This window comes from Chlorocebus sabaeus, chromosome 7 (assembly GCF_047675955.1).
Source record: "Chlorocebus sabaeus isolate Y175 chromosome 7, mChlSab1.0.hap1, whole genome shotgun sequence".
In the NCBI taxonomy this organism is placed as follows: domain Eukaryota; kingdom Metazoa; phylum Chordata; class Mammalia; order Primates; family Cercopithecidae; genus Chlorocebus; species Chlorocebus sabaeus.
In genome coordinates, this window is record NC_132910.1 from 21,813,929 (window position 1) to 22,100,930 (window position 287,002).

At 40.7% G+C, this 287,002-nt stretch overlaps 5 protein-coding genes and 5 non-coding genes across 37 annotated transcripts; 6 read left to right on the forward strand and 4 right to left on the reverse strand.

The window, feature by feature from the left end:
* Nucleotides 1–11,780: 11,780 nt before the first annotated feature.
* ENAM (enamelin) lies at nucleotides 11,781–29,435 on the forward strand. Its single transcript, XM_007998798.3, has 8 exons — nucleotides 11,781–11,834; nucleotides 13,948–14,016; nucleotides 14,139–14,183; nucleotides 14,946–14,987; nucleotides 16,582–16,836; nucleotides 18,084–18,146; nucleotides 20,382–20,435; nucleotides 24,596–29,435. Exons 1-8 carry the CDS (start codon nucleotides 11,781–11,783, stop codon nucleotides 27,431–27,433), a joined length of 3,420 nt encoding a protein of 1,139 aa, XP_007996989.3. The 3' UTR covers nucleotides 27,434–29,435.
* Nucleotides 29,436–35,006: 5,571 nt separating this feature from the next.
* On the reverse strand, nucleotides 35,007–66,952 carry JCHAIN (joining chain of multimeric IgA and IgM). 2 transcript variants are annotated; one of them, XM_037994713.2, is made up of 6 exons: nucleotides 66,466–66,952; nucleotides 66,242–66,383; nucleotides 46,308–46,395; nucleotides 41,950–42,073; nucleotides 36,700–36,780; nucleotides 35,007–36,014 (listed from the first exon to the last, which is right to left on the reverse strand). In XM_037994713.2, the coding sequence occupies exons 3-6, from the start codon at nucleotides 46,369–46,371 to the stop codon at nucleotides 35,804–35,806; spliced, it is 480 nt and encodes a 159-aa protein (XP_037850641.2). In that variant the 5' UTR covers nucleotides 46,372–46,395; nucleotides 66,242–66,383; nucleotides 66,466–66,952; the 3' UTR covers nucleotides 35,007–35,803. The 2 variants fall into 2 exon arrangements, with proteins under 2 accessions (XP_037850641.2, XP_007997013.3); XM_007998822.3 differs by lacking the exons at nucleotides 66,242–66,383; nucleotides 66,466–66,952 and adding an exon at nucleotides 46,735–46,829.
* A 1,193-nt stretch (nucleotides 66,953–68,145) lies between these two features.
* Nucleotides 68,146–69,796, forward strand: UTP3 (UTP3 small subunit processome component). Its single transcript, XM_007998818.3, has one exon. The coding sequence runs from the start codon at nucleotides 68,291–68,293 to the stop codon at nucleotides 69,731–69,733; it is 1,443 nt and encodes a 480-aa protein (XP_007997009.3). The 5' UTR covers nucleotides 68,146–68,290; the 3' UTR covers nucleotides 69,734–69,796.
* A 12,914-nt stretch (nucleotides 69,797–82,710) lies between these two features.
* LOC119622518 (U6 spliceosomal RNA) lies at nucleotides 82,711–82,814 on the forward strand. Its single transcript, XR_005239134.1, has one exon. It is a non-coding gene; the product is annotated as a U6 spliceosomal RNA (small nuclear RNA).
* Nucleotides 82,815–83,970: 1,156 nt separating this feature from the next.
* LOC119622517 (U6 spliceosomal RNA) lies at nucleotides 83,971–84,072 on the reverse strand. Its single transcript, XR_005239133.1, has one exon. It is a non-coding gene; the product is annotated as a U6 spliceosomal RNA (small nuclear RNA).
* Nucleotides 84,073–84,964: 892 nt separating this feature from the next.
* Nucleotides 84,965–190,774, forward strand: RUFY3 (RUN and FYVE domain containing 3). Of its 26 annotated transcripts, none has more exons than XM_073017396.1 (19): nucleotides 102,846–103,941; nucleotides 124,557–124,610; nucleotides 143,313–143,486; nucleotides 144,366–144,483; nucleotides 145,290–145,391; nucleotides 149,949–150,072; nucleotides 154,477–154,538; nucleotides 156,177–156,242; nucleotides 159,304–159,373; nucleotides 164,313–164,405; nucleotides 166,064–166,147; nucleotides 170,425–170,592; nucleotides 171,113–171,210; nucleotides 175,407–175,526; nucleotides 176,415–176,514; nucleotides 181,992–182,056; nucleotides 185,150–185,177; nucleotides 186,550–186,618; nucleotides 188,703–190,774. In XM_073017396.1, exons 1-19 carry the CDS (start codon nucleotides 103,764–103,766, stop codon nucleotides 188,844–188,846), a joined length of 1,917 nt encoding a protein of 638 aa, XP_072873497.1. In that variant the 5' UTR covers nucleotides 102,846–103,763; the 3' UTR covers nucleotides 188,847–190,774. The 26 variants fall into 26 exon arrangements, 18 of the variants coding, with proteins under 18 accessions (XP_037850633.1, XP_037850635.1, XP_072873498.1 ...); XM_073017399.1 differs by lacking the exon at nucleotides 102,846–103,941 and adding an exon at nucleotides 116,521–116,704; XR_005239124.2 differs by lacking the exons at nucleotides 102,846–103,941; nucleotides 124,557–124,610 and adding an exon at nucleotides 84,965–86,229 and having other exon boundaries at nucleotides 175,387–175,526.
* A 3,611-nt stretch (nucleotides 190,775–194,385) lies between these two features.
* Nucleotides 194,386–194,486, forward strand: LOC119622515 (small nucleolar RNA U13). The gene has a single exon (XR_005239131.2). It is a non-coding gene; the product is annotated as a small nucleolar RNA U13 (small nucleolar RNA).
* An 8,241-nt stretch (nucleotides 194,487–202,727) lies between these two features.
* Nucleotides 202,728–221,543, reverse strand: GRSF1 (G-rich RNA sequence binding factor 1). Of its 2 annotated transcripts, none has more exons than XM_007998823.3 (10): nucleotides 221,097–221,543; nucleotides 218,160–218,316; nucleotides 214,996–215,151; nucleotides 214,166–214,309; nucleotides 213,406–213,541; nucleotides 210,334–210,518; nucleotides 208,252–208,373; nucleotides 207,373–207,508; nucleotides 206,377–206,451; nucleotides 202,728–202,941 (listed from the first exon to the last, which is right to left on the reverse strand). In XM_007998823.3, exons 1-9 carry the CDS (start codon nucleotides 221,448–221,450, stop codon nucleotides 206,402–206,404), a joined length of 1,440 nt encoding a protein of 479 aa, XP_007997014.2. In that variant the 5' UTR covers nucleotides 221,451–221,543; the 3' UTR covers nucleotides 202,728–202,941; nucleotides 206,377–206,401. The 2 variants fall into 2 exon arrangements, with proteins under 2 accessions (XP_007997014.2, XP_007997016.1); XM_007998825.3 differs by lacking the exon at nucleotides 221,097–221,543 and adding an exon at nucleotides 220,811–221,045.
* Nucleotides 221,544–229,785: 8,242 nt separating this feature from the next.
* Nucleotides 229,786–229,890, reverse strand: LOC119622519 (U6 spliceosomal RNA). Its single transcript, XR_005239135.1, has one exon. It is a non-coding gene; the product is annotated as a U6 spliceosomal RNA (small nuclear RNA).
* Nucleotides 229,891–233,753: 3,863 nt separating this feature from the next.
* LOC119622516 (U6 spliceosomal RNA) lies at nucleotides 233,754–233,864 on the forward strand. Its single transcript, XR_005239132.1, has one exon. It is a non-coding gene; the product is annotated as a U6 spliceosomal RNA (small nuclear RNA).
* Nucleotides 233,865–287,002: the final 53,138 nt, after the last annotated feature.

The window sequence follows — 287,002 nt, forward strand, 5'->3', positions numbered from 1 at the left end:
ACCACGCACTGTTCCAGGCATTAGGAAAACAGTAAAAAAAATCAGATCTAGTGTTCCATGTCAGGTCATAATAAGCCCTATAAAGAAACTAAAGTGAATGAAGTAAGAGAGGGAGAAGGGATGTTGCGAGGGTCAAGGAAAGCACTCTGGGGAAGCGCCATTTGAATGCAAAGATTTTGAAACTGAGAAGTTGAGAACTGCCAAACACACACATTAGTAAAAAAAAAAAAACTGCGTGCTGAATAAGCTAAATAACTTACTCGTTTGCTCAGAGGTGAATATGCAACCCACAATTAGAAGAGAACCTGATGCCGCCCTGACTGAAGCATTTCCAGTCCAGTATTCCGTACTGCTTTCTGCCACATTCTGAAGCACCTTCCCAGTCATGCTGTTAAACAGGTGGGGGTGTTGGTTCAGAGCCAGTGTCAACGAAATAAAAATAAACCAAGATTAATTAATTAATTAAACAGGTGGGTGGGGAAAACATGTAAATTAATGTAAATTAACCTGCACACCATGCCTGGTTTCATTAGAACTTGAAAACATTTCTTCTTATACAAGTGCCAAATAGCAATATAGCATGGCAGTTTAAATCCCAATTCTGCCCTTTCTTGCTTGTGACCCTGTTACTTAATCTCTCTGTGCCACAGCTTCTTTATCTGAAAACAACAAGACAAAAAAAATAATAACCCCAGCACTCGGGGTTAAGAGAAGTAATAAAATTCAACATGTAAAACTTACAACAGTGACTCACACATTTTAAGAGCTCAGTAAATACTAGGCATTGTTGTGCTTTTTAGGCTACTGAGGTATATAACATCAGCTGTCATTATAATTATTAAAAAATTAATTATTTGTGTAATATTTGTTTAAAATCTGCCTCCCTGCTAGCCTATAAGCTCTGTGATGGCAGGGATGGCATTTGTCTTACTTCAGTATCTCTAGACCCCAGAACAGTGCCTAACACAGAATATGAGCTAATAAATGTTTACTAAATGAGTTAATGAACTAAAAATAGTTAATTTCCATAGTCATGGAAAAGAAAGCAAAGATGAAAATTTTGCCTATAAAAACCTCCAACACGTACTGACTTAATGAGGCTTTAATCTAGAATTTAGTGCTTGTTGTCATAAGAGAGGGCTTTACGTAAGCAGTAGCCTAACTACTTTGTATAACCAGCTGTGTGTACATGCTCTTCTACTACTGATTGTCCATAATCACTTATCACAAGAACCAAAGTTAGTTAAGTTGTTGTGATTGATCTTCATTCATTCAGCTAATACATTTTGGGTACCCACTAGGCCTTGGCACTGTATGGCATTCCACTAGCCACTAGAGACAAAGTGATACCATGATGATGAGGAAACCTAGACACTGTGGTAAATGTTACCACCAGAAAAAGGACATGCAGAGGACAGAAAAGCTGACTCTGCTGGGAAAGAAGGGGGAAGTTTCACAAGAGGAACGGATTTTTGAGCTGGCTCATAAAAAATATAGGGGAATATTCCAAGTGGAAGAAGTAAAGAGGGAATTCTAGGCTCAATAAACCACAAATGCCGAAGGACAAATATGTGGAAAGATTCAGAGAATTTGAAGAGGGAAAACAGAACACTATGACAAGAGTATCAGCATATCAGGGAAAAATATGTGGTGTTATTTTGAGGAAAATAGGAGGAAGCTAATGGTGACTTGCATGTCAAGCTAAGAAGGTTGCATTTTGTTCTATAGCTCCCAGGGAACCATCAAGGGTGTTACAGGATTACTACTGGTTTGGGGAAAATTAATCCTGATGGTACATGGAGGCCTGGAGGGTGTACTTGGATGAGCCACAGCTAGAGCTATGAATCCAGTTAGGGCTGTCTCTATCCTCTGTGTCTTTGTTCTTGTCTCTGTCTTCTCTATCTCCCTGACTCTGTGTGTGTGTGTGTGTGTGTGTGTGTGTGTCACACTTTTATTCTCACTCTCTATCTCACTGTCCTTCTCTCTCTCTCTCTCTCTCTCTCTCTCTGTCTCTCTCTCTCTGCTTCTCCCTCTATTATCACCTGGTGTACTGAGTCTCAAACATAGAATGTGATATGTCTTAGGAATTTCTCAAAACAAGATATCATGTGGTGAAATGAACAATAAATTGAATGTCGACATCCCCACTAACTCTAATCATTGGTGCATACCCTAGAGAAATTAATCTCTCTAGGCCTTCACTTCCTTATCTACACAATAAAAGGGCTGAGTTACCATGTTTTATTTAATTCCACAAATATTTACTGAGCACCTACTGTGCTCTAGGTGCTAGGGATACTGTAGTGAACAAAATAGATAAAACTCGCTGCCTTTATGGAGCTTATGTTGCAGTGGAAAAAGACAGACAACAAAATTTAAGCTAGGAAAATATGCGTTAATTGATGGTGAGTGCAATGGAGAAAAATAAAGTAGGAAAAGAGATTTAAAAAGACGATGAAGCTATAATTTTCATGAGGTAAGCCCTCGCTGAAAAGGTAAATTTGAGTGAAGACATGGAGGAGGCAAGGTAATGAGCCATACAGATTTTGAGAAAAAGTGTTCCAGACAAAGGGCACAGCCAGTGCAAGCGTCTTGAAGCAGTTGCATGCCTGGTATGATCCAAAGTACCAAGGCCCATGTGGCTGTAGCAGAGGAGGGATGGAGAGTAGTAGGAGCTGGACATCAGAGAGGTGAGATCAGATTCCACAGGGTCTTGTGGATACTGTAAGGACTGGCTCTAACACAGGCTGAGACAAGGAGCCACCAGAGAACAGTCATGATCTGACTTACGTTTTTAGAATATCACTGGCTGGGGATTTGAGAATAAACTGAAGAGAGGCAAGAAGCAGAGGAACCAGGAAGGTGGTAAGATTGAACTACAATGCATGGAGATGCGCAAAGCAAGCTGATCTTGAAGGCTGAGCTAACAGGATTGCCCAGGAATGACAGAAGAAAGAAGTCAAGGATGGCCTCGAGGTTTGAAGTCTGTGGAACTGAAAGGACAGACACGGCTCTTTAGATGACGTTTACATTTTCTTCTGACTCTGAGATTCTACAATTTGGAGAAGCTTTTTCTCTTTCTTTTTGGTGAAATCTTCCACTCATTTAGATACTAGTTCTTAAAAAACGAAATGTAGCTGGGCTCAGTGGCTCACACCTGTAATCCCAGTACTTTGGGAGGCTGAGACAGGTGGATCACTTGAGGTCAAGAGTTCAAGACCAGTCTGCGTGACATGGTGAAACCCTGTCTCTACTAAAAATACAAAGATTCGCCAGGCTTGGTGGTGTGTGCCTGTAATCCCAGCTACTTAGTAGACTGAGGTGGGAGAATTGCTTGAACCTGGGAGGCAGAGATTGCAGGGAATCGAGATAAAAGAAAAAAAAAATAAAAGTATATGTTACCTCTTTTAAATATTTTTCCCTCCTCAGATAGCTTTACAATAAGGGAAAAATCTATGACAAAAATCTAAAGAAAAACCACTGAAAAAATGTGCATTTGTTTAAAAACCTAACCTTTTCCAGTTACTTATCTTTTGAATACTAAATTGTGTTCCATTCCCACATTTCTGTGGATAAGGAAGTTATCGAATTTTTGGTGAGCTCAGAATGGTCCCATCACCAGAGAAGGCAGATGAACCGAGAGGGGCCCGAGCCCAGAAACAGGGAAACTGTCAGCCGGCTGCAGCACTCTATGGTCAAGCAATGATCCTTGTGCTGGTGCTTGCCTAGCCCGGTGCTAAAGGTATTGTATAACAAGTGGAAAGCAGAGATAGACAGATTTTGGTACAAACCCATGCTCCATGGATCCTAAGCCCACGTTTGTTACGTCATCACCCTGAGCCTCAGTTTCCATATGTGTTAAATATCTATTATGAGGAAAAAGACAACATATCTGAAGTACGAAACCTTGGAGTCTAAGGATACATTCGTCTAACATCCTGAGAGGGACCTTATGAGGTCCACTCCCTGTGAATGGATTAACTGAGGTGATTACTAGTGGCTCGTATAGTTTGGCTCTGTGTCCCCACCCAATTCTCATCTTGAATTGTACTCCCACAATTCCCATGTATTGTGGAAGGGACCTGGTGGGAGATAATTGAATCATGGGGGCAGTTTCCCCCATACTGTTCTCGTGGTAGTGAATAAGTCTCACCAGATGTAATGATTTTGACTTATCAGGGGTTTCCGCTTTTGCGTCTTCCTCGTTCTCTTTTGGCCTGTGGCCATCCATAAAAGATGAGACTTGCTCCTCCTTGCTTTCCACCAAGATTGTGAGGCTTCCCCAGCCTCATGGAACTCTAAGTCCAATTAAACCTCTTTCTTTTGTAAATTGCCCAGTCTCGGGTATGTCTTTATCAGCAGTGTGAGAATGGAATAATACAGTAAATTAATACCAGTAGACTGGGACATTGCTGAAAAGATACCCAAAAATGTGGTAGCGAGTTTGGAACTGGGTAACAGGCAGAGGTTGGAACTGTTTGAAGGGCTCAGAAGAAGACAGGAAAATGTGGGAAAGTTTGGAACTTCCTAAAGACTTGTTAAATGGCTTTGTGCAAAATGCTGATAGTAATATTGACAATAAGGTCCGGGCTGAGATGGTCTCAGATGAGACTTTGAACTCTGGATTTTTTAGTTAATGATGAAATTAGTTAAGACTTTGGGGGATTGTTGGGAAGGCATAATTGGTTTTGAAACGTGAGGACACGAGATTTGGCAGGGGCCAGGGGCGGAGTAATATGGTTTGGCTGTGTCCCCACCCAAATCTCATCTTAAATTGTACTCCCATAATTCCCAGGTGTTGTGAGAGGGACCTGGTGGGAGATAACTGAATCATGGGGGCAATTTCCCCCATACTTTTCTGGTGGTAGTGAATAAGTCTCACCACGTCTGATGGTTTTACCAGAGGTTTTTGCTTTTGCATCTTCTTTATTCTCTATTTGCCTCTTGCCATCCATGAAAGACTAGACTTGCTCCTCCTTGCCTTCTGCCATGATTGTGAGGCTTCCCCAGCCTCATGGAACTGTAAGTCCAATTAAACCTTTTTCTTTTGTAAATTGCCCAGTCTTAGGTATGTCTTTATCAGCAGCGTGAAAATGGAATAATAAAGTGGCAAAAGGACCCACACGATGTGAAAGCCATAAACTGAGGGCTGCCCCCACTATAAATGGGCCTGTTTAAGAAGAGGGGCTTGAAATGTATGCATTGTTTGAATGTAGATGTGTCAGTATAGGTGCTAACAGTTCTGGAAAAAATGATTAGATGATGTCTGGTAAGAGATGATGCAATTAACTCAACAAGCTTCAACTTACTCAATTATCTAGTCTGCTGTAACTATTTATTTAAAAGTTGATTCATCTGGCCCAGCATGCACTTCATTACCAATACCAAGAGAGTACTTTCTTGACTTCAAGACAAGCAAGGCTTTTTTTTTCTACTTTCCATGCAACTGGACTTTCAAAAAAATCATAATTTATGTCAGTCTTCAGAACTGAAATTTCTCAAACCCATTTCATTTAAGTTCATACCACACTTGATTTTTACAAAAAAGAGCTTTACAGAATATTGGTCCTGGTGTCCTGACACCTGGAAAAACATAGGTATTGTATATGTCTACACTATTGATAGTGAAGAATGCGCATGCGGATCTGAGTTCAAATTCCCATTCTACCTCTTAGCCTTGAACAAGTTATTTAACTTCATTAAGATTCTATTTTTTCAATGGCAAAATGTCGGTGGGGGATCACAGTAACTATCCCACGGGGTTTCTGTGAATTTTAAATGAGTCTTCTAGGCACTTAGCACAGTGCCTACCACATAGTGAATGAAGTTATTCTTGTTGTGCGTTCCAAGGTGCTTTTCTATAGGACAATAGTAATTAGGAAGGGTTTATTGTCAGTGTTTTATTTTATTAATTAAATTATATTATACATGTATATACATATATGCATGTACATAATGTAAGTTATATTATTAATAACATAACTTAATAATAATAGGAAGTTGAGATGGGGAGACATTTAGTTTGGGTTTAGTGGGATATATTTATGCGATTCACAGTCAACTTCTGTATATAGTTAAAATATTGCTGGACTTCCTCATCTAGGAACGGCTTCCAGAAATATTTCTACCTCCCATGCCTAACTTTCAATGCCTACTCATTCAACATGCATCCCGAAGGTGCAGGATCAGGGTTCATATTTCCCTATGAATGTGTCCGTTGTAGCTGCCACTAGAAACATGTGAGGTAGAGGGAAAATAAGACTTGAAATGTATAGAATCAGATGTTATTACAGAGGTGCATCAGACAGAAAAAATATTAAGCTGCTTTTCTCGATTTTGTGATATTTGTACTATTTGTCACCTTTTTAAAATATGAAATGTGTTACAATTTATTGTCGTATGAAAACAAATATTAAGACTGTACTTTCGGGGATCATTTCTATAGTTCATCAAAACAAATATTTACACTTGTACCTAATTTTGTGTTCATTTTCTTAAAGAGATCCCTTAAAATCTAATTAGCTTTGGTTCATATAACCTGGATCCACTGTTAATTAGGCATCAAATTTAGCTCTGAGTTTCCTAGTAACCAGAGTGACAGGAAAACACAGAATGTCACATACTTCTTTTTATGGCAAAGGAAGAAATAAACCATAAAATTGTTGTAAGAAATGTAATGAGATATAATGTATTATTTCCATGATGAGATGACACCTAACCCATCTGAAATACTTACTGGGTCAGGCACTATTGTAAGCACAGTGTATACATTATTGAGTATTTCCAACCCCAACGCCTGTTTTCTTAACCATAGGGTTTTATTTTCTCCTCAAGGTGAAGAGTGAAAGAAGCTGATCTTGAGTACATATAAGAGAGTTCTTATTGCTAGAAGCCCAGGAAATAAACACTACCTCTGAGGGTGATCCAAATATTAATAATCACCACCCAACAATAGTTACTCACTGACTTCACTGAGCAACTTTCTTATTAGTAGCCAAAAGTAGAATTTAAATTAAATAAAATCTGATAAACACTGTGATCTAGTTTCCTTTTTTCTTTTTCTTTTTGTTTGAGACAGAGTTTTGCTCTTGATGCCCAGTCAACTTCAGCTCACCGCAACCTCCACCTCCCAGGTTCAAGTGATTCTCCTGCCTCAGCCTCCAGAGTAGCTGGGATTACAGGCGCCTGCCACCACACCTGACTAATTTGTTTTTAGTAGAGATGGGGTTTCACCATGTTGGCCAGGCTGGTCTCGAACTGCTGACTTCAGGTAATCCACCCACCTCGGCCTCCCAAAGTGCTGGGATTACAGGTGTGAGCCACCATGCCCAACCTAGTTTCCTTTTTTCTCTACTCTATGGAGATGCTCAGTTTTTCTTTGGAAGGCTTTTTGTTTGCTCTCTTTTTTTAATGAATAAGTAAGCACAATGATGAGAAATATTCTTCAGAAATCTTTAGGAAATGTGACAGTGGGCAGTAATAAAACAACTATTGAGAAAGCTCTAATGATAATAATAACGAACATTTATCAATTTATTTATAATATTTAGTTGAAGTATATATTAAGAACTTTAAATAAGTTATCCCACTAAATTCCTTTTCTTTTCTTTTTTTTTTTTTTTTTTTTTTTTTGAGACAGAGTCTTGCTCTGTTGCCCAGGCTGGAGTGCAATGGCACCATCTTGGCTCACTGCAACCTCTGACTCCCTGGTTCAAGCAATTCTGCCTCAGCTTCCCAAGTAGCTGGGATTACAGGCACCCACCACCACGCCCAGCTGATTTTGATATTTTTAGTAGAGACAGTGTTTCACCATGTGGGCCAGGATGGTCTCGATATCCTGACCTCATGATCTGCCTAACAAACCCATGAAGAGAATGTTATCTCCCATTTACAAATGAGGAACTGAGGTTTAAAGAGATTAAGTCGTTTGACCAAGATTCTAAAACAAGTAAGTTGTAGGAGCCAGAATTTGAACCCACCACTGAGTTCTGACTCAGAAAATTTGCTATCCTAATATTCTATGCAGGCTGGGTGGGCACCCAAGTCAGGGCTTTGCATGAAGAGAAAGCTCAGGAAATGTTTGTGGAATAAAGCATTATTAACCCTTTAATTTGTGAGGGATTAAACTGCACCTCCTCTTCTCTTCTGATAGAAGGATCTCTCACATTTACAGCCTGAGAACAGGCTATAGGAATGAATGGTTTCAGAAAGAATTCAAGGTTGTGGATGCTTAGACAGTATTTGGCACCAGTAATGTATCCCTAAGACACTACTTTATCTCAGGTGCTTCATTCAGTGATCCTGGGGTTGGAGTGCTCTGCTAATAATAATCCACAGAACTTTACCTTCATAGTTGTTCTTAGAAGAGGATCTCTTTGCTCTGAGAGCTATGAGAACTATGGCTGCATTTATTGTTCTTAAATCCTTAGTAAATAATTATAAGGTGTAATGTGGAACAATAAAGTACCTTTGTGTATTGATCAGTCACTGATAGTCAGCTATTAGGAGCCAGGCATTTCACTTTTTTTTTTTTTTTTTTTTTTTTTTGAGACAAGGTGTCTCTCTGTCTCACCCAGGCTGGAGGGCAGCGGTGTGATCATGGCTCACTGCAACCTTGACCTCCTGGGCTCCTTGAGGAGCCCTCTCAGCCTCCCGAGTAGCTGGGACTATAGGCACACACCACTGTGCCTGGTTAATATCTTTTTTTGTAGAGATGGAGTCCCACTTTGTTGCCCAAGCTATATGTATTACTTCATTCATTTCTTAGAGGAAACTTACGAGGAAGGTAATATTACCCTCATTTTACTGAACAGGAAATTGAACAGCTGGATAATTTATGGAAGGTTTAAACTTAGATCTGGCAATTCCAAAACCCAGCCTCTTTCCCTCACATCTAGAGTATGAAATTAAAAGACTTTTCTGCTCCTGCTGGCTTAAAATCTAGAGCAATGAGAGGATCTTAAAAAGTGGAGGCAAAGAGAAGTAAGAAGTTCACAGGCCCCCTGGAGAATACGGGTTCTTTTTCAGGGGGAGGAAAAAAGGAACATTTACGCACAAATGCACAAATTCTTATATGCAGTTTCTTAAGTTTCAGCTCCCAGGTTAACACGTCTTGTTTTAAGACTGAGAAGGGTAATGTAGAGAAAAAATCAAAGAGATACATTTTTTAAAAATTTAAGCCAAATCATAAACATGTTTCACAAACAGTTATAATTGTCTGAAGGGAAAAATAATTTACAGAGTAAATAGAGATAAAGTAAAGGGGAAAAAAGTCATAAAGGACTGATTTCAAAACATTTTTTATGTCGGTCATGGTGGCTCATGTCTGTAATCTCAGTTACATGAGAGGCTGTTGGAGAATCGCTTGAATCCAGGAGGCAGAGGTTGCAGTGACCCAAGATCGCACCACTGCACTCCAGCCTGGGTGACAGAGCCAGACTCTGTCTCAAAAAAAAAAAAAAAAAAAAAATGTGTAAAGTTTGAGCACTTCTTTTTTTTTTTTTAATGAAAGAAAATTTCATAATTCTCCCAATCCAATCCAACACTACTAAGAATTCACTCATTGAATAGCTTGGCTGGATTTTAGAAACATGAATTATTTCATGACAACTAATCACTCTTGTGGCCAAGAGAACAAGGGTAAATAGAGGAAAGTTATCAAAAGTGAGGTTTAGTGGCAACTCCCAATAACCTATATGGGTAAGGCCAAAATCAAAATTACCCTCTACATGAATGGGCACAGGATAGGCCAGGTCATCCAGCATCAGAACTCCCATTTCACTTCCAAGAACACACTGTAGGCCACTGTCCCATAAGTGTCCTACCATTTGCAAATTCATCTCAATGTGCACACAGCGTGATAAATACTACTCAGTTTCTACAAAATCAGACAAAGGCAAGCAGGTACTTGAAGCACATTTAACTTTGCACGTCTTGGATACACGTAGAGTTAAAAGATAGTCCTAGCTTCATTTAAAGTCAAATATTCTAGTACATTTTTATTATTTGTGGCACTAAATACGTGGAGCAGGGAGGCACTAAGAAATACAATGTTATTTGGCCCAAAACGAATGACACAGCACTTCTCTGTCCTTGGAAGAACAGCACCATGGGCAACCACTGGATTAACATACATACACAATCATACCAGGTAGGAACCAGGTTTCGCCATCAAATTCAATCATGCTTGGTTTTTAAATCCCAACTTTAAAATAAGCAAACATCACCACAAGAAACGTTTTCTCTTGTAAAGCCATAACAGAAAAGGAGAATCCAAGTTAAGCAAAGATAGCAAAGCTTGCTCTTGTCAATTAAAAGTGTAATTGGCATATTTATTTGAAAGTGAAATCTTTATTATGGAAAGTCAGATTTCAGGAAAAAAATCCATAACATAACCACTTCAGCGAATTTCTCAAGTCCTGTTTTCATTAGGTTGTATTATCATGATAGCCGAGAGTTCATTTGCCATTGTACCCAACTCATCTAAAATTCTGAATCCCCAGTGACTGGATTATATTTGACTTCAAAAAGAACACTATGTCCTGCTAGCTTTATGTAATACAAATTAAATCAAGTCGCTGAGTTGCCATCCATAGTTATAACATTCCAGTTCATTTTAATTACATAAAAAATGTATATTAAGTAAATATATATATTAGTCTGCCTTTTGATGAAGGCAACTGACTTATGTAAATAGCATACAGATAATATTCGCCTTTGTTCCCAAAATATCTTTGTTATAAACAAAGTTTCTATACCTCAAAGCCCAAATTCACCAAGGGAAGCATCTTCTAAATCTCACTGCTGTAAGCTCATTTTCCTGGACTGTTATTATACATAATAAGAGACTTGACTTGACAGCTTGTATAATAACACATTCTAAATTTTAAATTTGATGTGTGTTTTTTACTTTAAACTCTTGTGATGGCAAAACCATTTTCCTCAAAGCTGATTGGTTATGCAGGTCTACAACAGTGCTTAAATGGAACCTTGCTGTGCCAAGCTTTCTGACAAGGAGGAATCTTTTTATTTTGAACCTTTTTGATGCTGCACATGATATCTGACTGAAGAATTTTTGTTTTATCATTAAGAAATAAATGTGCCTTGCTTCTTGAGATCTCCCTGGCTTCAGCAATTTGTAGTCATTTCCACTATAGACCATTAAGAATATATTTCAAAGGCAAGCTAACAAAGTTCAAGTAAAAATTATTTTTTATATATTACAGCTTCTAATTGGCATTGGGTAAGTATTAGAGATTATCAACATAAATTACATATAGTATCAAATAATGAATTTAATTCATAGATGTTGGTTAATTCCCCTTATTTCATTCATTGTTGTTGGTTGTGTAGTCATTGTATGCAGACTAATCTTCTGATAAAACTTTAAACTCCTCAGTTTATTTGGTGCATTTATTTTTCTTATAAGTTTTTTCCAGCCTTCTTAGACCTCCTTTAATACTGTGACTTTGTACATTTCCCCATAGTGAAGTCTAGTTTTGTCACCATTGCCCTAGAAGTATCTCAAAATACGGTGCCTATGTCATTTCCTCTCTGATTTAGCTTTCATCCTACTTTTAAAGCAACGGAAGATTAAACTTGATTTTGTGGCCCCCTAATACAGGTATGACTGGATAAAATAATTAACATGACATGTGCTGCCTTAGAACTGAAGCTTTGCTATTCATTTCATTTATTTGTTCCATTTCTATAATTTAGTTTCTTCTCATGCTAAAGCTGTATTTTTCTTAAAGGCTTATAAAAATTTTGCTGAAAAAAAAATGTTGGTGCTTCGGTGCAAGCATGGAACCTCTTTTCCTAAACTAGACAACTTGGTGAGTACTTTCATTTATTTTTGCCAATACATACAGGTTCTCAAACTAGATACTGTCAGAAATACACTTGAGAGGGCCAAACACTACTGAAATATATCAGAAGAATTAAGGAACGTCTGCTTTCACAGATGGAATGGAAGAACTTACAAAGTCATTGTACTTTGTGGCAATCATTATGAGTGTTACTTTCAACTCAAAAAATAACTGATTATAGATTTTAATCATGAACTTTTAGAGATGGAAGGGATCTCAGTCATCCAACATAATACGTTAATTTTACAGAAGAGAAAATGAGTTTTCTATTTGCAAATATAAAGGCCATATATATTATCAAGAATCACTGTGACAGCTACTAGAGAGATGAGATGAATGATTAAGCAAGGCAGAAATTAACCATCCAAAAGCACCCTTAAATCTTGGGCCATAATCTTAGAAACATTTAGCAAAGAAAACTTTCACCAGTATTCTCTTTATTAGTTTCCACATATTGTTGTATCCTATACTAAACACACTAGTTTCAGCTGTTGTTTTTCATTCTCTATGATATTCTAACTCTGAAAATCTTTAAACAATAGGAAAGATATTTACATACCACTGCTTCCTTTGTTTAATTACATTCTACCGTTTTTTTCTAATATATGAAAGAAAACTCATTACACCCACAATTTAGGAAAATGTCCATTATAAAAATGCTAAAGCATCATTTAAGTTGTTCCTATAGGAAGTAAACAGAAGGGTAAGCATTGGCTCCAATTATGCTAGATGCATTTTATGTCCAGAAAAGGAAGAAAGAACGAAAGGAATGAATAACAACTGGGTGTCTACATGTTGGTTACTATGCTAGGAAATGGGCTATATCTGATATATAATGAAAATGAATCATTCTGATTAAAATCTTTTATTTTCCTCTATTGTATATGCAAATAGAAAGTTTTCTTAAGAAATTACTCAAGTAAGTGTTTCGGAATAAACCTTGTTCAAAGATGTAAATACAAGACTTAATTTTACAAGTCTTTCATAATTAACTAGAGTGGGATAAATGAATGAACCCCGTTAAAAACAATCTCCAAACTTCATACATAAGTCTATATGTTTAATCAAGGTATCTAATAAAGAGATAAATTTACTATTCTGCCTATTTCCTATTTCTTCCTATTTTCCTAACCACCTTAGAACATAAGTGATTTTTTTTTTTTTTTTTTTTTTTTTGAGACAGAGTCTCACTCTGTTGCTCAGGCTAGAGTGCAATGACATGATCTCGGCTCACTGCAACCTCCGCCTCCTGGGTTCAAGTGATTCTCCTGCCTCAGCCTCCTGTGTGGCTGGTATTGCAGGTGTGAGACACCATGCCTGGCTAATTTTTGTATTTTTTGTAGAGACAAGGTTTCACCATGATGGCTGGGTTTGTCTCGGGCTCCTGACCTCAGGTGATCCGCCCCCCTCAGTCTCCCAAAGTACTGGGATTAAGGTGTGAGCCACCGTACCTGGTCACATGAGTGATTTTTAAAGGAAGTGATGATGATGATAATACTAATAACAATAGGAACAATAGAGCAAACCAGGAAAAAAAATAATTCTGAATATTCCAGTTTACTTAGTCTCTATGTAACACAATATTATCTACAACATCTTAGAAAGTAGCACAAAGTTTTGATTTTGTAGTGCACCCTCCTTGAAACTAAGATTATTCGGTACAATGAATGTAGCTGGACATCACTATTCCTTTACAAATCAACTAGTAACTAGAAACTCAACCCCATCAATATTCCTATTTGGGGGATAACCTCCTAATTTCTAATTTTCACATTCTGGTGCTATGAAATCTCTCTCTTTCTCTCTCTCTCTCTCTCTCTGTTTCCCTGTCTCTCTGTCTCTCTCTCTCTCACACACACACTTTTATATTTCCTTTTAATCTGACTCTTTTGGCAGCTTGAAAAGTACCAGGTGATAACTATCTAATAGTTTCTTGACATAAAATAAAAATGGCAGCAGGGACCTTATCTATTTCCATACTCTCCTTGACAGACAAGTAGGCTAGTAGCTAGGTAAGTGCAGAGTGCCCTAAGCATACTTATTTCACAGACCAAAAATAAAAATCAGTTTTTTATTCTAGGTACCAAAAGGAAAAATGAAGATTCTCCTGGTCTTTCTAGGACTTCTTGGTAATTCTGTTGCTATGCCAGTGAGTATTTTTTAAATGTTAGCTCTTCTCTTTGTGTTCTATCATTGTATAACTTAGGAACAATTGTTGAACTTATTTCAGCTGATGTTCTGCATTTGTCACTGGCATTCTCTTACTTCCAGATGCACATGCCCCGAATGCCTGGATTTAGCAGTAAAAGTGAGGAGGTATGTATGTTCAGTCTCAGGGGAGAAGTTATCCAGAGTCCTATCTCACAAGTTTATTAAAAAGGAGAATATTGGAAAATTGTCTGATATATAATATTTCTTATGAAAGAGGTAAAAAGAGGGAGAGTTGAAAGTCTTAAACTCTCAAATCGAGACAAAGTAGTAATTTCCCCAGCCATCAGCCTACCTATGTACTTCAATGTTCCTTTTCAAAGTAAATGTGGATTTGTGTTAAAATCTAGTTGATGTTACCTTATTTGCTAAGTTTTTTAGCTAGCAAAAGTGACCAATAATATCAAGGGTTATTAGAAGGTAGATGCTTAAAAATATAAATATCTTTTACATGACTCATAGCCCAGATCATTAATCAAATTCAATACATATCAGAAAGATGAATCATCTTGTCACATAATTCTCATGTTCTCAAATCCTGAACTCTCAAAGGATAGAACAGAACATTCAAAAACTTTAGAGTAGACCAGATTTTTATTTTCTGTGATTCTTTATTGATTCTTCTCAAAATAAAATTCTGACTTAAAAGTTAAAGTGCCTGAGAAGCTTCTTAAAATTTAATTGTACACTTACTTAAAATTCAAGCATAAGTAGTAAAAGATAATATGACTGTTGTATGTTAAAATCGGAAATTTTTACACTGGGAAGTTCTCAGGTTGAAAAAGAAATTTTACTTTTTTTTTATGATTTGTGCATTGATTTAATAAAAGTTTCACTTTGTATCATATTAATGGATTCCTTTGGTTGCAGATGATGCGGTATAATCAATTCAACTTTATGACCCTCCCACATGTAAGTTTTTCTTTATGTTATTTCTGATAATTTCTTGTTTATCTAGATAACTCCATTATAAAGTTTGCCTTAGCCAATAGAGACACCAATCCATATGTTTTAAGTATAATGTAATCATTACAAAAGTTTCAAGATGGAAAAAGTATTGCCCCATCCTCTCACACCAAATTTTCTTCTTATTCATTACTATTGTTCTTTCATGTAAATCCAAATAATTATTAATTAGAAATGTTATTTATTTGAGACTGAGTCTCAAATGTATAGTCAAGAAAAAATGGTTCTGTGAAAATATCACATAAGATGTCACAAATAATGACAATAAAAATAACAGAGTAAGTACTGGTGGGGGGTAAATTTTCCTTGGATTATCTTGAAAGATAACACTACAGTTACAAAGCAAGTTTTATGTTCTTTAAATAAATATAGGTTATTCTTGTCACTGTATGCTAATTAGCAGAACAAACTAATAAATCAAGTATCAGGTGGTTCTTTGGCACAATTTTTCTGATAAAATTCTATGTTAGCACAATAACACTTCGCATCACTTTTGATTTCCGTGAAATGATCATGAGGGCCATTTTGAGGGGAAAATCAAGGACTACATCCATTTTTTTGTAATCCTTTTTATTCAAGTCATTCTCTTTTAAAGTTCTTTGATTAAAATAATCATTGTAAATTTCCTCTTCCTCAGCTTTTGATTGGCTCAACTTTTTCATACCCTTGTTTTTAGTTTTAGTGACTTTGCCTGTAATTTGAAATTTTTACCAACTTAGTTGTTTGCAATTTTGAATTTCATCAATCCACAAAGCATGGGTACATCATCCAAGAGATAGCAAGAAACTAATTAATGAAGACTGGGGATAGAGACAGGTGTTAAACCAGGGAGGAAATATTTGGATGAGAACTGATGTTGCAAGACTGACCATTCATAAATTATCATAAATTTAGAAATTAGCATTTTTATAAATTATCATACATTTATAAATTAGCATGTTTAGATTATAACTACGTTTGCTTCCCTGCCCAACCTTGTAATTGTGGTGATTTTGATAACAAAAATGGATTTAATGAGGATCCACCTGTAACCAAGAAACGCAGACACCATATAAATGTGTTTACACAGACTGAATTTTTATCCTCTCTTTTCCTATTTTTCTTGTTTTTTATTTTTTGCTTTACAATCTCACTTACTTTATCTTATTTTTGTTTTTTCTCTTTTTCATCCAGCCTTATAACAAATCACATGGGTTCTGAATACAACATTACATTTTCTGTAACCTGACTTGTCTACTTCTGACCTGAGTTAGTGTTTCAGAGTTAGAAAATCATCAGTCAAATTCTTAAGCTGAGATTTCTCACCTAGTTCTGCCTTTTAGTTTGTTTTGGTTGTTTGGCTTTCTAGAAGACTGAAGCTAATTCTGTAAGACTGTGTGTAAGGAAAATCTAACTAAAGATCTTGAAGCTTCCATAGTTAAGTCAAGTTCCATAGGACTTTTAAGCTCTTTGACTGAGTTTTGGACAATGACATTAGAGGATGGAGAGAGCCTGAACCTCAACTCTATTACGATTTCACTATTATTTGCTACCCTTTCAGTTGGCACACCTGGGTCCCTTCTTTGGAAACGGTCTCCCTCAGCAATTTCCACAGTACCAGATGCCCATGTGGCCTCAGCCACCACCATGGCACCCACAGAAACCCTCAGCACAAAAACGTCATAACAAGACTGATCAGACCCAAGAAACCCAGAAACCCAACCAGACTCAGTCAAAAAAGCCACCACAAAAGCGGCCTTTGAAGCAGCCATCACATACTCCAGCCCAGCCCGAAGAGGAAGCTCAGCCACCTCAGGTGAGACTTGCACAGAAAAATTCCATATTTGTAAATGGCCTCGGAGAGATTTGGAGGGCTATGCCACCCCCATATACACACTTCAATACAGGTGCTATGTTGCAGTACCATCTTTTGTTTTGACATGCATCCAAAACTGCACGGCAAGTCAACTCCAATCTTGTTTACTTCAAATTACCCAAATACTGTTGCCTTTTAAAAGCTCCTTTTATATTACAGAGACAACATGGTGTAATAACATGAGCACTAATCTAACAGTCGAGAATCAAAGATTCAAGTCCTATACCTGGTCCTTATTAGTCGTATGATATTGAACAAGTTACTTCACCTTTCTAGGTTTCAGTTTCCCCATGAGTAAACTAAATGGTTTCCAAGTTTCATCCAGATCTATGCTTTGATGCTCTAAAATATTGCTCTTAAATTAACATTGCTTCCAGTACTAGTATGACATAAGGTGGTTTCTCAAGATCTCATCCAGTGTAGGGGGAGCTTCAAAAATACTGGCTTTTAGGCCAGGCACGGTGGCTCACACCTGTAATCCCAACACTTTGGGAGGCCAAGGTAGATGGATCACCTGAGGTCAGGAGTTCGAGACCAGCCTGGCCAACATGGTGAAACCCTGTCTCTACTAAAAATACAAAAAGTAGCTGGGCTTGGTGGCACACGCCTGTAATCCCAGCTATCCAGGAGGCTAAGGTAGGGGAATCGCTTGAACCCAGGAGGTGGAGGTTACAGTGAGGCAAGATCATGCCACTGCACTCCAGCCTGGGCAGCAGAGAAAGACTCTGTCTCAAAAACTAAAAGAAAACACTGGCTTTTGGTCAGTTAACACTTATTATCAGACACTATTACAGATGTAGGGAATACAAAATTGAATGAAAAGACACTCCTGGATTGGAATCCTGGCTTCAATCATTTACGAGCTATGAGATTTTCAGCAAGTGACCAAACTTCTCTGAACTTCATGTTCTTAAGTCAAATGGGAATAGTAATAGTTTATATCTTCTATGGTTATATGAGAATGAAATGAGTTTAACAATATAAAATGCTCAGCACAGAGCCTGGAACGTGTGTCTAATAATACTAATTGTTATTATCATTATCATCTTTGCCCTATAAAAAACGCACAGTTTAATGCAAAGTGAAATGTAGACTCCCAAGTTTCAAGTGTATTTAGTTGGTTTCCTTCATTTTTTTAATGTATTCTTCTCAATACCACATCACTCTGATTCTTTCTTTCTCTCTAGGCATTCCCACCATTTGGAAATGGGCTATTCTTCTATCAACCACCACCATGGCAAATTCCACAGGTGAGAAATTGTTTTTTTCTTTACACTATAAGTGAAAAATAACATTAGTATGTTATAGTTTAAATTAATATAAATTCATACACTCTAATGGAATACCATATACCAATCAGTAGATGGTACGAAACAAAACCAGCGCATCAGTAATCATGCAGAAAAAGAACAGAGAATTTTTTGAATTTCATACTCAGACAAATTGGTGACATAAATACAACCTAAATCACCAAACGGATACAAATAACTTAGCTAATAAATTAATATTAAAAGGTTGTGCTATTTCATTACTATTTCCCTACATCCTTAAGAAATTTTTTTAAAAAAATTATCTTCATTTAATGTAATGGGGAAATTGGGACACAGGACAAAATGGAGTTTGAAAACCATAGGGTGAGCTATAATTAGACTAAGACATTTTCATCCTATCTTACTGTTTCTAGCCACAGATATATCATTATAAAGAATCTCGGGGCTGGTCACGGTAGCTCACACCTGTAATCCCAGCACTCTGGGAGGCCAAGGTGGGTGATCACTTGAGGTCGGGAGTTCAAAACCAGCCTGGCCAATATGGTGAAACCCCATCTCTACTAAAAATACAAAAATTTGCCAGGCATGGTGGTGCATGCTTGTAATCCCAGAACTTTGGGAAGCCCAGGCAGGTGGATCACCTGAGGTCAGGAGTTCAAGACCAGCCTGACCAACAAGGTGAAACCCCATCTCTACTAAAAATACAAAAATTAACTGGGTGTGATGGCAGGTACCTGTAATCCCAGATATTTGGAGGCTGAGGGAGGAGGCTCACTTGAACCCAGGAAGCAGAGGTTTCAGTGAGCTGAGATCATGCCATTGCACTCCAGCCTAGGTGACAGAGCGAGACTCCATCTCAAAAAAAAAAAAAAAACCTGCAAATATTATTTACAAGAAGCCTCAAAGAATCTTAAACGTTTAAAATCATTAAAATAAAAGATAATACTGAAATTGTATCATAGGCATTAAAAATATGAATGGCAAAATAAACTTTTTGAACTAAAGAAATATTAATGACCAGTTGCTGCTAAACAAACAAAACAACAGGAAATATTTGTTTTGTTTTGTTTTGTTTTTGTTTTTTGTTTTTTGGTTTTTTTTGGTGAGACGGAGTCTCGCTGTGTCCCCCAGGCTGGAGTACAGTGTCGCGATCTCGGCTCACTGCGAGCTTCGCCTCCCGGGTTCACGCCATTATCCTGCCTCAGCCTCCTGAGTAGCTGGGACTACAGGCGCCCACTACCGCGACTGGCTAATTTTTTTTTTTTTTTTTTTGTATTTTTAGTAGAGACGGGGTTTCACCGTGGTCTCGATCTCCTGACCTTGTGATCCGCCCGCCTCGGCCTCCCAAAGTGCTGGGATTACAGGCGTGAGCCACCGCGCCCAGCCAGGAAATATTTGTTGACTGTTCATTCAGCTATGACACAGGTTTTCCTTGTCTACAACTCTATAACCAGGAAGGCTTTTTATCAATGAGGAACAGTTCATTTTAAAGAGTAAGAGTTCCTTACATTTTTTCCTCCTTGAAAGAGTGACTTTCTTTTACTACCTATGCTGAACTAAGGAAATTAAGGCAGTATAAGGTAAAGATTTTTAAAACAGATAAACATGATTCTAATGCTGAAGTAACTATTAATCTCATCTACATAAAACTTGAGAGGCAGAAACTCGGCCTCCAAGTTTGATTAGGAGAATTAACTTTAGTCAAATAAAAATATCATAGTAATAATCCAAGGATTGTCAGTTTGCAGTTTGTCTCCCTAAACATGAAGCCACATTCTAAAAATAACATTGTCACTTAATCTCTATTATTAAATGTTCTAATACGGATGCTTGGATTCTAACAGCACTCAAATTTCTCTCTCTCACCCTCTCTCTCTGTATGTGTGTGCATGGTGTGTGTTTGTTGGGGGTTGTGGAGGGTATGTTTTGAGTGTTAGAAGTGGTAAGGAGGATTGCCAGGAGATGCAGCCATACAGAGTATTTTAAGTAGGATAATCTGGGATCCAGCTGAAGCCTTTGTATTTACCAGTGTTCACTGTTAGATCATAATTCTTAGCAGCTGGACTGTGAGAGCTAATAATTCAAAAGCTAAAAGCTCAGAGTACTAACTGAGCTCGATCACTGACTTGAGCTATTTTTAGACACCCTGAGTCTTACAAATGGTAGCATCGAAAGTGGTTTTCTCCTGTGTTCACTGTGTTTTTCACTTCTCAGAGGTTACCGCCACCAGGTTATGGACGCCCACCAGCCAGCAATGAAGAAGGCGGGGTAAGTACAAGCAAAACTATATTCTCCACTAGAAATTACAATCTATTCACCCCTGCTTTTTTATCCACATCTAATAAAAAAGTTAAAATCCAACACATGAACCTGTAGCTCAAGCTTCCATGATTTTTAGAAAATAAAAAAGTGAAATAAATCAAGCTAGTGGTCCAAAGATTGATGCTGGACTCCAGACAGTGATAAAAAGAGAAAAAAAGTAAGAGTTTCTTAGAATGTTATCCTCAAGAGGAAATTAAGTGATATCTAACTTCCTGATTATATTAATACAAATAAATTGAAGCCAAGAAAAATCAGTTACTACTCAATTTCACTTTTAAGTTATGGATAAACTGAACCCAGCACCCAAGTCTTCTGTTACTCTGTTCAATGGCCTTTTTACTATACCACACTAGGAGAAGAACCAAATGTCTATCACAGAGTGATATACTCTTAATATTCCAGCACTGTCATCTAAAAAGTCATTTTAGTGATTGTGACATAGCACCCCACCCCCCTGGAACTTACTGTTTTTTCCCTGAATATGTGACATGTCCTCAGTGAACTGTGGTAACTTAATAGCTTTACTGGGGGGTGGGGGACAGATTGTTCTTTTCTTCTTTTTTTTTTTTTTTTTTTTTTTTGAGACAGGTGGGACACCACTTGAGCCTGGGGGGTGGAGGTTGCAGTGAGCCACTGCACCACTGCACTCCAGCCTGGGTGACAGAGCGAGACTGTCTCAAACAAAAGAGAGGCTGGCATTACTTGCTCTAAGAGGTCCCTTTCAGTTTTAAGATTATGTATATATACATTTTGTAAGTATTTTCATCTCTCACAATCTATTGTTAGCGTAGCAGCCAGAGTGACCCTGTGAAAACAATAGTCTAATCTTGTCGCTCCTCTGCTCAGTCCCTGCAATGACTGCCACTTTCTTTTCTTTCTTTCTTTTCTTTTTTTTGGTAAGACAGAGTCTCGCTCTGTCACCCAGGCTGGAGTGCAGTAGCACAATCTCGGTTCACTGCAACCTCCACCTTCTGGATTCAAGCAATTCAATTCTCATACCTCAGCCTCCGGAGTAGCTGAGATTACAGGTGTGTGCCATCACACCTGGCTAATTTTTGTATTTTTGTAAAGATGGGATTTCACCATGTTGACCAGACTGGTATCGAACTCCTGGCCTCAAGTGATCCAGCCACCTCAGCCTCCCAAAGTGCTGGGATTACAGGCATGAGCCACCGCACCTGGCAGAGATTGTTCTTAAAATAACATTGAAGATGACTGTGTCAGTAATGGTATAAGGTGCTTGTTCATAAAATAACATTGAAGATGACTGTGTCAGTAATGGTATAAGGCGCTCTCAAATGTATCATGAAATAACCCCAAATAAAAATGATTCAGATAATTGTATGCAACCTAGAAACTGGCACTTCAAATTTTCATATGCGTAAGATAAGAAAGGAAGCAGAAAGGTCCAGGCAGTTATCATAGGCTTTAAGAAGCCTGTATTCAGGCCAGGCACAGGTGGCTCACACCTATAATCCCAGCTTTGGGAGGCTGAGGCGGGTGGATCACTTGAGGTAAGGAGTTTGAGACCAGCCTGGCCAACATGGTGAAATCCCATCTGTACTAAGAATACAAAAATTAGCCAGGTGTGGTGGTACTGGCCTGTAATCCCAGCTACTGTGGAGCCTGAGGCAGAAGAATCACTTGAACCCAGGAGGGGGAGGTTGCAGTGAGCTAAGATCTCAGCGTTGCACTCTAGCCTGGGCGACAGAGCGAGACTCAGTCTCAAAAAACAAAAAGGAAAGAAATCTGAATTTAGACAGGCACAATGGTTCACACCTGTAATCCCAACACTTTGGGAGGTTGAGACAGGAGGATCGCCTAAGCCCAGAATTTCAAGACCAGCCTGGGCAACATAGGGAGACTAAAATAAATGTTAGGTGAATGTGGTGGCATGCAACTGTGGTCCCAGCTACTCAGGAGGCTGAAGTGGGAGGATCACTTTAGCCTGGGAAGTCAAGGCTGCAGTGAACCCTGATCTTGCCACTGCACTCCAGCCTGGGTGACAAAGAGAAACCCTGTCTCAAAACCTAAGATGTCTGTAGTCTACCTCTTGAGGGCACTACCTGATTTCCTGCATGATCTTGTTACTTCCTCACCTGTCTGTCTCATCTCCATCAACAAATGGGGATTAAAATACTTTTTCTTTATATTTCATTTGTTTTCAAAGAAAAATCAAACTATCTAAATGCCACACAAATGTCTAACAAACATACTGACTGACAGAATTCGTGATGATTAAATCATTCATTAAATGAAAATTTATTAAGAACATTCCCCACTCCTCGGTACTGGAAAACAAGGATGAGAAACATAATGTTTTCATTCCAAATCTTCACATGAGAGAATTAAATGGAAGAATCCCAGGAAAACAGGCAACTGAAATTCAGTGGGATGATTGTGATGACAGAAACCTGTACTGCTGTGGACTCCTAGGAATAGGACCTAATTCTGCCCATGGAAGTCAAGACACAGAAGGTAGAAGTCAAACTGAGCTCTGAAGGACGAGTCAACTTTGCCAGGGGAATAAATGTGTCGGGGGAAGAAGTTTCAATATGAATGAGCTGTGTGCAAAGGCACTGAAACATAAAAAGAATAGAGAACCCAGAGAATTCAGAGTAGTTGTGATTTGCAACTGCATAAAGTGCAAGGGGGAGGAAATGAGGCTGAAAGTAATAGTTATAGCCCAGATTATTATTAAAAAATTATATTATTATACAATATATAACACTTATTAGGCACTAAGTACCCGGCACTGATCTGTACTCATTTTGTCCCATTTGATCCTCATGACAACCTATGAGGTAGACGTTATTTTATTATCATCCCCATATTACAAATGAATAAACCAAGGTTAACCCACAATCATACTACTAATACTGGTGGAATGGGGATTTTAATGCACATCTGCCTAGAGCCCCACTCTTTAGCAGCATGTTGTACTGCTTTGTATGTTATGCTAAGGGATTTAGAATTTATTTTGTAAAAGAGAACTTTAAATACAAATTTAAAGAGGAAAGGGGCCAAATTTCCATATACCCACTCTCAGCCTCTACTACTATGATGACAATGCAGAAGCAAGATTAAAGGAAAGTAAGACTGCATCCAGAGTAGCCAGTAAGAAAACTATTCTAACAGTTCAGGGGTACTGTGGATTAAGGAAGTGGGAACAAGGATGAAAGCTTAGATTTGTATAGGACCTGGTTATTAATAGTCTGGAGTACTAAGAGAGAGCAGAAACTTGAGAAACTGTACAGATAGTGGTGAATGTTGCTCAAATATAGAACATTGGAGGAGGAGATTTGGCAGGAGATGAGCCCAGTTCTGGGTGCATTCAGTTGGAGGTACTCATGAAATCTTTAGTGGAGATGTTTTGCTGCCTCAACCTTGGGTGGGAGTGTTGTGGGTTAGAATTATGCCTTTGGGAGTTGTTAGCATGTATGCCTATTGAAAGCATGGGCTGATGCAATAGAATTCTTCTTCTTTTATTTATTTTGTTTGTTTGTTTTTGAGACAGAGTCTTGCTCTGTCACCAGGCTGGAATGCAGTGGCACTATCTGGGCTCATTGCAACCTCCACCTCCTGGGTTCAGGCGATTATCCTGCCTCACCCACCTGAGTAACTGGGACCTCAGGCATGCGCACCACCACACCCAGCTAATTTTTGTACTTTTAGTAGAGATGGGGTTTCACCATGTTGGCCAGGGTGGTCTCAATCTCTTGACCTCGTGATCCGCCTGCCTCGGCCTTCCAAAGTGCTGGCATTACAGAAGCAATAGAAATCTTAAAAGAGATATGTAAAAAGAAAACAGAAAAATTAGGAAGATGGAAAATGAAATCATTAAAAACAAAACAAAAAACCCTCAGATGTATAAGACCTAAAAAGAGAAAGCTGAGCAGTGGTCAGAAAAAAATACCAGAAGAGAGAACCAGAAAAAGTATGGTCATGGAAACCAAGGAGGAATCAAATTTTGAGAAAGAAAGTAAAGCTAATGATGTTAAAAGAAACATGTGACTGATAAGATTTCCCTGTTATACTAAAAAGTTCCAAGCAACACCATGGTGGGAAACAAAGGGTAATACTGATTTCCATTTTCTTTCCTACAGAATCCTTACTTTGGATATTTTGGATATCATGGCTTTGGAGGTCGCCCTCCTTATTATTCAGAAGAAATGTTTGAACAAGATTTTGAAAAACCCAAAGAAGAAGATCCTCCTAAAGCAGAAAGTCCAGGCACAGAACCCACAGCTAATTCAACAGTTACTGAGACGAATTCTACCCAATCAAATCCTAAAGGGAGTCAGGGCGGAAATGACACCAGCCCCACAGGAAACAGTGTCCCAGGACCGAACACTGGGAACAACCCGCCAGCTCAAAATGGGATTGTCCCGCTCCCTGCAGTCAACACTTCAGGCCAGGGAGGGCCAGGAAGTCAAATCCCATGGAGACCAAGTCAGCCAAATATTCGTGAAAATCATCCAAATCCTAATATAAGATATTTTCCTTCAGGAAGACGGTGGTATCCCACTGGTACTGCCATGGGGCACAGACAGAATGGGCCTTTTTACAGAAATCGACAAGTTCAAAGGGGTCCTCAGTGGAACTCCTTCGCTTGGGAAGGTAAACAAGTAGTTCGTCCAGGAAATCCAGTTTATCACAAAGTTTACCCTTCTACTTCAAGAGGCAATTATCCCAATTATGCAGGAAATCCAGCAAATCTCAGAAGAAAGCCTCAGGGGCCAAATAAACACCCTATGGGAACTAATGTTGCCCCAGTTGGTCCCAAACATGGCCCTGTTGTTCACAATGAAAAAATCCAAAATCCAAGGGAGAAGCACCTGGGTCCAAAAGAACAAATAATAGTTCCTACAAAGAATCCAACCAGCCCCGGGAGAAACTCTCAACAGTATGAAGTTAATAAATCAAATTATAAACTACCTCACTCCGAGGGTTATACGCCAGTCCCAAATTTTAATTCTGTTGATCAACATGAAAACTCCTATTACCCAAGAGAAGATTCCAGAAAAGTACCAAATTCTGATGGACAAACCCAAAGCCAGATTTTGCCCAAAGGGATGGTTTTAGCGCCAAGAAGGATCCCATATGAAGCAGAAACTAATCAGCCAGAATTAAAGCACAGCGCATATCAGCCTGCTGCACACCCTGAGGAAATCCCTTCTGCAAAAGAATATTTTCCTGCTGGAAGAAATACTTGGGACCACCAAGAAATCTCTCCACCTTTTAAGGAACATCCTGGGAGGCAAGAAGAACATTTACCCCATCCTTCCCATGGTTCTAGAGGAAGGGTTTTCTACCCTGAATATAACCCCTATGATCCCAGGGAAAACTCACCATACCTTAGAAGCAATACATGGGATGAGAGAGATGATTCTCCCAATACTATGGGGCAAAAAGAAAGTTCACTCTACCCCATAAATACTCCAGACCACAAGGAGACAGTCCCTTATAATGAAGAAGACCCAATTGATCCAACTGGAGATGAAGTCTTTCCTGGACAAAATAGATGGGGTGAAGAGTTGAGCTTTAAAGGGGGCCCAACAGTTAGGCACTATGAAGGTGAACAATATACCTCAAATCAGCCAAAGGAATATCCTCCCTATTCTTTAGACAATCCATCAAAACCAAGGGAGGATTTTTATTATAGTGAATTCTACCCATGGAACCCGGATGAGAATTTTCCATCATATAATACAGCTCCTACTATGTCACCACCTACAGAGAGCAGGGGTTACTATGTTAATAATGCTGTTAGACCAGAAGAAAGCAATCTATTTCCTTCATGGAATTCCTGGGACCACAGGATACAAGCCCAAGGTCAGAAAGAAAGAAGGCCATATTTTAACAGAAATATCTGGGATCAGGCAACACATTTACAAAAAGCCCCAGCTAGGCCACCAGACCAGAAAGGTAACCAGCCCTATTCCAGTAACACCCCAGTTGGGCTTCAGAAAAATCCAATGTGGCATGAAGGTGAGAATTTGAACTATGGCATGCAAATGACTAGGATGAATTCTCCAGAGAGAGAACATTCATCTTTCCCTCACTTCATCCCACAAAGTTACCCATCAGGTCAAAAAGAGGCACATTTATTTCACCTAAGCCAGAGAGGCTCTTGCTGTACTGGTAGCTCCATGGGGCCCAAGGACAATCCACTAGCTCTACAAGACTACACTCCATCCTATGGTCTTGCCCCTGGGGAGAACCAAGACACCAGTCCTCTGTATACAGAAGGTAGTCATAGCAAGCACACAAGACATATCATCTCCCCAACAAGCACCCTACCAGGCCAAAGAAACAGCTCAGAGAAGATGGAAAATGAAAACCCTTTTAGAGATGATGTGTCCACTCTGAGGAGGAACACACCATGTTCTATAAATAATCAACTGGGCCAAAAGGGAATTATGCCATTTCCTGAAGTCGGTTCCCTTCAAGCAAAGAATACACCTTGTCTCAAAAATGATCTTGGAGGAGATGGGAACAACATTCTTGAACAAATTTTTGAAGACAACCAGCTCAATGAAAGAACAGTTGACCTTACTCCTGAGCAGCTTGTTATTGGTACACCTGATGAAGGCTCCAATCCAGAAGGCATCCAAAGTCAAGTCCAAGAAAATGAGAGTGAGAGACAGCAACAAAGACCATCTAACATCCTGCATTTGCCATGCTTTGGCTCCAAATTAGCAAAGCATCACTCTTCCAGCACTGGAACTCCATCTAGCAATGGAAGGCAAAGCCCATTTGATGGGGATTCAATTATGCCTACTGAAAATCCTAACACATTGGTTGAGTTAGCTACTGGGGAACAATTTAAGAGTACAAATGCAGACCCACTTGATGCAAGTGAACACAGTCCATTTGAATTATTTCAAAGAGGGACCAATGCAGAGGACCAGGTACAAGACTGCTTACTACTTCAGGCCTAGGGGTTATCTCAACCAAGCATTCTTGGGGGGAAGAGAAATCACTGACATTCTATATCAATGGTTCCCAAAATTTTTTCCCCAAGACTTAATTAAGTATCTGACTGTCTTGGTGATCCTTGAGTTTTCTCCCCTCTCAGCAATAGGAGTAGCAACCCAGGTGGAGCTAGGAGTAGCAACCCAGATGGAGCTGAGATTGGGCCTCTGGGGATCACCAGATCTAGCACTTTCACAAATTAGTGCAGACCTTAAAAAAGCAAGAAGATCATGACCATCCCTGCCTCGAAACTTGGAAGTCACTTGTCTGAGTTAGTTTCCTTTTGCCTGATGACTTCTCCTTTTGCTCTCAAAGTTCCATTCTTGCAAAATTGGTTTTTCAAGACTGAAACGCAGATTAACTTTCCATTCTACACATGGAGATCCACAAATCAGTATAGTCCTAATGCACTGTACATTTTTTTCTTGTGTTGATCTTGTCAGGTTTTTTCCTACTCAATATTCTCTTCAAGCATTTTTTTCTTCCACTGCCACTCTCTTTACCTTTATCATTTCCTTTTCTTAGCTTTCTTCCTTCTTTTCTCTCTCCCTCAAACTTTCTGTATTTAGCTTTCTATTCCTCATCTTTTTCTCTCTATGTATCACTTCTTACATATTAAGCTCGCTATTTTAACCATTACTAGTGTTTTCTTTATGTCTACCTCCTCCATTATGTCTTCCTCTCTTCCCACCTATCTGTTTTGTCTCCCAATGTACCATTTGTCAACTAATCCCTCTCCTCTCTGACTCCTTTCTTCCCTTCAGTTTATCTTTTTCCCTGCTACACCATTTTCATCTTAAGACTGCATGTCACTCTCTTCCTTTTTGTATCCACTCTCTAAATCGTACCCTAATTTTTTATTGACCCAGCTTAACCATCATTATAGATCTTATTTTGGAAATGGTAGACACTGATAGCTACTTTGTTTTTAGTTATCTTAGGGTCTCTACCAAGTAGACACAGTTCAGTTAGAGAGACGTATTTAAGGAGAAGGGAAGATAGGATACCCAGGACTAGCAGCCTAGGGAAAAGGCTTAGGAAGGTGGAGAATGAGGAACTGAAGAAACTGCCGCTCTGAGACTGCACATCCAGGAAAAAGGACTAGGACTTGCCATACACCGCCAAGTTATAATCCGCAGGATCTGTAGAAGACATTTTGGGAAACACTCTCTTAAATAAAAACTCAATGTTTAGTTGTGTTTTGTTTTGTTTTGTTTTACTAGTTCAACATAAGCGATTCTACTAGTATGTGCTACTATTAAACATTCTTCAAGTCCATGCAGAATTATTTACAGACACTCTTTCTTGGTATCTTGAATAAATTGTGTAAATTATTTTGAAAACTGGATATTTCTATATACCTTGCTTATAATACATCAGTGATTATTATTCTTATTAATAACATGTTGGCCTATTATCTGGATATCCCTTGCCTAGAGCAGGAAACATTCTCAGAATTGCCTAAAAGCATACTTTATAACTTTAAGAGATTTCTTGGGATAAATGCTCAGGGGCAGACTTCATAAGAAGATCTCAAACATTTGGGGAAATACAATGTTGAAAACTTCCTGAGAAAAGGAATCTTGCCCTTGAAGCTTCTAAAGCACCTAGCACAGTGTCTTGAACATAGAAGGTACCCAATAAATATATATCAATTGATTTTTTAATGACTTTCAACACTCCCATGAAAACATCATAGTCTGCTTTTCCTGAAAGGCGACCATCTGGGATACTGAATGAGCCACCACTCTGTAGCTTTATATATTCAGCAACATTTCCATCATAGAATTTCAGTGTAAGAAGGGACCTTAGAGGTAGATTATCCAGGCCATCCCCTAGTGCTTACATTCCCCTCCCCCTGGCCAGTTTTATATTTTAACCACACATTGAAAAATTCATTAACTTATTCTGTATAAAACTGTCTTTTAAGAATTATCCTTTCAAAATAAAAATGTTATTGTTTCACTAGTTTATTTTTCCAAATGATTTTTTTGAAATCTCAATATGAGTACTTTCATTACAAGATACTCACTTCATATTTCACCAAAATGTATGGGTTCACATAATTGTTTTGGCAAATATGTTGACATATCTGAATTTATGAGACGCTGCTGCTTAAACTGCCATCTGAGATTGCTGCAATGTAAAATGTAAAAAGTATAGTATGACCCTTCCAAGCTGTCTTGAGCATAGGTAAATCTTTTTTCTAAAAAAGTATAGTGTGACCAAAAGAAAACATATTTTGAATTTGAAAACACACCGTAAAAAGAAGGTAAAATGTCTCTCCAGAAAATAACTGTTTTCTTTTTTTTTCTTTTTCTTTTTTTTTTTCTTTTTCTTTTTCTTTTTTTTTTTGTGTGTGTGAGATGGAGTCTTGCTCTGTTGCCCAGGCTGGAGTGCAGTGGCATGATCTCGGCTCACTGCAAACTCTGCCTCCCGAGTTGAAACAATTCTCATGCCTCAGCCTCCTGAGTAGCTGAGATTACAAATGTGTGCCACCAGGCGTGGCTAAGTTTTGTATTTTTAATAGAGACAGGGTTTCACCATGTTGGTCAGGCTGGTCTCAAACCCGTGACCTCAAGTGATCCGTCCACCTTGGCCTCCCAAAGTTCTGGGATTATAGGCATGAGCCACTGTGCCCGGCCCAGAAAACTCTTGATGTCATCAGCACAGGTATGCATTTGCAAGCCTGGATGCCAGATATGAGTTCCTTACAACCCAGCTTCCCTGAAAGCTCACAGTACATGATCTTTAATATTTATTTATTTATTTATTTATTTATTTATTTGAGACAGTTGTGCTCTGTTGCCCAGGCTGGAGTGCAGTGATGCGATCTTAGCTCACTGCAACTTTCACCTCCCGGGTTCAAGTGATTCTCATGCCTCAACCTCCTGAGTAGCTGGGATTACAGACAAGGGACACTACACCCAGCTAATTTTTGTATTTTTAGTAGAGCAGGGGTTTTGTCATGTGGGCCAGGTTGTTCTCGAATTCCTGGCCTCAAGCGATCCACACACCTCAGCCTCCGCGTGTGCTGAGATTACAGGTGTAAGCCACCACACCCAGCCGATCTTTAATATTTAATAACAAATGTGTCTTTTACTGTGTGCTAATTTTTTCCTGTGTTAGTTTTGCCTATAGAAGAAAATTGAAAAAGTGAGACCCAGTTCTTCTTATTCTTACGTGGCCCTCATAGCACTGTGCTGAGTACAGAGTAGATTCTAAGTAAATACCACTCTCTTTATCTTATGCAAATGAATAAAAATATAGAATTTCACCAAAATTAGTATTAATGTATTCATTAATATTAAAAGTTTAATAATGATTAACACTTTTCTAATTATAAAATATACAATCTTTGTAGAATATTTGGAACATTCTATACTAAAATGTAAAAGGAAACAAAAAAATAACATTTTGGCCTATTTCCCTCAAGTCTTTTCCCATGTATGTGTAGGGAATTTTCTTTTTTTTTTTTTCTTTTTTGAGAGGGAGTCTCGCTCTGTCACCCAGGCTGGAGTGCAATGGCAAGATCTTGGCTCACTGCAAGCTCCGCCTCCCAGGTTCTGGCCATTCTTCTGCCTCAGCCTCCAAAGTAGCTGGGACTACAAGCACCCGCCACCACACCTGGCTAATTTTTTGTATTTTTAGTAGAGATGGGGTTTCACTGTGTTAGCCAGGATGGTCTCGATCTCCTGACCTTGTGATCCGCCCGCCTCGGCCTCCCAGAGTGCTGAGATTACAGGCATGAACCACTGCGCCCGGCTGGGAATTTTCTTAAAGTCACTCCTTTATGCAAAATCCTACATTTTCCTCTTCCCATTGTATATCAATTTCCATAAATTTTAAAAAACATGATATTTCACTTCAGTTGTCTGCAAAATATTTTGAAGTATCCCTATATTACCAATCCCTTGATGATGGACTTAAAGTTTCCTATGAATTTTCACTATTATAAATCATATTGTAATAGATATCTCGATCTCTCTTTGTCTGTATTTCTGGTTATTTCCTCAGAAGTGGAATTACCGAGGAAAGACGGTTCGAAGGATGTTTAGACAGGATAACATACTGACTGAGAGCTTTGGCTTTGGAGTCTGACAGCCTTGAAGCTAATCATCAGTTCTCCAGATACCTGAAAAACATTAGGCAGGTTACTTCATCACCCTCACAGCTCAGTTTTACCATTTGTAAAGTGAAGATAGTACTTACTTCATGGAGTGTTAGGAGAATTCAACGAAACAATGCGTGTTAAAACTGTATATTCATTGTATTTTGTAACTCAACCACTAGATGGAAGTGGAGCTTTATGATTATAAAGTAGTGGCTGTCCTGCAATTCCCAGCCTCAGTAGCACCTGGGGAATTTGTGCGCCCTGCAATGTCTCCAGCTGCATCTCTGAGCTACTTAATCAGTATTTCTGAGGTGGGGCTCAGCAATCTACTTTCATGAGTCCTCCAGGTAATTCTCATATACACGAAAGTTTGAAAATCACTGATCCTGCCGGGCACAGTGGCTCACACCTGTAATCCCAGCACTTTGGGAGGCCGAGGTGGGGGCAGATCACTTGAGGTCGGGAGTTTGAGACCAGCCTGACCAACATGGAGAAACCCCGTCTTCTACTAAAAATACAAAAAATTAGCCAGGCGTTGTGGCGCATGCCTGTAATCCCAGCTACTTGGGAGGCTGAGGCAGGAGAATCGCTTGAACCCAGGAGGTAGAGGTTGCGGCAAGCCAAGATCGTGCCATTGCACTTCAGCCTGGGCAACAAGAGCAAAACTCCATCTGAAAAAAAAAAAAAAACAGAAAATCACTGATCCAATATATATTCACATATATTTACATTCTTTTCTTATTTGTTGCTTAGGCAGGGAGCAGAGTCAAAGAAAACTAACACATAATAACTGTAATTTACGGATTGTTGCTAATTGGTACCACAGTGGTAATAAGTGATATACACAGCATGCATCCTTATTTTTACAAAAATCTATGTAGTTATTTTTGCTCCCATTTTTCAAATGAGGAAGCAATCTTTGAATTAACTTGCCCAATGTTACTTAGAGTATGTATTTCAATATAGACCATGGATTTATTCACTAGATTATACTGCTACCCCAAAGCCAAGACCTGGAAATCCCATTAAAGGACTTTACTCTTATTGCTAATTAATATAATTTTAATCTGGCTGGTGCTGAGTGTGCTTACCTGAGCAAATGGCTAACTTGTCAAGAACTATGCAGAAGAAAAACATTTCTTACCAATTGTACCTACTTATGCCTGTCTTTTTTAAATGTCATCCATTTAATTCAAATTAAAAAGTGGGGGCAAAAAGTACAAAAATTATAATAGACTTATGGCAGGTCAATGAATTGGTCACATTAACCTCAAAATATCTCATGAGGTTTAAGAAAATGTTACAGTGAACATGATTCTCTAAGAACCTCAACTGATATTTGTTAAGACTATCGGGAAGAGTGATTCAGACTTTTCATTGCCATTTACTAGATAAATGAACCACTCAAATGACTAATTATCCACTTAGTTGGTTTTCTCATTTATAATATGAAATACCCAAAAAGTTATTGTAAGGATAAAATGAGATGACATAGATAAATCATTTGGTACTTGAAGAATGCTATCATTATTATCATCACTAAATCAGATAGGTCATAATTAGTATTGTGTTAATTTGGACCCTGCGGAATTGCAAAATGAGATTAGTGGGTGCAAGAGATTTATTAGGAAAACATCTGTGAGGGAAAATGGGAAGGGAGCTGAAGAAGGCTGAGTCATCGGATCCTGATGCAGGTCTTACCCATGTGGAGCAAAGAGGATAGGAAGGATGACTGGACAGATAATGTCTGGAGGTGCAGTGCTAAGAAATTTTCAGCTAAGATAATGAGCCCCCAAGTCAATGCCCCATCAGAAGAGTCCTGTGTCTCCCAGGAACTGACCTGTCTTAGTGTCCCTTGCACAAACACAGTGGATCTCAGAACTATAAGTCAATTACATTCCTTGCAGAGAACTGAGAGGCTCCTTTCATGGCCACCACATCTTACATTGATTCCTTAGTGTGTCCCTCTAAATGTTCCACTAATACCAGCAAATGTTTGAATACAACTTAAAAAAAAGGCTTTAATGTATCCTCAATAACTCTCATTTAAGAGTCATCAGCTACTCTGGATTTATATTGAATCAGTTAATATTTATAAAGCACTTACATTGGTACCTAGCACATAGTAAGTACTAAATTGTTACTAATATGCTAGTATCAGAGTTTAACTGAACTTCTGAAAGAAGGAAGACTTGTGGGACTACAAATTGCAGTCTTCTTCCAGCTAGCATTTAATGAGGTAATAATGCTGGAATAGGGGTCTCTCCTATAAGGATCTGCAATGTGGATCTACAATACTTTTTCTACTGGGTACACCGAGAAACTAAGGCAAAGATGAGGAGAAAGTAAGGGGTCTCTTCAGAAGCAATCTCCCACGAATTATCATAGCTCTTTGGAAGCTATTTCTTTGCCTTCAGCAGGCTCTGCCAAATAATAATTCTTTATGTGTATGTCTTATCTCTTCACCTAAGCTATACTCATGTTCACTCATTCAACAAATATCTATTGAGTACCTCCATGTGCCAGACACTGTTCCAGATGATGAGGACACATCAATGGGCAAAAGTGCATGCCTTTGTGGAGATTACACTCTAGTGAGGGGAGACAGACCATAAACATGACACATAACTAAATTACATAGTCTGCTAGAGGGAGATAAGTACACGGGGGGAAGTAGACTAAGATAAAGAAATCGGGTTTGAAATATTTAAAAAGTAGTCAGGGTGGGTGTCACAGAGAAGATGACACCTAAGCGCGGTTCTGGGGAGTGAGCAGTGATAGTGACTTTCTCGAGGGCGCTTACCATAACTTCAACACCACAGACCAATTCTGTGCATTTGGTTAATATTTAATTAATGTTTACTGACTAAATGAAATTCAAAGACTTGGCTAAAACCACACTCTAGATTAAAGATCAGTCAAGAATGGATGTATCTTTAATACACCAAAACTGGGGTTTCTACCAAAACTGGGGTTTCACCAGAGTGTCCTATGCATATCCCTAAAGAAACACTGAATAATCGGTAGAAGTCACTAAAAATGACTATTACCATTTTTTTAAAAGAAGGAAACAACAATTCCTTTTCAAGAAACCAACACTTACTAATCATTCTCCCACTGTTTTAAATTCCGAGTTAGCATTTACTTTCCATAGTACCCTTAAATATATATGTCAATTGGCCTTGGCTTTCTGTCATAAAGAAGTTTTATGTACCATGATAAACATGGTATTTATCAGGAGGGATTTTTGCTCTTTTATTTAATTATGGTTATAAAATGGCAAAGCCACCTCAAATATGTACATGTATGAGTTCTGTAATTAATGCATCGTTACATCATACTTACAAACCGTTCATCAATAGCAAGTTAACTTACATAAAGTTAACATAAGCAAAATTTGTCCAATAAATTATTTCACACAGGTATATGCTTATGAATCTATTTAATTGCTCAGACTGTGCTAGAGAATACGTACCAAGAAATACATATATTTCATAAGGTTCAGTTACAAAATGGATGGTTTCAAATGGGAATTGCTTACACTAACCTGATTATGAAAAAAAGAAGTCTGTATCATCTGCTTCCAAGTCTATTATGTCCAAATATATTTTTAATTATGCATTTATTTAGCTAGTTTTATAAATATTAGAGATTTCACCTTAAATTATTTCTGTAAATAGTTCTAGAACATGTTTTCCGATTATTTTCCTAATGAAGACATATATTTGACCTATGTTTATACATATATATTCTCTACACAGTGAAATATTTATTAAAGAGAATAGTAAAGAAAATGCGAAGCTCTGACTCTCCAAGGCAAAGGCAAAAAAAAAAAAAAAAAGAAGGGGGGGAAATGTGAGGAACATTTTATTACACCTCCTGATTTTTACTCCTTGAGTTTTATTTTCTCCCCTTGTTTATTTGTTCAATGCTAGAAACTGTATTCCTAAGGAAGCATACCTCTTTCAGGTGAGCATGATAATTGGCAGATTTTGATACTTAGAGTGTGAACATATAATTAAGAAGTGATTACCTAATAAAGATAACAATGTGACTATTTTAATTATTTTGGTGGCAGGGAGTTGGTTTTTACATCATCCAAAAAAAACAAAAAACAAAAAAACCCTGGTTCCAAATTCGTTGGTAATCAATATGCTAACTTTGTGAATCAAAATGGAGAGCCTCTCAAAAAAAAGAGCTATGCAGTCAGCAATGACTTAAATTAGTCAGGATAGCAGGAATCTGGGGTTAAGGCTGTTTGCACCATTTTGGTCTCACCACCATATGTGAGTGGGACCACAGCTGTGTAGCACTTGTTTCTGTCATAAGTGTAGCAGGTCTCTGTAGCACTGTCTTCATCACAGATATTGCTCTGGGTAGCAGTAACTATCTGATTATCCAGCTCCACTTCTGTAGGATCACATTTTTTACAGCTGAAAAGCAAACATATGCATTAGACAATCCCCTCAAATGCTGTCTCAAAATGCGACTACACATTTCAATCCAAAATCAATTAGTTCTTGCAGCTCTGACGGACAGCAAAGGACGACTCCTTTCAGACATAAGAAGCTCTACAATACAGAAGAGCTTATGGGATTTTCCAATCTTTAATATATATTAGTTGAAAATAAACAATATAATTAATAATGTGATAATACGATTATTTATCTATACCATACATATGGCTGTATGGTATAGATAATTTCTACTGTGTTAGGCTTATTCCCAACTGTATACCTGTTTAAACAAGTTATTTATAGTGACAAGAAAGGGAGAGTTTTTTTTAAAAAATTGATGTTGGAGTCTGTCATTTCCAAAGAAACACCTGCCTGTTCATAAGATCAAATCCACTTATCGAACTATTAAGAGAAATTGGCCTTTCTATGAATGCCAATAATTTTTTCTTTAGAAAAAATGTATAGCCAAATTTTATCTGTGACAAAGTTTTATGAATTTATGATACCTAATAATTAACATAGGAATTAATGTATTCAAAAGTTCAGATTATGTTTGTAAATGTTTATACTCCAACATATTTTGAAAAACATTCTTACAAGGAAAAAATTAAAAGCTATTAACTTCCATATCTATCTTACTATGGAAAAAAATATATCTTACAGGTCAGACAAATGGTACACAAATTTGGTTCTCAATGGTGAAGTGGGATCAGAGATATTCTCCCTGTTGTTCAGAGGAACACTAAAAGAAAATAAAGAAAACAAAGTTAAAACAATGAAATACAGATATTGTTGTTTTTGGTAATAGGTATGCTGCCACTATTTCATCAGAACAGTACTTATCATTGTATTTAGTACTCAATAAGCACTCTAGAGTAATACCATTACTCAGATTTTTATAGTAACTTGCTATGTTTTAAACATGTCTCATTCAAAATAAACCTCACAGCAACTCTGCTGTCAACTATCTTTGCTGACTTGGCAAATTTTTGCTTTTCCTTTAAAACTCAATTCAGGTTTTACCTCTGTAATAATTATATTGATGTTATCCTCATCCTTCAACAAACTTCTTCCTCTGCAGTCTCATTAATGCTCATATATATTTATTACATTGAATACCATATCATAGTTGCTTGTCTACAGAGTGGTTGCTTCCCTGGGCTATGTAAGTTCCTTGAAGTAAAAACATTTATGTATTCCCAGTGCCTAGCTAGGTATGTGGCATATGGAATATGTTCAATATTTGTGAAATGGACAGAGAGATATTATTATCCAGATTTTAGAGGAGAGGAAGTCATAAATAGGAGAAGTTAGTGGTCCACCCAAGTTCACACAAAAATTAAGTAGCAAAGCTGGAACTTTTTCATTGTGATGTCCTATGAAAAATTAGATAATGATTGTCAACGAGTTCAGGTGATTTCATTAACTTTAAAATTTTTTTCATCTAAGTCATCATTCCTTCTCATATGCACCCCTCCCTACCAAAAGGAACAACAAAAAACTTGTGTTTCCTAACTCAGTATTTAGCGATACCATCCAAGCCAGAAACCTGGTTATCATACCTGAATCCTCCCCCGTCACATATCTACTCAATCTCACAGTCCAGTTGATTCTAATTATTTTCATGTGTGAAATCCATCCACTTGCCTCTCTTCTCATTATTACTGTCTTAATTCAGGACACCACTATCCTCTCCTAGATTATAACAATGTCTTCCTTTTGTCTTGACCCCTTCAAAGCACTGGTCACATTATGGCCAAATGTCCTTTCTAAAATGCAAGTTTAATTTCCTTCTTTGCTGAAAACCTCTAGCGTCTCTCCACAGATAACAGGGTATCCTCAAAATAGCATAGAAGGCACATCCTAATTTGCCCCTAACTCTCCAACTTCATCTCTCACAATGTCACGCTCCACAATGCATGCCAGCTGTAAACAATCACTTGCAATTCCACAAACGTACCATGCTTTTCTCATCTCCCATCTTAACAATAACAGTTCTAACATATAATACTGGTTACAGTGTGCCTGGTACTATGCTAAGCATATTACGTGATGATCTCATATAATCCTCACAGCAATCCTGTTTCCTTTTCCTGGAATGACCTGCCCCACCTATTAATTCTCACTCCCCACACACATTTAGTCAGCAAACTCCTATTGAGCTGACAGCCATCATCCATCCCACCACTTATTCCAAACACCCTTTCCTGCCTCACACTGCCACCCTTCTCCTCTCCCTGAGGATTGGACTAGGTACCCCTCTTCAGTGCTCCTATAACAACCCATGCCCATTCCTATCATAGCACTTACAATACAGAATTGTAATTGCCTTTTTAATTGTTTAAGGTTTCCTGTTAGACTATAAATTCTCTTAAGAAATGGACTGTATTTTAAATAAACTGTTTTATCCCCACTGCCAACCCTTAATATTTGGCAGTTACTAAATAAACATTCATTGAATGAATGAATGAATCTATTCTCAATAAGACTGTAAAGATTCTAGTAATATCAGAAAAAGCTTTAAATAATGAGAAAGACAAGGTAATAAACATTTTTGAGAGGCTACTATAAGCCAAATGCTGTTCTTTTATTAATTATTGTATTTAATCCTCACAATCCTATAAAGTATATGTGTATATATTCACACATACATACATAATTATCCCTTTTTTTAAAGTTTAAGAAAAAGACTTAGTTAAGTAACTTGCCCAAAGTCACATCATTTTAGTAAGTAATGGAGTTGGGAATAATACCATAATGGCAGGCTCGGCATGATGGCTCATGCCTGTAATCCCAGCACTTCGGGAGGCTGAGGCGGGTAGATTGCTTGAAGTCAGGAGTTCAAGCCTAGCCTGGCCAACATGGTGAAATCCCGTCTCTACTAAAAATACAAAAATTAGCCGGGAGATGTGGCACGCACATGTAGTCCCAGCTACTCGGGAGGTTGAGGCAGGAGAATTGTTTGAACCCGGGAGGCAGATGTTGCAGTGAGCCAAGATCATGCTACTACACTTCAGCCTGGGCAACACAGTGAGACTCTGTCTCAAAAAAAAAAAATAGCCAGGCATGGTGGCTCATGTCTGTGCTTTGGGAGGCCAAGGTGGGCAGATCACCTGAGGTCAAGAGTTTGAGACTAGCCTGGCCAATATGGTGAAACTTTGTCTCTACTAAAAGTACAAAAAAAAATTAGCTGGGCATGGTGGCACGTGCCTTTAGTCCCAGCTACTCAGGGAGGCTGAGGCAGGCGAATGGCTTGAACCCAGGAGGCAGAGGTTGCAGTGAGTCAAGATCGCAGCACTGCATTCCAGCCTGGGTGACAGAGGGAGACTCCATCTCAAAATAATAATAATAATAATAATAATACCATAATGGCACAGCAATGGTAATATACTTTCAGAAATCAGAACACGGAAGATCAACACATCAGGCAAAGTGTCATGAAGTATCTAAATTATCTGATTTCAGTAAACAATATAATATAAAAAGAGTCATTTCATAAAATAAAAAGATGAATCAGAAGATCATGGAGAACCATTTAAAAAATCTCCTGGAGGTTTAAACATAAGATAGACACTCTTCAACATGGCTTAAGTGCCAATGTCATGTATGCCATTTTTTCCAACTACCCACTACTCCAGCTGTTCTATCCCTAACACGAAGCTATGTGGGCAGGATCTCAGTGGTCAAAGAAAACCTGCTAGAGGAAGTGATGGCTGAACTAAGACATGCACATTGAGAAGGAGTTAACTGGGCTAAGAGGGGTGGGACAGAGTTCTTCAAACAGAGGAACTAACAAGTATAAAAGCACTGTGAATGTGGGGAAATAGAGACATTACAGCGGTCCTGAATTTATTTATTTATTTTTATTTTTTATTTTTTGAGGAAGTCTTGCTCTTGTCCCCCAGGCTGGAGTGCAGAAATGATGCGATCTCGGCTCACCGCAAACTCCGCCTCCCGGGTTCAAGCAATTCTCCTGCCTCAGCCTTCCGAGTAGCTGGGATTACAGGCACCTGCCACTACGTCCGGCTAATTTTTGTATTTTCAGTAGAGACGGGGTTTCACCATGTTGGCCAGACTGGTCTCAAACTCCTGACCTCAGGTGATCTGCCTGCCTTGGCCTCCCAAAGTGCTGCGATTACAGGCGTGAGCCATCACGCCCAGCCCCAGTAGTGCTGAATTTTTTTTTTTTTTTTTTTTTTTTTTTTTTTTTTTTTTTTTTTTTTTTTGAGATGGAGTCTCGCTGTGTCGCCCGGGCGGGAGTGCAGTGGCCGGATCTCGGCTCACTGCAAGCTCCGCCTCCCGGGTTCACGCCATTCTCCTGCCTCAGCCTCCCGTGTAGCTGGGACTATAGGCGCCCGCCACTTCGCCCGGCTATTTTTTTTGTATTTTTTAGTAGAGACGGGGTTTCACCGTGTTAGCCAGGATGGTCTCGATCTCCTGACCTCGTGATCCGCCCGTCTCGGCCTCCCAAAGTGCTGGGATTACAGGCTTGAGCCACCGCGCCCGGCCAGTGCTGAATTTTTAAACATAAAGTAAAAGAAAAGTGGCAATGGATGATCTTGAGAGTTATGCTAAGCTTTGTAGGTCAGGCTGAGGCATTTGTAATATATCCTAAGATCAATGTTGGGGAAACCATCACAAGGCTTTTAAGCAGGATAGTGACAATAATTGGCACATAGATTAGGTGAATAAATAATAGTAAATATTTTTTAATGTGTCCCAGAAATACATAAGCTCTAAAAGGAATATTCTCTATTTATTTTTACAATAATCCTATGAGTTAAGTATGATTTTTTTCCTCATTTAAAGATGAAAAAGTTAAAGTTCAAAGTAGATAAGTAACTTGCATACAAGAACACAGAGCTATTAAGTGTCCCAGACAGAACTTAAAACAAAATTCTTAAACACATTATACTTTTCCCATTGATTGAAAGGAATGGAATGCCTTGTTCTCTTTCTATAGATTTGATTGGGGAAAAACTATCAAGGTAGGAGTGGTTTACAAGGAAAACTTATAACTGATTGGATCCAATAGAAATCTAATTTCTCAAATAGTATCAGCATTCTTGCTATTGAAAAAGAGCTATATAGCATATAACTCTGGACTGTGTGTGAAATGAAATGAATATCTGAAATCCAATCTAAAAGTGAGATCGAATCAAATTAGTTAATGTGATCAGTCTGCCTTATCTCGATGCAGACATCTGATTACAGTGTAAAAGACTCAGTTATCTATATATGGTACAAAATAAGACTTCAGTGTTATCTGCAGTTTCAGTTTGAACTGATCAAGGGCAACTGAAAGTTCTGATTCAAATTGAAATAACTTGGCCAGCCGTGGTGGCTCAGGCCTGTAATCCTAGCACTCTGGGAGGCCAAGGCAGGCGGATCGCTTGAGCTCAGAAGTTCGAGAACAGCGTGGGCAACATAGTGAGACCCTGTCTCTAGAGAAAAATAAAAAATTATCCAGGTGTGGTGGTGCATGCCTGTAGTTCCATCTACTGAGGAGGATCACTTAAGCCTGGGAGTTTAAGGCTGCAGTAAGCAGTGATCTTGCCACTGCACTCTAGCCTGGGTGACAGAGTGAGACCGTGTCTCAAAAACAAGCAAACAAAAATAAATAAATAGAAATAACTTCATATAAACAGTGCATGCTGATGACTAGATAACAGCCTTTGTTTATAATTTGATGTAGCCCACTGATTTTAGATTGCCTGTAATCTTTCATTCTTACCTCTAATTTCAATAAAATTGCCTCAAGCTCATTCACAAGATTCAATTCTTTACTGATGTAAAGTGCTACACAGTAAAAAGAGGAGTAAAGATGTAGGTATTACATTCAAACAATGCTTAGTGTCAGAAAGCATCTCTGCTTAGAACAGGAAAAAAAGGAATATGGAATGCCACATACATAATTCGGATGTTTCTCTCCACAATGTCCTCATTAGGATCTTCGGAAGAACGGATGATCCTGGAAGTAATCCGGGCACACTTACATTTGTTGTCAACAAGAACAATCCTTTCACCTTCTTGAGCTTGAAAGGTAAACGTATTACAAAGAAAGGAAAACAAATGTCAATTTATATATTTTGTATTGAGTTATTTTATCTTTCTTGCCTGCAGAAAAATAGTTTTATGGTTGGTTTGTCTCAGCTTTATCCATTTGTTCTCTAAGCAGAATCTTACATCACAGTGAAGAAAATCCAAAAGTACTCTAAAAGGAATTTTCACTTTTTTCTTGAACCAGGGTATGGGAACCTGGGATGAAATAATTCTGATTTTCACATCCTTCCTGAACTCTCATTTGTACTTAAAATTTTTTTTGTATAAATTGTATTATAGTTAAGAACAGGCATGTTTTCCTCCAAGATAACCTTATTTTGTATGACTTTTAAATACTCTCTACCACAATTATCTGCCTTTTCATAACAGATTATAACAGATTATCATAGTACATAATTCAATAAAAAATAATAAAGACTAAATTTCTTATAAGAATTATTTTAAGCAGGGTGCAGTGGCTCATGCCTGCAATCCCAGGACTTTGGGAGGCCGAGGCGGGCAGATCACAAGGTCAGGAGTTCAAGACTAGCCTGGCCAACATAGTGAAACCCCATCTCTATTAAAAATACAAAAATTAGCCGGGCATAGTGGTGAATGCCTGTAGTCCCAGCTACTCGAGAGGCTGAGGCAGGAGAATCACTTGAACCCGGGAGGTGGAGGTGGTGGTGGAGGTGGCGGTGGAGTTGGCAGTGAGCCAAGATCGTGCCACTGCACTCTAGCTTGGGCAACAGAGTGACACTTCATCTCAAAAAAAAGGAAAAAAAAAGAATTATTTTAAAAGATAGAGTATGTATGACATAAAGTGCTATAAATTTGCAAAAGCAATTTATAAATATTATGAGGTATAATCTCAATTGAATATGCCTGTATACAGAAAAAAATGAATAAATGAATAAATACACATATGACCATTAAAGCCTTAACTTTGAATGTCAAAATTTATTGTCTAATCTGAATATTAGACAGAAAGTTCTGATAAGTTGTTTGTTTGTTTGCGATAGTGTCTCACTCTGTCACCCAGGCTGGAGTGCAGTGGCACAATCTCAGCTCACTGCAACCTCTGCCTCCCGGGTTCAAGCGATTTTCCTGCCTCGGCCTCCCAAGTAATTGGGACTACAGGTGTGCACCATCATGCCTGGTTAGATCGTTGTGGGTTTTGTTTAGCACAGATGGAGTTTCACCATGTTGCCCAGGCTGGTCGTAAACTCCTGACCTCAAGTGATCCACCTGCCTCGAGCCTCCCAAAGTGCTGGGATTACAGAGCCACTGCACCCAACCTTGATAAGTATTGCAAGGAATAAACAAAGGAAATTTTGTATCATCTGGATTTGGACTAACAGATTTTATTTTAATTTTCTATTTTTGAGACAGAGTTTCACTCTTGTTGCCCAGGCTGCAGTGCAATGACGCAATCTCAGCTCACTGCAACCTCCGCCTCCTGGGTTCAAGCGATTCTCCTGCCTCAACCTCCCAAGTAGCTGGGATTACAGGCATGTGCCACCATGCCCATCTAATTTTTGTATTTTTAGTAGAGACCGAGTTTCACCATGTTGGTCAGGCTGGTCTCGAACTCCTGACCTCAGGTGATCCACCCGCCTTGGCCTCCCAAAGTGCTAGGATTATGGGCATGAGCCAGCGTGCCCAGCAAATTACCAGATTCTAAAAATTCAATAATAGCTTTACATAAGTAATGCTATTAAATAAGAGTGCTAATTAATAATAACGATGATGCTGGCCAGGTGCAGTGGCTCACGCCTGTAATCCCAGCACTTTGGGAGGCCAAGGTGGGTGGATAATGAGTTCAGGAGTTCCAGACCAGCCTGTCAATATGGCGAAACTCTGTCTCTACTGATAACACAAAAATTAGCCAGGCGTGGTGGTGCACACCTGTAGTCCCAGCTACCAGGGAGGCTGAGGCAGAAGAATCGCTTGAACCTCAGAGGTGGAGGTTGCAGTGAGCTGAGATTGTACCACTGCACTCCAGCCTGGGCGACGGAACGAGACTCCATCTCAAAAAATAATAATAATAATAATAACGATGATGTTAAACATGCTTTATTCATATAATTTTAGCTAAGTGACCTAACAATTCCTCTCATTAAGCCTCAACTAAAAAAAAACACAGATTTAGCACACGAATTCAAGTTATAAAGTTTAAATGATCAGAATAGTTATAATTTTAACTGGAAGTCTGTTCCTGAGACAATTCCCAGAGCAGAGAGGACCTAGTGCAGTATTTCAGTCTTAATGATAAGAGCCACTACAAAAACATTTTAAGACCATTGTTATTGTACTTGTAATTGTTTGAAGCACTTTATAATGCATTATTATACCATTATTCATAAGTTCCTAATGAATCTTCTGACACAGTCTGTGTAATATTGGAAAGAAACATTATGGAGTCAATTCAAGGTAATGAAATAACTCATTATCATCTGAAAAAGGTAAAATGACCTAAATGATATCCTCTTTTCTACTTGTGTATCCATGACTCTTAAATGTTTTTTCTCAGTGAAACATAAATAAGCACATAATGCCTGACCAAAAATACAGATTGTTGAGGAGTGACTTAACTATTAAGTCTTAAATAGAAAATGTCTATATTCTATTATGGCATATAATTATTTCCTTACCAGAAACCTGGGAAGTTAATATATAAAAATATTAGGCAACCTAATATCTATCAGAAATACATAGCTGTCAGAAAATTTACAAATACTTTCAATTCACCAAGACTTAGAGTCTAACATTTGATCTCACCAATAGGCAGTATTTTTCCTAACAAACCTGATATTAGGGACTGTGCTTTACTTTATTCCAAGAGCATCTGACACATAGTAGCTGTTCAATGAATATTTGTTAAATGTAATTCAGTTCAAACAAATAAGAAAATAGATTTAACAACATATGCTAGAGATGACCATAATGAGTTTACTAAAAAGTGATTGCCTTACACAAGGCAGAATAGGATAGTAGGAGTGTGGGCTATAGGGTCAGATTGCCTGGGTTCTACTTACTCTCTTGCTTGCTGTATGACTTTGGTAAGTTATTTCACCTCTGTAAGACTCAACTGGCTCAACTGTATGTCAGAAGTAATAATAGTATTTATCTTCACATGGTTACTGAGAGAATTAAATGGAATATTATATGTAAAGGAATTAGCATGACACCTAGAATATCATATTCAGTAAGTGATAGCTATTTTATATACAGATGGTCTCCAGCTTACCATGGTTCTACTTACAATTTTCCTAGTTTATGATGCTGTGAAAGTGATATGCATTCAGTATGCTCCTCAGCCACAATGGGGCTACCTCCCTATAAAGTCATTATAAGTTGAATATCATACTTTTGATATTTTCAACTTTCAACTTTGTAGGGTTTATAGGGAAATAGCCCCATTATATATATCATATATTTTTAGATATGTACATATACTTATGTTGTATATCCTTTAGTAATATTTTATATTTTAAATCATTAGAAAGTTATTCTTGATGCTAAATTAGTATAATATATATATATAAAATGCCTATTCCTAATTACATTTCTGTCATTATTTGTCTTGAAATAAGAACCACAGACTCAGTGACAGGAACAATCCAGATAAATTTTAATGTGCCCTTCTAAATGAAAATTATTTAATACTGTACCTCTAAATTCAGAATGTATTCCATTTTCTGAAGTTGTTTGAAAGATCAATAAACAAAATGACAAAAGTTCAGTCATCAATTTATAGGCAACCTGTATAACATTAAACATTGCTAAAGGGTCATAATAAATCTGTGGGCTCAGATCCAGGAAAGCTGTTAAAACCAATACCAGCCTCTTTGGGGAAATAAAATCCCAATGCATTCCATGTTGTACTTACAGTGATTATTATTTCACTTCTCCAGAATATTAATTTAAGAGACTCAAGGGAAAGATTACAGATTTTTAAGATTCAATGTGGACATTCATATAAGTAGGACTATCTGTAGTTAGCTAATTTCTTATTCTCTAGTTTGTAGTAGGCAAATAACTAATAGAAGAGAAAAAATAATTAAAAGATTCTTATCTGTGTAAAGACAACTGTCATAGAAAGATGAAAGCATGTTAGGAAAAAGTAGCTGGCCTGCTGGCCAACCAAAGCATAGGCATAAATGTTTAAAACTGAAAAAAAGATCTGTCCTATATTTTTCCTTTGATTTTCTAAATATCACATACCTTTTACATGAACAGCCTTAACAAAAATGGCCAGGACTCCCCAGAAAAGCAAATGGTTCTTCATCTTGACTTCACTTCTTCTGAAAAACTGGAGCAAAAAAAGTCAGGGTTAAGGTGTGTGATCTATAAGGAGTGTGCAAATGATGGTGCTTCTGCTTTCTTAAAATAACACTCCAGGCAGCTAACAAACTAAAAACAATCACAACTGTGGTTGAAGTCTGAAGTTTAAATGCCGAACTGGAAAAACGTATGACTCACATTTAAGTATTTTCTTGCAAAGCATCCCAAAAAAAAAAACCCCATAATTTGATGCAATCATTTTTATTTTGCATTTACACTATATAAATGTTTAAACCAGAAGACTAATAATAATTTCAAAGAAGGATTCCATTAAGAATGTTGAAATAGGGACTTTCCATTTTATTACCTAGATATATTCATATTAGTCTTCAAATCAGATATCTGACATTTGCCATGCCTAGAATAATAAATGAAGTGAAGTGAAGGAGGAGAGATGAAGGGAGAGAAATGAAAGTCCTTCAAGGTCCCAAGTGTACCTTATGCTAATTTTTTATACTAGTCCTTAATTAACCAAGCTATCAGATTTAAATATATATTTTGTATATACCTTACAAATATATATTTTGTATATACCTTACAAAATATATAGATTGTATATACCTTACAAAATATATGCATTGTATATTCCTTACAAAATATATGCATTGTATATTCCTTACAAAATATGTATGTTGTATATACCTTACAAAATATATATTTTGATTACTTTCAGTTATTTTATAAGCTGAAACATGGAACTGGAATTAGAAACTGGTAGATACTCAGCTGGGCACAGTGCCTCACACCTGTAATCCCTGCACTCTGGGAGGCCCAGGCAGGTGGATCACTTGAGGTCAGGAATTGGAGACCAGCCTGGCCAACATGGTGAAACCCTGTCTCTACTAAAAATACAAAAATGAGCTGCACATGGTGGCGAGCGCCTGTAATCCCAGCTATGCAGGAGGCTGGGGCAGGAGAATCGCTTGAATCTGGGAGGCAGAGGCTGCAGTAAGCCAAGATGGCATCACTGCACTCTAGCCTGGGTGACAGAGGGAGACTCTATCTCAAAAAACAAGCTGGTAGATACTAGATAAATAAGTTGCCATATTTTAATTTGATAACATTAAGACAGACCTTGTGTCTAGTTACACCTTTCAGAATTGTAAACCCATAAGATGATTTGTATTTGAGATGCCTCAACAGAAAACTGAATCACTGCAGTATTTTGTGTAAAAATTTTTTCACTTAATTAGTGTCATTTTTTTCTAACTGAGCTTTTGGGGAGCACCCCCTGCACTCCCACTCCAATATGCTAGAATTTCCTCTCTCTTAGGCAAGGTTGGTTCCAAGAATATGCTGGTTATGCAACAGCATCAAATCTGTGTTACTTTTGGTTCTCAGCTCCAATTTTTGAAGTGACTCCTAGAATTTTAAGAGGTAATTAGGAGTACTTCAGAATCATAAGTAAGCCAGGCTGACTTCAAAGCTAGAAGTACGAAATGACAGGATGAAAGAGACATTAAAGGCTAGCACATGATTGCACTTCTTCAAATAGTATGTATTGAAAGTCTGTAAGAACAAAGTGCCAGGCACTATCACATGCAATATTACTATACTGTCAAAGTTTATCCTTATGTTAATTTCTACTATCAGTAGGACTTAGGAACTACTTGAGTTTAGGGAAAATATACTGGCATCACACGAAGAGTTTATTAAAAAAAGAAACAGACCTGAAAGCACTTTATTTTAGTTTGTGGTCAGGATGTCAAAACAACTATCAACCACCCTAAAAGATCCTCACCCCCAACTGAAGTTTCTAAATAAATGACTTATTCAATTACTCAAAAAAAAAAAAAAAGGGTAATTAATAGTGAGCTAGATACCTTTTTAATTCTTGAAAAATAAACTCAAGGCTAGACTGCCTTCCCAAAGCAAGTTGGACAAATCCTTGGGAACAAATTAAAGCTTCTCCAAAAGTTTCTTTTTTTTATAACAGCAAAGATTGTTTAACTCATAATTACTAACCTAAGAAAAGCTCTGTATTTGATATTTTCATTCTTCCATTCTTGCTTTTTTTTTTTTTTTTTTTTTTTTGAGACAGAGTTTCGCTCTTGTTGCCTAGGCTGGAGTGCAATGGTGCGATCTCAGCTCACTGCAACCTCTGCCTCCTGGGTTCAAGCGATTCTCCTGTCTCAGCCTCCCGAGTAGCTGGGATTATAGGCATGTACCACCATGTCCGACTAATTTTGTATCTTTAGTAGAGACGGGGTTTCTCCATGTTGTTCACGCTGGTTTCGGACTCCCAACCTCAGGTAATTTGCCTGCCTCGGCCTCCCAGAGTATTGGGATTACAGGCATGAGCCACTGCACCCAGCCAATCTTGCATTTTTATATTTTGATTACGTAAACTATAAATCTAAAATAAATTGTGTTAATAAAAATAAGGTGTGACACATTTGTTATTAGAAGAGAATTACCTATGCTGGCAACACAGGATCTGGACTAGTGTTTTGCCTTGTGTGCTCTAGGGATCATCTGACTAGAACCACTTGTAGTACTGGTTAAAATATGGATTTCCTGGCAACACTCAGAATTTCTGGAGATGTGGCCTTGGAATATATATTTTCAAAAAGCATCCCAGTTGATTCTGATGTGCATTGAAGTTTGCAAACTAATGGAAAAAAAAAGGCTGGCCTGGAGCAGGAGGTAAGGGGGTGCAGAATAACTAGCAGCATTAACTATTTATGGAAGAACAAAAGGTTAATAAAGGTAATTTTTAAATAAATAGTCATACTGAAAAGTTAGCTGAAGTTTGTATTTGCTGTAGGTAAGCTGTTGCATATTCTTTTTATAATTAACCTACTATATACAAATGCAAGTTCCAGTTTAATTTTTAAACCATTTCTTTACCAGTTTTAGTTATGTTTTTGCCACTAAAAAAAATGTAAAATGTGAATAGTAGAACTCTTTACATGTGTGTTAAGTGATTGAGAACTTAGCCATGTGTTCTAAATTCTTATCAAAAAAAAAAAAATGGCTTATTTTTCTACACTTACATTTAAGATTTGTGTAGTAAGAGATTCAGAGATAGACTTAGCCGGATGAAAGAGATCTTAAAGGTAATTTAGTCTCACCTTCATGACTCTCAAATTTTTTTTCAATGTTCTATACAGCTAAATTCAGCATTTATTTGAAAATCATCCAAAATAGTTGGATGCTTCACTCCCTCTGGACACAGCTCATTGTATTTTGGGATATTCAAACTGTGACAAGACTTTATTCTCATGGGACACAGAGAATATTACTCCCTGTTTTCCTCCTGTCTCACTGGTGACTCCTTCTGGGTCTCTTGCTAAATTTTCCTCTGAATATTGAGGGCATCAAGGCTTAATTCTCATCTTTTCTATTCTCTTAGCCTCTCCCTAATTAATTTTACCTTATTTCATGCCTTTAACATAGGGCACATTGAGGACTCTTAAATGTATTACTTTAACTTTGACCTTGCCCATTGAGTTCTAAATGCCTATGTCCAACTTTGTATTTTATATCTCTATGTAGCTATCTAAATGGGTATCTAAAACTTAACCATGTAAAATGGTACTCTTGATGACCAATCCACCCTCACACTCACATACCAATCTCTTTCTGTCTCAAGTTTTCCCCCATCTCAGTAAATGGCACCTCCATCAGTTATTCAAGCCAAAATCCTCTTCTTCGGTTCCTTTCTTCTCCTCTCCCCTACATCCAATTTAGCAGCATGACCTGTCGGGTTTCTCTCCAAAACATGTCCCAAATTCATCTGATTCTCTCCATTTTCACTACCAACCTAGTCCAAGCCTCCATCCTCTTTCCTAGACTACCATAATAATTTCTATAATTAAAAAGTAACTTTTCCTTTCCCTCAGCATTGGTGACTAAGGCACACAGATCATAAACAAAAATGACTAAGTACCACAAATCTAAAGCAAGCCAAATACTTCCTCCAAGGTTTGTTAAGAGGCAACAAAGCCAAACACAGTGGTGCATGCCTGTAGTTGCAGCTACTCAGGAGGCTGAGGCAGGAGGATCACTTGAGACCAGGAATTGAAGGCCAGGCTAAGGAAGGTAACAGTAGTTTTCAATGTGTAACTATTATGTGCCCATAAAAATTTTTTCTAAAAAGAGGCAACAAAACTCAATCTACTTCCATCAACCACCACTCCACCACTCCCATACACTCCCATCTTGTCTTTAGAAGACCAGGGAGGGAAGAGGGGGAATAACAGCAGCTGTTACCTTGTTGAAATCATAGTGTTTGTAATAAGAGACTCCCACACACATATCCCACCTCACTTCACCCTTAGGAGAGTAGAGACTAACGGTGGGGCACTTTCCTCTCCCCAGATTCAAGTGAGGGAGAGTTTCAAGAAAATCCCTCAAGAGATCAGGGACCTTAAAAGAAGGGGAGGTTGAGAAGCAACATAGCATAATAGTTAAGAGAAAGGGCTCTGAGCCTGACTGATTGGGTTTATCCCCCAATTCCACCACTCTCTAGCTAGGTAACACTGGACAAACCTTGAACACATCACTTAATCTCTCTTAATTTCCTCTATCTGTAAAAGGGGGAAAATAACAACATATGCTTCATAGGATTGTTGTCAGGGTTAATATTTATTACATCTATTACATCATGTGAAGAAGTTAGATCTTGGCACACAGTAAGCGTTATATAAGTACTAGTTACTTATTATTATCATCATTGTCATCATTATGTCTTAACTCCTTGTGGAGTTGCAGAAAATGCAGCTACCAACTGCAATGAAGTTTGGGGAAAGCATTCCTGGGAGAACTTGACATGGTCCCTTGGGTTGTGGATGTGTAGGAACATCAAAAATGATACATGATCATGCTGTATAAACGAAAATATGCAGTTTCCAACTTAGGATGGGTGAGGAGGAAGTACACTTGGAAGATATGTTAGCTTTATTTGTAATAGCCTTAAGCTGGAAGCAGTCTAAATGTCCAACAACAAATTGGATAAACAAATTGTGGCATATCCATTACCCAGTAACAAAAATGAATAAGCTACTAATAGACACAATATGGATGAATCTCAGAATAATTATTCTCAGGGAAAGAAGCCAGATAAAAATTTTTTTAAGAAAGTACAGGCTGGGAGCAGTGGCTCACACCTGTAATCCCAGCACTTTGGGAGGCCGAATTCGGTAGACAATGTCAGGAGTTTGAGACCAGCTTGACCAACATGGTGAAACCCCGTCTCTACTAAAAATACAAAAATTAGCCGGGTGTGGTGGTGGGTGCCTGTAATTCCAGCTACTCAGGAGGCTGAGGCAGGAGAATCGCTTGAACCCGGGAGGCAGAGTTTGCAGTGAGCCAAGGTCATGCCACTGCACTCCAGCCTGGGTGACAGAGCAAGACTCTGTCTCAAAAAAAAAAAAAGTACATAGTGTATGATTCCATATTTGGATATATTTATAATTTTTTCTAGAAAATTCAAGCAAATGCATAGTGACAGCACATTAGTGATTATCTGGGAAGGTAGGGACAGAGAGAAGGGGAAGGTGAGACTATAAGACTATAAAAGGACATAAGGAACGTTTGGGAGATGATGAATATGTTCTTTATCTTAGTGGTGATAATGAATTCACAGGTGTACACATATGTCAAAATTGATCAAATTGTATAGTTCAAATGTGTGCAGTCCACTGTATGTCAATTACATCTCAGTAAAGCTATTAAAAAGTTCCCATCTTCAGAATTCAGTTTTTTAAGTATGATGTTAGGTTTTTCTTGGATACCCTTTATCAAGTTGAGGAAGTTCCCTTCTATTCCTGGTTTGCTGTGAGTTTTTATCAGAAATGAACATTGAATATTTGTCAAATATTTTTCTCTGTCTATTGAGATAACTATATGGTTTTCCTTTTTTTGTTTAATATGGTGAATTACATTTATTTTTAAATGTTAAACTAACCTTACATTCCCAGAATAAACCCCACTTAGTTATGATATAACATCCTTTTTATAAATTGTTGAATTTTATTTACCAAAATTTTGCTTAGAATTCTGCTTTTACATTCATGAGAGATAACTGGTTTAAAATGTTCTTTTCTTGTAATGTCTTTGCATGGTTTTGTTACTACAATAACGCTGTCCTGAAAAGACGAGTTTAGAAGTATTTCCTTCTCTCCAATTTTCTGGAGGAGTTTGTGTAGAATTAGTATTATTTTTCCTTAAATGTTTGGCAGAATTCCTCCAGTGAAGCCATGGCCTGGGAACTCTCTCCAAGGCAACGTGGGACAATGGTAACAGTGTCCTTATTTGTTTCCAGTCTCTCCGAAATCACTGTCCTGCATTGCCTAATGTCTTGAAAACCAGTGTTTCTTCCGCATGTTCTCACTCATAGGTGGGAATTGAACAACGAGAACACTTGGACACAGGTTGGGGAACATCACACACCGGGGCCTGTCATGGGGTAGGGGGAAGGGGGAGGGATAGCATTAGGAAATATACCTAATGTAAATGAGGAGTTAACGGGTGCAGCACACCAACAAGGCACATGTATACATATGTAACAAACCTGCACGTTGTGCACATGTACCCTAGAACTTAAAGTATAATAATAATAATAAGAAGAAAACCAGTGTTTCTTAAATTTTGTCATTTTTTTCTAGTTGGTTCAAATGGCAGGGAAAATCTGCACTGTTATTCCATCTTGTTTAGCATTGGACACTTGAAATTAAGAGTGAGTTTGAGATACAAGCTTTTAGACTGAACTAGACTTTTAAAAAATGAGCGTTACTATTTATAGCAGTTTTACAATCACAGCAAATAAACTAGATTTTTTAATAATGAAAAATATTTTTAAATTATGGAATCTTCTTAAAACATTGTCAAAAAGGCAAAGAAAAACTCAATTACAGTAACTGAGAGGCAATAATTGGACAAAAATATGGTTTCATGTCATAACTCATTAAATTGTTCACTGTTCCAAACTCTTCTCTAGTCTTACCTGCCACAATTCATTGTCCACTTACCATGAAAAATAATCTTTTCAAAAGGTAAATCAGATCATATCTGATTTAAAACCCTCCAGTGGCTTCTCATTACACTTAGAATAAATTCAGAGTCATTAGCCTTCCTGATTTTCTGCAACTCCCCCTTCCACTCAACACTCTCCAGCTACTCTGCTCAAGCCCTTCGTATTGTCTTAGTCTCTCTGCCTGCAACAGTTTCCATAGCCTTGCATGGTTGGCCCCTTACCACCAAGTCTCAACTCCAATGTCATTGCCTCAGAGAGAACTTTTATGGCTGATAATCATCCTGGCCAATCACCAATCACTATCATATTGTCCTGTTTTACTTTCTTCATAGTTTTTATTAGTTTGAAATTCTTTAGTTTACCTAGTTGTAACTGTCTCCTCCTCGTTAGAATAAAAGCTCCTTAAGAGCGGCACTGTCTTGTTGCTTACTTCTGTTTCCAAGAACAAGCGCAGGATTGCCTCAAGTATATTGATTGAATGAAGGATGAATGGAGAACGTTTTTACAAGGAGTTGAAAACTGCTTCTGAGTTTCTGTCTTCTAACAATATTAGTTTCTCTTGTGGATAGGCTCCATATTGTCGATGTCCTATTTAAAGAGTAGTATCTAGATACATATTCAATAGTCAAGTGTTATCTGGCCAGTACAAACAACAGCCGAACTTAACATTTTTCAATAAATGCCACTTAAGATGATAATATCTCTTTTTTGGCAGCTATGTTACACTATTGGCTTCAATTAAAGTATACAATCTCATTTTAAAAAAATAAGTGTTTCTATAAAGTAATGACTTTCCCATATTTGATATTTAAACAAGTTAGGATTTGGGCATGAGATTTAGCATTGGTCCCTAAGTTTTATCTTGCTAAACTCAGACCAACATTACAATGTCTTAGATTCTTTTTTAATCCAGATTCAGAAACCTAGCACATTAGTTATTTCTCTCGGCTTTACAGTATCTGCAAACTTGACACATGCCATCAGATCCTTATTGAAGTCATTAAGAAAAATGTTTAATGGGATAGTGCTTAAGATAGACTTTTGCAGCATACATCTAAAGTCCTATCTCTATCAGTACCAGTCCATTAATAAGCACATTTTGGGTACAGCAGTTCATCTCAAGTTAACTCATACATCTGTACTATCACACAGACTCAAAGTCTGGGTTTCATCCATAAGGTAACATGAATACTTATCATAAAAGGCCAATCTCTCCTTTGTTCTCTATTTTAATATCATCTCATTTCTCCCCTTGAAAGCCTTCCCTAATATAAAGGGAGTCTTGATAGTAGCCTGGCATTTTGCCACTTAAACTCTTAAAAGAGACGATGATATTTTTTAATAGCCTTCTTGGCCTTAAATCTGAGATGCAGCTGAAATCTCTTGATTTTCCTTTTAATGGATTAATTTCTACATTTAGTGTAATAATTCCCATTTCCCATTTGTCCTTGAACTTTATCTGAAAAACAAATTTTACTAATAAACAATATTGCTTAATCAGCTCTAAAAATTAGGAGGGAAAATATGAAGTCTACACGAAACCTGGAATTAAATGTTAATCTGTAAATTCCAAGTAACCCCAAAATCTTTTAGATTTAGAAATAACTTATCAGTGTTCCCAAATGTGCTAGAAAAAAGAAATCTTTTGTGTGTGTGTGATACCCTAAATATATCTGACAGAATCTTTAGTGTTATTATAAGTGTTAAGTGAATTGAAAGAGCATCAGCAGTCCTGGATTTCCCTAAAAAGTATCATCTTTCATTTCCTTAGCACTCTCATGGATATATTCCAGAATCTATTTATTTCAGAGGACATAAAAAGAAATAATTTTAAAAGAATACTGTAAAATGTATACTTGAGATAAGCATTTTATATCTGACAAATTTACAAAGTCTATTACAGAAGAACTCCATGACTACTTTTACAACCAGGTATATATAACAATCCCAGAAACCCAGAATTAAATGACACATTCGCAAGGAATACAGGGAGGAAATGGAGATATTTATTTCCCTAAAACATAGCTTCTAAAATATGTTAAAGGGCCATCAAAAGCACAGCCTTTAAATCTTCTCCGTATATACCATCTCTCTAACTTCTATACGTTTGAGACACTGAACAATACAAAAGTAACTTTTGAATCAACCCAGAGAAATAAACTGAGGGAAGATTCTATTAGCATTGGAGGAAAGATCTGCTGCCAAGAGAAGCTAACAGCAAAAACCATGTCCAAGAGAAGTGAAGCAAGACAAAGCATTCAGAGTGGAAAATTCATCTCATGTGTGTGTATATATACTTATCATGAATATAAAACTGCTATTAATTTAATACCACAAAACTAAAAGTCCCCAAATATCCCAGAATTTCACAAGTCATGCATAAAGTTACTAACGAAAGACAACGAGAAAGAGGGTTTTTTTTGTTTGTTTGTTTGTTTTTTTATGAGATGGAGTCTCTTTCTGTCCCCAAGGCTGGAGTGCAGTGGCACAACCTCGGCTCACTGCGATCTCAGCCCCCAGGTTCAGGCAATTCTTGTGCCTCAGTCCCGCAAGTAGCTGGGACTACAGACATGTGCCAACACGCCTGGCTAATTTTTGTATTTTCAGTAGAGACGGGGCTTTACCATGTTGGCCAGACTGATCTTGAACTCCTGACCTCAAGTGATCCGCCGGTCTCAGCCTCCCAAAGTGCTGGGATTACAGGTGAGAGCCACTGCGCCCAGCCTGGTTGTTTTACTATGACAAAACTGAGGTATAGCCCTTGATCTGACAATCGGTCCTCCTACCAAGATCCTTGCCGGGTTGCTCTGAACTTCCTAAAACTCCTGTAGGGCACTCTCTGTCCAAATTCACAAGAGCAGACATGACTTATCCAGAATCATTATCAATAAAAGTTTTAAAATATATTGAATAGTATTAAGGAGTACAGAAGCAATTGCAACTATATTTGCAGTTTGGAAGGGACATTCTGCCTGACCTAGAGTCAGGCAAACACTACTTCAAGAAAGGAAACAGCAAGTAAAAAGCGCAAAATAAGAAAGAGTTTGGCCCACACAGGATGAGGAGCAGGAAGGAAGGCCCTTGTAGCTGCAGCAGAGTGAGGGGAAGAATCGTAGTAGATAAACAACACCATGCACTTTATAGGATTAACTTTTTTCCCCCATTTCTTTTTTCCTTTTGAGATAGAGTCTCGCTCTGTCACCCAAGATGGAGTGCAGTGACACGATCTCCGCTCACCGCAACCTCCGCCTCCTGGGTTCAAGCGACTCTCCTGCCTCAGCCTCCTCAGTAGCTGGAACTACACGCGTAAACCACTACGCCTGGCTAATTTTCGTTTTTTTCAGTAGAGATGGGGTATCGCCATGTTGGTCAGGCTCATCTCAAACTCCTGACCTTAAGTGATCCACCCGCCTTGGCCTCCCAAAGTGCTGGGATTACGGGCGTGAGCCACCATTCCCAGCCTTTCCCCCCATTTCAATTGTATAAGCTTAGAATCTATTTTGAACTTCAGAATCAATCTTAGTCATTCTAAAGCTAAAGGTAGAGAGCCTAAGCCTCTTAACTTCCAGTCCATTTTACCTCTCACAATACCAAGAGCCATTAATACTATTTTTTCACATCTATATGGAGAAATTTCTTCTAATTGGCATTTTTTGGGGGTGGGGGAATTGAAACATTAGACTTAATCATTTCACAAGGTATGCATACATCAAAACATCACATTGTAACCCGTAAATATATACAATAAAAAACTTAGAAATCCATAACTTAAATAAGTAAATCCATAACTTAAGTTAAATAATAAAAAATGATTTTGTCTAACAAAAATGCTTTAGCTGGCTGAACAAGGCAGCTCATGCCTGTAATTCCAGAACCTCGGGAGGCTGAGGCTGATGGATCACCTGAGGTCAGAAGTTTGAGACCAGCCTGACCAACGTAGTAAAACCCCAGCTCTACTAAAAATACAAAAATTAGCCAGATGTGGTGAAGTACATCTGTACTCCCAGCTACTTGGGAAGCTGAGGCAGGAGAATCGCTTGAACCCAGAAGGAGGAGGCTACAGTGACCCAGGATTACACCGCTGCACTCCAGTCTGGGCAACAAAGCAAGACTCTGTCTCAAAAAAAAATAAAATCTTTAGCTTATTTTTGCAGAGGTATACACTGAATGATTTTTTTCTGATATTGTATAAGCATTAAATGATTAAAAGTCAAACGGAGCATTTTTACTCAACTTTGATACCCTTTGATACCCTCCTTCCTAATCTTTGTGACTTCCTACCTCATTAAATGTCTGATAATACTAACTGGCATTTTTTAACCCTAAACATTTTTGTTCTTATATGCAGAGTTTCTTCAAATATTGATCTCTATCCAAGCACAGTATATGTAAAATTTATATTTAGGTATCATGAGGCAAAAGCTGGTCAGCTGGGTGCAGTGGCTCACACCTGTAATTCCAACACTTTGGGAGGCCAAGGCAAGCGGATCATTTGGGGTCAGGAGTTCAAAACCAGCCTGGCCAACATGGTGAAACCCCATCTCTACTAAAAATACAAAAAGTAGTTGGGAATGATGGCGCATGCCTGTAATCCCAGATACTCAGGAGCTGAGGCAGGAGAATTGCTTGAACCTGGGACACAGAGGTTGCAGTGAGCCAAGATCATGCCACTGCACTCCAGCCTGGGCGACAGAGTGAGATTCCATCTCAAAAAAAGAAAAAAAAAAAAGGCAAAAGCTGAATTTTTAAAAAATCTCAAAATATGAGAAAGAAACTTCATTCCAAAATCTTACTAAAAATTAAAAAATACAAACAAAAAAATTGACTTCTTTTTTTCAAACAGCTTTCCATATAGACTTTTAGGGTAGTCCCCTGTGGTTAAATGTTTATGAGGAGAATTGCACCTGTGTTGTGGTCGGCTTTTAAATAAACTTGCACCTGCAGTGGCTTTTCATAGAATTGCTGTTTGAGATATTACATGTCAGTGGTTTGACCATCACACAGAGCTATTTCCCTTCACCATATCACCTACAGGGCAGGTCCTAATTTAAAAAGGGCCTACTTCCAAAAATTCATTTGAAAAAAGTCTGGTTAGATTTCATGGTAATCTGTGTAGGGACACAATAATAAGTAAGGTTTCCAGGATACCCCTCAAACAAAAAGAATATGCTCCCTTCGATTCATCCATTCCAGTGGTCTAGTCCTTCTCTGCTTTAAGAAAACTTCTAACTGCTCTAGTCAAATATGTCTGCTTTCCTTCTCCTGTATATGATCTGCTAATTCCTGTTTCAGAATCTTTTTTATTATATCATTTTCCTTCCCATAAATTTATTTCTCTTTCCTTCCTGCTCATCCTCATCAAAAATCCTAAAATCTTTCAAACGAATTCAAGTAGGTCTAAATGTCATTCCATTCTGTTCACTCCTTTACTTTGTTTCTTCTTTGCTAATAAATTCATCTTGTATCTTGTATACCATTTTACTCGGTTGGCATATTACTTTATGGCACTTTTCTTATGTGTATAATTTTGTATATTAATGTTTTCCAGATGCAGAGAGGTGTTCATAAAGAGCAATATCAGATGGCACCCAAAAAAAGGATATGAAAGAACACCAAAAGGGAACTCTAAAGATTTAGTTGGGAAAGTAGGTAAGAAAATACAATTTTCTTGTTCTAACTCTTCTATTCAGAGTGTTCACATCATACGTAAGTGCCATACTAAGTTCATTTTCCCTAATAAGGAGAAAGCATAAATTTGTGGTGAGGAATATCCAGTCAGTTATTTTTAAAATATCAGATGCAACTGTAAAGATGTGTCTTAAGAAACAGTTCTACTCAGTCTTCCTACTGAACAAAAGAGCAAGGCCTCTGGAGTCAGTTATAGCCTGGGTGCAAATGGGACTCTGACAAGTTATCAAATCTTGTTTTCTCTGTTTCATCTATAAAATGGGCATTACTGTAGTACGTACTTCACAAGATTGATGAGAATTAAATTGATAAGTGTAAAGCATGGAACATGCTAGAACATAGCTACAACACATAAACAATTACTTTAGCATAATGCTTAGCTCTTAATCTGCCTACTTTTCATATCCATATTACCAGGACCCTGATTTAGACACAAAAACTCATCACTTTGATGACTATCACTATCTTGCGTTAACTTCCTTCTGTCAATTTTCCAATCCTTCCCTGTTTAAAACCTCTAATGATTCCCTTTTGCTCATAGCATAAATAATATATCTCTACCCAAAATAGATACAGATCAAGATCACATATGCAAATAGCTTATTAAATTCTTAGGTCATTTTTAATAATTTCTAATACCTTATTGAAATTTAACAGAGCTCACTTCTTTTGGTTGTTGTTTTTTTTTGTTTGTTTGTTTGAGATGGAGTCTCACTCTGCTGCCCAGGCTAGAGTGCAGTGGTGCAGTCTTGGCTCACTGCAACCTTCAAGACCTCCTGGGTTCAAATGATTCTCCTGCCTCAGCCTCCCAAGTAGGTGAGAGTATAGGTGTGGGCCACCACACCCAGCTAATTTTTATATTTTTAGTAGAGATGGGGTTTCACCATGTGGGCCAGGCTGGTCTCGAATTCTTGATCTCAAACAATGCGCCTCCCTCGGCCTCCCAAAGTGCTGGGATTACAGGCATGAGTCACTGTGCCCAGTCAATCCAAGCCTTTTTAATTTGACACCTGGAGATAGGTTGTCCTGTTACTCTAGTAGCAGGTAGATAGTATAACACTTTTGGTCTACTAGTTCACGTGTGCTAGTTACTTAAGTCAGAACAATCCAAAATTGTATTTTATTTGCTTTTAGTTAAATATCAAATATGGTCCCATGTTTCAACTGAATTTGAAAGACATCAAAATTTCTTTCTCTAAAGAGATCCATATATCAAACCGTCTAGAAGACATCTAGGCACTTAAATGGCTTCAGAGACATCTCAAATCAAATACATACAAAACCTAACTTCCCATTTCTTGGCCCCTGCTAAAATCTTTTTTTTTTTTTTTTTTTTTTTGAGATAGAGTCTCGCTCTATTGCCCAGGCTGGAGAGTAATGGCACGATCTCAGCTCACTGCAACCTCTGCCTCTTGGGTTCAAGCAATTCTCCTGTTTCAGCCTCCCAAGTAGCTGGGACACAGGCATGCATCACCACACCAGGCTAATTTTTGTAACTCCTGTCCTCCAACAATCCACCCGCCTTGGCCTCCAAAGTGCTGGGATTACAGGCATGAGCCACCACGCCCGGCCAAGACAAGTACATAACTAGTCTTAACACAATGGAGAAAATATTTAGAAATCCCTAAGAAAGGAAGAGTTAGGGACTATTAGATGTTAATAGAAGGAAGTATATCAGAGAAGACAGCCTAGAGAAGACACAATCTTAGCTGGGCCTTGAAGGCCATATAAGTATTGAAATATGAGACAACCCAAAGAGAGGCCAAGAGAATAAAAATCTTGAAAAGAGAGAAAAAAAATGAGTATCTAGTTTGGCTAGAACATATAATTCATGAAAGTAGGAAAGCAGCTGGAAAAATAAGTTGGGGCCAGATAAAGGCAGGCCCTGAATATTGGCTTAGAGATAAGAACTTGATTCTATAGAGAATGAGGGGTGACTAAGGAAAAAATTTTAACATGGGCTGTGTTTCAAAAGACCTTCACCACCAAAGCTATAATTATCACTGGGTCAATATTTAATATCAAAATAATTATATCAAAAAAATAATAATTGTATCCTCAAGTTTTCTCATGCAAAGAAAAAATGTAAAGTGATTAAATAATCTTTAGAAAGTAATTGCCAAGTTTTTAGTTGAATTAGAGTTTGGAAAGGAAAGCAGTATCATAATTTCACTAAATTCTTCATTTTGTAATGAAGGCTACCAAACCAAGTCCTTTTAAATTAAGGCTTAAAAGCTAAAATATGTACCACATATTTCAGTAGAAGCTCTGTATTTTACTTCCAAGTCACTTTTAGGACTTTTGTGACTTAAAATAGATACAGACCTTATTTGCAAAAAGAATCTATGACATACTTGTTTCAGAGTAAGTGGTTTCTGACCGATGAAACTAGATGAAATGAAAGCAGATGGCAACTGAACTTCATCCATTTTCTTTCTTATAACTAAATATAATCTTTCTTTCACTTTTGAGTCCAAAAATAGTTCAGCATGTTTCTGAGGTTATATTAAATTATCTAAATATATTGATAGGTATTAACACCAAGAATACATTTTCCCACTGTAAGTCTTATATCAAATTATTATTTTTACTATTACTACCTTTATGCACATTTTTAAGAAAAGCTACTTCTTTTGACAACTTCAGTCATCCCAGCCTAGTCGGTGATGCTGGGAAAAAACATAATACGCTGCTTATTGCAGCACTATTCACAATAGCAAAGACTTGGTACCAACCCAAATGTCCATCAATGACAGACTGGATTAAGAAAATGTGGCACATATACACCATGGAATACTATGCAGCCATAAAAAAGGATGAGTTCATGTCCTTTGCAGGGACATGAATAATCATTCTCAGCACACTATCACAAGGACAGAAAACCAAACACTGGATGTTCTCACTCATAGGTGGGAACTGAACAATGAGAACACTTGGTCACAGGATGGGGAACATCACACACTGGGGCCTGTTGTGCAGTGGAGGGTGGGGGGAAGAATAACATTGGGAGAGATACCTAATGTAAATGATGGGTTGATGGGTGCAACAGGCCAGCACGGCACATGTAATGAGCCTGCACGTTGTGCACATGTACCCTAGAACTTGAAGTATAATAATAAAAATTTTTTAAAAAAGTAATATGTATTCAACTATTGTCTTTTTTTTTTTTTCTTTTTTCTTTTTTTTTTGGTGATGGAGTCTTGCTCTGTCACCCAGGCTGGAGTGCAGTGGCACGATCTCAGCTCACTGCAACCTCCGCCTCCCAGGTTCAAGCAATTTTCCTGCCTCAGCCTCCCAGGTAGCTGGGACTACAGGCATGCGCCACCACACCCAACTAATTTTTGCATTTTTAGTAAAGACAGGGTTTCACCATGTTAGCCAAGCTGGTCTCAAACTCCTGACCTCAGACAATCCGCCCACCTTGGCCTCCCAAAGTGCTGGGATTACAGGTGTGAGCCACCATGCCAAGCCTCAACTATTAAGTTCATGAAAGCTGTATATTAAATATTTCACCTTGTTAATTACTTTTAAATGTGAAGACCTGTGCTGGTGACTATGGAAGCTCAAAAGACACGATGCTATTAAAGGTTACTGCTTTGAAGTGCTGACAGAATATAGAAACATACATACCTGGACTGACTGACTGCATTTCCACTGCCTTCTCACACCCTACTCTTGCCAAGAAAAGATTACTATATAATCTAGTATCTATCTAGGAAACCATAACCTTCGGAGGCTGAGTCTGAACTTGGCTATGGACGCTAAAGGAAAAAGTCACTGTCCACCTAACAACACAAATCAGGCACAATTACACATAACTGATAGAGAGGAAGTTTGAGATCTATGCAGGACTGTGGCGATGAAGCATATGAATTTGATCCTGTAGACCAAGCTTGTCCAACCCACAGCCTGCAAGCCATATGAAGCCCAGGGCAACTTTGAACGCACCCCAACACAAATTTGTAAACTTTCTTAAAAGATTGTAAGTTCTTTTGCAATTTTTTTTTTTTTTTTTTGAGATGGAGTCTAGCTCTGTAACCGAGGCTGGGGTGCAGTGCCGCAATCTTGGCTCACTGCAACCTCTGTGTCCCAGATTCAAGCGATTCTTCTGCCTCAGCCCCCTGAGTAGTTGAGATTACAGGCGTTCACCACCACGCTTGGCTAATTTTTGTATTTTTAGTAGAGACAGGGTTTCGCCATGTTGGCCAGGCTGCTCTCGAACTCCTGACCTGGGGCGATCTGCCCACCTCAGCCTCCCAAGGTGCTGGGATTATAGGTGTGAGCTTCCGTGCCTGGCGACCTATTGTTAGTGTTACTATATTTTATGTGTGGCCCAAGACAATTATTCTTCCAGTGTGGCCCAGGGAAGCCAAAGATTAGACACCCCTGCTATAGACATTGGGAAGCTAAAAGATTAGACACCCCTGCTATAGACATTGGGAAGCTAAAAGATGAGACACCCCTGCTATAGACATTGAGAAGCTAAAATATGGGACGCCCCTGCTACAGACAGTGGGAAGCTAAAAGATTGGATACCCCTGCTATAGACATTAGGAAGCTTCTGCAGGATTTTAAGTTATGAATTGATATAGTCCTTTTTTGTTTGCTCATTTGTTTTTTAATGAAATCTCAGGTGCAGTTAATTATTCTCCTCAGTTCCTGGCACATTATTATTGGTCTGTGGAAATGTCCTCTTCTATTCCTTTTAATATCCAACCCTTATCCCATTCTTCATCTTCCATAAGCAGCTATTCTTTTGTGTTTAATGTATATTATTTTGTTTGATTATATTCCTACAAAATGTGTATTGTTATATTATTGTGCCTGCATTTTTAATTTTTGTGAATGGTATATTATTTATTACGTTCTATTTTTTACTTTTTTCCCTTAGCACATTGTTTTAAAGTTCCATTCATGTTGCCACATGGATATATAATCTACTGCTTCCAATTACTATATAGTTAAAATGTCTATAAAATGTATCATCTTGGCCAAGCATGATGGCTCAAGTCTGTAATCCCAGCACTTTGGGAGGATGAGGGGTGGATCACCTGAGGTCAGGAGTGCGAGACCAGCCTGGCCAACATAGTGAAACCCCATCTCTACTAAAAATACCAAAATTAGCTAGGCTTGGTGGCAGGCGCCTGTAACCCCAGCTACTCGGGAGGCTGAGGTAGGAGAATTGCTTGAATCTGGGAGGCGGAGGTTGCAGTGAGCTGAGATTGTGCCATTGCACTCCAGCCTGGGTGACAAAAGTGAAACTCTGTCTCAAAAAAAAAAAAAAAATTATCATCTTAATCATGAGAGTGAAAGGAGGTGCTATGAATAATTACACTGGGATAACAGGTTAAACAAGGTCATCCTAGGGCAAGCCAGAATGTATGATCACTCTATGCTCCTAAATTCCATGCTATTCTTCCACAACATTTTATTGATCCGCTGTTCCAATGATGGATATCCAGGTTGTCTCTAACTCGCTGCTACCAAAAATAACTTTTCAAATAGCCTCGTACAGGTCCTCTTATTAAGATGGGCTTACGTGAGAATTTCTTAAACAAAAAGATATCTGCAGTGATTTGTAAATTTCTGATACAGGTAATTCTGAGCACCCAGAAGATTAGTAAAGTTACAAATGAGAATAAAGCATAGTAGAGTACTTAGGTTAGCATTGAAGGTTTTTGTAGTAATGAAAGGTATGGCTGGAAAGGTTGTTTTGGGGTAAAACTTCAGGATAGCCATGTATGCTGCTAATAAATGAGTTTTTACTATCTTGATAGGAAATGAAAGTTTCTGAACCAGGATATGGGGTGACAGAAATGATATTCTAGGAAGATATATCTGAGGTACCAGATCAAATGTACCAGAGACTAAAAGGAGACCTATTAAAGGAAAAGTTGAAAGCCAGTATAGTATAGTACTTAGTTATAGCACAGCATGGATTCTGAAGCCGGACTGTTGTGGTTTAAATCTCGTTCTAACACTTATCAGCTTTATGACTTCACTTAAGCTATATGTGCCTAATTTTCTCATCTCCAATTACAGATTATTATAGTAACTTTTCACAGGGTTATAATAGTTTCAAGAGCTTACAATGGTATCTAGCACATAATAACCACTCTCAGTGTTAGCTATTATTAATTATAATTGCTTCAACAGTCCAGGAAGAAATAAAGATTAGTTTAAGCTAATGTGATCATACAATACCTCCAACACCCAGAACAAATGCCCTGAAAGAAGTATCCTAATGTGTCATCACCTAATGTGTCATTCACAAACTCCCTAATTTCCATAGTAAGAAAATCCCATAAAGGACTTAGAGTAAGGCAAAAAGAATATATATTTTTTTAAAAAAAACCTGCTGGCTCTCATTAGTGTAGCTTGCTAACTCCTGAGTCAGATATTGCAATAACATAATAAAGATTCAAATTGGCTGGCCGTGATGGCCCACACCTGTAATCCCAGCACTTTAGTAGGCTGAGATGGGCAGATCACCTGAAGTCAGGAGTTTGAGACCAGCCTGGCTAACATGGTGAAACTCCATCTCTACTAAAAACAGATAAATTACCCAGGTGTGGTGGCAGGTGCTTGTAATCCCAGCTACGTGGGAGGCTGAGGCAGGAGAATCAATTGTTCTTCATCAAAAGGATCTGAAAAACTGGGTGAAGCGGCTTGCACCTTTAGTCTCAGCTACTCAGGGGACTGAGGCAGGAGATCACTTAAGCCCAGGAGTTCTATCCAGCCTGGGGAACATAGCAAGCACCTGTCTCTAAAAACAAAGGATCTGAGAATGTTAGAATACAATACTCTCTGAATATGCATTGAATACTGCAACTCTGTTCTGATAGGAAATTTAATATTTAGTATAAACTAAATAATATTAATATGATCATTCCCATTTACAATATCCAAAATATTTTTCTAACTTATCTATAATAAAATACGCATTTTAGTTGAAGCCTGACTAAATTCTCAAATAATTTGCAATTAAAATGAACAATTAGTATTTGTTTTATGTGTCTAAATAAAACTTAATGTTTAAATAATGAAAATTTAACATTTAAAGCAAGGGAATAACTACAGTCCTAGCACAGATGTCATATTCTTTAAGCAATATTCCCAAAACAGCAATCTAAAGGTTATCTCTTACCCCTCCGTTCTCTTACAGCACTGGGTTTACATCATACACTGCCTTGTATTTCGGTAATCTGTATGAGCGTCTTATTTTCTACCTGATTATAAAGTCCTTAACTAGCTGATTCATCTCTGGATCCACTACTGTCTGTGGCATTCTGCAACAAAGAGTAAGCAGTTAATATCTGCTAAATGACAAAATGTACTAAAATTTACATTAAGAAATAAATTCATGCTTACCGTCAGAACATAACTTTTGCCCACATCTTTCTAAATTTTATTTTCTAAAATCTTGTAAAAATTTCAAAATGTTTCAGACACCTTTAGGCACTTGGAAAATGTTTAAAGTATCACTTTTCTAAAATTTTGCATTATTTCTGTTAACCTAATGACACTATACTTTCTGCAAAGAAATTGTCACCTTTGGCCGGATGCGGTGGCTCACGCCTGTAATCCCGGCACTTTGGGAGGCCGAGGCAGGCGGATCACGAGGTCAGGAGATCGAGACCATCCTGGCCAACATGGTGAAACCCCCGTCTCTACTGAAAATACAAAAATTAGCTGGGGGTGATGGCGTGTGCCTGTAATCCCAGTTACACGGGAGGCTGAGGGAGGAGAATCACTTGAACCAGGGGGTCGGAGATGGCAGTGAGCCAAGATCGCCACTGCACTCCAGCCTGGCGACAGAGCGAGCCTCTGTCTCAAAAAAAATAAAGAAAAGAAAAGAAAACAGAAATTGTCACCATTAATTTTATTTGATTTATTTTGTTGAGACAGAGTCTCCGTCTGTCGCCCAGGGTAGACTGCAGTGGTGCGATATCGCCTCACTGCCACCTCCGCCTCCCGGGTTCAAGTGATTCTCCTGCCTCAGCCTCCCAAGTAGCTGGGATTGATTACAGGTACCCGCCCCCAAGCCCCGCTAATTTTTTTGTATTTTTAGTATAGACTGGGTTGCACCATGTTGGCTAGGCTGGTTTTGCACTCCTGACCTCAAGTGATCCACCCACCTCGGCCTCCCAAAGTGCTTAGGATTACGGGCAACCGCGCCCAGCCATGTCACCATTAATTTTAGCAACATATCAAAAGTTCAGCTTCCAACCACCTACATTAAAAGGTATCATAATACTAACCCCGAACCTTGCACATGTAATGCCTAAAAACTTACACCATGAATTACTCTAACATTCAGGGCAGACCTCCTTAAGAAGAGTCAGACCCTGCAGTGGGGCTCTGCCTTCCCACCGTCAGCCTCAGGGTCATCTAGGTTTATCGATCCCCAAGGACCGGGTCCCCGAGCTCTGTAAGCAGGGAGAGGGCGATGGGGATGAGTAAACCCGAGCCGGAGGTCCGGCCTGCGCTCTCGCCCGGAAACCTCCCGCGGGCTTCTGGAGTCCAGCGGCGCTGCCTGAGGCTGTGGTGCCCAGAAATGTGGTGGTGGGGCAGGAGGCGGGGTATAAGAGAAAAACAATTTGATAACTTCCAGCCTGATAAGCAGAAAAGAGAAAACAAGGGAGCAGGAAAACTACACTAGCACACGCCTGCCGGTCGCAAACGCTAGGTACACGCGCAGTTGAAACTCCATGGAATGCCCCCGGGACTTCTCCAGGGCGTAAAGCGCAGCGCCCTCTATTGGCCGTCTGGACCTCGCCTGGAGGTGCCGTCAAGGTTCCGTCCGCCAGCCACGCCCAGGCACTCCAGAATAAGCGCATGAGCCCCAGAAAGGGTTCGGTGGAACGGAACTTCCTTATCCTATCGTTTCCACACGGAAAGATTTTAATTCACCGGAATCGACTGGCGTCAAAGGGCACAGCGAAAAGGAAGTTGGTATCAACGTGACCTCGCCTAAGGGACCGAGCGGAAGTCCTGAATCGTAGGCCACGCGGAGAGCATGCTGGGGGCCGGAAGGTAAAAGAAATTCCTGTAGCCGATCCCGAGTCTGCAAACTGTGGTGGCAGGGGAGCGCGCGGCTGTTTAAAGCCACGAATTATCGGAGCGTCTGATTCCTGCACCGAAGTCAGAGGTGGCCGAAAGTCCGGAGTCGCTGTAAAACCTGAGATTGTGAGCCATGGTGGGGAGATCCCGGCGGCGCGGAGCAGCTAAGTGGGCAGCTGTGCGAGCCAAGGCAGGTCCCACGCTCACCGACGAAAATGGAGATGATTTAGGATTGCCACCCTCACCAGGGGACACCAGCTACTACCAAGATCAGGTAGATGACTTTCATGAGGCCCGATCCCGGGCCGCCTTAGGTAAGGGCTGGAATGAAGTACAGAGTGGAGACGAGGAGGATGGCGAGGAGGAGGAGGAGGAGGAAGAGGTGCTAGCCCTAGATGTGGACGATGAGGACGACGAAGATGGGGGGAGTGCGGGGGAGGAGGAGGAGGAGAATGCCGATGATGATGGTGGGAGCTCCGTGCAGAGTGATGCTGAGGCCTCTGTGGATCCCAGTTTGTCGTGGGGTCAGAGGAAAAAACTTTACTATGACACGGACTATGGTTCCAAGTCCCGAGGCCGGCAGGGTCAACAGGAGGCAGAGGAGGAGGAAAGAGAGGAGGAGGAGGAGGCACAGATCATTCAGCGGCGCCTAGCCCAAGCGCTGCAAGAGGATGATTTTGGTGTCGCCTGGGTTGAGGCCTTTGCAAAACCAGTGCCTCAGGTAGATGAGGCTGAGACACGGGTCGTGAAGGATTTGGCTAAAGTTTCAGTGAAGGAGAAGCTGAAAATGTTGCGAAAGGAATCACCAGAACTGTTGGAGCTGATAGAAGACCTGAAAGTCAAGTTGACAGAGGTGAAGGATGAGCTGGAGCCATTGTTACAGTTGGTGGAACAAGGGATCATTCCACCTGGAAAAGGAAGCCAATATTTGAGGACCAAGTACAACCTCTACTTGAATTATTGTTCGAACATCAGTTTTTATTTGATCCTGAAAGCTAGGAGAGTCCCAGCAAATGGACATCCTGTCATAGAAAGGCTTGTTACCTACCGAAATTTGATCAACAAGCTGTCAGTTGTGGATCAGAAGCTGGCCTCAGAAATTCGTCATCTGTTGACACTTAAGGATGATGCTGTAAAGAAAGAACTGATTCCGAAAGCAAAATCCACCAAACCCAAACCAAAGTGTGTTTCAAAGACTTCTGCTGCTGCCTGTGCTGTTACAGATCTTTCTGATGATTCTGATTTTGATGAAGAAGCTAAACTGAAATACTATAAAGAAATAGAAGACAGGCAAAAGCTAAAGAGAAAGAAAGAAGAAAATAGCACTGAAGAACAGGCTGTTGAAGATCAAAATGCAAAGAGAGCCATTACCTATCAAATTGCTAAAAATAGAGGACTTACTCCTAGGAGAAAGAAGATTGACCGCAATCCCAGAGTGAAACACAGGGAGAAGTTCAGAAGAGCCAAAATTCGAAGAAGAGGCCAGGTTCGTGAAGTTCGTAAAGAAGAGCAACGTTATAGTGGTGAATTATCTGGCATTCGTGCAGGAGTTAAAAAGAGCATTAAGCTTAAATGAAGTTTTTGCTTAGCATAAGGTTTTTGGCAATTTTGGATCAATAAATTTTTACTTTTAACTAAAGTGATTGTATTAATATATAATACCTTAAATTTTAAAAATTCTTGTCCACAGGGAAATTTGTCTGGGTTATTGGACAATTTATATTAAGATTATAAGAACTGTGGGAGCAATATGAAGGTGCTTGAGAAAAGAGATGATGTTGAAGTTTTTCAGTATTCTGTTAAACGGGTGTTAGCTAAGGCAAATTTCACAGTTCATTGTGCAGTGTTAAACTCAGAACATGTGTAACTTTTCACATAAAGAGAATGCACCTTTGACAGTTATTTGTAAGGCAGCCTATAAAATAGTTCTGAAATATTTTATTTACCTAACTGTAATTATTGGGCTACTTGTTAATAAATGGGCTTAATGTTAACATGGATTTCATACGTTCTGTGTGGTTTAAAAGCATAGGAATGAAACTTTGGTTAAAAGTAGAAAAAGGAAGAGATATGCCTTAATTACATCAATTGTCAATATTTTCTCATAGTTCTTCATGTGGAAAATAAGGTAAAAATCCCATTTCCCCTTCTTTACTGGTGATTTGCAGCGGTTGCTGCTTGTGCCTGCACTCCATTTGCTAAAAATTTGATGATTACTACCAGGTAAGTGGTAACTAAGTGGCAACAAAGTTCCATTTTTCTTTTTTCTTTTTCTTTTTTTTTTTTCCTTTTTTGAGACTGAGTCTCATTCTGTAGCCCAGGCTGGAGTGCAGTGGCAGGATCTTTCGGCTCACTGCAATCTCCACCTCCCGGGTTCAAGTGATTCTCCTGCCTCAGTCTCCTGAGTAGCTGGGATTACAGGTGCTCACCACCATGCCCAGCTAATTTTTGTATATCTAGTTGAGATAGGGTTTTGGCTAGGCTGGTCTTGAACTCCTGACCTCAAGTGATCAGCCCGCCTTGGCCTCCCAAAGTGCTGGGATTACAGGCATGAGCCATCGCGCCCAGCTCAATGTTCCATTTTTCTTTGCTGCTACACTGCTCTTTAAGTAGAAGGAAGATGTCGAGGTGGTGAATGTAAAAATAGGATGTTGCCAGGGAAGAAAATGAGAGGACTAGTGAAGGAAACCCACAAAAAAAAGCCCTAATTTCCTCATTGTGTCACTATGTATTCAGTAAACATTGTGCTAGCTACTAGAGATGCAGAGATGATGCATGGTTAATATTTATTGAACACTTGCCATGTGCTAGTTGTACATCACCTCATTTAATCTTTACAATAACTTTGCAAGGTGATACTGTGCTCTTACAGATGAGGATGCTGAAATTTTGGAAGGTTGACCTTCTAAAGGACACCTTCTGGAAATCTGAACCCAAACTAACTTGAGCATTCATTCTCTTAACCTCTGGCTTACAGCTACTTCCTCAGAGTAGCACCCAGGACAAATTATTTTGTTTCCTTATAAATAAAAGAGGTAGGTTGGAAATAAAAATAACAGTGCTTACTAAGGTAACTTTTCTGAGCACTTTTTGCTTATTTCCTTATTTCTCATAACCTTATGTGGTAAATTCTGTTATCCATATTTTGAAGATAAGGAAACTGGCAAAAAGAAGTAACTTTCTCAAGGTCACACAGCTATTAAGTGGCAGAGCCAGGATTTCAACCCAGCCTTTATGGCTTCAGAACCCAATTCTATACTTCTTATTTTTTTATTTTATTTTTTATATAACAGAAAAAATACAGGTTTTGGAGTTAACAGGATGATTTTCAGTTACTTGATCTCTTGAGTTTCATTTTCTTCATCTGTATGAGTCTCTATTATTATACCTACCTCAGAGAAGCCATAAGTCAGTGGTTAAGAGTAGACTGTAGTTAGACTGCTGGGTTGGGTCTTTTGTAGGGGGGGGGTTGTTTGTTTTGTTTTGTTTTGTTTTGCAAGAGAGTCTCACTCTGTCACCCAGGCTTGAGTGCAGTGGTGTGATCTCAGCTCACTGCAACCTAAACCTCCCAGGTTCAAGCAGTTCTGCCTCAGCCTCCGGAGTAGCTGGGAGTACAGTCCTGGTCGAACTCCTGGCCTCCCAAAGTGCTGGGATTATAAGCCTGAGCCACCACACCTGGCCAGAATACTGGGTTTCTAACCCAGCTCCATCACTTAGTACCTGGGATTTGGACAAATTACTTGATCTCTCTGTTACTCAGTTTTCTCATCTAAAATGGGGATGATAGTACCTACTTTGTAGAGTTATGAGGATTAAGTGAATTAATGTATATAAAGCACTTAGAACAGTGTCTTTTAAGTGTTGGCTTATAAATGATAAATTAATAAGTTAGGGAGGAAAGGGTAGCATTGGATAAGCACATGAGTTATAGAAAATCTAGGACAGGGCAAAAAGGGAGGACATGAAGTTAGAAGTTGAAAGTATTTGGGCTGGGCATGGTGGCTCACACCTGTAATCCCAGCACTTTGGGAGGCTGAGGCAGGTGGATCACCTGAGGTCAGGAGTTTTAGACCAGCCCGGCCAATATGGTGAAACCCCATCTCTACTTATAATACAAAAGCTAGCTGGGCATGGTGGCATGCACCTGTAATCTCAGTTACCAGAGAGGCTGAGGCAGGACAATCACTTGAGCCCAGGAGGCAGTGGTTGCAGTGAGCTGAGATTGTACCACTGCACTCTAGCCTGGGTGACCAAAAGACTTAGTCTCAAAAAAAAAAAGTTGTTGGTGTTCAACCGGGCATGGCAGGTACCTATAGTCACAGCTGTCGGGAGGCTGAAGCAGAGGATTGCTTGAGCCCAGGAGTTCAAGGCCAGCCTGGGCAATATCGTGAGATTCTACAAAATAAATTTTTAAAAATTTTCAAAGAAAGTATCTAGTGTTTTATATCAAATCCCTGCCATACTCGGAGATTATATGGGGGTAGGGACAGATGGATTTGGTAAGAAAAAAATTATGTTTTGAAGGAAGAAAAATCTTCCATTAGAAAAGTGGAAAAAAATATGTTATATATTACTTTAGAGACATCGCAGTACTTTATAAATATTATTCATTTTGGAGTAGCTAGGATGTAGATGGTGCTATCCTATATTATAAACATAAAACATGACTTTGATGTGAGTTAATAGGAAAATAAGTTGTTGGATATAATATTTACATCTTTCAAAATTTGTTGTATTTTTTGAGATGAAATTTTGCTCTGTCGCCCAGGCTGGAGTGCAGTGGCGCAATCTCAGCTCACCTCAACCTCCGCCTCCTGGGCTCAAGTGATTGTCCTGCCTCAGCCTCCCGGGTAGCTGAGATTACAGGTGCAAGCCACCATGCCCAGCTAGTTTTTGTAGGTTCAAGCAATTCTCCTGCCTCAGCCTCCTGAGTAGCTGGGATTACAGGCTAGCAACGGGGTTTCTCCATGTTGGTTAGGCTGGTCTTGAACTCCTGACCTCAGGTGATCCACCCACCCCAGCTTCCCAAAGTACTGGGATTACAGGTGTGAGCCACCACACCTGGCTGGTTTTTGGTTTTTTGTTTGTTTGTTTGTTTGTTTGTTTGAGACAGAGTCTTGCTCTATCACCCAGGCTAGAGTGCAGTGGAATAATCTAGGCTCACTGCAACCTCCGCCTCCCAGGTTCAAGTGATTCTCCTACCTCAGCCTCCAGAGTAGCTGGGATTATAGGTATACACCACCACACCCAGGTAATTTTTGTATTTTTAGTAGAGATGGGGTTTCACCATGTTGGCCAGGCTGGTCTTGGACTCCTGACCTCAGGTGATCCGCCCACCTTGGCCTCCCAAAGTGCTGGGATTACAGGCGAGAGCCACTACGCCCAGCCTCATCTTTCAAAATTTGTATGTATATTTAACAAACATTTAAAGAGCACTGAGATGTGCTGGGTACTGTCATTGGTGCATGAATAAGTTGTTAACCAATGTGATCATCTTTTTTTGTAAAAATTCACTTTGTGAAGTCTGGAGAGCTTCATGGGTAAGAGTTCCAATAAAGTAGATTACTAGTAGCAGGCATCAGTGGAAAGCAACAACCTGTTAGTTTTATGGCAGTATATTAAACTATAGGCAGCTATGAAAAATACAAAGTATTAAAAATTAAAGTAGAAGAAAACATCAAATTAGTGATCCACTAAATAGCTAGTGATGCACTTACTCTGCCACTAATCAGCTGACTGGCTTTGGGCCAGTCAATTTCTCTAAGCCACAGTTTCTTACCTATATTCTTATCTATGAAGAAGTTAAATAAGATCAACATGCCACTTTAATTTTTGTGTAGAAATAGATTTTATTCACTTCTCAGACCTCTAAGAACTACCTAATGGTCAAAGCTTTTGGCAAACTGGAAAATTACTTTTTGTGATCTAAAAGATAAAATCTAGCTTACATAATTTGAATAATTAATTTTATTCACATATCTTACACAAAGTATTTAATATATCAGGAATGGATGAGGTGCTATGAAATAAAAGAATTTTAAGTTAACATGTTAAATTATACAAGTTAACATTACCAGAATAATTCAGGAAAAGTGGAACTTAGTATGCTTTACATCTCGGAGATCACAATGATGAACAGGTATTGAACAGGAACACTGAATTATAGATGTTAACAAAAAAAATCATGTTTCTAACTAGAATTTGAAATCACACTGGGCCGGGTGCGGTGGCTCACGCCTGTAATCCCAGCACTTTGGGAGGTTGAGGCGGGCGGATCACAAGGTCAGGAGTTCGAGACCAGCGTGGCCAACGTGGTGAAACCCCATCTCAACTAAAAATACAAAAATTAGCCACGTGTGATGGCCCATGCCTGTAGTCCCAGCTTCTCAGGAGACTGAGGCAGGAGAATCACTTGAACCCGGGAGGCAGAGGTTGTGGTGAGCTGAGATCGTACCACTGCACTCCAGCCTGGGTGACAGAGCAAGACTCTGTCTCAAAACAACAACAACAAAAATCACACTGAAAAAAAAAAGTTGCTTCAGCTAATCAGATTGTGTTTTTTTATTCTTAAAAACAAAATTGTAATTTGCCTTTGAAAGTTTAAAAAACAGAAAAAGGCAGAGTGCAGTGACTCATGCCTGTAATCCCAGCACAGCAGGAGGCCGGGGCAGGCAGATCACTTGAGGTCAGGAGTTCGAGACCAGCCTGGTCAACATGGCAAAACCCCATCTCTACTGAAACAAACAAACAAACAAAATCAGCCTGGCATGGTGGTGCACTCATGTAGTCCCAGCTACTCGGGAGGCTGAATCAGGAGAATCACTTGAAACTGGGAGGCAGAGGTTGTAGTGAGCACTCCAGCCTGGGCAACAGAGAAAGACTCAGTCTCAACAATAAAAAAGAAAAAAACAGTATAGAAACTTAATACCCCCCATCAACAAATATTAGTCTGTATTTTTTTATTTTGTTTAAGATATAGTTTCTCATAGCTGAGTTTTTAATTGGTAGTTACTTTAGCTATGTATTCCAGATGATATATTTTGATTCTTTCAGCTATTCTTAAAAAATAAAAACAGTGATTTTACATTTGCTTTGAAGCAGTTTTAAATGACAGCAAGTATCAAGAATCAACATTTGTTAAACTGCAAAACAAAAAGACATGGAGGAAACTAGTAAAATGTTGTGCTTTAAGAAAGCCAATAGGGCCGGGCGTGGTGGCTCACACCTGTAATCCCAGCACTTTGGGAGGCCAAGGTGGGTGGATCACCTGAGGTCAGGAGTTAGAGACCAGCCTGACTAACATGGAGAAACCCTGTCTCTACTAAAAATACAAAATTAGCCGGGTGTGGTGGTGCATGCCTGTAATCTCAGCTACTCAAGAAGCTGAGGCAGAAGAATGGCTTAAACTCGGGAGACAAAGGTTGCAGTGAGCTGAGATTGCTCCATTGCACGCCAGCCTGGGCAACAAGAGGGAAATGCCATCTCAAAAAAAGAAAAGAAAGGCAGTAAATGGAAATGATTGGGAAAAGTTTGGCCTCCAGAGCCAGATTGAGTTCAAAGCCCTGTTTCACCCACATACCATGTGTCTTTGGTCTACTTAACCTCTCTGTACCCCAATTTCCTCACATTGAATAATATATAATAGTTAATAGTTTAAACAGTTAATCATGTAACATCAGTTTAGAACACTTGACAGGTAGTAAGTGCTTCATGTTCCTTACTATTTTTTTTAATCCAGTTTTAAAAAACTGGCCGGGTGCAGTGGCTCACGCCTGTAATCCCAGCACGTTGGGAGGCCGAGGTGGGTGACTTATCTGAGATCGGGAGTTCAAGACCAGCCTGACCAACATGGAGAAACCCCGTCTTTACTAAAAACACAAAATTAGCCGGGTATGGTGGCGCATGCCTGTAATCCTAGCTACTCTGGAGGCTGAGGCAGGAGAATTGCTTGAACCCGGGAGGCAGAGGTTGCAGTGAGCCAAGATCGTGCCATTGCCCTCCAGCCTGGCAACAGGAGCAAAACTCGTCTCAAAAAAAAAAAAAGAAAAGGAAAACAGCCAGGTGTGGTAGCTCACACCTACAATCCCAGCACTTTGAGAGGCTCAGATAGGAGAACTGCTTGAACCCAGGTATTCAAGCCAACCTGGGCAACATAAAACATTTAAAAAATTAGCTGGGCATGATAGCACACGTGCCTGTAGCACCAACTTCTTGGGAGGCTGAGGTGGGAGGACCGCCTGTGCCTGGGGAGGTTGAGGCTGCAGTGAGGCATGATGCCCCACTACACTCTAGCCTGGGCTGCAGAGTGAGACCCTGTCTTAAAAAGCAAATTTACTCCACTTGAATGAGTTAATTTTTCTTTGGTTCTACCATAATGGTTCTTTTGTTTGTTTGTTTGTTTTTGTTTTTGTTTTTGAGATGGAGTCTCGCTCTGTTGCCCAGGCTGGAGTGCAGTGGCGCAATCTCAGCTCACTGCAACCTCCACCTCCTGAGTTCAAGTGATTCTCCTGCCTCAGCCTCCTGAGTGGCTGGGACTACAGGCGCCTGCCACCAAGCCCAGCTGATTTTTGTATTTTTAGTGAACAGGGTTTCACCGGATGGTCTCGATCTCCTCACCTCGTGATCTGCCTGACTCGGCCTCCCAAAGTGCTGGGATCACGGGCGTGAGCCACTGCGCCCGGCCAACCATAATGGTTCTTAAACCAGAATCTCCAGGGATCAGTTGGTAAGTGTCAAGTACAGATTCCTGTGCCCTACCTGCACAGATTCTGATTCAACTGTCCTGGTGCTGGGTCCAGTCATCTCTATTTTAACAGGTATGCAACATGATTCTAATCCAAATGGTCTACAGAGTACATTTTGGGAAACATTGCTCTGGGTTTTTCTCAGCTAATAACATTAGGCCTATGAATGAAGTTAATTACAGGAGTGAAATATGATGTGGCATTACCATGCGACTACAATACGCCTCCCCACACCCCACCCCAGAACCATAGCATAGTCCTAATCACATTTTGCATATGACAGTGGGTTCCTGGACTCCCTGAAGCCGGGAGTCCATGGACCTCAGTTAGAAAACTTTATGCTAGCCTGGGCGCGGTGGCTCAAGCCTGTAATCCCAGCACTTTAGGAGGCCGAGGAGGGCAGATCACAAAATCAGGAGATCAAGACCATCCTGGCAAACATGGTGAAACCCCGCCTCTACTAAAAATACAGAAATTAGCCGGGTGGTGCACTCCTGTAATCCCAGCTACTCAGGAGGTTGAGGCAGGAGAATCACTTGAACCCAGGAGGCGGAAGTTGCAGTGAGCCGAGATCCTGCCACTGCACACCAGCCTGGCGACAGAGCAAGACTCCGTCTGAAAAAAAGAGAAAACTTTATGCTAGAAGGGCTGTACCTTTTACCCTTGTGCATTGTTTTATATGGCCTGTTGTAATATATATGATAGGCAATTTTGCCATGGTGGGGTAAGGATTATTCAAATTAAGTAGATGGCAGAATTTAATTAGCACCTAAAATTTTTTCACATTTATTAAGTGACTTCTTTTAGACATACTTACAGTTTTATTCACACCACACTTGAGCATACATAAAAAGGGAAATATAAATGTAAGCTAAATAAGTTATTCCTTAAGCTTCTTATTCAGTCCAGTTTTTCTAAATTGCTTTTATTCAGATACCCGATGGTCACAGAAAAAAAGAATTTTGATGTGATCTTAAGAAGAAAGAGTCTTACAAATAAATGAGGCTGGGCGTGGTAGCTCACGCCTGTAATCTCAGAATTTTAGGAGGCCAAGGTGGGCAAATCACTTGAGCACAGGAGTTCGAGACCAGCTTGGGCAAAAGGGAGAAACTCTATCTCTACTAAAACTACATAAATTAGCTGGGTATGATTGCATGCGCCTGTGGTCCCAGCTACTGGTGAGGTTGAGGTGGGAGGATCACTTGAGCCTGGGAGGTCAAGGCTGCAGTGAGCCGTGATTGCGCCACTACACTCCAGCCTGGGGGACAGTGAGGCCGTGTCTCAAAAAAATAAAAAATAAAGTGAGGGGGGCTGAGAACTACTTAGGAATAGTACAAGGAATAAATAGTACAAAAAATAAATCTTTTATGCATTGGAAAAAGAAAAAATGATGCTAACTTTGGGAAGAGGCATAAATTCATTACAATTAAAGCAATTAACTGCTTAAATAGGATGCTATGGGACCTCAAAAATGGTATGTACCTTTCTACATGGAGAGAGCAGAGAAAATATCACAGGTTTGTTTGAGTAGAGTTTGGGAGAGGTAGAGTAGGTACCACAATATGAATAAGGCCAGACATAGTAAGCTTAGCCAAAGGCAACAAGGGGTAAGACAAGATAGGAGGATAATATTGGAAAGATAGGAAGGGGTTAGATCATGAAAGACCTTACTAGGTAGTTAATGCACTTAGATTGTATCCCAGACATAAGGAAGTGAACCCAGGTTTTTAAGAAATGATGTAGCATAATTAGGTGAATGTTCAGAAAAGTAAATTACTCATTCTAACTGCTGTAGAGCAGGGCAACTGGAATAGATTAAAACCAGAGGCAGGAAAACCAGTGAGGAATCCTTTGCAATAATACTGGCAAGAAAAGATGAAGCTTTAAAGCAGAGGACGGGCCAGGCACAATGACTCACACCTGTAATCCCAGCAAATTGGGAGGCCATGGCAGGTGGATCATTTGAGGTCAGGAGTTCGAGACCAGCCTGACCAAAATGGTGAAACCCCGTCTCCACTAAAAATACAAAAACTAGCCAGGCATGATGGTGCACACCTGTAATCCCAGCTACTCTGGAGGCTGAGGCAGGAGAATCGCTTGAACCCAGGAGGCGGAGGTTGTGGTGAGCCGAAATCGCACTACTGTACTCCAGCCTGGTCAACAAGAGCAAAGCTCTGTCTTAAAAAAAAAAAAAAGAAGAAGAAGAACCTGAAAGAGCATGAGAATTACTGGATACATTCATAGAAATCTTCAGCAACATTATTATTATTTTGAGATGAAGTCTCTCTCTGTTGCCCAGGCTGGAATGCAGTGGCATGACCTTGGCTCACTGCAACCTTCGCCTCCTGGGTTAAAGTGATTCTCCTGCCTCAGCCTCCCTAGTATCTGGGACTATAGGCACGTGCCACCATGCACGGCTAATTTTTTTTTTTTTTTTTTAGTAGAAATGAGGTTTCACCATGTTGGCCAGGCTAGTCTCGAACTCTTGACCTCAGGCGATCTGCCCACCTTGGCTTCCCAAAGTGCTGGGATTACAGGCATGAGCCACCGTGCCCGGTTTTTTTTGTTTTTTTGTTTTTTTGTTTTTTTTTGAGACAGAGTCTCACTCTGTTGCCCAGGCTGGAGTGCAGTAGCATGATCTTGGCTCACTGCAACCTCTGCCTCCCGGGTTCAAGCAATTCTCCTGCCTCAGCCTCCCGAGTAGCTGGGACTACATGTGCATGCCACATTGCCTGGCTAATTTTTGTGTTTTTAGTAGAGATAGGATTTCACCATGTTGGCCAGGCTGGGCTTGAATTCCTGACTTCAAGCAATCCACCCGCCTCAATCCTCCCAAAGTTCTGGGATTACAGGCCTGAGTCACCGCGCCTGGCCAGCAACATTATTACGATAAACACTAGCTGAGTCTGGTGGGTCGCACCTGTAATCTCAGCTATGCTGTAGGCTGAAGAGTCCCTGGAGTCTCTTTAGACCTGTGGAAACAATGTATTGTCAGTGATATAGAATTAGGAGAAGTCTTCTTTCTTCAATTCTCTGATCCTTAATACTCAAAATAATTGACCTATATGTATGATATTATTACAATCTAAATATTTCTATTTATGTCCAAGGACATTATTTTAATTAGAAATCTGATAGTAAGAATAACCTCAAATTTTGGCAAAGGAAATTGTAGTAGGAACTTGACTAGAGTTTCCGTCAATGATTAGGCTATTTGAATATTGTTCTTGAATACTGTTTTTGAATATCTTCACTAACTCTGGAGGCTGAGGTGGGAGGATTGCTTGAAGCCAGGAGTATAACTGCAGCCTGGACAACAGAGTGAAACCCTCCATCTCTAAAATAATAATAATAAACACTCAAAAAAGACACAAATATGATCAGCTCCTCTTGAACTCTATTTCTCCACAGTATATACAAGGAACACAACGTTGCTGTTAGGTCTTCATAAAAAATATATAATTATGAAACTATGAATCAAAATAACCCCTCAGTGTGTTTTATTTTCTATTTAAAAGCAACAATCCATTACAGACTACTTACAAATACAGAAAAGTAGAAAAATGGAAAAATGTATCCATATGTCTGCACCCAAAGAAAACTATCATGGATTGACCTAAATATATTATTTATTTTTTTCTTCATCCCACTCAAGGTAGATAAATATATTGTTTTTACTTCTTAAGAGTATCTATAATAAATATAGAGAGGAGATATAAATTGACTAGGTATATGTGTGTGTGTGTGTGTGTGTGTATATTTTTTTTTTTTTTTTGAGATGGAGTCTCGCTCTGTTGCCTAGGCTGGAGTGCAGTGGCACAATCTTAGTTCACTGCAACTTCCGCCTCCTGTGTTCAAGTGATTCTCCTGCCTCAGCCTCCTGAGTAGCTGGGATTATAGGCACCCGCCACCATAACAGACTAATTTTTTTGTATTTTTAGTAGAGATGGAGTTGCACCATGTACCCAGGCTGGTCTCGAACTTCTGACCTCAGGTGATCCACCTCAGCCTCCCAAAGTGCTGGGATTACAGGTGTGAGCCACCGCACCTAGCCTTAAATACATATATTTTAAATTTTCATTATTTTATTCCCACACAACAGTGTTGTAACTAGGTGTTTTTATAATGAATGTTTTGAAAAAATAAGTAACTAAGTTACAGTCATCAAAATTTAGTAATTCAGAAGAACAATGGACTCAGAGCTTTCACAATAAGGCATCATATTAATTAGTATCAATACATTTCTACATTTATTAAAATAAGTTTAACACAAAGGCTTAAATTGACTGTTTTCAAATATGACATTTCCCAAGTGCCATACAATGTAAAATAAACAGCTCAAGAAAACCATTATTTTAAAATTATAATAAATCTATATGCTATATTGAAAAAGAATATCAACACTTCTCAAGTGGTATCTTCCTTTTTTTTTTTTTTTTTTCCTTTTTCTTTGAGATGGTTTCTCGCTCTGTTGCCCAGGCTGGAGTGCAGTGGTGCAATATCAGCTCACTGCAACCTCCACCTCCTGGGTTCAAGCAATTTTCCTGCCTCAACCTCCTGAGTAGCTGGGACTACAGGTACGTGCCAACACACTCGGCTAATTGTTGTATTTTTAGTGGAGATGGGGTTTCACCATGTTGACCAGGCTAGTTTTGAATTCCTGGCCTCAGGTGATCTGTCCACCTTTGCCTCCCAAACTGCTGGGATTATAGGTGCGAGCCACCACACCTGGCCTGATTCACAGCTCTTAAGAAGCTTATACTGTACTAAAAATATATTCTTGTCCATAACATTGATCTTTAAAAAGTTTTTTTGTTTTTGTTTTTGTTTTTCTTTTTTTTTTTTTTTGAGACGGAGTCTCGCTCTGTCGCCCAGGCTGGAGTGCAGTGGCCAGATCTCAGCTCACTGCAAGCTCCGCCTCCCGGGTTTACGCCATTCTCCTGCCTCAGCCTCCGGAGTAGCTGGGACTACAGGCGCCCGCCACCTCGCCCGGCTAGTTTTTTGTATTTTTAGTAGAGACGGGGTTTCACCGTGTTAGCCAGGATGGTCTCGATCTCCTGACCTCGTGATCCGCCCGTCTCGGCCTCCCACAGTGCTGGGATTACAGGCTTGAGCCACCGCGCCCGGCCTAAAAAGTTTTTAAATATATTTTTAAGTATCCTTAAGATCACCAAAGGATTTTTTTTTTTCTTTTTTGAGATGGGGTCTCGCACTGTCACCCGAGCTGGAGTGTAGCGGCGCAATCTCAGCTCACTGCAACTTCCACCTCCCCAGGTTCAAGCGATTCTCCTGCCTCAGTCTTACAGGCGTGAGCCACCGCGCACAGCCCACCAAGGGATTTTTTAAAAACCAAACATGGATAACTAAAAATAAAATGCAGATAAAGTTGAAAAGCACCTCCTGCTTTATTTCACAAGAAAATTAATAGAGCTTGATTCTTAATTATAGTGCTTGGATGTTGTCACTTTAAAACAGTATAGGAAGATGCTCTGTGCATTCTCAAGAAGGAGCAACATGTTTAGGCTTGTTTTTATAATCTTGGCTTCCTTAAATGTGTACAGCAGCTGAATCAGCCCTTTATGTCACTAAAGTTAATGCAGAACTGTGATTATATTATTGATTCAAAAGCTAAAAGCATTAAGAAACTAGGAACTTGGAGTACCATCCACCTTTAAAGAAAAAGTCCATAAATAGCCTTGTCTATCAATTTTAATAACTCATATTTCAGTTGATTTTCTGTATTAATTTTACTGCCATTTAATTAATTACATAAAACATAAATAGAACTCTTTTTAGAAATAGAGGCACAGTAATCTCTTCAGCAGCACATATACTAAAATTGGAATGATACAGATATTAACATGGTTCCTATACTAGGATGATACACAAATTCGAAAAGTGTTCTATATTTTTACAAAAAACTTTTTAAAAATAGAGGCACAAAAATCCAATGCACTGAATGATTAACAGCATGTCATTGTTTCTGTACCTGTAGGTATCTTGACTAATAAGAAAGGAGAAAGCTGGCAATTCAGACTAGATAATATTTCATATTTTAACTTGGTGACTTCCTTGGTTGATTACTGGCCTTTCTCAAGAATGATCTGTGAGGACTCTGCTCTCATTTCTTCTACCTGCAGTGGTTAAGTGTAGATTCTTGTCAAATTCTTTACCGAAACATTGCAAAACATCTCTGTGAAGGAACCTGATGAGAATATAATGTTATTTTGGAATTTCTGCATGTAAAAACAAGATAAAGGATCCAGTTAAGGGTGAATGTTAAAACCATATAATACATCCAATCTTTCAGTTTTTCTTTTTTTTTAAATTATACTTTAAGTTCTGGGATACATGTGCAGAACGTGCAGGTTTGTCACATAGGTATACATGTTCCATGGTGGTTTGCTGCACTCATTAACCCATCAGCTACATTAAGTATTTCTTGTAATGCTTCCCCTCCCCTTACCCCCACCCCCCAACAGGCCCCGGTGTGTGATGTTCCCCTACCTGTGTCCATGTGTTCTCATTGTTCAACTCCCACTTAAGAGTGAGAACATGTGGTGTTTGCTTTTTCTGTTCCTGTGTTAGTTTGCTGAGAATCATGGCTTCCAGCCATCCATGTACCTGCAAAGGACATAAACTCACTCTTTTTTATGGCTGCATAATTCCAAGGTGTATATGTGCCACATTTTCTTTAACCAGTCTATCATTGATGGGCATCTGGGTTGGTTCCAAGTCTTTGCTATTGTAAATAGTGCTGCAATAAACATACGTGTGCATGTGTCTTTATAGTAGAATGATTTATAGCCCTTTGGGTATATACCGTTAATGGGACTGCTGGGTCAAATGCTTTCAGTTTTTCTTATGAAGGTATCATACAGTTAGCAATTCCTAAAAGACAAATATGTCTTTCTATTGAGATTCTCACCTGCACCAAGAGTTAAGGCCCAAACCACCTTAAAAATGCTGAAGATATAATGAAAAGGCTTTTTTCCCCAACTCAGTATGTTTTATTATTGTAACTTAAATGCTATTTTGCCAAAATGATAAAATATACCTAGTAATAATTATTAATATGGAACGCTTCACAAATTCGCGGGTCATCCTCGTGCAGGGAAATGTTAATCTTTTCTGTATCGTTCCAATTTTAGTTTATGTGCTGCTGAAGTACTACTACTAATAATAATTATTATTACTTATTTATTTTTGAGACGAAGTTTTTCTCTTATTGTCCAGAGTGCAGTGGCACAATCTCGGCTCACTGCTACCTCCTCCTTCCAGTTTCAAGCGATTCTCCTGCCTCAGCCTCCCAAGTAGCTGGGATTACAGGCGCCTGCCACCACGCCCAGCTAATTTTTTAAATTTTAAGTAGAGACAGGTTTCACCATGTTGGGCTGGCTGGTCTCGAACTGCTGACCTCGTGATCCACCCGCCTCGGCCTCCCAAAGTGCTGGAATTACAGGCGTGAGCCACCGCTCCCGGCCTTAACAATTATTATTTACCCCAATGTTAAGTTGTATTTTAAAGGCTTTATTTCTATTTCTTATTTAGCCCTCACAGTATCTATGAATAATATAATCATTTTACAGAGCTGGACAAATAACTTATTCAAGCAGGTAGTAGGACTGGGATCAACAGGTCAGGGAAATGCCAGAAATCAAAAAGCTAAGACATTTTCTAAGACTGTTGAAGTTATCCTGTAAACGTTTCCTTTCTAAAAGCTTGGAAAAGACTCAGCGAAAAGTAGTATTGCAAGTCTCATGGTAATTGAGAGTAGTAATTTCAAGAGTGATTTACAGAGAATAACAACAGCAATAAAAATGTTTAATTTTCCTTTCAAAGAAGTACAACTTCCTCTACACAAGGAAGGGCTGAACAGAGAAGAGGAAAAAGCAGGTGGGCAAAACGTTACACAACAGTGATTTTTAATTATGAGTCAACATGGCTTCTATGCCAGCATTAAACACAAGGCTAATCAGCTAGGAATTCAGGATAAAGAACCATGAGAGTAACTGGAAATTGTCTTTATTGCCGAAAGAAATGTTTACTTAAGGGAATTACTGGATCAGTAATCATTTATTCGAATACTCAAAGCAACGGTGGCTAATTACTAGCGAGACACGGGCACTGTGAAAGAGAGAACTGTCGACCTGTAATTGACATTTGTCGTATAAATTCTAAGCTATTTGATTTAAAATGCACTCATGCGCACCCGCGGCACTAGAAAACCAGGGAGTTAAAGTCAAAGCAAATACAGGATTTCAGTACAGCGCACAAGACGGGAACAAAAGAGGTGGTGAAAGGAAGACACCCACCTTTGGTTTCTCACATAAAGAGCTCATTAATCAAAACAGTGAATCAACGGTTGAAGTTCCAGTGTGTGAAAGGCAAATGGTACAGTTTAATACCCAGGGGCACGGAGGTGCTTTTTAAAAATTAGCTCTTGCCTCTTCTTCAACCCAGATCTTTGTGCCTACGTGTTACCGATAAAGTTGGTGGTTACACGACAAAACGCCGCCAGGTATTTCGCCAGGTCTTCCACCTTTCAACCACCAGACACACCTGACCGCCTCAGAGGGCCGAGCGGGGGCGGGTAAGGACGAAGCCTAGGGCCGGAGGGTCGGGAGGGAGTCAGCCCAGCCGGAGGGAAGCGGAAGGTGAGGAGTGGGAGGAGGAGGACGCTGCCCCCTAGGGGAGCCGAGTCACAGGCTGGGGGCCGGGACGGGAGGGGTTGGAGGAGGCGGCCGGTAGCGAGGCCGCGCCGTCGGGCGGGGCGATCCCTCCAGCTGGCTCGGACCCTGGCGGGGCGGGCTGTGGGCCGAGCGGAGCCCAGGCGCCAGCCCGTGGCCGAGGAGAAAGGTGGCGGTGGCGGTGGCGCGGACGGGACGGGGCGGCGGCTCCTCGCCCTGACCCTCTGCTCCCCTGCCCAGGCCCGGGCGCGAATCGGAGGCGGCGGCGAAGGAAGGAGTGAGCATGGCTGAGACCCCGCCGCCGCCCACCGCTGGTGCCGAAAGTTGCAGCGAGGAGCCGGCGAGGGGCGGGGAGTGGCGGCCCGAGGAGCTGCGCCGCGCTCCCGCCGGGGGCACGGACCGAGAGGGCGAGGTGGGGCCGCCGCCGGCCTCCCCCGCCGGGCAGTCGGAGCCCGACTCGCCGGTGGCCGCCCCCTTCTTCCTGCTCTACCCCGGCGATGGAGGCGCCGGCTTCGGAGTGCGCCCGCCGCCGCAGCAGCAGCGCTCCTGGAGGACCCCGCCGTCCCCCGGCTCCCCGCTGCCCTTCCTGCTGCTGAGCTACCCGAGCGGCGGCGGCTGCGGCGGCAGCGGCAAGCACCGTGAGTGGCGGAGGGGGATGGGGACGCCCGCGGGGAAGGGGGCATTCGGCTGGGGAGGGCCGTCCCGGCCTCCGCGGAGCTCCGCCTCCGGCAGGGTGACCCGAGCCGGGGGGCCGGGAGGCAGGGGCTCTAGGGGCGGCCCTCAGGAAGCTGTTGTCTCGAGGCGCCCGGTGAGGAGGCAGCGGGACGACCGCGATTCGGCCGCCGGATTCTACCTCCGCGTCTCCCCAGGCCGCGACTCCTGCCTGGCCTGGTCTCTCTCCCCTCTCCGGCTGGGCGCTGGTCTTTGCCGGCCTCCCACGTGCTTGGGCGGGGGCAAGAAGCGGCCCGCCTGCCCCTCTCCACCCGGGGCGCCCTGGCCCTGCCCCGGGTCCCGGGCTGGGAACCTTCCCCGAAGGAGTCGAGGAGGGGGCGGCGCCCGGAGACCCGGTGGTCCCTCTGCCCCTCCTTCTTCGGGCTCCCGGCGCCGCGGCAGCTGAGTAGGTGTGGTTGCTGCGCCGCCGCCGCCAGTGCGGCCTTAGTAATACTAGTAACTAATTTTTTACGAGCGTTCCTTCTGTGCCGGTAAATATGAGAGATCCGTCCCCCGGAGTGGAAAGAGAAATCGGAGCGGTGCACGAGAAGACAGGAAGGGAATGTGTGGCTTTGGAAGGATACCTCCCAGGGTTATTTCGGTGATCGGGAAGAGGCCTCCACTTTTAAAGCCCCTGGCACATGGCGAGCGCTCTGAATACAGCTGACCTACACTCCGTGCTGTATTTTTATTGGTAAACTGTTTACTGCTCCTGGCAAATGAGTAGTGCCTAGAGTAGTCAATGAATATAAGAACTCTTAGAGGAGTGTTAAATCTAATTTTAAAATACAAGCTCTTGCAGTATGAAAATGTGGCTGACGATACAAGACATGCTGTAAATGCCAAATACTTTGCTGTATGAGTTCTGAAAAGGGAGAGAGAAACTTGCCTGAAGTGATGAGGGAAGGATCCTTCTCTCCCACCCTACACCCTATCTTTTTAAAGCACAACTACAAATCTTTTAGCTGCTCTGCACTGCCAAGAAACCTTGACTCACCTTTTCTGCCCCGATGGGTCCCCTAGGAAAATAAAACACTTATTGATTATTTCCTATGTGCATGTGCTGTGATAATCATGGTTAATAAGTTTGTGTGAGCCAAATTGAAAGCCACTTGTTCAGATGAGGAAGCTCGATTTATCCCAAGTAACAGCTTAAGAGAAGGAATGCAGTTGACCCAGATTCCTTTTCTGCTAAACCCATGCTTTTTAATTTAACAAGAGATCCAAAACTGTGATGGTGGATGACAGGTTAACAGTAAGGGTCCATGGGATTCAGCTGGAGGTTGTCCAGTGTTCACGTCTCCTTATTACTTACTGCGTAATAAGTCAGTGGGCAGACGCTGACCATTGACTGTCTTAGTGTAGCCATCGTTCGTATGTTGGAGTGGTTTACACTAATGTGCAGATGGATTGTCAGCTCATGGCAGAAGTGAGTCTTCCTATACAGAGGAGGCAAAGATAAGGATCTTCTCAAGGAGGCTTTGCTTTTGTTTTCTGAGGAATCCTTCTACTTTGTACTTTAAGCACCGCATCTTTTTTTGTTTGTACTAAAAATGTTCTCTTTCTGCGTAATCTACATTTTAAGCATGCTACTATAGAAAGAAGACTGTCATTTCTCTGTAACAGTTATGGTACAAAGTTTGATGTAGGGGAACTTTTCAACTATTGAACAGTATGAATTGTGGGAATTACCTGAATTTCAGTTGATTGGACTCCCTCATTGTTAAAGGTTATCTTTATGTTCTTAATTATTGTAGAAAATAACAATATTTTGTTACTATTATCAGTTAATACTGTTGCTTAAGCATGATCAAGATCGGGACCAGAGGACTTAAAGCTAAAGTTTCATGAGCACCATCTCAGTCTCTACCTTATGATACTAGCGAATGTATGGTGTTTGTTTTTTTGTTTTTGAGACGGAGTCTTGCTCTGTGGCCTAGGAGAAGTGCGGTGGCCCGACCTCGGCTCACTGCAACCTCCTCCTCCCGGATTTAGGCGATTCTTCTGCCTCAGCCTCCTGAGTAGCTGGGATTACAGGCACCCACAACCATGCCCAGCTAATTTTTGTATTTTTAGTAGAGACGAGGTTTCACCGTGTTGGCCAGGCTGTTATCGAACTCCTGACCTCAAATGATCCACTCGCTTCGGCCTCCCAAAGTGCTGGGATTACAGGGGTGAGCCACCATGCCCAGCCAGTATGGTGTTTTTTGATAGCACGTAAATTCTAATATTTCCTCATGGTCTTTATTTTTGAAATAGTTTGTTGATGTGTATGTGTTCAGAAAAGTTACTGGGAATGTATACGTGTCCTACTTCCTCTGCTTTTAAAGATTAGTCACTGAGAACATCTCATATTAGTGAAAAAAAAATCACTGTTACATGTTTTATTTAAACATAAAATTGATTCAAAATAGTTTTTGCTTTGGACTGAGTTTTTGTTTTTACCTGTTATTTTTATACGTACTTCAGACCGTAAGCATACTTACAGAAAGGAACACTCTAGATATGAATAAAAAGTTCCTTGTTACCCTGCAAAGTCCATGTAATATTGCTTTCTATAATGTAACTGGATACCAGAACTTTGATTCTCTTGACTACTCATTTAAGAAATTGGAAACCAGGCAAGGTGCTGATGGCTCACACCTGTATTCCCAGCCCTTTGAGAGATTAAGGCGGAGGATCACTTGAGTCCAGAAGTTCAGGGCTGCAGTAAGCTATGATTGCACCACTGCATTCCTGCCTGAGCAACAGAACGAAACCCTGTTTTTAAAAAAATAAAAATAAAATACATGAAAACTAGAGACCAAACAGTTTTTGTTTTTTATTTTGTGTTTTTGAGACGGTCTCACTCTGTGCTCAGGCTAGAGTGGCTAGAGTGCAGTGGTGCAATCTGGGCTGACTGCCACCTCTTCCTCCCAGGTTCAAGAGATTATCCTGCCTCAGCCTCCCAAGTAGTTGGGATTACAGGTGCACACCACCACCCCAGCTATTTTTTTTGTATTTTAGTAGAGACCATGTTGGCCAGGCTGCTCTCAAACTCCTAGACTCAAGTGATCCACCTTCCTCGGCCTCACAAGTGATGGGATTACAGGTGTAAGCCACCACACCTGGCCCCAAACAGTTTTTAAAAGACTTCTTAATTATGAGAATGGTACATGGACTCAACCTCAGTGCCTAGTGAATATTACGATAACTGGGATCTGCCTCTTTAGCAACCCAATTTTTAACTCTCAGTAATGTGTTTGCCAAAAGTATATGAAATATAATAGCTTTGAAAGACTGTATATTAAGGTAGTGTTATCTTTTTATTTTAGAAATATTGAGTGTACTTAGAGGTTTCAAAAATTAAATTTTACATATGAGTTCAGAAGTTCTGTTTTTAAATAACAGTGCTGAAGAATAGCAAAAATGTGTGCGACTTGAACAGTGGCCTTTGGGAGGCCTAGGTGGGAGTATCACTTGAGCCCAGGAGTTGGAGACCAGCCTGTACAACATAAGCAGACTCTGTCTCTATGAAAAAAAATAAAGTTTTTAATTAAAAATAGCTGGGCATGGTGCCACATGCCTCTGGTGCCAACTACTGAGGAGTCTGAGGTGGGAGGATGGCATGAGCCTGGGAAGTTGAGGATGTAATAAGCTATGATCACACCACTGTATTCCAGTCATGGTAATAGAGTAAGACTCTGTTTCAAAGAAAAGTTCGTAAATAGAAGGTAGCCTAAACTTTTCAGGGTTTGTCACATGAATTGTTTTGTTGCAAAATCTTGCAGGATATAATATCCATGAAATCAGTATGCTTCAATGCAGTGTGAAAGGAGACTTCTGATATGCCTCGTTGGGGATTGTGTCTCTTTCTGAGTCTTTGAGTGGTGGTAATCTGCTAGGTTTTTATACTTCTAACTTTAAATCTCAAAAAACTCTCTATCATGCCTTTTAAAATTTGATTTTATAAAAAGTACAAGTAGCACATGAATCTATTCTCATTGTTTAAATGTTTCATGGTACAAAAGTACAGTTACAAAGTGAACTTTCCTCTTTGTGGCCCTCCAGCACCCTCCCCCCAGTTCCTTATTGGAGGATGCCCACTTTTGAGTTTGGGGAGTTTTCATCCAGAACTTTTTCAGACATTTACAGACATGTATGTTTTTATATTTCATGGTGGCTTTATCCTCTTCGTGTATGTATGACCTTCCATGCCAGTTTCTCAGCAACTACAATACGTCAGGAGGATCTGCTTGCGTGCCATCGTGTAATACTTTTAATGCTTTCCTTTTCCGTCCTGCCGTTAGAGATCATCTTGTGAACGGACAGGATAGACAAAAGATGGCCACTCTTTAGTGTTGGATGGAAGAGGCACCCTGCTGTTTGCACAGTTACCAGCTTCTATTTAGTTATTCTTTTCTCCTTCCAACTCCCACAACTACGGCAAACACTGTTCAAGGCAATGCTATGCAAATAGCCTACATCCTTGCCCTTGTCTTTTCTCTCCCAGTTAAGGCAGTGTCCAAAAAAGTGTCCCACTTACCAAGTAGCAGCTTTCTGTATTTTTAAGTGCTGGTTTGAGATAGGAGGAAGGCTAGAAGAGGAATAGAAGAAAAAGAATCTTGAAAAGGACTGGCAGTGTTACTATGACTACCCACTTCAAAGTTGAGTATACTTAACAGTGAGTGCCATGATTGAGCCCTGGATAGTGAGGAGAATGAGGTACCTAGAAGCCTTTGTCTCTGACAGATGCACTTAAAAAATCCATTGTGTGGGGAAGGAGGTTCGAAATATACATATAAAACCAGGCATTAGTATTTAAGGGGAGAAAATTTATGCTTGCAGTTTCATTAACATATACACACAAGTATACAAATCTGTATATATTACATATATTGCATGCATGCATATATGTATATGTAGATTGTATATGTGTTTGTGTAAAATATATATTTTTTTAGTTTATCCTCTGTGGCCATTTTTAATAGTACTCTAGAAAACAGTAAAGCCCGGGCGCGGTGGCTCACGCCTGTAATCCCATCACTTTGGGAGGCCAAGGCGGGCGGATCACCTGAGGTCGGGAGTTCGAGATCAGCCTGACCAACTTGGAGAAACCCCGTCTCTACTAAAAATACAAAACTAGGTGGGCGTGTTGCCGCACACCTGTGATCCCAGCTACTCAGGAGATTGAGGCAGGAGAATCACCTGAACCTGGGAGGCGGAGGTTGCGGTGAGCCGAGGTCGCACCATTGCACTCTAGCCTGGGCAACAAAAGCGAAACTCCGTCTAAAAATAAAATAAAATAAAATAAAAAAGAAGACAATATACCAGGTCAGGAGTTGAACACATGTTTTTTGTTTTGTTTTATTTATTAAAAAAAAAAAATTTATGTAAAGAGATTACACGCCTGTAATCCCAGCACTTTGGGAGGTCAAGACAGGTGGATAACTTAAGGTCAGGAGTTCAAGACCAGCCTGGCCAACATGGTGAAACCTCATCTCTACTAAAAATACAAAAAAATTAGCCAGGTGTGGTAGTGCACGCCCATAATCCCAGCTACTGGGGAAGCTGAGGCAGGAGAACCACTTGAACCCGGGAGGCAGAGGCTACAGGGAGTCAAGATTCGCTACTGCACTCTAGCCTGGGCCACAGAGCGAGACTCCGTCTCAAAAAAAAAAAAAAAAAAAAAAAAGTCAAAGAAGAGCCAAAGTGAAAATAAACAATTTTTTAAAAAAAGAAACGAGGTCTCACTGTGTTGCCCAGGCTGGTCTTGGACTCCTGGGCTCAGGCGATCTTCCTGCCTCGGCCTTCCAAAGTGCTGTGATTACAGACATGAACCACCATGCCCGGCCTCAAATACATGTTAACCAGTTCACCTGCTGTATGTTTCTTTAAACTTTGAAAAGGCAGAAGTACTTTATTGTGTTTTGTAAACATAGAGGCATCTGCCCACGCTGGAACATATGAGGGAAATGGTCAAACTTTCAGAACCCCAAAAGATGGGACATGGTTACTTCATACTAGTAGTTTTGGAAACAGCAGAGTGATGTGTGACTTTTTAAAACACAGATTTTCGGTATTTTCATTGTAGATCAGTGTCCCCATTTACCTTTCTGTGATTCATAAATCTGTTAGCCCTCTGCTCTTTTCCAACTGTGTTAAGAAAGTGAAGAACCATTTTCTGATCCATTAAGTGCCTTTTGTCAAATAGTAGATAAAAAGCCCCCACCCACACACAAACCTCAGAAATGTAGCATCTCTCCGAGGATGTGTAACTGCCAGAGATCTGGAGTTTAGGTGTTCAGTGTTTCAATGCAACTGACTCCTTCCACACACAGCTGACATGACCTCAGACCTCCTGAGCTACTGAGGGACAGGTAGCTGGGTCATGCCCCCATTTCCTTCCTCATGACTAAACTCTCTGCATGCCTTCCTGATTCTGCCTTTGTGAGCAGGGCTGCCTGAACTCTCACAGTTTTTCCTCCCAGCCAGTTCTCCCCTTCTCTTCTGCCACCACCTTTTTGTTGCACCTGTTCTTCTGGCCTGGCATTATCAAAAAGTCAAATCACCCTTTTTATTGACAGAGCAACAATTTCAGAATATTAGATGTAATCTTTGAGTCTTTCTTTAGTTGCTCCCCTTCTGACAGTTGTAGACTCATTCTTTGTAGACAGAGTTTTCTTTTTTCTTCTCATCTTAGTTTCATTCTGGACACTAGAGCGTCCTAAAAGGCTGTTCATTATATAGCAATTTTTTTTTTTGTAGTTCTGAAACCCAAACAATTACCAATAAAGGATGTGACTGTAAGATGATGATAATACTAGTGGCCACCATTTGTGGGATATTTTTGTGTGCCATGCAGAGCTAGAAACTTCACATGTAATAGTACTTAGCAATTTTTTGAACTGAAGCCAGGGGATGAATTCATATTCCTCAATAACCTTCAAAGCACATGTTCTTAATCACTGTACGGTTCCCTCACCACCAGGGTCTTAAAGAAGCTGGTTTGAGGGGAGAGCAGTAAAGGTTGCTGGGTAGGAGGGATAGCAGAGGAAAGGTGGCAAAGAAAGCAACTTTGGGGAATAAAAGACAAGTATTGGCCTCAAAACATATTCACCTGACTATATTCTGTCTTGTATCTTTTCCCTTTTTTAAAAAATTTTTCATCGAAATCTACATGTTAAAGAGGTAGGATTTTATCAAGAAACTAAGAGAACATATTTTTCTAATATGGGCTATAGATAGTAAAAAGTCTAGATGTATGATGATGGAAGTGTAGCAGAATAAACTGGATGAAATAATTTTTTTGTTGGCAATATTTTTCAAAATTCCTTAAATAGTTAAAAGAACTAACTAAAAAATGGGCTGAGCCTTTATCATTGTACAATAGGCAACCTGTAGGCAACATAAATAAAAGTAGAATCCCATTTTTAGTGAATTTTACAGGACATCACACCTATTACATGTCTACCCAAGCCTTACTAATACTGAAACACACTCCCTACTGTGTGAAGTGGCTCAGGTTATGAGCTGTAAAATTTGTTGTGGGAAGTCAGTAGCACACCGAAAGTATTAAAAAATTGGTTTGAAGTTGTGTGAGAGGAAATTTTGTTTTGTTTTGCCTTTTTTGAGACGGAGTTTCGCTTTCGTTGCCCAGTCTGGAGTACGACGGGGCAATGTTGCCTCACAGCAACCTCCGCTTCCCAGGTTTAGCCGATTCTCCTGCCTCAGTCTCCTGAGTAGCAGGGACTACAGGCATGCACCACCACACCCACCTCATTTTTGTATTTTAGTAGAGATGGGGTTTTGCCATGTTGGCCAGGCTGGTCTTGAATTCCTGACCTCAAGGGATCCGCCCGCCCCAACCTCCCAAAGTGTTGGAATTACAGGTGTGAGCCACCATGCCCGGCCAGGAAATGTTTTTAGAGTTACAAAGCAGTGGTGGTACTTGAGAAGGTAAGTAGCGATATGGCCATGCCCCCTACTGTATTTGAATAATTGTGAAAAGGTTCATAGTGCCCCTAAAACTTCTCAGGGCTGCTGGCCAAGGTGGTGGTCCTCTCTTTGCAGAGCCTTTTTTATCTGACATGCTCCCTACCAAGCGGACAAGACACTCAGCTATGTCACGGGGAGTGGTGGGGCGGAGGTGGGAAAGTTCAGAAGAAAGGTGTGGGAACCTTGTGATGTGTAGGAAAGGAGAGTCTGGCAGGTCAAGACAGCAAAAAGCAGGTAGAAAGCTGAAGTTGTTGCAGCATGTCGCCTTTGAGAGTGTGATTCTTCTAACTGCAGAATCTGTTTAGGGACTCTCCACAGGCATTTATCTACTTCTGCCGTCTTTTTCATGAACTTAGAAAATCTGATCACTTGAGGTGAATGCTTGGTAAAATTCTGACCTATCTCTCTTCCTTCCTCAAAATCTGAGAGACCACTGTGACCCTCTGCTCATGTCTCCTTTTTACTTTCCTCTGCCTCTGTCCCATAAACATTTATCCTTACTGATTTTCATTTTATGTGTTGATAGGGTCTTTCCAGAACTCTCAAAGCAGAATCACTTATTATAGTGCAGTTATGGTGACATTTACTTACTGTTTACTTTGTGCCAAGTGCCGTGCTAAGCGTTTAACTCCGAAATAGTTAATATTATTATCCACATTTTGTCAGTGTAGAAATGGGTACAGAGAAGTAATTTGCCAAGATTACTCAGCAGCTAAGTGGTAGACCTAGGATTCACTGTGAGCATGCTGACTCCAGAGTCCACATGCTGTGTCACACTCCTTAATTGCCTCCCATGACTGGAATCAGGTCCTAGATTGGAGGCACCTCTTCAGGCAACAGCCCTCTAGTTCCATATTCTACTCACTGATGCCCTGTTTACTAAAAATGAGTAAATTAATGAAACTCAAGAGTCACCAATCTGATAGAAAAAATAGTTGTATATGTAAAATATGCTGAATAGGTCAATTTATGACAGACATTAAGACTTTCCTGAACACCTAAAATTGTCAGTTTCTTGTCAATTGCCTTATTCTTTCTTCTGCATCCCTAGCATGTGGGAGATGCCCTGTACATGTTGAATGAATGAATCTGTTATGTACACATGAATGAAGCCAGTGTTAGAATGACCTGTTTGTTGGGGCATAAATATAGTTTGATTTTATAGAATTTGGGGGTTTTCACAATTGAAGTAAAACATGAGGGTGGAAAAATGCCATTGCAAGGCTATATACATGTCTATACCAGCAAGTGTCTATTGAGAGTCCAGTATTTGGTGGGTACTATTTTGAGTAGATAGTAAGAAGTGTGCAAAATGCGTATTTCATTGGTGGAGCTTCAGGTCTTTGTGGAGCTAGTTATTTAGTTTCATTTTACAACTGAGTATATCAGGGCAAGAAAAGGATAAATTTCCCAAGGTCACCTACTAAGTTTTTGATAGCTTTACATCTGTAAATTATTACCTACAACCACTGAACCATGAAATCAGTTTTACTTTTCAGGGTAGAGGTTATTCTTAATCTTATGCTGGTTAATTTTTTTTTTTTTTTTTTTTTTTTTTTTGAGACGAAGTCTCGCTGTGTCTCCCAGGCTGGAGTGCAGTGGCGCGATCTCGGCTCACTGCAAGCTCCGCCTCCCGGGTTCACGCCATTCTCCCGCCTCAGCCTCCCAAGTAGCTGGGACTACAGGCGCCCGCCACCACGCCCAGCTAGTTTTTTGTATTTTTAGTAGAGACGGGGTTTCACCATGTTAGCCGGGATAGTCTCGATCTCCTGACCTCGTGATCCACCCGCCTCGGCCTCCCAAAGTGCTGGGATTACAGGCTTGAGCCACCGCGCCCGGCCCATGCTGGTTAATTTTAACAAGTGAAAAGATGATGCATTATAATACTTCTGGTGGTGTTTGTTTCTAACAAAGTAATGATAGCTCAACTTTTCAGGTATATCATTTTATAGTTATTGTCAACCTTGGTTAATATCTATAAAGTGACACCGAGCCTACCAAATGTGTAAACTTAAAATTGAAGAAGTCTTGAAATCAGAGGTAGACATAATAGATTGTGGTTCTGGGAAAGGAGGTGGGAGGGTGTACTGGAGCATGTGAAATAATCATGATCATTGAGTTGAATAATCATATAATTTAATAGAAACATCTGGGCTTTCCACCAATGTCATCATGATGATGATTCATCAAAGATACCCTTTCATGGCTGGGTGCGGTGGCTTATGCCTGTAATCCCAGTACTTTGGGAGGCCGAGGCACGTGGATCTCTCGAGGTCAGGAGTTCGAGACCAGCCTGGCCAACATGGTGAAACCCCGTCTCTACTAAAAATACAAAAATTAGCCAGGCTTGGTGGTATGTGCCCATAATCCCAGCTACTCGGGAGACTGAGGCAGTGAGGCAGGAGAATCGCTTGAACCCGGGAGGCAGAGGTTGCAGCGAGCTGAGATCGTGCCACTGCACCCTAACCCAGGCAAGAGTAAGACTCTGTCTCCAAAAAAAAAAAAAAATTTCCCTGTCGTGCTAACAGCAACTAGTGAAATAGGGGAGAAATGAGATTTTTATTCTTAAATTATGAAACCGTGATTCAGGAAGCTGCCAAACAGAACTTTGTGAGCTTTACAAATTTAGTTGCACAACTTGACAAATTTTAGGAAGTTTCTATTCTGCATTATGAAAATCAGAAATAACCCAGATGCCCACCAACATGAAAATGAATCAGAAAGCCGGGTGCGGTGGCTAAGCCTGTAATCCCAGCACTTTGGGAGGCTGAGGCAGGTGGATAATGAGGTCAGGAGATCGAGACCATCCTGGCTAACACGGTGAAACCCCGTCTCTACTAAAAATATAAAAAATTAGCCAGGCATGATGGCTCGTACCTGTAGTCCCAGCTACTTGGGAGGCTGAGGCAGGAGAATTGCTTGAACCCGAGAGGCAGAGGTTGCAGTGAGCCAAGATTGCGCCACTGCACTCCAGCCTGGGCAACAGAGCGAGACTTCATCTCAAAAAAAAGAAAATAAATCAGAATGTGTGTGCAGTTTTTTGTTTTGGAGTTTTTTTGTTTTGTTTTGTTTTGTTTTGAGATGGAGTCTCTCTCTGTTGCCCAGGCTGGAGTGCAGTGGCATGACCTCTGCCTCCCGGGTTCAAGCGAGTCTCCTGCCTCAGTCTCCCAAGTAGCTGGGATTACAGGCGTGTGCCACCATGCCCGGATAATTTTTGTATTTTTAGTAGAGACGGGGTTTCACCACGTTGGCCAGGGAGTCTCTATCTCCTGACCTTAAGTGATCCACCCACCTCAGCCTCCCAAAGTGCTGGGATTACAGATGTGAACCGCCGTGCCCAGCCGAATCAGAAATTTTTTGTACATACGTTGGAACACTACCTTATAATACAGCAGCCAAAAGGACAAACTACATATACATACTACAGTTTGGATCAGCCTTAGAAAATACAGCATTGAAATCCAGGTACAGTGGCTCATGCTTGTAATCCCAGCACTTTGGGAGGCTGAGGTGGGCAGATCACCTGAGTTCAGGAGTTCGAGACCAGCTGGCCAACATGGTGAAACCCCGTCTCTACTAAAAATACAAAAATTAGCTGGGCATGGTGGTGGGTGCCTGTAATCCCAGCTACTCAGGAGGCTAAGACAGGAGAACTGCTTGAACCTGGGAGAGGACAGGTTGCAGTGAGCCAAGATCACACCACTGCACTCCAGTCTGGACGACAAGAGCAAAACTCTGTCTCAAAAAAAAAAAAAAAATTACAGCATTGAGTGAAAGGCTTAGAAAGTTTTATAGAGCATGAAACACTTTCTATAAGAAAGTTGAAAAAGACTGAAACTAAATATATTGCTTAGACCTTCATATATTTGTAACAATATTTTTGAAATAAGATAATGATTTACACTAAATTCAGAAGGGTTGCCTTGAAATGAGAGGCGGGAGTTTAGAAGTTAGAAGGAGCACATAAGTACATGTGTTGGTCCATTTCTCCAGCGAGGGTTTCAGGGATATTGGTTATATTCTTTAAGGATTTAAAATTATACATTGAGTTTGCTATTCTTAAAAAGTGCACAATGCGTCATTTTAGAAAATGATTCCCCCCATCATTTATCTTTTCCTATTTCAGAATGTATCAAGTGTTCTTCATTTGTCCAACTAGTATGTAAATGTGGAGGGAACTAGTGATAGAGTGGTAGTAGGGTGAACCAAGTACATAGTGGAAGCATTTGGTCTACCCTTCGTGAGCACGTGACAGAAAAAAATCCATACTGGGTTCTCAGTTTGTCAGAATGTGCCCACTTACTAAAAGCCTGAACTAAATACGTAAGTTGGGGGGTCTGGAGGAAGACACGGGTTGTGCAGCATTAAGGTGTAAAGTATGAAAGCTGATTAAAAAAAAAGCCTTCAAATCTTAAATTTGTTGAAACTCACGTTTAGGAAATTTCATGAGGAGACTTTGCCTGTGCGTATGTGTGTGTGTGCGTGTGTTTTAAATGTCTTTTTACTTTTTCTGAGTAAAATTTAATGTCCGGGGAGGAGGAAGAGTTAGGATAGAAGGCTGAAGTTGCAGAGTGTAGAAGGAACATGGACTTTGGAGGCATCTAGACAGAAGTAGCTTGGAATAACAGATCTGCTACTTGCTAATTGTGTGATCCTGGGCCAGTTACGTGGCTGAACTTTGGTTTCATTGTGTATAAAGAGAAGGTATCAGTCTCTACTTTGCGGTGTTTCTGTGAAGACTTGACGTGGTATTTGTAAAGCACCTAACAGAAAATAGAAATTTAATAAATGATAGCTACTTTAAGTAATTTTTCCACAATATGTAACAGACATTGAGGCTGTCAAGTTAATCTTTGTCTTATAGCAGCAACCGAGTACAAATATCCTTTAAGAGGAATGTAACTTCTGACTTTGAAGTGTGAATTTTATTTGCTTTGAATCAGTCCTAATGTGGAAAATACAGACTGTTTAAGCAGCTAGAACGTAGTATTTTTTGATCTTCATTTTGGATTTGAACTTCACATAGGCCTATTAATTCTTTTAGGGTCACAGACTGAACTCCCACCTGCCTCACAACCGTCTTACAAATAGGTGCCATTACTCACAAATAGGATCAAATGAGAAAATAGTTCAATACAGCTCATACAGTAATTACTCTGTATATGAGAAAAAAAAAAATCAAGGTTTGAATATCTTACTGATGGCTTAACTTTATCTTTTTATGCAAAGCTAAGATGTTTACTTAGTAAAGACCAAAATGTAAAAACAGTACTAAACAATATCTAGAATTTTTTTTTTTTTTTTTTTGAGATGGAGTTTCGCAGGCTGGAGTGCAATGGCATGATCTCAGCTCACCGCAACTTCCGCCTCCCAGGTTCAAGTGATTCTCCTGCCTCAGCCTCCAGAGTAGCTGGGATTACAGGCATGTGCCACCACGCCCAGCTAATTTGGGTTTTTTTTTTTTTGAGACGGAGTCTTGCTCTGTCACCCAGGCTGGAGTGCAGTGGCCGGATCTCAGCTCACTGCAAGCTCCGCCTCCTGGGTTTATGCCATTCTCCTGCCTCAGCCTCCCGAGTAGCTGGGACTACAGGCGCGCGCCACCTCGCCTGGCTAGTTTTTTGTATTTTTTTTTAGTAGAGACGGGATTTCACCGTGTTAGCCAGGATGGTCTCGATCTTCTTACCTCGTGATCCACCTGTCTCGGCCTCCCAAAGTGCTGGGATTACAGGCTTGAGCCACCGCGCCCGGCCTTGTATTTTTAATAGAGATAGAGTTTCTCCATTTTGGTCAGGCTGGTCTTGAACTCCCGACCTCAGGTGACCCACTCACCTCAGCCTCCCAAAGTGCTGGGATTGCAGGTGTGAGCCACTGCGCCTGGCTATAGGATTGTTTTTATAAGTTTCTACAAATAGTACTGTTTTCATAGTAACTTCATGGCCTATAAACAATGGATACCTGTTCGTGCTGAAGACTCAATGGTGTTTTACCTAAAGAACAGCATAGAAGTACAGGTTTTCTTGTCCACCCCTGGGTCTTATTTCTGAAATGGCTGCTAACAACTCAAACTGGTAGATCTGGGAAATTGAAGGATACCAACACAGGCATGATTTTCTTTCCTTGCCAAAAACTTTAGTTGTTTTGGGCTTGCCTCTCTGTGTCCTCTATCTGGAGAGAGGCAGGGTGGGATGGATCTTCCGAAGGAATGTTAATCAAGTTTCTTGCTTACTAACCTTGATGTTCCTGTAGTGTTGGTATGTTGCAATCAGTGGAGATCTGTTCAAGTTAGTAAATCCTTACTGGGGTGAAGAGATTGTCATGGTTTGTGACAAGGCCGAATTCAGGTTTTGGACCCCAGGCAATCACATGGCATTCAGATTTATTCATGTATTCCTTATTCTATTTTAAGAACATATCAGTGATCTAGAGTTTTGGTATCACACAGAGAGCTAGCTAGGGCTGTTTGGAGTTGTGGTTCCAGAAATGTCCCATGTAATTTGAAGGTTTTAATGACTACTTACTATGTTTTGAAGTATTGCATGTTATAAAGTGAATCTATAAACTGTTCCCTTTATTAATATATAATATGGGAATATTTTTGGCTAGAAAGGAATTGAACTGAATTAAATGAGAATGTGTTAAATGAAGGCTTGTGTTCGGTATTTGGATATGAAAACTCTGTTTCCTGGAAAAGGTGTTCCTGTCTTACTGCTGCGTGCCTGGATCACTACCTGCCATGTGGAGCATCTCTTAGTGAATATCTGTTGAATGAATGAATGAATGAATGAATGAATGAATGAATGGCTCTGAGTCTAGATGTAGGGTGATGATGAGAGAGAATGAGATAGATGTAAAACCAGAAGTATTTTGCTTTCCTTAGTAACTTACTGATTTTCCCCAATTATAAATAAGCCTATATATATGCCTTCTTACATTGTGCCAGTATACCCTCCTTTTTTTTTTTTTTTTATTTTGAGACAGGGTCTCACTGTGTCTCCCAGGGTAGACTGCAGTGGCACAGTCTCGGCTCACTGCAGCCTCTGCCTCCTGGCCTCATGTGATTCTCCCACCTCAGTCTCCCAAGTAGCTAGGACCACATGTGTGCACCACCATACCCTGCTAATTTTTGTTTTTGTAGAGACGGGGTTTTGCCATGTTGCCCAGGCTGGTTTCAAACTCCTGAGCTCAAGCCATTCACCCGACTCAGCCTCCCAGAGTGCTGGGATTACAGGCACATGCCACCGTATCTGTCTAATTTTGGTATTTTTAGTAGAGAATAGGTTTCACCATGTTGGCCAGGCTGGTCTCGAACTCCTGATCTCAGGTGATCTGCCCGCCTATGCCTCCCAAAGTGCTGGTATTACAGGCATGAGCCACTGTGCCCAGCCATCTGGCCCCTCTTCCTAACAATGTGAAAATGCCAGTTTCTCTACAGAATTTGATTATTAGCATTTTTTTCTTTCAGTTCAGTCTCAAATTAGGATGAAGCATTTGAGATTTTAAGAATGTTCAAGCAGAAGTTTTTTAGTTTTCAGAAATTAGCTAAATTAAGATGTCCCTCTGATAACAATCCTTAGAAAGGAATACATAGTCTCAGGTCATATTTCTTGAATTTGTATGTTCCTCCTTAAAATTGAAACCCTTAAAGACAAAAACAAACACTTTCTTTCAATTGTCCAAAACATTTTCAAAGAAAATTGTTATTCTTCTTGTAATTTATGTAGTTCATAAAGCAAGTACCTGCCCTTTTGCTACCAAGGTATAAATGCCTCATTGAATAATATAGGGCCGTGTGTGTGTGTGTGTGTGTTGATTTAAGAAAATATAATTGTCTTCAGTATGTTATTGAATGGGAGGATTTTTAAAATATAGCATGGTTTAATCTTCTGCTTAGAAACATACTTCATGCTTAAGGCTGGGCACGGTGGCTTATGCCAGTAATCCCAGCACTTTGGGAGGCAGAGGCAGGTAGATCACGAGGTCAGGAGTTCAAGACCAGCCTGGCCAAGATGGTGAAACCCTGTCTTTACTAAAAATACAAAAATTAGCTGGGCGTGGTGGTGGGTACCTGTAATCTCAGCTACTCGGGAGGCTGAGGTGGAGAATTGCTTGAACCCAGGAGGTGGAGGTGCAGTGAGCCAAGATCATGCCACTGCACTCCAACCTGGGCTACAGAGTAAGACTCCGTCTCAAAAAAAAAAAAAAAAGAAAGAAAGAGAAAAGAAAAAAGAAAAAGAAAGAAACCTATTTTATGCTTGGTATAAACTTGGTAAATACAACAAAATCAAAAAGGGGGGAATTGCCATTAATCGGGAAAGATTTTACTTTTTTAACTTCAAGGTTTTTTTTACATTTCTGCCTAACCTAAAAGGTCAAGTTTTTGTACCTTGGAGAAGGAAATTGTAAATGCCCAAGAATAAGATATATAAATTGAAAATCTGTTTTAGCTTTTCTTTTTATCTTTTTATTTTTTTTCCTTCTGAGAGCCTCAAGTTTTTATGCTTTAGCTTTTCTTAAAACATAACGTGTAGCATAGTAAATAATTTTAATAGCTATGTAGATAAGAATAAAAGAGATGAATTATGTGCTTGTTAAATTAATCTAACTGCCTCTTTCACCGTCTTTACTATAGATTATTATCCAGTATTGATTGTCCTCCTTTTATTCAGTCCTTGATCCCAAAGTAAGAGAAATTGATGAGGATATGTGCATTGTGTTATGTCTGATCACAGTTTGACTAGCAGAGTCTGGAAGTGGGTTGTACAGGATGAGAGAGAGAAGCCTAATTGCTCTCCCAGCATCAGCAGCATCTATAAAGCATCCTGGGAATTGCTTGCCCTACGTTCAGAGCAGCTGGTCACATGAGCCTGAATTTTCAGTTCAGTTCATTAGTCAGCCATTTTGGTCAACACCCTGCTTACTGCGCACGGCCAATCCTATGAGAACTCAGCATCCCATCTCATCTGAGCAGATCCTGGAAGTGATTTCTGCAGCTCAGGATTTTTTTTTATTTAAGCTACACTGAAAATATAGGTTTATTTTTTGTTCAGGTTTTTCTTTTGTATTTTTTTCTGCACAAAGGAGGAGGATTTTTCACTTATTCATATCGAGGCCAGATTTTTAAAGCCAGCTAAGGCAGCATCGGCTGTGCAGGATTTAAAGCCTATAGCTCTGCTGAAAAAAAAGGTGGGGGGCAGGGAAAGGAAGATAAAAGGAGAGGAAGCTGGGAGAAGACAAGCATCATCTTATTTTGCTATGTGGTAGGAACTGTCTGTAAGATAGTGTAGAATTGTTTATCTTGAGCAGTTTGTTCTTAAACTATAAGGTATTTTTCCTTTTTTTTTTTTTAAACCTCCCCCACCCTTTTCCTGAAAGCTTTGTTTCAGAGCTTTGTATTGGGTTTTTTTGGTGAGGAGGTTGTATTTATTTTTGTGGTGTGTGTGTGTGTGTGTGTCTGTGTGTGTGTTGTGGTCCCAGCTGAGTCATCATGTCTGCTCTGACGCCTCCGACCGATATGCCAACCCCCACCACTGACAAGATCACACAGGCTGCCATGGAGACCATCTACCTTTGCAAATTCCGAGTGTCCATGGATGGAGAATGGCTCTGCCTGCGAGAGCTGGATGACATCTCACTTACACCTGACCCAGAGCCTACCCATGAAGGTATGGTCAGATCCTGCCCGCTAATGCCTCACCAGCATCTTCATTGTTATGGGGGAGGGCTGGGAGGATCAGGGAGAGGTAGAAAAAAACCTACACTCTCAACTGTTAACAGTCCTGAAAACCTTGCATCCTTACTTACTACCCAGCTCCCCTCCTCTTGCTCATGGGGGAAAAATAATTTTTTTCCTGCCCCTTGAGGTATCCTTTCAAAAGACGCTGGATAGTTGTTTAGAGTTCTTTGTCTTTAAGCCTCTAAAGAAAGCATTTGAGGTCACTTATCACATCTGATTCTAATCAATAAAGCTATTAATTTTGTTCATATATGAAAATGTTCATATATGAAATTGTAGTGATTTATAACACTAACTTAACACAACATGAGTATAATTATAGGATTGTACATGATGAATACAGTAGAAACACCAGGGTATCCTCACCATTATATGAGGATATAATGTTAAGCAGGTTGTGACATCTAGGAAAGATTTGATAAAATATTATCTTTTTTAACAATATGGATTATTAGGTTAGATGAGAAAATAAGTTTCAGCATAATGCCTTGGAAAGGTTAAATATGATTAATATGGGATCCCTATATATTACAATAGAATGATAATATTGGAATCTATTGCCCATTGCTTTTTATAAATTATTTGTGGTAACTCTTATGATCCATTTGAGATTTCCACTGTCAGTACCTCTGAGATCTTTGTGGTCTCTTGACTTGTGACTTTTTTCCTGGACTTTTCCTAATTTATGAGAGGTTTTCTGCTTCTACCCTTTAATTCTCTTAATGCCACAGAAAGATTTATTTGAGTCATAGCTACAAATTATTTTGTTTTTAATACAGTGGCTTCTTAGCTAGGGTTTATTCTCTGTCCTTATACTGATGAAAACAAAAACGCTTGCATGTGAGGAGAGATTCTTTATAAACCTATGCCTGATAGTTAGGCACATCAACAAGACAAAGAAGACCATAGGTGAATTGTACCTAGCAGGTGGGGTTAGGAAAGGTGATTCTCTGCCTTTGACCTTGAGTTGAAATCTTATCATGACTCAGAGTTTGCCCATTGTGTTTGATAAGGATTTTATCTTCCCAGTCAGCCTTAGCCTTGATAAAGTTTTAGGGATGGTTAATATCACAGAACACAAAGCAGTCATTTTGGGTGTGTCTTTAAGAACAATGTTTAAGTGATTTTTAAGACCCTTTGCATCTTGTAACAATTGGTTTGTTAATTGGACAGCTTTCTTTGGCTGTAAGTTTCGTTATGTGCACAAGTTATAAGACATCAGCTGAAATTCCATGCAATGCCAGTACTATTTATTTTTTATTATTATTTTATTCTGTATTTTCATCAAAACATCGTTGCATCCAACAATTCCAGTACTACTTAAAACAGCCTCCAAAGCTTTAAAAGTCTTGACAGAAGAAAAATACAGTTTTAGAAGGCTACCAAGAAGTCTTCTGGCAACTGCCTCAGTTTACATATTTTGTTTGAAAAAAATGTGTTCCCGTCCATTTTGAGAGTCATACAATATGAAATATTCCCTTTATTATGAAATCTAGTTTATCAGTGTCTCAAAAATAATTTTTAACAATTTTACCACTTCGAATATATGTTTTTGGAGCAATATTCCTACGGATAAGCAAAAGTGAGCTGTTTGGTTCATGTAAGCGTTTGTAGCAGTGTCATTTGAATTCTTCATAGAGAAATCTGTAGCAACACATTTCTCAGTATGGAAAATGTGTGAGAGCTATAACCTAAGCAATAAATTGTATGTCTACTGATTAAAGAAATCATGAATACAGAGTTTCCAAGACCTTTAATCAACTATAGAGGATTTGGAAGAAAATAGAGAAATGCTAATAGTGCATTTTAGAATTTTGCCTTAAATTGGGCAAGAAAGCCATTATTTTAAATAATTAGAAATGAAAATAAAGAAAGTATAGGCCCATGAAAGCCTATGAGTATTATTTTCTTGTTCCATTACCAAACTCTGGATATTTAAACAGTCATTTAGTCCCAAGAAATAATCCACTTTTATGTTACTACCACCGACAGTTATTATATTTAATTTATCTATAAGCATTTAAATGGTGGTCACCAGGCCTATGATTATGTGAATCTCACCTTGTTGACAAAATGAAACTCCTGATGTCTGGACACAGAAGTATTCAGACTGCTTTCCGGGCTGATTTATAGAGGGAAAAACATGTGACCACCCAAATCCTAGAGTGAAGTCTCCTTACTCCTACAAAAGAAAATAGGCAAAAAGCATAATGTTCCCTCTTAAAATGATGTAGACCGACCGTATGTACTCAGCAATAGAGGCTCTGTGGCTTCCACATTTTATTTTCTTAAAACCAGAGTTCCTGGCCTTTCACTGAGCAGTCCACAGTACAGGCCTGGACCTAGAGTTTCTGCCTACTTTAACCCTTAAATAAATGAGAATAAAAGCATTCACTTCATTATCTCAATGCTTATTGGTGGTCAATGAGATTATCTCTCTTTTGTTTTATTTACTTTTTTTTTTTTTTTTTTTTTTGGAGACAGAGTTTTGTTCTTGTTGCCCAGGCTGGAGTGCAATGGCACGATCTCGGCTCACCGCAACCTCCGCCCACCGGGTTCAAGCGATTCTCCTGCCTCAGCCTTCCAAGTAGCTGGGATTACAGGCATGCGGCCTGTAATTTTTTTTTGTATTTTTTGTATTTTTAGTAGAGACGGAGTCTCTCCACGTTGGTCAGTTTGGTCTCGAACTCCCGACCTCAGGTGATCCACCCGCCTCGGCCTCCCAACGTGCTGGGATTACAGGTGTGAGCCACCACTCCCGGCTTATATACTCTATGTTTAAAAGCCAGAAGCAAATCTACAACAAGTTTAATTGCAAATAGATTTCCCCTAAAGGGAAATCACAGTCCTGTGATTGATTCCACAGGAGAGGCTTCATTAAGTGAGACCTTAAGAGGTAACGAGGTGGTCACCAGACCAACATAGGGAGGACATTTCAAACAGTACATAGTGAGCTGGCCCAGCCAGGGAATAGCAAACAGGAGCACAGTGGGCTTCTGTTTGGCACAACGGGGAGCAAGGCTGGAAAGATAAGCAGGGGCTTGACTGTAGAAATCTTCTTATTCATACTGAAAAGCCTGCATTTGATTCTGTAGTGAAAAGCTACTGGTGCTTTATGTCTGGGAGTAACGTAAAATAAGATTTGTATTTGGAATGATCACTCTGGCAACAGTCTAGTGGATGGATCAGAAGAACATAAGCTCTCAGGGACCCCTAACTCTAACTATTAAAATGGTCTGGGTAAGAGATGACAATCTCAAATTAAGGCAGCGAGAGTGAACACAAAAGGAACAATCCTTGGAAAAGTAGAATGTCCTCGATGACTGAAGGGCTGGGTGGCTAGAGAATGAAGGTGAGGCGGTGCCTGGGATGACTCTCCAACTTCTGGCTGCAGAAGCTAGGTTCCCTTTACCAGTACAGAATGGAGAAGGAAGTTAACATTTGAGTTCTTGATGCTTAATAGATTGTGACTAACAAAAGCACTACCATTATTCTTTTTTTTTTTTTTTTTTTTTTGAGACGGAGTCTCGCTCTGTCGCCCAGGCTGGAGTGCAGTGGCCGGATCTCAGCTCACTGCAAGCTCCGCCTCCCGGGTTTACGCCATTCTCCTGCCTCAGCCTCCGGAGTAGCTGGGACCACAGGCGCCCGCCACCTCGCCCGGCTAGGTTTTTTTTGTTTTTTGTTTTTTTGTTTTTTGTATTTTTTAGTGGAGATGGGATTTCACCGTGTTAGCCAGGATGGTCTCGATCTCCTGACCTCGTGATCCGCCCGTCTCCACCTCCCAACGTGCTGGGATTACAAGCTTGAGCCACCGCACCCGCCCTCTTTTTTTTTTTTTTTTGGAGACAGAGTTTCGCTCTTAATGCCCAGGCTGGAGTGTAATGGCGCTATCTCGGCTCACTGCAACCTCCACCACCCAGGTTCCAGCGATTCTCCTGCCTCAGACTCCCTGAGTAGCTGGGATTACAGTCATGCGCCACCATGCCCAGTTAATTTTGTATCTTTAGCAGAGACAGGGTTTCTCCATGTTGGTCAGGCTGGTCTCAAACTCCTGACCTCAGGTAATCGCCCGCCTCAGCTTCCCAAAGTGCTGGGATTACAGTCGTGAGCCACCGCGCCCCGCCCATCACTCTTTCAATTAAGCCTTCCACCCGCTCCACAGAAGCATTAATCAGATTTACACTTTTCCAGATTACATATCCTGGCTTAAGTCTGTACCCTAATTTCCATTAAGAGTTGGAATCCTCACATGGAAAGGCGGGGATGAGGATAAAAGGAGTGAGACTTAAATGGACATTCAGAGATGTGAGAATGTGGCTTACTTTCTTTCTTTGCTTGTGCCATGTCAGCACTAGAGGAGCAGCCTTGTTTATAGAAAATTCATTGTGCATTTTCTTAATTTTGAGAAACATGTACCACCATTGAAATGATCTCTCACTTTTTTTTTTAGTTTGTGAAAGCATAGTGGGATTTCTTTTCTTTTCTTCTTCTTCTCTCTCTCTCTTTTTTTTTTTTTTTTTTTTTTACCAAAGCAGTGTTGGAAGTAAGTAGAATTTCAAAGTAAAGGAACTTTTAAAGCACCATGAAAATTTTAGAGAACATATGTTCTCTGTTTTTCTCAAGAATGGAAGCAGAACACTTCAGTTAGACCTTTAAGCATCATTATATGAATTTCAGAAGTGGTATTATTACTGAGATGAAGTGATATGTTTTATTTTTGCCTTTTTTTTTAAAGTCACATGCTCATATGTGTCTGAATTTCTTGGAGTAACATTCTCAAAACAAGTTACATATAATTCTAGGATCAGGAAAATAATAACTTTTTTGTTTGTTTTTTGAGACAGAGTCTCATTCTGTTGCCCAGGCTGGAATGCAGTGGCAAGTTCCCAGCTTGCTGAAACCTCCACCTCCCAGGTTCAAGCAGCTCTCCTGCCTCAGCCTCCTAGTAACTGGGATTACAGGCAGGCGCCACCACACCTGGGTAATTTTTGTATTTTTAGTAGAGACGGGGTTTTATCATGTTGGCCAGGCTGGTCTTGAACTCCTGACCTCAGGCGATCCACCCACCTTGGCCTCCCAAAGTGCTGGGATTACAAAAAGTTAGCCAGGCATGGTGGCAGATGCCTGTAATCCCTGCTACTCGGGAGGCTGAGGCAGGAGAATCCCTTGAACCCAGGAGGCAGAGGTTGTGGTGAGCCAAGATTGTGCCACTGCACCCCAGCCTGGGCAACAAGAGTGAAACTCTGTCTCAAAAAAAAAAAAAAAAAAAAAAAAAAGATTTTTTAAAAGGCATTCACCAATACATGTTATGTATACACATGTCCACATACATGAAGGGCAGGCTATAGTATTACCTTCAATATTATTGAATGTTTAACAATAAAACCAACTATAGCTATGACTCAGTTTATAACACATTTACCCTTAAAAAGTTTACCTAATTAGAAATGTAAATGTTAGTAAAAGTTGTGACACTTTAAAGATAATTTTTAGGCCGGGCGCGGTGGCTCAAGCCTGTAATCCCAGCACTTTGGGAGGCCGAGACGGGCGGATCACGAGGTCAGGAGATCGAGACCATCCTGGCTAACACGGTGAAACCCCGTCTCTACTAAAAAATACAAAAAACTAGCCGGGCGAGGTGGCGGGTGCCTGTAGTCCCAGCTGCCCGGGAGGCTGAGGCAGGAGAATGGCATAAACCTGGGAGGCGGAGCTTGCAGTGAGCTGAGATCCGGCCACTGCACCCCAGCCTGGGCGATAGAGCAAGACTCTGTCTCAACAAAAAAAAAAAAAAAAAAAAGATAATTTTTAAAGAATGAAATCCTGACTCATTTGTTGTCTCAAGTGATTACAGATTTCCTTTGAATTAAGATGGGGTTATGTCCTGAGAAACCCATCCTAAGTTGAAAATACCATAAAATGAAAATGCATTTAACGCACCTACTGTACTGAACTTAATAGCTTAAATAGCTTAGGCTAGGCTGCCTTAAACATGCTTAGAAGACTTAAGTTAGCCAACAGTTGCGCAGAAGCATCTGGCAGCACAGTACCCTGTAGCGTATTGGTTGTTTACCCTGATCTGAGGCTGATGGTGTGGCTGAGTAGGATGATGTGGCTGACCAGGAGCTGCGGCTCGCTGCTGCTGAGAGAGGATCATGAGAGAGGATCACCTGGCATATTGCTAGCTCGGGAAAAGATCAAAATTCAGAATTTGAAGTAGGGTTTCTACTGAACTCATATCACTTTCTCACCATTGTAAAGTTGAAATATCGTAAGTTGAATCCTCATAAGCCGGGGACCGTCTGTAAATTGAAAATAGCCTAAAAGACAGCAGTATTTCAAAAGAGAAAATGTTATTTTGCATATATTGCCTTTACTCTGTAAAGTGTTTCAGACAGATTTTTTTTAAATAGAATTTATAATCTAAATACTATTCCTTGTTCTTAAACTAAATGTCCAGCTTTTGGTCTATTTTCTTTTTTATTCCACATTCCTACTGTCTGTTATCATTTTTTCTATATATATATATATATTCCTACTGTCTGTTATCATTTTTTCGATATTTATATGGTTTGAGTGGCAGGCAAGTTAAAAATTGCAATTTAAAATAATTTTTGTGTGCTTTTTAAAGTGAAGCTAAGTTGGATTTTTAAAATAAGACTTTTTTCCGATTACAAAAGGATATTTGTTGTGGAGATTTGGAAATTTCTTTCTTTTTTTTTTTTTTTTTTTAATGAGGCCTTGAGATTTGGAAATTTCTAAGTAGAATTTTGACACAGAATTCAAAATGACTGAAGAAATCTGCTGAATACCGAATGAGTCTCTTTAGAGTTGGGTGGATATTAATTAGACTATGGAAAACTTGATTGCTCTCAATATGGGGTATATTTGAGAACAGCAAAGAAATTAGTACAATAATAGGGTTGATTGGACAATTGGTGTTTTAGCTGTTGTGATGGTCATTAATTTAGAGATAATATAGGATAGTGGTTAAAAGTATGGATTTTGTGGCTTGGACCTGGACCTGGATTCAGTTCCTTACCCCACTACTCAGTAGTCATGTGACGCTGCACGAGTTATCCCTTCATGCTTGAGTTGTTTTTTTGTTTTGTTTTGAGACAGAGTCTCACACTGTCACCTGGACTGGAGTGCAATGGCGAGATCTCAGCTCACTGCAACCTCCACCTCCCGGGTTCACACAGTTCTCCTGCCTATAGCCTCCTGAGAGCTGGGATTACAGGCGCACATCACCACACCCAGCTAATTTTTTTGTATTTTTAGTAGAGATGACGTTTCCCCATATTGGCCAGTCTGGTCTCCAACTCCTGACCTCAAGTGATCTGCCGACTTCAGTCTCCCAAAGTGCTAGGATTACAGATGTGAACCACCACGCTTGAGTTTTTCTCTCCTCTTAACTGGGAATATTAATGGTAACTACTTGAGAGTTTAGGAGGATTAAATGAGATAATTTATGTAAATGGTAGCTATTTATATTAGTAGTTATTCATGAATCAGTAGCTGGAGCCACAGCAGTTTAAGCCATATTCTTAAATACATTGCCATTTTGTTTTACATTTATATTTTTATATCTAACTTTATAGAGTAGTCTAAACAAGTTATTTATCAGATAGACTAAAGATGAACATTAGTAGTAGCTTAAACTCAAGTTTTAGCATTGTCCTTTCTTGAACCTCTATAAATAAGAAAATAATTAAAAATCAATGAGTTATCAGTTATCAAGAAATATGTGTTTTTCTTTTCCTTTTTTTTTTTTTTTTTTTTTAAGACGGAGTCTTGGCTCTTGTCACCCAGGCTGGAACGCCGTGGTGCAGTCTTGGCTCACTGCAACCCCTGCCTCCCCGGTTCAAGCGATTCTCTTGCCTCAGTCTCCCAAGTAGCTGGGATTACAGGCACCCACCACCATTTCCAGCTAATTTCTATATTTTTAGTAGAGATAGGGTTTCACCATGTTGGCCAGGCTGGTCTTGAACTCCTTGAACCCGCCTTGGCCTCCCAAAGTGCTGGGATTACATGCGTGAGCCACCTCACCCTGCCAAAATATGTGCTTTTGGATGAGGAATCTGACATTGAGAGGTGATGCACAGATGATCAGTTGAATGCAATAAAATATATGTCTGGCCCGATTAGTTACTTTCTGCCAGGAATTATTTACTCCAAGTGTTAAAAATGTATTATCTCATTTAATTTTTACAACAACCTTTTGAGCCTAGGTATAGTTATTAACCCCAATTTACAAATAAACTGACATTTGGCCAGGCGCGGTAGCTCACACTTGTAATCCCAGCACTTTGGGAGGCCGAGGCAGGTGGATCACCTGAGGTCAGAAGTTCAAGACCAGCCTGGCCAACATGGTGAAACCCCATCTCTACTAAAAATACAAAAAAAAAAAAAAATGATTAGCCGGGCATGGTGGCAGGTACCTATAATCCCAACTACTTGAGATGCTGAGGCAGGAGGATCGCTTGAACCTGGGAGGCAGAGGTTGCAGTGAGCCGAGATCGCACCACTGTACTCACTCCAGCCTGGGTTACAAGGGTGAAACTCCAACTCAAAAATTTAAAAAAGTAAAATAAACTGACATTCAAGGATGTAATAACTGGTAGAGGCAGGATTCAAACTCAGACAACCAATGGCTCAACTCACACACAACACTCCTGTCTCAGAATTCTAGAGTACAAGTCCAACAATAGGCCTGCATTTAATAGGAGGAGTCTTCTTCCCAGTCTCTGATGACGTATTTCCAGAAGTTTTATACACAATTGAACACAGCATTGGCAACTTAAGTACAGTGAGCATCCAGATAAGGCCAGAAGCATCCCAGCTGGGACAGGCTTGGTGATTGCCATCTTGTTTTTTTTTTTTTTTTTTTTTTTTGAGCGGGAGTCTCGCTCTTATTGCCCAGGCTGGAGTGCAGTTGCGCGATCACGGCTCACTGCAACCTCTGCCTCCTGGGTTCAAGCAATTCTCCTGCCTCAGCCTCCCAAGTAGCTGGGATTACAGGCATGCGCCACAACGCCTGGCTAATTTTTTGTATTTTTAGTAGAAGACGGGGTTTCTCCATGTTGGTCAGGCTGGTCTCAAACTCCCGACCTCAAGTGATCTGCCCCCACCTCGGCCTCCCAAAGTGCTGGGATTACAGGCATGAACCACCACGCCCGGCCAGTGATTGCCATCTGTTAAAGTGGAGACTGAGCTTTTTGTCCACTTGTTTTCTTTTTCCTCTTTTCACTCACTTTTATAAAGTAAATGAAAATATTTACATAATTGTGCATATACCACCAAACAGCAAAAATAGTACACTGCTGAAACTGACCTGGCTGGCAAGTGACATCTCTATATGCTAAATTTAGCTTTCTGAAGCAGATGTACAAAAGCAATAAGAAAAGCAGTTTTGTTTTGTTTTTGTTTTGAGACGGAGTTTCGCTCTGTTGCCCAGTCTGAAGTGCAGTGGCATAATCTCGGCTCACTGCAACCTCCACCTCCCAGGTTTAAGCAATTCTCCTGCCTCAGCCTCCCGAGTAGCTGGGACTACAGATGTGCACCACCATGCCTGGCTAATTTTTGTATTTTTAATGGAGACAGGGTTTTGCCATGTTGGCCGGGCTGGTCTTGAACTCTTGGGCTCAAGCAATCACCCGCTTCAGCCTCCCAAAGTACTGGGATTACAGGAATGAGCCACCGCGCTTAGCCTGAAAAGCAGTTTGGGATAGCAGTAATGTTCGTGATTACAGATTGTTTGAAATAGTAGCTACTGTTTCGTTACATTGTAATATATAACCATTACTCTTTTAGCCAAGCATTCTCATGCCCTTCTTTGGATGTTTTTTTTTATTAAATGTTTTTTCAAACTCCTTTTCAACATACTCACCTGTTCCAGTCAGACTGTGCTTCAGTAAAACCCTGATTATTCTTTTTGTTTTACTATTCTGACTTGTGATTCTTCATGCCAGTGTATATCAGGAAGGGTAATGGACCCCTGACTCCCTTCCTCTACAAGTCCTTCTGTAACAGATCTCACACCTTTCATGTCCTGAATCACTGGGTAGTGTCTGGGACATTTGTTTGAATATGCTGGGAATCATTCTCCAGTTATTTAATTTATGGGATTCCTTATTTCTGAAATTATATAGAAAGTTCTTCAGGACAAACCTTTTCTTTGGCATTCTTCAGAAGGCCACATAGTACTGTGTACTATTTATGGTAGATATCCAACAAACTTCTGGTGAACTCAGTGATTCCCTATTACTCCATAAAACCATTTTAAAAGAAAGAATTTTCATACTACTATAAAGACACATTCACACGTATGTTTATTGCGGCACTATTCACTATAGCAAAGACTTGGAACCAACCCAGATATCCATCAATAATAGACTGGATAAAGAAAATGTGGCACATATACACCATGAAATACTATGCAGCCATAAAACAGGATATGTTCATGTCCTTTGCAGGGACATGGATGAAGCTGGAAACCATCATTCTGAGCAAACTATCACAAGGACAGAAAACCAAACACCGCATGTTCTCACTCATAAGTGGGAGTCAAACAATGAAACCACATGGACACAGGGAAGGGAACATCACACATCGGGGACCTGTTGGGGGGCAGGGGGCTGGGGGAGGGATAGCAGTAGGAGAAATACCTAATATACATGACGAGTTGATGGGTGCAGCAAACCAACATGGCACACGTATACCTATGTAACAAACTTGCATGTTGTGCACATGTACTCTAGAACTTAAAGTATTTAAAAAAAAAAAAAAAAAAAAAAGCTGGGTGCAGTGGTGGGCGCCTGTATTCCCAGCTACTCGGGAGGCTGAGGCAGAAGAATCGCTTGAACCTGGAAGGCAGAGGTTGCAGTGAGCTAAGATCACGCCACTGCACTTTAACCTGGGCGACAGAGCGAGACTCCATTTCTAAATAAATAAATAAATAATAAAAGATTTTGTCTTCCTCCATTACACACAATTTAATTTATGGTTTCTAATGTTTTCTTTCAATTTTTTAATCTCATATTCTGGAACAACTATATATTATTTGGAAAATATAAGTTTAGAATAATGTAATATTTTAAATATATCTATTAATAATATATAGTATTGTGACAATATGGGACGACTTGGGGCCTCTGCTAGTGAGAATGTGCATTGGTACATCCTTTATAGAAATCATTTTATCATTGTGAATCAAGGACCCTAAAAAAATTAATTCTCAGTAATTGTACCAGACACGTATCCTAAGGAAATAATAAGAGATACAAACAAAAAGTTTATGTATGTACTGTATATTTATCACAGTATTCTGACTTCCTGTAACACAATCTTGAGAGCAACTTAAATAGCCTAAGAGGAAAATTATTCAATAAGTTGTAGAACACCTTACACTAAAAATTATTGTGGAACGATATTTGATGTATAGGGTAATGTTTGGATATAACTTTAAAAGCTATCTCTTAAGCTGCATATTTACTATAGTCACAATTTTTTAAAGCATAGGTATACATAAACACAAGTAAAAGGAAATATATCAAAAATATAAAAATTGGCCGGGCGCCGGTGGCTCACGCCTGTAATCCCTGCACTTTGGGAGGCCGAGGTGGGTGGATCACGAGGTCAGGAGATCGAGACCATCCTGGCTAACACGGTGAAACCCCGTCTCTACTAAAATACAAAAAAAATTAGCCGGGCACGGTGGCGGGCTCCTGTAGTCCCAGCTACTTGGGAGGCTGAGGCAGGAGAATGGCACGAACCCGGGAGCGGAGCTTGCAGTGAGCCGAGATGGTGCCACTGCACTCCAGCCTGGGCAACAGAGTGAAGACTCCGCCTCAAAAAAAAAAAAATATATATATATATATATATATAAAAATTGATTATCTCTGGATAGTGGTTATTATCTCTGGACAGGTGATTTTTATAATGTTCTTTATGTTTCTTTGTATCTCCCAGATATTCTACAAGAGGACATATTACTCTAATATGAAAACAAATGCTCCTTTTTCAAGGGAAAAAACTTTATGAAAATTAACAGGTGTGCAATCATCCATCTAACAGATATTTGTATTATATATCAGTACCTTCTAGGACAGTTTCACACATCTGTGAGTGGGAACATTTGCCTCACAGCAGGGCTACTGCTTTAGATTCAGTTTCCAATATAATTTTTTAAGATTTCTATTAGGCATTTTATTTTGAGCTTTTTCACAGACCTGTGTTTATTTACTGGCATGCTTTGTTTTCTCAGCTGTTTAAATGCTGTTTGCAGTGTATGGGGGGGGGGGGCACAGTGTCTAGATTTAGAAGCATTTACAGCATTTGATTGATTCCTTTCCTAAGTGTTTGGAAAATAAAACCTGAGTCACTGGGATTCTCTTTTTCACAGAATTGTGTTATTGTTCTTTGCTTTCACTGTGGCACACCCCCTTTTGTAATTGGCCCTTGGTGAGATTACAGAAACATTTGTTGCCACCAGTGCAGTCCGCCTTAGATTTACGCTGTCAGGTTCTCTGAGCTGTGATTCTGTGTTCAGAAGGCAGCCTCCGTGAACTTTGCGAAGTGAGAAGGTTGTAGCTTTTAATACAGTCTCAGAAGCCTATGGGACAAAGTTCTTGGGCAAGGTTCATCCCTTCTTGTTGCTCTGCCCTGAAAATAACCTGGCTAGTCACCCTTTCAAGGTAAGTTTTACCCACTTAGCTTCTAGGATTTTGTAAAATTCTAAATCTGGGGGAGAAATATCAGTAGCTCTGTACTTGTATCCCAGTTCCTATCTAAACCACAAAAGAGCTGCATGTTGCCTCTGACCTGACCGTAACATACTCTGCGTAAAATCAGTTTTTCCTTCCTGTTTCAGGGCTACTTTCAGTTTCTTCCTATCTCCTTGATACTCCTGCACTGGCGTTGGCTTCAGTGCACTGTCATTAACCATAGTGCCTTACAGTCTTTTCTTCTATTGGTGAGCCTTTTCTGAATTTTCATGGAACAGAGCTTCTACTTTAATCTTTAATTTGTGCCCTTCATAACAGAACTCACATTAATTCTTCTTTGGGTTATCAGCTTCTAACACCCAAAAGTCATTTGTCCTAAACTAATCACTGAAATATGAATCATTTTCCAAAAGGAAATGCTGTGCCAGATAAGATAACTGCCGCTCAGTGATAGAACTCAGAACAGAATTCACGTTGTCAGATTCCCAAGCCTGGGTACCAACCAAGATCTGGTTGGAAAGAGCAAGTGCTGTCATTTGAGAGCATCCACAATACTCTGTACTCTTCAGTAGCTGGTTCTGCATTTTGCTTTTTTGGTGGTGCCCCTCTTGAGGGGGAGGTGGAGAGTATACAATTGGGCATGTTTTTTCATTGTGGTTCCTCTAGTCCCCACCAGTCAACTGTGACTACTATGAAGTGCTTTTGAGTACAGGGCTATAAATACTAAAATCTATTCCTTTGCAATTTTTGGTATTTGAGCTTTTCCAGAGAACAAATAGAAGTATTTGATGAGCTTAGAAGCACATGTGTAGAGGAACAGTGAGAAAGACTTCTCCCCAAATGGCTGCTAAGTAATTATGTATTTTTCATCATAATTAAATATTCTCAAAATTGTATGTCAGTGTGTTGAAAACAATGTTTTTGAAGAAAATATTGGCTGGGTGTGGTGGCTCACACCTGTAATCCCAACATTTTGGGAGGCCAAGGCAGGCGGATTGCTTGAGCTCAGAAGTTCAAGGCCAGCCTGGACATCATGGCAAAACCCTGTATCTACAAAAAAATTAAAAATTAGCTGGGTGCGACTGGGTGCTGTGGCTCATGCCTGTAATCCCAGCACTTTGAGAGGTCAAGGTGGGTGGATCACCCGAGGTCAGGAGTTCGAGACCAGCCTGGCCAACATGGTGAAACCCTGTCTCTACTAAAAATACAAAATATTAGCCAGGCGTGGTGGCGGATGCCTGTAGTCCCAGCTACTCAGGAGGCTGAGGCAGGAGAAGTGCTTGAACCCAGGAGGTGGAGGTTGCAGTGAAATGAGATCACATCACTGCACTCCAGCCTGGGCAACAAGAGCAAAACTTCGTCTCAAAAAAAAGAAAAAAAAAATTAGCTGGATGTGGTGGTGCATGCCTGTGGTCCCAGCTACTCAGGAGGCTGACAGGGGAGGATGGTGAGATTACTTGAGCCCAGGAGGTCGAGGCTGCTGTGAGCTGTGATCCTGGGTGACAGAGTTGAAACCCTGTCTCAAAAAAAAAGAAAGAAAAGAAAAAATGTCTTTAGCATTATTATGTATAGATATTTTTAATGAAAACAACTTTAGTTATAGAGCTGATACATTTGCATTGTAAGTCACAAGATACAGAAAAGTATAAAATACGAAATAATAGAATGCACCTACATTTCTAATACTCCTAGGGATAACCATTGTTAAGATTTAATATCAGATTCTCTTTTTCAATGTATACACTGAAGGTTCACTTGCAAACTCACAAAATTGTATGTATGTAAGATCATACCACACCTGTGCTGTGACCTGCCTTTTTTCCTCTGCAGTATCTTTCCATGTGGGTAAATTGAAATTTGTATCATTTTGTTTAATGTCTTCAGTTGTTGGATGTGCCATAATTTCTTTTCTTTTTCTTTCTTTCTTTTTTTTTTGAGATGGAGTTTTGCTCTTTGCCCAGGCTGGAGTGCAATGGCATGGTCTCAGCTCACTGCAACCTCCGCCTCCCGGGTTCAAGTGATTCTCTTGCCTCAGCCTCCCAAGTAGCTGGGATTACAGGCGCCCGCGACCATGCCCGGCTAATTTTTGTATTTTTAGTAGAGATGGGGTTTCACCATGTTGGCCATGCTGGTCTCAAACTCCTGACCTCAGGTGATCCACCCACCCTGACCTCCCAAAATGCTGGGATTACAGGCGTGAGCCATTGCACCTGGCCTGAATGTGCCATAATTTCTTTGACTATTTCTTTATTACAGGCATTTTTTAGGTTGTTTCTAAATTTTTCTACCCAAGACAGTTTTGGAAAAATTGTTATGTGTATAACTTGAATATTTTACCAATTTTTAGTTTTTAATTTTTATACATATTGCCAAGCTACTTTAAACAATTAAAACAAACGTTGAATAGCATGGTATCATAAACTTTCATGTTAGCTACTCATCAAAGCTTGGTTTTGTCTTTCCTGCTGCAGTTGGTTGCATTTTTCTCATGCTATATTAACATCTGAACTTTCCAAAGGATACAGTTGTGGTTTTCAAGACAGTTGGTTCAGCAGCTGAAAACCTCATGATACTACTTTCTCTGCTTTTTTTTTAAGCTAACAGTAGTGTTCTAAGCAGAAGGGAGTTTTTACTCTTAATTGTGCAATGAGAAACTGCATGCTTTTCTAAGATTGCTAGAATTTGCTTTTTTGGATAAAAGCTGCATGCGGGGATTTCCTTTTTCTTTCTTATAGAGATATAAAGCTAGGGTATATATGAGATATACTACATTTTGTCTGAGAATCCCACAGTGTCCGGTCCTGTGGACAGCAGCTTCCCAGCTAAAGTATCTTAGAGACGTTATCTCTGCCAGCATAGCCATTCCAGCATGAGAGCAAAGGGTCTACTGGTCAGGGCTTCCTTTCCTCATCCCTCACTCCCCATCAGGCCTGGTCCTCCTTAGCCTTCTAGTGTCACCTAGCTGCTCATCCAAGAATCTGTTTTATCTTCACTTATGTGACTAATAATAATTCCTTTTTTTTTTTTTTTTTTTTTTTTTTTTGAGATAGGGTCTTGCTCTGTCAACCAGGCTGGAGTGCAGTGGCACCATCTCAGCTCACTGCAATCTCCACCTCCTGGGTTCAAGCAATTCTCCTACCTCAGCCTCCTGAATGAATAGCTGGGATTACAGGCACACACCACCACACCCGGCTAATTTTTGTATTTTTAGTAGCGACAAGGTTACAGCATGTTGGCCAGGCTGGTCTTGAACGCCTGACTTCAAGTGATCTGCCCACTTAGGCATCCCAGAGTGCTGGGATTACAGGCGGGAGCCACCATGCCCAGCCTATTAATTCCTTTTTTTTTTTTTTTTTTTTTTTTTTTGAGATAGAGTTTCACTCTGTCATCCAGGCTGGAGTGCAAGTGGTACAATCTCAGCTCACTGCAGCCTCCTCCTCCCAGGCTCAAGCAATCCTCCTGCCTTGGCCTCCTCAGTAGCTGGGATTGGAAGCATGCACTACCACACCTGGCTAATTGTTTTTGTAATTTTGGCAGAAACAGGGTTTCGCCATGTTGTCTAGGCTGGTCTCCGCCTCCTGGACTTAAGCGATCTGCCTGCCTTGGCTTCCCAAAGTGCGGGGATTACAAGCGTGAGCTACCACACCCAGCATTAATTCCTTTTAAACCTTGTGTCATAGTTATTTAGATCTCAAGGGCATTGTCTATGGGTTTTTCTTTTCTTTTTTTTTTTTTTTTTTTTTTTTGAGATGGAATTTTGCTCTGTCACCCAGGCTGGAGTGCAGTGGTGCGATCTCGGCTCACTGCAGCCTCTGCCTCCCGGGTTCAAGCATTTATCCTGCCTCAGCCTTCTGAGTAGCTGGGACTATAGGCATGCGCCACCACACACCTGGCTAATTTTTTGTATTTTTAATAGAGACAGGGTTTCACCATGTTGGCCAGGATGGTCTTGATCTCCTGACCTCATGATCCGCCTGCCTCGGCCTCCCAAAGTGCTGGGATTACAGGCGTGAGCCACCGTGCCCAGCCGGATGTTTCATCTTTTTAACTTCTATTGCCTTAGTAAAGTCTTTTGCTCACCATAAATGCTCAATAAATTTTATTTTTATTATTTATATTATTTTATTTTTATTATTTATATTATTTTATTTTATTTATTTTTATTTTATATTACTTTATTTTTGAATCTCACTCTGTCAGCCAGGCTGGAGTGCCATGGCATGATCATAGCTTATTGCAGTCTCAAACTACTGGCCTCAAGTGATCCTCCTGTTTCGATCTCTCAAATAGCTTGGTCTCCCTATATTGAGCAGGCTGTTCTTACACTCACGGGCTAGGCAGTGTTCCCACCTCTGCCTTCCAAAGTGCTGGGATTACAGGCATGAGCCACCACACCCAACCTCAGTAAAATTTAAATGGCTCAAGTGTTGATGACTTAATGTGTTACATTTTCTAGGGCTATTTTTCGTTTTTGTTGTTGTTGTTGTTGTTGTTGTTGTTGTTTGCTGATATTTTGGGGGAGAAAGTAGGCCTTGGCCTAAATTACTAGATTATTAGAACAAAACCTCAAAGCATTTATGAAAATTAATATATGACAATTGCTTTGTTACCAAGCTAATAATACTATGGTTAGTTTAATAGCACCTCAGCTGTTAACTTGTCATTTGGTTTTTTTAGGTCGACTTATTTTTTTTTCCTGTTTTTAATATTTAGCTTAGCTGGCTTTTTAAAATTCCATTCACTCTATTGTCTTTGAATAATTGTGGCAAATATACTTAGAGAAATCCAGTTGTAAGTGTAAAGTTGACATTGAGTACCTATGATTTGCTAAGTACTTTAAATTTATTAGATTTTCCTGTAGTCCCAGCTACTCGGGAGGCTGAGGTAGGAGAATGGCGTGAACCCGGGAGGCGGAGCTTGCAGTGAGCCGAGATTGCGCCACTGCACTCCAGCCTGGGCGACAGCGAGACTCCGTCTCAAAAAAAATAAAATAAAATAAAATAAAATAAAATAAAATAAAATAAAATAAAATAAAATAAATTTATTAGATTTTATTTTCACAATAGCCCTTCAAGGATGTATGTGATGTATCTGTGTTTGGGGCTTCAGAAAGGTGTTCCCTTAAGAAACTAATACAGTTCTAAAAATTAACACTGTAAATCAAAGACACTTCCTCTCAAGGGGACAAAATAACCCCCAGGCCTTGTAAAATCTGTCACTTGGTTGCCTATAGCAATACTGCTAGAGAAAGGCTACCTCAAGAAGAGATTTCACAACTATGGATACATAAACAAAGGGGAAGCATTTTTTGAGCCCATTCAAGCACTTCTTTGTAGAAAAGGAGCTTCATTCAGCCAGTTGCCTCATCCAGAGAAAAAAGAAGTACAAGAGGGGCAAGGGTCCCATTCTACCAGACGAGACTGTTGCCATCATTGAGTCACTATGTACCTTAAGGGTAGATGTTTACAGTGCCACCTGCTTAAATCTTTTCAGAGCTACATAATTAGTCTATTGATTTTTTCATTCTTAGACCTGAAACAGAATGATAGTCAAGAAATTAGTTAAGTAAATCTTAAATAAGCTATGCTTCCTAATTCAGTGCCCTTATACAATTCCAGCCTTACGTCCATCTATATCTCTCTCCCCCCTCTCCTCCCTTAAAGAGATGAAGTCTCAGCCAGGCGAAGTGGCTTGCGCCTGTAATCCCAGCACTTTGGGAGGCCAAGGTGGGTGGATTACCTGATGTCGGGAGTTCAAGACCAGCCTGGCCAACATGACGAAACCCCGTCTCTACTAAAATTACAAAAATGAGGCGGGTTCAGTGGTGTGCGCCTGTAGTCCCAGCTACTCTAGAGGCTGAGGCAGGAGAATTGCTTGAACCTGGAAGGTGGAGGTTGCGGTGAGCTGAGATCATGCCACTGTACTCCAGCCTGGGCTACAGAGCGAGACTTCGTCTCAAAAAAAAAAAAAAAAGACAAAATCTCGCTATGTTGTTCATGCCAGCCTTGAAACTCCTGGGCTCAGATAATCCTCTTGCCTCAGCCCACCAGGCCTGGTTTTGTATCTCTTAACTCTTGACTGAAAAAAAAAAAAAACCGATATTTGTATGCATCTCAAAAATACGGTTACCAAATTTTGTTGGGTGCAGCATTTTAAACCATTTAATCCAGGCTTTTGGAATGAAGTAATGGTCGCAATCTTTCATGACCAGTTGCTTGGCACTATACATGCTACAGTCCACTCAGCATTTCTAAACTATGTTGTTTTAATAATATGAACATATTCTAGAAGGCACAATTTTTAAAAATCTTTCACAAATCTTTCTTTGAGGTATAAAAGAATGGCATGATACCTGTTGTAGTAAAGTCCTGAGCATGGCAAGGTAAAGTGGAGAGCAACTTACATGGGGAAGATAGACCTTTTACTTTCTAGGGGAGAAAAGTTCGCTTAAATCAATTACATCACTCTGATACTTAAAACTTTAATCTCTGTTTTAAGAAGAAAACAGAAAATGTGTCTGGTTGTAACAGAAAAATGGTCTAGATGGGACATGCCCAAGGAAAAATCAGAGATCCCTGGTATCTACCACGCATTCCTGCCTAGAAATTCACTTTCCAGATCATTTTTCTGTACAAATCTTGGAGGCTCTTTATATATATATATATATATATATCTTTAATAAGGTAGGCTTTTATCTTAGTAGGTGACAAATAGAGTTTCTAATTAAATACAATAAAGAACTAAATGAGAATATTCCCTCTATTGACTTTTGCAAGGTCACAGCAAGTCTGTAAAGTAATAATGTGGATGGTAAGAGTCCATTCTTGTGAATCTGTAATCCTACATAATATAGATTTGTGGCACATTATATTGTCAAAGGATTGTACCTGAAAATGACTTGTGCAAATATGTCTATATATAATGTATTTCAGCACTAATTTACTATAAAATAATAGTAGCCAACTCACAGTATTTTTTTTTCTGTATGAGACACTTGCCATTTAGTTTACATATATAGATACCTAATTCCAAAAAAAAAAAAGAAAAACTCTAGAAATGAAAAGCATTTTTCATAAATTTGTCTGAACTTATTTGGTGATAAAACATGATGTGAATTTACTTGAGGCTATTTATAGACTTTATTTTACTTAATCTGAATATTTATTTCCTACAGAAATATTAATGTGCTTGATTGTAGGTCACTGCCTCAGATCCTGCTAGTTCTGTATGTTGAATAAACATCTGACTTTATTGAATTATATGTGATTTATTTTGTGTATCTTCAAAGCAACCTCCTTTATTTTTGTTTTGGGGAAGGAGAATTGGGGGAGGGGGAGTTGGAAAAAGTATTTGGATTTTTTTTTTTTTTTTTAAGAAAAGTCACTAGTTTGCATCATAATATTTGTCCTGAATCTAAAAGAAATATATTGCACATGAGTTTCAGTTCCCTGAAGTGATCAAAATAAATGTTGAATTAGATTAATGTTGCCTACACTTAGAATACAAAGAGCCTTTGATTTTCAATAGAAAAAAAAATCTGTGTTGCTTTTTAATAGGATATGCATCTTTGTTTCCCTTTATTTGAAACCTTGAAATTACTAATCTTAGCTTTGAAACATATTTAATAACCATAGTTGCTATCTCTGCTTATTTGGTTGTAGTCCCAGCCCTTGTCACTGTTAATCGCTATGATAAGTAGAAAGAATTCTAGGAACCTCCCTTTCAGTTATCCCTATGGAAATCTTGTTTTTAATAGCACTTTTCTTTCTGGGCTTGCATGACATTTTATCTTTCTTTTCCTTTCTTTTTGCCGTTTGCAAAGACTCTTGGGAGGATTTGACAGATTTGGTGGAGCAAATGCGCGATGATACAGAAGGTGCGTGCCACACCAACATCTTTCAGCTTTTTTTTTCCTTGCTTTTTAAAATTTTCTAACCACCTTTTAATTGTTTTCCATAAGAGGAAATGTCAGTTTTAGGTTTTATTCCCCATGGCAATAAGTGGGAAATCTTTATGTTTTGGTTCCAAGTAAAATAGTGTCAATGTATGTTTATGTTGCTTTTTAAAGATATTTGCTGATAACGTGTTTAAAAGGGACATTATTTCAAGATTACATCGAGCTTTTGCTATGGCTGTTTTTTCACTTGTTGAGACAGTGTAAATTTTATTACTCATATAAATATATGTATGTGTATTTCTGTGAATTTCACAGCAGCCAAAAGCAAACAGATCCCAGGAATCTAGTGTTTAGCCTGGAGTGTTGCTCTGATTTGTAGATTTCCATAACATTACACACTTTCAGCTTTGTCATGTAATAGCATTCCTTTGTGGTATAATTATTTTTTGTTAATTTTTTCTTCTTCATGCAAGAGACTGAAACATGGAATGGTGTGATTATCTTTTTAAAGTAGCATGTATGTTCTAATGTGGAAAGGTTCCCTAAACCAATCAGTGTTTCTTCTGTATCAAGGCAGCTAGCTATAGGGAGCTCAGGGTGATTTAAACATTTTATACTAAAAATAGAAAAATTGAGATTTGGCTCTACTTTATCATTTTACATGTTCCCACTTTGCTTTAGCACACACACCCCTGACACATACACATCTACCACTCTGCCCAGACTGACCTTTCTCTGCCCACGTCCTCCTCTCCTACTTTGTTCCTGTGACATCTCATGTATTTACACCTTTCCCCTTCCTGTGCCTATGGCAGGTGTGCCACCTGCCAACCCTTCAGTCCTAATAGGATTTCCACAATTTATTCTTTGACAGCTTTGGCCCACATTCTTTTCTCCATTCACTTGCTCCTGCAGAACTTGGAGCTTAATGAAGGCTTTTTACTTATTCTCTAATTCTTGTGTGTTTATCAACCTAGTTAAAGGGTAAACTCCTTGAGAACAGAGATTGTCTTAAACTTCTTGATATCCTTAATCAGACCTGGGATAAGTACTACCCTCAGTGGGTCTGGTCATACCAAACAAAATCAAGGCAGCTTTCCCCTCTGTTGATGCCCAAGAGTATCTTCTTCTTCAGCACTTGCCTTTGAATGTGTGAATTCTGAAATCCTGAGTGTCATCTCTTTTCCTTTTGTCAGACTATTTTTATGCCATCTTTGATTCTGCTTTTAATATAACTGATTACATATAATTCAGTGAAAGAACAAATCAGTGTTGTCTAGTTAATTGACAGTTCACAGACAAGAAAAAAGAGAAGGGTGTTGATTCATTTAGTGTGTAATGTTTACTATTGTGTTGGCTGCTATTATTATTATATCATATTTATTTATTTATTTTGAGACAGAATCTCACTCCATCACCCAGGCTGCAGTGCAGTGGAGCGATCTCACGTCACTGCAAGCTCTGCCTCCTGGGGTTCAAGCAATTCTCCTGCCTCAGCCTCCCAAGTAGCTGGGATTATAGGTGCATACCACCATCCCCAGCTAATTTTTTTGTATTTTTAGTAGAAACGGGGTTTCAGCATGTTGGCCAGGCTGGTCTCGAACTCCTGACCTCAAGTGATCCATCTGCCTTGTCCTCTCAAAGTGCTGGGATTACAGGTGTGAACCACTGTGCCTGGCCTAATATCATTATTATTATTAATAGTTATTGGCTAGGCACCACCAGGTTTAAGGCTTTAATTCCTTTGATAGACTAGATATTAAAGAAAAAATGCTTCATAAAATTTATCCCCTTCTAAAGAACTTTACCATGACTCATCACAGACAAGATTCTATTTCTTTAATACAAAGTATTAATAATGTAAGAGTCAAGCCTACTGTGAGAGTCAGACTCCTTTTTTAAATTTTGTTTTTTGCTGGAATTTTTGTGGATGGTTATAATAGGTGAACTCCAAAAGGGAGAGGAGATGAACTTTAACAGTATAGTACATAAAATATCCAGAAAATGTTGATTATGTCAGTACCTTGATGATCTTAATAGATTTTCAGTCAAGTAATATATGGTAATGTTGATCAGGATCCTCTTTATAGAAAAGTCTTTCTGAAATGCAGTTAAAAAAAAAAATGAGAATGGGGAGAGGGAGATGGCTTCACTTCAACTCTTTTGATCATTTCATTCTTCTTGATATCCTTCTCTACTTTTCTTACCTCATGGTCTCAATCAGTTATGTAAAATTCCAGCATTTCACACAACTGTATTACATAACTTGGAGATGTTATAAATAAGTGCTAGTACCAAGAAGAAATACGTTATAGAGTATTACCTGCACATAACACACAATAGCAATTCAGGGTCTGGGGAGAATCCTCGTTTCAGACTCAGAAAAAGCTGATGATATATGCAGGCTCCGATACTTTCTGGAGACCTTCAACTGCTAAGCTGTTTTCAATTCTGTTTCTCATCTGTTATTGTGGATGTGCCATAACAGTTGGCTTTTATTTCCTTTTATTTTTTTGAGAGGAGGTATCACTGTGTTGCCCAGGCTGGAGTGCAGTGGCATGATCATAGCTCCCTGCAGCCTCGAACTCCCGGGCTCCTTCCTCAGCCTCCTGAGTAGCTGGGACTGCAGGCCATGTGCCATCACACCTGGCTAATTTTTATGTATGAATGTATGAATGTATGTATGTAATGTATGTAGAGACATATGTAGAGACACGGTCTCACTTTATTGCCCAGGCTGGTCTCAAACTCCTAGGCTCAAACGATCCTCCCACTTCAGCCTCCCAAAGCACTAGGATTGGAGGCTTGAGCCACTGCACCTGGCTATAGTTTGCTTTTTAATAGATAAAGTGTTAACACTGGCTTCTGGCCTCCTAAAAATTTTTAAAATAACAGACTCTAGTGGGTTGCAGATTTGACCTGGTACTTGTTTTTGTTTTTTGTTTCAGTTCTGTCACAATTGAAGCTTCTTATTTTGATTTTTTTTTTTTTTTTTTTTTTTTTTTTTGAGATAGAGTTTCACTCTTGTTGCCCAGGCTGGAGTGCAATGGCATGGTATCAGCTCACTGCAACCTCCACCTCCCGGATTGAAGCAATTCTCCTGCCTCAGCCTCCTGAGTAGCTGGGACTACAGCCACATGCCACCACATCTGGTTAATTTTTGCATTTTTAGTAGAGACAGGGTCTCACCATGTTGGTTAGGCTGGTCTTGAATTCCTGGCCTCAGGAGGTGTGCCCACCTCAGGCTCCCAAAGTGCTGGGATTACAGGCATGAGCCACTGTGCCCGGCCCTTTGGAATTTTTTTTTCTTTTTTTTTTTTAGGAGACAGGAGTCTCACTCTGTTGCCCAGGCTGGAGTGCAGTGGTGCAGTCTCGGCTCGCTACAGCCTCCACCTCCCGGTTTCAAGTAATTCTTCTGCCTCAGCTTCATGAGTAGCTGGTACTACAGGTGCATACTACCATGCCTGGCTAATTTTTGCATTTTTAGTAGAGATGGAGTTTCACTGTGTTTGCCAGGATGGTCTCAATCTCCTGACCTCGTGGTCCACCCGCCTTGGCCTCCCAAAGTGCTGGGATTACAAGTGTAAGCCACCACGCCCGACCTAAACTATTTTTTACAGTGATGATCAGTTTCATATTCTATGTGTTTGTAACTTATACCTACTAGAATATGAAGTGTCTTCTTAGGGTAGAATTGTATTATGTACAACACCTATTATATTGCATCTCCTTTCCTTATATGCTAGTAATTTGTGTCTAAAATGTTTTGAAACTCACTAGGGAAATTATGAACATTAAATTAAATAATAAAAGGCACATAGCTTATTACCTTTTGTTTTTCAATAAATACCGAATTCCTGTCTGTACTCATTACAAGCCTTTTGAACAGATTTTGTAAATTTGCAGTTGCCCGGATTACTGCCCGTCACTCTGAGGATTAAAATGGTCAGGACAGTACTTGAATTTAGGCAATAATATACCTGTGTAAAATTTTACCTACCAAAATTGCATACTGGTTCCTTAACATTTGGGGGCAGAGGGTGTTAAGACTTGATGCATGTTGAAAAACAGAAGAAACATATCTTTTTTTTTTTTGAGACGGAGTCTCGCTTTGTCACCCGGGCTGGAGTGCAGTGGCCAGATCTCAGCTCACTGCAAGCTCCGCCTCCCGGGTTCACGCCATTCTCCTGCCTCAGCCTCCCGAGTAGCTGGGACTACAGGCGCCCACCACCTCGCCCGGCTAGTTTTTGTATTTTTTAGTAGAGACGGGATTTCACCGTGTTAGCCAGGATGGTCTCGATCTCCTGACCTCATGATCCGCCCGTCTCGGCCTCCCAAAGTGCTGGGATTACAGGCTTGAGCCACCATGCCCGGCCTAGAAGAAACATATCTTAAGAGATTTTATTAGCTTCTAGCACTGTGCCACATCATCATTCAGTAAGCTTATTAAGTTAAATAAAAGTGTTAATAATGGCTTGGAGTGGTGGTTCACTTCTATAGTCCCAGTACTTTGGGGGACCGAGGCAGGTAGATTACTGGAGCTCAGCAGTTCGAGACTAGCCTTGCCAACATGACAAAACCCATCTCTACTAAAAATACAGAAAATTACTGAGGCAGGAGAATTGCTTGAAACTGGGAGGCAGAGGTTGCAGTGAGCTGAGGTCGCGCCACTGCACTCCAGCCTGGGCAATAGAGTGAGACTCCCTCTCAAACAACAACAACAAAACTGGTGGGGCATGGTGGCTCACGCCCATAATCCTAGCACTTTGGGATGCCAAGGTGGGCAGATCACCTGATGCCAGGAGTTCAAGGCCAGCCTGAGCAACATGGTGAAACTCCGTCTCTACTAAAAATACAAAAAATTAGCCAGGCATGGTGGCAGGCTCCTGTAATCGCAGATCCTGGGAGGCTGAGGCACGAGAATCGTTTGAGCCAGGGCGGCAGAGGTTGCCATGAGTCAAGATCATGCCCCTGCACTCAAACCTGGGCGACAGAGCAAGACTCCTAAAAAAAAAAAAAAAAGAAAAGAAAAAATTAGCCAGGTGTGGTGGCGGGTGCCTGTAGTCCCAGCTACTCAGGAGGCTGAGGCAAGTAAATCACTTGAAGCTGTGAGGTAGAGGTTGCAGTGAGCTGAGATTGCAGCAGTGCACTCCAGCCTGGGTGACTGAGCAAGACTGTCTCAAAAAAAAAAAAAAAAAAAAAAAAAAAAAAAAGTTATGTATATATGGAAGACCATAATAATTGCAGTACCTACAACTTTTTTCCTTAGTATATTCCAAGCACTTCTAAATGCTTACATATAAGAACTTGTTTACCCTTCAGAACCCTGTCACCATTTCATAGATAAGGAAAGTAACGCATACAGAGGTTAAGAAAGTTTCCCAGTGGAATACTACTCAGTTGTAAAAAGGAACAGACCATTGATACGTGCAACAACCTGAATGATTCTTCAGAGAATTATGCTGAGTAACAAAAAGTCAATTTTAATGGTTACGTACTATATGATTCTATTTACATAACATTCTTGGAGAGATAAAACTATAGAAATGAACAGATTAGTGGTTGGCATGGGTTGAGGATGGGGTAGGGGCAAGGAGGGATAGGGGCATGGCTATAAAACGTCAATATGAGGGATCCTTGTCGTGATGGAAATGTTCTGTGTCTTGACTGTAATTCAACATCAGTATCCTGGTTGTGATAATGTACTACAGTTTTGCAAGATACCCTTGGGAGAACTAGGTTAAAAGTACATAGTATCTCTCTATATTATTTCTTACAATTTCATGTGATTCCTCAATTATCTCAAAACAGAAAATGCAACAAGAGAAAAAACTTTTCCCAAGGTCACCCAGCTAGGGAAGAGTTTGAATAGAGTTCAAATTCCCACAGGCCAGCTTTAGAGCTTGTGCTGTTAACCACTACACCAAAGTTCTTTAAACTTATTTGACACAAGAACCACTGTAAAAATACATCTTCATCCAGAACTCAGTACACACATCATTTATTTGTATATATCTTAAAAGTTTCCTGAAACAATACATAACCTTACTATATAGGACATAAAATTGGTTTTGTGACCCACTAAAGGGTTGTGACCTTTGTTTGAAAGACACTCCAGTATCCTGTGCTGCCTCTCTGGTATATATCCATTTGTACTCTAGCCACTATCTAGGTGTGTGCAAAAAAAAAAAATTCCTGAAAGGACTGTTTTGGCCCTGTTTCCAGCCTATAATTGTGAGCATACTTTAAAGGCTGGGCTAGTAACCTTGCATACTTCTATTTCTCTTTAAAACATCTCCTTGTGAAAGCATCTTTTCTCTTAATTGTTATTATTGTCCTATGCTGATGACTCTCTAACTCCAAACTTCCATTTGCATTTACAACTATGTGATCAAAAATATCTTGAAAGCTGGGCATGGTGGTTGCATTCCTGTAGACCCATCTATTCAGGAGGTTGAGGTGGGAGGATTGCTTGAGCCCATGAGTCCAAGTCCAGCCTGGGCAACATAGTGAGACTTTGTCTTTAAAAATGATATGTTGAAAATATTTCTACATAAATATCCTTTATGGTATCCAAAACCTAGTTTACTTTGCCCTTTACCTCCATAACAGTTACTCACCTTTGTCATTTCCCTTTATTGAGAGACTGTTTCAGTCTCTCAGGGCAAAAATCTTGGTGTTATTCTTGACCCCTTCATTTCCTTTCTCTCTTCTAATGACTATCTCAACTTGAATCACTACAGTTCTTCATGGCAGGTCATTTTGATTCTCTTCCCTCAAATTCATTTTGCATAATCTTCTCAGATTAATCATCCCCAAACAGAATTTTAGTTACGCTGATTCCCTGCTCAAAGCTACAGTGGTTCCCATTGCTTCCTTCATTAATATCCAAGTCTAGTTTCAGAGACCTCTTTATCTGACTCTACCCTACCTGGGTTTTCCATTTCTCCCCAGTGAGAACTCCCCATTCCACTCTTATTTTCTCCACCTGACCTTGCACACCCATTCCAACCACTTGGAATACTGTCCTTCACGTGTTCTGTGATACCACAACATTTAGGATCTACCTCAAGTACTGCAGTATATTGAGATTTATCATGCTTTTACTCATATTACTTTTGGTGTTATCTCATTTGGAGTACAAATGTACAATATTCCAGGGAGTTAAACTAAGGACAGTGATTATTCATGGTTTTTGTCAGATCTGAGGTTTACCTGCTTTAGCAAACTAATAAAGCCTCTTACTGTTTCTTGGATACTGGCAAAAAATACAAGACTCCTAGGTCAGAGGCAAAGGACTTTATTACTCATGACAATGCAAGCAGCCTGAGCATCTGCGTATCTGTGCCAGTTCCTCTTGGACCAGAGTCCCATGGGGTGACACTGTATGACTCAGTGACATGCTCACACGTGGTAGGTTTGTGTTGCAGATGAAGAAGGCCAAGTTGGGAGAACCCATTGTTTTTATAGGAAGCAGTAGGAAAGCCTCCTCTCTCATTATCAGCTCCATAAATGGCCCAGGAAAGAGTGGTCAGGGCCTTATAGTCTTGATGTAACCCAGTAAAGAAATGTAGGCACACAGGAGGTGGAAGGAGGATTGTCTCCCCCAGCATTTTACAGATGAAACGGAAGAATGAGAATTTCCCCCAACATCACTCAGGGAATATGAGAGAGACAGATCTAACCCTTCTAGATCATAGATCTAACTGCGAGATTGTATCATGGCCCTCTCACATCCATTTAAATTGTTTCTTTTTCTTTTTTTTTTTTTTTTTTTTTTGATACTAGGTAAAGCCCAAATCATTTAAATTATTTTTATGCAATAAATTGAGCAAAGCAAGGAACTCTTGTGTTGTATTTACCACCTAAATTTCTTATGTTGTATCAAAACAAAGAAGGTTAACTGTTGTCCTAACTTCTAAATGTTTCCAGAAATCTAGGTATTCTTCTGCAGCATGGAATGCTCAAGTAAAGGAAACTGAAGAAGTCTGGGAAACTTTCCAAAACTAAAATTGTTATATTATGATATGGGAGCCCAGTGAAGAAGAAATCAGTGTGTTTCCTAGGGAGCTCTTGTGCAAGCTAATATATATATTTTTTAATCTATTAAAGATTAGAGATATGTACACCTAACCAAGAATGAGTAAGAGTATATAAAAAGAATGGTTTTGGTTAAATAAGCTGACTCATTTCAATGCTAAAGCCCATCAAAAGGGTTTTTTTTGTTGTTGTTATTGTTTATATACAGAGGTAGAAGAAACTACACTAGTTTCTTACAGGAGGCCAGCAGCTAAACCTTGACCTGGAGCAAGAGAAAGCAGAATGTCTTTTTTCTTTTCTTGTTTTTTTCTTTTTTTTTTTTTTTGAAACAGGATCTCACTCTGTTGCCCAGGCTAGAATGTGGTGGCACAGCTCACTGCAGCATCCACTTCCCAGGCTCAAGCCGTCCTCCCACCTTAGCCTCCCAAGGAACTGAGACCACAGGTGTGTACCACCACACCCAGCTAATTTTTTCTGTGTTTTATGGAGAGAGGGTCTCACCTTGTTGCCCAGGCTGGTCTTGACTCCTGTAGTCAAACTATCCATCTGCCAGCCTCAGCCTCCCAAAGTGCTGGGATTACAGGAGTGAGCCACCGTGCCCAGCCAGAATTTCACTTTTACTTTAAATTTTTTACTTGTTTAATTGTGGAACTTTTTTTTTTTAGAGACAGAGTCTCAACTCTGTTGCCCAGGCCGGAGTACAGTAGCATGATCATAGCTCTCATAGCTCACTGTAGCTTTGAACTCTTCCTGCCTTACCTCAGCCCCGAGTAGCTAGGACTATGGGTGCATACCACCATGCCCAGCTTAATTACACAACTTTTTATAGTACATAAAAAGAATAGCTTGATGAGCTCACATGTCTCCATCACCAGCTTTAGTAATTATTGCCAATCTTATTTAATACCTCCATGTTTGTTTCTGGAGCATTTTAAAGCAAACTCCAAACATTACATCTCAGCACCTGTAAATCCTTCAGTGTCACAACTAACAAAATTGACAACAAAGTCTTATAGTGTCTCAGCCCATTTTCAAAATCTGTTGATGGTCTCAAATGTCTTTTTTTAGTTGGTTTATTTGAATCAAGATACATACAAGATATATATTATTATTACATCTAAAAATTTTAGTTTTTTTTTCTAATAATAGCCTTATTGAGGTACAGTTCATATACCATAAAGGTTATCACTTTGAAGTGTACAATTCAGTGGTGGTTAGTATAGTCAAAAAGTCGTGCATCCATCACCACTCTCTAATCTGAGAATATTTTCAACACCTTTTCTAAAAAGAAACTCTATACCCATTAATAACCACTCTCTATTCTTCCTCCTCCCAGCCACTGGCAGCCGCTAGTCTATTTTCTGTCTCTGCAGATTTTTTTTTTGAGGGGCTTCTTCAAATATTTACATATGTCTCCGTAGATTTGCCTATTCTGGGCATTTTATATAAACAAAATCATAAAATATGTGGCCTTTTGTGTCAGGCTTCTTTCACTTAGCATATGTTTTCAAGGGTTATCCATGTTGTAGCTTGTATCGTAACTTCATTTCTTTTTATGGATTAATAATATTTTATTGTATGGGCATATCTTATTTTGTCTATTGGTTGGTGGACATTTGGCTTGTTTCACTTTGGGGCAAATTATGAATACTACTACTGTGAACATTAATGTATACATTTTGTGTGGATATATTTTTAAAATAATTTCAGCTTTTGTTTTTGATTCAGGGGCTACATGTGCAGGTTTGTTACATAGGTATATTGTGTGATGCTGAGATTTGGGGTATGATTCATCCTGTCACCCAGGTAGTGAGCATAGTACCCAACAGTTAGTTTTTCTGGTTCCCTCCCACCACCCTCTAGTAGTCTCCAGTCTCTATTGTTGGCATTTTTATGATGTGTGGACATGTTTTCATATTGAAAATGTTGAATTGCTGGGTCAAATAACTCATATGTTTAATTTTTTGGAGAACTGCCAGACTGCCAAAGCAGCTGGACCGTTTTACACTCCTACAAGCAATGCGCAAAAGTTTCCAGTTTTCCACATTCTTGCTAATATCATTTCCTTCAATGAATAATAATTATTATTGTTATCCTAGTGAGTGTGAAAAGGTATCTCATAATTTTGATTTGTATTTCTCTAATTAGCATCTTTCATATGCTTTCTGGCCATTTGTCTCTCTTCTTTGCAGATATGTATATTTGAAGCCTTTGCCCATTCTTTTTTACTAGGATTATTTCTCTTCTGTTGTTAAATCATAATTCTTTATGCATTCTGAATATTGGATCTGATTTGCAAATATTTTCTGCCATTCTATGAGTTGTCTTTTCACTTTCTTGATGATGTCGTTTGAAACACAAATGTTTTTATTTTTGATGAAGTCCACCGTACCTATTTTTTCTTTTGTTGCTAAACCATTGCCTAGTCTATGGTTATAAAATATTTAGACCTGTGTTTCCTTCTAAGAGTTTTATAGTTTTAGCTCTTACACTTTGGTCTCAGATCTATTTTGAGCTTTTTTAAAAAATTATTTTGCATTTGGATGTCTAATTATCCTACCACCATTTGTTGCAAATATTAATTTTTGTAATTTTAGTAGAGATGGGGTTTCACCATGTTGGCCAGGCTGGTCTTGAACTCCTGACCTCAAGTGATCCACCCACTTTGGTCTCCCAAAGTGCTGGGATTATAGAGGTGAGCCACTGCGCCCAGCCTGATCTTTTAAAATGTCTTTCAGCAAAGTTTTGTAGTTTTCCATGTACAAGTCTTGCACTTCTTTTGTTACGTTTATTGGTAAATATTTTTCTGGTGCTATTATAAATGGAATTGTTTTTAAATTTCTTTTTCGAATTGTTTGTTGCTAATGTATACAAATATAATTAATTTTTGTGTGTTGATCTTGTACCTTACAACCTTGCCAAACTGATTTTATTTACATACGTTGTGTGTGTGTAGATTCCTTAGGATTTTTCATATATAAGATCATGTCATCTGCAAATATAGTTTTACTTCTTCCTTTTCAAACTGGATGCCTTTCATTTCCTTTTCTTGCCTATTTGCCCTAGCAAGACCCTCCTATACAATTTGGTTAGAAGTAGCAAAAGTGGACATCCTTGTCTTGTTCCTGATCTTTGAGAAAGCCTTCAGTCTTTTACCATCCAGTCTTTTGCCATCAAGTTTGTTAGCTGTGAGTTTTTTGTAGATGCCCTTTGTCAAGCTAAGGAAGTTCTCTTCCTAGTTTGTTGAATGTTTATATCATTAACATTTTTGTTATATTGGCTATTGGAATTTGTCAAGTGCTTTGTCTGTTTCTAATGAAATGACCATGTGATGTCTTTCTTTACTCTGTTAATTTGGTGTATTACATTGATTGAGTTTTGTGTGTTGGACCGACCTTGCATTCTGTGATTAATCCCACTTGGTCCAGTTATATAATCCTTTTTATATGTTGCTGGATTTGATTTGCCAGTATTTTGTTTAGGATTTTTGTGTCTGTATTCATACGGAGTATTGATCTATAGTTTTCTTATGATATCTTCATCTGATTTGGTCTCAAGGTAATATTACTGTAATAGAATCAGTTGGGAAGTTCTCTCTTCTTATTTTTGGAATAGTCTGTCAAGGATTGGTGTCAATTCCTTAAATGATTGGTAGATTTTAACAATGAGGCTCTGGTTCTGGCCTCCTCTGTGTGCTTTTTTTTTTTTTTTTAATTACTAATTCAGGATCTTTACTTGTTGTAGGTCTCTTCAGATTTCCTATTTCTTATGTCAGTTTTGGTAGTTTGTGTCTTTCTAAGAAATTGTTCAGATTATTTAGTATGTTGGCATACAGTTGTCCATAGTATTCCCTTATAATCCTTGTTTCTGTAATGTCAATACTACTGTCCCCTCTTTCATTCCTGATTTTAGTAATTTGAATCCTCTCCCTTTTCTACTGATCAGCCTAGCTAAATGTCAATATTGTTGATCTTGTCAAAGAACCAACCTTGGATTTTATTGATTTTTCTCAGTAGTTGTTTTTGCTGTTTAATTTTTTTCTGATCTAATCTTTATTATTTCCTTCCTCCTAGGGCTTTCTACTTATATACATGTATATTAGTTGCCCTTGATGAAGCCAACTGTGAAATCATGGCATTATAATATGCTAGCTAGGAGAGTGATCTAGGTCAATGCTTCTCAAACTTTAATGCACATACAGATTGCCTGGGGATCTAGTAAAAGTGCAAAACCTCTACAGCTTCCCATGTCTAAAAGCTTTCCTGGTTATGCCAGTGTTGATGTTCCGAGACCAGAGAGTAGAAAGTTCATTTGGTATCAGTCATTTCTGGGGTTTTCCAAACAGAACATGTCATTTCTGTGGTTCCAGGTATATTAATATGTCTCTCCCTTTGAGAATCAGTGCTCTGTATGTCATTATGACTGATATGAATGTGCATGGTTTCCAGGGAAAAAACTGAACAAGCCCAACCCTCTCATTTTACTGATGAGGAAATTGAAGCTTCAAAGAGGTGAGATTTCTTGCCTGAAGTCATATAATAGTTTAATTGACTCCCTAGATGAGTATATTAATCCTTTCTGATGACAAGTCCTAACTCAGTGAAGTTCATCATTGATTATACTGTTACCAAGAAAAGGTAGCAATGAGGACAAGTAAATTTATGGTTAATTTTTTTTTTTTTTTTCCGAGACAGAGTTTTGCTCTTGTCACCCAGGCTGGAGTGTGGTGGCACGATCTTGGCTCACTGCAGTCTCTGCCTGCCAGGTTCAAGTGATTCTTCTGCCTCAGCCTCCTGAGTAGCTGGGATTACAGGTGCCCAGCACCACACCCAGCTAACTTTTGTATTTTTAGTAGAGATGGGGCTTCCCCGTGTTGGCCAGGCTGGTCTCGAACTCCTGACTTCAGTTAATTCACCTGCCTCGGCCTCCCAAAGTGCTGGGATTACAGGTGTGAGCCACCACGGCTGGCTGGTTAAATTTTTTTTGACTAACCCCTTTAACAGAGAGAAAGTGGTACTTAAGTAAATTTTCTTATTTTTGAGTAGAAATATGATACCTGAGATGCCATTAAGAATAGATAGATATAGAAACACACCTGGCCCCTAAAGTTGAAGGAAAAATAGGGAGCCAGGTCAGATACCTTTCTCCTATGCATATTCCCCTGGTATCCTGTATATGCCTTTGTTGGAGTTCTTACTGCAGTGTAGTTGAATTACTTATCAGTCTTCTCCACAGAAGTGTACCCAATGTCAGAGGAAATTGTGTTATGCTTACAGCCTGCCTGGAACCCTAAACTAATGACATATCAATTATCTTAGTTTTAAGAAATATAGAAAACTAACATTTCCATAGAATAGGTTATGTCATTTAACAACAACAACAACAACAAAATGTAATTAGCTGGGCATGGTGACCCATGCCTATAATCTCATTACTTTGGTAGGTTGAGGTGAGAGGTCACTTGATCTTAGGAGTCTGAGACCAGCTGGGCAACATAGGGAGACCCTGTCTCTACAAAAAAAAAAATTAGCCGGGCATGGTTGCACACACCTGTTTATTATCCCAGCTACTTAGGAGTCCGAGGTGGGAGAATCACTTGAGCCTGGGAGGTTGGGACTACAGTGAGCTGTGATTGTGCCACTGCACTCCAGCCTGGGTGACAGAGCAAGATCCTGCCTCAAAAATCAAAACAAAACAAACGGAACATTTAAAATTATTTGTCCTGGGCCAGACGCAGTGGCTCACACCTGTAATCCCCAGCACTTTGGGAGTCCGAGGCGGGTGGATCACTCGAGGTCAGGAGTTCAAGACCAGCCTGACCAATATGGTGAGACCCCGTCTCTACTAAAAATACAAAATTAAAATTAGCTAGGCATGGTGTCACATGCCTGTAATCCCAGATACTTGGGAGGCTGAGGCAGAAGAATCGCTTGAACCCTGGAAGAGGAGGTTGCAGTGAGCCAAGATCATGCCATTCAGCCTGGGCAACAAGAGTGAAACTCCATCTGAAAAATTAAAAATTAAAAAAAAAAATTATTTGTCCTGGAATAAAATTGATCTTTGTTAAATATGATTACGTTTATCGTGAAATTTCAGGTGTTTGCTGTATACTGCCCCATTTGTTCTCTATAAGTTTGTATTAACCAAGTTTGATAAATAGTAAGCACTTTGATGGCAGGGACTAAGTCTATTATTACCTCTATTATTTCTAACATTAAACACAATATCTAACACATAGTAGATGTTCAATATGTATTGACAAAATAATTGCATGAAAGTTCTCTATTGGAATAATAGTGTTAAATGCCACTGTTGTGAACATTTTTAAATTTTAAATCATTTTACTCATAGGAAAAGCTTGACTGATGATATCATGAAAGTCATGCATGTTTTAAAATGGCTTTCTGGCTTATACAATATAACAGAATCTTTTTTTACTTTATATAGTTAAAAGTACAAAATACACAGAAAAGAATCCTATATTATAAGTATTCAGCTCAGTACAACATTACACACTCAACATGCTCATGTAATAAACACCCACCAACAAACAGAACTTGGCCTGCCCTCAGAAGCCCCTCCATACTCTGTCAGGTCATTGCAGCCCTTTTTAACGGGATAGGTTAGTTTTGCAAAATCATTTTATACTTGAATAGTATTTAAGTAATGTTGAATAGAAAATATTCTGTAACAAATCAGGTTAATGATTTAATATTTATTATTAGCAGCCAACATTATTTGTAGGCCAGGTGTGGTGGCTTATACCTTTAATCCCAGCACTTTGGGAGGCCAACGCGGGAGGATGGCTTGAGGCCAGGAGTTCAAGACCAGTCTGAGCAACATAGCAAGACTAAATAGCCATACTTTTGTATACTATTCAGCACAAAAATGTCAATAATAAGCATTAAATAATACTCATTTTAGCTTTTGTGTTAATTAACAATGAGCAATAAATTCTTTTTTAAATTTTTGATGTGTAATAATTGTACATATTTAGGGGTACAGACTGATACTTTGGCTCATGTATACAATGTAATGATCAAATCAAGGTAATTAGCATATCTCTTACCTCAAACACTCATTTGTTTATTTTGGGAATATTCAAAATCCTCTCTTCTAGCTATTTGAAAATATTTTAAAAATTATTGACTATAGTCACCATACAATGCTACAGAACACTAGAACTTACCCATCTTATCTAGTTGTAGCTTTGTATCTGTTAACAAACCTCTCCCTATCTTCCCCTCCTCCATACTCTTTTCATTTTCTAAAAACCACAATTCTACTCTCTACTTCTATGAGCTCAACCTTTTTAGCTTCCACATATGAATAAGAGCATGTGGTATTTATCTTTCTGTCTCTGACTTATTTCACTTAGCATAATGTCCTTTAGGCTTATCCATGTGGCCATGAATCATAGGATTTCATTCTTTTCATGGCTGAATTTTGTGTGTGTGTGTGTGTGTGTGTGTGTGTACCACATTTCTTTATTCATGTTGATGACACTTAGATTGATTTCATACCTTGTGAATAGTGCTGAATTAAACATGGGAATGCAGATATCTCTTTGTTATATTGATTTCCTTTCCTTTGGATAAACATCCAGTATTGGGATTGCTGAATCATATGGTAGTTCTATTTTTAGTTTTTTGAGGAACCGCCGTATAGTTTTCCATAAAGGCTATACTAATTTACATTCCCACCAGCAGTGTATAAGAATTCCTTTTTTTCTGCATTTGCACTAGCATTTTTTAATTTTTGTCGTGTTGGTAATAGCCATTCTAACTGGAGTGAATTGTTACTTTTAAGCTCTTACATCTAACCATCAAATTACTATAACAGATTTTTGTTTGACTTTTCATTTGTTTAGATTAGTAGTTCTCAATGTAGAAGGACCTGACTTAATCTCCCAAAGATTATTTGCCAGTGTCTGGAGATGTTTTTGGTTGTCTTAACCCACCAAAAACAGCTGTCAGTGCTGCTGACATCTAGTGTTACCCACAACTGGGCTGCTGTGAAAATCAGTTTTCAGAACAGAGCCCCATAAAAATGAATTATCTAGCTTAAAATGTCAACAGTGCCAAGTAGTGTTTTTTAAAGAATGGGTGGGTTGTTTGTGTTTGCTGGAAGTTAGTTTAAATAGATTATAGCGCCTTACTAATGGAGTCCATGGTATCAGAAATTTAATTCCCATAGATGCTAGTTAACCTGTCTGTAGTTCATGCACTCCAGACCTCAGCCAGATGTCTTAAACATTTCTGCTGCAGATTATAAGAACAACAACATGAGAAAATGTAGATGGGTTGGTATAAATCTATCACTACTTCTGGAAAAATGTCTCAATATGATACTTTTTACTTAACCCAAGTCTATCTCTCCCCCACATGACTAGTTCTCACTATGTTGGAATCAGCTTGTAAACTTTGATTAGCAGCGTTGTTTAATCTTGTTATAAGTTCCTGAATTGATGGTCTACAGGCTTGAGGCAGAGTGAATGCCTCAGAGTTACCTTATGGGCAGGCAGTTATCCAGCACCAACCATAGTCTCCTGCCATCTACTGGAGATGTTAGGTGGGAAGGCTTGTAGCCCTCTACACACATTCATACCCACACCCCTGCTCTATTCCTTTTTTCGAGTAGTTATAGGAGGTCAGAAACACTACAATGCACATACATGCTGGTAATAAATGGAAATTATCTGATAGTTGTTCTTCATGGCTATCTGTCAGGGCATAGTTTTCCATTATTTTAGTATTTCCAGTATTTTACTTCCAGTATTATTTCCAGTATTATTTCCAGTATTTTACTGTCCTTTTGTGAGAAAACTACCCTTGACAAGTTGATCTATCATGAACAAAGAGAGCTACATTTAAGCTATGACCCGAAAACATTTGTTGTTATGCAGGAAAGAATTAATGGTAATGTATACCAATTCTGACTCTCACATAAAGTGTTTCTCCAAAAGTAACCTCAGACAACATGACAACAAACCAAGATTTATATAGTTGGAATTTCAAATCCGTAAGTCCTTAAACTTAATGAGAAGATTAATTTAGAATTTGACCATTTGACTCTGCTCATTTAACTTTGAAAGCAGATATAAATAAAAACATTGTATGAAGAAAATTGCTTGGGATAATTTGCATTAAACAGTCTGTTTTTTGTTAAGTGACTTATTTGTATTATGAAACCATAGCCTTATTAGTATTTTTAGCCTTCCTAAGAAGAAATGGAATATGTCATAGAGCTCTAGGCCTTCTTTAGTTTTCAGTACAAATTTGGTATATTTGGTATTTGGGAGGATACACATGGCATAAGGTAAAGAGAGCGTTAGCTTTCATGTCAGATCCAGGTCCAGATTCTGCCACTTATAAACTGTTACACCTTGGTCCGCCTAGCTCTTATGGGCCTTTTTTAGCACCGGAAAGAAGGGAGAATACCTAAATATGATGAGAGAATAAGTAGGTAAAATAATCCTATAAAAGAATGGTCAGGAGGAGTCTGGCCTCTGGCTCTGTCATTGATTACTGGCTGTGCCCATGGGCCAGCTGCAACTATTTGAGTGACCTAAAATGGGATGGTGACTTGCCCGAGGTCATACAGTGAGTCAGGGCAGAGCAGTTGAAGCTTTACTCTCTAAGTCTCATTTTCCTTCCCTGTAAAATCGTTGTATTGGTGACTGTCTCACAGCATGTAGTAAGGAGAGATGGAGATCATAATTGTAAGAGGCAGCCCACAGTGCTGGCACAGTGTAAGCGCCAATAAATGAAGGTAATGAGTACAATAAAATGTGTCACTTAGCCCCTTTCCCCAAATAGTTTGTCTGTCTGGTTGATGAGAGCCATACACACTGTGTGCTAAGACTTAAAAATGTGGGAGTTGATTAAGTTCTAGTACTGCATTATACTAATAATGCTAGTGCATAGTTTAAAGAATAATAAAATAGCGTAATGCAAAGTTTGTTTAAGCCCTTTACCCTTTTCTTCCTCCATTGGGACTTTATTTTTAGAGCACGTCACAAATTATGCAGAGAAGAGAGGGGTAGGCAAGAATGGAAGCAGAGAGAGCAGTGTGAAGGTAGTACAGTAGGGAGTTATGACACCCTCAGGTTAGGGTGATAGCAGAGGCCGTGGTGAGAATATTAAAAGACTACTCAGCCAGGCACGGTGGCTCACACCTATTATCCCAACAGTTTGAGAAGTTGAGGTGGGAATATCGCTTCAGCTCAAGAGTTCAAGACCAGCCTGGGCAACAAAGTGAGACCCTGTCTCAACAGAAAATACAAAAATTAGCCAGGTGTGGTGGTGTGCGCCTATGGTTCCAGCTACTTGGGAGGCGGAGACAGAAGGGTTACTTGAGCCCAGAAGGTTGAGGCTACAGTAAGCTATGATCATGCCACTGTATTACAGTTTGGGTGACAGAGCAGGACTCTGTCTCAAAGAAAAAAAAGAAAGAAAAGACAACTAAAGGCTTGAGATTTGATAAAATAGTTCATTTTACCGCTTCATTGAGGCTATTCTTAAAGGAAACTAGCATTTTTTTCACAGTGAGTACATGGTGGAGAAGAATACAACTAATACTGAATTTTAAAATGTGCTATTTCTAGTAACCAGGCTTCATCTTCTTCCCCTTTGACTGCAGATCCTAATTATCTCATGGCTAACGAACGCATGAACCTCATGAACATGGCCAAGCTGAGTATCAAGGGCTTGATTGAATCAGCTCTGAACCTGGGGAGGACTCTTGACTCTGACTATGCACCTCTCCAGCAATTCTTTGTGGTGATGGAACACTGTCTGAAACATGGCTTGAAAGGTAGGCCGTCGTCCCAAAATGCAAATATGCATGCAGCTGTTTTCTAGCAATGCATACTATAGAAGAAAGCATTCTTTGTGGAGCCAAAGAATAAAAGGCTTGAATTAATAATATTGATCCATTGGAATGGAGTCTATATAGGAGCAGGGTTATGATTGACTCAGTGGACTTATAGGGCTTTAAAAATACAGATCATTAAATGTTACAGTTGGAAGGGCCATTATAAGTAATCAAATCCAGTACAGTAATTCTGTTTGACAGGTGGAAATAGGCCTGCCCAGAATGACACATGACTTGGTCAAGGTCACACATTGAGTTGTGGCAGAGTAGGTGCTAGAACTCAGGTCTCCCGACTCTTGGTTCAGTGTTCTTTCCACTTAACTATAAGCTTTTGAGGGCAGTATCTGGTCTTGTTCACCCTTGTTTCTTTTCTTGCTGCCTTCTCAATATTCTTTTCCTGTTATTTTTTGTTTGGTTGTTTTTTTAAAATCTGTGTGCCTATGCTTACCAACTTCCCAATATTCCATAGCCTATTTCTAGATTACATATTCTTTTCTATTGAGCTGTTTTCTTCATTAATACCACACAATTTTAGGCACTAAATTGTTAAAATGTTTTATTATATCATATGGCTAGGCCACAAACTGTTCTTGAAAGAAGAAGGGCTGAGTCTTGGGAAGTAGAGAATTTTTTATTTTCACAAAATATTATCTATTCTACAAGCATTAATGAATCTAAAACCATCTTATAACCTGGGATTGGTTTCCTGAAAAGTTGTGTGTGTGTGTGTGTGTGTGTGTGTGTGTGTGTGTGTGTGTATTGAGAGAATGCTTATGTTGTAAAGAATATTAAAATACTGTTTTATTTTTGTTGCCTTAGCTAAAAAAACTTTTCTTGGACAAAATAAGTCTTTCTGGGGACCTCTAGAACTGGTAGAAAAGCTTGTTCCAGAAGCCGCAGAGATAACAGCAAGTGTTAAAGATCTTCCAGGACTTAAGTAAGTCTAAGGTTGAATTCCATTTCTCGGGAACAGCATTCTTATTAACTATCCCTTGAAGAGCAAGATTTCCAATCCAAAATGCATGATGTCCTGAATAGGTGCTGATATGAGAGAATCGGTATACAGAATATTAAGAAAATTGTGCTCTTGAGGGATAATTATCCATCTAAGAGAGGTTGTCTTTTTGTTGAAATGCCAAACATTTCCTTATTTTTTAAAGCACTTGGGGGAATCACTTAGTGTGTCTCAAGAAATTGTATCTAAGGGGGTGGCATGCTGGACTTGACTTAGGGAAAAAAGCTATTCAGTGGGTTTGAGAGTCAAGATTAAAACAACTGTCAAATTAACCTGAAGAGCTAGTGACTGTAGCCTGCCTTAGAACTACGAAGTAGTGACCACCTTCCCAAATGAGACTGGTTTAATTTTAATCAGATAGAGTCCTAGATTGCCTGTGTCCACATTCATGCTTTGGACTTTTATATAATCCACCTGAATTTATAAGGATTTGCTATTATTAATCTGATGGAATATTTTTAGTTGGGTCTCCCAGAGGCTGAGTCTTCAAATTGTAGTTACATTCAGTAATTCTTTTTGAAAGCATTTGTCCCAAACACCCCCCTGGGTCGCATTAGCCCACACACAGAAATTCCTTGCCCAGGAATATGCTGGGAGAGGTCCTAAGGAGCACCTCAGTGTGCTTGTTACACTGGAACACCATTAGCAAGAATAAGTGAACTGATTCTGCTGTAGCCTTTGCTTCTGTTGCTTGTGTTTTTAGTTGTTTGATTTCTGTGTTTTTGTAGGACACCAGTAGGTAGAGGAAGAGCCTGGCTTCGTTTGGCATTAATGCAAAAGAAACTTTCAGAATATATGAAAGCTTTGATCAATAAGAAAGAACTTCTCAGGTATGAACACCTTGAACTTTCTTCTTTCCTTGGTATGTTCTACATCGTATAAAGTCAAACCATGTAAGTTCACCATTTTTGTGGATCAGAAACAGTTGATTCATAATAGCTTCACTGATACTTTCTCTCATACCTCACACACACATACTCCCAAATGGATGATTTATGTTATGTGTGTTCTGTCTGTCACTGTGGTATATATTGGTCTTTTCCAGGGCAGGCCAAGACTTACCTCCAGAAAACAGAAGGCACCTTAGCATGTGCCCAGGCTCAATAAGACAAGAACTTGATATGTAGCATTAAATTCAAATATAGCACAAAATTGGACGAGTGCAGTGGTTCACACCTGTAATCCCAGCACTTTGGGAGGCCAAGGTGGGCAGACCACTTGAGGCCAGGAGTCCTATATGGCGAAACCCTGTCTCTACTAAAAAAATATAAAAATTAGCCGGGCATGGTGGTGCACACCTGTAATCCCAGCCACTTGGGTGGCTGAGGCACGAGAATCGCTTGGACCCAGGAAGCAGAAACTGCAGTGAGCCAAGAGCATTCCACCGCTCTTCAGCCTGGGTGACAGAGTGAGACTCTGTCTATAAAAAATATATATATATAAAATATCACAAAATCTTCCAGATGGATCATAGATACAACTGGGAGAGGCAAAACAGCATTATTTTATTTTATCCATCTTTATTATATGATTCCATTGTATAAAGGTCAAAAATAGGTAAAATCAATCTATGGTGATAGAAATCAGGATAATAGTTACCTTGGAGAAGTGCGGGTAGAGATTGGAAGAGAGAAAGAACTGATTTCTAGGATTCCAGTACTGTTCTCTTTCCTGATCAGGATAGTGATTACACAGATGTGTTTTTGTGAAAGTTCATGGAACTGACATTTAGTTAGCTGAGATTTGGAAATGTGTGAATGTTGGAATTCGGCCATATTCCGCTTCTGACCAATTCATAAGGTGAGGCTTTTGGGACAATAAACTGTCAAAGAACCTTGTTCATTCCAGTTCTACTCAGTTTCTTTCAGAGGCTATCAAAGAACAAATATAGCATGTGATCAGTTTTTGAGAGAAATGGTAAATTTGCAGCTCATTCATGTGCTGTTTTTGTGCTATTTTGTCATTTGTTAATATCTTTTTTTTTTTTTTTGGAGACAGAATCTCGCTCTGTCACCAGGCTGGAGTGCAGTGGCGGGATCTCCACTCACTGCAACCTCCACCTCCCGGGTTCAAGCTGTTCTCCTGCCACAGCCTCCCGAGTGCTGGGACTACAGGTGCACACCACCACGCCCAGCTAATTTCTGTATTTTTAGTAGAGACGGGATTTCACCATGTTGGCCAGGATGGTCTCGATCTCTTGACCTCGTGATCCACCCACCTTGGCCTCCCAAAGTGCTGGCATTACAGGCGTGAGCCACCGCGCCCAGCCTGTTAATATCTTTTAGAGAGAATCAGAAAATAAATAAGGAACTAATATCAGTGAATTATATTGATTATTAACAGTGATTGAGGTTGACCTTTAGTAGTCCCAGGTAACTTGTTGAAAACAAATTGATTGGCCGGACGCGGTGCCTCACGCCTGTAATCCCAGCACTCTGGGAGGCCAAGGCGGGCAGATCACAAGGTCAGGAGATCGAGACCATCCTGGCTAATACAGTGAAACCCCGTCTCTACTAAAAATATAAAAAATTAGCCGGGCGTGGTGGTGGGCACCTGTAGTCCCAGCTACTCAAGAGACTGAGGCAGGAGAATGGAGTGAACCCCAGGGGCAGAGCTTGCAGTAAGCCGAGATCACACCACTGCACTCCAGCTTGGGCGACAGCAAGACAACGTTTTAAAAAAAAAAAAGAAAACAAAATTGATTGCAGTGTTGTTCCAATCATATCAAATTGACTGAAAATGAATACTTCAAGTCACTGGGTTTTTGGTTTTTGTTTTGTTTTGTTTTGTTTTTTTGTTTTTTGTTTTTTGTTTTTTTTTTTTTTGAGACGGAGTCTCGCTCTGTCGCCCACGCTGGAGTACAGTGGCCGGATCTCAGCTCACTGTAAGCTCCGCCTCCCGGGTTCACGCCATTCTCCTGCCTCAGCCTCCCAAGTAGCTGGGACTACAGGCGCCTGCCACCTCGCCCGGCTAGTTTTTTTGTATTTTTTAGTAGAGACGGGGTTTCACCGTGTTAGTCAGGATGGTCTCGATCTCCTGACCTCGTGATCCGCCCGTCTCGGCCTCCCAAAGTGCTGGGATTACAGGCTTGAGCCACCGCGCCCGGCCTGTTTTGTTTTGTTTTAAGTGAGTCGCGCTCTGTCGCCCAGGTCAGAGTGCAGTGGTGCAATCACAGCTCACTGTAGCCTCTACCTCCCAGTTTCAATCGATTCTCCTGCCTCAGCCTCCCAAGTAGATGGGACTACAGGCATGCACCACCACGCCTGGATAATTTTTGTATTTTTAGTAGAGACAGGGTTTCACCACGTTGGCCAGGGTGGTCTTGAACTCCTGACCTCAAGTGATCCACCTGCCTCAGCCTCCCAAAGTGTGGGGTTTACATGCGTGAGCCACCACGCCCGGCCTGTTTCGTTTTTTAAAAAAATCTAAAAGACTATTTTTTAGAGTGGTTTTAAATTTATAGCAATATTGAGTAGAAGGTACAGAGATTTTTCATATATACCCTTCTCCCCTGCACAATCTCCCTCATTATCAACATCCCACAAGAGTGGTGCATTTGTTACAATTGATGAACCTACATCGACGCATCATTATCTCCCAAAGTTCATAGTTTACATTAAGGTTTACTCTTGGTATTGTATGTTTTATGGATTTTGACAGATGTATAATGATATGTATCCATATGTCATTATAATACCATACAAAATAGTTTCACGGCCCTAAAAAATCCTCTGTGCTCCGCCTATTCATCTCTCTGTCCTACAACCCCTAATAACCACTGATCGTACTGTCGAGTGTACTGTGGTTTCCAGGGGTTTACTGTCTCTATGGTTTTGCCTTTTCCACAATGTCATGTAGTGGGAATCATACAGTATATGGCCTTTTCAGACTGGCACCTTTCACTTAGTAATATGCATTTAATACCTCCGTGGCTTGATAGCTCCCTGTTTTCTTTCTTTCTTTTTTTTTTTTTTTTCTCTTTGAGACAGAGTTTTACACTTGTTGCTCAGGCTGGAGTGCAATGGCACGATCTCGGCTCACCACAACCTCCGCCTCCCAGGTTCAAGCGATTGTCCTGCCTCAGCCTCCCAAGTAGCTGGGATTACAGGCATGTGCCACCATGCCCAGCTAATTTTGTATTTTTTTTTTTTTTTTTTAGTAGAGACAGGGTTTCTCCATGTTGGTCAGGCTGGTCTTGAACTCCCGATCTCAGGTGATCCGCCTGCCTCGGCCTCCCAAAGTGCTGAGATTGCAAGCGTGAGCCACTGCGCCCAGCGATAGCTCCCTTTTTTAGTGCTAAGTCATATGCCATTGTCCATTCATCTACTGAAGAACATCTTGGTTGCTCGTTGCTCCCAAATTTTGGCAATTAAGAGTAAAACTGCTATAAACACATGTATGCAGGTTTTTATGTGAACATAAGTTTTTAACTCATTTGGGTAAATACCAAGGAATTCAATAGTTAAATCATATGAATTACATAACTGGTTTCTTTGTGTGTGTATTAGTAATTTAGGTGCATATAAGCAGTATTTAATTATCTATGGGTCTTCACGAAATTTTTTTTTTTTTTTGAGACACAGTCTTGTTCTGTTACCCAGGCTGGAGTACTGCAACCTCCGCTTTCTGTGTTCAAGTGATTCTCCTGCCTCAGCCCCCTGAGTAGCTGGGATTACAGGCATGCATCACTACACCCAGCTATTTTTTGTATTTTTAGTAGAGATGGGGTTTTACCATGTTGGCCAGGCTGGTCTCGAACTCCTGACCTCAAGTGATCTACCTGCCTTGGCCTCCCAAAGTGCTGGGATTACAGGCGTGAGCCACTGTGCCCAGCCAATAATTTTTATCCATTCAGATTTTTTTTTTGTTTTTAGTGGAGATGGGGTCTTACTATGTTGCTCAAGCTGGTCTCAAAGTCCTGGTCGCAAACAGTCCTCCCGCCTTGGCCTCCCCAAGTGCTGGGATTACAGATGCGAACCACCACGCCGAGCTACCAAACAAATGCTTTAAGATGCATAAAAGATTGCAAAATCATGTGACGGTACATCACAAGTACAAATATGTCAGAAAAGTCTGAATACCTGCTTCAACCACAACACTGTTCAATCACATGTCTTTCTGCGAGACTATTATCTAAAGAATCTATTCATGCACCTATTATCTTTTTTCTTTTAAAAAAATTTTTCTCCAGTTCCACTTGCCAACATCCACCTATTATCTAAAAATAAAATATTTATTAAAGCCTTTCTTTTTGTAATTTTTTAACTATTTTTGTAGATGACTATAATCAACCATGAAGCAAGCGTTTTTGTCCTTGTCTCATGATTACGTCACTGGATTTTTGAGACTTTTGTTACAATAAGGAATTCCGTGGATTTCTCTTACAGTGAATTCTATGAACCCAATGCCCTCATGATGGAAGAAGAAGGAGCCATAATTGCTGGTCTGTTGGTGGGTCTGAATGTCATTGATGCCAATTTCTGTATGAAAGGAGAAGACTTGGACTCTCAGGTATGGGAAAGAGACTCATTACCATGCGTGTCACTCTGAGTTCTGGTATCTCAGAAATGGATTTGATTAGGTTATAGCAATCAAATTAGGCCATACTGTATGTGTCATGAACAGGATTTCTTTCCATTTTGATGGGAATATAAAAAAATAGGTTGTTTTTCCTTCCAGTTTGGCTCATTTATACGTTACGAATGTTTTTCAGATTCTTGTCTTGGCTGTACTTTCTGTTAAACATATATATACACACACACATACATATTTACATACACATACATACACACACAAACACGGGCAAACCCGAGATATTGCAGGTTTGGTTTCAGATCACAACAATAAAGCAAATATCATAATAAAGCAAGTCACATGCATTTTTTGGTTTCCCAGTACATGTAAAAGTTTGTTTATACTAGACCAGGTGCGATGGTTCACACCTGTAATCCCTGCACTTTGGGGTGGGAGTATCACTTGAACCCAGGAGTTTGACACCAGCCTGGGCAACATAGTGAGACCCCATTTCTACAAAAAATAAAAAATTAGCTGGTTCTGGTGGCTACTTGGGAGGCTGAGGCAGGAGGATCACTTGAGCTTGGGAGGTCGAGGCTATAGTTAGCCATGATTGTGCCACCGCACTCCAGCCTGGGTGACAGTGAGACCCTGTCTCAAAATAAAACTCTAAAAAATTTTTTTAAATAAAAAGTTTGTTTACACTATTATTAAGTATGTAATAGTGTATGTGTAAAAAATAGTGTACATACCTTAACTTAAAAATACTTTATTGCTTAAAAAATGCTAACAATCACCTGAGCCTTCAGTGAGTTGTAATCTTTTTGCTGGGAGAGAGTCTTACCCCAGTGTTGATGGCTGCTGACTGAGCTTGGTGGTTGCTGAAAGTTGAGGTGGCTGTGGCAATTTATTAAAATAAGACAACAGTGAAGTTTGCCACATTAATTGGCTTCCTTTACAAAAGATTTCTCTGTAGCATACCATGCTGTTTGACAGCATTTTACCTACAGTAGAATTTCTTTCAAAATTGGAATCAGTCCTCTCAAATCTTGCTGCTGCTTTATCAACTAAGTTTATGTAATACTCTAGTAAACCATGCTGTAAACAGATGTGCTGTCTTTACTGTACCCGTTGTTTTTTTGGTTTTTGTTTTTTGTTTTTTTGAGACAGAGTCTTGATGTGTCACCTAGGCTGGAATGCAGTGGCACCATCTCAGCTCACTGCAACCTCCACTTTCTGGGCTCAAGCAATCCTCATGCCTCATTCTCCTGAGTAGCTGGGACTACAGGCATGCACCACCACACCCGGCTAATTTTTGTATTTATAGTAGAGACGGGGTTTTGCCATGTTGCCCAGGCTGATCTCAAACTGGTGGCCTCAAGTGATCTCCCTGCCTTGGCTTCCAAAAGTGCTGGGATTACTGGCTGAGCCACCACGTCCAGCCTGCTGTTCCACTTATAGAGCATAGGCAGAGTAGATTTAGCATCATTCTTAAGGGCCCTAGAATTTTCAGAATGGTAAATGAGCACTGGCTTCAACTTAAAGTTACCAGCTACATTAGCCTCTAACGAGAGAGTCAGTCTGTCCTTTGTAGCTTTGAAGCCAGGCATTGACTTCTCATCTATAGCTATGAAAGTCCTAGGTGGCATTGTCTAATAGAAGGCTGTTTTGACTACAACTAAAATCTGTTGTTAAGTGTATCCACCTTCATCAATTATCTTAATTAGATATTCTGGATAACTTACTACAGCTTCTATTATTTACATCAACGCTTGCTGCTTCAACTTGTACCTTTATGTTATGGAGACAGTTTCTTTCCTTAAACTTCGTAAACCAGTCACTGCTAACTTCAGGCTTTTCCTCTGCAGCTTTTTTACTTCTCAATCTCCATAGAATTCAAGAGCATTAGGGCCTTGCTCTGAATTAGGTGTTGGCTTAAGGGAATATTGTGGCTGGTTTGATCTTCTATACAGACCACTCAAACTTTATTCCTTTCAGCAGTCAGGCTGTTTTGCTTTCTTGTCATTCATTTGTTCATTGGAGTAGCACTTAATTCCCTTCAAGAACTGTTCCTTTGCTTTCACAACCTGGCTGTTTGGCCCAAAAAGCCTACCTTTTGACCTGTCTTGGCTTCCAACATGCCTTCTTCACTGAGCTTTATTTTTTCTGGCTTTTGATTTAAAGTAAGAAATGTGCAATTCTTTCTTTCACTTGAACACTTAGTGGCCATTGCAGGGTTATTAACTGGCCTAATTTTGGTATTGTTGTATCTTAGGGAATAGGGAGGCCAAGGAGAAGGGAGAGAGATGGGGGAACGGCCAGTAAGTAGAGCAGTCAGAACACACACATTTATGGATTGCTTGCCATCTTATATGGGTGTAGTTCATGGAGCCCGAAAATAATGTTGATAGTAGCATCAAAGATCACTGATTACAGATTATCACAACAGATATAATAATAATGAAAGAGTTTGAAGTACTGTGGGAATTACCAAAATGTGAAACCCAGACATGAAGCAAGCACATGCTGTTGGAAAAATGGCACTACTAGACTTGCTAGACGCAGGGTTGCCACAAACCTTCAATTTGTAAAAAGTGCAATATCTGTGAAGCAAAGAGCAATAAAATGAGGTGTGTGTGTGTGTGTGTGTGTGTGTGTGTGTGTACTAAAATATATGCAGTTCACTCTTGAACACCAGAGTAAGGCACCACATGGTAGAAACATCCCATATAAGCCATGGTGCCCAGCCTATTATATATTTCATATGCTGTATTCTTACAATAAAGTAAGCTAGCGAAAAGAAAATGTTATAAGAAAATTATAAAGATGAGAAAATATATTTACTATTCATTTAAATGAATGAATTATCATAAAGGAACCAGATCATCATAAAGGTCCTTCACACTAACCAGGTTGACGAGGAGGAAGAGGAGGGGGTTGGTCTTGCTGTCTCAGGAGTGGCAGAGATGAAGGAAAACCTTTATTTTTTTCTGCCTGGATGACAGAGTGAGACTTTGTCTCAAAAATAAAATAAAATAATATAAATATAAATACATATTTTATATTGTATATATATAGTATATAAGTGGACTTGCACAGTTCAAAGTCTGTTGTTCAGGGATCAACTGGACAGTTGTCCTTCAGTATCCAAAGGAGATTGTTTCCAGGACCTCTGTGAATACCAACACTCACAATGCTCAAGCACCTTAAAGTCAGCCCTCTGTGTCCCTGGGTTTTAGGACTTGCTGATAAGGAGAGCCAACTGTACTAAAGGCCATTAAAGCATGGTAGTTAAGAGTAAAGGCTCTGAAGCTAACTGTCTAGTTTTGGATTCTGGCTTCCTCATTTTCTAGCTGAATATATTTTATAATTACTTAGTTTCTTGCTGTTTCAGATTTCTTGATGTAATGCAGTTAGAACAGGGCCTAGAATACATTAATTGCCCAATAAATAATATTTTCACTTTAATTACTTCTCACCCTTTCTGTATGAAATTCTATCACAAACTTCTGTTATGTTTTATTCTGGTAAAATAGAAAGGGAAGTACGATTTTCTTGGTGTGGATTTTTTTTTTTTTAGATGGAGTTTCGCTCTTGTTGCCCAGGCTGGAGTGCAATGGCGAGATCTCGGCTCACCACAACCTCCACCTCCCGGGTTCAAGCGATTCTCCTGCCTCAGCCTCCCGAGTAGCTGGAATTACAGGCGTGTGCCACCATGCCCAGCTAATTTTTGTATTTTTAGTAGAGATAGGGTTTCTCCATGTTGGTCAGTCTGGTCTCGAACTCCTGACCTCAGGTGATTCACCCGCCTCGGCCTCCCAAAGTGCTGAGATTACAGGCGTGAGCCACTGTGCCTGGCCTTTGGCGTGGATTTTTAAAAAGAAAGAAGCTAAATCATAAAATGGCAATCTTGAAAAATGAAGATGTGTACATCAATGAAAGTTTGGAGGAATAGACACCAAAATGTTAGCAATGGTCATCTATGGTGGTTGGGATTTAATATTACTTCCCCTTTTGTTTAGCTGTATTTTCTGAAACTTCTACAGGGGAAATGTGCTAATTTTTAAAAAGTTATTTCTAAAAATGAACAGGGATTCAGTAGCGGAATACCCGAAATAAGCAAAAGAGAAAGAAACTTTAGACCTTATTTATATTAAGTATTCCATTGACTATCTTAGTTGTGATCTGGTCTTCTAGTCTTATTGACATAATCTTGATACTTTACTTCCCACCCTTGTTAATTCTTGATTAAACTGAAAGTAAAACAGTAAATTTTTAATCATACATTCCTAATAAGTTTCAAGACTGTATTACTGTTTTGAGTGCCTAGAAGGAGATATTGTGTTATATCTTGTAAAGAATATCTAATTTTATATTAAAACCTGAAAATTCTCTCTGCAGGTTGGAGTTATAGATTTTTCAATGTATCTCAAGGACGGGAACAGCAGTAAAGGTACTGAAGGGTACGTACCAATAAAATTAGGTTTCTTTTCTCCTGATGTAGTATTTTTTTTTCCTTTGGTAGTATTTAAAGTTTACAACAATACTGTTTTAACAGACTTGCTGAAAGAATTTCTGCTCATATAGCTTTAATAAAGTCTTGCCAGAAATATCTAACTATTATGCCTACCACTAAACCCTAAAAGGGTTTTTTTGTTTGTTTGTTTAATGATTTTCCTGCTATGTGGTTCAGGGGCAAAGAAAATAAAAATTTTCTAAAGGATTCCAATTCTCCATATCTTATAGTAGGGTTTAAAAACGTCATTTTGACCAGAGGAGTTGCATTCTCAGTTTGCTTAAAATTGGCAATATGAAATATGCACCGTGAGGTTATGTAAAATGTTGACGTTAGGAGAAACTGAGTGAAGGTACGTGGGAACTCTGTACTGCCTTTATACCTCTTCCTGTAAATCTAAAATTATGTTAAACAGTTTAAAAATATTCATTAGGGTACTTAGTAATTAGAGATCAGAAGCACATCTATTCTCTTTATAAGTGTAGCCATTGAAAGCATAATTAGTCTGATGTTTTTGATTTTTGACACAGAGCTAAGATTGTCTCACTGTTCTTTTGGTAGTTGTATAAGTTTGGGGCCTTAATTTTATCTGTCAGCTGAAAAATCTGGCTGTTTATCTTTTGTCACTATAAATTAGTTGGTTGTAGTTGCCAACCTCCTTTATCCAGTTTTTTTTTCTCATGTAATAATAAACATTTGGGCCGGGTATGGTGGCGCATGCCTGTAATCCCAGCACTTTCGGAGGCCAGGGCAGCCAGATCACCTGAGATCAGGAGTTTGAGAGCAGCCCAGGAAACATGGTGAAACCCCATCTCTACAATAATATAAAAAAGAAAATGAGCCAGGCATGATGGCAGGTGCCTGTAATCCCAGCTATTTGGGAGGCTGAGGCGGGAGAATCACTTGAACTCAGAAGGCGGAGGTTGCAGTGAGCCGAGATCACACCATTGCACTCCAGCCTGGGTGACAGAACGGGACTCCGTCTTTAAAAAACCAAAACAAAACAAAAAATCCATATATATATAATATATATAAAATATTAAATATATATAAAATATTAAATATATATAATATATATAATATTAAATATATATAATAAACATTTGATCTTTATGAAAGCCTTTTTAACCATTCACTTTAAATGTTAAATAGCACTTACAGACAAATATTTAGCCCTTGAGAACAGCTATATTACATCAGAGTGAGCTTAATTCAAGTCCTATGACGATTGGAAATTGTTACTATTAAGTACTACTACTGAAGCTGAAAAACCTATTAACAAGAAAATTTTTATCCTTTAAATGCGTCTAATAGATTGCAACATCATACCTGTGACCTAAATTATTAATACTAAGGTTTGTAAGCTACAACAAGAGCTTTATTAGTGTGGGGTTTTGTCATTTTTAAACTTCTGACTCTTGTTAATATGTCAATAGGGTTTTACATCAAATCTGTCTTATGGTTCAGTGTATCTGTGCCACAATTTTTTTCTCATGTTTTATGAAAAAATGGGGTGAGGTGGGTTTGGGATCTTGGTATTTCTTATGTTATTTAGTTTATTTCTGTTTTCTTCCCCTTCCCCCAGAGACGGTCAGATTACTGCAATTCTGGACCAGAAGAACTATGTAGAAGAACTGAACAGACATTTAAAGTAAATAATGAATAAATGTATTACTTTACTGGGGAATTGTTGAAGGAGAAGGGAAGAGTAAGATGATGAGCAGTGAGGATAAATTCAGACAACGTTCAACAAATATTTGTAGAATTCCTGCTTGCCAGACACTGAGTTAGGCACTGGATAAATAAATGGCATTTAACAGTTTTGGTGACCTTTAGTGAAAGGCAGTATATAATGTTATATGTAATATAAAATAACAGTATATAATATTATGTACATAATTATAACTCTAGTGATTAAATACATAAATACATTCAGTTAAGAATTTTTAAATATGTGACATACAGTTGAAGTGGGTGGCTTTTTCAGTTGAGTAGATGTAGCTGCATATTTCAGGGCTGATCTTGTGTAAACCACTCCATTACATTAGTACCTTTAAATTAATATCATCCAGGTGTGGTGGCTCAAAACCTGTAGTCCCAACACTTTGGGAGGCCAAGGCGGGAGGATTGCTTGAGCTCAGAAGTTCAAGACGAGCTAGGGTAACATAACAAGACCTTGTCTCTATTAAAAAATTCAATAAAACTAGCTGGGTGTGCGCTTGTAATCCCAGCTACTTGTGGGGCTGAGGTGCGGGGATCACTTGAGCCTGGGAAGTTGAGGCTGCAGTGAACCCTGGTCTTGCCATTACACCCCAGCTTGGGTTACAGAGCCAGACCCTGCCTGGAAAAAAAAAAAAAAAAAAAGATACATACTTTGCTTCCCTGCATTTCTCATTTGTACATTGAATTAATAGCATTAATTTAATATATAAATTAAATTTCTTTGCCATTATTGCAGTTAATTCACCAAGTAGTCACAAAGTACAGTAGTTCCCGCTTATGTGCAGGGGATACATTCTAAGACTGCCAAAGGATATCTGAAACCACAGATAGTACCAAACCCTGTATATACTATGTTTTTTCCTATACATATATACCTATGTTTAAGTTTAATTTATAAATCAGGCAAAGTAGGAGATTAGCAACAATAATAAAATAAAACAATTTTAACAATAGACTATAATAAAAGTAATATGAATGTAGTGTCTGCCTCAAAATCAACACATCCTTTTATTTCCTTTTCATTGAACTTCTTCCTAGTTTTCTCAGGGTTTTTTCCCCCTTCAGTTTTCTGTATTTATATTTATTATTGTCCTTAAATGACTATGGCTATTCTATGTCTGAGCACAGTGAATAAAACATTAAAGTTTAATTAAAAATTAAAGAGGCCGGGCGCGGTGGCTCACGCCTGTAATTCCAGCACTTTGGGAGGCCCAGGCGGGTGGATCACGAGGTCAGGAGATCGAGACCATCCTGGCTAACATGGTGAAACCCCGTCTCTACTAAAAATAACAAAAAGATAGCCGGGCGCGGTGGCGGGCGCCTGTAGTCCCAGCTATTCAGGAGGCTGAAGCAGGAGAGTGGCGTGAACCCGGGAGGCGGAGCTTGCAGTAAGCCGAGATCGCGCCACTGCACTCCAGCCTGGGCGACAGAGCAAGACTCCGTCTCAAAACAAAACAAAACAAAGATTAAAGAAAGAGAAGGAACGAGAAAGAAAGCATTAGAAATACCAGTTTCAAGATTTTGTGCATTGAGAAATCATTATTTCCAAAAGATTTTCTAAGGGCCACTGTCCTTATGACAATTCAGTGTTGTATGTATGTTCACGGTTTTGTTTTTTTTTAATCTTAGGAGAAATAAAAATCCTTACTGGATAATCCTTATTTATGTGTGTTTTTTGAATATACTCAGACTTCCCTCTATTGTTTGTTTCATAGAGAGCACAAATCAGATTTGGATATCTTATCTGGGATTTAAACAAAATGTTTATACATGAGTCTATCAAAATCCTTATTTACATGTAAGAAAAAAATACATGCCCAGCTTTGCCCAAGAAAGTCCCAGAGGGAGAATAGTAGCTTATTGTACTATTCTTACCTATTTTTGAACCACAGCTGAGTGCAGGTAACTGAAACCACAGAAAGCAAAACTATAGATAAGAGTGGACCACTGTATTTTCAGAACTCTCCGGAACATAAAACAGTTTCCTCTCGCCTGAGGAGAGCTATCCAAAAGCTATTGGTATTCTCAAGTACTTTGATGTTCTTGTTATGTTAAGACTACTGAATAATTTTGAAGAATAATATATTCATTAATTATTATCTTGTTTGTAGTTCTCTTTTGAAAAATAGACATTTTTAATTTAAGTAAAACTTGTGATTATACTATCAGTAAAGTTTTAAGTAGTCTTGGTTCCACCTAGCAAATTCAAAACAATTTAAGTACATTTTCTCTGGAGACCAAGAACTAATATAATGACTTTAATGAACTATGGAGATGTTAGCCAAGCAAAGACATGGTTACAGTTCACAATGAAATATAAACAATGGCACTATTATTTACTCTTTCTATGCCTTAGTTTCTTTATCTGTAAATGAGAATACCTAACATAAAGGGTTGTTGAAAGGAATAAATGCAATAACGCAAATAACATAATTTAGAAGACGGTTTGGTGCATGTAAGCATTTAATTCTTATAGCCTGTTATTATCATATGTAGATAAACCTTAAAGTTTACTCTGTAGGGAATGAACTCTTTTATTTCATTGAATAAATACTTATTGAATTAAAACTCAAATGCCAAAGATACAGCAGTTAAAGCTGATAACGCCTTTTATAAGCTTAGAGGTCAAGATTTGTGAGCATTAAGGCCTGGTGCAGTGGCTCATGCCTGTAATCCCAGCACTCTGGGAGGCCAAGGCAGGTGGGTGACTTGAGGTCAGCAGTTTGAGACCTGCCTGGGCAACAGGGTGAAACCCCATCTCCACCAAAAAATACAAAAATTAGCTGGATTTGGTTGTGCATGCCTGTAATCTCGCACCACTGCGCTCCAGTTTCGGCGACACGACGAGACTGCGTCTAAAAAAGTAATAATAAAATAAAATTTAAAATTGTGAACATTAGACAGTGAAGGATAAGTGTGAAGCGTTTAAAAAGGAAGGTATGGGGTATTGTCTGTTTTTCAAAAGTGATACTTTTTTTTTCTCCTTATAGTGCTACCGTAAACAACCTTCAGGCAAAAGTAGATGCATTAGAAAAATCCAACACTAAACTGACAGAGGAGGTAAGTTTTGGAAATTCTTTGATTGACTTATAGAATTTAATATGCATTAGTAGAACTAATAATTTTTATGTAACCTTGGAAAGAAAGAACTTGACTTTTCAAAGAATATCAACTATAGGCCGGGCGCGGTGGCTCAAGCCTGTAATCCCAGCACTTTGGGAGGCCGAGACGGGCGGATCACGAGGTCAGGAGATCGAGACCATCCTGGCTAACACAGTGAAACCCCGTCTCCACTAAAAAATACAAAAAAAAACTAGCCGGGCGAGGTGGCGGGCGCCTGTAGTCCCAGCTACTCGGGAGGCTGAGGCAGGAGAATGGCGCAAACCCGGGAGGCGGAGCTTGCAGTGAGCTGAGATCCGGCCACTGCACTCCAGCCTGGGCAACAGCGCCAGACTCCCTCTCAAAAAAAAAAAAAAAAAAAAAAAAAATATCAACTATAGTACGTAACTCCTTTTTTCTTTTCTTTTTTTTTTTTTTTTGAGACGGAGTTTCGCTCTTGTTGCCCAGGCTGGAATGCAATGGCACGATCTTAGCTCACCGCAACCTGCGTCTCCTGGGTTCAAGCGATTTTCCTGCCTCAGCCTCCCGAGTAGCTGGGATTACAGGCATGTGCCACCACCCCTGCTAATTTTGTATTTTTCTAGTAGAGACGGGGTTTCTCCATGTTGGTCAGGCTGGTCTTGAACTCCTGACCTCAGGTGATCCACCCGCCTCAGCCTCCCAAAGTGCTGGGATTACAGGCGTGAGCCACCGCGCCCGGCCCATAACTCCTTATTCTGACTAGAATGGCCAGTTGGCTTATTGCGGGATCTCATTTACCCTATTAGACTGTGTAGGGGCATGTTGCCTGGTTAATGGCGTATCTTGGTTTCTTTTGTGTGCATGTTTTGTCTGGGCTAGCTTAGACTAAATGTTTAGCATATAGCATATTCATCATTTATTCATTCAGTGAACATTTCACACACTGTTTATGTGCAAGAGCTAGACAAATATTTTTATGTGCCAGACATTGATTTATGTTCCAAATTGGCAAACTCCCCACTCCCTTTGTCCTTGTTTTCTTCCTGGAACAGTTACATAGGTAAGGTAAAGAGTACTGGTCAGAAGATCTGTAATCCCTGCCTACAAATCATGCTTATGTAACTCATGTGCTCCTGAGTAAGTCAGTCACTTGACCTCCAAGGGACTCAGTTCCATCACTGGAAAATGAGTGTTTACAATATACTTCCTTTTCAGCCTCACAATTAACTCTGAAGATCAGATAAGAATATGAAAACCCTTAGAAAAGTCCCTAAAATAAGAACAGAAAAATAACCTCATGTTTTACTTCTAATAAAAAGATTTTTTTCCTTAACTTGCCAAAGCCTTAGCTACAGATATTTTTTATTTAAATAGCATTATATGTTTTTATGAAAAATACTAAATAACATTGTCCAGATGGCAAAGAGTTTACCTTCTTTATTTCTTTTTCTTTTTTTTTTTTTTTTCTGAAATAGGGTCTCACTCTGTTGTCCAGGCTGTAGTGCAGTGGCACAATGGCTCACTGCAAACCCTGCCCCTCAGGCTCAAGTGATCTCCCACCTTCAGCCTCCCAAGTAGCTGAGATCACAGGCATGCACCACCACACCTGGCTATTTTTAGTAGAGAGGGGGTCTTGCCATGTTGCCCAGGCTGGTCCTGAACTGCTGAGCGCAAGCCACCCGCCTGCCTCGACTTTCCAAAGTGCCAGAATTATAGGCATAGCCACTGCGCCTGGCCCACTTTCTTTATTTCTAATTGTAATGATGCCCTTACACCCCATGGGATGAATTTAGTTTAAATAAAATCAAATTGAAGCACTAGTCAGGAAGATGCTTTTAATCGGTTTCTCTTTAGAATGAACATTTTCATTATTATAGTTTTAAAATACCTTTTTTATTACTCAGCTCTGTGGCCTTCACTTCTGGACAAAAATTTTTAAATTTTATAAATCTTGAAAGGGTAATTTGTGCTTATGGTCCTTGGAATCTTATCATATAGACTTTTGGAATGTTCAGCGCAGACTTTTTACTGTTATTCTGTTGCTACTTTGTTGAATCTGTACAGCATAGCAATTAAGCATGCTCTGTAAAGTTAGGCTACTTGGGTTCATGTCCTGGCTTTGGCACTTGCTAGTTTTTGGGGGGTTTTTTGTTTTGTTTTTGTTTTTTGGTTTTGGTTTTTTGGTTTTTTGGTTTTTTGGTTTTTTTTTTTTTTTGAGATGGAGTATTGCTATGTCACCCAGGTTGGAGTGCAGCAGCGCCATCTCGGCTCACTTTAATCTCCGCCTCCTGGTTCAAGCAATTCTCCTGCCTTAGCCTCCCGAGTAGCCGGGACCACAGGCATGCACCACCACAGCTGGCTAATTTTTGTATTTTTGTAGAAACAGGTTTCACCAGGTTGGCCAGGCTGGTCTTGAGCTCCCGACCTCCGGTGATCCACCCACCTCGGCCTCCCAAACTGCTGGGATTACAGGCATGAGCCACCGCACCCAGCCACTTGCTAGTCTTCTAATCCTGGGCCAATTACTTAAGCTTCTATTCCTTGATTTACTTATTTGTAACATGGAAATAGCAATAATAACATTTTGTGAGATTGCTGTGTGAATGAAATGATTTAATACATGATTAGGGCTTAGAACAGCACCTAACACATCATAAGCACTCAATAAATATAGTTGTTAATTTTATTCTCTCAGTCATAAGACTTGCCTTCCTTAGAGTTATATTAATACTATTTATTCATTTACTTATTTATTTTACCAACAACACTTACTTTCTTAAAGAAAATATGCTGTAAGAAAGCAGATGGGATTAGTTATGTCTTTTCCCATTTCCGTTTTGGGTTTAAGAGAGCCAGTAAGGCCGGGCGCGGTGGCTCACGCCTGTAATCCCAGCACTTTGGGAGGCTGAGGCGGGCGGATCACAAGGTCAGGAGATCGAGACCACGGTGAAACCCCGTCTCTACTAAAAGTACAAAAAAAAAAAAAATTAGCCGGGCGCGGTTGTGGGCGCCTGTAGTCCCAGCTACTCGGGAGGCTGAGCCAGGAGAATGGCGGGAACCCGGGAGGCGGAGCTTGCAGTGAGCCGAGATCGCGCCACTGCACTCCAGCCTGGGCGACAGAGCGAGACTCCGTCTCAAAAAAAAAAAAAAGAGAGAGAGCCAGTAAGGCCAGGCACGGTGGCTCGCGCCTGTAATCCCAGCACTTTGGGACGTCAAGGTGGGTGGATCGCTTGAGGCCAGGATTCCAAGACCAGCCTGGGCAACATGGCGAAACCCCATCTCAAAAAAAAAAAAAAAAGGCCAGTCAGAAAGATAGCAGCCCTCTTTTCCCCTCCTGGGTGTTGAATCTGAATGACAGACTGAGAAGAATTAAGCAGATGCAGATATAAATATCCACTTCAGGCCGTGCATGGTGACTCACACCTGTAATCCCAGCCCTTTGGAAGCCAAGGCAGGAGGATCATTTAAGGCCAAGAGTTCAAGGTTAGCCTGGGAAACATAGTGAGACCCCATCTCTACACCAAAAAAATTAGCCGGGTGTTGTGGTGCACACTGTAGTCCCAGCTACTCGGGATGCTGAGGCGGGAGGATTGCTTGAGCCCAGGAGACCAACGCTGCAGTAGCCAAGATTGTGCCACCACACTCCAACCTGGGCAACAGAGGGAGACCCTGTCTCAAATAAATAAATAAATAGATAGATGGATAGATAAATAAATGTCTACTTCATTTTTGGTAAAGCTGAATTGGAAAACCTCCTGTGATCTGCAGCCATAAGCAGGTTGCCCAATAGTTTCTCTTAAATCAAGATTTTGGAACAACCTGCCTGAGGGCATACTTGGATCTAGAGAGGAGACCTACTTTCCCAGAATTGGTTTCTTGTACATTTTTAGGCCACAGGATCTGAGAGAGAACTGGGTTTTCAGGCCTGCCCCCAGAAAGCGTGAGCTTCTCTGTGCTTACCATGTTAGTACAGGAACTGAACAGAGCCTGAACCTATTGGTAGTGAGGAGACAATAATTGAGAATGAGACTAGCCTAGCTGAGAGGAGCCTGCTTGGTTATTCCTCCCAGCCTCCTGCAGGCACCTTCACATTCTCTGGGAGTTTAGTAGATGCAGAGAAGGAAAAAGTGTTTCCACCTTACTTTTTCCTTCTAAGAAAGAGATATAAATGTTCCCCATAGCAGTTTACTGCTAATAACATTACCTGATCTTTTTAGGTGTTGAAATGAAAACTCTCCTCAATGCTTAATGGGACTTTTAGCATGAGAACTTTGGAGTTCTTGTCTTTAATCTTTTAAGAAATCATCTATAAAAGATCTTATAGAAGGTTTGTCACATGGGTTCCATGGTGTGACAGGACCCCTTTATTAAACATTTTAGAAATAGACATTCTTAATAAATGTTTTTTTCCTTACTAAATATGTGTATATCTATAAGAACACCCTTGAGATCATCTTAAGGTTCAGTGGCTCACGTCTATAATCCTAGCATTTGGGAGGCCGAGGTGGGCAGATCTCTTGAAGCCAGAAGTTCAACACCAGCCTGGCCAACATGGTGAAACCTTGTCTCTACTAAAAATACAAAAATTGGCTGGGCATGGTGGTACATGCCTGTAGTCCCAGCTACTTGGGAGGCTAAGGCATGAGAATCACTTGAACCCAGGAGGCAGAGGTTACAGTGACCCGAGATCATGCCACTGCACTCCAGGCTGGGCAATAGAGCGAGGCCCTGTCTCAGAAAAAGAAAGAAAGAAAAATATTTCTCTTGAGTTCCTATAATAACATTTTTATTGGGTTATAGCTTGCTTGCTTTCTAAGAATATCCAAGCCCGAGAATTACATCCTAGCAGATTGTGAATTATCATATACTATGTTAATTTTAAAAACATAAAGGATTATTTTTAAAATTTTATCCACAGCTTGCAGTTGCAAACAACAGGATCATTACCTTACAAGAAGAAATGGAACGAGTTAAAGAGGAAAGTTCCTACATACTGGAATCCAATCGGAAGGTTAATCTTACTGGATTTATAAAATATTCATTGAGAGCATGTCAACTTGTTAGTGGTAAAGGGGAGTCTCTAAAGGACTATTTTAATCAGCTGGCCTGTATCAAGTACACTTTTTATTTAGACTCCATGCATGTGTGATGAAGGTTGTGGGAGGGTTATGTGCCTTTTCCTACAAGATGCTTCTTGGCTTCACAGCCACCTACATCTGTTTAGAGACTTCACAAAACAGTCTAATTCCGTTTCTTGTTTTTATGTACTAATGATTCATACAGTATTTAACATTTTGTTATGTTAAATATACTATTACTTTTACACCATGTTACTGTTTTATAAGAAGTGACACCTCATTTATATATCACTGGGAAAGAGCTACCATATAAATGTATTTTCTAAATAACTTAATTCCTTAAAGCACCAAACTTTTTATACATGTCATTTTCTAGATAACTTAATTCCTTAAAGCACCAAACTTTTTATACATGTCTGATTAGAATTTTGTAAACCTTTATGTTTTGTACAATTCCGAGCCTTCTTAATTAAGGACATAATTTAATACATTTAGCCCTTTATGATGACTGAGGTTCATAATTACCAACATTGACAATTCTCTGCTAAATTATAATAGTGCCACTTTAGGAGGCTATTGAAATTGATAGAGCTTCTGACACCTACACTTAAATATTCCCCGATTTCTGTGGATGGTTTTTTCCCCTATCTTTTTTGTATTCACTAGCATCTCTTACTTTTTATTGATGCTTAGTGTTGTTATCTCTAGGATGATCTCTCTACTTCCTTTTATCTTCATGCTTCTAATCTACTGTCCCTAGGAATTCAAATCCATAGTTATTAAAATTGTTCTCAAAGAGTTACTAGGCTCTGCGAGGGGACAAAAGCAGTTTTCCATGAGTAAAGTGATTGACTTTAATGCGTGGACTTCATGACTGCTCAGAATAATTTTTTTATGATCTGCTTGTTTTTATCTGTGATCTTGCTGGATAGTTGAAGATATGAGTTGTGAATTCTCTGAATGTATTAACATTTAAACCTATAGCCCCTGGGCTGGGTGCAGTGGCTCACGCCTGTAATCCCAGCACTTTGGGAGGCCAAGGAGGGCAGATCACTTGAGGTCGGGAGTTTGAGACCAGCCTGGCCAACATAGTGAAACCTCGTCTCTACCAAAAATACAAAAATTAGCCAGGCGTGGTGGCACACGCCTGTAATCCCAGCTACTCGGGAAGCTGAGACAGGAGAATCACTTGAACCCAGGAGGTGGAGGTTGCAGTGAGCAAAGATTGAGCCTCTGCACTCCAGCCTGGGCGACAGAGTGAGACTCCATCTCAAAAAAGAAAAAAGAAAAACCTATAACCCAACTCTTATTTTGAAATGAATACTATGTTGTTTTTAGAGGCTAATTTTTAAAACTTCTACCGTCTGGTTTGGTAACCTATTTTAGGATTTTAAATAAAGTGTCAGGAAACCCCCAATTCAGCTTAACCTTTAAAAATATACTAGACTTCTTCAATTTCTTTGTTGTGTTTGTTCATTATTATACCTGCTTCAGTATGATCTTTTTTTCTTACTAAGTAGCAGTGTTAGTGTCTATTAATTCTGTATAGATCAAATCCTTAAATATGTACAATGTTATTTATCTTTTCGAGGGTCCCAAGCAAGACAGAACTGCAGAAGGGCAAGCACTAAGTGAAGCAAGAAAGCATTTAAAAGAAGAGACACAATTACGATTGGTAAACTTTGCTTAATTTCTAATAGTTCAGGAATATATTAAAAGGTAACTGCCCACTTACACATTTTATCATACAAAGATTAGAAATATCAGTAGTGTTCTAAAAAACTATAGATCCTATAAAATGGTTTATCTCTTTTTAAACCACATTCCTTATCATATTTTCTCAATCATTTTCTGAGTATTCTCAACAATAAGATTTTGTTAATTTTTATTTTTTTGCTTTTGTAGTTTGTATTACAACAATATTAAGTATACAGAACCTACTTTTTTAAACTATGCAGTCTCAATCCTACCTAAGTCCTCATCCCTGCAAAGATTCTTGGAGTGGTGGCTCCTCTTTTCTTTACAAAGAATCGTTAATGTAGGATTACTCTATTTTATTTTTAGCTGTTATTTCTGATTTATTATGGTCTTAGATATAAATGGAAAACTTATCATCCAGTATTAGTCTTAAGATTTTTTAGAAATTAAAAAAAAATACACATAAATATATAGATAGAGAGTATATCACCTCACTCTAATCAGAATGGCAACTATCAAATTGAAAGATAAGTGTTGACAAGGATGTAGAGAAGGAGAACCTTTACACGCTGCTGGTGAAAATATAAATTAGCATAGCTACTATGTAAAACACTATGAAGGTTGTCTTAAAAAATTAAAAATCGGGCCAGACACAGTGGCTAACACCTGTAATCCCAGCACTTTGGGAGGCCGGGCAGATGGATCACATGAGGTCAGGAGTTCGAGATCAGCATGACCAGCATGGTGAAACCCTGTGTCTACTAAAAATACAAAAAAAAAAAAAAAAAAAAAAAAAGCCAGGCATGGTGGTATGCACCTGTAATCCCAGGTACTTGGGAGGCTGAGGCAGGAGAATTGCTTGAACCTGGGAGGCGGAGGCTGCAGTGAGCCAAGATTGTATCCCTGCACTCCATCCTGGGTGACAGAGCCAGATTCTGTCTCAAAAAATAAAAAATTAATTAATTAAAAATCAGTCTAGCATATGATCCAGCAATCCCACTACTGGGTATATATCCAAAGGAAATGAAATCAGTATGTCAAAGAGAATCTGCACTCCTATGTTTATTGCAGCATTATTCACAGTAGCCAAGATATGGCATCAACCTAAGTGTTCATCAACACGTGAATGGATAAAGAAAGCATGGTACATAAACACAATGTGATGCTATTCAGCGATAAAAAAGAATGAAATCCTGTCATTTGTGGCAACATGGGTGAACCTAGAGGACGTTATGTGAAGTGTAATAAGCTAAACACAGAAAGAGAAATGCCATATGATAACACTCATGTGGAATCTAAAACGTTCTCATAAAAGTAGAGAGTAAGGTGGTGGTTACTAGGGGGAGAGGAAGCAAGGGATAGTAAGAGATTGGTCAACAGGTACAAAGCTATAGTTAGATAGGAGGAATAAGTTCTGGTCCTCTGTTGCATAGTGTGTGGTAGAGTTAACATTAATATACATTTTAAAATAGTTAGAAGAAAGGTTTGTTGTTATTGTTGTTTTTATTGATGCATAATAGATATACATAGTTCCAGGGTACATATGATAATTTAATATACTCATGTAATTTGTAAAGACCAAATCAGTGTTCTCGAGATACCCATCACCTTAAATATTCATCTTTTCTTTATGCTGGAAAGAAAAGAGACTTTTGAATATTCTCATCACAAAGAAATGATAAATGTTTAAGATGATAGATACGTTCGTTTCTCTGATTTGGTCATTACACAATTTTTATATTATCGAAACATCATGTTCTACACCATAAATTACTATGTGTCAATCATACTTTTTTAAAAAAGAATTTATAATAAGGGATACTGTTCCTATACTAGATTTTCTCCAGGTGCTAGTGTTATTATATTAATAACCCCTGGTTTTCACATATTAACTCTTCTTGGAGTTTAGATAGTGTGACAAACACAAGGAACTCCCCAGAAAGTCTTTAAGAATAAAGAGGAGCCTGAAAGTAAGGAGTGACTTAACTTGTACTAAGAAATTATTACAGGCCAAGCGCCATGGCTCACACCTGTAATCCCAGCATTTTGGGAGGATCACTTGATCTCAGGAGTTCGAGACCAGCCTGGGCAACATAGGGAGACCCTATCTCTACAAAAATTACAAAATTAACCATGCTTGGTGGTGCATGCCTGTATTCCCAGTTACTTGGGAAGCTGAGGAGGGAGATCACCTGAGCCCAAGGAAGTTAAGGCTGCAGTGAGCTGAGATTGCACCACTACACTCTAGCCTGTGTGACAGAGGGAGACCCTGTCTCAAAAATATATATATGTTACAAATTGACAGAATATAACAGAATTTTAGATTTATTTATTTATTTTTTATTTATTTTTTTTTTTTTGAGATGGAGTCTTGCTCTGTTGCCCAGGCTGGAGTGTAGTGGTGCAATCTCAGCTCACTGCAACCTCCACCTCCCGGGTTCAAGAGATTCTCCTGCCTCAGCCTCCTAAATAGCTGGGATTACAGGCGCCTGCCACCACACCCAGCTCATTTTTATATTTTTAGTAGAGACGGGATTTCACCACATTGGCCAGGCTTGTCTCAAACTCCTGACCTTGTGATCCACTCACCTCGGACTTCCAAAGTGCTGGGATTACAGGTGTGAGCCATTGCACCTGGCCAGAATTTCAGATTTTTTGAAAGCAAAGTGGTATTATTTTAACATCCTTAAAATACTTAGCGTTTGCCTTCTATGTGTTTGTGACTGAGATCTGAAAATGTAATACTTTTCATAAGAAAGGTCGCAGAAATAATACATGTCAGCATTTTAAGAAGGGATATGATTCGTTTTCTATAATGCTAATCATGTAAAACGAGAATCTCAGTGAAGTGGCACATAATAAAAATCTTAAAATTTCTCATATCCTGGCTGGGCACGGTGGCTCAAGCCTGTAATCCCAGCACTTTGGGAGGCCGAGACGGGCAGATCACGAGGTCAGGCGATCGAGACCATCCTGGCTAACACGGTGAAACCCCATCTCTACTAAAAAATACAAAAAAACTAGCCGGGCGAGGTGGCGGGCGCCTGTAGTCCCGGCTACTCAGGAGGCTGAGGAAAGAGAATGGCCTAAACCCGGGAGACGGAGCTTGCAGTGAGCTGAGATCCGGCCACTGCACTCCAGCCTGGGCAACAGAGCGAGACTTTTGTCTCAAAAAAAAAAAAAAAAAATTCATATCCTTTTATCACAGTAAGACAAATGTTAAGAAGGAAGGAAACTAAGAAAGTAGGCGAGGTCCTAGGTGAGCCCAAGGCACAAGGCAGATGCAGAAGATCCTCATGTCTTTGTGTCTTTGATCACTCAAATAATGTTGCAGTAATAATGGTTGAGACAAAAAGAGGTATCATGTTAAGTAAACTAAAAATTCTGTTAGCAGCTGAGCGCAGTGGCTCACGCCTGTAATCCCAGCACTTTGGGAGGCTGAGGCAGGCGGATCACGAGGTCAGGAATTTGAGACCAGCCTGATCAACATGGTGAAACCCTGTCTCTACTAAAAATACAAAAAATTAGCCGAGTGTGGTGGCGCACACCCATAGTCCCAGCTACTCAGGAGGCTGAGGCAGAAGAATCGCTTGAACCCGGGAGGTGGAGGTTGCAGTGAGCCAAGATCGAGGCGGTGCACTCCAGCCTGGGCGACAGAGCTAGACTTCATCTCAAAAAAAAAAAAAATTTCTGTTAGCCTCTTAACCATACTAGTCATCCTCAGTAATTGCGATGTTACCCCAGGGACCCAGATGGTCCTCTGGGTTCCCTGGGCTCTTGAATATATCAACAACATTCACATTTAGGAGGATTGCAACTGCTTCATTTTGTGCTGACTACTGTAATCCTATATGTATATTTCTATAATAAGATATGACCATCAGTTGTCTTAAGGTCTAATGAAGTGTCTCAAATATGTGTATGTTTTAGACATATTAAATAGCACTACCTTTGGCTTAGCAGGTTTTTCAGATTTGTACATTATTATAAATGTTATTATAAATGTTATTATAAACATTATAAATGTTATTATAAATGTTATTATAAACATTATTATAAATGTTATTGTGTATTCTAATTATTGTTCATTATCAATTAATTATTGTTAATGTTTCTGAAAATGAATGATAGCTTAAGCTGTTTTGCTAGAATATTTGACCTGAGAGTTTTGGTATACTTTTTCCTGTGAAATATTATGGTTTGTACTTAGTTGAAGAAACAGAGTGTAAGCAATTTACTTACCTTTGGGGGCAGGATGTTGAAAAAGAGCTGGAGATGCAGATCAGCATGAGGCAGGAGATGGAATTGGCTATGAAGATGCTGGAGAAGGATGTCTGTGAGAAGCAGGATGCCCTGGTATCTCTTCGGCAGCAGCTGGATGACCTCAGAGCTCTCAAGCACGAACTTGCCTTTAAGTTGCAGGTAGGGGAAGTATGAGGAATAGACTCACTGGCTTTCTAAAATCCTGGGGCTCCCCTTCTTCCATCTTATCCTCCAGAATCACACTTTAATTACAAGAGGAAAGAATCACGTCTCATTTTAATGCTAGCTGCCAATAAACTACTTTCAGAATCAGACCGTCATGGGATCCTGTATTGCTGTTATAGAAAACCATGACCACTTTTCACATTATACGAGGGTGAGGATCTCTTTTATCCTATAGTATAATTTATATTCTGCAGTCTACTATGCCAGCTGAGTTACATATTCTATTAGCTTTTACACTGGAAAGTGATACATTGATGAACTATTACTGTGATAACACTACAAATAACAGTACTAACTTTAGATAAATTGCTTTTATTTCCATTTGAGGATTAACCGATACCGAAATATATGAACATTTCTGTTTTCCCACTTACCGTTAGATTCAAAAGGCATGTGTGGTTGTAATTTTAGGATTTATGTTATACAGGTTGTTTATCATTATTTTCCATAACAGAGTTCAGACTTAGGAGTAAAACAGAAAAGTGAACTAAACAGTCGCTTGGAAGAGAAGACTAATCAGATGGCTGCTACCATTAAACAACTTGAACAAAGGTAAAAGTCCTGGTTCTTTAATGAAACACTTTGGGTTGTCAGTGCTGATAGTGAAGAGAATGTGCTGTACATTTGCAAATAGAAAATATATGAAATTCTTCCAAATTAGCATAAGACATTCTGGTAGAAAAAAAGCCAATTAAATATTATGTGTGTTTTCTAAGGTATGACTGAAATGTTTTTAGGAAATGTCAGTTACTTGACTAGCCTTAAAAAAAAAAAAAGGAAAGGTCAACCTTTGATGACTGTTTTGAACATCAGAACTCTTAACCCTTATCAGAATCAGGTGTTAGGGGAAGGATACTTAAAAGCATGAAAGGACTCTTAAATATATGTATGTAATTCTGTGATTTTATTGTTCATCACTAAAGTCTTTGAATACTTGGATGCTGGGGTATATAGAGGCAGTGAGAGATAGGTGTCCTCCAAGGATCTATTCTGGATCTTTCCCTTCTTTAACCCTTTTCTCTTTATCTCCCTTTTCTTTCTCCTGGGTAGTTCTGTAGCTTCCACTGTCACCTCCAGTGTGTTTCCCCAGCTTTTACCTGCATCTGGAGACCAGTCTTGAGTTTTCATCCTTTGGGCAGCTATCTTTCACCAGTATCTACAATTTAGTCTGCCCAAAGCACATCTTCTTCCTATGCTACTCTCTTTCTCTGTTTGTGTGAAACCACCATTTTCTGTCTGGCAGCTCAGCAGCCAAGAGAAATGGCTGAGTCTTCAAGATTGAATGTGGCATGGCACCCAAGGTCATTTGATATTTCTACCTTCAACACCTGTTCGTCACCCTTCTTGCACTTGAGCAAAACTAAACTACTGGTCCCTGGACGTACTTCCCAGTTTTCTCATTCATTTCTTTCCCAATAGTTCCACCAGTTAGAAATGTCCTAATTCTTCCCACTCCCTTATTCATTTTTAAGTTTAGGCTCAAATGCCACCTCCCCAGAGTTTCCTCTGATACCTCTTTGCAGCTAGAAATGATCTGTCTTTCTGGGAATTCCCATAGCTTCATATTCATATTTATCTATACTGTTTATGGCTCTTCTCACTGTCTACTTTACCTTTTAACCCTTTATATATGTGTCCTCCGATGCGAGCGTAAGCTCCCTGAGATTAGTTAACTAATCTTTTGAGTTCCTTCATTAGATCTGTCACAGTGCTTTGAATATATAAGGATTCATTCAGTAGATATATGAATGAGTGGATTAATGGGTGACTTCTTATATTCAGATGATTCTTAACTAGTAAGGGTCCTGAACAGCAATGCATATTAATGTTTACTCAAAACCTAATGGCAAATTTGTAAATAAGCCTGAAACCTCTTATACAGCCAAATAAAAATGTATCAGTCTTACCTAGGAAAGACGGTTATATACTTGCTCGTACATAGTTATATGTTTATGATTTAACAAAATGATTTTACTGTTCATAAATTGTGCTTTTGAAGTGAAATGTATCAAATTCATTTTCAATGATGCTTTGACTTGGAATTTAAAGCAAACAGAAAGAAATAATGACATCTCTTTGAATATTAAGCTGACCTATTCTCTTACTATTTTTGTGTTTCCTGTTTATCCATTTTCTCATTCCCCTTTCACTTCATTGTCATTTTTATTTTATTTAGTGAAAAGGATTTGGTGAAACAGGCAAAGACCTTAAATAGTGCAGCAAATAAACTGATCCCAAAACATCATTAGGCATTTTTCAGTTGGCACGTCGCAAGTCTGATATCACAACTTAATTGTAAAAGGAAGAAATCTGAAAGCTATTACATTTAAGCTCTGATTCCCTATAAAATGTCACCAAAAAGTTGACTTTGAATTTGTTGGACTTTTAAAAAACCATTTGGAGATGTAGGTTGGGTGTTTTTCTTAATGTTTTCTCCCCAGGGTTAGAAAAATTGGTATAAGTTCCTAACTAAAAGCTGAGTAAACTTTGAGAAATTATTTCTGAGTTGACCAATAAATAAAAATACCACTTTTTTGAAAAAGCCTAGGGAATTGAAGCTCTGTACATATATTAATGATGCCTTTACAACCCAGTCGTTGATAATATCAGATTCTCGGTGCATTGTTCATGTCTGTATCTGCAAGCCTGTTCTGCCATTGCAGTGTAATGAACTAGAGGTAACTACCACATGAACTCAGACTCTTCTAAAATAGTGCTGTGTCTCTTAGACCATGACCCCTTTTCACTTTTGTTATGTAGGTTTAATCCCCAAGACAAGGATAGTACTTAGTATTTCACTTTCACTACACTTCTATTCTCAGTAACCAAGATTGCTTGCAACTTTTTTTGCCTTAGTGACTTTTGAAAAAAAAAAAAGAAAGAAAAAACAGCATCCTTATATTTCTTTAAAATATACAGAGATGAAGTTAGTAATTAGGTAACTTATGATAACATAATAATGTGGACGCTTGGGGAAACCCTCCTTATGTTTGTCATCTTCTACCTCTGCCATTTTCCTGCAGTTCCGCTTCCTACTTAGGCAGTTCAGAGAGAATGATTCTAATAGAAACACTCCTGTCGTATTAAAAAAAATGATGCAGTACCCATTTTTCATATCCTGCTTTTCTTATTGGAATAAAAAGGACAGGGTATAGACATGAATGTTGATATTCTGCCTGACCTGTCATTTCTTACCTGGAAACATTTACTTAAAAGTTTCTGTTACTTTTTGTTCAGATGGAGGTTTGCTAAAGGTTCTGGGAAGCTAATAATTGAATTATTAGAAAAACATTTCAGAATAGGAAATAAATGATAAACTTATATTCTTTATTATTATTTAGTACAAAAATACAGATTCCCAGTAGATATCCACAAGCAATATTAGCAGGGCTTCTATCTATAAGTGACCACAAACTAACCCTCTCTAGGCTTTAACATTGTAAATAATCCTATAAATACTTTAATTTTTAAGATGATTTTTGATTTGAAAAGATGGGCTTTACATAAGCCTTCATTCCTTCAAAAGGTCCTAACAAAATATTTGGGGTTTTTTCTCTCTTTTTTTTTTCTTTCTGGTATGCTTTGCAGCATTTCAGCTGCTTAGGTGGGGACACAGATAACCCCTTCGCTTCCAGCTCTTAAAATTCTTTATCTTTTTCTTGGCAAAACCAGAATTAAGAGTGTACGATGGATTCCATGTGTGCTTATATAGGTCCCTGCACAGATTGGACTTGAACCAAAATCAAGTCAAAGAACATATGTTTAGACCAACTTTATGGAAGTGGAAGATCCTGTGCTCTCGAACTTATTTTAATTCTTATAATTTGCACCTATATAAACAAAGCTCCTACTATATTCTTCTCTTCATCATCCTTTTGTGGTGATGGGTTGCCTTTTCTGTGAGCATTTGGAAGGAGTGATCAAATGCCAAAATTAAACTTTCTAAAACCTACACATAGCATGCTTTTAAATTCTATTATATAAAGCCCCAAGTGTTTTACCTTCTAAAACATGCTTCTGTATAGGTGCAAAGTTATAAGATATTTAGAAGGAAACATCGATCAGAATCTTCTGGAGAATATGGTCAGAGTCTTAAACAGGCCCAGTGCTGAGTTCTTTGTCCACTTAGTCACACGTCTTTTGTGGGAATGGGAAAGGAAGGAGACAGCCAAATTCTGACAAAGACTTTTCCTTATAGAATAACCCAAAGCCTGGGTGAGGGTTGATATATAATGTCCCATGATTTAATATATGTGGTTTGGGGGAAAGGACAAGAAAAAACTATAATTCCACATATAAGAAGGTAGTTGCCCGTTTACAAGTTCCAGTTATGTGTGTAAGACAGAAAAATTAAGTACCAAACCTATTAGGAAATTTTTTTTTAAAGTGGATTTAACTTAAATTACTGTGTACTTGAGGTTGGCTTTGGATATGGATTTTCTAAAAAGTGATGTTTTATTGTTTATCATCTAATGGCTGTAAACTGTAGTACTAGAATAAAAAAAAAAATGGAAAATCAGCTTTTCCTCTGCCTGGTTCACCTTCATCTTACTTTTCTTTAGAATTTGTTTCTTTTCCATCTTTCCCCCCCCCCATAATTTCTTTACCTGTGTCCTGCAAAGTTTTTTTCCTCTCTCTGTCTCTCTGTGCATTCTTCCTTGGGTTATTTTATGTTGTGTTGTGAACTTGGTCTTTCTCCCCACCATGGCTTTTGTTTTTTATCACAAGTTCATGTGGCTCACATCCAGATTGCGCCAGGCTGAGCGAAGCCGCCAGTCTGCTGAGTTGGACAACCGGCTCTTCAAACAGGACTTTGGAGACAAGATCAACAGTCTGCAGCTGGAAGTCGAGGAGCTCACCAGGCAGCGGTGAAGAGGGGGCAGCTTGAGCCGACAGGGTGGTCATGGGTAATTCTTAGAGTAGACAGCAAGAAGAGGGGTCTCATGACTTACAGCCAGGTTGGCTCTGTCTTTGCAATGTCCTTTCTCTGGAATTGGAATTCAGAAAGCTTCACGTACTTCAACATTCCCCAAATCCGATCAACATGCTTTGTGATCAAAGAATTAGAAAATTAGAGCCCAAGATCCCAGATAAATAGTAATTATTAGCCAAAATAACACTAATAATAATATATAATATTTCCTGAATTCTTACTGTGTGCCAGATACTTTACAAAGCACTTCACATGCAAACTCTCCTAATATCTTCATATCAACCCTATTAGCGATATTATTGCCTCCACTTTCAGATTAAAGTAGAGTTTAAGGCTGGGCACAGTGGCTCATGCCTGTAATCCCAGCACTTTGGGAGGCCAAGGCAGGTGTATCACCTGAGGTCAGGAGTTCCAGACCAGCCTGGCCAAGATGATGAAACCCCATCTCTACTAAAAATACAAAAATTCGCCAGACATGGTGGTGGGTGCCGGTAATCCCAGCTACTCGGGAGATTGAGGCAGGAGAATTGCTTGAACCTGGAAAACGGAGGTTACAGTGACCAGAGATCATGCCACTGCACTCCAGCCTGGGGGACAGAACAAGACTCCGTCTCAAAAAAAAGTAGAGATTAGAGATGTTAAATGTGTCCAGATTCACATAGTTAAGCTTAGAAGTGGCAGCATTATCATTTAAAAACCTGTCTCTCTGACAACAAGCCCTTAACTTAATTACTGCACTTTAAAACAAGGGGTTGGCATTCTTTAGAGAATATGTCTGTATAGAATTCCCATTTTTCATCCTTTTCCTCTCCAACTTACTCAGGAACCAGCTTGAGTTAGAACTAAAACAGGAAAAAGAAAGAAGATTACAAAACGACAGGAGCATCCCAGGAAGGGGTTCCCAGAAACCAGAATCCAAGATGGTAATATTTGCTATTCCCTTGTTCTTTTACTTAATTTCAGTTTAAATTTTAGAGGCTACCTTGATAGGCCTGTCAGTTTTCCTTTACAGATCACATACTTAGTGACTGTGTCCTTAAGTATATGGATAGCAAACCAGTAATTGTGTGAACAGATGAAAGCTTGATTCTGGGTCTGCCTCTAGGATACTTTCTCTAACTTGATTTCATTTGGAAAGGGGGATTTTAATAATCACAGGGACCCTGTTTCCCTTTTAATAATTTTTTAAGTAAGATTATTTTGATGTCTTAACAAAAATATATGTTTCTTGGATTTCTGCTAAATAATAATTTTAATAAAATAGTATAATAATCCCTCTCCAACCCTGAATTCCCCTTTAACAGAATTTTCCACAATGTGGATTTGCTTCTGTATATCTTTTTCAAATCATGAGGATTTCACTTTGAGTATCCTTAAGGAAATTCTCATGGGAATAATTAGAGCGGGAACTAGGCTTCAGGAAGGGAAGGTAATATAGAATAAAGAGCAAAAGTAGAAATTTCCACATAATAATCTTAGAAGGAGAGATCTACAGTGGTGAAGGAGCTAAAATTGGGTAAAAGCATCTCTGGGGCCCAGGAAATAATGAAATCAGAAAAACATGAAATAACTTTTACTGTGACAAACAGTGAAAAAATTGCCTCCTGTGTATACTTATTATTCAAGGGGACTTCAAAAAGATCTTGGGAAATGGAATTAAAAGGTAAAAATATATAAACTTTATTTCTCAACCTAAGTTCCATCAAGGTCAAGAGACTTTTGTAAGTGATGATACCAGTCATGTAGGCCATCCCTGAAGAACTGAGGCTCCTAGGAATTGAACCATATCAATATAATCTTTTCACATTATTAACTGAAGAAAAATTGGTGCCCTTTAATGATGTTTTAAGATTAGGAAACAGAAATCAGAAGAGCCAACTCAGGACTGTAAAGTGGATGCCTAGTGATTTCCCATTGTAACTCACAGAATTGCCCTTGTTTGATGAGAGGAATGAGTTAGGAGCATATTTCTGGTGGGATAGGACTCTCTGTTGAAGCTTTCCTGGGCATTTTTATGCTAAAGCGTTGGCTGACTTTCTCAAAACAGACTCACAAGTATTAGCCGAGTGTGGTGGCATGTGCCTCTAGTCTCTAGTCCCAGCTACTTGGGAGGTTGAGGCACGAGAATCACTTGAACCTGGGAGGTGGAGGTTGCAGTGAGTCAAGATCACACCACTGCACTCCAGCCTGGGTGACAGAGCAAGACTCTGTCTCAAAAAAAAAAAAAAAAATTAAAAACACTTTCACAATAAGCAGATGTTGGCATTCTCTGGCCTTCCAGAAAGTCAACAAGCAAAGTGCCTTCAGCATCCCTAAAAATTGTTGCCATGACCTTTGCTCTTGACCTGTCTGCTTTTGCTTTTATTGCACCACTTCCACCTCTTCATAGCCATTGCTTTGATTGTGCTTTGTCTTCAGGATTGTACTATGAAGTTGTTACATCTCCTGTTATAATTTCTCAAACAAATGCTTCAGGTTCTTGATCCCAGTTGTTTATAATTTCCATTGAAAGCTATACTTTTGTCTGCAGCTGATATGGGCACAACAGTTTTGGCACCCATCAAGTAGAAAGTTTACCCGACTTTAATTTTTCAGCCAGAATTGTATAAGCCAAACCAGTTGAGATATCTGTGGTATTGGCTGTTGTTTCTACTGTTAATCATTGTTCCTCTTTAATTAGAGCATGAATAAGATCCTCACAAATTGATGTGGATAGTCTGCTACTGCAGACTTCATCTTCAACATCCTCTGGCCCCTTCTTAAAATGAGTTATCGTTTTGTAAACTGCTGATTTCTTTGGGGCATTGTCCCCAAAAGCTTTTTGTAAAGCATCAATAATTTCACAATTCTTCCATCCATGCTTCACCATGAATTTGATGTTTGTTCTTGCTTCAATTTTAGCAGAATTCATGTTACTCTGATAGGGGCTCTTCCTTTTTTCTTTTCCTTTCTTTTTTTTTTTTAAAGACAGAGTCTCACTCTTACCTAGAACGGAGTACAGTAGCACAATCATGCCTCACTGCAGCCTCGATTTCCCAGGCTCAGGTGATACACCCGCCTCAGCCTCCCGAGCAGCTGGGACTATAGGCACACACCACAGCGCTCAGCTAATTTTTGTATTTTTTTGGTAGAGTCGGGGTCTTGCCATGTTGTCTAGGCTGGTCTTGAACTCCTGGGCTCAAGCGATATGCCCACCTCAGCCTCCCAAAGTGCTAGAATGACAGGCACAAGCCACCATGCCCAGCCAGGGGTTCTTTCAAACTGATATCTTATCCTTTTTAGTGACTCAAACCAAATCCTGGTCAGATATATTAAAATAAGTTAGTACAAGTTTATTTTGCTGCAAAAAAATTTTTGAAGTCCATGCACAGTCTTTCTGTAATATGCATTTTCCATGAACTTTTTGAATACCTCTAGTATACAACAAAGCAGGAAGAGTTCATAAACTTTTTAAAATTTCTAGAGAGTGAGCTGCTAATTTACTGGCAAGTAGAAAATGATGGTATGTGGAAATTTATTAAATAGTATCACTACTAATAATTTAAAGTGTACAAAGAACCACTCTAGGCCAGGCACAGTGGCTCACACCTGTAATCCCAGCACTTTGGGAGGCCGATGTGGGCAGATCACGAGGTCAGGAGTTCAAGACCAGCCTGGCCAACATGGTGAAACCCCATCTCTACTAAAAATACAAAAATTAGCTAGGCATGGTGGTGGGCTCCTGTAATCCCAGCTACTCGGGAGGCTGAGGCAGGAGAATTAGTTGAACCTGGGAGGCGGAGGGTGCAGTGAGCCAAGACCATGCCATTGCACTCCAGCCTGGGCGACAGAGCGAGACTCCATCTCAAAAATAAATAAATAAATAAAATTAAAATAACCACTCTCTGTAGCATGCTATCTTTATTATTTTAATTTAGTGAACATAAAATCTAAAAGGCTTACAAGAGTTTACTTAAAATCTTGACCTATCTCACCCTATTTTTCCAGTGAAGTTTTAAGTTTTTCAATCTCCAGTTGTTACTTGCAGTGGCATTTCCAGGAGGATAAGCATTGACCTCTCTTCCTTGATACTTGAGTGGTGTAAGAACACATGTTTCAGCTGGGTGGCTCACACCTGTAATCCTAGCACTTTGGGAGGCCGTTGGCATGAAGATTGCTTGATCCCAGGAGTAAGAGACTAGCCTGGGCAACATAGGGAGACCTCATCTCTACAAAAAAATTTAAAAATTATCCGGGTGTGGTGGCTCGTGCCTATAGTCCTAGTTGCTCAGGAGGCTGAGGTGGGAGGATCACTTGAGCCCAGGAGGTCGAGGCTGCAGTGAGCTGTGATCATGCCACTGCACTCCAGCCTGGGCAACAGCATGAGGCCTTGTCTCAAAAAACAAACAAAAAGAATACACATTCCACTTTTGGATGCACATAGGCAACAGTTGAAGGCAAGCAGCAGTGGGTGTGTGTGCCACAGAAAAAAATGTACCCCTAAAAACTGCCCAGCACCTGGCCAGGCTCTGGGGCTTACGTCTGTAATCCCAGCACTTTGTGAGGCCAAGGTGGGTGGATTGCCTGAGCTCAGGAGTTTGAGACCAGCCTGGGCAACATGGTGAAACCCTATCTCTACTAAAATACAAAAAAGCATTCAAGCCTGGCGGCATGTACCTGTAATCCCAGCTACTCCTGATGCTGAGGCCAGAGAATCGCTTGAAACCAGGAGGAAGAGGTTGCAGTGAGCCAAGATCACACCACAGCACTCCAGCCTGGGTGCCAGACTGAGACTCTGTCTGCAAAACAAACAAAAGTTGCCCAGGCAGAGCTTAAGAGTATTGGGAGAAAAACAGTTTGAGGCTGGGCGCAGTGGCTCACGCCTGTAATCCCAGCACTTTTGGAGGCCAAGGCGGGCGGACTACCTGGATTGGGAGTTCAAGACCATCCTGGCCAACATGGTGAAACCCCGTCTCTACTAAAATACAAAAATTAGCCAGGCGTGGTAGTGGGCGCCTATAATCCCAGCTACTCAGGTGCTGAGGCAGGAGAATCGCGTGAGCCAAGATCACGCCACTGCACTCCAGCCTGGGCGACAGAGCAAGACTCCGTCTCAAAAAAAAAAAAAAAAAGAAATGCAGTTTGGAACTACATCTGTCCTGCCAAGTAGAAAACTGCTTGAGTTGAACAGGCTATAGAGATGGTGGCACTGGGTGGTTCATGCCTGTAATCTCAACACTTTGTGAGGCCAAGACGGATGGATCACTTGAGGTCAGGACTTTGAGACCAGCCTGGCCAACATGGTGAAACCCCATCTCTTTTTTTTTTTTTTTTTTTTTTTTTGAGACGGAGTCTCACTCTGTAGCCCAGGCTGGAGTGCAGTGGCCGGATCTCAGCTCACTGCAAACTCCGCCTCCCGGGTCCACGCCATTCTCCTGCCTCAGCCTCCTGAGTAGCTGGGACTACAGGCGCCCGCCACCTCGCCCGGCTAGTTTTTTTTGTATTTTTTAGTAGAGACGGGGTTTCGCCGTGTTAGCCAGGATGGTCTCGATCTCCTGACCTCGTGATCCACCCGTCTCGGCCTCCCAAAGTGCTGGGATTACAGGCTTGAGCCACCAGGCCCGGCCGGTGAAACCCCGTCTCTACTAAAAACACAAAAATTAGCTGGGCATGGTGGCGCCTGCCTGTAATCCCAGCTACTCGGGAGGCTGAGGCACAAGAATCACTTGAACCCGGGCGGATCACTTGAGGTGAAGAGTTCGAGACCAGCCTGGCCAACATGGTGAAACCTCGTCTTTACTAAAAATACAAAAATTAGCTAGGCATGGTGGTGCACACCTATAATCCCAGCTACTCAGGAGGCTGAGGCACAAGAATCACTTGAACCTGGGAGGCAGAGGTTGCAGTGAGACAAGATGGCACCACTGTACTCCAGCCTGGGTGACAAGAGCGAGATCCTGTCTCAGGAAAAAAAAAAGTTGTGGCCCTCGGGCATCAACTTGATTGAACATCCAGAGGATTATAGTCTGATGGATATGGCCATCTTTGGTTTTACCAGTTTTTCAGAGCTCAGTCTGGGGGAAAGAAAAAAAAAAATTATACTTCCTCTAAGGAGTAGCTGATATCATGAGCCAACTTTGCAAGTAAATAGAATACATTCTGAATTTTATTTGAATCTCAAGAATTAAAATATCTACTTTGAAAATCATTTGTCACAAACTATCAGAATAGTTAAGAAACTACTTAGAGCAAAGAATGAGGAAACATAGCTTGAAAGTTAGATCCCTTCCCTGATTAAAAAAAAAAAAAAAGTTACTTAGCTTTATACCCAAACTAAGGCATTGCAGAAGAAAATATGTGCAATATCATCGTTGTTTAGCATTCTGAATAATTAATAAACTGGGCTGTTTTCTTTTGGCAGGATGGGAAGCACAGCATGCAAGAGGAAAATGTTAAACTAAAAAAGCCCCTGGAAGAAAGCCACAGGTGTTTGTTAATCAAGTATTAACTAAGATGTAAAGTTATTCTAGGGTGGTGGGAAGGGGCGAGTTTTTTATATACATTGGCATTGACACCGACCAGACACTGACTTATAATATTAATATGCCAGGAAGACATTCGAAGTGGAAGTTAGTAAATAATAAACCATATAACTTGTATTAAACCAAACCCATTAGGCCATTTCAGAGGAAAGGATGATCAGGCTGTCCTCTCTCTCTTCCCTGATTAATTCCCAAGCTCAAATGATCACTTAAGAGGTTATTTCCCACCTTTACTGAATTGGTTTCCCAGGAGAATAAAGTATAAGTCATACATAGCATTCCTTAGCTTCTTAAATATATTTGAGTATGACTTGTTTCTACCTATGTGCTAAATTTCAAATAAGTGGCTGGGCGCAGTGGCTCATGCCCATAATCCCAGCACTTTGGGAGGCCGAGACAGGTGGATCACCTAAGATCAGAAGTTCGAGACCAGCCTGGCCAACATGGTGAAACCCTGTCTCTACTAAAGATACAAAATTAGTCGGGTCTGGTGGTACCTGCCAGTAATCCCAACTACTTGGGAGGCTGAGGCAGGAGAATTACTTGAACCCAGGAGGCAGAGGTTGCAGTGAGCCAAGATAGCGCCACTGCACTCCAGCCTGGGCAATACAGTGAGACTCCGTCTCAAAAAAATAAATAAATAAATAAATAAGTACTCTGATTTCTCTTATCTCTCATCTCATTTTTTCTTTCTCTTGAGAATCTCAAACAGCTTAACTCTATTCCTTTTTCCTAACTCTATCTGATTTGCTCACGATGAAGAGCATAGGATAGTTTCAAGGAAGCTGACTTTTTGTACTTATTTTACCAGGTTAGAAATATAATTAAATATTACATAGTGCCACTGCATTAAAAAGTGAAGGAGGTCCAGTTATATGACATTCTGGAAAAGACAAAACTATGGAGACAATTAAAAAAATCAGTGGTTGCCAGTGGTAAGGGAAGGGAGGAATGAACAGGTGGAGCACAGAGGATATTTAGGGCAGTGGACTACTCTGTATGATACTGTGATGCTGGGTACATGTCATTATACATTTGACCACACCATAGACTATAGACACCACCAAGAGTGAACCTTAATGTGAACTGTAGACTCTGGGTGATGATGTTGTGTCAGTGTAGGTTCATCAGTTGTAACAAATGTACCACTCTGGTACAGCATGTTGATAAAGAGACCAGGGATGGGGCAGGAGGCATGTGGGAAGTCTCTGTACCTTCTACTCAATTTGACTATGAATCTAACTGCTCTAAACATAAAGGTCTACGTTAAAAGGTGGAGGAAGCAGTTAGTGATGAGGAAGGATACCATAGTGAGGTTTTGAGAGAACTATACAGCTGTCCCTAGCCAGGCTGTGTCACCTTAAGAATGAGGTAGTGGCCAGGCGCGATGGCTCACGCCTGTAATCCCAGCACTTTGGGAGGCCGAGGCGGGCGGATCACGAGGTCAGGAGATCGAGACTATCCTGGCTAACACGGTGAAACCCCATCTCTGCTAAAAATACAAAAAATTAGTCGAGTGTGGTAGCGGGGGCGCCTGTAGTCCCAGCTACTCGGGAGGCTGAGACAGGAGAATGGCGTGAACTCGGGAGGTGGAACTTGCAGTGAGCCGAGATCGCGCCACTGCACTCCAGCCTGGGCAATGAGCAAGACTCCATCTCAAAAAAAAAAAAAAAAAATGAGGTAGTGTGTCATCTGGAGCAAAAGCAGCTGCTGGAGAAATTACACAGTCCAGTTTGCAGGTGCTTGGCCTAAATGCCCATTTCTTGCCTTAAAGGCCAGAATGATTCCAAAGTCTTTAATTTTGCTCCCAAAGAGCATGGTTTGATCCAGAGCTAACCTTAAACTGTCACCCATCTCACATTACAGATCGGCATAAGCAAAGAGAAGGGAACTAGAAGGGCCATAAAATTAACCTGGGCTTCCAGGTGCCTTTCAGGGTCAGCCTAGTTCCAAACTAACATCAAGTCATTTACTTGAGCAATCAGGAGTGTCTATTAAATGCCAACTTCTGATTTAGGTCCTGAGAATATAGAATAGTGCTTCTTTTTATCTGAATTGAATTGTGCTCTGCAACTTAGAATTTGTTTTACCTTCATTATCTCCTTATGATTTAATATTCCTTACAAAACTGTCTAATGCAACTTTACAGATGAGAAAACTGAGACGCACAGAGAGGCTGAGTGACTTATCCAAGTTGCTTCTGTTTATCATGTCTACTGTTTTTAAGTGCTTTGGCTCTGCACTACCTATTAGCAACTTCCAGGACTTATTCTGGTCATAGCTGCAATTGTTAGACATACCAGGCTTCCTGGGATTATGATGGCAAGGAACATCAGAAAATCTGGTCACCCCATGGTGTATGTCTGGTGGTCACACTGCTACTCAAGTGAAAAGAATAGGAACCATTGCAATCTGTAGTGCATTTTCCCTGTAACTGAGAGCGGGCTTTGCTTCGCCTCTAATTTAGGCTCTAGTCCATGCTGGGAACATCAGAGTTAGTTCAGCTTAGTCTCATGAAGAAATATTTCAACCTGAATGGGTTTTCTGGTGACAGTCTCATTCATTTCCCCTTCTTGGATTAATTTGCTAAAGCTCACATCTTAAGAATATTTAGGACTAATATATAACGTGATAATGGATAATGTATAGATTTCCATAATATCAAATAGAAAAAAGCTACTAAAATATATGGCCAGTGAACCATTGGAGTTTTACACATTGGGAAGTTTTACTCATTGGAGTTTTACACATTGGGAATATTTTGATAGCAAAAAGGAATGTAAAATGTAACTTCATCTGTTTTTAAATGGGAACCCTAATATAATAAGTCAATGGTCAGATTCTAGTGATTCATTTTAAGAAGAAAATTTCCTCTCCTTGGAGGTCAAAATCAATAATTATGTTGTTCTTAGTAATATAAAAGACCTACAGTATTTCTTGTTTGAAAAAATGTTTCTATTCTGAGCTTTTTATTGAAATGATACAAATGGAAATATAAAGTTCCTATTTGTCACGATTTTTTACTTCTCCATTGTAGGCTGCAACCCCACCCTACGGATGAACAGGTAACACAGCCTCCTGTTTCAAAACATCTTGTATAAATTATGAAGTTGGTTGAACCGTGCCTAGCCAGCAAATAAGGTAGCATGGGCGGAAGATGCGTGAATACAGTGTACCATCCTTCTAACAATACCCTGAACAAATACATATTGCCTGAAGCTCGCACAGGAAGTAGCACAGCTCTGAACAGTTTACTAAGTAAACATCCGTTCTCACATTTTAAATTATCCCTGACATAAGACCTAGGAGAGTTCACTTTACATCCCTTTCCGCTAGTTTTCTTTTACATAAAATGGAGAGAAAAAAGATGCTTTGATCACTTAGAAATAAGCTAACATAAATGATTATAAAACACTTTGTGAATCTAATAGTTTATGACAAGCCCATGAGAAAGACAGTGAATGCTACTATGTCTGAGTCACCCTGTCATTTACCTCTCCGGTTATAAAATAAAATAAATCCTACTGCTATCCTTTTTTTTTTTTTCTAAATGGAGATAAGGTCTCACTCGTATTGCCCAAGCTGGGGTACAGTGGACGATCTCAACTCACTGCAGCCTTGACTTCCTGAGCTTAGGCAGTCCTCCCACCTCTGCCTACCAAGTAGCTAGGACTACAGAGATAAGGTTTCATCATGTTGCCCAGGCTGGGCTCAAGTGATCTTCCCACCTTGGCCTCCCGAAGTGCTAGGATTACAGGTGTGAGCTTCCATGCCCAATGCTTGCCATTCTTTTTTTTTTTTTTTTTTTTTTTGAGACAGAGTTTCACTCTGTCACCCAGTGTGGAGTGTTGTGGCACAATCTCAGCTCACTGCAATCTCCACGTCCCAGGTTCAAGTGATTCCCCTGCCTCAGCCTCCTGAGTAGCTGGGATTACAGGCGCCCATCACCATGTCCAGCTTTGCTTTTTTTTTTGGTTTTTGTTTTTGTTTTTGTATTTTTAGTAGAGATGGAGTTTCGCCATGTCAGCCAGGCTGGTCTTGAACTCCTGACCTCGTGATCCACCCACCTTGGCCTCCCAAAGTGCTGGGATTACAGGTGTGAGCCACCAGGCCCAGCCCCCAGTGCTTTCCATTCTTGATGGTAGAGTGAAGCAAGAGGAATGGGATGGTGTTAAAACTTTTTACTCTATACTTGCATGTGTTGGATTTTCGTTTTAGAAGTAAAATCACGTTATTATAAAAACTAAGAGCTGGAAGCATAATGATGGGATTCTCCGAGTGGTATGGTGGTAGGACTACCTATTCGTAATTGGTTTATTTAGTTTCCAGATAGTCTATAGTGTGATTATATTAATATTGTAGGTAAAAAAGGCATATTCTGAAAGTACTAATATTTCTGGCACTAAGAAAAACTAACCAGCTCACTGTGTGGTTTAGGATCAGCTGCTGCTCTCTGGAAAGCCACAGGTGTGTCAGCTATGTCAGGAAGATGGCAGCCTAACAAAGGTAACTGTGGTGAGAAACAGACAGGTTTTTCATAGGAATGTCTACAGCACCCCCCAGTCCCTCCCCAGGCGTAACAGGGACTTTGCCGCATGGAGTGCAGAGTGCATGCTCACAGTGCTGGGGGTGGGGTGAAAAGCAAAAGGGGCAAGCATTTACTGGGTACCTGTTATTTTTTCAGTCATCATAATTCGTGTCAGTAAATTTCCGTTAAAATAAACATAAATAGAAGCCAGGCGCAGTGACTCATGCCTGTAATCCCAGCACTTTGTGGGGCTGAGGTGGGTGGGTCACGAGGTCAGGAGTTCAAAACCAGCCTGACCAACATGGTGAAACCACATCTCTACTAAAAATACAAAAAAAAAAAAAAAATTAGCCAGGTGTGGTGGCTGGCGCCTGTAATCCCAGCTACTCAGGAGGCTGAGACAAGAGAATCGCTTGAACCTGGGAGGCGGAGGTTGCAGTGAGCCAAGATCGCGCCATTGCTCGCCAACCTGGGCAACAGAGCAACCTGTCTAAAAATAAACAAAAAATTATGTAATTTAAAGCAAATAAGCAGATAGAAATGTATGAGTAAATATTGAGTGCCTGCTGTGTAGAACGTGCTGGAGAAAAAGTAATGAACAAAGTAGACCAAGTCTCTGTTCTTTTCAAGCTTATGTCTTTCATAGCTGTCATTTTATAAATGGAGAACGTTGAACATCTAATGCTAACTATATTTCCCAAAGTTAAGTCATAAGTTATGAAGCCCAGGTTCCAACCTAGCTTTAGCTCCAAAGTCCACAGTCCTTTCAGCACTTTATCCTGCTCAGAACAGAATATGAACTCTCCCCGCTAGACCACTTGTTTTCCACCCGATCCTCAAGGGTGTCTGCCTGAGCACCTTCCCAGTTTGTTACTCTAGGGTAGGCAGAGTTAGGGAAGTATTCAGAAAGAACGAGTGCCCTTGATAGCTGGACCTGTGTCTTGTTCACAGAATCCCCCAGCATCTAATATGGTATCCAATCCATAGGAGATGCTCAAGAAAAGTTATGTACAAATGAACGTATGAAACACGTGCTTGGAAGAGATACAGGAAACAGGCTCAAATTCTGGATCATGACCTGCATAGCACCATCTCTGATGGTGCCAAATTTTAACAAATGAAATTATAGTATGACCTCCTCTTAAATTCACAGAGTCAGAGAACAGATAAACTGCCCTTATAGAACTGGAAGTTATAGAAACATGTTACAAAATAAAAGAAACTGTTCATTCTGGCTTTCCTCTTCTAAGCCATGCAACTTTAACTTCTATGTGTCAGACAAAAATTCTCAGGCTTTCAAATGAAAGCAACCCCCTACTCCTCTCACCCTCAGGAACATGAATTATTTGACATGAAGGTAGCACTTCATGGGAGAAATTATTCTTCACAGCTTTTTATAGAGGACGCTTGGAGCTTTGTGTATACCACCCTATCACAGCCTTACTGCTGACATTGCTATAGTGACTTCTTGCTCTCTCAGTGCTTGACCATTAAAGATGCAAAACGTTTAGGAAAACCAAACAATTTCCTATGAACAAGATGCAGGAAGCTGTGCTCCTGCTGCACTTATAACCCAGCGGATGTGCTTAGAGCACCAGAGATCACAGGAAAGCATTAACCACATCAGTGTATTAGGAATTACACTTTCAGTTCGTACTCAGCACATTTTTTAATCCTAGCCTGTTCACTCAATCCATTGCTCTTTCACTGCCGTATTTGGTGTATGCACAGGTACTTGCAAACTAATTTTAAAACTAACCTACCTGAAAGTGAGTATGAGGAACAGATGTGTGAAGTATATTCTAAATATAAGTGATTTTTATGTTACCTGTTTTTATTTTTAACTCTACGGCACTGCTTCTTTTCATTTAAATCTAAAAACTAGACTGTGAACTTTTTTGTAGATTGGGCCTGTGTTCAGATACTATCTGGTACATAGTAAACATCCAGTCATTGTTTGATTAGGCATTGAGCATTTGCCACATTTGGCTTTTTATATCCCATGAATCCTTATGCCTTACACCTCTTCTATTCCCCGCCTAACCTCCTCTTCTCCTCGTAGAATGTGTGTAAGAACTGCAGAGGAACCTTCTGTGATGCCTGTTCAACAAATGAACTGCCTCTTCCTTCAAGTATCAAGCCTGAGCGAGTTTGCAATCCCTGTCACAAGCATCTGATGAAGCAATATTCCACCAGCCCATCATAAGACTGAAGGCCAAGACCTGGACCAAAACGTTTATGCAGGCTCTTCTGTACCGGTGTTTTAGCTGTCAGGATCTCATAGAGCCCAGTTCTTAGAGTCAACTAAAGAGTTGATAGGAATTAACTAGGTCCAGGGAGAAAAGGCAGTGGTTGGGGTTACTGGAAATTTTGCTCATTTTCCCTAATGACTGTATGAATAAAAGTGAACTCACTTGAGCCTTTCTCTTCTAAACAACCTGACATTGAGGGTTTGCTTTATAGCATATCTTTGGAAGGGCAACTCATTTTTATTAGTGATACTGGGGTGGATGTAATAGGAGAGAGTCCAGGCAGATAAGAATAAAAAGGAAAATGATCATCTCCTTCTGTTACATTTGCAGATTCAAGGGGGAGAGACAGATGCTGAGATCAAAATGACAGATGTTACTTATTTTTCCAGGTGCTGTTAGCATAAACATTGTTTCCTCTTCACCCCTACTAACTACCTCTTTAAAGTATTTCTACCAAACTGTGAACCCAATCTCAGGGAAAAGAAATTAAAAAGTAATATAAATTCTGAATGTACTGAAAATAATATTGTAATATATTATAATTTCAGGACTAGAATTTTCTGGTCTTTACCTACAAGGGTTTTCATTATCAAAAAAAAGAATATTTGTTTTTCTACTTAATGACTTCAAAGTAAATAACTGCCCTTTTCAGAATCTCCTTCCACAAAATAAGCCAACTCTTCCCAGTTCCCTCCATCTTCCTCTCCAAGTCATAATGGAAATTGTAAGGAGTTTTAAAAATAGGGTTTGGCTTTTGCAAATAGAAGATATTGATTAAAGCAAAGTCAAATATAGAGTAAAATAAGTTTGTTTTCTTGAGACAGGGTCTTGTTCTGTTGCCCAAGCTGGAGTGCAGTAGTGCAATCACAGCTCACTGAATCCCTGTTCTCCTGGGCCTCAAGCAATCCTCCCACCTTAGCCTCCCAAGTAGCTGGGGCTGGCCTTTTTTTTTTTTTTTTTTTTTTTTTTTTTTTTTTTTTAGTGGGGTCTCATTGGTTGCTCAGCCTGGTTTCAAACTCCTGGGCTTAAGCAGTCCTCCCACCTTCACTTCCACAGTGCTGAGATTACAAGCATGAGCCACCACACCTGGCCAAGTTTAATTTGTTGATGGCTGAGAACAGTTAGCTCGGAATACTTACGTTTGAATAAGGAGTTCCTTATTCTGAGTCATGAATGAAAGGTGATAGATGCTTTCCTGGAAAGGGCAATACAGTCATCCCTTGGTATCCATGGGGGTTTGGTTCCAGGAACCCAACTGGATATCAGAATCCATGGGTGTTCAAGTCCAATTATACAGAATGGGTTATATGGTATTTGCATATAACCTACATACATCCTCCTGTGTACTTTAAATCATCTGAAGATTACTTAAACCTAATAAAATACCTACACATCACTTCATTTGCATGGATTCAACATAGTGCTGGGTGTTCGGCAAATTCAAGTTTTGCTTTTTTGGAACTTTGTGGAATTTTTTTCTTCTGAATATTTTTTATTGGCAGTTGGTTGAATCCATGGATGCAGAACCCATGGATATGGACGGCTGACTGTACTTCCACATCTTTGAGTAACAAACTCTTCAGGGGAAAAGAGAGAAGTGTATTGAGCAAGAGAAGGCAAGAAACATTATATACTATTTTGATTCTGTTACATGTGTCTATAGATTGTTTCATTCTAATCAAGACCTAAGAAGGTATGATTCTTTCTGTGACTGGTTTAGAATTCTGGGGAGGAAATATCCTGGAACCATGTTTTTTAATAAATTCTGTCTCTTGGAAAGAGTTAACAGCTTGGGAAAGAGTTGTTATTCCAAAAGTCAGCCTGTTACTTGGTGAAGCTGAAGTTTAACAGTTCTGGGGAAAAATAAAATCTAATAATTCTAGCCTAGTTTGTTGATTGTCTTTTTTTTACCCTAAATAACATTTGTGTTTTGAGTCTTTATTTTTTGGCCACCTACATGAGCCAGCACTCTTATAGGTGCTATACATAATGTGGAGAACAAAATGGACTAAAGGAGTGTTGCCCTAAATTAGCAAAAGTTATTTTATAATTAATTTTAAATTAATTTGAAAAGATATTTGTAACACAATATAAGGAGGAATAGTCACTTGAGACTTTACTTAGAATTACACATAAATATTAGCCTTTAAAAAAATTTTTTTAGGCTGGGCACAGTGGCTCACACTTGTAATCCCAGCACTTTGGGAGGTCAAGGCAGGCGGATCACTTGAGGTCAGGAGTTCGAGACCAACCTGGCCAACGTGGTGAAGCCCCGTCTCAACTAAAATAAATAAACTAAATAAATAAATAAATGCAGAAGTTAGCCAGGCGTGGTGGCGTGCGCCTGTAATCCCAGCTACTGGGGAGGCTGAGGCAGGAGAATCGTTTGAACCCGGGAGGCAGAGGTTACAGTGAGCTGAGATCACGCCACTGCACTTCAGCCTGGGCAACAGAGCAAGATTCCATCTCAAAAAAAAAAATGTATACAGTGTCCCAAAGATCTTTAGTTATTAGTGCAGCCTCCCATAAAAGCAAGGAGACCAAGTCATGAATACCATGACTTAATGGTATGCCTATCTTCCTTTAAAATTGTGCTTTCCATCACTTACAATAGTATAAACTGAACCAAAGAGGCAAAGACTTGTGCACTGAAAACTTCAAAATGTTGCCATACAAAATTAAGACATAGAAGTATCACATTTGGCAGGGCACAGTGGCCCACACCTGTAATCCCAGCACTTTGGGAGGCCAAGAAAAAAAAAATGTATATTTTCATGGAGACAAAGACTTAATATTGTTAAGATGTCAGTACTACCCAAAGTAATCTACAAATTCAATAGTCCCTATGAAAATCCCAACATTTCTGCAGAAATAGAAAAATCTATCCTAGAATTCATACAGAATGTCAAGAGACCACCCCCCCAAATACTCAAAATAATCTTGAAAAAGAACAAAGTTGGAGGTCTTATACTTCCTGATCTCAAAGTTTAACACAAAACTACAGTAAGCAACAGTATGGTACTGGCATAAAAATTAGCATATAAACCAATGGAATAGAAAAAGAGCCTAGAAGTAAATCTTTACACACATGGTCAGATGATTTTTGACAAGGGTGCCAAGGCCATTCAGTGGAGAAAATATGGTCTTTTCAACAAATGGTGTTGGGAAAATTGGATAGCTACATACCAAAAAACAACAAAAGTTGGACCCTTACACCATATGCAAATATTAACTTAAAATGCATCAAGAACTAGTTCCATCCAATAAGGTTGGAAGAAAAACAGCTAGAATTATTAAATTCTTAAAAAGAAGAAAAAGAATTATTGGCCCGGCGTGGTGGTGCACGCCTGTAATCCCAGCACTTAGGGAGGCCGAGGCAGGTGTATCACCTGAGGTCAGGAGTTGGAGACCAGCCTGGCCAATAGGGTGAAATCCCATCTCTACTAAAAATATGAAAATTAGCTAGGTGTGGTGGTGGGCACCTGTAATCCCAGCTACTCAAGCGGTTGAGGCAGGAGAATTGTGTGAACCTGGGAGGTGGAAGTTGTAGTGAACTGAGACTGCGCTATTGTACTCCAGTCTAAGCGACAGAGCAAGACCCCATCTCAAAAAGAAAAAAAATAAAGGAAAAGCTTCATGACATTGGATTTAGCAGTAATTTACTGGGTATGATCAAAAGCACAGCCAACAAAAGGAAAAATAGATTGGACTTCAGCAAAATTAAAAATTTGTGCATCAAGGGACACTATCAGCAGAATGAAAAGGCAACCCAAGGAATGGGAGAAAACATTTGTAAATAAGAAATCCTGCAACAAAAAAAAGCCTGAAAAAATGAGCAAAGTACTTGAATAGACACTTCTTGCAAAAAGATGTAGAAATGTCCAATAAGTTCATGAAAAGCTCAACATCAGTAATCACTGGGGAAGTGTACAAATCAAAACCACAATGAGATACCAATTTATAAACCTATTAAGGTGGCTATTATCAAAAAAGTAGAACAAGTGTTGACAAGGACATAGAGAAACTGGAACTCAGGTACACAGTTGGTGGGAATGTAAAATGGTACAGCAGTATGGTGATTTCTGAAAAAAGAAAAACAAACAATTGCCATATATAATCCAGCAAACCCATTTCTGGGTATACACCCCAAAGAATTCAAAGCAGGAACTTCTATAGATACTTGTACACCTGTGTTTACAGCCCTATTATTCAAAATAGCCAAAAGGTAGAGACAACCCAGGTGTCCATCAATGGATGAATGGGTAAACCAAATTTAGTATATGCATACGACTGAATGTTATTCAACTTTAAGAACAAATTCTGACACATGCTACGATATAGATGAGCCTTAAGGACATGATAAGTGAAATAAGCCAGTCATACGTAGGACAAATATTGTATGACTCCACTTACACTAAGTACCTAGAATAGTCAAAAGCATAAAGAAAGTAAAATGATGGTTCCCAGGGGCTTAAGGAAGAGCAGAATGGGGAGTCAGGGTTTAATAGGTACAGTTTGTGTTGGAGGAAGATGAGAAATTCTGGTGACAGATGGTGGTAATGGTTGCACAGCAATGTGAATGCACTTAATGCCACATAAATGTACGCTTTAAAATGGTTAAAACAGCAGGTTTTATGTATATTTTACTATTTTTTTAAAATACTGTGCTTCCCAGAAGAATTCAGAAAGTAATTACAATTATGTGTGTATATTTCAGTTACTACATATGCATATCTCTCTGTTCACTGAGAGGGCCTAGCAGCAGACATGCCAGCAGCAACGGGTACATCCAATGCCCAGATCTTGTTTTCTAATACTGTTCTCCAAGAAAAGGAATCAGGGCTCCCTAGAGAAATGGCTGATTCTCCATCGAGGGTATCTTGTAGTGCCAGAAAGTAAAGAAGTATTCCACAAACAAGGATGTAGGTATGTGAAAGGGGCACGGGAGCCAACTGATAGAATGCCCAAGGGCCAAAGATGAAACAAATCTCAGCAACAAAGTAAATAATGCAGCTTAGGATTATAACCCAAAGGATAAAGTAAGTACCCATGAGTCCATATTGATATAAATGACCTGATGAAGGAGCAGTAGCATCTCTCCTATACAGAAAAAGCCCAAATAATTATGTAGATACCACCTCCCCCACTTCAAGGAGATGGAGCTTAACTCCCCACCTTTCGAGTACGGATTGTGCTTAGTCACTTGCTTTGAGTACAATATGTAAAGAGGAAAAAAAAATTGTATAGTAACCTGGCAAACACTATCTTGGCCAGGTGATGAACATTTGTATTAATATCATGAGTGATAAGCCCTATTAATAACAGGTACCCTTGATGTGATGAAAATGCCCCTTTTTGGTCTTCCTCCTAAGACCAGAAGGAAAACAATCAGAAAACTACAAAAACAAGACATTCAAAATACAAAAATCAGACATTCTACAAAACCAACTAGTACTCCTTAACACTGTCATGGTCATCAAAACCAAATCTGAGATCCTTCTGTAGTTCATAAGCATGATGACTGGGCTTTCACACTTCTGTGTTAGATGTGCCTCCTTCACACCTTGTTACATCAGGACATTACCCATCTGATGTGAAAATAAAAGGTTGGGAATCTGAAGTCATTAAAAACAAAACTATCTGAGGTGGTTAAATGAATGTAATGGTGGGATCCTGGAATGAAAAGAATATTTGGAAAAAAACTAAAGATCTGAACTGTGCGATTTAGTTAATAGTAACATATCAAAGTTGGTTGCTTAGTTGTGACAATATCCTGTAGTAATGCAGGATACTAACAATAGGTATACAGGTGGGTGAGGTTTATACAGGGACTCTGTACAGTTTTTGCAATGTCTCTGTATATCTAAAATTATTCTTTTTTTTTTTTTTTTTTTGAGATGGAGTATCACTCTGTCGCCCAGGGTGGAGTGCAACGGCGCGATCTCAGCTCACTGCAACCTCTGCCTCCTGGGTTCAAGCAATTCTCCTGCCTCAGCCTCCTTAGTAGCTGGGATTACAGGCACGTGCCACCATGCCTGGCTAACTTTTTGCATTTTTAGCAGAGATGGGGTGTCACCATGTTGGTCAGGGTGGTCTCGAACTCCTGACCCCATGATCCACCAGACTCGGCCTCCCGAAGTGCTGGGATTACAGGCATGAGCCACCACACCCAGTGACCAAAAACTACTCTAAAATAAAGTTTATATATTTAAAAAAAATGCTTTCATACTCAAAGTCTAACCCAATAGAACCTGACTGAACTCATCCCTAAATGCAGTTTCAGTTCTTATTTATTTCCAAATAGACTCCAAGTTTTGCAAGGTTGATAAGCAGATCGGAACTATGAGAAAGTCTTTAGTTCATTCACTATTTGTAAGTCAAGTTATAAAAACATATAATGAAACTCTTAAAGGAGATTTAACCATTCTGTGAAAGAAGGCTCTCCATTACAGTCTCATTTCAGTTTTGTTCACCAAAAAATGGGGGCCCTTTTTAAATAATTATATTTCAGTAGTTTAATGGTCCTGTTTTGATTTACAGTAAAACTTCTTTCAAATTAACTTAGCCTAATGTATTACCCAAAATGTTATACCAAGTCAAATCTTAATAATTCTTAGACAATAGCTGGTTTGGGAACTATCATCGATGACTGAGGTTTCCCATGCTAAGAGCAGGTTAATTTTTTATTTATTTATTTTTTTTTTTGAGATGGCGTCTCACTCTGTAGCCCAGGCTGGAGTGCAGTGACATGATCTCGCCTCACTGTAAGCTCCGCCTCCCAGGTTCACGCCATTCTCCTGCCTCAGCCTCCGAGTAGCTGGGACTACAGGTGCCCGCCACCACCGGCAAATTTTTTGTATTTTTAGAAGAGACGGGGTTTCACCCTGTTAGCCAGGATGATCTTGATCTCCTGACCTCGTGATCCACCCGCCTCGGCCTCCCACAGTGCTGGGATTACAGGCGTGAGCCACCGCACCCGGCCGAGAACAGGTTAATTTTGATGTTAACACACTACTATGGTATAAAGATTCTTGTGAGCATGTCAGTCAATATACCAAATCAGAAACCACGTATCTGACAAGCATAATTTCTACACCTAGAATAAGTGGCACAAACTTTAGTCAGTGAATTATCTTGAAATGTAAAATTAATTTAAAAATAGAACCAGTAGGCCAGGCACAGTGGCTCACACCTGTAATCCCAGTACTTTGGTAGGCCAAGGCAGGCAGATCACTTGAGGCCAGGAGTTCAAGACCAGTCAATGTAGTGAAACCCCATCTCTACTAAAAGTACAAAAATTGGCTTGGTGTGGTGGTGCATGCCTGTAATCCCAGCTACTCGGGAGGCTGAGGCAGGAGAATCGATTGAACCCAAGAGGCGGAGGTTGCAGTGAGCCAAGATTATTGTACCACTACACTCCAACCTGGGCGACAGAGTGAGACCCTGTCTTAAAAAAAAAAAAAAAAAAAAGAACAAGCAAGTGGTTGTAAGCATCACTGAGGATATCAGATCCCTAAGACTTAATAATTACGCATGGTAAAGAAGAGGTAACTCAGGCTTCCAAAGGGCAAGGGCAAGTAGAGTGAAAAAGCTGTATAAGTCTCCAGAAAGCAGTAATGACTTAGCATTCTGGATGCTGCTTTATGGCACAAAAGTATCATTAAGGAGTGTGCTGGTGGAAGGTAAAGTTAAGAAAAGAAAAAGTAAAGTATCATTCATATTCAATTACAACATCTATCACAAATACTACGTTCTTCTAGCATAACATTGCTTGTATTCCGCAATTTATTTTTGTCTTGCTGTCACCCAGGCTGGAGTGCAGTGGCATGATCCCGGCTCACTGCAACCTCTGCCTCCCTGGTTCAAGCAATTCTCCTGCCTCAGCCTCCCAAGTAGCTGGGATTATAGGCATGCACTACCACACCCGGCTAATTTTTGTATTTTTAGTACAGATGGGGTTTCACCATGTTGGCCAGGCTAGTCTCCGACTCCTGGTCTCAGGTAATTCGCCCACCTCGGCCTCCCAAAGTGCTGGGATTACAGGAGTGAGCCACTGAGTCTGGCCACAACCAGGTATGTTTTCAAATCACAGTCTTTGAATAAACTTGTTAAGTTTTGCCTGTGGGCTTCAAATTAAGATTCTTAAACTACCTTGGTGATCCTTGTGACCTTCAATGAGTCCATCCATATTCTAGAGTCTACCTTGGTTATACACCTTCATGCTTTATCCCCAAGTGCTTTCAGAACCATTTCACTGAGATGTTCCTAACGTTGACATAAAACCTTGAAACTATAAAAGGGGAGATTTAAGAATTCAGTCATGCAAAAATAGCTTCTGCCATGATGAGCAAACAAAGAGGACAAACTGGGGGGGAAAAGGTTTAAAGCTCACTATAGGAACAAAGTACTCCTGCAGATTAGTTAAGACCAAAGCCAATAGAAAAGCGGTTGATAAACATCACACAAAGGCAATCAGCCAAATTCAGATTATGGAAACCTACAGGTTAATCTTACTTCTTCAGCAAATAAGAAACAAAAACAAATAAATGAATGGCAAATCATCCTGAATAAGAGAAGAAACAGACACTTCAACTTTACTAAAGATATCGAAATGGCTAGTAAGCTTATGAAAAAGTACTATTCATTGTCAGGGAGAGCAAATTAAAACCAGAAGATACCACTACACACACAATGGCTAAAATTATAGACAACAGCAAATGATAAGGATGTGCACCTACTAGAACTCTGGGAATGTAAAACAGGATGATCATTTAGGAAAAAGTTTGTCATCTTCTAGTAAAATTTAAAATACATCAACTTAGGATATTCCCACTCCTAAGTACTTATCCAAATTAAATTAAATTAAAATGTAGGTTCACAAAAACGTTGTACATGTTCATACCAACTTTATTCATGATAGCCCCAAACTAGAAACAGCTCATTGTTCACCAGTTGTTCACCTAACAGGTGAAACATTAAAATGTGGCATATTCATACATAGAATACTGCTCAGCCATAAAAAGGAACAAAGCTTAAACACACTGATGAATATACAAACATGCTGAGTAAAAGGAACTTACAGAATACATACTGCATAAGTGAGTCCATTATATGAAGTTCTAGAATAGGCAAAATTAATCTACAGTGAGCAAAATCCTAACAGTAGCTGACTGCCAGGCGAGGGAAGAAAGGGCAGGAGAGGTGCAGGTGAAAAAAAATTCAGATGTAATACAAATGTTCCAAACGTAGGGGTTTGAGTTACATGCTTTTACATCAAAACTCATCAAATGAGTCTGGGTATGGCGGCTCACACCTGTAATCCCAGCACTCTGGGAGGCCTACATGGGTAGATCACTCAATGTCAGGAGTTTGGTATCAGCCTGGCCAACATGGCAAAACCCCATCTCTAATAAAAACACAAAAATTAGCTAGGCATGGTGACAGGCACCTGTAATCCCAGCTACTCAGGAGGCTGAGGCAGAAGAATCCTTTGAACCCAGGAGGCGGAGGTTGCAGTGAGCCAAGACTAGGCCACTGTACTCTAGCCCGGACGATATAAGACTCCAACCCACCCCCCCCCAAAAAAAAAACCTCATCAAATGATACACTTAGCATTTATTCATCTTACTGCAAATCTCCCTCAAAAAAACTCCAATGACAGCTGGGTGTGGTGGCTGATACCTGTGATCCCAGCACTCTGGGAGGCTGAGGCACGCAAATCACTGGAGGCCAGGAGTTCCAGACGAGCCTGGCCAACATGGTGAAACCCCATCTCTACTGAAAATACAAAAATTAGCCGGGCGTGGTGGTGCACATCTGTAACCCCACTACTCGGGAATCTGCAGCACAAGAATTGCTTGAAAACTGGGAGGTGGAGGTTGTAATAAGCTGAGATCATGTCACTGTACTCCAGCCTGGGTGACAGAAAGACTGTCTCAAACACAAAAAACAAAAACAAAAACAAACTCCCATGACATGTATGCTGAAAGGATTAAAAGTGAAAAATGTCTACAACTTACTTGGACATGCATATAGAAGAAAAGATGAGACTGCAGGAGGCAGGCAATGTGATAAAGCATGGCAAATGCTACTTGTAGAATCTAAGGGATGGGCGTTGGCATCACCAGGATTTTACATACTGACAGAAAATCATCTTTAGGGTATTTAGGTGGGAAAAAAGCCAAAATATAAAACAGCACATATAGTATAATTTACATTTTAAAAACAAATGAAAACATCCATTAACACTTGCTTATAAATAAAGTAAAAGTCACAGGAAGTTTACACTAGAAACTGATGACAGGGCTGTGCGAGAATAGAAACTAAACAGCTGAATTACAGGATGGGAAAGAAAATCTTCACTACATACCCTTTGTATCTCTTCAAGTTTATTGCCTTCAAAAAATAAAATATAAACAACTTTAAAATGAGCCTATTTTTCTGAGACAGGGTCTCACTCTGTCACCCAGGCGGGAGTGCAGCAACGCAGTCACGGCTCACTGCAGCCTTGACCTCCCAGGCTCAAGCAGTCCTCCCACTTCAGCCTCACAAAGTGCCAGAATTACAGGTGTGAGCCACCACAACTAGCCTATTCTTGGTTTTCATATCATCAGGCTTAAGACAGATTAAACCTTCCTTCCTATACTTGCTTTCTAAAAATAAGAAAACCACTCGAACTAAAAAACTGGGCCAAAAACCCAGACACCTCACCAAAGATGATATATATGGATGGCAGGTTAAGTATATGAAAAGATGTTCCACATCACTATGGGATTGGGAATTAAAACAATGAGACCACTATTCACCTATTAGCTAAAATGCGAAAGAGTGACATCACCAAATACTAGTGAGGATGAGGAGCTACAGAACTCTCCTTCATTGTCAATGAGAATTCAAAATGGTCATGTTGGAAGAGAGTTTGGCAGTTTCTTCCAAAACGAAACATACTCTTAACTTACAATCCAGCAACCTGGTTCCTTGGTATTTATCCAAAGGAGTTGAAAACAAGTCTACACAAAACCCTGCACACAAATGTTTATAGTAGATTTATTCTCTTCCTACAAACTTCAGAGATTCTCTTCTAATTTGCTGGACTTGGGGGATGGGAGGGTAATGTATTTCTAACGCGTTAGAGCAAGTTGGACTGGAACTCTACTGCTGATATATATATACACCATTCTCCTCCATACACATGTCCTACCAATTCAATGTGAGTGCCTTCACATAATTTAGGGAAAGTCTCAGAACAGTGGAGTTTTTTTGTTTTGGTTTTTTTGGTTTTGTTTTTGAGACAGAGTCTCGCTCTGTTGCCCAGGATCCAGGATGGAGTGCAATGGCACGATCTTGGCTGGCTACAACCGCTGCCTCCCAAGTAACTGGGATTACAGGCGTGTGCCACACGTGGCTAATTTTTGTATTTTCAGTAGAGGCAGTTTCACCAAGTTGGCCAGGCTATCTTGAATTCCTGACCTCAAGTGACCCACCATGGAGTGTTTTAAATTCTAAAACAAACAGGATGTAACACCAAAAAATAAATTTCCAAATGAGAACTGAATAAGGGCTGTTTAGGGCAGAGGACATTAACAAGGCGTGTTGATTAATAAGCAGATTCATGGCACACGATGCTGCCTTCCAAGTGGGTTTCTTATGCTTCCCCCTTCACATAACACAGAAGTAGTGAGAATTTGGAGCCTTCCTCCGAGGGAAGATTTGGTCCCCCTTCCCACGTGACAGAAGCTTCAGTTACCCACGCATAAAGGGACACACACTCTATTTCTGCTTCACTGTCTGTGTCAATATTTAGATGAGACCACAATATTCAGCAATGAGCTCCTTGGTATTTACATACTGCTTCTGAGAGTTCTCCCTTGCAGCTCCTTAAGCAGCAGCTAGGCTAAAGCAGGATATGAGCACCCTGATCATATACCCCACTCCCACTATTCTTCCTGATAGCTTTACCGCAAAGGAAGCTATAGACACAAGGAATCCAAACAGAAGAGGGAAATTCACCATCAATGCTTCCTTCAAAAGCAAACAGTGATGCAAAACACAGTCTTCTCAAATGTGGGGAGACAGTACTGTCTTCCACTTGCACGGAAATAAGATTACTTTTACTCTATTATGTGCTTCTCTTCCTTTCCCATAACTACATTCACCTTAGCAATCACTTACGTACTAGCCTACACTATGAACAAACACAAAACAGAGCATTCAAATACGTAAGATGACTTCCCAATAATAGCCACCTTTTGTACAGAAAACTCAGCCTGTAGTGCGGCAAGAAGATACACCCGTTCAACCTTACCCATCATATAGCATTTTAATGCTTTGCTTGCATTCTTTTCCCACAGATGTGCAAATAAAACTCATTAGCTTAAACCAATTGCAAATGAATTCCTCACTACCCCAATCACAGTAGACCCCACAGATCTTTTCCACAGCAAACTAGATACCAAATGTGAAAGAGAAACAAAGATCACGTTCTAACAGTTAGTACAACTACGGATGCCAGTTCTCAAGGCTTGGCATATTCAACCATATATGAAAACACATTTCCATCTAAGTAGTACTACTGACGATGTTAAGCTGGTTAAGTCATGTTCACAGGATTTAAAAGCACACACACATGAAAATTAACCCTTACTACTTATATTAATATACCAGGACTTGAGGTAATAATATATTCATAGTTGACTCACACACTCCAATAATACTCTTAGGTAATCTTCAGCCTGAAACAAGTCTTCATTTATTGACTACTTACAGTACAGTGATTTTGCATCTTAGCTAGTAATCAAAGACGGTTATGTATTAAGAGAAGACATAGTCTCTCTTCCAGATATCACCTGTCAGAAATCTGGGCAAATTTAATTTTAAGAACTAGAATTGCATCTCCTGGTGGCAGTCGTCACCCTGAGAACAGGAACAAGGCAAAGAAACTGTACAGGATTTTGATTCTCCTACACAGGTGCACATAGTTTATTAACGACTATATTTTGAAGCCAGCCATTTTGTCCAATATTTAAATTACAAGCTGTTTAATATTAAAGCAGAATGTACCGCCACATTGTGACAAAAGTACAGCTTTATCCATAAACCCTTCACACAATTATACATTAAATGCTATTATTTAAGCAAGGCACCCCTACTTGTTCTAAAATATGGGATGTACTACTCCATTAAAAAAGCAAATGAGGAGACTGGTTTTTTTCCTATCTAAAGCTGGTTTAAATTCAAGTGAAGCCATTAATTTTCTTACCAGTCTGGACTGTTCTGACATGTCACTTCACAGTTTTGAGACTAACAAACACCCTTAGGTTTACCCCAAACCAAAAAACGCCAGGGCGGGACAGTTCAGACAACTTTGAAGACTAGAATGACCCCTAAGTAGATAGGCACCAACGTTAAACGCCTTTAGCACAAGGCTTAGAAAGGCAAAACATTTCTAAAGACATAAAACCACCAAATTGTCATTTACACTCACTAAGTTGTGGTATTTATTTTTTGTTTTGATTTTTAAAAACTCCTATCTCTAAGTAATCAAATACAGCAAAATTTAAAACCATTCTGCCAAACCATACCAGTTCAAAGGTCTGAAACTCTTCTTTGCTTTGGTGAATGTTTGGTTAAAATAAATCACTGTTTTACCGCATGAGAAGTTTTACATCAGAGCACTCAATTCACAGGGGAAAAAAAAAAAAAAAAGTTACTTTTTAAATGAAAGCATTTAAAGAACACTGCTGAATATGTAGTCTTTACAATGGGTAACATATCATCTATGAAAACAAACCATTTAATCATATAAAACAAAGACCATATTTTTAAATCAGATCCTGGACAGTTTAAACAAAGATTTTAATCTGTGGTTTATTTCATAATTCCAAACTGGATCTTTCATTTCTTCTTCTAAGCAGTCCACTATGAAACTTTTCTTAGAAGCAATTAACCCAAAACACCAAAATCATTTCCCTAGCAGTTGCTGCTAATAAACTGGAACTGTATATCCCATGTCCAAGAAAGATGTGCAAATGAAATGCTTCTTGCTTCACCCTAAAAATAAAACAAAAAATGTTGCACATTTAGTCAAGATGAAAAAGGATAGTACACATTCCCATACCATTTAAAACTGCAAATTCAAATTTTTCTCCTTTCTAATTTAGTGCAAGTTATCTGATAAACCAAGTTAAAGTAAGGAAAACTAGTTAGGCATTAGTGTTTACAGGCTGGTATAAAAAACAGTTTCAGAAAATATTTTAAATAGATTTTAGCTATTATAAGTATTTAACATCACAGAATTGTGGGACTGCATATCCAAAAATAGCAACAGAAGAGGCCGGGCGCAGTGGCTCATGCCTGTAATCCCAGCACTTTGTGAGGCCGAGGCGGAAACATCATGAGGTCTGGAGATCGAGACCATCCAGGCCAACACGATGAAACCCTATTTCTACTAAAATACAAAAAATTGGTGGGGCACGGTGGCTCAAACCTGTAATCCCAGAACTCTGGGAGGTTAAGGCGGGCAGATCAGCTGAGGTCAGGAGTTCGAGACCAACCTGGACAACATGAAGAAACGCTGTCTCTACTAAAAATAAAAAATTAACCAGGTGTGGTGGCGCATGCCTGTAATCCTAGCTACTCCAGAGGCTGAGGCAAGAGAATCACTTGAACCCAAGAGGCGGAGGTTGCAGTGAGCCGAGTTCCTGCCATTGCACTCCAGTCTGGGCAACAAGAGAGAAACTCCATCTCAAAAATAAATAAAATAAAATAAAATAAAATAAAATAAAATACAAAAACTTAGCCGGGCACGGTGGTACACGCCTATAGTTCCAGCTACTCGGTAGGCTGAGGCAGAAGAATCACCTGAACCCGGGAGGCAGAAGTCACAGTGAGCAGAGATCACAGCCTGGGCGACACAGTAAGACTCCATCTCAAAAAAAGAAAAACAAAAAACAAAACAAAAAAAAAAACAAAAACAATAGAATAGGATATAGTAATAGAATGAATGCCCGTGTTTTTTTTGTTCCTTTTTTTTTTTTTTTTTTTTTTTGAGACAGTGTTTCATTCTGTCATTCAGGCTGGCTGGAATGCAGTGGCACGATCTCAGTCACTACAGCCTCCGCCTCCCAGATGCAAGTGATTCTCCTGCCTCAGCCTTCCCAGAAGCTGGAACTACAGGTGTGCACCACCACATCCAGCTAATTTGTGTATTTTTAGTAGAGACAGCGTTTCGCCATTTTGGCCAGGCTGGTCTCGAACTCCTGACCTCAGGTGTTCTGCCTGCCTCGGCCTCCTGAAGTAATGGGATTACAGGAGTAAGCCACCACACCCGGCCCCATGTGTTTTCAAGAAATCATTACAGGTAAGTGTCTCAAAAGAATGAGTCATAACATGTAGAAAAGTGACTGCAATACATCAGTAATACTTAAAATACTTTATGGGAAAAAAAAAGACACCATATATTTAATCGAGGGAAGGAAAATCAAGACGTATTAAGCAAATCTCATGGGTAAGTTAACACTATAAAATTATGTACCTCCTATGGCACAAAAAAAAATAAAATGCCATTTTAGGAAAAGGAAACAGTGACACATTAACTGTTATTTATGGATGATACACTCTGGTTTCACATATATCCTTTTAAAAATACCTTAAACCAGAAAATGCCTGGGCGTGGTGACTCACGCCTGTAATCCCAGCACTTTGGGAGGCTAAGGCTATCGGATCACTTGATGTCAGGAGTTTGAGACCAGAGTGGTGAAACCTCATCCCTACTAAGAATACGAAAATTAGCTGGATGTGGTGGAGAGTGCCTGTAATCCTAGCTACTTGGGAGGATGAGGCAGGAGAATCACTTGAACCCAGGAGGTGGGGGTTGCAGTGAGCTGAGATTGTGCCACTGCACTCCACCCTGGGCAAAAAGAGTGAGACTTCATTTCAAAAAAAATAAAAATAAAAAACCTGAGAAAATGGAAAAGGTGTTTAAATTTAAATGGGAAAATAAAAAGCTAATGCAAGTCATATATCCAGTCTACTACAATTTACAGCTACTAAAGGCAGCTATTTTTTGGCACATAGCATGATGGATGTTGGAAATTATGCATAAAAATTCTACATGGAGACAATGCTCAAAGCTATTATACAAATCATAAGGAATTATGGCTGGGCACAGTGGCTCACTCCTGTAATCCCAGCACTTTGGGAAGCCAAGGCAGGTGAATCACTTGAATCTAGGAGGCGGAGTTCGCAGTGAGCCGAGATTGTGCCACTGCAATCCAGCCTGCTCAACAAGGCAAGACTCTGTCTCAAAAAGAATAAAAAAATAGGCCAAAGAGGCTCATGCCTGTAATCCCAGCACTTTGGGAGGCCAAGGCAGGCGGATCACCTGAGGTCGGGAGTTCAAGACCAGCCATAACCAACACGGAGAAACCCCATCTCTACTAAAAATACAAAGATTAGCTGGGCGTTGTGGCGCATGCCTGTAATCCCAGCTACTCGGGAAGCTGAGGCAGGAGAATCTCTTGAACTCCGGAGGCAGAGGTCGCGGTGAGCGGAGATGTCACTACACTCCGGCCTGGGCAATGAGAGTGAAACTCTGTCTCACAAAAAAATCAATAAATAAAAATAAAAAAAAAAAAAAGCAAGAAAAAAATCATAATTAATTCTATTTCCCAGGAGAATTTTTTTTTTTGCCTCCACATCTGAGAAGCCAGAGTGAGAATTTTCATTCCTTATAGTGACACTTCAGTTATCATTAGTTTGATCTTTATTAAAAAGGAATGGTGCCAGGTGGGCTGGCTCACTCTTGTAATTCCAACACTTCGGGAGGCAAAGGCAGCAGGATCACTTAAGGCCAGAAGTTCAAGGCCATCCTGGGCAACATAGTGAGACCCTACCTCTACAAAAAATTAAAAAATTAGCTAGGCAAGGTGGTACACACCTCTGGTCCCCACTACTCAAGAGGCTGAAGTGAGAGAATCACCTGAGCCCAGAAGGTTGAAGCTGCAGTGAGCTATGATCGCACCACTGCTAGCCTGGGCAACAGAGAGAGACCTGGTCCCTAAAAAAATTTGAAAAATAAAAAGAATGGTTTCCACCATATTATAAATTAGTGAGTAGATGATTATTAGTTTATCAATACAAAATAATTTCCACGGTTATACCTCTTTTTTTTTTTTTTTTTTTTCTTTGAGTCTCATTCTATTGCCCAGGTAGGAGTGCAGTGGCACAATCTCAGCTCACTGCAACCTCTGCCTCCTAGGTTCAAGTCATTCTCCCACTTCAGCCTCCTGAGTAGCTGGGATTATAGGCACTGGCCTTCATGCCCGGTTAATTTTTGTATTTTTAGTAGACAGGGTTTCACCATGTCGGCCAGGCTGGCTCTAACTCCTGACCTCAGGTGATCCACCCACCTTGGCCTCCCAAAGTGCTGCGATTACAGGTGTTGAGCCACCGCGCCCAGCCCACAGTTTTACCTCTTAAATTTACCTTATTATCTGGAGCCCCTGAAGTCTTATTTTCCTTTTGGACATGAATTCAGGAACAGTTCAATATACCTATGATCTGAGGATAATGAGAAAGATTAGTTTTAAAAAGTTGAAAAGGGAGATCAATTTTACAGCCATTTTTCTCACAGTTCAGACAACAATTCAAACACTTTGCCCATTCCTTTCCCTAATTAAAAACAAAATTTAGGCCAGGCTCGGTGGCTCATGCCTGTAATCCCAGCACTTTGGGAGGCCAAGGAGGGAGGAACACCTAAGGAGTTCGAGCCAGCCTGGTCAATATAGTGAAACCCCATCTCTACTAAAAATACAAAAATTAGCCAGTTTGGTGGCAGGTGCCTATAGTCCCAGCTACTCAGAAGGATGTGGCAGGAGAATCATTTGAACCCAGGAGGCGGAGGTTACAGTGAGCCCAGATCACACCACTGCACTACAGACTGGGTGACAGACAACACGCCATCTCAAACAACAACAAACAAACAAAATGTAGAACGGACAAACAGGCTGGGTGCGGTGGCTCATGTCTGTAATCCCAGCACTTTGGGAAGTCGAGGCACGAGGATCATTTGAACCCAGGGGTTCGAGACCAGCCTGGCCAACATGACGAAACCTGTCTCTACTAAAAATACAAAAATGAGTCAGGCACGGTGCCGGGCACCTGTAATCCCAGCTACTCAGATGGCTGAGGCAGGAGAATTGCTTGAACTCAGGAGGCGGAGACTGCAGTGAGCCAAGATGGCACCACTGCATTCCAGCGTGGGTGACAAAAAAAAAAAGAAAGAAAGAAATTTGCAGGATAATTAGCAGACAAATAAATGTTTTTTAAATTATACTGTTTTTATCTGTTACGTTTAATTTACTAGTACTAAAAGAATACAAATTTCCCAAGGAAAAATTCTACAATCCCAAAACAGAAAGAGATACTTATAAGCAAAGACAAGCATCAAAAATGACAACGAAAGCCAAAGGCAGGACTTACGAACGTGGGACCGATCCTTGAGCATTGCTGCAACAGCATCCTCATGGGTCTCAAAGTGCACATCAGCTTCTCCAGTGGCCTTCCCGCTGGAGCTGTATTCCATGGTGATTCTAACAGGCTTGAGAGGAGCGAAAAACTAAACGACAAACAAAGGCAGTCAAGAGGAACATGATGGATGTAAGTAAACCCGCCTAGAAGTCTGGTGGCTCATCTTTCTTTCAGACTTTGATTCATACACTTGATACATTTGTTTCTAGGAAATTCCTTTTTTAAGCAGTAATATATTTATTCATCTAGTATGTCTTCTGGCTTTTCTACTTTTTCTCAGAACTCAAAGTGACATTTAAAGTACCTGCTCTCAGCGAGCACAGTGGCTCACACCTGTAACCTCAACACTTTGGGAGGCCAAGACGAGTGGATCACTTGAGGTCAGGAGATCAAGACCAGCCTGGCCAACATGGTGAAACCCCATCTCTACTGAAAATACACAAATTAACCAGGCATGGTGGCACGTGCCTGTAATCCCAGCTACTCGGGAAACTGAGGCGGGACAAATGCTTGAACCCGGGAGGCAGAAGTTGCAGTGAGCCAAGTTCAAGCCACTGCACTCCAGCCTGGGCGACACGGCAAGACTCTGTCACAAAAAAAAAAAAAAAAAAAAAAAAAAAGGGAGAGAGAGAAAAAAAAGTAATACCAAGCCATACTTTTCAGCTACAGAAAAAGCAGCAAGCCTTGCAACCAGGAAGATGCCATCTTACTATCCAAAGATAACACAGAAACACTACATATTTTCTTCTCTACCATCCCCAAATTAATACAAGTTTCATTTTAGAACTTCTGTTCAAATCTATTGAGACTCGGTATCTTACTGCCACACACGTTTATAATGTCTTGGGCATTAGCTTGGAAAGGTAATCCTCTCATGTGGACAAAATGCAGAGAAGACGTAGTTCCAAAATCAGCAGCCTCTGGAAACTTTTCTGGCACCTCCTTAGGCAATTCTGAGAGGTGGAACAGAAAGCACTGTTAAAACATAACAGTTTCAAGGGTTATTAACAGATTCTAATTAGGTATAACTTCTATGTCCAAATCCTCAATTCCTCTTAAGAGCTTTAAAAGCCAAAATGATCTGAAATTTCTGCCACTTAACAAATATCACCTGAACACCCATAAGCACTGAATGCCTCAGACCACTACCAGTTTAAGAACTTACCCCTTTCTGTAACAACAGAGAGCAGATAAAATGATTATGAATTAAACCCTAAAAGAGACTTTCTAGATTATAGGTACTAAAAAGAAAAAAAAGGAACAAAGGCTGGGCATGGTAGCTCACACTTGTAATCCCAACACCATGAAAGGCTGAAGTAGGAGAATCACTTGAGCCCAGGAGTTCGAGACCAGCCTGGGCAACACAGTGAGACACTGTCTCTACAAAAAAAAAAAAAGAGGCCGGGTGCGGTGGCTCATGCCTGTATTCCCAGCACTTTGGGAGGCTGAGGCGGGTGGATTACAAGGTCAGGAGATCGAGACCATCCTGGCTAACACAGTGAAACCCCGTCTCTACTAAAAATGCCAAAAATCAGCCGGGTGTGGTGGCGGGCACCTGTAGTCCCAGCTACTTAGGAGGCTGAGGCAGGAGAATGGCATGAACCCAGGAGGCAGAGCTTGCAGTGAGCCGAGATCCGGCCACTGCACTACAGCCTGGGCGACAGAGCAAGACTCCGTCTCAAAAATAAATAAATTAATTAATTAAAAAACGAAAAAGAAAAATAACTTAGCTGGACATGGTGATGTATGTCTATAGTTCCAGCTACTCAGGAGGCTGGGGTGGAAGAACTGCCTGAGCCCAGGAGTTCAAGGTTGCAGTGAGCCATGATTGTGCCACTGCACTCCAGAATGGGCCACAGAACAAGACCTTGTCTCAAAAAACTATATATATACATACACACACACACACATATATATAGTGACAAGATAATCCCAGGGTACCAGTTTAAAAAGTATTTATCAAACTTAAAAGATTCCAAATGTTGCTCTGAGTTAGGAATCAAAGAAATAATTAAATCCAGAAGCAAACAAAAATCCTTACTTCTGGTGGGCACAGTGGCTCATGCCTGTAATCCCAGCACTTTGGGAGGCAGAGGCGGGCGGATCCCCTGAGGTCAGTAGTTCAACACCAGCCTGGCCAACATGGGGAAACCCTGTCTCTACTAAAAATATAAAAACTAGCTGGCCACAGTGGCAGGCACCTGTACTCCCAGCTACTTGGGAGGCTGAGGCAGGAAAATGGCGTGAACTCAGGAGGCGGAGCTTGCAGTGAGCGGAGATCTCCCCACTGCACTCCAGCCTGGGCGACACGGCAAGACTCTGTCTCAAAAAAAAAAAAAAAAAAAAAAAAAATCCTTACTTCAGTCAATATTCCTGCTCATTACCCAAATCTTCCCCCATCTTAATTTAAATATTGACATTTTACTTCCTTTTATCACATTTTTACTACCCAGCTTTTGATATAGTTAATAAAAATGATTAAATTAAAAACCTAGCAAAATAATTAAGTCTTTCTGCATATACTCAAAGCATGTACTATACTCAAAGATCTATTAAATCTTTAGGCCTGGTGTGTTGGCTCACACCTGTAATTCCAGCACTTTAGGAGGCTGAAGCAGGTTGATCACTTGAGGTCAAGAGTTCCTGGCCAACATGGCGAAACCTTGTCTCTACTAAAATTATAAAAATTAGCTGGGCGTGGTGGCATGCACCTGTAGTCCCAGCTACTCAGGAGGCTAAGGCAGGAGAATCGCTTGAACCCGGGAGGTAGAGGTTGCAGTCAGCCGGGATCGCACCACTGCACTCCAGCCTGGCAACAGAGTGAGACTCTGTCTCAAAAAAAAAATTTTTTTTCGCAAAATCCAAAACATTCGAGATAGAACCAATGAGTCTCAAGAAGAGACAGGACCTTACCTATTTCCTTCTCACTTTCAAAAGCTGTCATGGGTCGAATATCCTCACTTACTTCGTGTTCTTCAAAGACCATTTCTGGCTCAGTTATATACTTAGCAGTAGGAGAAGATGCGATTTTCTTTCCCTTATGAGAACCAACATGTGTTCGAACTTCATTCCTTCTGCTTGGAAATATCTCGATGTATCTATGTCAAAGAAAAAGTGAACAGGCACAAATGGTGCAAAGTAACTTTATACTGAACTCACTTAAAATAAACATGTATACATTATATTTCCAACAGCTTATGAAACACAGGTGTCCACACAGGTGTCCAAAGATAACAGGGAAAAGTAATAATGGATGCAGATAGTAGCCCATGAAAACATAAAACAGTAGGTCACTGATTTAAGTTTTTGCACCAAGGTAACACTTTTTCTTCATACACATTTTAACAATATTTTCTACTCTGTTTTGCTTCATGAGAACTATGCTTACATTAACTGTTTACACAGAGAAAATTAATCTCATAAGGGTTTTTTAAACAGCTGGTTAACAATCTCTTGAAGCCTTGAAATTCAATTCTGTGCAAATTAATCACATCTGTATAAGATATTAAAAGTCACAGTAAAAGAAGAGCTAACTTCCCAGAACTTCACTAAAAGGCTAATGAAAATTCAAGAACTAAGTATCGATTATGACTTGCTATCACCGTGGAGGGGACTATCTATTAAACCCAAGCTTCTGGAACAATTTTTTTTTTTTTTTGAAACTTGGGTTTCTTGCTGTCACCCAAGATGAAGTGCAGTGGTGTGCACACGGCTCACTGCAGCCTCAACCTCCTAGACTCAAGTGATCTTCCTGCCTCAGCCTCCCAAGTAGCTGGAGACTACTGCCGCCTGCCACCACACACTGCTACATTTTGTATTTTTTATTTTTGTAGACATGGGTTCTTGCCATGTTGCCCAGGTTGCTCTTGAACTCCTGGGCTCAAGTGATTCTACCCACTTCAGCCTCCCAACGTGCTGGGATTACAGGTACTGGCCACCACGCCCAGCACAGTTTTCTTTTTCTTAACATGGCTTTCTAAACTAAGAGTTATAAAAATAGCTTGTGTTTACAAATCTATAAAGATTAGATGTGCACTACTTCTTAAAAAAAATCTTTGAGCCTGGACAACAAAGTGAGACACTATCTCAACAAAAGTTTTTTGTTTTTTTTTTTTTTTAATTAGCAAGGAGACCAGGTGCAGTGGCTCACACCTGTAATCCCAGTACTTTGGGAGGCTGAGGCAGGTGGATCACTTGAGCTCAGGAGTTTGAGACTAGCTTGGGCAACATGCAAAACCCCGTCTCCACAAAAATACAAGAACTAGCTGGGTGTGGTGGCATGCACCTGTAGTCCCAGCTACTTGGGAGGCTGAAGTGGGAGGACTGCTTGAGCCCAGGAGGCCACAGCTGCAGAGAGCTGTATCACTCAACTGCACTCCAGTGAGGTTAACAGAGTAAGGCTCTGTCTAAAATTAGCCAGGCATGGTGATACATGCCTGTGGTACCACCTACAAGGAAAGCTGAGGTGGGAAGACTGCTTGAGCCTAGGAGGTCAAGGTTGAAATGAGCAGTGTTTGTGCCACTGCACTCCAGCCTGGGTGACAGAGCAAGATCCTGTCTCAAGAAACTAAAAAACCTTTGAACCACTTCTATCAGTAGATCCTGAAACACTGCCTTTGGAATGGCTATTTTGTTTACTTCAAAGGAGCTGATTTAAAAGGCCAGAAAACAGCAAAAAAAGTAACCCAACAGTGATTTAACATTTGACATTTTAAACTGTACCTTCAAAGCTAAAGTTAAAACACAAACGAACCCACTTATCATCATGTGCATCATGATGTGATGTCAACATGAGATACTGTACAAGACAACCGATCTAATTTCTTCAAAAGTCAATTGCTTTTAAAAAGAGGGAGGGAATAAGTAAGGGGGATTTGCTCTAGTTCAAGAGAATCAGTGGTCAGGTGCAGTGGCTCACACCTGTAATCTCAGCGTTTAGGGAGGCCAAAGCGAGAGATCACTTGAGCCCGTGAGTTTGAGGCCAGTCAGGGCAACACAGCAAGACCCCATCTACACACACACACACACACACACACACACAGAGCGAGGTGTGGTGGCACATGCCTATAGTTCTAGCTAGTTGGTAGGGTGAGGCGAGAAGATTGCTTGAGCCCAGGAATTCAAGGCTGTAGTGAGCTATCATCATGCCACTGCACTCCAGCCTGGGTGACAGAATGAGATCCTGTGTCTTAAAAGAAAAAAATACACACACAGAGAACTATGGACATAAAAATCAAATGCAGTGTGTAGACCTTATCTGGATTCTGTTTCAAAAAAGATATTTTTGTCCGGTGTGGTGGCTCACACCTGTAATCCCAACACTTTTGGAGGCGGAGGTGGGTGGATGACTTGAGTCCGGGAGTTCTAGACCAGCCTGGCCAACATGGTAAAACCTCGTCTCTACTAAAAATACAAAACTTAGCTGGGCGTGGTGGGGCATGCCACTAGTTCCAGCTACTCGGGAGGCTGAGGCAGGAGGATCACTTGAACCTGGGAGGCAGAGAGAGGTTGCAGTGAGCCAAGATCGTGCCACTGCACTCCAGCCTAGGCAGCAGAGCGAGACTCCGTTGCCAAAAAAAAAAAAAAAAGGATATTTTTGGTATAAATGGAAAAATGTTATGAACTGTTATTAGATAACATATTATTGATAACGGTGTTAGATATAACATTGAAATTATGTAAAAAAATTTTTTTTTACAGATGCATACTAAAAAAAAACCAGATGAAGCAAATATAACAGATGTTATATTTTATATATAAATGTGTTAATCTAGCTGCTCTAGGTACACTGTCTATGGGTTAGTCCTGCTCCACAATGAGCAGTCAAAAAAAAATTGTTAATCTAAATTATGGGCATTTGATGGCTCACTACACTACTCTCTCTACTTTTCTATGTTTGGATAACTTTACAGTCATATTACAGCACATTCGTCAAAATGACTTGATGTGTGACAGTTGTGCATCATTAGTATCTGCTTTACTCACCGATTACCAATTTCTTCCCTGTGTTTCAACAGGGCTTGGTTGGCCATTTCTGGTTCTTCAAATTGCACATAGGCTTCCCCTGTTTTTCGTCTCCCTCTGTAGTCCATCACAAAAGTAATGTCAACTATATTCAGTCCTAGAACACGAAAAGATTTTAGTGCTACTAGCAGGTTTCTTTATCCTTAGAATTAACACCATCATTCAAATACTAATAAAATTTTTATTCTGTTTTGCCAGTCCCAAAACTGAATACATGCTTGATAGGAAAAAATTTATTATGCAGTCAAAAGTCAGTAACACCTACATACCCGTATCTCCAGAATAGGAAGGGTCCAAGAAGCCCACTCAAAACATACAATTCTCCCCACCATTTTTTTTTTTTTTTTTTTTGCTGCTAATTATATACTAGGAAACAATAGACATCATAGACTTCACTGCTAATGGTTCTAGGAATTATATAATACCTTTAAATTATATAAATTGTTATTGTCTTACACAAATATAGCCAATTATGAGAAGTTACTTCCTTCAATAGTAAAACCCTCACGAAATTATTTTGAAATCTGACTTCCCTCCTAAAATCTGCCTGATAGAAAACACATATAAAATCTATAAATATTAGAAATTTAAGTGAAGAGCTCTCCCCTAAAGAACCTAATATAACTGCATGCTATTGCCCAGAAAGAGGCTCATCTCAGATATAGAAGATAACAAGGGGAAAAAGATATGAGCTCCCAAGCATAATATAACTGCAAAGTACCTGCAAAGAAATCTACAATGTCTTTCTCATTGCAACTGTAAGGAAGTCCTCTCAAACGAACCACACCATCATTTACCACAGGTGAAGATTTGACCTGCAAGCTCTTCATTAAGGCATCCACATCTTCATTGTTTATCTCATACACTACGAAGAAAAAATACAAAAGGGATGAAAATTTACATAACAAAGGAACAAACCCATTTAAAAAAATCATTACAACTTGGTGGGTTATCCAAGAATTCAAAAACTAATTCTTTTAATCTTTATGCACTTCTCTAGAGAAAATAACAAATGACATTTATCGCATATTTACCATGCAAGCATAACTTCTTTAATTCTCACAGCTTGTAAGATACTTGTCAGCCGGGTACAGTGGCTCATGCCTGTAATCCCAGAACTTTGGGAGGCCAAGGCAGGTGGATCACCTGAGGTCAGGAGTTTGAGACCAGCCTGACCAATATGGTAAAACCCCATCTCTAATAAAAATACAAAAATTAGCTGGCTATCATTCGCCTGTAGTCCCAGCTACTTGGGAGGCTGAGACAGGAGAATTGCTTGAACCCAGGAGGTAGAGGTTGCAGTGAGCTGAGATCACGCCACTGCACTCCAGCCTGGGTGACAGAGCGAGACTCCATCCCGAAAAAAAAAAAAAGATTAACTTGGTCAATATTCTCATACGCAAGTTTATCTATGTTTTATTCTCACAACCTATAAAAGAATGCATTCATACAATCTAAATACTTCATTATTAAGGATCAAATAAAAACTGCCTTGAAAAGTATAAAACCTAATGCAATGAACCCAAAATGTCAAAATCTGACTTCACATACCTTCCACATACCGCTGGCCCATGTACATGCGGTGCTTCTCTAAGGCTTTCTGCACATCCTGCTCTGACTCCATTTCAATTAAGGCATCACCCCTTCGTTTCCCATCTCTATTTAGAAGGAAATGTATTCCATTCTCACCGTTGCGGATTCTGCAGTCTAAAAGTGTATGAGTAAAATCAATTGAAAACAGAAATCAAACTTTTAGCTCAATTATGTAAGTCACAAGAATGCAATTTTCCAACAAACCAGGAAACAAGTGTCATATTCCTTACACAAATCCCCATCTCTTAAGCCATCCAAACACCAATAAGAATTTAGTCTCTAAAACCTTCCAAGTAGAAAAGATAAGCAAATCTTAGCACAGAAGCTTATGATCTCCTTCCTGATTATTAAATGGCAAATAAGGATAGGCCCAACACAAAATTCATTATTTCTATTCCAATGTTTCTACAATCACTTAAGGAAATATAATATAGTTAAATTCATAGATAAGTGTCTTCCTTTAAAATCATATCCATAGGACTCTAAAGAATTTCCTCTAAGAATAATTTTATTACCATAATTTAATTTTTTTTTGTTTTTGTAGAAAGGGGGGTCTCATTTTGTTGCCCAGGCTGGTCTTGAACTCTTGGGCTTAAGTAATCCTCCCACCTTAGCCTCCCAAAGTGCTGGGATTACAGGCATCAGCCACCACGCCTAGCCTTTTTGCCCTTTTCATACTGCATACTTTTTATAATGGGAGTAAGTCCAAGATGTAAGTGGCCAAGAAGCTTTAAAAAATGTTTGACCAGGCTCACTCCAGGCATACTGCCTAGGAGTTACTCCTGCTCCACAAGGAGCAGCTAACAAAATTAATGAAATAGCCAGGCGTGGTGGCTCACGCCCATAATCCCAGCACTTTGAGAGGCCAAAGTGGTGGATCATCTGAGGTCAGGCGTTTGAGACCAACCTGGCCAACATGGCGAAACCCTGTCTCTACTACAAATATAAAAATTAGCCAGGCATAGTGGCAGGTGCCTGTAGTCCCAGCAACTCAGGAGGCAGAGGCAGGAGAATCGTTTGAACCCAGGAGGCGGAGGTTGCAGTGAGTCGAGACTGCGCAAGACTGCACTCCAGCCTAGGTGACAGAGCGAGACTCCATCTCAAAAAAAAATAATAAAAAACAAATCATAGTCAGATACAGAAACTAAAAAAAATCCCAGATACATAAACTCTCCAAACATGGTACTAAGAGAACTTTATTCCTTGATACTAAGTGACCTTCTATTCCAAATGTCTGTATTACATAAATAGTCACTCTTAATTCCATACTTCCACTGACAGGCTTGACTTTTTGATATGTATATGTTAATACCACAGAGAAAAATAATTTCAAACCATGCAATTTTGTTTTTTAACTTTTATTCAGTACATGTACAGGACTGTTACACAGGTAAACCACGTGTTACAGGAGGCTTGGTATACAGATCATGTAGTTACCCAGGTAGGAAGCATAGTACCCAATAGCTTTTATTTTTCTTTTTGAGAAGAGTCTTTATCTCTGTTGCCAAGGCTGGAATGCAGTGGTGTGATCTCAGCTCACTGCAACCTCCTCCTCCTGGATTCAAGCGATTCTCCTGCCTCAGCCTCCCGGGTAGCTGGGACTATGGGAGCGTGCCACCATACCTGGCTAATTTTTTTTGTATTTTTAGGAAAGATGGGGTTTCACCGTGTTAGCCAGGATGGTCTCGATCTCCTGACCTCGTGATCCGCCTGCCTCGGCCTTCCAAAGTGTTGGGATTACAGGTGTGAGCCACTGCACCCGGCCCCGATAGGTATTTTTTAATCCTCTCCCCCATCCTCAAGTTGGCCCTGGTGTCTGTTGTTCCCCTTTGTGTCCATGTGTTCTCATTGTTTAGCTCCCACTTGTAAGTGAAAACATACAGTATTTAGTTTAATGTTCCATGTTAGTCTGCTTAGGATAATGGTCTCCAGCACCACCCACATTGCTGCAAAGGATATAATCTCGTTCTTTGTTATGGCTGCATAATATTCCATCATACCAGCCAGGCACAGTGGCTCAGGCCTATAATCCTAGCACTTAGGGAGACAGGCAGATCATGAGGTCACGAGGTCAGGAGATCGAGATCATCCTAGCTAACACAGTGAAACCCCGTCTCTACCAAAAACACAAAAAATTAACCGGGCATGGTGGTGATCGCTACTAGGGAGGCTGAGATAGGAGAATGTCATGAACTCAGGAGGCAGAGCTTGCAGTGAGCCAAGATCGTGCCACTGCACTCCAGCCTGGGTGACAGAGCAAGACTCTGTCTCAATAAATAAATAAAATTCCATTATACTATGTAGTCTTAACATTACATATTATAAATTAATATATAACATTAATAATTATATTATTATATAATATATATTTATATATAATCATAAATTATATAGTATTAACTAAACATAATTACATATAATTATATATTATATAATATAAAACTTATGTTACATATAAATATTAACATATCACTAATAATTATATAATTAATTATATAATAAATGTATAATTATCAATATATTAATATATAAATAATATATTAAGATACAAATTATATATATGCTATATATAAATTATATATATAATAGGCCTGAGCCTGTTATATATGTAAAAGTTAATAAATTATATATTATATTACATATATTAACTAATTATGTTAATATATTCATTAATATATTTATATTACATATCATATATCAATTATATATTAATATATTAGCATTAAATAACTTTTGTTGCATTCAAAGTCTTTATATATATGTAAACTGAGACAGTCTCACAGTGTTGCCCAGTATGATATGGAATTACTGGCCTCAAGCTATCTTCCCACCTTGGCCTCCCAAAGTGCTGGGATTACAGGCCTGAGCCACTGCCCCTGGCCCAAAGTCTTTCAATTTGTTACATACTGCAAACAGTACACATGGTATCACTTGGTATATGCAACCAACCAGAATGAGACAGTTCCCAACCATCAAAAAGGAAGTTGACAGTGTAGTCTCATGTGGATTTGTAGCACTACCTTTTACTCAGACAAAATCACATACTTAAAATATACCTATCTGCTTGTGAGAAACAATATAAGGAAAAATAAATAAATAAATAAAACATACATAAAATATACCTGAGAAAAAGTTAAGCACATCTTCCATAGTGCATGACCAGGGCAGTCCTTGAGCTCGAATGAGATAGACATCATCCACTTCCTCTTCTAACTTGGATGGGGCCAATTCATACTCAGGCGGTGGTGGAAGGTCTTCCAGGTAAGTAGTTTTGGACTCCTTCCAAGGGAAATGAAGAATTGTAAAAATAGTTACATTTACAGGTAAAAAATGTAAAAAAAAAAAAAAATTGTTAGAAAATGTTTATTCTACAAACTAATATTCTAGATATTATTTCAGAGGCAAAAAGTAAACTTCACCAATCTAACCCATCCTGCTTTGGCTTAAATTGTACATCCAAAAGCCGTAAGCAGGTATATCCTAAAGGTTTGGCAGGACATAAATTTCATGCAGGGTTTGTTTTAAAATTCATCGACCCCAAATTATAGCTAACAATAGTGTAGTTAAGGCAACACAAGAAAGGTCCCAACAATTTGACAAATATTTGATTGCCCCTACACACAGTGTTTGCCCTCATCTGAAATAGCTATCTAGAATACGACAAGCATACAAGATGAGACGCTGAGTGCTATAATTACGATACAAAATATTACAGGAATTCAAATCAGAGGACTAACAGAAGAATCAGGACGTGACATGAGATGGGCCTTGAAGGAAGGACAGAATTGTTAGAAGGATATAAAAGATAAGATATTCCAGTTTGAAGGTGAGAGAAAGAAGCAGTACAACCAAAGGACCATTTGAAAAACAGCAATTAATTCCAATTAATTCCGTTTAAATTACGAGCCAAAGAAGGTGACCTGGCAAAAGGAAGCTGGTACCATAGAGCAGAGGGCCTTGAGTGTGGAGCTCAACGTGTGTCCTTCACTTGGTAGGCAAAGGGAATTTAACAAAAGACACTGAGGACTGTGTAAATCAACAAGATAGGACGCCTTGGGAAGATTCCTCTGTCAGCTGGTATGCCAGATCAAGTGATTAAGGGAAAGATCTTAAAGGAACAGCAGCAGTGTGAGGCTAAAGACTTGTAAAGTCTCTTTTATCGGATTAAGTAAAACTGGAATTTATTAAGAATCCACCAAGCACTACAACCATAACCTAAGAAGACAACTCAGGCTTTAAGACTTGCACTCTACTGGGCTAGGTGTGGTGGCTAACGCCTGTAATCCCAACACTTTAGGAGGACAAGGTGGGCGAGTCACGATGTCAGGAGTTCAAGACCAGCCTGGCCAACATGGTGAAACCCCATCTCCACTAAAAATACAAAAAATTAGCCCGGTGTAGTGGCGTATGCCTGTAATCCCAGCTACTCGGGAGGCTGAGGCAGGAGAATCGCTTGAACCCGGGGGCTGGAGGTTTCAGTGAACTGAGATCTCAGCATTTCGCTCCAGCCTGGGCTACAGATCAAGACTCCGTCTCAAAAAAAAGAAAAAAAAGACGGCACTCTACTGGACTAAGGACAGAGATATCTTTGTACTATCTATCATTTTTTTTTGAGACGGAGTTACGCTCTTGTCGCCCAGACTAGAGTGCAACGGCGCAATCAGCCTCCCGAGTAGCTGGGATTACAGGCGCCTGCCACCATGCCCGGCTTTTTTGCGTTTTTTAGTAGAGATGGAGCTTCACCATGTTGGTCAGGCTGGTATCGAACTCCTGACCTCAGGTGATCCGCAGCCTCCCAAAGTGCCGGGCCCGGCCCTATCTATAATTTTCATGAAGGCTTAATGTTTAGTTTTAAGGAATAAATGTAAGCAGTGTCTAACACACAGATGCTTTACAGATACCACTGCCTCAATTTCACAGAAAAAAAAAAAGAGAAGCTAGCTCACAAAGGTTTATGAGAGATTGTTTTGTTGTGGTTTTTGTAGACAACTTTCCCTATTTTTCCAGAATTCCATAAGCATCACAAGCTTTTACAGAGAAAGGCAGCGGAAAGTATTGGGCCAGGATTCTAATCAATTAGCTCAGCCACTGGCAGACAGCAGCCATGCTGATGAGCCTCCCAGTCTCCCTAAATTAAAGGAGAAGCACAAATTGAATTCAGATAAATATGACCCAAAGAATCAGGGGCTGGGTAGTTAAAAAGTGTGCAGACACTTCCCAGACGCCACATAACAATAAGAGAAAGGTTCATCTGCAAGGCACAAAATATTTGCAATCTGAGTTAAGTACATACCGACTTTTCTAAAAAATAAAGAAAAAATGGAAAGGAAAACATTGTAAATTCATTCCTGGGACCCCAAATTGTGTCCTCAACCCTCAACGCTCCCTCCCCTTCACCCCCTCCCACCAACAGCTAAACCTCCAAACTGCTTTCCCAGACGAGGCGACACACAGTCCTAAAAGACCTTCTGAACGAGTGGAGTTGCAGAGGTTACCTTCAGTAAACCGGGACAGCTCGTCTTTCCCTGGGGACAGGACAGGGAAGGGCGCGATGGGGACAGGTTCCTTCCCTACAAGCCAGCCCACGCAACTGTGTGCGCGCACCTTCTCAGCCGCGGCCGACCGAGAGGCGCCGAGGGCCGCCCAGGCCTAGCGCTCAGGCTGCACGGAAACCCCGAACCCTCGGCGGGCTCCGGCCTCGCAACTTCACAACCTGCCGGCGGAAAGCAAGAGGGATGCGAGATGGGCGCGTCAGCAGCCTCACGAAACCTACCATGGGCCCGGCGGGGAACAAGGCCTCAACATTCACCCCAGCCACACTTAAACTGCCCAACAGACCCAGAATCGAGAGGAGAACAAATCAAGGAGAAAACCCGACGCCTAGGAGAGCTTCCCTTGTTCCGGGGCCCAATAGGAGCACAGGGCTGACGGGGGAGGGTGTGCGGCGCTTGTCGCGGATCCCCGGGCGCGCCAGCGAGGTGCACACGGAGGGGCGCGGGGGCGCGTGCGCGCAGCCCGGGACGGGGTCTAGAGCCAGGTCCCTAGCGGCGCCCACGTACCTGGCTGTAGCTACGCGTCGGGCCCGCGGCCGCCGCCAGCGACTGCGGCAGCAGAGGGGCACGGAGGGCAGGGTAGGCCGCGGCGGCCGCCGCCGCGGCAGAGGTGGCCACAGGGGAAGGCCCCGCCAGCCTCCCGGGAGGCACAGGCCCGGTCTGGAGGCCACGCGTCTGGGAGGCAGCGGCCGCGGCGGCCCCGAGCAGCAGCAGCAGGCGGCGGCGGCCCGAGACGCCCGACGGGATAGAGCCAGCGGCAGAGTAGAAGGGCAGGCAGGCGGCGCCAGTGCGCCGGCAGCTGCTGCAGTTACAGCCGCAGCCCCGGAGCAGTGCCCCGAGTACCCAGCGCGTGCCGGCCATGGACTCCGGAGGCGGCGTGGGGCCTGTAGGCAGCTGCGGCTGCAGCGCGAGTGGAGCGGAAGTGGAATCCAGGGCCGGTTGGGGGTGGGGGTGCCGGGCACATGCGCCGCGGGCACTGGGGGCCGCGGTGAGTCGAAAGAGGCGGAGGAGAGCGCGACGCTCCGCCCAGTCTCCGCCCTTAGGGCGGGGCTGCCCATAGCTTGGGAGGGGCCCCGGGAAGCGGGTGCAGTCGATCTGCCCTTTTTTCAGGCGGGGTAAACTGAGGCCCAAAGAAAGTGAGGCTTGGGGCCGGGCACAGTGGCTCATTCCTGTAATTCTAGCACTTTGGGAGGCCGAGGTGGGCGGATTTCCTGAGCTCAGGAGTTTGAGACCAACCTAGGCATCACGGTGAAACCCCGTCTCTACTAAAATACAAAAGGTTAGGCCGGGTGTAGTGGCTCACGCCTGTAATCCCAGCACTTTAGGAGGCCAACGGAGGGGGAGCGGATCACCTGAGGTCAGGAGTTCAAGACCAGCCTGGCCAACATGGTGAAACTGTGTCGCTACTAAAAATACAAAAATTACCCGGGTGTGGTGGCGGGCTCCTGTAATCCCAGCTACTCAGGAGGCTGAGGCAGGAGAAATGCTTGAACCCAGGAGGCAGAGATTGCAGTGAGCCAAGATCATGCTACTGCTCTCCAGCCTGGGCGACATAGTGAGATGCCATCTCAAAAAAAAAAAAAAAAAAAAGGGCCATCCTGCTCTGGGTAGAGCTGAGACCTATATCACAGGTCTGTGCCACCCCAAGATGTGCCACCGAAACCCGTGGTGTGAGCGGCTAAAGAACCCTTTCTGAAAGGAATTGTGATACTCTGGTTATAAAAAAAATCATTGGGATAATATCAGAGATTTGGTACCTCCAAAATTTGAGATATGTGAGGAAGGAGAGCATTCTTTGTTGTTTTAAAATGAAATACAGGCACGGCGTGGTGGCTCATGCCTATAATCCCAGCACTTTGGGAGGCTGAAGTGAGTGGATCACTGGATCCCAAGAGTTGTGGACCAGCCTGGGCAACATAGGGAGACCCCGTCTCTACAAAAAATAAAAAAAGCCGGGCATGATGGCCTGGGCCTGTAGTCCCAACTACTTGGGAGGCCGATTGCTTCAGCCCAGGAGGTGGAGGCTGCAGTAAACTATAATTGCCACCACTGAACTCCAGCCTGGGTGACACAGTGAAACTCTGTCACTAAAAAAATAAAACATATATATTTATTATGTACTGATCACGCACATAACAAAGGTGAACCCTCCCCTAATGAAACTGTATTCACAAGGGAACACAGAGATTTGCACACACACACACACACAGACTGGTTGTGCAGCTTTCCTCCTCCTGAGACCAGGACCTGTCAAAGACAAGCAAAAGGAAGTTGTTAGAGTAAAAAATAAGAGAAAGTTAGTATTTTTAAAAACTTCTTACTGTGGAAAATATCAAACAGAAGAACAGAATGAATTTCCAGAACTTCATAAATTGTCAACACTTTTCAATCTTGCTTCATCTATCCCCTGCCACCATCTTCCAAACTTTATTTTCTTTGCTAGAATATTTTAAAGCAATGGGTATTACATTTAAAGTTTGACTTGTTTAACCTGTACTACTTTTAGGTAAGGAAAGTTCAGTATTTCTTAGAAAACCCTTTCCCCAACCAAAAAACAAAGAACAAGAAAAAAATTGACAGACTTGGCTCTATGAACCTGCAGTATTAAAGAGAAGGGGACTCAGTTTTCTTTTTTGGGTTAAAATACAGTCCAACAGAGAGTATTGTCATTTTTGTACAAAAACAGGGACAAAAGAAAAGGCAACAGTGCAAATACTCCATCTTCCAGGAAGGGAGGCTGGGATGCCTTAGTGTTAAAATGACAAAAGAAAAGCCCAGAGGAGGAACCATGATCCCTCAGAGGAGTCCCAAAAATGTCCAAGAACAGCCTTGCTGTGAGAGGGGGTGTGGGAAGGGCAGGCCCCCAAGAGAGAGGTCCCCACATCCTCTGGCTAGAGACTAGGCCCGGGCCCCACTCATGCCACCAGCCCTCACCTCCCTTTGGGGTAAGAGCAGGTGCTGAGGTTAGGCTGGTTTTTGTTCCCGACTACTACTTTGTGATTTGTTCTTGGATACCTGGAAAGGGGCCAATTGAGGCCTCAGGGGTTGAGGCCCCTCTGGAACTGTGGTTCCTAGGAATGGGCTTGGACATAGAAGCCACTGGATGTCTCTTCCCTGAACAGTAATTTTGTTTGTCAGTAACCCTGTAACTTCACAAGGAAAACAAAGAACAGGCTAGTCTTCCCCGCCCCAGCCAAAAAAGAGAAGGGGGTTTCTTCATCTGCAAGATTTGGGAATCCTAGAGTTATTTATTTATTTAGAGATAGGGTTTTGCTTTTTTGCCCTAGCTGGGGTGCAGTGGTGGGAATATGACTCACTGTAGCGTTGACCTCCTGGGTTCAAGTAATCCTCCTGCCTCAGCCTCCCAAAGTGCTTGAGATTACAGGCATGAACCACCACGCCTGGCCTATTTTTCTTTTCATAAGCCTCCCTTTTAAGAAGGAAAATGGGTTAGCCCTTCTTAACAGATCATCACTACAAATAACAGGTTGCTGATGTATTAGAGACTCTGCCTATATTTACTCTTGCCCTCATTTTCTTAATAGCAGCAGTCGTCATCTATAACATAAAAATCTGAGTGGATTGGAAACTTAAATAGATAGAAATTCTGTACTTTATAATCAGGAGGGTAAATAATAAGAGGCAGCCTGGGCAACCTGGCAACATCCTGTATCTACTAAAAAAACACAAAAAAGTAGCTGGGCGTGGTGGCACCTGCCTGTGGTCCCAAAAAGTCATACACTCTCTCGCAGCACAGACTAACCCTAAAACCGGAGTCCACAAGGTTGAGGCTTCAGTGAGCCTATATCACACCACTGCACTCCAGCACTCCAAGGTAACACCTGCCAACCTCATGACAGACACCCTGTCTCAAAAGTAAATAAATAAATAAAATTAAACTATAAGAGGTCATTGGTTTGGACTGAGCTCTTCTACTAGGCCCAAAAGACCAAATCAAAATGAAGTTACTCACTTTGCACAAGACCAAGTTGAAACTAAGTTTATTTGACCTTCTAAGTAATCAGGAGAGACAGATAAAGGCCAAATCCTCGAACAGACTCGTGGTAGCTGGCAGGATAAGGAAGTCCCCTCTGCTTTTACCTTTATAGGGAAAACACCTGAAACAACCAATCTGCTTTGTGTTCTCTGTTTTTACTTTCCTTGGCCCTTTTCTATCTACAAACCCAGCCTCCTTTGTTCAGCTCATCAAAACACTCACTCTACTTTATAGAGTGAGATGTTTCTATTCTAGAATAGAAAATAAGTCAATTAAGATTTGTATGGGCCGGGCGCGGTGGCTCACGCCTGTAATCCCAGCACTTTGGGAGGCCGAGGCGGGCGGATCACAAGGTCAGAAGATCCACACCACGGTGAAACCCCGTCTCTGCTAAAAATACAAAAACTTAGACAGGCGCGGTGGCGGGCCCCTGTAGTCCCAGCTACTCAGGAGGCTGAGGCAGGAGAATTGCTTGAACCCAGGAGGCAGAGGTTGCCGTGAGCTGAGATCGTGCCAATGCATTCCAACCTAGGTGACAAGAACGAAATTCTGTCTTAAAAAAAAAAAAAATTGTAAAAGGCACGTGTGGTGGCTCATGCCTGTAATCCCAGCACTTTGGGAGGCCAAGGCGGGCAGATCACTTGAGGTCAGGAGTTCAAAACCAGCCTGGCCAATATGGTGAAACCCCATCTCTACTAAAATACAAAAATTAGCTGGGCATGGTGGTGTACGCCTGTAATCCCAGCTACTTGGGAGGCTGAGGCAAAAGAATTACTTGAACCCGGGAGGCAGAGGTTGCAGTGAGCCGAGATCGCGCCACTGTACTCTAGCCTGGGTGACAGAGAGAGAGACTGTCTCAAAAAAAAAAAAGATTTGTAAACTAAATTCATTGTAATTTTGTCTTTTGACAGTTCTGGCAACTGACAAAGGGACCTGAAGGACACTGCTGATGACTTCTGAGACTCCCAGATGAATATCAGAGAGGTGCCACAGAGCCACAGATGCCTTTTGAAATCTTCGGTCTTCCTCATGGAGCCTCAAGAGTTATAGGTTAAATTCCTCTCAGGTGGACTCCCCTTTTTCTTTTTGGCTTTTGAATTTGGGGTTAGTTTATGCTGTAAGGCAGTGCATGACCTTTTGGGGTTTGCAGCGGCTGACCAGTCATTGGCAAGAGCTACAATTTTGTCTTGGCTGGGCGCGGTGGTGCATGCCTGTAACCCCAGTACTTTGAGAGGCAGGTGGATTGCTTGAGATCAGCTGGCCAACATAGCAAAACCCCTTCTCTACTAAAAATACAAAAATTAGCCCGGTGTGGTGGTGCGCCCCTATAATCCCAGCTACTCGGGAGGCTGAGGCGTGAGAATCATTTGTCTGTCTCAAACCAACAAACAAAAGAAACAACCAGAGAACAAAAATAAAAAACAAACAAACAAAAAAGAGACAGGGGTCTGGTAATGTTTTCCAGGCCGGAGTACAGTGGTTATTCACAAGCACAATCACAGGACACTACTGCCTCAAACTACTGGGCTCAAGCGATCCTTCTGCCTTTGCCTCTGAGTGCCTGGGATTACAGGTGTGTGCCATTAAGTCTGGCTTAAGAGCTGCAGGTTTTTGTTTTGTTTTGTTTTGTTTTGTTTTGTTGGTTTTGTTTATTGTTTAGTTGTTTACCTTACTCATGGACTCAGGTAACAAGGAGCTGCATTTTAAGACAGTGTTGCTCTAAGTGGTTATTCCTGCAGGAGGCATGAATTCTGCCTTTTGGAATCTGCTGGAATTTTAATTCTATCCTTTTTGTTATGTTTTCTTGCTTGCTTAAGTAGGAGAAAAAATCACTAGGTAAGTTGGTCAAGGGGATCTCAGAGCCAAAGCCACCATTTAACTAGTGGGCACAGTTCAGGTACTTAAGAGCTATTAGAGTGCTGCCCGCTAAAAAATGAGACTCCCTGTTAGAATAAACTAGACGTGAAACAAGGTAGCACTTGCCATCCTCAATAAAATGTTTATGCAGTGAGGTACACTGTGAAAGAATTGTATCACCCAACCCCATGATGTTTCCCTCTTAGGCTTTTTTTCCCCCCCACCTTGAGATGGAGTCTCACTCTGTAGCCTAAGCTGGAGTGCAGTGGTGCAATCTCGGCTCGCTGCAACCTCCGCCTCCGGGATTCAAGCGATTCTCGCCTCAGCCTCCTAAGTAGCTGGGACTACAGGTGGCGCCATCATGCCTGGCTAATTTTTTTTGTATTTTTAGTAGAGATGGGGTTTCACCATGTTGCCCTGGGTGTTCTTGAACCCCTGGGCTCAGGCAATCAACCTGCCTTGGCCTCCCAAAGTGCTGGGATTACAGGTGTGAGCCATCATGCCTGGCCCCCACTTAGGCTTTTGTCTTGACTTTGAGAGATCCAAGAGTCAATGTAAAAATGAGATCCTTAATTTTTTTTTTTTTTTTTTTTTTTTGAGATTGGAGTCTTGCTCTGTTGCCTGGACTCACTGCAACCTCCACCTCCCGGGTTCAAGCGATTCTCCTGCTTCAGCCTCCCGAGTAGCTGGGACTACAGGTGTGCACCACCATGCCCAGCTGATTTTTGTATTTTTAGTAGAGACCAAGTTTCACTATGTTGACCAGGCTGGTCTTGAACTCCTGACTCAGGTGATCCACCTACCTTGGCCTCCCAAAGTGCTAGGATTACAAGTGTGAGCCATCGCACCTGGCCAGATTCTTAATTTCTGAAGAAATGAATATTCCACCTTCCAGCTACACCTGCCTTTTACTTGTATCAGTATAAGGCCCCAGTAGCTGAAAATACTTATAAAGGTGGTGAAATCAGTGAAATCTTACTAAAGATTACTTGAAATTACAATGGTCATTATGTGGACCATTCCAGATGAGATGATACTTGACTTTTTTTTTTCTTTTTGAGATAGAGTCTCACTCTGTCACCCAGGCTGGAGGGCAGTGGCGCGATCTTGACTCACTGCAACCTCCGCCTCCTGGGTTCAAGCAATTATCATGCTTCAACCTCCCGAGTAGCTGAGATTATAGGCGTTCTCCACCACACTCGGCTAATTTTGTATTTTTAGTAGAGATGGGGTTTCACCATGTTGGCCAAGCTGGTCTCAAACTCCTGACCTCAAGTGATCTGCCCGTCTCGGCTTCCCAAAGTGCTGAGATTACAGGCATGAGCCAACACGCCAGGCTGATATTCAACTTTAAGAAGTGCGTTTAGACCAGGTATGGTGGCTCATGCCTGTAATCCCAGCACTTTGGGAGGCTGAGGCGGGTGGATTGCTTGAGCTCAGGAGTTTGAGACCAGTCTGGGCAACACAGTGAAACCCTGTTTCTACAAAAATTTCAAAAATTAGCCAGATGTGGTGGTGGGCACCTGTAGTCCCAGCTAGTCGGGAGGCTGAGGTGGGAGGATTGCTTGAACTCAGGAGGTGGATGTTGCAGTGAGCTGAGATTATGCCACTGCACTCCAGCCTGGGCTACAGAAGGAGACCCTGTCTCAAAAAAAGAAAAGGAGGTGCATTTTTTTTTTTTTTTTTTTTTTTTTTTTTGTTGAGACAGAGTCTCGCTCTGTCGCCCAGGCTGGAGTACAGTGGCCGGATCTCGGCTCACTGCAAGCTCCGCCTCCCGGGTTCACGCCATTCTCCTGCCTCAGCCTCCCGAGTAGCTGGGACTACAGATGCTCGCCACCTCGCCCGGCTATTTTTTTGTATTTTTTACTAGAGACGGGGTTTCACCAGGTTAGCCAGGATGGTCTTGATCTCCTGACCTCGTGATCCGCCCGTCTCGGCTTCCCAAAGTGCTGGGATTAAAAATGAGGGTTCCTGACTGGGCGTGGTGGCTCACGCCTGTAATCCCAGCACTTTGGGAGGCTGAGGCGGGTGGATCACAAGGTCAGGAGATCGAGAACATCCTGGCTAACACAGTGAAACCCCATCTCTACTAAAAAAATCTCTACAAAAACATTAGCTGGGTGTGGTGGCAGGTGCCTGTGGTCCCAGCTACTCGGGAGGCTGAGGCAGCAGAATGGCGTGAACCTGGGAGGTAGAGCTTGCAGTGGGCTGAGATCATGCCACTGCACTTCAGCCTGGGCAACAGGGTGAGACTCCGTCTCAAAAAAAAAAAAAAAATTAGGTTTCCTGCTGGGCATAGTGGCTCTAACCTGTAATCTCAGCACTTTGTGAGGCCAAAGAGGGATAATTACTTGGGCCCAGGAGTTCAAGACCAACCTGAGCAACATAGACCACATTTCTATAAAAACTTTGAAAAATTAGCTAGGCATGGTGACATACCCCTGTAGTTACTAGCTACTTGGGAGGCTGTGACGGGAGGATCTCTTGAGTCCAGGAGTTTGAGGCTGCAGTGAATTCTGATCGCACAACACTGCATTCTAGACTGGGCTACAGAGCAAGACCTTGTCTCCAAAAAAAGAGAGAGAGAGTTCCTGAATTAGACCCACCCAGGGATGCCTATGGATATGCAGAACCTTCTAAAAAGATTTCAAAATTTTTTCTTGCTTCTTTTAAAAGACTTATTACAAAAGGCAAGTGAAAAGCTTAAGTAATTAATTGATAAGAAAAATGGAAACTGCCAACCTTTTTGCTTAGTTACTATCACACCCCAAAGACAAAGAGAAAGCAGGAAAAGTGTTTTTTATAAAACGTAGACACTCAGGTCAAGCAGTTTTGCTTTTTTTTTTTTTCAGAGTTCTCAATGTTAGAGTGCAGACATAGAAAATGATTTGTCTGACCTATTTGTTAATGGACTCCACCCTGAACTCAGTAATCCAGTTAAGAAACAGAAGCAAAATTGAAAAGCCACCAATCTGACTAAATTATTATCCAGAATACGGCATTCTGTCATTCAGCTAGTTTGTTTATTTGTTTGTTTATTTGTTTTTAAGAGAGTCTCCCTCTGTTGTCCAGGCTAAAGCGCAGTGGCACGATCTCGGCTCACTGCAATCTCCGCCTCCTGAGTTCAAGTGATTCTCCTGCCCCAGCCTCCTGAGTAAGCAGCTTGGATTACACGTGCACACTACCACGTCCAGCTAAGTTTTGTGTTATTAGTAGAGACAGGATTTTGCCATGTTGATCAGGCTGGTCTCAAACTCCTGACCTCAAGTGATCCACCTGCCTTGGCCTCCCAAAGTATTGGAATTATAGGCGTGAGCCACCGTGCCCAGCCTGATTTTTTTTTTAAATATGGAATGCTTCACAAATTTGCGTGTCATCGTTGTGGAGGGGACCATGCTAATCATCTCTGTATCATTCTAATGGCAAGCACCAGATTTTTTTTAATTTTCAGTTTTTTTAGAACCAAGTTCTTTTTCTGTCACCCAGGTTGGAGTGCAATGGTACAATCGTAGCTCACTGCAACCTCAAATTCCTAAGCTTAAGCGATTCTCTTCCCTCAGCCTCCCAAGTAGCTAGGACTACAAGCACACATCACCAGACCTGGCTAATTTTTTAAAAAAATTTTGTAGACACAAAATCTTGTCATATTGCCTAGGCTGGTCTTGAACCTCTGGCCTCAAGTGATCCTCCCACCTCGGCCTCCAAAAATGCTGGGGTTATAGGCCTGAACCACCATGCCTGACCTCGTATCAGACTTTTAACCATAGCCATTTTAAGTCCACAGTTAATTATCTTATTCTCATGCTCTTCTGAAACCTTTTTTTTTTTTTTTTTTCTTTTTTGAGGCAGAGTCTTACTCTGTTGCCAGGCTGGAGTGCAGTATCATGATCTTGGCTCACTGCAACCTCCACCTCCCTGGCTCAAGGGATCCTCTGAGTAGCTAGGACTACAGGTGTGCACCACTACGCCCAGCTAACTTTTTGTTGTTGTTGTTGTAGAGATGAGGTTTCACCGTGTTGCCCAGGCTGGTCTCGAACTCTTAGGCTCAAGCAGTCTGCCCACCTTGGCCTCCCAAAGTGCTGGGATTACAGGCATGAGCCACCTGCCCAGCCCTTCTGAGAGCTTTTTGCAAACAACTGTAATCCTAAAGTGTTGTGTCTTCAAGAAGATTCATGGGAAGTGTGGCCCGGTGCAGTGGCTCACGCCTGTAATCCCAACACTTTGGGAGGCCAAGGCAGGTGGATCACCTGAGGTCACAAGTTCAAGACCAGCCTGGCCAACATGGTAAAACCCTGTCTCTACTAAAAATACAAAAATTAACCAGACATAGTGGTGTGCGCCCATAATCCCAGCTACTCGAGAAGTTAAGGCAGGAAAAGTGCTTGAGTCCAGGAGATGGAGGTTGTAGTGAGCCAAGATCATGCCACTGCACTCCAGCCTGGGTGATGGAGGGAAACTCCAAAGATTCATAGGAAGTGTTAAGGCAAGCAAAATGAGAAGGACTCCGTACTTACATATTTGAGTCCTTGTGAATGAACTGCAACCTAACTTAATAAGTAGACAAAATTGAAAACCTAACTTAGAAGTTATAACAATAGTGCCTATAACAATAACTGAGTCTTAGCCAATGCCAGTACAGCCGTACTTCAACCATTCATACACTGCTGGGTGTTCAGACTATATTCAAATAAGGCAAATGCCAGGCTGTAACTAATTCAGCTTTTTCTGAGCCTCGCTTCCAATTTCTGTACGTCACTTCCCTTTTTTTGTCTATAAATTTGTTCTGACCACGAGACACCATTGGAGTTTCTTTGAGTCTGCTGTGATTCTGGGGGCTGTCTGATTCACGAATCATTCATTGCTCAACTAAACTCCTTTAAATTTAATTCGGCTTTTTCTTTTAACAGAAGGATAGAGAGGACTCTGACAAATAAATGTAGGTTTCTGATAACTTTAAGATCATACCACTGAACTAGGTAGAAATTTCCAGAACTCTAATGAAGAAACTGATGGGTTCGTGAGCTGCTAACCAAGATCAAGCAGAGCAAAAATTAATTACATGGGATTAAATAAACTGATGAAGAAGAATTATGGGTTTTTACAGCTTTTTTATTTGAAATATTGCAGGTTTTTTGTTTGTTTGTTTGCTTGTTTTTGAGACAGAGTCTCGCTCTGCTGCCAGGCTGGATGGAGTAGAGTGGCACAATCTCGGCTCACTGCCACCTCTGCCTCCCAGGTTCAAGTGATTCTCCTGCCTCAGCCTCTTGAGTAGCTGGGACTATAGGTGCATGCCACCATGCCCAGCTAATTTTTTGTATTTTTAGTAGAGACGGGGTTTCACCATGTTGGCCAGGATGGTCTCAATCTCTTGACCTCATGATCCACCCGCTTTGGCCTCCCAAAGTGCTGGGATTACAGGTGTGAGCCACTGCGCCCGGCCATATTGCAGTTTTTTTAATATTTTGTTTTTCAGATTTAAGACAACTCTTTTAAGCTACCTGCAACTTACAGCAATTTGGCAAAGTATGCTTTTGTGAACAAAAATTGAAACATTTACTTTCAGTACCTACCTGATCCCTCCAGAATTTAGAAATATTCATGAAAATTTTTATTTTCATGGCAATATAGTTATTTTCCTAGTTAATTTCAGTAAGAATCTGCTCTGTTTTCTCAGGATAAAATTGGAAATATTAGTTATATTTTTTCACTGGGATACCATATTTGACAAGTGCATAGAATGAATCTATAGGTACTGTAGACAAAGTCTGAAGTATGCTTTGGTTTGGCTTCATGGCCTCAAGAGATTGTTAATAATCCAAGCCAATGGATTTGATTTCCTATTAAAAGTTCCAGCAAAGCAACATTTAATAGAGCCTATGTGGTCAATTGTTATTCTTGCTGTACTTATATAAATAAACAGCCCACGTTTGATGAGACTAAGCTTATTTTGCAAACAAAGTACTTTTACTCTGATTGTCTTTGGTAGAAATGGGGGTGACTGTAGAGCAGAGGTCCCCAATCCCTGGCTCCCCTGTTAGGAACCGGGCCACACAGCAGGAGGTGAGCAGCAGACAAGCGAGTATTACCGCCTGAGCTCCGCTTCCATCAGACCATCAGCAGCATTAAAGTCTCATAGGAGGCCAGGCGTGGTGGCTCATGCCTATAATCCCAGCACTTTGGGAGGCCAAGCTGGGGAGATTGAGGTCAGGGATTCAAGACCAACTTTGCCAACATGGTGAAGCCCCATCTCTACTAAAAATACAAAAATTAGCCAGGTGTGGTGGTGCACACCTATAATCCCAGATACTTAGGAGACTGAGGCAGTATTCCCTTGAACCCTCGAGGCAGAAGTTGCAGTGAGCCAAGATCAAGTCACTGCACTCCAGCCTGGGTGACAGAGTGAGGCTCCATCTCAAAAACAAAAACAAAAAATTCTCATAGAAGTGGGAACCCTGTTGTGAACTTCACATGTGAGGGATCTAGGTTTCTTGCTCCTCATGAAAATCTAATGCTTGATGATCTGAGGTGAAAGTTTCATTCCAAAACTATCCCCTCCACCCCCACCCTGGTCTATGGAAAAATTGTCTTCCACAAAAAGGTTGGAGACCACTGCTATTGAGAGAAAAACTATGTTTCTAAGGAAAGCTATAGTATATCTGTTATTACAGTGTATCCCTGTTCCTTGTTCTCAAGTTTTTATCATCTACTTGTAGACTAAACTAGATTCTGAATTATTCTAGTTTCCTCCAATATGTGGCTACAACTCTCCAACTAAAAATGAGAACTACTCTGTTCCCGAAGCCCTACAAGCAGAAGCTGGACAACTCAATGTAAATTTTAAAGGATAAGTCTTATTACTGATGTGTGGGCCAAAAAGAGATTTCACCAAAATGCATGATACCATAACCAGAGACAATCAAACTGCAAATCAAGATGAGAAGCTGGACCGGGCCTGGTGGCTTACACCTGTAATCTCAACACTCTGGGAGGCTGAGGTAGGCAGATCACTTGAGGTTAGGGGTTCAAGACCAGCCTAGCCAACATCTCGGCTCACTACAACCTTTGCCTCTCAGGTTCAAGTGATTCTCCTGCCTCAACCTCCCAAGTAACTGGGACTACAGGCACCTGCCACCACGCCTGGCTAATTTTTTGTATTTTTAGTAGAAACAGTGTTTCACTATGTTGGCCAGGCTGGTCTTGAACTCACGACCTCAGGTGATCCGCCCGCCTCAACCTCCCAAAGTGCTGGGATTACAGGTGTGAGCCACTGTGCCCAGTCTCATGATCTGTTTTATAAAGTAAGACTTCTAGTGCTCAGCTTCAATAGCACATATACTAAAACAATTAGAACGATACAGAGAAGATTAGCATGGCCCCTGTACAAGGATGACATGCAAATTCTTGAAGCATTCCATATTTTTGTAAAAAAGACTTCTAGATCCACTTGTTCTCACTTCTTGCCTTAATTAATCCCAGTCATGGGATGCTAGATTACCTACTAGCTGAACAGGAAGGAGTCTGTGTAGTTGCTGATATTTCTCATTGCACATAGGTAAATATATCAAGTATTGTAGACACTCAGTTATTAAAAATTAACATCTACTTGGTTAAAACAGACAGACTCATCATCTAGCTCATTCTTAGATATGTTTGATTTTAGTTGCTTTAGTTCATGGAGACCCTGGGTAAGAAGCATACTCCAAATTTTTGGTATTATCCTCCTGATGGTCACAATATTAGTCTTCCTGGTACACAGTATCCTCTCAAAAAGTCTTAAATATCTACATGCAGCCATCTGCTGAATGCTAAATGGTCTTTTGGGCTGGAATGAAGAAAACTTAAAGAAACACATGATAGCCGGGTGCGGTGGCTCAAGCCTGTAATCCCAGCACTTTGGGAGGCCAAGACAGGCGGATCACAAGGTCAGGAGATCGAGACCATCCTGGCTAACCCAGTGAAACCCCATCTCTACTAAAAAATACAAAAAACTAGCCGGGCGAGGTGGCGGGCGCCTGTAGTCCCAGCTACTTGGGAGGCTGAGGCAGGAGAATGACATAAACCCAGGAGGCGGAGCTTGCAGTGAGCTGAGATCCGGCCACTGCACTCCAGCCTGGGCAACAGAGTGAGACTCCGTCTCAAAAAAAAAAAAAAAAAGAAACACATGATAAGAAAGACAATGTAACTCATGAATGATGTATGGAGAACGCACCCCAAAATGATGGTGACTGTTGGATTGTATTGATGCCCTAAGTCTTGGTCACACTCTCACCTATGAGAGACCCTGACAAAAAGAGGGGAATTGTTCAATACAATTATATCTCTTTGGGCTCAACAGACCAAATCAAAATGGAGTTATTTGTCCTGAAGTTCCATACCAACAAACTGAAACTAAGTTGTTTATGTGACACTTCAAGATAGCAGGAGTTAATAGGCAAATTCCCAAATAGTCCAGTTTTATCTGGCTTGATAAAGTCCCTCCTGCTTTAACCTTTACAGGGAAAGTAGCTTTGAAATGACCAATCTGCTTTTTGTTTTTTTCGTTCTGTTTCTGCTTTCCTCAGCCCATTTCTTTTCTTTTCTTTCCTTTTTTTTTTTTTTTTTTTGGAGACAAAATATCACTCTGTCACTCAGGCTAGAGTGCATGATCTCAACTCACTACAACCTCCACTTCTCAGGTTCAAGCGATTCTCCTGCTTCAGCCTCCCAAGTAGCTGGGATTACAGGCACATGCCCAGCTAATTTTTGTGTCTTTAGTAGAGACAGGATTTTGCCATGTTGACCTGGCTGGTCTCAAACTCCTGACCACCCTCCTTGGCCTCCCAAAGTGCTGGAATTACAGGTGTGAGTCATCATGCCCAGGCTCCTCAGCTTATTTCTCTCTATAAAGCCAAACTCCTTTACTCAGCTCACTGGAGCAAAGAAGTTTGGTTTTACAGGATGAATCACACACACATGAAAAGCCAGTTAAGATCTTTAAACTAAATTTGTTGTAATTTTGACTTTTGAAAGGAGTAACACCTAAGCATTAAAACAAAAAGTTTTAATTTTTACTTAGAGGAAGTTGGGGAGAGTATAAAGGAGAAAAGAAACGAACTTTGAACAATTATTCATTTATCTAACAAACATTTATTAAGTGCTTTTTGTGTTCCAGGCACTGTGCTATGCCCTATGAATTCAGGGATATAATATGTTTTCAGATTAGATATCAAAGTATTGTTTAAATACAGGCATACCTCATTTTATTGTGTTTCGCTTTATTACAGTAAAAAGTAGTGTATGTTCTGACTGCTCCATTGAGTGGCCGTTTCTCTGTCTCTCTCCCTTTCCTCAGGCCTCCTTATTTCCTGCAACACAATGATATTGAAATTAGGCCAATTAATAACCCTACAGTGGCCTCTAAGTGTTCAAATGAAAGGAGGAATCATACATCTCTTACTTTAAAAGCTAGAAACAATTAAGCTTAATGAGGAAGGGGGCATGTCAAAAGCTGAGACAGGCCAAAAGCTAAGCCTCTTGCATCAGTTAGCCAAGTTGTGAATGCAAAGGAAAAGTTCTTGAAGGAAATTAGAAGTGTTACTCCAGTGAACACACGAACGATTAAAAAAAAAAAAAAAAAAGCAAAACAGCTTTATTGTTGATACGGGGAAAGTTTGAGTGGTCTGGATAGAAGATCAAACCCATCACAACATTCCCTTAAGCCAAAGCCTAATCCAGAGGAAGGCCTTAACTCTCTTCAGTTCTATAAAGGCTAAGAGAGGTTGGAAAGCTGCAGAAGAAAAGTTTGAAGCTAGGCAGAGGTGTTTCATGAGGCTTAAGGAAAGAAGCTGTCTCTATCATGTAGAAGTGCAAGGTGAAGCAGCAAGTGCTGATGGAGAAGCTGTAGGAAGCTATCCAGAAGATCTAGCATAATAATCAATAAAGATGAACCCACTAAACAGATTTTCACTGTAGATGAAACAGCCTTACATGGGAAGAAGATGACATCCAGGAAAAAGCTGGCAGGAAGCTCAAATTGGGTGGAGCCCCCCACAGCTCAAGGAGGCCTGCCTGCCTCTGTAGACTCCACCTCTGGGGACAGAGCATAGGTAAACAAAAAGCAGCAGAAACCTCTGCAGATGTAAAAGTCCCTGTCTGACAGCTTCGAAGAGAGCAGTGGTTCTCCCAGCAAAAAGGTTGAGATCTGAGAACGGACAGACTGCCTGCTCAAGTGGGTCCCTGACCCCTGAATAGCCTAACTGGGAGACATCCCCCACTAGGTGCAGACCAACACTTCACACCTCACACAGCTGGCTACACCCCTGAGATGAAGCTTCCAGAGCAAGAATCAGACAGCAACCCTTGCTATTCAGCAATATTCTATCTTCTGCAGCCTCCGCTGCTGATACCCAGGCAAACAGGGTCTGGAGTGGACCTCAAGCAAACTCCAACAGACCTGCAGCTGAGGGTTGTGACTCTTAGAAGGAAAACTAACAAACAGAAAGGACACCCACACCAAAACCCCATCAGTACATCACCATCATCAAAGACCAAAGGCAGATAAAACCACAAAGATGAGGAAAAAGAAGTTCAGAAAAACTGGAAATTCAAAAAATCAGAGTGCATCTCCCCCTCCAAAGGAACGCAGCTCATTGCCAGCAATGGAAAAAAGCTGGACGGAGAATGACTTTGATGAGTTGAAAGAAGAAGGCTTCAGTCAATCAGACTTCTCAGAGCTAAAGAAGAAACTACATAACCAGTGCAAAAAAACTAAAAATCTTGAAGAAAGAATGGATGAATGGATAACTAGAATAATCAATGCAGAAACTTTAAAAGAACTGATAGAGATGAAAACCACGACACAAGAACTACGTGACAAATGCACAAGCTTCAGTAACCAACTTGATCAACTAGAAGAAAGAGTATCAGTGATTGAAGATCAAATGAATGAAATGAAGTGAGAAGAGAAGTGTAGAGAAAAAAGAGTAAAAAGAAATTAACAAAGCCTCCAAGAAATATGGTATTATGTGAAAAGACCAAATCTATGTCTGATTGGTGTGCCTGAAAGTGAGGGGGAAAATGGAACCAAGTTGGGAAACACTCTGCAGGATATCATCCAGGAGAACTTCCCCAACCTAGTAAGGCAGCCAACATTCAAATTCAGGAAATACAGAGGACGCCACAAAGATACTCCCCAAGAAGAGCAACTCCAAGATACATAATTGTCAGATTCACCAAAGTTGAAATGAAGGAAAAAACGTTAAGGGCAGCCAGAGAGAAAGGTCGGGTTACCCACAAAGGGAAGCCCATCAGACTAACAGCAGATCTCTCGGCAGAAACTCTCCAAGACAGAAGAGAGTGAGGGCCAATATTCAACATTCTTAAAGAAGAGAATTTTCAACCCAGAATTTTGTGTACACCCAAACTAAGTTTTACAAGTGAAGGAGAAATAAAACCCTATACAGACAAGCAAATGCTTATAGATTTTGTCGTCACCAGGCCTGCCCTACAAGAGATCCTGAAGGGAGCACTAAACATGGAAAGGAACAACCAGTACAAGCCATTGCAAAAACATGCCAAAATGTAAAGTCCATCAATGCTAGGTGGAAACTGCATCAACTAACAAGCAAAATAACCAGCTAATCTCATAATGACAGGATCAAGTTCACACATAACAATATTAACCTTAAATGTAAATGGTCTAAATGGTCCAATTAAAAGACACAGACTGGCAAATTGGATAAAGAATCAAGACCCATCAGTTTGCTGTATTCAGGAGACCTATCTCACATGCAGAGACACACATAGGCTCAAAATAAAGGGATGGAAAGATCTACCAAGCAAATGGAAAACAAAAAAAAGCAGGGGTTGCAATCCTAGTCTCTGATAAAACAGACTTTAAGCCGTCAAAGATCAAAAGAGACAAAGAAGACCATTACATAATGGTAAAGGGATCAGTTCATCAGGAAGAGCTAACTATCCTAAATATATATACACCCAATACAGGAGCACCTAGATTCATAAAGCAAGTCCTTAGAGACTTACAAAGAGACTTAGACTCCCATACTCCCAAAAAATAATGGGAGATTTTAACACTCCACTGTCAACATTAGACAGATCAATGAGACAGAAAGTTATCAAAGATATCCAGGAATTGAACTCAACTCTGCACCAAGCAGACCTAATAGACATGTACAGAACTCTCCACCCCAAATCAACAGAATATACATTCTTCTCAGCACCACATCGCACTTATTCCAAAATTGACCACATAGTTGGAAGTAAAGCACTCCTCAGCAAATGAAAAAGAACAGAAATTATAACAAACTGTCTCTCAGACCACAGTGCAATCAAACTAGAACTCAGGACTAAGAAACTCAATCAAAGCCGCTCAACTACATGGAAACTGAACAACCTGCTCCTGAATGACTAGTGGGTACATAACGAAATGAAGGCAGAAATAAAGATGTTCTTTGAAACCAATGAGAACAAAGATACAACATACCAGAATCTCTGGGACACATTTAAAGCAGTGTGTAGTGGGAAATTTATAGCACTAAATGCCCACAAGGAAAAACAGGAAAGATGTAAAATTGACACCCTAACATCACAATTAAAAGAACTAGAGAAGCAAGAGCAAACACATTCAAAAGCTAGCAGAAGGCAAGAAATAACTAAGATCAGAGCAGAACTCAAGGAGATAGAGACACAAAAAACCCTCCAAAATGTCAATGAACCCAGGAACTGGTTTTTTGAAAAGATCAACAAAATAGATAGACCGATAGCAAAACTAATAAAGAAGAAAAGAGACAAGAATCAAATAGACGAAATAAAAAATGATAAAGGGGATATCACCACCGACCTCACAGAAATGCAAACTACCATCAGAGAATACTATAAACACCTCTATGCAAATAAACTAGAAAACCTAGAAAAAATGGATAATTTCCTGGACCCTTACACTCTCCCAAGACTAAACCAGGAAGGGATTGAATCCCTGAAGAGACCAATAGCAGGCTCTGAAATTGAGGCAATAATTAATAGCCTACCAACCAAAAAAAGTCCAGGACCAGACAGATTCACAGCTGAATTCTACCAGAGGTACAAGGAGGAGCTGGTACCATTCCTTCTGAAACTATTCCAATCAATAGAAAAAGAGGGAATCCTCCCTAACTTATTTTATGAGGCCAACATCATCTTGATACCAAAGCCTGGCAGAGACACAACAAAAAAAGAGAATTTCAGACCAATATCCCTGATGAACATTGATGCAAAAGTCCTCAGTAAAATACTGGCAAACTGAATCCATCAGCACATCAAAAAGCTTATCCACCATGATCAAGTGGGTTTCATCCCTGGGATGCAAGGCTGGTTCAACGTACGCAAATCAATAAACGTAATCCAGCATATAAACAGAACCAAAGACAAAAACCACATGATTGTCTCAATAGATGCAGAAAAGGCCTTTGACAAAATTCAACAGCCCTTCATGCTAAAAACGCTCAATAAATTCGGTATTGATGGAAAGTATTTCAAAATAATAAGAGCTATTTATGATAAACCCACAGCCAATATCATACTGAATGGGCAAAAACTGGAAGCATTCCCTTTGAAACCTGGCTCAAGACAGGGATGCTCTCTCTCACCACTCCTATTCAACATAGTGTTGGAAGTTCTGGCTAGGGCAGTCAGGCAGAGAAAGAAATAAAGGGTATTCAGTTAGGAAAAGAAGAAGTCAAATTGTCCCTGTTTGCAGATGACATGATTGTATATTTAGAAAACCCCATTGTCTCTGCCCAAAATCTCCTTAAGCTGATAAGCAACTTCAGCAAAGTCTCAGGATACAAAATCAATGTGCAAAAATCACAAGCATTCTTATACAACAGTAACAGACAAACAGAGAGCCAAATCATGAATGAACTACCATTCATAATAGCTTCAAAGAGAATAAAATACCTAGGAATCCAACTTACAAGGGATGTAGTTCTTCAAGGAGAACTACAAACCACTGCTCAGTGAAATAAAAGAGGACACAAACAAATGGAAGAACATACCATGCTCATGGATAGGAAGAATCAATATTGTGAAAATGGCCATACTGCCCAAGGTAATTTATAGATTCAATGCCATCCCCATTAAGCTACCAATGACTTTCTTTACAAAATTGGAAAAAAAAAAAACTGCTTTAAAGTTCATATGGAACCAAAAAAGAGCCCACATTGCTGAGACAATCCTAACCCAAAAGAACAAAGCTGGAGGCATCATGTTACCTGACTTCAAACTATACTACAAGGCTACAGTAACCAAAACAGCATGGTACTGGTACCAAAACAGAGATATAGACCAGTGGAACAGAACAGAGCCCCCAGAAATAATACCACACATCTACAGCCATCTGATCTTTGACAAACCTGAGAGAAACAAGAAATGGGGAAAGGAGTCCCTATTTAATAAATGGTGCTGGGAAAATTGGCTAGCCATAAGTAGAAAGCTGAAACTGGATCCTTTCCTTACTCCTTATATGAAAATTAATTCAAGATGGATTAGAGACTTAAATGTCAGACCTAAAACCATAAAAATCCTAGAAGAAAACCTAGGTAATACCATTCAGGACATAGGCATGGACAAAGACTTCATGTCTAAAACACCAAAAGCAATGGCAACAAAAGCCAAAATTGACAAATGGGATCTAATTAAACTAAAGAACTACTGCACAGCAAAAGAAACTACCATTAGAGTGAACAGGCACCCTACAGAATGGGAGAAAATTTTTGCAATCTACTCATCTGACAAAGGGCTAATATCCAGAACCTACAAAGAACTCAAACAAATTTACAAGAAAAAAACAAACAACCCCATCAAAAAGTGGGCAAAGGATATGAACAGACACTTCTCAAAAGAAGACATTCATGCAGCCGACAGACACATGAAAAAATGCTCATCATCACTTGCCATCACAGAAATGCAAATCAAAACCACAATGAGATACCATCTCACAGCAGTTAGAATGTTGATCAGTAAAAAATCAGGAAACAACATGTGCTGGAGAGGATGTGGAGAAATAGGAACACTTTTACACTGTTGGTGAGACTGTAAACTAGTTCAACCATTGTGGAAAACAGTGTGGCGATTCCTCAAGGATCTAGAACTAGAAATAATATTTGACTCAGTCATCCCATTACTGAGTATATACCCAAAGAAGTATAAATCATGCTGCTATAAAGACACATGCACACGTATGTTCATTGTGGCACTGTTCACAATAGCAAAGACTTGGAATCAACCCAAATGTTCATCAGTGACAGACTGGATTAAGAAAATGTGGCATATATACACCATGGAATACTATGCAGCCATAAAAAAGGATGAGTTCATGTCCTTTGTAGGGACATGGATGCAGCTGGAAACCATCATTCTCAGCAAAATATTGCAAGAACAGAAAACCAAAAACTGCATGTTCTCACTCATAAGTGGGAATTGAACAATGGACACAGGGTGGGGAACATCACACACCGGTGCCTGTTGTGGGGAGGTGGGGGGGCTAGCATTAGGAGATATACCTAATGTAAATGACGAGTTAATGGGTGCAGCACACCAACATGGCACATGTATACATATGTAACAAACCTGCACATTGTGCACATGTACCCTAGAACTTAAAGTATAACAATAAAAAAAAAAAAAGAATAAACTCCCTTTCATAATGTTCATCTCCTTGGTAATCAGCAGATTCTCCAATATTTCGCAGGGCTTTAAAAAAAAAGAAAGAAAGAAAGAAAGACATCTAGGACTTTCATTGCTAGAAATGAGAAGTCATTGCCTGGCTTCAAAGCTTCAAGGGACATGCTGACTCTTGTTAGGGGCTAATGCAGCTGGTGATTTTAAGTTGAAGCCAATGTTCATTTACCATTCCGAAAATCCTTGGACCCTGAAGAATGATGCTAAATATATTCTGCCTGTGCTCTATAAATGAAGCCTCAAAGCTTGAATGACAGCACATCTGTTTACAGCATGATTTACTGAATATTTTAAGCCCACTGTTGAGATCTGTTGCTCAGGAAAAAAGTTTCCTTTCAAAATATTACTGCTTCTTGACAATGCACCTGGTTACCCAACAGCTCTAATGGAGATGTACAAGGAGATGAATGTTGTTTTCATACCTGCTAACATAATACTCATTCTACAGCTCCTGGATCAAGGAGTAATTTAGATTTTCAAGTCTTAGTAGTTAAGAAATACATTTTTTAAGGCTATAGCTGCCATAAACAGTGATTCCTCTGATGGATCTGTGCAGAGTACATTGAAAACCTTCTGGAAGGGATCCACCATTCGAGATGCCTTTAGGAACATTTGTGATTCATGGGAGGAGGTCAAAATATCAACGTTAACAGGAATTTGGAAGAACTTGGTTCCAAACACTTATGGACAATTTTGAGGGGTTTAAGTCTGTAGTGAAGAAAGTCACTGAAAGCTGGTGGAAACGGAGCTAGAATTAGAAGTGGAGCCTGAAGATGTGAATGAATTGCTACAACCTCATGATCCAGCTTGAATGGATAAGGAGTAGTTTCTTAAAGATGAGCAAATAAAGTGTTTTTTTGAGGATTCTATCTCAAGAAACCACAGCCTCTGGTGAAGAGGCTGTGAACATTGTTGAAATGACCATAAAGGATTTAGAATATTGCATATAAAATAAATAAATAGGAAAAAACAGAATATTACATAAACCTAGTTGATAAAGCAGTGGTAGAGTTTGAGAGGATTGACTCCAATTTTGAAAGAAATTCCACTGTGTGTAAAATGTTATCAAACAGCATTGCATAAAGGACAGATCTTTCATGAATGAAAGAGAATCAGTGTAGCAGACTTCATTGTTGTCCTATCTTAAGAAATCGCCACAGCCACCCCAAACTTCAGTAACCACCATTCTGATCAGTCAGCAGCCATTAACATCAAGATAAGACCCTCTACCAGCAAAAAGATTATGACTCACTGAAGGGTCAGATAATTGTTAGGATTCCTTAGTAATATTTTTTAATGAAGGTACTTTTTTAATGCTTATGCTATTGTACACTTAATAAACCATAGTGTAGTAAAAACATAATTTTTATATGCACTGGAAACCAAAAAATGTGTGTAACTCACTTTATTGTGATATTCACTTTATTGCAATATTCACTTTATTGCAGTGATCTGGAACCAAACCTGCAATATCTGCATGGTGTGCCTATATACGTATGTCTAGATTTAACTTATGAAACACCAGGTTTTAAAAATTGTGTTAATGGCGGGCACAGTGGCTCACACCTGTAATCCCAGCACTTTGGGATCACCTGAGGTCAGGAGTTTGAGACCAGCCTGCCAAACATGGTGAAACCCCATCTCTACTAAAAATACAAAATTAGTCGGACGTGGTGGTAGGCACCTGTAATCCCAGCTACTTGGGAGACTGAGGCAGGAGAATTGCTTGAACCTGGCAGGCAGAGGTTGCAGTGAGCTGAGATTGCTCCATTGTACTCCAGCCTGGACAAGAGCGAAACTCCATCTCAAAAAAAAAAAAAAAAAAAAAAAAAAAATTTGTGTTATTATTGTTTTATTTATTTATTTTTGAGACAGAGTCTCACTCTTTCATCTAGGCTGGAGTGCAGTGGCACAATCTTGGCTCACTGCAACCTCCACCTCCTGGGTTCAAATGATTCTCGTGCCTTAGACTCTCTAATAGCTGGAATTACAGGTGCATGCCACCATGTCTGGCTAATTTTTGTATTTTTAGTACAGACAGGGTTTCACCATGTTGGCCAGACTGGTCTCTAACTTTTGACCTCAAGTAATCTGCCTGCCTCGGCCTCCCAAAGCGCTGGGGTTACAGGCCTAAGCAACCATGCCAGGCGGTGTTATTATTGTTTTAAGCCCAGATAGCCATAATTAACCCTCTTTAGTGCTAGTTATTTAATTCTTTATTATGGAAGTGAAAAGCCTCTCTTGGACAAAAGACTTACATTGAGAGACAATTTTTGACTGGTATAGTAGCAATAGAGATGAAGAGAAGAAGAAAAATTTGTGAAATTTTTTTTCAGAGGTAGAATCAACAGGACTTGGGGCTTGTTTGAAGGGGTAGTGTTTCCTGTTATTTTACTCTTGTTTGGAGTTGCGTGGAGTGGATGGGGATGACTTTTCATTTCCAGGAAAGTTTGGAACAAACAGATATACTGGAAGCAAACCAACCCCATTTTGTGTTAAATTCAATTGTGTTAAACTAGAGAAGTCTGCCCTAGAACTATTCATTTTAGAGTTGTCAGTATAAATGAAGTTGTCGGTTTAGATGAGATTGCCTAAGACCAAGTTTAGAGTTAGAAGAGAAAAAGGCCTAGAAACCAGATATGAGGTACTCAAGCATTTAATGCCCTGTGGACGGCTGGGTGTGGTGGCTCACGCCTGTAATCCTAGCACTTTAGGAGGCTGAGGCAGGTGGACTGCTTGAGCCCAAGAGTTTGAGAACAGCCCAGGCAACATGGTGAAACCCTGACTCTACAAAAAATACAAAAATTAGCCAAGTGGTGGCATACACCTGTGGTCCCCGCTACTCGGGAGGCTGAGGTGGAAGGATCACCTGAGCCCAGGAGGTGGAGGTTGCAGTGAGTTGAGATCATGCCACTGCACTCCAGCCTGGGCAACACAGTGACACCCTGTCTCAAAATAGTAATAATAATAATAATAATTGAGGCCGGGCACGGTGGCTCATGCCTGTAATCCCAGCATGCCGGGATGCCGAGGCAGGCGGATCACCTGAGGCCAGGAGCTCGAGACCAGCCTGGCCAACATAGTGAAACCCCATCTCTACTAAAAATACAAAAAATTAGCTGGGCATGGTGGCAGGTGCCTGTATTCCCAGCTTCTCCCAGAGGCTGAGGCATGAGAATCCGGAGGCAGAGGCTGCAGTGAGCCAAGATGACGCCATTGCACCCCAGCCTGGGCAACAAAAGCAAAATTCTGTCTCAAAAACAAACAAAAAATAAAACCCACAAATAATTAATAATGCCCTGTGGAGGACATTATTCTTGGAGTAGTGATAGCAGAAACCATAATACAGCAGAGGTGAAGAAATGGAGATGGAAGTGGAAAAAAATAAAAGTTTGATTTTGTAAATGCAGAAAGGGATAAGACAGTAAAGGAAATATAGGTCAAATGTGGATTTTGTTTTACTTTGTTTGGATTCGTTTGTATTAAATTTGGTGAGATGAGAGCATTGTTAAAGTGGTGTTGGGAAGGGTTCAGTTGATGATGACTAAGTAACGAGGAGAAATGAGCATAATTGATGTGTGGTTTCCCAGAAAGGTGGAAAAGGACAGGCATCAAAACTCAGTTGCAGAGGTTGACTTTAAATAGGAGACAACTCCTCCACCTTCTCTGTAACAAATTAATCTAGGCCGGACGCAGTGGCTCAAGCCTGTAATCTCAGCACTTTGGGAGGCCAAGGTGGGTGGATCATGAGGTCAGGAGATCGAGACCATCCTGGCCAACATGGTGAAACCCCGTCTCTACTAAAAATACAAAAAGTTAGCCAGGCGAGGTGGTGGGCGCCTGTAGTCCCAGCTACTCGGGAGGCTGAGGCAGGAGAATGGTGTGAACCCAGGAGGCGGAGCTTGCAGTGAGCCGAGATGGTGCCACTGTACTCCACCTGGGCAACAGAGCAAGACTCTGTCTCAAAAAAAAAAAAAAAAAAAATTAGTCCTAAAACATATCCTTATTATAGTACTATATACAGAGTACCCCGACCGGTTGTCAGCCTTCTTCTCTGACAGTTTCTGAAGTAGAGCTAGTCTAAATTGATAGAAACACTCTAGATTTAGGGGACTGTAAGGAGAAGGAAGGAAAGAAACAATCATGTTCAGAAGGCGCGCTCGAAGCTCTAAAGAGCACATTATCATGAGCTAGAAGACAAGCTGGAAGGGGTAATTGTTCTGATTAGCAATAAATAAGTAGGGGACTCATTTTATTGTCCATGCCCCTTAATTCTTAGAGGTGAACATATTTTTCTTCTGATATGCAGTGAGGCTGAGTTCATCTCAAAGGGTACCACCCCACAGCCTTCTTTGCATTTGAAAGAAAAAATCATGAACCCATAGATGTCAATAAGCCTAGGATGGCAAAAGGAAAAGGAATTGAAGTCAAGTACCATAAATAAATGGTGCCCATTTGTGTAACCTGTGACTAAGGTGCTATTCATCATCCAAGATTAAAGGAAAAAGTTTATTAGGTTGAGCAGATACAAAAGAAGTTCAGGAATTGCGGCTACCAGTTATTTCCAAGGAAAGACAAAGAGGGGCATTTTATCACCACTATTACCGTCTCATTCTTTTATTTGACAAGAAAACAGATCCACTTAGAGCCACAAATTCAAAATTTGTCTTTTGCTGCAGTGATATTTTGCTTAGGTTAGCTTTGTCAGTTGGGCTATATTCACGATTAACAAGTCCATGCCAACCAATTTTTATCTTTCTCCCACAGACCGTATTTGGAAAACTTTTCTATGAGGGAATAAAATGTACCTATTTATGATGCACATATGACAGATGAATATAGCTGTAAATACCACAACTTTTTCATTTGTTAAAATTAGCTTGTTAAAACAGGTCTCTGGGAAAGAGTAAGCTAATTAGTTATTGAAATGAATGTTCTGTCAAGACATAGTAACTTCAATAAAAATGAAAGGATTATTTCATATTAATAGTACAATTTTGCCAATGGCAAATGTTTAAAAATGAACAAGACTGGAAATATGAACAGCATTCCTGAGAGAGTTCTCAGAATACAATGTCAGCATGATTATGATAAGGAATTGATTTACTCCAGGTAGATGAGGCAGTCACAAAACAGAAGTTTCTATGAATGCTAAGTCAGTACTCCTCTGACTGAATGTTCACACTGAGGACATTTAGAAAGTGGAACGACAGGCTATGGCATCTTCTGGCATACTTACAAAGATAAGGTGGTAGGTTTTTGGTTTTGTTTTTGTTGTTTACTATCCAGACACTGAGAAGTAGTGGCATCAGCTAGTTTTTCCTAAGATGGCAAAAGATAGAATGTAACTAGAGCCCAAGGTACAGAGCATTCACTGACACACACAAGATACAAAATATCCCTGAACTCTTTCCTAATAGGCATCATTCTGAATAATCACCCCTTTCTCTTTTTTTGAGAGAGTCTCACTCTGTCACCCAAGCTGGAGTGCAGTGGTAGGATCTTGGCTCACTGCAACCTTCCTCTACAGGGTTCAAGCAATTCTCGTGCCTCAGCCTCCCTAATAGCTGGGATTACAGGCCCGCACCACCATACCCACCTACTTTTTTGTATTTTAGTAGAGACGGGGTTTCACCTTGTTGCCTAGGCTGGTCTTGAACTCCTGAGCTCAGGCAATCCACCCTCCTCAGCCTCCCAAAGAGTTAGGATTACAGGCCTGAGCCCCCGCATCTGGCTTAATCACCTCTTTTAAATAGGTAACACGTGAACATAGTATAAAAAGAAAAAAGTCAGGCCGGGCACGGTGGCTCAAGCCTGTAATCCCAGCACTTTGGGAGGCCGGGACGGGCGGATCACGAGGTCAGAAGATCGAGACCATCCTGGCTAACACGGTGAAACCCCGTCTCTACTAAAAAATACAAAAAACTAGCCGGGCGAGGTGGCAGGCGCCTGAGTCCCAGCTACTTGGGAGGCTGAGGCAGGAGAATGGCGTGAACCCGGGAGACGGAGCTTGCAGTGAGCCGAGATCTGGCCGCTGCACTCCAGCCTGGGTGACAGAGCGAGACTCTGTCTCAAAAAAAAAAAAAAGAAAAAAGTCAAACTGCAAAATTATATATGCACACATGTACATGCATGTGCATACACGCACATGCACATAGAATATGGCTTGCCTCTAACAACAGTCCTCTAGTTATCCAGTTCTCAAAGGTGCTGTTACCAGTGTCTTGCATATTCCTTCAGATATCCTTCAGATATGGTCTGTGCCATGTTTCATCACTTTTAAACTTGGTAATTCTGCTGTATTTGGGATTTTGACAAGTTTTCTACTGTGAAAGGATATTCTGAAGCCAGTGTGTTCCTAAATTGAGAGCCAAAGGAAAAGGAAGCACAATAGACAAAGAGAGCCTGTGACACAGGAAACAAAGACATTAGGAAAAAAGGTATGAAGCGGCCGGGTGCGGTGGCTCACGCCTGTAATCCCAACACTTTGGGAGGCCAAGACGGGCAGATCACAAGGTCAAGAAATGGAGACCATCCTGGCCAACATGGTAAAACCCCGTGGCTACTAAAAATACAAAAATTAGCTGGTCACCTGTAGTCCCAGCTATTCGGGAGGCTGAAGCAGGAGAATCACTTGAACCTGGGAGGCAGAGGTTGCAGTGAGCTGAGATCGCACCACTGCACTCCAGCCTGGGTGACAGAGCAAGACTCCGTCTCAAAAAATAAAAATAAAAAAATAAAAAGGCATGAAGGGAAAGGTAAATTGGCTATGATATTTGGATTAATTTCTCCCCTTCTTTAACACCATGACTTGGGAAAAACATAAGACTTCGGAGTCAGATACTTTGATAAAATCCTAGGTATGTCACTGTCTAGCTATATGGGGATATTGGTCAAGTTATTTATCTCTCTGAGCTTTGTTTTCCTAACTTATAAAAATGGAGATAATATTAGGTTTTTCCTATGTGCTAAGTATCTCACCAGCTTCTATTTGGTAGAGCTAGTGAGATACTTGACACATAGGAAGAACCAAATAGCTCTATTGGTAGACACATAGGAAGGTGATTTTGTAAATGCAGAAAGGGATAAGGCAGTAAAAGAAATATAGGTAAATTTAGCACATAGCTCTACCAAATAGAAGAATCTAGTAAGTAGTGACTATTATTTTCTTAGATATTGTTTAAAGGAAATGGTAGTTGTAGTTGTATGTTTTCCCACTCCAATTCTACCTCAATATTTATTTGTTTTAACCTGTCTTGGTTCTGAAAGGATTTAAGGCAGCTGACTCCTGGGAAAATAAATTTTCTTTGGAAAAAAAATTCTATGAAAAGGCTAGGCATGGTGGCTCACGCCTGTAATCCCAGTGCTTTGGGAGGCCGAGGCGGGCAGTTCACCTGAGGTCAGGAGTTTGAGACCAGCCTGACCAACATGGTGAAACTCCATCTCTACTAAAAAATACAAAAATTAGCTGGGTGTGGTGGTGGGTGCCTGTAATCCCAGCTACTCGGGAGGCTGAGGCACGAGAATCGCTTGAACCCGGGAGATGGAAGTTGCAGTGAGCCAAGATTACGCCATTGCATTACAGTCTGGATGACAAAAGCGAAACTCCATCTCAAAAAAAAAGAAAAAAGAAAAAAGAAATGTGGAAAAAGAAAATGCTAGGCTGCGAGTTAAGCTCTGAGAGGCCTGTTGAAGCATATCCTAGGGTCTAGAGCAGGATATACCCTACTGATCTGAAGGACATCAGAGGAATGAGAATTTTCACTGTGAAAAGATCTTGGAGGTGCTTATTTCTTATGTACCACGTTTAATATGTACGGTGTTAGTTCCCCACTACATTTGAAACCAGGCTCCATATTGTAATGAAATATTTATATCATATATGAAGATATATATGTGTGTATGAGTCTATATGTACACACCTATAGGTATATACCATACACCTACAAACTTTTTTTCATGATCAATTTTTTTGTTTGTTTGAGATGGAGTCTCTGTCACCCAGGCTGGAGTTCAATGGTGAAATCTCTTGGCTCACTGCAACCTCTGCCTCCCAGGTTCAAGCAATTCTCCTGCCTCAGCCTCCCAAATAGCTGAGATTACAGGTGCCCGCCACCATGCCTGCCTAATTTTTTTTGTATTTTTAGTAGAGAGAGTGGTTTCATCATATTGGTTAGGCTGGTTTCGAACTCTTGACCTCAAGTGATCTGCCCACCTCAGCCTCCCAAAGTGTTGGGACTGCAGGTGTGAGCCACCACACCCAGCCATGATCAGTATTAAATAAATGTTTGTTCAATTAAAATCAGTAGACTTTTTATATGTACATATGTTTTTACATGTGCAGCCTAAGGGACATGGAAGTTGTCCTAAAGCTGGTTTATAAACAATACCGCCCTATTTGAATAAGAAGTAATACAAGATGAAAAAAATGAATGGCAAATTGCACATTGGGTAGTACTTTTGTCTTTTCTTTTTTTTGAAACAAGGTCTCACTCTATCACCCAGGCTGGTGTGCAATGGTGCAATCATGGCTCACTGCAGCCCTCGACTCCTGGGTTCAAGCAATTCTCCCACTTCTGCCTCCCAAGTAGGTGGGACTATAGGCACCCACCACCATGCCTGGTTAATTTTTATTTTTTGTAGAGATGGGGTCTCACTGTGTTGCCCAAGCTGGTCGCAAACTTCTGGGCTCAAGCAATCCCCGCCACCTCAACCTCCCAAAGTGTTGGTATTACAGGTGTGAGCCACTGTGCTAGGTGACTTTTTCCAGTGACTATAGAAATCTATATTTTAAAATAATCTTCAAATGTATTTTTTTAATTTTACTGCATTTGTAGGCTCCATTTATAACAAATACTTACTAGAAGTTGCTAGAAGTGCACATATGGCATTTAATTTCTGTTAAGGTCATAAGCAAGTACAATATCATTGTTATTTGTCGGATAGTATGGAAGATCATGATTCACCCAGTGTATAATTTCATTATGATCACTTGTACTTTATTTACACAAAATTATTTTACCTACTATTATAATCAAAAGTGAATACTCAAGATTTTGCAGGGGAAAAGGTCAACTGTAATCTGTGGGACCTGCCTTCTAGGTGTTTTTTCTTCGAGTAGGAACATGGTATAGTTGGGGACTTAAGCTATCATAAGAACTATCTCTACACAAATTCAAGAAAATACTTGCATTCTGCACCATCACCACCAACTCCACTCTCATTCCATGCTACTTCTTACAACTTTATGGACATCTTCTTGAGGTTCTAGGTCTCTCTCCATCCAGAATTTGTAGGTTGAACCATATTTTAATAGTATATCGTATCCCATTGTGGTCTGGTCCTTTGGGATATTCCCATGTCATCTGGTGGTTGTTTTTCCATTCATTACAATTTCTGTTGGTGACCATGTTAGCTGACCATGAATCTGCCCTCATGCTTCATAAGGTCCTGGAGTTAGGAGTCATCTATTCTAAGGGTCATTAATTCCAGAGTTATTTGTTATATGCCTTTTTATGCTAGATTCTGAGAAATATGTAGATGAAAGTAATTCCAGCTTTCAAGGTCCTCACAGCATAGTAAGGAAAGTGAATAAGAAAATCAATTGCAGCACATTGCAACTACAGCTATAGTGAAGGTATATCAGAATGCCCTCAGACTTCAAAAGACAGACACTTTTCACATTCCTATGGAATCAAACCTGATTTAAAGGGGGCGGTGGCTCATGCCTGTAATCCCAGCACTTTGGGAGGCCGAGGTGGGTGGATCACCTGAGGTCAGGAGTTTGAGACCAGCCTGGCCAACACGGTGAAACCCCATCTCTACTAAAAATACAAAAATTATCCAGGCGTGGTAGCACATGCCTGTAATCCCAGCTACTCGGGAGACTGAGGCAGGAGAACTGCTTGAACTAGGGAGGCTGAGTTTGCAGTGAGCCAAGATTTCACCACTATACTCTAGCCTGGGTGACAGAGTGAGACTCCAACTCAAAAAAAAAAAAAAAAAAAAAAAAAGGCCGGGCGCAGTGGCTCACGCCTGTAATCCCAGCACTTTGGGAGGCCGAAGCGGGGGGATCACAAGGTCAGGAAATCGAGACCACCCTGGCTAACACGGCGAAACCCCGTCTCTACTAAAAATACAAAAAATTAGCCGGGCGAGGTGGCGGGCGCCTGTAGTCCCAGCTACTCGGGAGGCTGAGGCAGGAGAATGGCGCGGGCCGGAGAGGCGGAGCTTGCAGTGAGCTGAGATCCGGCCACTGCACTCCAGCCTGGGCGACAGAACGAGACTCCGTCTCAAAAAAAAAAAAAAAAAAAAAAGAAAGAAAGAAAGGAAGAAAGAGAATTGACTTCAAAATTGGTTCTTGAAGAAATCAATAAAAAAACAAAATGAAGGAGGGACTCCTGTCCCAGGCAGAGGAAACAATTTTTGCAAAACCCCAGAAGCATGAAGACTTGGAGAATTCAAGGAATTGCAGATGGTTTATGGCAGGAATACTAACATAATGAGAATTTTGGAAAGTCTGATGGAAATGAGAGCATTAAAAAGGTTTGGGTACACTGGGTGAATGCATCTTAAGGAACTTGAACTGTATCTGGAAAAAGATAGGGTGCCCAATGAAATAGGAAGGTGACATAAACACATTTAAATTTAGAAATTCAACTCTGTGCTGAACATGGTGGCTCTTGCCTACAGTCCCACTTTGGGAGGCCGAGGCAGGAGGATCGTTTGAACCCAGGAGTTTGAGACCAGTCTGGGCAACATAGCAAGACCTATCTCTACAAAAAATAAAATAATTAGCTGGGTGTGGTGGCACATACCTGTAGTCCCAGCTACTAAGGAGGCTGAGGTGGGAGGATTGCTTGAGCCCAGGAGGTCAGGGGTGCAGTGAGCTATGATCACACCACTGCACTCCAGCTTGAGTGACAGAGTGAGACCTATCTCAGGAAAAATAAAGAAAGAAATAAATTCGACTCTGGCAATAATTTGAAGGAGGGATTGTAGGAAGACAAGAGACCACCATTGATTAGGGAACTAATGCAATAATTCACAGGAGAAAAGAGCAGAACCTGGGCCAGGAGAGCAATTTCAAGGGCTGTTTGGACTCCTATGGAAATTCTACTGTCCTGAAAAGGGTCCTTTCTAAGTCTTATGGTAGCCTTGGGCAGGGGCTCCCAGGTACAGGTCAAACTGAAGCAGCTAACCGACATGCGTCAAAATAAAGGCTTTATTCCTACTTGTCATCAACTGGAGAAATGCCTAATCAAAAAAATAACTTTTACTATGTCAGAGGACCATAAAGTCTTTGGGACAGAAAAAAATATTAAGGATTATTTAAAGATTCAAATCCAATGTTTAATCTTCTTTAAAATGTCCCTGCTAAATTAGGATCCAGACTGTGTTGAATAATTCCAGTGAGAGCAATCCTCTATTCTTGAAAAAATCTTTCTCACGTATGCTCTAATTTAAAAAGGAAGAAGAAGAAAAGAAAACCAGGAAATTGTGTTCAATAGGGACTTGCAAATTAAGATTCCAGGTGCCATCCAAATTTTCCATTGACTTCATTTGTGCTATCTTCCTGAAATTCATTTCCGTATAACGATGCATATGTAGGACTGACTTTATGGATAGGTGAAAGGAAGCTATTCCCTAAGTAATGTCATTTGTGGGACCAGGAAGCAAAGCCTTTCCTCCCTCAACCACCCCCACCCGAAGCTGTCATAGAGTCTCAAATCCCACCATTAGCATTTCTGAAGAAATAGCACATTAAATGAAGTCACACTAGGGTGTTAACAACATATCAGATAGATTTTGTCCTGACATTGGGGACCCTGGGAAATACAGAGCCACTAACAAAGGAGAAAGCACTAAAAATAGAGAAGAGGGAGGCAATACCAAGGCAAGGTGAACCAGAGATTCCCAGCAGTCCACAGACAAAGAGCCTTGGTTGATTATATGAGAAGGACCTGGAATTTGTTCAAAATACTGTTTTTGGGATTCCTCCTTGTATTATTTGTCACAGTAGGTCTGAGGTGGATTCCTTGGTGATTTTGATGTGCAGCTAAGTTCAGAAACTGTTAACTATGAAGCCACATATAAAGAAACAAGCATCAACAACAAAAAAACCGCATATGACTTCCCCACCTCATGTAAACACAGAGTCAATGTTCCCATCCTGCCTAGGACCATCACATTTTGTTCATATGAACAGCTCTTGCCCTAAAGTCTCTAAGGGAAAGGTTATGGGAAAAGCCAGTGACATGTTAGGTACCTGTTGAAATGTGTCCCTGACGTTGTGAAAGTTTTTAAGTCTACTTAAACAACAGTGAGTTTTCAATGAGCAGAACTATGATAATGAGTACAGAATGATACATAACAGTTTGCCTTTAAAACTTGTTGGCAATGGTGAAACCCCATCTCTACTAAAAATACAAAAAGATTAGCCGGCCGTGGTGGCGCATGCCTGTAATCCCAGCTACTCGGTAGCCTGAGGCAGGAGAATCGCTTGAACCCGGGAGGTGGAGGTTGCAGTGAGCCGAGATAGCGCCACTGCTCTCCAGCCTGGGCGACAGAGCGAGACTCTGTCTCAAAACAAAAACAAAAACAAACAAACAAAAAAACTTCTTGGCAATTGGAATGTCTGTGTCTCTTAGGATAAGACTTTACTCCTGGCAAACCAGTCAGAGCAGACCTCTCAAAGTTTATAAAAGAAATTAAGGAGCCTTGTTAGATGGCGACTATTTACACAAAATTATTTTACCTACTATTGTCATTGATTAATTGACCTTTCAGAGTTCCACAATGACAGATGGTAAGTCACTCTGATGCAAATGCCCAATGCCCTAAGTGTTTAAATCTAAACATTAGGTCATCAGGCCTCATGATAGCTTTGTGAATTAAGTGGCAAGTTTTAGTTCACTTTAAACTATAGAAAATGGACAAGGTAGCAAAAGTGTATTAAGGTATAATGCAGTGATTTAAAGAAATATTTTTGGCCGGGTGCCGTGGCTCACACCTGTAATCCCAGCACTTTGGGAGTCTGGGGTAGGCAGATCACGAGGTCAGGAGATCAAGACCATCCTGGCTAACATGGTGAAACCCCGTCTCTACTAAAAATACAAAAACATTAGCCAACTGTCTATAGTCCCAGCTACTCCGGAGGCGGAGGCAGGAGAATCGCTCGAACCCAGGAGGAGGAGGTTGCAGTGAGCTAAGATCACGCCACTGCATTCCAGCCTGGGTGACAGAGTGAGACTCCATCTCAAAACAATAGATATATATTCTTATAATTATAGTTGAAGCACTCAGATTGAAGATATAAAAACAATTAGGATTTGTTTAGCACTTTACAATTTACAAAACCCATTTTCATATTTGATTCTTTTAATAGTCCTGTGATATAGACAGGACAGGTATTGAGCTAATAATTTTATAGTTGAGGACTTCTGAAGACTCAAAGTTTGAGGGACTTGCCCAAGGTTTTTTAAGAATAGCCTAAGTTTTTCAAAAATCCAGCTATGAACCATAGTGTCATACATTGCTTTCTGTTTTCTAAATAATTATAATAAACTCAATGCATACAGAAATTGTCATAATTCATATTATAAGGACTTGTTTAGTTGAATTATTCCTGGATACATGTAGTTACCAGTAATAGAACTTTCATTGAGCACCTATTCTGAGCTCAGCACTGTGTTGATTGTGTAAATGATCTCTAATCCTCATAACAATACTGCAAGATAAGGCAGGTCCTGGTGGCTCATTCCTGTAATCCCAGCACTTTGGGAGGCCAAGGCAGGTGGATTGCTTGGGTCCAGGAGTTCAAGACCAGCCTTGGCAACAAACGAGACCCCCTGCTCCCCTGTCTCTACAAAAAATTAAAAATTAGTCAGGCATAGTGGCTTGTGCCTGTATTCCCAGCTACTCAGCGGGCGGAGGTGGGAGGATTATGCGAACCCAGGAGATCAAGGCTGCAGTGAGCCATCATTGTGCCACTGTACTCCAGCTTGGGCAACAAAGTAAGACCCTGTCTCAAAAAAAAAAAAAAAAAAAAAAAAATATATATATATATATATATCTAGCAAAATGAGATAATATCTTGCAGTGTGTATATATACACACACAGTATATATATATACACACACACACAGTATATATATATATATACACACACACACACAGTATATACACCCTATACACACACACACACACACTGCAAGATATTATCCAGTTTTGCAAAAGAGGAACTTGAGATCTGAGAGTCTTTTTGGTTGTCTGCTTGTTTGTTTTTTGAGACGAACTCTCGCTCTGTTGTCCAGGCTGGAGTGCAGTGGTGCAATCTTGGCTTACTGCAACCTCTGCTTCCCAGGTTCAAGCAATTCTCCTGCCTCAGCCACCTGAGTAGCTGGGATTACCAGCACACACCACCATGCCTGACTAATTTTTCTATTTTTAGTAGAGATGGGGTTTCACCCTGTTGGTCAGGCTGGTCTCGAACTCCTGACCTCAGGTGATCTGCCCACCTTAGCCTCCCACAGTGCTGTGATTACAGGTATGAGTCAATACGCCTGGACTCTGAGAATCTTAAGTGAGGTGCCTAATGCTTAAGAATAAGTTCCAAGGTCGAGGCTGTCAGATCACTTAAGGTCAGGAGTTCAAGACCAGCTATTTTTGGGAGGCTGAGGCAGGAGGATCGCTTGAACTTGGGAGGTGGAGGTTGCAGTGAGCTGAGATCATGCCACTGCACTCCAGCCTGGGTGACAGAGCGAAACTCTGTCTCAGGAAAAAAAAAAAAAAAAAAGTTGCAAACGCAGCTTTCAAATCCCCATCTCTCTGATTCCAAAATTCTTTTCATTATACCTTTCTTTTTTTTTTCTTTTTTCTTTTTTTAGATAGATTCTCACTCCATCGCCCAGACTGGAGTGTCATGGCATAATCTCAGCTCACTGCAGCCTCCACCTCCCAGGTTCAAGCGATTCTCCCACCTCAGCCTCCCGAGTAGCTGTGATTATAGGCACCCACTGCCACGCCCGGCTACTTTTTTTTTGTATTTTTAGTAGAGACAGAGTTTCACCATGTTGGCCAGGCTGGTCTCGAACTCCTGACCTCAGGTGATCCACCAGGCTTGGCCTCCCAAAGTGCTGGGATTACAGGCATGAGCCACCATGCCTGGCCATTACACCTTTCTTTTCTTTTTTCTTTTTTCTTTTCTTTTCTTTTTTTTTTTTTTTTGGAGGAGGAGTTTCACTCTTGTTGCCCAGGCTAGAGTGCAGTGGCGTGGCGTGATCTTGGTTTACTGCAACCTCCGCCTCCTGGGTTCAAGCAATTATCCTGCCTCAGCCTCCCAAGTAGCTGGGATTACAGGCATGTGCCACCAGGCCCGGGTAATTTTTTTTGTATGTTTAGTAGAGACGGGGGTTTCTCCGAAACCCCCTTGGCTAGGCTGGTACTAAACTCCCGACCTTAGGTGATCTGCCCACCTCAGCCTCCCAGAGTGCTGGGATTACAGGTGTGAGCCACCACGCCCAGCCCCTACACCTTTCTTAAATGACTCTAAGAATGTTTACTTACAGTCCTCAGTTTTTAGTAACTTCAGAATTACTCATTTATACACATGCACTGTTCATTCATTTATTCAACCACACATAATGAAAACTTATTTTTTCCACAGATAGTGTATTTCTAGGATCTGGACATTAGCTGAACTCTTGATATAAAAACAAAAAAAAGTCTTTATGGTCCAGGTGCAGTGGCTCACCCTGTGATCCTAGCACTTTGGGAGGCTGAGGCAGGCAGATCACTTGACGTCAGGAATTCGAGACCAGCCTGGCAACATGGTGAAACCCCACCTCTGTTAAAATAAAAAAACTATAAAAATTAACCTGGGCCGGGCGCGGTGGCTCAAGCCTGTAATCCCAGCACTTTGGGAGGCCGAAACGGGCGGATCACGAGGTCAGGAGATCGAGACCATCCTGGCTAACACGGTGAAACCCCGTCTCTACTAAAAAAATACAAAAAACTAGCCGGGCGAGGTGGCGGGCGCCTGTAGTCCCAGCTACTCAGGAGGCTGAGGCAGGAGAATGGCGTGAACCCGGGAGGCGGAGCTTGTAGTGAGCTGAGATCTGACCACTGCACTCCAGCCCAGGCCACAGAGCGAGACTCCGTCTCAAAAAAAAAAAAAAAAAAAAAAAAAAAAAAAAAAAATTTAACCTGGTGTGGCGGTGTGTGCCTGTAATCCCAGCTACTTGGGAGGCTGAGGTGGGAGAACTGCTTGAACCTGGGAGACAGAGGTTGCAGTGAGCCCAGATAGTGCCACTGCACTCCACCTTGGGCAGCAAAGCCAGATTCTGTTTCAAAAAAAAAAAACAAAAACACAACAACAACAAAATGCCTTTATAGACTTTGTAGTCTAGCCTGGGAACTGTATCAGTGAACAAATGACTATAAGGTGATAAGTATTGTGTTGGGGATATTTACAAAGAGCTATCAAAAACTAACATGAAACAATCACTGCCTCAGCTGTGCCTGGATGTGCTAGGTTTTTTTGTTTGTTTTGTTTTGTTTTTTGAGACGGAGTCTTGTTCTGTTGCCCAGGCTGGAGTGCAGTGGTGCAATCTCGGCTCATTGCAACCTCCGCCTATAGAGTTCAAGCAATTCTCCTGCCTCAGCCTCCTGTGTAGCTGAGATTACAGGTGCATGCCAACACACCTGGCTAATTTCTGTATTTTTAGTAAAGACGGGGTTTCTCCATGTTGGTCAGGCTGGTCTTGAACTCCTGACCTTGTGATCTGCCTGCCTCAGTCTCCTGAAGTGCTGGGATTACAGGCATGAGCCACCGTGCCCGGCTTTGTTTTTTGTTTTGTTTTGTTTTTGTTTTTGTTTTGTTTTTTGGTGGCAGAGTTTCACTCTTGTTGCCCAGGCTGGAGGGCAACAGCACGATCTTATTTCACTGCAACCTCTATCTTTCGGGTTCAAGAGATTCTCCTGCCTCAGTCTCCCACGTAGCTACAGGCACGCAACACCGCTCCTGGCTAACTTTTTTCTTTTTTTTTCATAGAGATGGGATTTCACCAAGTAGCCCAGGCTGGCCTCAAACTCCTGGACTTAAGCGATCCACCTGCCTTGGCCTCCCAGAGTGTTGAGATTACAGGCATGAGCCACTGTTCCTGACCGATGGGCTAATTTTGAATGTGTGAAATATTAAATCAAAATCTCTAGTGGGCAACATTTAGTTGGTTCATTTTAATATTATGTAATGTGCTTAAACTAATAAAGGAAGCTTTAAAAAATATTTTTCTTTTTGTTTGGAAATCAACACAATAAAATAAAAAATATTTTTATTTTGCTTGGAAATGGAAATTCCAGAATAATTTCAGTAATAGGTAAACTCTATAAAGCATTCAGAGGTTTGTGTAATTACTAATGTGGCTAGAGCAATTTTCTCAGTTTATCTGATAATTAGTCCAGGCACAGTGGTTCACGCCTGTAATCCCAGCATTTTGGGAGGCTGAGGTGGGTGGACTGCTTGAGGTCAGGAGTTTGAGACCAGCCTGGGCAACAAGGGGAAACACTGTCTCTACCAAAAATATAAAAAACTAGCTGAACATGGCACAGCTGCTCCGGAGGCTGAGGTGGGAGGATGACTTGAGCCTGGGAGGCAGAAGTTTCAGTGAGCTGAGATTACAATACTGCACTCCAGCCTGGGCAACAGAGCAAGACCCTGTCTCAAAACAAAACAAACAAACAAACAAACAAACGAACAATACTGATAACTATTATGGTCCTCAGTTTTACTTATGGTCACCTAGTCACAGCAGATATTTATGACTACTATCCATTCCATAGAGCCTTTGTCCTTAGCAAGCACCTCATCTGGTCATGGTTCCTTGACTGGTAGGGTATCCCAGATCTTCATTTCTGAAGGGTCTGGATCATTAGCAGTCCCCTCTGAACTGGGTTGTTAGAGTTTCTCCCTTGACTTTAATCACAGGACATGGGAGTATTAACAGCACTCCAGGGATCACCCACATTCCAGACATACTTTTCCCTATCCCCATTGTGTAGAAGCAACCCAATTTTCCCCTGGTAGCCAGAACCAATCACTCCAGGTAGTCAGAACAGTTACCCTCTATTTTGTCTGTTGATTCATTGGCGTGATGAGCCCAAAGTGACCATGTGGCAGTCTCAACATTCACTTTAATGGAACCATTGCTATGTCCTCTAGTGGAAGCATCCTACTTTGGGAAGTAAGTCCTCTAAGCTAGCAGAACTCAGTCTCAGGGACAGGAAGCAAAAAAAAGTTTCCTAGCAGATCACTAAGAATAATAATGAAAGGAGCCATGTCCAATCTCACCACCACCTTAATTCCCAGACCCATGAATCTTGGCTATAGAAGAAAGAGCACCATCTATGTTACTTTCTTTTCCTTTTTTTTTGTAGAAACAGGATCTTGCTATGTTGCCCAGGCTGCTCTCAAACTCCTAGCCGCAACCGATCCTCCCACCTTGGCCTCTCAAAGTGTTGGGGTTACAGGCATGAACCACTGCATCTGACCTATGTTATTTTCTGATTTAGAGCATATACTACATCCTGGGGGACATTGTCTAGGCCTCACAAGGTATGCCATATGCTATTTAGCTGGTGCCAGAAATGAGTCTTCAAAAAGCCATTCCACCATTCCATCAGGCCAGTGGCTTTAGGATGAGGGGGATAGGGCAAGACTGGTGAATTTTATCAATATAAGCATAGTTCCATTGCTGTATTTCATTTCTATACAAATACTTCCTAGGCCGGGTGCAGTGGCTCACACCTGTAATCCCAGCATTTTGGGAGGCCAAGGTGGGCAGATCACTTGACGTCAGGAGTTCAAGACTAGCCTGGCCAACATGGTGAAACCCTGTCTCTACTAAAAATACAAAAAATTAGCTTGGCATGGTGGTGTGTGCTTGTAATCCCAGCTACTTGGGAGGCTGAGGCAGGGGAATCACTTGAACCTGGGAGGTGGAGGTTGCAGTGAGCCAAGATGCTGCCACTGCACTCCAGCCTGGGTGACAGAGTGAGACTCTGTCTCAAAACAAAAAACAAAACAAACAAAAAGACTTCCTACATCAGAGGTGATGCTATATGGAATACCATGATTGTGGATAAGTCACTCTATAAATTTGTGGATGGTGACTTTGGCATAACCTCTACGTGCAGATAGAGAAATTCCCTATGTAGAGTATCTATTCCAGTGAGAACTTCCATTATGGAGGTCGTCCAACATAATAAACCTGCCCCCTAGAGAATAATTCTAAATAAATAAGGGACTTAGTTGTGATTGGCTCCAGCAACAAACAATTGGAATTCACAAACACGAGCTGGAATCCACTAGGAGACGAACCTGTTGTTCAGTCTTCTAACCTCCAACTTTGACGATGTGGGTATTCTGCAGAAGCTGGCACCCCTCATTATGAGGCTAAACGTGCACCTGGCCCAGGAGGCAGAGAAGCTGAAGTGGGCAGTGGGGAGCTACAGCAGCTTCTGTCCCACATCAAGGAGATAAGCCAGCAGATAAGCAGATAAATAACACATGTGTAATGTGCAAAGACACTTGGTGCCTCTGTACTGACCTCTTTTTTTTTTTTTTTTTTTTGAATCAGTCACTCTGTCACCTAGACTGGAGTGCAGTGGCGCCATCTTGGCTCACTGCAACCTCTACCTCCCAGGTTTAAGCTATTCAGGGCCCCTGCCTCCCAAGTAGAGACAGTGTTTCACCATGTTGATCAGATTGGTCTCGAACTCCTGACCTCAAGTGATCTGCCCACCTCGGCCTCCCAAAGTACTGGGATTACAGATGTGAGCCACTGTGCCCAGCCTGCGCTGACCTTCTGAGAGTGAAAACAATATGTTGCTGCTCCCTTTCTGCTTTCCAAATCTCATGCAAAATGTCTCCATGGCCCACTCTAAGAATGTACAGGGAAGATAATTCTGGGAAATGTAGTTCAGTCTAGCCAAGTAGGCACATTACAAAGCCACTATAGTAGGTGATAAGTGCTATGGTGAAAAAAATTATAGAGCGAGGAAAGGCAGATAAGAACTGGGAGAAGGGGTGAATTTCAATTTGTAATAGGAGGGTGGGCATCAATAAGAAGGTAGTTTTGAACAAAACTTTCAAGGAAATGAGGAAATAGCCTTGCGGATATCTGGGAGAAGAGCATTCCAAGTACAGAGAACAACCTTTGCTCCAAGTTCGGCATTCATAAAAAAGGAAAAGTAACAGTGCCTATCTCAACATCATAGGGTTGTTATGAAGATAAAATGAATTACTGTCTGAAAAGCAGTTAGAATAATGCCTAGAATTTTAAAAATTGAGGACGGACATGGTTGCTCATGCTGGTAATCCCAGCACTTTGGGAGGCCTAGGCAGGAGGAGCACTTGAGGCCAGGAGTTTGAGATCAGCCTGGGCAACAGAGTGAGACCCCATCTCTACAAAAAAATACAAAAATTAGGCCAGGCGTGGTGGTTCACACCCGTAATCTCAGCACTTTGGGAGGCCAAGGCGGGTGGATCATGAGGTCAGGAGTTCGAGACCAGCCTAACATGATGAAACTCCATCTCTACTAAAAATATTAAAATTAGCTGGGTGTGGTGGCATGCCCCTGTAATCCCAGCTACTCAAGAGGCTGAGGCAGGAGAATCACTTGAACCCGGGAAGTGGAGGTTGCAGTCAGCTGAGATTGTGCCATTGCACTCCAGCCTGGGTGACGGAGTGAGACTCTGTCTCAAAAAAAAAAAAAAAAAAAAAAAAATCAGCCAGGCGCGGTGGATTACACTTGTAATCCTAGCACTTTGGGAGGCCAAGGAGGGTGGATCATGAGGTCAGGAGTTCGAGACCAGCCTGGCCAACACAGTGAAACCCTGTCTCTACTATAAATACAAAAATTAGCTGGGTGTGGTGGCATGCCCCTGTAATCCCAGCTACTCGGGAGACTGAGGCAGGAGAGTCACTTGCATGTGGGAGATGGAGGTTGCAGTGAGCAGAGATCATGCCACTACACTCCAGCCTGGGCAACAGAGCGAGACTCTGTCTCAAAAAAAAAAAAAAAAAAAATTAGCCAGGTGTGGTAGCGGGCTCCTATAGTCCCAGCTACTCAGGAGGCTGAGGCAGGAGAGTGGCGGGAACCTGGGAGGCAGAGCTTGCAGTGAGCTGAGATCACGCCACTGCACTCCAGCCTGGAAGACAGAGCGAGACTCCATCTCAAAAAAAAAAAAAATTTTTTTAAAAGAAGAAGGGTTTATTATTTTCATACATGTGAAAAATGTAGGCTGGGCTTGGTGGCTCATGCCTATAATCCCAGCACTTTGGGAAGCTGAGGTGGGTGTATCACCTGAGATCAGGAGTTCGAGACCAGCCTGGTCCAACATGGTGAAACCCCATCTGTACTAAAAATACAAAAATTAACCAGGGGCGGTGGTGGACACCTGTAATCCCAGCTACTCAGGAGGCTGAGGCAGGAGAATTGCTTGAAACTGGAAGTTGCAGTGAGCTGAGATTGCACCACTGTACTCCAGCCTGGGCAACAGAGTGAGACTCCATCTCACAAAAAAAAAAAAGAAAAAGAAAGAAAAGAAAAATATATATGCAAAATATATGCATATATATGCAAAATATGCATACATAGTCATATGTATATAAAAACTAAAGCCCAGACTTATAACAAATCAATAAGGGGCTGGGCACGGTGGCTCACACCTGTAATCCCAGCGCTTTGAGAGTCTGAGGTGTGTGGATGGCCAAGTCCAGGAGTTTGAGACCAGCCTGGCCAACATGGTGAAATCTACCGAAAATGCAAAAATTAGCTGGGTGTGGTGGCGCATTATATCATGATGGTAAATTGCTTTGTATCTGCTATAATTTGGATATTTGTCCTCTCCAAACCTCTTGTTGAAATTTGATCCTTCATGTTGGAGATAGGGCCTAATGGGAGGTGTTTGAGTCATGGGGTAGATCCCTCAAGAATAGATCAATGCCCCACCTTGGGGGTAAGTTCTCACTCCATTAGTTTCCCCAATAGCTGGTTGTTAAAAAGAGCCTGTGAGAAAAATACCCCCCACCCCACCTCTTTCTTTCTCTCTTGCCATGTGATCTCTGCACATGCAGGCTCCTCTTCGCCTTCAGTGGAGGCAAAAGTGGAAGCAGCCTGAGGCACTCAGCAGAAGCGGATGCTGACACCAGGCTTCTCTACAGCCTGCGAAACTGTGATAAACCTCTTTTTATCGAAAAGACAGACTAAGAAAGCTTTATTTATTTATTTATTTATTTATTTTGAGATGGAGTCTTGCTCTGTCCCCCAGGCTGAAGTGCAGTGGCGCGATCTCCGCTCACTGCAAGCTCTGCCTCCCCGGTTCACGCCATTCTCCTGCCTCAGCCTCTGTAGTAGCTGGGACTACAGGCGCCTGCCACCACGCCTGGCTAATTTTTTTTTTTTTTTGTATTTTTAGTAGAGACGGGGTTTCACCGTGTTAGCCAGGGTGGTCTCGATCTCCTGACCTCGTGATCCACCCGCCTCGGCCTCCCAAAGTGCTTCGATTACAAGCCTGAGCCACCGCCTCCCGCCCGAAAGCAATTTTTTAGACTTGAACGCTTTCAGAAATCTATCAAAGGTAGAATGAGACTAGGAAAATTGAAGAATATTTTTCCTTGAAACACTACTTTGGGAACCTCAACCAAAAAGGGAAAAAGAAATAGATCTATTTGTTAATAATGATAATTACCATTTATTATGCACCTATCTTCAATGCAATCCTACAAATTAAATACTAACATCACTTGTTAAATCAGAAAACCAACAGGCAGTGAAATTTAGCGGCATGCCCAAAGTCCAAAGCTAGTAGATTAAAGACTTAAGTCAGATTTCTAACTCCACACCTCAGTCTCTTCACACTACACCACATTGTAACAAAAGATTATGTTCTTTACTCTCTTCCTCTCTTCCCAGAAGATACATTGCTCTGATATTACATGGTATAAATTTATCCTTTTTTTTTTTGAGATTGGGTCTTGCTCTATCACCAGGCTGAGTGCAGTCGTGTAATCACAGGTCACTGCAGCCTGAACCTCTGGAGCTCAAGCACTCCTCCTGCCTCGGCCTCCCGAGTAACTGAGAATGCAGGCACGTGCCACCACATTCAGCTAATTTTTTATTTCTTTTAGATATGGGGTCTTACTCTGTTGCCCAGGCTGATCTCGAACTCCTGGGCTCAAACAATCCTCCTGCCTCAGCCTCCCAAAGTGCTGGGATTATACGCATGCCTCAGCCTCCCAAAGTGCTGGGATTATATGCATGAGCCACTGCACCTGACTGAATTTTATTCTTAAAAGGGATTTAACTAGGAAGATAATAAAAATAGATAATAAAAAGATGAAAAACAGTAAAACTATGATTTTTAAGCACTTTTAAACTTTCTCTTTTAACATTTGTTTGAATTTCATAAATACATTTATACTGTTTAATCATATTTTCCATTCTTTAAGATAAATTGAGGGGAATGATCACAATTGCCATGAAATTTATTCAGTTCTTATGAAGATAATACCTATGAAAAAGGTTGACAAATCTGTAGTTCCTTATATTAATTTTAGCTATTATTATTTCCATTTTAAACTTTGTCATATAGAAAAGTTAAAATTAACATATGCAGAAGAAGAGATAATGGTATCATAAATCTGCATGTGCTTATCACCAGCTTCAACAATGAACAACTCATGGCCAATCTTGCTTCATTTTTACATACTACTTCTGTCACCACCCACTCCCAGATCATCTTCAAGCAAATCCTTAGATAACTGTATTAGTCTTAGGAGTGAATATTTTTCCCAAATTAAAAAATTAGCAAGAATGTCCGGATGCACATCATTGATCAGACAACAGATTATATGAAGTGGGGTCAAACAGATTTCAGCCTCAAGGTGTTGATACTCCTTTCCTGAAGTGTGTTTTTCCAAAGTCTGGAGGTTTCGTTCTAGGGGAATGTCTTTCCTGGAGCCACTACAACTAGACAACTCTGATCAAGTATCTTGACTACACCTAAATTATTAGAGCAGAGACTGATGATAGTCAATTATTTAATGATACTCTGGAATTTTTGTTAGGCTACCCAACAAAACTATTACAGTTAATTGTGGCCATTTGTCTAAGTTCAAATGTGAGCAGAAGATATTTCTGTTGCTAGCAGGTCTTTTCCTTAAAGAAACTGGCATTCCTTCAACTTGTCCTTTCCTCCATTCTCTTGGCCGGGACATAAAAGTAAGCCAGTTTGGACCCTGAAACAAAAGCCACATGTTGAAGGTGGCAGTCTCTTTACCAGCCCAGGACGACCTATCTTTCAACTGTTAGATGAAAGAGATATAAATATCTATCTTGAGGCTGGGCATGGTGCCTCGTGCACATAATGCCAGCAGTTGGGGAGGCTAAGATAGAAGAATCACTTGAAGCCAGAACCAGCCTGGGCAACACAGTCAGACCCTGTCTCTTGAAAAAAAAAAAATCCAAAAATTAGCTGGTCATGGCCAGGCGCGGTGGTTCACACCTGTAATCCCAGCACTTTGGCAGGCCGAGGCAGATCACGAGGTCAGGAGTTTGAGACCAGCCTCGCCAATATGGTGAAACCATGTCTCTACTAAAAATACAAAAATTAGCCGGGCATCGTGGTGCATGCCTGTAGTCCCAGCTACCTGAGGCAGGAGAATCGCTTGAACCTGGGAGGCAGAGATTGTCGTGAGCCGAGATTGCATCACTGTACTCCAGTCCTGGTGACAGAGAGAGACTCTGTCTCAAAAAAAAAAAAAAAAATTAGCTTTGCATGATGGTACATACCTGCAGTCTCAGCTACTCAGGAGACTGAAGTGGGAGAATCACCTGAGTCCAGAAAGTTGAGGCTGCAGTGAACTGCACTCCAGCCTGGGCTACAGAGTGAGACCATGTCTCAATAAAAATTGAGGCCAGGCACGGTGGCTCACGCCTGTAATCCCAGCACTTTGGGAGGCCAAGGTGGGCGGATCACAAAGTCAGGAGATCGAGACCACGGTGAAACCCCGTCTCTACTAAAAATACAAAAAATTAGCCGGGCGCGGTGGCAGGCACCTGTATTCCCAGCTATTCAGGAGGCTGAGGCAGGAGAATGGCATGATCCTGGGAGGCGGAGCTTGCAGTAAGCTGAGATTGCGCCACTGCACTCCAGCCTGGGAGACAGAGCGAGACTCCGTCTCAAAAAAAAAAATAAATAAATAAAAAATAAAAATAAAAATTGAAAGATAATAAATGTCTCAGCCAGGCGCGGTGGCTCACGCCTGTAATCCCAGCATTTTGGCAGGCTGAGGCAAGCAGATCATGAGGTCAGGAGATCAAGACCATCCTGGTCAACATGGTGAAACCCCCATCTCCACTAAAATACAAAAATTTAGCCAGGCGTGGTGGTGTGCACCTGTAGTCCCAGCTACTCAGGAGGCTGAAGCAGGAGAATTGCTTGAACCCAGGAGGTGGAGGTTGCAGTGAGTGGAGATCGTGCCATTGCACTCTAGCTTCGAGACAGAGTGAGACTTCATCTCAAAAAAATAAAATAAAATAAAAATTTTTAAAAGTCTCTCTCGTTTATGCCATTGTATTTTTTTAGATCTCCTTGTTGCAATAAGTTTAGACTGTACAATTGTAGCAGGAGAAGCTGCAGACAAAACTCCTCAGATACCAAATTAAAGAAGGAAGGGGTTTATTCATTTGGCCAGGGGCATCGGCAAGACTCCCACCTCAAGAGCCGAGCTCCCCGAGTGCAATTCCTGTCCCTTTTAAGGGGTCACAACTCTAAGGGGGTGCACGTGAAAGGGTCGTGATCGCCTGAGCAAGCAGGGGGTATGTGACTGGGGGCTGCATGCACTGGTAATTAGATCGGAACAAAACAGGATAGGGATTTTCACAGTGCTTTTCTATACAATGTAATCTATACATAACATAACCAATTAGGTCAGGAGTCGATCTTTAACTACCAGGCCCAGGGTGTGGCGTTGGGCTGTCTGCTTGTGGATTTCAATTTTGCCTTTTAGTTTTTACTTTTTCTTTCTCTGGAGGCAGAAATTGGGCATAAGACAATATGAGGGGTGGTCTCCTCCCTTACAATAATTAATACATCTTCAAAAATTTAAGAAACTTTAGTAGACAGAGATGGGAGGACTGGTTTCCCTAAAATAATGAGGCAAAGTCAGAATTCAACCAGGAAACATTTGCCTGCTCAGGCTCTGCTGCTCTTCCTTTACCATTCTTCTGATAAATCGTTTTGTTTTGTTTTGTTTTTTAGACAGAGTCTCACCCTGTCGCCCAGGCTGGAATGCAATGGCAAGATCTCGGCTCACTGCAACCTCCGCCTCCCAGGTTCAAGCGATTCTCTTGCCTCAGCCTCCCAAGTAGCTGGTATTACAGCTGTGTGACACCATGCCCAGCTAATATTTGTATCTTTAGTAGAGATGCAGTTTCACCATGTTGGCCAAGCTGGTGTCGAACTCCTGACCTTGTGATTCGCCTCCGGTCCCCCAAAGTGCTGGGATTACAGGTATCAGCCACCACACCTAGCAAGTTTTTTGTTGTTTGGGATGGAGTTTTGCTCTTGTCACCAAGGCTGGAGTGCAGTGGCAGGCTCTTGGCTCACTGCAACCTCTGCCTCCTGGGTTCAAGTGATTCTCCTGCCTCAGCCTCCTAAGTAGCTGGGATTTACAGGCACCTGCCATCACACCTGGCTAATTTTTGTATTTGTTTTGTTTTGTTTTGTTTTGAGACCGAGTCTCGCTCTGTCACCCAGGCTGGAGTGCAGTGGCGCAATCTCGGCTCACTGCAAGTTCCGCCTCCCGGGTTCATGCCATTCTCCTGCCTCAGCCTCCCAAGTAGCTGGGACTACAGGTGCCCGCCACCACACCCGGCTAATTTTTTGTATTTTTTAGTAGAGACAGGGTTTCACAGTGTTAGCCAGGAATGGTCTTGATATCCTGACCTAGTGATCCGCCCACCTCAGCCTCCAAAGAGCTGGGATTACAGACGTGAGCCACCACGTCCAGCCTAATTTTTGTATTTTTATTAGAGACAGGGTTTCACCATGTTGGCCAGGCTAGTCTTGAATTCCTGACCTCAGGCAATTCACCTGCCTTTGTCTCCCAAAGTGCTGGGATTACAGGCATGAGCCACCACACCCAGCTGATAAGTAGTTTTTTGTTGTTATTGTTTGTTTGTTTTTTGAGACGGAGTCTTACTCTGTTGCCAAGGCAGGAGTGCAGTGGCATGATCTCGGCTCACTGCAACCTCCGCCTCCCGGGTTCAAGTGATTCTACTGCCTCAGCCTCCTAAGTAGCTGGGATTACAGGCACATGCCACCATACCTGGTTAATTCTTTAATTTTTAATGGAGACAGGGTTTCGCTATGTTGGCCAGGCTGGTCTCGAACTCTTGATCTCAGGTTATCTGCCTTCCTCAGCTTCCCAAAGTGCTAGAATTACAGGCATGAGCCACCATGCCCAGCGCTCTGATACGTAGTTTCTGGAAATGAAAATAAAAATCACTATCATCTCAAAAAAATTGAAAAGATGCATATTTGCTCAATTCCAATGCATGACCTTGCCCGATCCTTCTTTGTTAAGTGGTTGCTGTGAGTAGGTATTTATAGAACTATCATCTTTTCTATTTGAAATTTAGTTTCATTAGCTTAGAAGGTAGAGTTCGAGTTGCAGTAATGTTAATACGCTCCATGAATACAATGTGTGCTTTGTGTGAAAGCAACCTTGGCTTTAGTTATGCCATTCCACTTAAAAAAAATAAAGTGGCGTTTCTTTCATGCAGTTAAATAGAAACTTACAGGCAGTCTCATATTTTATACAAAATGTGGGCCTGATTTTTCATTGACTTATTAGAATGTTTTAGTAAACTAAAATGAAGATCAGTTTTTTGGAAGGTTAATGCTGAGTAGACAGAACTCATCTATTGCTTGATAGTCACTGGTTGGTTTTTCAAAAAATAAAATTCTTATACTAAAAAGATCATATTACAAAATATACTCTCAAGCAAGAAAATAGAATTATGCTAATATAGTGAAAAGTAAATAATCTGCTTTTCTCCTTTCAGTGTACCATTTGATAAGAAGATTTGATTACTTTTGTCAGGAATGAGAAATAAATCCAGCTGTTGTCTTGCTTGTACCTTGTTATTTACATACAAGAAAGTGTTTTGGGTAATTTTAAAAGCCAGAAATTATAACCATATATTTTGTTTAAAGCAATTATAATACTTTGTATTTGTTGGGTTACATCATGATGGTAAATTCTTTCAGTAGCAGAATCAAGCCATTTTTAAATTATTTATTTATTTATTTATTTTTTTGAGATGGAGTCTCACTCTGTCGTCCAGACTGGAGTGCAATGGCGCAACCTCGGCTCACTGCAACCTCCACCTCCCAGGTTCAAGCGATCCTCCTGGCTCAGCCTCCGGAGTAGCTGGGATTACGGGTGCGTGCCACAATGCCCAACTAATTTTTGCATTTTTAGTAGAGATGGTGTTTCACCATGTTGGCCAGGCTGGTCTCGAACTCCTGACCTAAAATGATCTGTCCACCTCGGCCTCCCAAAGTGTTGGGATTACAGGCGTGAGCCACTGTGCCCAACCAAAGCAAGCCATTTCTAAAATACAATATTTTTTTCAGACAGGGTGATAATTATTAAGGAACACTGATTAATTTCCTTTAGTCCCTAAATATTTGAAATACCTAATGTGCTTTTGAAACCAAGTTTTAAATTCCTATCTGCCCAGCCAACTTGATCCATTACAAAACAAAGGGGATAAATAAAGAGCTAAGCTAGGCAAGTAGTCTACCCATTATTTCATAATAAATTGAGTAGAGAGCTTTAGCTTCTAATGCTACCCTAAAAAAAAAAAAATGGACTAGTGTAAGAGCTGGGCACAGTGTCATATTTGTAATCCCAGCACTTTGGGAGGCCAAGACGGGTGGTTTGCCTGAGCTCAGATATTTGAGACCAACCTAGTCAACATGGCAAGACCCTTGTCTCTGGGGAAAAAAAAAAAAAAAAAGCAGTTATATTACCAACCAGATACCTTTTGTCATCTGTGTTTATGTCTTAAGCGAAAAATGAACAATGCTGCCATTTATTTTTTTTTATTTTTTATTTTTTATTTTATTTATTTATTTTTTTTTCCGAGACAGAGTCTCGCTCTGTCGCCCAGGTTGGAGTGCAGTGGCCGGATCTCAGCTCACTGCAACCTCCGCCTCCCGGGTTCATGCCATTCTCCTGCCTCAGCCTCCCAAGTAGCTGGGACTACAGGCGCCCACCACTTCGCCCGACTAATTTTTTGTATTTTTTAGTGGAGACAGGGTTTCACCGTGTTAGCCAGGATGGTCTCAATCTCCTGACCTCGTGATCCGCCCGTCTCGGCCTCCCAAAGTGCTGGGATTACAGGCTTGAGCCACCGCGCCCGGCCCCAATGCTGCCATTTATCATGTGAGTCTAAAATAAATGTTTTATCTTCATAGCATAGAAAAGAGAATTAGCTGGGCATGCCTGTAGTCTCAGCTACTCAAGAGGCTGAGACGGGAGGATTGCTTGAGCCCCGCAGTTTGAGACCAGCAGGGGCAACATGGTGAGACCTCATCTCGAAAAATAAATAAATAAAATAAAAATGCTGCCAAGAAAAATGAATTAAAAGTTGAATATCAGTGCTGATGGTATAAAGAAATGGGCTAGGCCGGGCACAGTGGCTCATGCCTGTAATCCCAGCACTTTGGGAGGCCGAGGCAGGCAGATCATGAGGTCAGGAGATCGAGACCATCCTGGCTAACATGATGAAACCCCCGTGGTGGTGGGCACCTGTAGTCCCAGCTACTCAGGAGGCTGAGGCAGGAGAATGGTGTGAACCCGGGAGACTGAGCTTGCGGTGAGCAGAGATCTCCCCACTGCACTCCAGCCTGGGCGACAGACAGACTCTGTCTCAAAAAAAAAAAAAAAAAAAAGAAAGACGTAAACCCGGGAGGCGGAGCTTGCAGTGAGCTGAGATCTGGCCACTGCACTCCAGCCTGGGCGACAGAGCGAGACTCCGTCTCAAAAAAAAAAAAAAAAAAAAAAAAAAAGAAATGGGCTAAACTAACAATAGAGACAACTAAATTACACTTTGCAAATCTAAATGGGGTGATTACAAAGTAGCAGTAAAGCTTATTTTAATACAATCTATCATTACAGCTTCTTTTAAAATTACAAACCTGGTAACTTAATGCTTTAAAAAACTCCATTGTTCTTCACTGCTTATCAGATCAAGCTAAGATTATTACCCAGGCTACAAAATTGGTCATGATCTAGTTCCAAGCAGATCTCAATAGCCTTGAGTCCCGCTGATCTGTACTATCTGCACTTTGTCCACTGGCACCAAGCTCTAAACTATTTTCTGAAGAGAAGCTTCTCGTTATTTTCTTTTTTCATGCTATAAAAGGAGTACGTGCCCCATCAGAAGATGCTGAAAAGAAGAAAATGAAAATCATTCCATAATAGCATCACAGTTAACAAAGTGGTGTTTTACCTTGAAGAAGGAGGAATGGAGCCATAAGCCAAGGAATGCAAGTAGCCTCCAGAAGTTAGAAAATACAAGGAAACTTTTAGGTCGTCTTCTGGAGACACCAGAAGAAACATAGCCTGATGACACCTTGATTTTAGCTCAGTTAAACTGTTTTGGACTTCTGACCTCCAGAATTGTAAGGTAATAAACTTAAGTCACCAAGTTTATAGTAATTTGTTACAGCAGCAATTGGAAACTAATGTAACACTTTATGAAATTTAAGGCACAGCAGCCGGGCATGGTGGCTCAAGGCCTGTAATCTCAGCACTTTGGGAGGCCAAGGCGGGTGGATCACCTGAGGTCAGGAGTTCGAGACCAGCCTGACCAACATGGTGAAGCCCCGTCTCTACTGAAAATACAAAAAATTAGCCAGGCGTGGTAGCGTGCGCCTATAATCCCAGCTACCCAGGAGGCTGAAGCAGGAGAATTGCTTGAACCTGGAGGCGGAGGTTGCAGTGAGCCGAGATTGTACCATTGTACTCCAGTCTGGGCAATAAGAGCAAAACTCCATCTCAAATATAATAATAAATAACAAAATGAAATTTAAGGCACAGTAGAGCAGCATTATATTATGCCTATTTTAAAATTTATTTCATCACTAACATCCAATAGTTATCTTTGGTCCCTCACTTTTTCTTTTTCTTTTTTTTTTTTTAACACAGTGTCTCACTCTGTGGCTCAGGCTAGAGTGCAGTGGTGTTAACACAGCTCACTGCAGCCTCGACCTCCTGGGCTTAAGCGATTCTCCTGCCTCAGCCTCCCATGTCGCTGGAACCACAGGCACACACCACCATGCTTGGCTAATTTTTGAATTTTTTGTAGAGACAGGGTTTCACTTTGTTGCCCAGGCTGGTCTTGAACTCCTGTGCTCAAACAGTCCTTCTGCCTCGGCCTCCCAAAGTGCTGGGATTACTACAGGCCTGAGCCACAGTGCCTGGCCTGGTCCCTTACTTTTTATTTTATTTTATTTTTTTGAGATGGAGTCTGGCTCTCTCACCCAGGCTGGAATGCAGTGGCGCGATCTTGGCTCACTGCAACCTCCCCTCCCAGGTTCAAGCAATTCTCTGCCTCAGCCTCCCAAGTAGCTGGGACTACAGGCGCATGCCACTGCACCTGGCTAATTTTTTGTATTTTTAGTAGAGATGGGGTTTCGCCATATTGTTCAGGATGGTCTGGATCTCCTGACCTCGTGATCCGCCTGCCTCGGCCTCCCAAAGTGCTGGGACTACAGGCATGAGCCACCACGCCCGGCTGATCCCTTACTTTTTAAGGGCTTATATCTGGGAAGTTTCACATTGCTATAAAAATTTCAGTGTTTTTTGATGACCTTGGGTTATAAATTTAGAATAATAGCTGAATATAGAGTGAGGATGCATACCATAAACAGATGTCAGTTTTTTTCACTAATATTTATCTAATATCCGTAGAGTGCTGGGCACATGGTAAACACTCAGTAAATATGCATGGAATGAACTGAATACATCAAGTCAAATTCTTTTTTTTTTTGAGACAGAGTGTTACTCTGTCGCCCAGGCTGGAGTGCAGCGGCGTGATCTCAGCTCATTGCAAGCTCTGCCCCCCGGGTTCACGCCATTCTCCTGCCTCAGCCTCCCGAGCAGCTGGGACTACAGGCGGCTGCCACCATGCCTGGCTAATTTTTTGTATTTTTAGCAGAGACGTGGTTTCACCATGGTCTTGATCTCCTGACCTCGGCCTCCTCAAGTGCTGGGATTACAGGCGTGAGCCATCGCGCAACCGGCCTTTTTTTTTTTTTTTTTTTTTTTTTTTTTTTGAGACAAAGTCTTGCTCTGTCACCTAGGCTGGACTACAGTGGCAAGATATCAACTCACTGCAACCTCCAGCTTCCAGGTTAAAGCGATTCTACTGCTTCAGCCTCCCAAGTCGCTGGGACTACAGGCGTGCACCACCACGCCCAGCTAATTTTTTGTATTTTTAGTAGAGGCAGTAGTAGGGTTTCACCATGTTGGGTAGGCTGGTCTCAAACTCCTTACCTGGCTGGTCTATGACTTGAGCCAGGCACGGTGGCTCACATCTGTAATCCGAACACTTTGGGAGGCCGAGGCGGGTGGATTACTTGAGGTTAGGAGTTCGAGACCAGCCTGGCCAACAGGGTGAAACCCTCTGTCTACTAATAACACAAAAAAATTAGCTGGGCATGGTGGCGAGTGCCTGTAGTCCCAGCTACTTGGGAGACTGAAACAGGAGAATTGCTTGAACCTGGGAGGCTGAGGCTGCAGTGAGCCAAGATCATGCCACTGCACTCCAGCCTGGGTGACTGAGCGAGACTGTCTCAAAAAAAAAAAGAAAAGAAAAGAAAAGAAAATGTTTCAGAATCCATGGATGTTCATTTATTTCCTCCTAATTTTAGACACAATACCATTAAATTTACTCAACTGGTTTCCAGCATAGATAAGAAGTAGCGAGTAAGTGGCAGCAAGATGGCACTGCATGCTAACAAGAGAATGACACACAAAGAGAAGCTATAGTCATAGAAGCCAGGAGCAGTGGCTCATGCCTATAATCCCAGCACTTTGGGAGGCCGAAGTGGGCAGACTGCTTGAGCTCAGAAGTTCAAGACCAGCCTGGGCAATATAACAATACCTTGTTTCAATAAATAAATAAATAAATAAAATAAATGCCATAAAATATAACCACTAGGAATCATCAGGAGGTCACAGTAAATACCAGCGCAGCATAATGACTTGGGACAGTGATTCCACCCCAACAGAGATCTTAATTTCCCCATGTACAAAATGCAGGTAATAATAGTACTTACCACATAGTGAAAAGGATCAAATTAGATACAGCAAGGTAAACAAAAAAACAAAAACCAGAAAACAGTGCTTAGGCATAGTAATTATTAAATGAATGTTAGTTTTTCTTTTGTTAATTTTATTTTTATTATTTTATTATCACTATTATTACCACTTAAAGTCATGTAACCTTAGGAGAGTTACTCAATCACTCTGAAACTCATTACCTTAGCTTGCCCCATATGATTGCAACAAAAATCAACAAGAAAATGCACATGAAACTTAAAGCTGCCAAATATTAGACACATATTTATTTATTTATTGAGATGAAGTTTTGCTCTTGTTGCCCAGCTGGAGTACAATGGCGCAATCTCGGCTCACTGCAACCTCTGCCTCCTGGCTCAAGCGATTCTCCTGCCTCAGCCTCCCGAGTAGCTGGGACTACAGGTGCCAGTCACCATGCCTAGCTAATTTTTTGTATTTTTAGTAGAGATGGAGTTTCACCATATTGACCAGGCTGGTCTTGAACTCCTGACCTCAGGTGACCCAGCTGCTTCGGCCTCCCAAAGTGCTGGGATTACAGGCACGAGGACCACCCTGGCCTCAGATACATTTTTAAAGAAACAAATCGGCCGGGCGCGGTGGCTCAAGCCTGTAATCCCAGCACTCTGGGAGGCTGAGATGGGTGGATCACGAGGTCAGGAGATCGAGACCATCCTGGCTAACACGGTGAAACCCCATCTCTACTAAAAAAATACAAAAACTAGCCGGGCGAGGTGGCGGGCGCCTATAGTCCCAGCTACTCGGGAGGCTGAGGCAGGAGAATGGCGTAAACCGGAGAGGTGGAGCTTGCAGTGAGCTGAGATCCAGCCACTGCACTCCAGCCTGGGCGACAGAGCGAGACTCCGTCTCAAAAAAAAAAAAAAAAAAAAGAAAGAAACAAATCATCTTATACTCTTCTGCAGCCCCAAAGAGCTACAGTGAAATGGACCAAGAAAGGAGGAGTGTTCATGATAATCCTGAATCATCAAAAATGTATTTAATTAACTTCATTCGGTCAGTGAATATTTACTAAGGAGGCTCAATATGCTGTGTGCTAGACCAGCCCCTGTTGGTCTGATCCCCTCAAGGACCACTTGGTCTGATACAAAATACTTCAAATACTTCAAACATAACATAATAAACGTTGTAATAGACGATAAAAGTAGGAAAGAAAGTAACATGAATGAATGATATGCAGAAATTATAGTTGAATTAAATGAGTATTAAAAGTTCAGAAGGGACTTGCTTTTCTGTATGGGGAAGAAAACATTCTGGATGCATATGAAGGGGTAAAAAAGGCATAGCATGTTTCAGAAATTATGAAAAATCCAGGTATGTACTGGGGAAGGGTTGGACAAGAGGGAGACCCAGAAAAAATAAGGTGGGGCCTTGTAGCACTTGCAAAAGGGTCTAACTGATATCTGGAGTCATGTTTTTTTATTGCAGGAAATAGGAAAAAACGATCCACGTTATTGGATGGTTTTGTGGGACTCACAAAATCAGCAGGAGGCTGAGGGTAAGACTTGGAAAGCAGAAAGACGCCAAGGAACTCTGTCAAGTCAAAAAACACAAAATACACCAGCCGTTTTTCAGTCAGAACAGACTGGCCACTGTGGGATGCTTCTGCAGGTTCCCATGAACAGATCTAAGTGTCCCTTGGCTTCAGTGGAGCTGCCTCCAGAGTCAGTGCCCAGGGCAGGAGGATCCAATTTCTTCCCTCTTCAGGTTTCATAGTAAAAGGTGGGTCACTGAATCCTACCAAAACCATACACAATGGCAGATTTCCCCAAAATAGGAAAGGGGAGTTGGTTAACAGCCACAAAAACAAAACAAGACAACAAATACAGAATTTTAGGCAGTGACAAGATCAGGTTTATAAACTAATATCGTTTGGCCATGTCCCCACTGAAAGCTCATCTTGAACTGTATAGTTCCCATAATCCTCACGTGTTGCTGGAGGGGTCCCGTGGGAGGTTATTGAATCATGGGGGCGGTTACCTCCATGCTGTTCTTGTGATAGTGAGTGAGTTCTCACGAGATCTGATGGTTTTACAAGGGGCTTCCCCTACTGCGTGCCCCCTGCCCCCTGCCCTCCCCAGCCATGCTGAACTGGGAGTCAATTAAAGCTCTTTCCTTTATAAATTGCCCAGTCACAGGTATGTTTTTCTTTTTTGGAGTTTTTACATTTTTTATTTGATACATAATATTTGTACATATTTTTAGGGCACACCATGTACTATTTTGTTACATGCATAGAATATGTAATGACCAAGACAGAATATTTAGGTATCCATCACCTCCACTATTTATCACTTCTATGTGTTGGGAATATTTTAAGCCTGCTCTTTTAAAATTTATTTTATTTTATTTTAAGTTCTGGGGTACATGTGCAGGATGTGCAGGTTTTTTACATAGGTAAACGTATGCCATGGTAGTCTGCTGCACCTACCAACCCACCACCTAGGTATTAAGTCCACAATGCATTAGCTATTTTTCCTGATGTTCTCCCCACTCAGGTATGTCTTTATTAGCAGCATGAGAATGAACTAATACATATGTTCAACAGAAGATGGCTATGAAATAGCTTAAATGATACAAAAGAGCATACACTGAAAAATATTCCCTTTTTTTTTTTTTTGAGACAGGGTCTCACTCTGTCACCCAGGCTGGAGTGCAGTGGTGCGATCTTGGCTCAATGCAACCTCTGCCTCCCATGTTTAAGCATTTCTCCTGCCTTAGCTGGGTTTCAGTTGCGTGCCACCACACCCAGATAATTTTTGTGTTTTGGTAGAGATGGGGTTTCACCATGTTGGCCAGATTGGTATTAAACTCCTGACCTCAAGTGATCTGCCCGCTCCCAAAGTGCTGGGACTAGGGTGGGCGCTGTGGTTCACATCTGTAATCCCAGAACTTTGGAAGGCTGAGGCTGGCGGATCACCTGAGGCTAGGAATTGGAGACCAGCCTGGCCCACGTGGTGAAACCCAATCTCTACTAAAAATACAAAAATTAGCTGAATATGGTGGCACCTGCCTGTAATCCCAGCTTCTCAGGAGGCTGAGGCAGGAGAATTGCTCCAACCTGGAAGGCAGAGGTTACAGTGAGCAGAGATCATGCCACTGCACTCCAGCCCGGGTGACAGAGCAAGACTCCATCTCAAAAAAAAAAAAAAAAAAAGAAAGAAAGAAAAATAAAGTGCTGGGATTACAAGCATGAGCCACCATGCTGGGCTGAAAAATATTCCTATGTTTAATCCCTGAGTTTTCTTTTCTTTTTCTTTTTTCTTTTTTTTTTTTTTTTTTTTGAGACAGAGCTTCACTTTTTTTGCCCAGGCTGGGATGCAATGGCACAATTTCAACTCACTGCAACCTCTGCCTCCCGGGTTCAAGCGATTTTCCTGCCTCAGCCTTCCAAGTAGCTTGAATTACAGGCATGTGCCACCATGCCTGGCTAATTTTTTGTATTTTTAGTAGAGATGAGGTTTCGTCATATTGGTCAGACTGGTCTCGAACTCCTGACTTCAGGTGATCCAACCGCCTTGGCCTCCCAAAGTGCTGGGATTACAGGCGAGAGCCACTGCGCCTGGCCAATCCCTAAGTTTTCTTGCTTAATTGAGAGCATATATATTTCTATGTATTTTGCCATTTTGGTTATTAGATAAATGGGATAGTGACTATTTTATATTAATTTTATCTCCAGCAACTCTCATGAATTATATTGTTGCTTATAATAGTTGTTCACTTGCTTCTCTTCAGTTTGTCAATCAGCTTGGTGTGGTAGGCAGAATAATCGTTTCCTATAGGTGTCCATATCTTTATCTGTGGAATGCGTGATTATATCGTTACTTTATATGGCAAAAGGGATTTTTTTCAGCTGTTACTAAATTGCAAATTTTGAAATAGGGAGATTGTGCAGTTTTGCTTGGGTAAGCCCAATGTAATCACAAGAGTTCTTAAGAGATGGAAAAGAGAGGCAGAAGAGCCAGAGAAGAGGCAATGATGGAAGCAAAGACTGGAGTGATGTGGTGCCATCAGCCAAGAAGTTTAGGCGGCTTCTCTAAACTGGAAAAGGTTAGGAAATAGATTCTCCTCTAGAGCCTCCAAAATGCAGCCCTGACAACACCCTGATCCTAGCCCAGTGACACTTCCAATTTCTGACCACGAGAATTATAGGGTAACAAATGCGTATTGTCGTAATCCACTGAATTTGTGGTAATTTGTTATAGCAGCCATAGGAAACTAATATGTGGCCTTTCAAATACCTCCTTTACCTTATTTTTTTCAATTAGCAATAGATTCCTACATTACCTTTCCCTCCTCTCCCTTCCCCTCCTCTCCCCTCTCCTCTCTTCTCTCTTCCCCTCTCCCCTCTCCCCTCTCCCCTCTCCCCTCTCCCCTCTCCCCTCTCCCTCTCGTTTTTCATAGAGCAAGGCTTTACTATATTGCCCAGCCTGGTATCAAATTCCTAAGGCCAAATGATCCTGTGGACTTAGCCTCCCAAAGTGCTAGGATTACTGGCATGAGCCTGGCCTTTTTTTCCTAATATATGAAACAGATGGCCGGGTGTGGTGACTTACGCTTGTAATCCCAGCACTTTGGCAGGCCAAGGCGGGCAGATCACCTGAGGTCAGGAGTTTGAGACCAGTCTGGCCAACATGGTGAAACCCCGTCTCTACTAAAAATTCAAAAATTAGCTGGGTGTGGTGGTGCGTGACTGTAATCCCAACTACTCTGGAGGCTGAGGTGAAGGGTGAGGCGGAAGAATTGCTTGAACTCGGAGGGCGGAGGTTGCAGCCAGCCGAGATCATGCCACTGCAATCCATCCTGGGTGACAGAGTGAAACTTCATCTCAAAAAAAGAAAAATAAAATAGAGAAACATAATATAAAATCAGTTCATAAAGATTTGCCTCCTATATTTGCAGCTTCACAATATTCTGGGTATTTTTTCCTACGTTTAAAAATTGCATTGTGTTCTTCGTTTTGTTGGTTTTTTTTTTTAGATGGAGTCTCACTCTTTGCCCAGACTGGAGTACAGTGGTGTGATCTCAGCTCACTGCAACCTCTGCCTCCCAGGTTCAAGTAATCCTCCTGCTTCAGCTTCCCGAGATCGTGCTCTTGCACAATGTGTCATTACACATGGCACATTATAATCCACAATGTGCCATTACAAGGACGCACCACCACACCTGGCTAATTTTTGTATTTTGGGTAGAGATGGGGTCTCGCCATGCTGGCTAGGTTGGTCTCGAACTCTTGACCTCAGGTGATCTGCCCACCTTGGCCTCCCAAAGTGCTGGGATTACAGGCGTGAGCCACCACACCCAGCCAGTATTGTGTACTTTGAATGCTAGCAAAGAATAAAAAAATTGTATTGTGCTTTTTTCTTGAATTATGAGTTGTTTGTACAGCAAAGAAATAAGCACCATAGCTATAGTTGGAAATATAACCAATTTGTAGATCTTAACATTCTGTTATCACTTTTTTATTATTGACTTTTTTCATTTATTAAATTTATCAGTATCTTACGTGTACATCTCTGTGGATTCTGGAGTTGTGGCTAGCCTAGAAAGGTTTTCTTCCTGAGGTTATTTAAGAATTCTTCTCCTTTTTGCTAGTATTGTCTTTTTTTTTTGAGATGGAGCGTCACTCTGTTGCCCATGCTGGAGTGCAATGGCACAATCTCGGCTCGCTGCAATCTCTGCCTCTTGTGTTCAAGCGATTCTCCCACCTCGGCCTCTGGAGTAGCTGGGATTACAGGTGCACGCCACCATGCCCGGCTGATTTTTTGGGTATTTTTTAGTAGAGACGGCCTTTCACCATGTTGGCCACGCTGGTTTCAAACTCCTGAACTCACGTGATCCACCTGCCTTGGCCTCCCAAAGTGCTAGTGTGTCCGGAATTGGTGGGTTCTTGGTCTCATTGACTTTAAGAATGAAGCTGGGGACCCTCACAGTGAGTGTTACAGTTCTTAAAGATGGTGGGTCTGGAGTTTGTTCCTGCTGATGTTCAGATGTGTTCAGAGTTTCTTCCTTCTGCTGGGTTCGTGGTTTTGCTGGCTTCAGGAGCGAAGCTGCACACCTTCGCAGTGAGTGCTACAGTTCTCAAGGCAGCACTTCTGGAGTTGTTCATTCCTTCCGGTGGCTTTGTGGTCTCGTTGGCCTCAGGAGCGAAGCTGCAGACCTTCGTGGTAACTTTTACAGCTCATTAAACTGTCGTCGACCCACAGAGTGAGCAGCAGCCACACTTTTAAAAAGTCAAACAACAAAACCTCCATAGCACACAAGGGAACCTAACCTGTTTGCCCTACGGCTGGCTCAGGCTGCCTGCTTTTATTCCCTTATCTGGCCCCACCCACTTTCTGCTGATTGGTCCAACCTACAGAGAGCTGATTGGTCTATTTTACAGAGAGCTGATTGGTCCATTTTGACAGAGTGCTGATTGGTGCATTTACAATCCCTTAGCTAGACATAAAGGTTCTCCAAGTCCCCACTAGACCCAGGAGCCCAGTTGGCTTCACCGATTGGATCCCGCACCAGGGCCCCAGGCGGAGCTGCCCGCCGGTCCTGAGCCGTGCACCCGCACTCCTCAGTCTTGGGCAGTTGACGAGAGCGGGCGCCGCTGAGCAGGGGATGGCGCTCGTTGTCGGGTTGCAGCGGGAGCCCACCACGGGGGTTCGGGCATGGCGGGCTGCAGGTCCCGAGCCTTGCCCAGTGGGGAGGCAGCTGAGGCCTGGCGAGAATTCGAGCATAGCGCTGGTGCACTGGCACTGCTGGGGGACCCGGTGCACCCTCTACAGCTGCTAGCTCGGATGCTAAGCCCCTCACTGCCTGGGGCTGGTGGCGAGTGCGGGCCCGCCGAGCCCACTCCCACCAGGAACTCGTGTTGGCCCGCAAGCGCCATGCGCAGCCCCAGTTCCCTCCCGCACCTCTCCCTCCACATCTCCCCGCAAGCAGAGGGAGCTGGCTCCGGCTTCTGCCAGCCCGGAGAGGGGCTCCCACAGTGCGGTGGGGGCCTGAAGGGCTCCTCAAGCGCCGCCGGAGTGAACACCGAGGCGGAGGAGGCACCGAGAACGAGGGCTGCTAGCATGTTGTTACCTCTAACTAGGATTACAGGCATGAGCCACCGCGCCGGGACGTGAGTTTGATTTTTATTCATAAGAATTGATTTGGTTCCCCACCTGAATTTCTTATGCCAAATTAAAATCCAAATGGTCCAAATATTTATGAATACAATTCATAAATGCAAAAGTCTTGGTTCCCTACCTGAATTTCTCTACACCAAATTAAATTCCAAATGGTTATTCATAAATCTTTGAATGACTGGGTTTTTTTCTTGTTGTTGTTTTGTTTGAGACCTAGTCTCACTCTGTCTTCCAGGCTGGAGTGCAGTGGGGCAATCTCGGCTTACTGCAACCTGTTCCTCAGGTTCAAGCGATTCTCCTGTCTCAGCCTCTAGAGTAGCTAGGATTACAGGCATGTGCAGCCACACCTGAATAATTTTTGTAATTTTAGTAGATATGGGGTTTCGCCATATTGGCCAGGCTGGTCTTGAACTCCTGACCTCAGGTGATCTGCCCGCATTGGACTCCCAGTGATGGGATTACAGGTGTGAGCTACCACACCCGGTCTGTCTTTGAACCATTTGGAATTTAATTTGGTATGAGAAATTCAGGTAGGAAACCTAGGCTTTTCAGATAGCTCTCCAGTTGTCCCAGAATCATTTACTGAATAATCTATTATTCTTGCATTTTTCTTTTTAAATATTTTACATTTATATTTATAAAGATGGGGTCTTGCTATCTTGCCCAGGCTGGTTTTGAACTCCTGGTCTCAAGTGATCCTCCTGCCTCAGCCTCCCAAAGTGCTGGAATTATAGGCTTGAGCAAATGTGCCCAGCTGGATGATTTGATCATACATGAATTAGATATAACTGGGTTCACATTCTAGATTCACTACTTGCTACTGGTCTTGTGCAAGATGTAATTTAATTTCCTCATCCATAGAACTAGGCCAATAACATCTGCCCATAGCGTCGTGAGAAATGAATGAGATGTACAGTCTTGCAAGAAAACTGGCAGAAAATTACATGCAGGACAGAAAATAAATATTGGTTCCTCTCGTTTCCTGAAGATTCTGTGGCCTCCTCCAGGCATTGGCTTAGATGCTCATATGCGTCCATGATTATGCAAGCTCTTTATGAGCACTGGCAGGAAAGGCAGCCAAGGTTGGCCCTAGGGTATCACAGGGAACAAAGTGCTGCTTTCAGTCCTATCCAGAGTAACCACATGGATCTCCTGTGAGGAACTGGCCTTTTGAGCCATGTTGTGTGGCCGGTAAGGGTTGTTGATTACCCAGAGATGATTTATGTAAGTTACTAGCATAATGGTCCTGTGAAGTGACTCTGATAGATGATGCAAGTCCCTGGAGGTTTCTGGAAGGCGGAAGGACACAGGGTAGAAGTGGAGGGATTTGTTCTTAGAAACAGCGTTGGGGGCCGGGCGCAGTGGCTCATGCCTGTAATCCCAGCACTTTGGGAGGCCAAGGCGGGTGGATCACAAGATCAGGAGTTCGAGACCAGCCTGGCCAATATGGTGAAACCCCGTCTCTACTAAAAATACAAAAAATTAGCTGGGCGTGGTGGCAGGCTCCTGTAGTCCCAGCTACTTGGGAGGCTGAGGCAGGAGAATTGCTTGAACCCAGGAGGAGGAGGTTGCAGTGAGCAGAGATAGCGCCACTGACTCCAGCCTGGGCAGCACAGTAATACTCCATCTCAAAAAAAAAAAAAAAAAAAAAGAAATGCCATTATGGGTCGATCTTGATTTCTTTACACATATACACATGCTCTAATTTTAGATAGGTCATTTGGCTATGCAGTCATTGAGTTTACAGCTAAAGGCTGTACTTTAATTATTCATAGTACTTCCTACAGGACTGAATTTGTGATTCTGTGTTATCACAGTTCAAATGAGCATTGGAACTGTCTGCTTAGTAATCAGAGAGTTTTTGTCTTTATGCTGTGATTCCAGAATTTCTCCCCTACTTGATTCCTGATCTCGATTTTTAAAAAATACTCCTTAAGAAGACTGAGATTTTCATGTCATAATTAGGGATAATTAAAATGCAAATACAGCTAGGGAGTTTATACACTGACATATTTGGAGTATCTCTTCCCCACTAGAATGTGAACTTCTTAGGGGCAGGAACTTTATTTTGTACCCTACTATATCCCCAGAGTATACTTACACAGGTGGCATATAGTTCGTGCTTAATAAATATTTGCTGAATGAATGAGCAAATGAGAGTCTATATTAATGTGTCAATTATTGTAGCAGTCAGCATTTCCTTTGTCTACCTTTTTTTTTTTTTATGCCTTTACACATTTTAGGCTTTATACATGCTGCATCCTCTTTCTGCAATGCCTTTTGTCTGCCTTTTACTCCTCCATCGCCTCTTCTGAACCTGCAGAAGGTATAATAATCCTTTAAAACTCCCCTTGTTTTGGTAAAACGCTCCTTGATTCCTATCTTCCTCCTCAGAATCAATCCTTAAAAAAAAAAAAATCAGCTGGGCTCCTGTAGCCTTTTTTTTTTTTTTTTTTTTTTGAGACGGAGTTTTGCTTTTGTTGCCCAGGCTGGAGTGCAATGGTGCGCTCTCAGCTCACTGCAACCTCCGCCTCCTGGGTTCAAGTGACTCTACTGCCTCAGCCTCCCAAGTAGCTGGGATTATGAGCATGCACCACCACACCCTGCTAATTTTTGTATTTTTAGTAGAGACGGGGTTTCACCATGTTGACCAGGCTGGTCTTGAACTCCTGACCTCAGGTGATCCACCTGCCTCAGTCTCCCAAAGTGTTGGGATTACAGGTGTGAGCCACCTTGCCTGGCCTCCTGTAGCCCTTTATGTATAATCCTGTTACAAAGGAATCATTTTGTCCTGTAATGATTTGTTTACATGTCAGCCTCTGCCATTAGAAATGAGTTCTTTGTTGGCTGGGCACAGTGGCTCATGCCTGTAATCCCAGTAGTTTGGGAGGCCGAGGTGGGTAGATTATGAGGCCAGGAGTACAAGACCAGCCTCGCCAAGATGGTGAAATCTGTCTCTACTAAAAATACAAAAAAAATTAGCCAGGTGTGGTGGCGGACACCTGTAATCCCAGCTACTTGGGAGGCTGAGGCAGAGAATTGCTTGAACCCGGGAGGCGGAGGTTGCAGTGAGCCGAGATCACGCCACTGCACTCCAGCCTGGGCGACTGAGCAAGACTCCGTCTCAAAAAAAAGACAAAAAAAAAAAAAGAAATGAGTTCTTTGGGCCAGCCGCGGTGGCTCACACCTGTAATCCTGACACTTCGGGAGGCTGAGTCAGGTGGATTACCTGAGATCAGGCGTTTGAGATCAGCCTGGCCAACATGGGAGAACCCCGTCTCTACTAAAAATACAAAAAATTAGCCAGGTGTGGTGGTGTATGCCTGTAATCCCAGCTACTTGGGAGACTGAGGCAGGAGAATTGCTTGAACCCAGAAGGTGGAGGTTGCAGTGAGCTGAGATTGTGCCACTGCACTCCAGTCTGGGCAACAGGGTGAAACTCTGTCTCAAAAAAACAAAAACAAACAAGAAATGAGTTCTTTGAGGTTGTGATATTGTTCGCCCAGGCTGGAGTGCAGTGGCACGATCTCCGCAAGTTCCGCCTCCCGGGTTCATGCCATTCTCCTGCCTCAGCTTCCCGAGTAGCTGGGACTACAGGCATCCGCCACCAGGCCTGGCTAACTTTTTATAATTTTAGTAGAGACGGGGTTTCACCATGTTAGCCAGGATGGTCTCGATCACCTGACCTTGTGATCCGCAGCCTCGGTCTCCTAAAGTGCTGGGATTACAGGCGTGAGCAACCGTGCCCGGCTGATAATGTGTATTTCTTTTGTATCCTCACTCTTACTGTAGTGACTGGTTTATGGCAAATGTTTAATAAACATCACTGACAACTGACTGAATCTTGCAAGTGGTCCTTCACCCTGCAGGGTTCCAGAAAGATCTCAGACAACTCCTTGTTAAGGAGTGCATTACAAAATCATTTTCTTTAAAAGCACTATTTTGGATAGGAAATTTTCCTCCCTACTAATGTTTTCTTTTGCTAAATCTCTTTATTCTGTATTCAAATGGAATGATTCGTGTGGAAACACAGAGTATAGCCCATAAATAAGGGATTTAGAAATACTTGGTCAGATTTCAAGGTGGGATTGATTAACTTGGTTTTCCACTCTTTGGATGCTTTCTGGTTACTTTGATGCCATAGAAACCTCAAAAATAGTGACATTTAGGGAGGGTTTGAATACTTATCCTGAGGAAAAACAAATGGTTTGACTATTGGGAACCAAACTCCTGTTGGTGTCGGACAGGGGAGTTATGTTGTAT

Coding starts and splice junctions, on each gene's coding strand:
- ENAM (XM_007998798.3), top strand. CDS start 11,781: ATGTTGGTGCTTCGGTGCAAGCATGGAACCTCTTTTCCTAAACTAGAC. Junction 14,017..14,138: donor GTAATTCTGTTGCTATGCCA/GTGAGTATTTTT, acceptor TCTTACTTCCAG/ATGCACATGCCCCGAATGCC. Junction 14,988..16,581: donor ACTTTATGACCCTCCCACAT/GTAAGTTTTTCT, acceptor CTACCCTTTCAG/TTGGCACACCTGGGTCCCTT.
- JCHAIN (XM_037994713.2), bottom strand. CDS start 46,371: ATGAAGAACCATTTGCTTTTCTGGGGAGTCCTGGCCATTTTTGTTAAG. Junction 42,074..46,307: donor TAAGGCTGTTCATGTAAAAG/GTATGTGATATT, acceptor TTACCTTTCAAG/CTCAAGAAGGTGAAAGGATT. Junction 36,015..36,699: donor GTGTACCATTTGTCTGACCT/GTAAGATATATT, acceptor TTTGCTTTTCAG/CTGTAAAAAATGTGATCCTA.
- UTP3 (XM_007998818.3), top strand. CDS start 68,291: ATGGTGGGGAGATCCCGGCGGCGCGGAGCAGCTAAGTGGGCAGCTGTG.
- RUFY3 (XM_037994705.2), top strand. CDS start 85,875: ATGGCTGAGACCCCGCCGCCGCCCACCGCTGGTGCCGAAAGTTGCAGC. Junction 145,392..149,948: donor AATAAGAAAGAACTTCTCAG/GTATGAACACCT, acceptor TTTCTCTTACAG/TGAATTCTATGAACCCAATG. Junction 150,073..154,476: donor GAGAAGACTTGGACTCTCAG/GTATGGGAAAGA, acceptor TTCTCTCTGCAG/GTTGGAGTTATAGATTTTTC.
- GRSF1 (XM_007998823.3), bottom strand. CDS start 221,450: ATGGCCGGCACGCGCTGGGTACTCGGGGCACTGCTCCGGGGCTGCGGC. Junction 208,374..210,333: donor TGAAAGTGAGAAGGAAATAG/GTAAGGTCCTGT, acceptor TCCACCTCTCAG/AATTGCCTAAGGAGGTGCCA. Junction 206,452..207,372: donor CAAGGATCGGTCCCACGTTC/GTAAGTCCTGCC, acceptor CATTATCCTCAG/ATCATAGGTATATTGAACTG.